At 40.1% G+C, this 258,989-nt stretch overlaps 10 protein-coding genes across 15 annotated transcripts; 5 read left to right on the top strand and 5 right to left on the bottom strand.

Moving 5' to 3' along the window:
- The first annotated feature begins 16,421 nt into the window (after nucleotides 1-16,421).
- On the top strand, nucleotides 16,422-30,047 carry hmgb3a (high mobility group box 3a). The gene is made up of 6 exons (XM_071912555.2): nucleotides 16,422-16,494; nucleotides 19,701-19,749; nucleotides 20,574-20,714; nucleotides 26,211-26,350; nucleotides 27,219-27,393; nucleotides 28,102-30,047. Exons 2-6 carry the CDS (start codon nucleotides 19,741-19,743, stop codon nucleotides 28,240-28,242), a joined length of 606 nt encoding a protein of 201 aa, XP_071768656.1. The 5' UTR covers nucleotides 16,422-16,494; nucleotides 19,701-19,740; the 3' UTR covers nucleotides 28,243-30,047.
- An 8,153-nt stretch (nucleotides 30,048-38,200) lies between these two features.
- arrb2b (arrestin, beta 2b) lies at nucleotides 38,201-80,190 on the top strand. Its single transcript, XM_078291629.1, has 14 exons — nucleotides 38,201-38,332; nucleotides 57,181-57,211; nucleotides 57,956-58,016; nucleotides 60,474-60,518; nucleotides 60,871-61,067; nucleotides 67,362-67,489; nucleotides 67,998-68,133; nucleotides 68,511-68,595; nucleotides 69,510-69,582; nucleotides 73,868-74,005; nucleotides 74,821-74,904; nucleotides 75,873-75,949; nucleotides 76,054-76,108; nucleotides 79,815-80,190. Exons 1-14 carry the CDS (start codon nucleotides 38,310-38,312, stop codon nucleotides 79,906-79,908), a joined length of 1,227 nt encoding a protein of 408 aa, XP_078147755.1. The 5' UTR covers nucleotides 38,201-38,309; the 3' UTR covers nucleotides 79,909-80,190.
- A 5,797-nt stretch (nucleotides 80,191-85,987) lies between these two features.
- Nucleotides 85,988-89,523, bottom strand: med11 (mediator complex subunit 11). Its single transcript, XM_071924104.2, has 3 exons — nucleotides 89,325-89,523; nucleotides 87,958-88,088; nucleotides 85,988-86,131 (listed from the first exon to the last, which is right to left on the bottom strand). Exons 1-3 carry the CDS (start codon nucleotides 89,392-89,394, stop codon nucleotides 85,988-85,990), a joined length of 345 nt encoding a protein of 114 aa, XP_071780205.1. The 5' UTR covers nucleotides 89,395-89,523.
- Nucleotides 89,524-89,627: 104 nt separating this feature from the next.
- Nucleotides 89,628-110,724, top strand: pelp1 (proline, glutamate and leucine rich protein 1). The gene is made up of 19 exons (XM_071924071.2): nucleotides 89,628-89,768; nucleotides 89,947-90,011; nucleotides 90,621-90,726; nucleotides 90,949-91,098; nucleotides 91,708-91,779; nucleotides 93,619-93,678; nucleotides 93,803-93,959; nucleotides 94,473-94,605; nucleotides 95,134-95,221; nucleotides 96,122-96,210; nucleotides 96,872-96,985; nucleotides 97,412-97,562; nucleotides 98,670-98,826; nucleotides 99,260-99,315; nucleotides 101,110-101,243; nucleotides 101,860-101,962; nucleotides 105,965-107,602; nucleotides 108,908-109,225; nucleotides 109,578-110,724. The coding sequence occupies exons 1-19, from the start codon at nucleotides 89,628-89,630 to the stop codon at nucleotides 109,668-109,670; spliced, it is 3,825 nt and encodes a 1,274-aa protein (XP_071780172.1). The 3' UTR covers nucleotides 109,671-110,724.
- Nucleotides 110,725-113,909: 3,185 nt separating this feature from the next.
- On the top strand, nucleotides 113,910-136,139 carry alox12 (arachidonate 12-lipoxygenase). 4 transcript variants are annotated; one of them, XM_071924072.2, is made up of 16 exons: nucleotides 113,910-114,175; nucleotides 117,162-117,220; nucleotides 119,065-119,211; nucleotides 119,476-119,677; nucleotides 121,509-121,590; nucleotides 121,722-121,844; nucleotides 122,819-122,925; nucleotides 123,392-123,564; nucleotides 126,541-126,684; nucleotides 127,144-127,347; nucleotides 128,133-128,219; nucleotides 129,104-129,273; nucleotides 130,018-130,139; nucleotides 130,827-130,927; nucleotides 133,751-133,921; nucleotides 134,686-136,139. In XM_071924072.2, the coding sequence occupies exons 3-16, from the start codon at nucleotides 119,065-119,067 to the stop codon at nucleotides 134,863-134,865; spliced, it is 2,013 nt and encodes a 670-aa protein (XP_071780173.1). In that variant the 5' UTR covers nucleotides 113,910-114,175; nucleotides 117,162-117,220; the 3' UTR covers nucleotides 134,866-136,139. The 4 variants fall into 4 exon arrangements, with proteins under 4 accessions (XP_071780173.1, XP_071780175.1, XP_071780174.1 ...); XM_071924074.2 differs by having other exon boundaries at nucleotides 119,065-119,215; nucleotides 119,480-119,677; XM_071924073.2 differs by lacking the exon at nucleotides 117,162-117,220.
- Nucleotides 136,140-144,310: 8,171 nt separating this feature from the next.
- rnaseka (ribonuclease, RNase K a) lies at nucleotides 144,311-156,346 on the bottom strand. Its single transcript, XM_071924097.2, has 4 exons — nucleotides 156,215-156,346; nucleotides 155,543-155,625; nucleotides 146,244-146,370; nucleotides 144,311-144,892 (listed from the first exon to the last, which is right to left on the bottom strand). Exons 1-4 carry the CDS (start codon nucleotides 156,287-156,289, stop codon nucleotides 144,875-144,877), a joined length of 303 nt encoding a protein of 100 aa, XP_071780198.1. The 5' UTR covers nucleotides 156,290-156,346; the 3' UTR covers nucleotides 144,311-144,874.
- A 953-nt stretch (nucleotides 156,347-157,299) lies between these two features.
- LOC139930809 (BPTF-associated chromatin complex component 1-like) lies at nucleotides 157,300-165,028 on the top strand. The gene is made up of 5 exons (XM_071924098.2): nucleotides 157,300-157,599; nucleotides 158,531-158,625; nucleotides 159,350-159,576; nucleotides 162,019-162,126; nucleotides 163,575-165,028. Exons 1-5 carry the CDS (start codon nucleotides 157,579-157,581, stop codon nucleotides 163,637-163,639), a joined length of 516 nt encoding a protein of 171 aa, XP_071780199.1. The 5' UTR covers nucleotides 157,300-157,578; the 3' UTR covers nucleotides 163,640-165,028.
- Nucleotides 165,029-184,196: 19,168 nt separating this feature from the next.
- Nucleotides 184,197-189,822, bottom strand: LOC139930806 (P2Y purinoceptor 3). Its single transcript, XM_071924094.2, has 2 exons — nucleotides 189,653-189,822; nucleotides 184,197-186,750 (listed from the first exon to the last, which is right to left on the bottom strand). Exon 2 carries the CDS (start codon nucleotides 186,600-186,602, stop codon nucleotides 185,088-185,090), a length of 1,515 nt encoding a protein of 504 aa, XP_071780195.1. The 5' UTR covers nucleotides 186,603-186,750; nucleotides 189,653-189,822; the 3' UTR covers nucleotides 184,197-185,087.
- Nucleotides 189,823-190,949: 1,127 nt separating this feature from the next.
- LOC139930815 (schwannomin-interacting protein 1) lies at nucleotides 190,950-202,835 on the bottom strand. The gene is made up of 7 exons (XM_071924103.2): nucleotides 202,812-202,835; nucleotides 201,996-202,292; nucleotides 201,009-201,133; nucleotides 200,398-200,488; nucleotides 199,533-199,661; nucleotides 196,708-196,825; nucleotides 190,950-193,202 (listed from the first exon to the last, which is right to left on the bottom strand). Exons 2-7 carry the CDS (start codon nucleotides 202,269-202,271, stop codon nucleotides 193,102-193,104), a joined length of 840 nt encoding a protein of 279 aa, XP_071780204.1. The 5' UTR covers nucleotides 202,272-202,292; nucleotides 202,812-202,835; the 3' UTR covers nucleotides 190,950-193,101.
- Nucleotides 202,836-214,864: 12,029 nt separating this feature from the next.
- Nucleotides 214,865-229,738, bottom strand: ache (acetylcholinesterase (Yt blood group)). Of its 3 annotated transcripts, none has more exons than XM_071924089.1 (8): nucleotides 229,306-229,738; nucleotides 226,977-227,200; nucleotides 224,759-225,019; nucleotides 223,684-223,906; nucleotides 222,463-222,708; nucleotides 221,501-221,693; nucleotides 220,675-220,856; nucleotides 214,865-214,986 (listed from the first exon to the last, which is right to left on the bottom strand). In XM_071924089.1, the coding sequence occupies exons 1-8, from the start codon at nucleotides 229,736-229,738 to the stop codon at nucleotides 214,865-214,867; spliced, it is 1,884 nt and encodes a 627-aa protein (XP_071780190.1). The 3 variants fall into 3 exon arrangements, with proteins under 3 accessions (XP_071780190.1, XP_071780191.1, XP_071780192.1); XM_071924090.1 differs by having other exon boundaries at nucleotides 221,501-221,690; nucleotides 222,523-222,708; XM_071924091.1 differs by lacking the exon at nucleotides 222,463-222,708 and having other exon boundaries at nucleotides 223,765-223,906.
- Between the last annotated feature and the right edge of the window lie 29,251 nt (nucleotides 229,739-258,989).

The raw sequence follows: 258,989 nt of genomic DNA, 5'->3' as shown, positions 1-258,989 counted from the left end.
GTTTCCAAGTTGTCAGAAACTGCTCCAAGCCTGTCATATTGGGATGGGATTTTCTAGTCACCAATGGTATCATTACGGACACACGAGCACTGACTCTCACTGTGAATGACCAAACAGTGCCTCTTGTTGGCCTGAATCAGTATGCCCCTAAACTTGTGGATGTTGTAGTGTCTGCCACAGTTACCATTCCTGCTATGTCAGAGGCTGTAATATCTGCTACCCTGGATGCACCATGGAAAGGACTTGTCCCCAATGGCTACATGGGTGTGTTTGAACCACGGTACGCTGATGATTCCCTTGCTGGTTTTGCATGGACTGAGACAAAGGCAGACATAAGTTCCATTTATGTAAAAGTAGTCCGATACAGTCACACTACATAGTGGTACTCAGATTGGCACATTTCACTCCGTCAGACAGTGACAGTGATGAGTAAACACTGATGGACAGTTCTGTATGCAATGTGAATATTCAGATACCTGCAATGCCCGAACTGCCTGTCCTACCTGATCTGTCGACTCCTGACCTCACAAGTGAGCAATAAAAAAAACTGACAGGTACACTTACCTCTTTCTCTGATGTATTCCGTCAGCATCCCCATGACTATGGCAGGACAGACCTACTCACGCACAGAATCAACACAAACTGTGACACTCCCATCTCACAGAGAGCCTATCGCACTTCCCCTGCCATGAAAGCTGAAATCTGTCGGCAAGGGGAGGAACTAAAGGCTCAAGACATCGTGCAATAGTGACAGCACATAGTCTAGCCCTGTTGTCATGGTAAGAAAGAAAGATGGCACGTACAGATTTTGTGTTGATTTTCGAAAACTCAACTCTGTCACTATTACGGATGCTCATCCTCTTCCGAGAGTGGATGACAGTTTGGATGCACTCTCTGGTTCTCAGTTCTTTTCCACTATGGACATGTCCAGCGGTTATTGGCAAGTTGAGTTGAATTCTGCTGACAGAGCCAAGACTGCTTTCACTACAGGTGATGGTCTCTACCAATTCAAAGTGATGGCGATGGGTCTGAAAAATGCCCCACCAACATTTCAGAGACTCATGGACCTTGTACTCAGAGGTCTTCATTGGACACACTGTGTCATTTACTTGGATGACATCATATGCATGGGAAAGGATTTTGATGACCATCTTCAGAACCTCACAGACATCCTCACTCGATTCAGACAAGCTGGCCTGAAACTGAACCCGAAGAAATGTGAGTTCTGTAAGACAGCAGTCAAGTACATGGGACACATTGTATCACGTGATGGTCTTACACCCGACCCAGCTAACAGTCAACGTGTCCGAGACTGGCCTGTCCCCAGATGGATTATGCTCTTATTATAGACATTTTGTACATAAGTATGCATTCATTGCTCATCCTCTGCACAGACTAACACAGAAACATGTTCCTTTTGAATGGACGGATGACTGCTCAGCTGCTTTTCAGGAGTTGAAAGCTGCACTTACCTCCCCTCCAGTGATGGCATTCCCCAACTTCGACCAGCCATTCATTCTGAGCACTGATGCGTCCAACATAGCAGTAGGTGCAGTACTGTTACAGACTCAGAATGGCACAGAACGTGTCATAGCCTATGCTAGTCTTGTGCTCAATCGCATAGAAAAGAACAAAGGACTCTGGGCCATTGTCTGGGCAGTCAGACATTTCCGACACTATTTAAGCTGCAATCCATTCACTATCATCACAGACCACCGCCCACTACTGCCTCTGCGTAAACTGGATGCTGCTCATGAACCCACTGGACGCCGAGCTCGCTGGGCTCTGGAGTTGGACCCCTACCAATGGACAATAGTTCACAAAGATGGAAAGAAGCACACAAATGTGGACGCAATGTCACGTATCCCCCATCCACAGCCTAATGTCAAGGAGGCTCAGCAGGACACCACTCCTGCCTCTCAAGGAGACCCATCACTTGCCAGTGCACATGTAACTCCTACAGTTCCTGAATCCCACAGCAACCTCACACCCACACAGGCTCAGGTGTGCGTGTCTGAAAAGAACACTGACAATCAGACACCATTTCTACAGAACACCTTGTCTACTGATGGACATGACATGCAGGCTCACCAACTCTCTGACCCAATCCTTTCTGACGTGTACACCTGGGTACGTCAGCACAAACGGCCTCATCTCAGGTATGTGAAAAATTCCAAACTGAGGAAACTGTGGTGGCAATTCCCTAGACTTGCACTGTATAATGGCTTACTCTGCCATAAAGCTCACATTGCACCAGGGATACCGGAAGTATATCAAGTACTTATCCCCTCAGGACTTTACATTATCTCCATGGTAACCCCTGCTCAGGTCACTACAGTGCTGACCGCACCTTAAAGAAAGCCTTGACTATGTGCTACTGGTCAACTATGAGAGCTGATATTGGTAAGTTTTGTGACTCATGTTATGCATGTGAAGCTCGCAGGAGACCTGTACCCCGGCGACGAGCACCCCTGCAGTCCATACATGCAACTCGGCCATTCCAGTTTGTGTGCACTGACATCACTGAATTGCCAGTCACCCCATGTGGACACAGGTATGTGCTGGTAGTCCAGGACCACTTTACAAAATATGTCAATGCTTACCCCACGTCAGATCAGAAGGCTAGTACAGTGGCACAGCTGTTATGTGAACAGTACATCCCCACACATGGCGTTCCAGAAGTTCTCGGATCAAGGAAGACAGTATGAATCAGAGATCATACGGACAATATGTCAGCGACTAAATATCAAAAAGAAAAGGACTACGCCATATCACCCCCGTGGAAATGGTATGGTTGAACGATTTAACAGGACGATGAAAGATCAGTTGGCAAAGCTCATTCAGGTTGGTGGTGGACACTGGGATCAGTACCTTCCTGCAGTGGTTCTCTCATTTAACTCCACCCCACATTCCAGCACTGGATACTCACCTTATTTCCTCACTCATGGTAGAGAACCTCGCTTACCAGCTGATATAAATCTCTCCACGCCTAAGGAAGGACAAGAGTCAGACACCGCACAGGGCTACGGCTCTGAGCTTGTGAAAAGGATGGATACTGTGTTTCGAGAAGTCCTCGTCAACCGTGAGGAGCACAGCTTCAGACGTGAGTACTACTTCAACAGGCACACAAAGTTCCAGCCTTATCAGAATGGAGAGTTAGTATGGATGGATGACCCCACCACACAACGGCTAAAACTGGAACCTAACTGGACTGGACCCTACAAGGTTACTTCTTCAGATGATAAAAAACTCACAAAGGTACACTCATGATCATTTTTGTAAGAAATAATAGACTAACAAAATGTTTTTTTCAAAGCGGTTGAGCGGTTTTCATTGTTTATTACCGGAGAGTTTTCCCTACCTCTTTCTGTCTGCAGCTGCCGGCTCTGTGGTGTCTCACGTTTCACTCTTGAAACGGTTAGCCAATCAGAACAGAGGGGTCGTTAATATTAATGAGCCTTAAAGGCACAGCAACAGAAACAGCCTGTTCTTGGCAAGGTTCAGAGAGATGCTGGAAAATGAACGTGTAAAAATGGTGTGAGAGTGTTTTTGGTACATGACACCACACAAACAGCTTTTAATGGACCTCAAGACATACAATAAAATACTGGAAAGTGTAGAATATGGGACCTTTAAGTGCAATAAATAAAAAAGCGATTTTGCCGCTGTCATATATTGATAACGTAATCAACTGGGGACAGGAATAGCAGGAGAGTAGAGTGTGGATACAGGTGTGCAGGAAAGGCGCAGTCAATAAAGATGTGTTGTTGAACTTTCCATCCTGGACTGGTTGATTTAATTTGTATTATCTAATTAATACCCAACAATGGCGACAAGTAAAGTCTCTGGGTAACTCCCTGCCGAAGTTCGATTGCTGCAATGAGCCTGCCATGCTAGTACTACGCTGGACGAAATGAGCTGTTCGCAGATGGAAAAGGCTTGATTCTGTCTGACGATGTGGACGCTTTGGTGAGACAAAGGGACAGACTTTGCTGCTGCACCATGCGGGTGCTGATGTACAGGATATTTGTCCGACTCTGGCTAACACGGAACAACCTATGGATTATGAGGCGGCGTTTGCTCGCCAGGCATTCTACCAGGTCACACAGAAGTACAGAGAAACTGTGCAGCAGTTCATCAGTAGATTACGGCAGGCTACGAGGGACTGTGCTTTCGATGATGACATGGAGAATCAAATATGGGATGCAGTGCTGGGCAGGTGCACATCGGATTATGTCTGGAGAAAGCTGTTGGAGGAACCAAGGCTGACGTTAACGTGCACACTGGAGATAGCGGCACAGTGCGAGAGACTGGAGACGCAGATGGCGGCAATGCAAGTAGGCAACACGTATAACACTGATTCAAAGGGGAGAGAGACAGTAAACCGCATTACTAGGAAGGAAGTAAAATACCAGAGAAAGAATCAAAAATTTTCTGGCGATGGAAAAGAGAAACCTGTAAAAGGGTGCTTCAGGTGTGGACAGGGAGACCACTTTGCCAAAGACAGCCTGTCCAGCAAGAGGAGTATGTAGGTAATGCAACGTAAAAGACCACTTTGCTAAAATGTGCAAGTCAAAAAGGTAATGGAAAACACACAGTGAATTATGTTGAATCAGAGAGTTACATTTAATGTTGGAGGAGTGGATTTACTCATGCTAATTGACTCAGGTGCAAGTAATATAGTGGATGAGGAAATGGAAATGCTAAAAGAAAAAAAGAAAAATAAAGTGTGTCTCCTCCAAGGCAGTTACCAAACCTCTGTATCCTTACTCTTCCAAGGTGTCCCTGCCACTAAAGCGTGTGTTCAAATGCCAAATAGGAATAGGAAAACGTAACACAGAGGCAGTGTTTACAGTCATACATGGACATGGAGAGCCTCTGCTTGGTAGGAAAACCAAACAAATAAGTTTGCACATTGATAAGAGTGTGACACCTATGGCACAGCCCCTGAGATGTGCTGTTTCACATAAGGGAGGCAGTTGAAAAGAAACAAGCACAGATCCACCGCATGTGTGTTGAATTCCACTAGCTGCAGCCACACTGATCTGTCGGAAAATGGACAGAATTATTGACGGATAGATTGATAGATAGATGAGGAAAGCAAGCTCATAACGGACGGATAGCTTTGCTCATAACGGTGCTACTTCACAGAAAAAAGAAGAAACAGGTTATCGGTTAAATTACCTATTCCACTAACGTCAATAACGTCACCTACCGTTAAGTTTTGCAGGGCAGCAGAAGACGTGGATGTCTGTAAATCGGCGGGTAAATCGGCAGAGTGGTGCTCACTGTGTGGAATGGTGGGACCCAATGTGGCATTTATCAGTGTGTGGGACTGAATGTGGCTTTTTGCCCATAGGCGAGAGCCAACTCTTATCAGTCAAAGACGGCCTCTAGAGGCCATCTCACGAAGCGACATCTAACAAAGCGACAGGTATGACTAACTGCCTGACCTGAATTTGGCTCCTGATGCCCTCATCTGCTCCATGGGAAAAGGGTCAGTCGTTAGAATTGGACATCACAGAGAAAGTGGAGGGGCCCACACCCTGGGGGCTGCATGGAACAATTACTATCAGATCTGATTGTGGCCTGCAGTTTGTGTCCGCCCAGTTTCAGACATTCTGCCATGACAATGGAATTCTACATGTGAGAACAACACCAAAGTGGGCGCAAACTAATGGCAAAGTTTCCCTGATGAAGATTCGCATTCAAAAGAGTGATTGTTATCTTATTGTAGATTTTCAGATTGTTTTACTTTGTTCCCTTCCACCTCCTTTCTGCTCTCTTTTAAGTTTTTGAATCACAGCTGTATTCCCTACAAGGGGCTTTTACTTTGCCTGAGTGGAGCAACAATATTAATTCTATTAATATTGTAATTCTATCCACTAGAGCATCACAGGAAGGTATACAGTAGGTGGGAGAGTGGGTATGAGATGCATAAAAGTCTCAACAGACTCTGCATTAAGATTAAAATGACGCTTGCTGATGGTCCTCCTATTGTTCATTTGTTTGATTGCGATCAAGGCCGGCGGTAGCTATGGGCAGGGGTGGGCTCAGCCCACCCGAACGTGCGTCTTGCCCACCCAATCAAAAGTTAAGAAAAACATTTTTTTTGTTCAGCCAATGGAAAAATAGCACAGAAAATACCAGTACCGTTTCTAACTTCTGATTGGGTGGGCAGCCTACAGCCCACCTCCAAAGTCGCCCACTGCCCACCCCCCCTTCTCGTCCTGTTCAGGCACAAACACACAGAGCTCTGAAGCAGACCCGTCCGCTGCACAGAGTGTGGCCGTATTCACACCAAATCAGGCGTTGCGGCACTTCCCGCAGGGTTGTGCGGAGGTGTGCGGGGGTGTGGGTGTGTTTATTTGTGCTTTAGAACGTAACCGCTGTGAACTAACCACCGCTCCCTCTCTTCATTCACTCTCTAGCTTGCTCGACCACCGCTGCTCTCTCTTTTTCTCTCTCTCTCTCTCTCTCTCTCTCTCTCTCTCTCTCTCTCTCTCTCTCTCTCTCTCTCAATTCAATTCAATTCAATTCAATAGGCTTTACTGGCATGACATTTGACATGTGTTGCCAAAGCACAATTACGATTATGAAAGACAATGTTTAAGGAATGAAATTAACAAAAAATAATGTGATTAACAATATTAGTTCATGGAATAAAATAGATAATTAAATAAATAAATGAAATGAAATTATATATATATATACATATGTGTATATATATATATATATATATATATATAAGTAATATAAGTAAGGGATCATGTACAAAAACAGTAATCTCAGAGAGAGGAGATGCTTTGCACCAGATTTAGCTACTAGCGAATTTCCATCAGCAGTCATTTGCATCAACTCAAATTTATTTGATGAAGGGAAATGAAAGAAAGAGGAATTTGGTGATCTTGGCCCATGAGAAATCAATAACAAATACCTTACACATGGATGAATTTGTTAGAATTTTTTGCCAAGGGATAGATGGATGGATGGATAGATAGATAGATAGATAGATAGATAGATAGATAGATAGATAGATAGATAGATAGATAGATAGATAGATAGATAGATAGATAGATAGATAAAAGAAATGGATATATGACTGATATACTGTACATATGGATTTTCAGGTTGCTGTTGGATGTAGGCTACCTAACAAAGTGAAAAAAAAGAGGGAAAAAAAGTTTTATAAAATGTGGTTCTGATTTTGCCCTGTTGGATTATATATATGTGTATATATACATATGTTACATTGAATTTGAGTATAGGCTTGAGTTAGTTGATTTAGTTGTTTTCTTTGTCACTTTTCAGTTTGAGTTTGAATAAGACTACCTTCTAGTTTTGTAAATATTGGCTATGGTGAGAAGTCTCACTTGATTAGGTTTTAATTTAATTTGAGAACTAAGCTCATCCAATGAAAATAACTTGTTATGGAGTTGATTATGTTAAAATATGGATGAAGGTATTTTTTATTTTAGGGTAAGTCAATCTGCTTTCAAAATTGTTTTCTTTGTCACTTTTCAGTTTGAGTTTGAATAAGACTACCTTCTATTTTTGTAAATATTGGCTATGGTGAGAAGTCTCACTGGATTAGGTTTTAATTTTATTTGAGAACTAAGCTCATCCAATGAAAAGAAATGTTATGGAGTTGATTATGTTAAAATCTGGATGAAGGAATTTTTTTATTTTAGGGTAAATCAATCTGCCCTCCACTGACTCAAATCACAGGGTAGCAGCAAACTTAGAAATGCTGCTTCACTACCTCCCAATTTCCCTGCTTCAAATTGTTCTTTATAAATTAGAATAGAATAAAATACTACTTTATTAATACCCATGGGGAAATTAATCTTCTGCATTTAACCCATCCAAACACCCCATACACAAAGACACAGCCATAAGCTGGAGAGGCCTGAGGGCACAATGGCAGGAGCTTGCATCTGATCTTGACTCTGACAACCCTCCGGTTGCCAGCTGTCATTTTGCCAGATTGTTGTGCCCTGGCCAGGGATTCGAACCGGCAACGTTCGGACTACTAGTCTGCTTCTCTAACCTCTGGGCTACCTACCGCCCAAGTTGCCCACCTATTATTTCTACCAGCCCACCCTAATATAGCAGGCTAAAAACCGGCCCTGATTGCGATTGACATTTCAAAGAAAACACAAAAGTGATCGGAGATAGCAACATCTAGAGTTGAAACGTTCGGTTCCGAAAGTGTTTTTGACCAGCCACCAGACTCATAGGGATTTTAACTTTAGCGATAGCTGCCATATTACACAACAGAGAACCCCTTCAGTCTCTGAGATCAGAAAACGATACTAAAGGTTGCTGTAATGATCCTCAGTTATAAATGTTTCAACCTCGTTAGTGTCAAATTAGTGTTTGAAACGGCATCAAACACTACAATATCCGCGATTCTTAGAGGCACTTACTACAGTGGTATATACATTTGGGCAGGAATAGTACACACAGGACTTACAGGGGACAGAAACTTACCGCTACAATAGCCTAGATTACGCAGCGGTAGGCAGTTTTGGATAGCCGTAGCCTCCTCCTGGCTGGTAGCCAGTTGGTAGCGGCAGATAGTCCAGGTAAAGGGCAGTTTATCTTACAGCGATTTAACCTACGAAGGACATTGCTGAATGTCACCTACATTCCATTATTGCTCGACTTTGATTTTGGACACTGACGCTCACAAAAAGTATAAAAACTACAGAGATTTTAGAACACATTGCAGAGGTTCAGTCATCTTTGCTCTCAAGACATGGAGATAGAAAATCAAGAGGTAAATGTACTCTTTTGTGCATGTGTGGGCTTAACAGCAGCCCTTTTGCTAAAAAGAAAGACGCGCAGGTCAAGAATTTATACGAGGGAAGTGAACACCAGAAGAGAAACATTGGGTCAATACCATACCCTTGTTCTACTTTCATACATATTGTAGAATGTCACCTGACACCTATCATCAGCTGCTTTCTCTGGTGGGATCTTGTATTCAGCACAAATCAACACATCGTCTTCCCATTTCACCTGATGAGAGACTGATCCTGACCTTAAGGTGTGTGCAAAAGCTGTTCAAATTCATGTTCATAAGAAATCTGTCTGAAGCACCAAGAGATTGTTATACGACGTTTACCGTTTCTATGTTAAGCTACTAGCCTACTGTGTTGCTGTGTTTTATATGGTCATTTAGCTTAGGCCCTACTGTTGGGTCAGTGTATTTTTTGGTCAGTCTATTTTCTTTTCAGAGACAGAAATTAAAAAAAAAAAATTAAAAATTTTAAACGAATGGTGATTTGATTTTCATTTCAAAATCCCAAAATGAAAAACGGAAATAGAAGGCTCAGGAATAAGAAGGTGAAGTTGTTCCAGACAGGACGATGGATTAGTAAAATGGTCTTTGAACATATTTTCTATCAGAAATAACGTTTACTATTATTATTACTGAATTGAACAGCGCCTCCCTCTTGCTTCCTCTCTGTCTCTCTCTCTCCACTCTCCTGGTGCTGAAAGACCCACAGGAGTGGCTTCTCAGTGCCAAAACCTGCAAAATCTGCTGTTTCTGACCAGTTTTCAGTTTTTCATTTTTGGGATTTTGAAATGAAAATCAAATCACCATTCGTTGTTTTTAATTTCTGTTTCTGAAAAGAAAATAGAATGACCAAAAAATACACGGACCATGTTGTTATGTTACATTGATATGGCCTATGTGAGCAATTCACTAAGGCAAATTGCAATGTTGCAATGTTGGGGGAAGTTACTTTTGAAAGTTTACTTCGTTACTAGCCCTAAATAGCAACTAGTTACTTTACTAAGTTAGTCTTTACTAAAAGTAACTCAGTAGAGTGCTTTCAAGTTACCCACTGAAAAACATGCCTTTAAGTCTTCTTGTGATGTCCTCACTCCTATAGAAATCATCACTAAGTACAGTAGGCCTACTGTTCTCTGCTGTTATCTAAAGAAAACATCAACCTCTTAAAAATAAGGTAGCTTTCATTTACTCGGGGTACCTCTGATAGCCTGTATGGTAAATTAGTAAGATCACAGATATAGCATTGATTGATCATGTCTGGTCTAAAAAATTAACAGTAGATAGTACTCACAGCACATTGGCAAGTGCTTTCAGTTCCCTGATGCATAGCTAACAGTTAACAAAAATGTTCTTACCCTCACCCCTTCAATCAGTTCAAAGTAATGCGAGTATTTCCAAGTTGTGAAGTTTATTATTGTGTCCGGTCTGAAAGCAAGTTGGAGCCTACAAGCCTCTAACCACAGCTACAGCAGTCTGTTTTTAATAACCCCATGTAACAGAATACTTTTTTTAATTTGCACAAGCTAAAAAAGTAACCATTTGAAAGGAAAATAAAAGTAACGAAATGCAAGTTGTGAAAATAACGAATAACTGATTAAATAAACTGAAAAACGAATGCGTTAAAGCTGCAATAAGCAATTTTCCGACCACTAGAGGGTGACAGAAACCGCAACATATTTGTAAATAAAGCACAGCAAAGCTACTGAACTACGGAGGCTCCAAAGGACAAACCTAGTGAAAGACAATATATAAAGGCTAATAGCTAAGCTAAACATACATACGGAGAAATGTTGCCGGTTACCAGTCTCGCTTTGCCAGATTTTCTCCCACTGAAGGTTACATGTCCCACAATGACAAGTGAAGAGGTACATGGCAAGTTTACTAGTTTAACATTTTTACTTGCTTGCTTCATAGGCTCTGCCATTACGATTATTTTTTCAGAAATGAGAGGGGGTGAGTGCCGCTTTTAAACAGCGAGGGAGGTGCCAAGCTACTTTTAAAGGTCCTATATCATGTAAAACAGGATTTCCCTCGCCTCTTTGATTATAAAGGAGTTGGATGTGCTATCTAAACATCATGAAAGTATCAAAACGCACGGTAGCCAACTAAATCCACACAATCCATATTACAAAACCGAACCTCTAAATGAGCCGTTTGGACTTCCATAACTTTGTGGCGTCACAACAAATCTTTCAAAGCAGTTGAGCGGTTGTCATTGTTTATTACCGGAGAGTTTTCCCTGCCTCTCGCTGTCTGTAGCTGCCATGTCTGTGGTGTCTCACGTGTCACTCTTGAAACAGTTAGCCAATCAGAACAGAGGGGTTGTTAATATTAATGAGCCTTAAAGACAGCAACAGAAACATTGGCCTGTTCTTGGTAAGGCTCAGAGAGATGCTGGAAAATGAATGTGTAAAAATGGATTGAGAGTGTTTTTGGTACATGACACCACACAAACGGCTTTTAATGGACCTCAAAACATAAAATAAAACACTGGTAAGTGTAGAATATGGGACTTTTAAAAAAATGAAAAGCTACTGAATAGACCGGGAAGAGCTTCAGTGAAAACAGCAACACAGCTGGCCCGCATGTGTGGATTGGTTTATATCATTATGTCTCAATGAATCTCCACATAGCACACGTTAGATTCAGGATTAGTTATAAGGTCTGATATCGCTTATTGCAGGTTTAAGTTACCACAGAAAAGTGCAAACATACTTGGCCAATAAAACTTATTCTGATTCTGTTAAGTTACATTAAGTTGCAGTAAATTGCATTTACTGCATTTTTTTCTTGTTTTATGTACCACAATAACAAACAAAATTTTATGTTGTATGCTTCTAATAATCACCAACACTATTTATATACTATTCATGAGTATTTAGAAAAGCACTATACAAATAAAATGTATTATTATGTATTATTATTATTATTCAAATCCCAGTTATTCCATTATTTCTCACATATTTGTGAGAAACTTATAATTGAAAATGGTTAAGCAACTCTGTTAGTCTAGTTAAAAAATGAACACTTGGATGTTGTTTAAAATTCAAGAATTGTTTTTTATTTATATAAACTGAATATAAGTTGTATTGCTTGTAGAAAATAAATAACTTTAGTGTTAACATTTTTAATAGGTTATTTAAAAACAATATTTAAGTATTAATACATGCAAACAAGTATTAATAAATACAAACAAGCAAAAATACATGTATTTGTTACATTAATAATCGAAAATACAAAATTTGTTTCTTTTTGATATTAGATAATGTCACTTGTTTCCTGGAGAAAGTTCATTAGGGATCCTTGGGGGTGTTCAGCCTCAAGGAGAATGTTTCCCACCTTACATTGAATCACTGCTCGTTGATAGCTTGAGAGCTTGTCCATCCTCATTGCCACAGATTCGGCCCACAAGTCAGATTCAGTTGTGTTAAATTTTTTTGTTACATTTCTGAGATGGCTGATGTAGTATTCTGGATAGGGTGCATGAGTGCCTCCTCTCCACACTCCTCTCTCCTTCTCCTCTTAGGCTGGGATTCTGAGGTTGAACAGGCATGGCTAGGTGGTTGAGTTGCCTGCTCAACCTCTTCATCACAGCCTTCAGCTGTTGGGGTGGATGGCACTGGTGAGGGCACTGGTGAGGGTATTGGTGAGGGAATCGTATTATAGTTGGACTGCGTCCTGCAAAGCAAGCACATATACATAAAAAGAAAACTTGAAGATTAGATAGGAGGGATGCCAGTCTGGGAGCCAGCATGCCCAGTGGCGTAACCTGGTCAGCACCACGGACAGCAGTCTGAACTACTGAGAGGTCCACTGCACCACCTCTCATACCACAAACAGTAACCTGGTCAGCACCATGGACAGCACTCCTCTAATCTCTCTAGGCCTACATCATATATCAATTCAAATAGTTAAAAGAATAAACCTACATTCCGGTTGATGCATGGCTCACCTACAACTGAGATAAACCACAGAAAACACAGAAGAAAATAACCTCAAACCAAATAAAAGTCTGGCTGTCGCTGCTCTGCTGCATCCATGCTGTAAACGCCTAGTTACATCACTGGGCATACCCAAAGTGCTTTGGACATTGATATATTTGAATAAAAGAAACAATGAAATAAAGGACTTGCCAATATTGGTGGTGATGCTGATCCACTTTTGGGAACAGACACCCAGTATCTTACATCACGCAGACTCTTGAATCGCCTCTGCACTGTTTTTACTTACATTAAACATAGTAATACAGTTTGTAAATATGACGACAGTCTTCAAAATAGCCTACCATAACATGTTATAATGTAACAGCTTTTCCAATTTTCTTTCTTTCTTTTTAAATAAGAAATGTAAATCAAGTAAACCTATTTTCTTCATTCAGGTCTAGATAAATAGTATAGATTAGTCTACTCAGTGTATGTTTTAGTCTATAGGCTAGTCTGTTCTGGGTCTAACTGTCTAATGGGCTTTTACTGAGACAAGAAAGGAACTCGAGTAGCTGTGTGCCCATACAGCCATCTAGTGGCATTTTTCTGCACTTGTCAATATTACATGATTTGGGAAGGGGGTGTGTTCTGATAATTTCTCATGGGTTGGGGAGAGAATCTTATCTTTTATTACTAGCCAGTCAGGGTAATGCTTGATTACAACATTACAAATGAAACTGTTTCAATCTGTCTGCAAACAATGCTAGCTATGATTAGCTAGCTATGATGATCCAGGCTAAATAGCTGTTACATACCATCTTTGTTGAGGTTTTCTGCAACTGCTTTCCAGGAATTTGCCTTTTCAATTCCATTTTTGTAATCTGCCCGCTCTGTAGCGTAAAGGCACGGGAACATTGTGATTGTGCTTATTAAATTTTCGACAAATGTATGGTCTTCTATTGTTGCTGATGATTTAGTTCAGATAATTAATTGCTGTTATATAACATTATATAATGTTGTCATGACAACAGAGTCAGCGATGGTGTCAAAGTTCAATCCAATTTAAGTCTCAGCAATGGGCACAACGACCATCGCAATGATGACCCGTCACGGGGAGTAAACAACATATATGATCATCACCAGTGGCAACGATCATAGATCGCTGTACTATAAACTGCCCTTAATCCGCAATCAGTTACTAAAAGCCAGTAAAACCAATTGGTTAAAACAATAGTCAGCTAAAATAATAAAACGCTAAAACAGTCCAGATGATACTAGCAAACAACAAGGGCTTTATTGCACTTAAATAAGTTGAACAATTGATACAAAGGTACACACATTATGGCGGTTGGTTCCTCAAACTTAAATTTCGCCAAAAGCAATTTCAACTATTTTATCCTACATCTGATGTGCATCTTTATAAATTTTAATTATTTATGCTATGTTTAAGCATTTTTATACAGTAATTTCTTAACCCCATTGGACTAAAAGTGGGCTATATGTAACCAAACCGGGATAAACAGATTCTGTATATCACACAAATAAAGTATTATCTTATACATATGGATTTCTCTTGTGTATATTTTGTGTATTACAGATGTTTATGCATTGTTTAAATATGTAATAATGTATTTACTGCCTGGTCTTATTTGTCTTATTTGAATGGATAGAGCGGTCTTTCCCATTCAAATCAATGTTCCTGGATGGTCAGAGCGGCGGCCATTTTTATGTGTACCGTTGCCAAATCGACTTACGGCAGGTCGCTGAGGCGAGAGGTTTTGCAGCAAGAACCAAAGCAGTGGAAAACTGGCTTTGCAGCTGAATTCAGTTGTCATCAATATTTGCTATGACGTAATTTAAGTCAGAAAAATGCATATCAGACGGTGGAGTAAACTGAGTTTTGGTGGGTTTATCCCCATTTTACATCTTATATTGCTCTATAAAGTGTTTTGTTATAATCCGGTTTTGTTAAAGCACTTTCTAAATAAATTTGATTTGACTCAATGTTTAAAATCTTGCAGACTCGATACAAGGCTTTGGTGATGCTTTAGTCTTCACTTAAATAAAAACGGCCTCTCTCTATTTAACATTGCAGCTGGGTGAAGAGAGAGGGAGAGAGAGTGAAAAGGGAAAGGGAGCTATCTTGAAATCATTTGCATGTGAAATAAATTAGCAGTTAAATCTCTCTCTCTCTCACACACACACACACACACACACACACACACACACACACACACACACACACAGTCCGGTCAGTGTGTGTGGTGACAGCGGCGACCCTGGTTGTCACACATGCCTCCACTAGGTGGTGATCTTTTACAAACTGCTTCTGTATTTTTAAGTAGATCAAACGTTTTGACATTAGCGCAGTTAGTGGAAGTGGTTATAGTTGAGTTAATCTGTTTCAGCTGATGTCCTGTCAATAGCTGTTTGAAGTTAGCCAATGCTAACTTTTCTTCTCCACTAAAGGTTGACTAAGCTATGTTAGTTTATATCATTTAAGGGACTAAAGTTGATGATGCTTACCAGCTAGGTTTGCTAATATGCTGATTTTGACGAGAAGAGCTAGGACTTGCGTTGTCACCATAGCAACCCTTAAACAGTGACTGTTATCCATTCAAATTCTGTGTCTATACATAGCCAAAATGATCCTGGGCTATATGAGAGCTAAAGCATAGATGCAACTTTGAAGTCACGTCTGGTACTCAGTGGGTTTCTATCATGCCAGGTAGTTAATTGATGTTAATTGGATTCACCTTGCATCCCAGGTGTAAAATAGTCCCTGATTAGATGGCTAGAATGAAAACCAGCAGGGCTCTGGGTCCTATCCCAGAAATGTCGTTAATTTCTCATTACATAAACATGAATTATCCATTAAAAATAACATAGCTTTAAAAAAGTAAGGTTAGTATCATGGGTTTTTAAGGGATTCATGGGTTGGTCCGTGGAGACACTATAATTAAGGGCTTTTTTTTTAATGCCTTTTGTGCATGGTTTACAGGGTTATTAATGAGTTATTAATGGAAAATTCCTGTCTCCCTGAATTTTACATTAAATTAGAAAGTATAAGCAGTCAGACATTAAGGGATGTTTAAGGTGATTTTGATGGAGTGTCCTCCATTAATAACTCCCATAACTCATTTTAAGGGTATTTTGCATGAATTAAGGGGTGAATTAATGTACATGTACGGTTATTTTAAGACTACTGGTTCGTAAAGACTGTCACCATGCAAGATTTTGAGGGAAGTTTTCAATAAAGGCTTCAACTGTCCTTGTGCTCCAGTGACTTTTCCTTTGTCCTATTAATCTGACTATGCTCCGTTGCATGTAAACGGGAATATGAACTGGATAGTTCTATAAGCAACCCATGTAAACAGCTCAATCGGAATATTATCTTATTTAGAATAATGCCAATACCCGGATTATTGCTGCCCATGTAGCCTAAACGCAGAAACCAGACTGAACTGCATTGATTCTGTCACATGGCTCAGCAGTCCTAAATAGAGGACCGTTCTGACCAGCCCACGGCTCCACCAATTGCAGGACAGGGACTGAGAGCGTTCAGCGAATCCCCATCCAATGAGCTCCAGTGGAGGTTGTTTTGAACCGCTGAGGCTCTCGGCCAATCAGGCTCTTCTCGTATTGAGCTAGCGCGATGGCTGAGCGTGTTGTGTGTATGTGGTTTCAGATGGTAGGGCTAAGACTGTGTGTGTGTGGTTTCAGAGAGCAGGGAAGACGGACAGAGAGCTGATCAACACAACGCAGGTATGTCAATGGTCCCAGGATGCTCATATACATTAATAATATGACATTAGTACAAACTGAAGTTGAGTGTGTTGTTGGTCTTATTATGGATAGTTATTTTCTAAATTTCCAGGCTATATACAGCGTTTTAGTTGATTTTGGGGCATTTATTTACAGATGTGTGTCATTAAAATTTTGAGATTGTAAAATTGTGTTTGTTAATTAATCTAGTGCGGTTAAATTGGTTGTTCTCGTGTTTTTATAGTCAAAATATTGCAATTTCTTGAGTATTTCTGATAAATCCATAGAAAACTACTTAATCGGCTTAATTTACCTCTCACGGTCGTTTTTCATAAAGGAACGTGTATTAGAATGGTATATGCTCGACTCGGTGATATTTTTCTCAAGTTTGAACTATCAAAAAGTTATTAAAGTGTAATTTCCATCCGTGTGCCGTATGTGTAACACTATGAATATGGCTGGCTGTCCCCTGTCTGAGCCCAACACTCTCCTTCCTATGGAGCACGATTTCGATGACAAATCTGAATTTATCCATGCACGTACCTAACCAATATTCGGTTTCTACCAGGTGCCATTATCTTTATTCGACCATATTAAAACATTGACAAAGTCACGATCGGAAAGCAGTTTTTGACACTTTTCTGTCTCCAGTCAGATGAACGCTCAGCCTGTGCGTTAAAATGGCTGGCTATGTAGACCATTGACAAGAAGCTGCTCCTACACATAGAAGGGACGGGGATTTTCTTGGAGAAAAAACAATTTCTGTAACACCAAAAAATGCAGCTCCTTTTCGTTTCTGCTTCGATTCTTCTATCTCTATCTCCCTGTATTAAATAAATGTCATTTTTGTCTTCCTTTCAATCTTTTGCAACTTCTTGCATTCGCCAGTAAAATGCTGGCAGTAGAAATGGCTGGCGCACTGTCTTTGTTAGAGGGAGCACTGCACCAAGCCTCAGCCGGAGATGCAACTTCAGAAAACTGTCTAATGTCGCCAAATTTGTCGTGACAGCCGTGGAAATTCTGCCCGATTACAAAGAATAGGCTTTATTTTATCTGAGAATGTGTTTTTGTTTTTATTGTACAGTCGTATTTGGTCGTAACAGCCTGGAAAGCAGAGGGGGTGTGCACTGCTTTGTTACTCAGCAGCCCTCGGTAAGCCTTCCCTTCATATCAGAGCGTCATGGTTCCACAGTTAGACACGATCGCACCGGAAATATAACGAGCCTGCCTTCAAAATAAGAGCGATTGAGTCTGAATTTTGTGTGTATATATAATAAGATGAAACTTTGTTTTTTCAGTAGTAAATAGTAGTAGGATATAGCAAAGATAGTGTACAAATAAGATATATGCAAAATATAATAAGCAACAAAGCGGCTCATATAATCACACAACCAACAATATGTGAGAAATGTGTAAATGATGGTATTAAGAATTCTGACTTTAGTATTAAGAGGGTGTGCAAAATAGCAGCAGTGTTAGTAAGTTAACTTACTGAGACAAAAAAAAAAGAATGAAAATATGTACGAGAATAAATCAAGAGGATGAAGCATTATGCAGAGTGACATAAAATATAAAATACCAATATACAGTATACGCAGTGTATAATGAGGAAAAGAGATTATGAATAAAAATAAAATATACACTGAATATATACGCTATATGGCTATGAATATATGACGTGATTAGGATATTTTGGAACAATAGTATTTTCACCACTACTACAGATTCTTCCTGAAACATTTTATAGCTGTGGTAACGCAATGTTCATCATAAAAACTTCAGTAGGTAAGTGTGAAGAAAAACATTAAGATGAATGCTGCTGAGATTCTGACATATCGTCTTACTTGTTTATTTTCACCCAACATGGGGATTACTTTTGCTGAATTCAAACAAAATATCATCTATAAAACTGACCTACTGGGTTTAAGGGTTTTATTTTGAAAGCTGTAACCGGAAGTCTTATTGTTAATTCTGGGTAACTTTACACTAGTCTTTCTCTCTCGTTTCTACAGAAGCCATTTTAGTCAATGGGAGGCTTGGTGAGAGCTGTATATAGACCAGTACTACCAGTACTATGACTATGTTACTGGCTCTCTAACACTATACTGCGCAGCACACGGATTAAAAAAACACACAAAATAATAATATTTATTAAGAAGTAAGATCGAAAAAGGCAAGATGGACAAAATTAAACAGCAGTTTCTCTCACGAGGACACGTTTCTCAAAATGGAAGATGAATAATTGTGGTGGTGACAGAGGCTCCTACTGCCGCTGTATTTTCGTTCAGTCCGACTGGGCTGAAACAGAAGTTTGTAACGGGCTAATGAAATGTAGGCGGTGGCCATGAGAGGAATATGGCGGGGTTGTTTTATTAGCAGGAAGATTTGGTAAGGGTGGAGGCAATTTATCAAAATATTTCAATGCCGGTATTTGATTAACATTTTGCAACAAATAATATGACCGGGCATTTGGAGTTTCTTTTGCTAATGTTTTAAATAATTTATCACAACATTTAAAAAAAAATGTAATTACATTATGTAAAGCTCTGTCACAAAGTGGTACACAAAAGCTATGTCAACATAGCTTTGCACATCAGAGGCCGATAATAGTAATAGAGGCCATTCTATCTTTTTTTTCATAATTCTGTTAATTTAGTGTAGGTTATCCTTTGTTCAATGAAAGCAGGGAACAGAAACATTGATGACAGCAGATTGTAGTTATACAAAAAAAAAATTTGGTTGATTAGGCTACATTTCATTGGTTGACTTAAATTATACTTAAGTTAAGATTTAAGTTATATGCTAGTATGGCTAGTTTGAACTTGGAAGGTCAGCCAGGCTAACTACCTAAGCTAGATAATTTGGTATGCTTAGATACATTTTTTTCAGTTAGTAGCAGAGTGCTGGGCTTCATCATATCAACTACCTCCTCCCTTACCTCTTGCCTTTTTCACTGGGCTTCAGTAGGCTATAGCGTCATGGACAGAAAAACTCTTGTTCTTTGGCTCCGCCCAGTGAAGTGTAGTTCAACCAATGAGATTATTTCTGCCTCACATAAATATTTTCTAGAACTAAAACTCGTGTCTGCCTGACAACATCTCATCACCATACCGACACCCCCCCCCCAACACAACCGCACACATAAACCAGCAGAGGAATTCCAATGAAGTCTAAGGCCTTTCTGTCCTCTTCTTTCTTATCTCCAGGTTTTCTCCAGTCAGTCCTTCCTCTTGACCAACCAACACGATGGCCAAGGTTGGTTATTGCTGCTGTTCTTCTGCTTCTTTCAGATGGGACATTTTGAACACATCACTCTTATTCATTTCCAATGAAGATTCTTTTTTGCTATTATGCCTAATAGACAAGAATGGCGTGACGTTTCAAATGAGCCACACCCACAAAGTGCGGTACAAGTGATATGACGTGCTTCACCTCTATGGGCAAAACCCCCCAAAAATCTGTGCTTGCTTTTGTGTTCTGATCATTTATGTGTGAAATGTATATGGTATAAATAATTTATCGTTACCTTTTCACAGTTATCAAAGACCTGCATTGTCATTAAAATGTTTATTTCTGGAAGTCACAAAATGCTAACAAGCTAGCAAACTTCCATGTACACTTCCGTTCAAGAGACGGTTTGTATTTTGAGACTTCAAGAAAAAATATTTTAATGATCATACTGTTGTTCGACAGCCGTGAAAAGGTAACGTCAAATTACTTACGCCATATACATTTCACATAAATTATTAGAACACAAAAAATGTCGATTTACTGTTTTGCTCATAGAAATTGAATAGGGTTTCGCACTTGTTCCGCACATTGCAGGCGTGGCCTTTTTGTCGTGTCATCACCATTGTTATTTATGCTCATCACAGGAGAGCTGTTCACAAGGGAGCAATTTGAGGGAATGAATGGGGATGACACCCCTGAGTCAGCATTAATTACAATCACCATTCCTAAACCTAAAACCTCCTTCCCCCTGCAACTACTCCCACAGTCTGTTGCTGTCAATAAGGATGTGCTCTTAGTCAATTTGGCTGGTTGAATAATTTTTAAAAATCAATTGTTCACCCATGTAGGGGGACCCCAGGAAGCCCAAGGGCAGGATGTCAGCCTATGCCTTCTTCATCCAGACGTGCCGCGAGGAGCACAACAAGAAGACTCCAGAGATTCCTGTCAACTTTGCCGATTTTTCCAGGAAGTGCTCTGGAAGGTGGAAGGTGAGACTGGCACTGTAAAAAGAGAGAGGGATGGTGAAAGCATTTGGTTGCACACTTATTATTATGAAAACAATGGTAACAAATCTTGTTTAATGTTTTGTTGCTTTCTCAATTACCTCCTGGTTTTCTCCCCATAGTATTTGAATTCTATGGAAGAGGATTAGGGCCACATGCATGGGCGTAGGAAGCAGTTGACCATTGGGGGGGGCAGATTTGACCAAAAAAAAAATGTTTTTAAACAGCTCTGCAATACTCATTTCTAGTAACTTTTAAAAAGGCTATCTGAAAATAAAGAAAGAATGACTCAGGCGCTAAACAAATGACAAATCCGACGTAACGTGTTGGTTACAGCAGGCTTTCAGCCAATCTATCTAGTTTGGCCTGTTTCTCACAGGGTTCGTACAAAGTCTTGAAAGTTTGGAAAATGCTTAATTTTAACCGTTATGTTTTCAAGGTTAGGAATATGCTTGAATTCGAATATACTCCTTGAAAAATGCTTGATTTTCAACATAATCTGGTGTTTCATCTACACAATCACTCATGTAAACCAAAAATCTTTTAATATTTGAAATGAAACGATCCAGTCGTTATATTTGTTTGTTGTCTGCTGGTGTCTCACACAAGACGCGGAGCGGACGGAAACGGACCGGAGCAAGATTTACTGACATAGGCGCCAAAATGAAAAGGGGGCGTTTTTCCGTTCCGCTCCGCGTCATGAGAGCGACTATCTGCTCTCAGAATGCATGTGCGTCCTCTGACCTTTGACGTTGTGCGTGCGTGCACATTGAAGGTAGCTAGCTAACTATTGTACCTGCTCATCAGCTACTAGAGAACAGGTGGATTTTGTCATCGCTTTAGCAACATGCTAGGTCAGTGATCCCCAGTAGGCGGCCCGCGGGCCAGACCTGGCCCGCGGGCCAGGTCTTGGCCAGGCCAAATGTCTGGCCAAATGTCTGGCCAAATGTCTGGCCAAATGTCTGGCACGTAAGTGCCAATGGCCCGCGCCGACCCATTGGCACTTACGTGAACGCACCTGTCATAACATGTTGATTTACTGCTGTTCTATCTGATAAAGCAACAGTTTTATCACAACATACGACTCCATTAGTGTCAGAAAAAGATGTTTTGTTTTGACCCCTGTAATTTTCACCGCCGTACACCGAAACTGGCCCGGTTAGGCGGAGTCAGCACTTGATATAAAAATGGGCTGCGCCGCCAACATCAAGCCCGAACGCCCTGGGGTAAATAACAAGCACATCCATTCAAATTCTCCCGGAAAAACAGAGAACGTAATTGACGTTACTTAGGTCAAATGCACGAGCATGTGCAGAAAGAGGCGAGATAGTCCAACCAAAGAAAGTGATCGGAATGAGTGTTTACATGACGAAATTTTACGTGTGTTAAGTCTCGTGATTGGGTGGGCCTGGGTTCCAAGTGGGTGGGCCCAGGCCCACCTAGGCCCACCCACAGCGCCGCGTATGGTCAACTGTCATCATAACGTTTATTTAGCTTCATATGTTTTTTCCAGATTTAAAGATAAGAGTCATTTCAGGTCATAATTCACACTTTCAGACCCATGTTTGATAGTTTGATTAGATGGCATTTTACCAAACTAATCCCATGTCATAACTCAATCCTAAAACATCATAACTCAAAATATAAGTCTTCATTTTCTTTGTGACCCAATGTACCCAGGCCTAAATTATTACTACCACCACCACCACCACTACTACTACTACTACTATTACTATTACTACTACTACTACTACTACTACTATTACTATTACTACTACTACTACTACTACTACTACTACTATTACTATTACTATTACTACTACTACTACTACTACTACTATTACTATTACTACTACTACTACTACTACTACTACTATTACTATTACTATTACTACTACTACTACTACTACTACTACTACTAATAATAATAATAATGATAATAATGGTAATAGCAGCAACAACAACATCTGCACATAAAACAACTTTTATTGGCGCAATGGAAAAAAAACCCCTGGACGTTTTGGCCCTTGGCTTGGCATGCTTGACATAATTTGGCCCTTGGGGAAAACTAATTGTGGAACCCTGTGCTAGGCTGTCGTTTTAATGACAACTGGCTGGCTTACGAAAAATATAAAAAATGGCTTCGGAGAGGAGCCACAGAAAGGAAGGCGTACTGCACAACCTGCAGAAAGGAGATTGATAAAGGCTTCGAGAGTCTGGAAATTTTTGGTTTAGGTACCTTGAAAGTGCTTGAAAAGTGCTTGAATTTTACTCTTAAAAAGCTGTACAAACCCTGTTCTCATTAATTATAATAATAATACAATAACAATAATAATAATTTCTGGCTTGGAATTACAGTGTTTTATGTAGTTGTATTTTCCTTCCAAACCAGCTGCACTGATATTATCTGGTTTCTAGTCATTTATTTTTTGGGTGCGCTGGTCCTTTTTAAGAGCTAAGTGTGTTTTTTCTCCAAGCCCTGCTATAACACTGACTGGCTTTAGCTTGAACAGATGTTAATTATAAAGTACATACAAAAAGCCAGCACAGTACCTGTTCTATTACAGTAGAATAATGAGCCATGCAAAGAAACGTTTCAGACAAGATCCAAGCCATCCAATATGGTGAAGAATAAAGTTAGCTAACATTACCTCACCCAGTTCAGTAGCCTACAGTAGCCTAACTGTTGGTCTCCAAACACTAGCTTGACTGAGTAGCCTACCAAACATATTCATAGTCATGCTGGTAACTGCCAGCGTAGACAGCTTGTTTTGTAGAGGCAGCAGGAGGACTATCTGCTGCTACTTGTGCTTCCAGGACGGAGTTAGTTTCAAGCCCTACTGAAACTAGCTACCGAACCATGTTAACAAGACTGCAGTCAGTTTGGCTGCAAAACAACTAGGCCTAACTTACCTTGCCATTTTAAAAATCAGCACAGAAAAATATAGTGCTGTGATAATATCAGAGAAAGATTACATACTTACAAGCATACAGAAGACTGAGGCAAATAGACAGAGGCCAATATTGTCTTTACATAACTGACGGGCAGAGCTGTCTGTGCTTTTTGGAGGCAGTGGCAACAAAGCAATATTGACCTTTTGTTGTTGACAGTCATGATATAAGAAACGTAGCATTATGTAACTTGTTACATACATTTATTCCTCCTTGGCACAATAACATACCTTTCATTTGTGCTTGCACATCCTCTATTTTCTTTTCTCTCTCTATTGGCACCTGACCAGTAGTGTTGATTGGACATATTGGCGTTTGATTACCATGAATTTCTTCATGATTGACACTTTAACGGCCCTGTGCTCCACTGACTGCTCTGCTCCATCAGATCAAGTGAAGAGGCAATGGCATCACTCTGCTTACAATATAAATGTATTTATTTTTTCTACACAATATCATTCCATTGTCGTTTTGCCCACAAAGTCCTGCATCAGAATGTAAGCCATTATATTCTTTACAGTCTGCCTTTGCGGGGCAAAACGTCAGTAGAATGGTTTTAATATTGCAGAACACGTAATTACAAGAGGCTATTTAATTTAGGGCCAGAGTGACACCTCTTCACTTGATCTATGCAGCTTTGTTTTTGGCTGCAGTTTGACTCACCAGTGTGTGAGCGGAGCGCTGCCTTCAGCCTGTAGGCTGCTGTCTGCTCCTCACCGATTAAATTAAGCCCTATCAAGTCTTATTTCTTATGGCGCACTTCTTTCATAAGGAGATACTCTCTTCATTCAACTTCATTCCACAATGCACTGCCACAAAGTCAAAGGCTTTTCAAAATAACAGTTCTGCAGTTGATTTTTCAATGCGGAGGCAAATTAACACAATTTTGTGGTTTATTTTTTGAGGGGGACATTTTAAGCATCTTTTAATATTGGAGGGGACATTTCCCCCCTGCCCCCCGTGTTCCTATGCCCATGGCCACATATGAAAAATGTATTTGAGTTCTGAGTTTAAAGTCAGAATTCTGAGAATAAAGTCAGAACTCAGCATTCTGACTTTAAAGTCACAATAGACCTTTTTTACAAACATGGCTGCCGTATTTCCGCAGGGTTTCAACATATGTATGTATAACACAATACAGGTGTTGTCACTGACATACCTTTCTGTTTCTGCGCAACTATAAAGATGCAACTATAAAGGTGCTTAGATCGAGGGTCACAAAACAGTACAAAAATTAGCGTTAGCCTTGGTTAGCGAGTTAGCATTTTGTGACCCTCGATCACAGTTACTTGCGCAGTCGTCTGACAACAGAAACAGAAAGATATGTCAATGACAACACTTATATTGTGTTAGATTATGTTGAAACACAAAATAAGTGATCACAGACAGAATTATGGGTGACAGAAAGTTGGCTTTTTAACATTGCTGGCAATGGTGAGAACTGAGCTTTACCCTGCGGAAGTGCGGCAGCCATGTTTGTGAAAAAGGTCTATTCTGACTTAAATCTCAGAATTCAGACTTTCAATTCAGAATTCAGACTTTCAATTCAGAATTCTGACTTTGATCTCAGAATCTCAGTATTCTGTCTTTAATCTCACAATTCTGACTTTAAACCCAGAATCCTGACTTTAATCTCAGAACTCAAATGAAATTTTCACGTGGCCCTAATCCTCTTCCGTAGAATTCCTATGCTGTCTGTGTGTATGTTTGTGTGGCTTTCCTTAATTCCACAGTCCGTACGTCATCCTTGTGTCACTTGCATTTCCATATGGAGCAGTAGAGGCGAGATGGATAGTTTAAGCTACAATTTGCAACTTTTCTCCTTGAGACAGGAAGTGTATTGTTAGTCCCACCCTCCTCCCTCTCAATTGGTCAAGTTCCAGCCCCAACACTTGTCACTCATCTTGATGAGTTGTCATCTAGCCTAAAGCTGAGGTAACCAGCATCTGTACAATCACCACAGATGTTGAAGAGGCAGAAGGTGAACACAGCCAATCTGAAATTTCAAAAAAGCAACACTGATGTTCGCCACGTTTTTAAATGTTTAGCTTCACTTTGCTTTCTTTTCTTACTGTTTTCCTCCATTGTTGTTGTTGCCATGACTTCCTGCTCTGTGGCCACTAGCCTCACCTTGATGGCCACAACCAGCTGACCGCTGGCCACGCCCATACACACACAGCAAATGGTTCCAAAGCGCCCCAACATCATTGAAAAGCAAATTTCAGGCTAGCAGTGGATTTAGACTTGAACACACAGGGTGACAGACTAATAATGTAGAATATATCTTATTTATTTATTGTTTTTTGAATATAAAAAAGTTGCCGCAGCTTTAAGCATTATAGAGCTCCCTGAGATACTGTAAGCCCAAATATTACCATTGGGTACGTTTGTTTTTCATTTCCCAGACGATGTGTAGTAAGGGTTTAGCTAAATTGCTAATAGAGAGTGTTTGTTATTCACTTCTCAGACAGTGTGAAGTAAGGGTTTAACTGAGTTAGTGATGGAGTGCATTGGTTTTTCACTCCCCAGACGATGACCAGTAAGGAGAAGGGCAAATTTGAGGAGCTGGCTCGGCAGGACAAGATCCGGTTTGACCAGGAGATGCAGCACTACGCACCTGGCAGGAAGAAGGGAAAGAAGAAGGATCCCAACGCACCCAAGAGACCACCGTATGGAAAATGCACATACACACCTCCACTCACAATGGCAGTTCAAAGCCCCTTAAGATGAACTAGTTTTCCACAGGGTTGTCCACCATTGCAGATGTTCAAAAATGTTCTCATTATTGCCAGAGCAATCCACTTGGACTTTTCACACACTGTCAACGGCATCAACTTCTTTCTAGTTGGTTATTGATTACCTAAGCCAAAATTAATGTAATATCTAGATAGCGTAATATCTGAATGAAGGGTAATATCTTATGTGTCTGCATTTCAAACAAGCAGAGTCAAAATAATAGTAGCTAAAACATTTTTTTTTTTTTTTGTGGATTGTTTTTGTTGTTTATATCATGTTTTGGTATTTCTGCTTTTATTTGATAGGCAACTGGAGAGAGATAGGGAAGATTTGTGTGTGTGTGTGTGTGGGGGGGGGGGGGTCATCACCATGCATAATACTGTAATAATAAGCAGCTTTGTCATTGCCTTTTTGCCTTGAGAACAAGGCTTCAACACCCCACAGATATAGTATAGTCATGTTGTGCTATGGGGCAGTACAAACCTTACTTATTAAAAAAAACAAAAAAAAACTGGAAGATTTTGAGTGGAACTTCTATCTGGGTGAAATGACTACCATGCACATTCAGGGCAGGATAAAAGTGATGGAGGAATTATTCTAGTCAGTGGAGCTGGTAATACTAATGGCATCCAGAGGCCTTCATGATTAACCATGCACTTACTTTACTTTTTGCAACCAGTTCAGAGAGGTTACGATATCGCTTAAGATATTTTGGCAATCAAGTCATTTATACTTTGAACTCCTAGAATTCTTTGGAGTCTTATTAAAGCTGTATTTTCCCCTCTTTTCCTTCACTTTTAGTTCTGGGTTCTTTATCTTCTGTTCGGAGCACCGGCCAAAGGTCAAGGCCCAGGATCCCAGTTTGGGTATCGGGGATGTGGCCAAGAAACTAGGAGAGACGTGGAACAACCTGACGGATGCCAGCAAGCAGCCCTACCTGCAGAAGGCCAACAAACTCAAGGACAAGTACCGCAAGGTAAAGTAGCAGAAGGATTCATATTAGTCAGTTAGGTAGTGACACCCCCATCTGGAAAAGGCAAATGCACTCAGTAGAGTTTTAATAAGTAATTGACAGTGCTGCACCTGTCCTTCACTGCCCTTTCACATTTAAAAAATAGAAATTTGAATCAACAGTGGATTAGGTTTTGTCTTATCTACACTCTTAATAAAAAGGGTTTTGTATGCTACCAGAAATGGTTCTTTAGGCTTGTACCACAGCACAACCCTTTATGGTGCTGTAAAGCAGTGATTCTCAACCTTTTTTCATATCAAGGACCCGAATTTAGTCCACATTAGGGCCACAGACCCCATTTGATGAGATTTTGTCTCTCTGACCTAAATGTGAGAATATTCTTATTGTTACCGTAGATATGATTTTGCCCAGAATTCCTTGACTATCTGTATTGTAGGTGGAGAGATTTACAGTGAAGCTATGATCAAAATAGTCATTCTTCTACATTCTCTAACTGCGTTAACTTCTTGTAAATGAAATAATGGTGAAGTTTAACAATTCATCAATTTACTGGGGACCCCCTGGAACCGCCTCAAGGACCCCTGGTGGTCCCCGGACCCCACGTTACAGAAACGTTTTCTCCCACAATGTGTCTGATTTTCGATGTTGACTCATAAATATTGTGCTGAATATAAAGCTGGGTTTACACAGTCGGTTTGTCCTGTGCTGCAGGATGTTGCAGACTACAAGTCAAAGGGCAAGGTGTGCCCAAAACCCACGATGAAGAACAACCATGACGACGATGATGATGACGATGAGGAAGACGACGATGAAGAGGAGGAGGAGGAGGAGGAGGAGGAAGATGATGAATAGAATATGTTCTGTCTTGTTTTGTGTTAATTTATTACAATAGAAAACTATTATTATTATTATTATTATTATTATTGGCAATAATTATTTGTTGATAATATGATGATGATAATGGTTGTTACTATGGTGATAGGGGTTGTTAGTACTGGGATTAGGGAAACACTGGTGACAATTTTTCTTTCTTCTCAGTTTGTAGTTTTTACTTCTTTACTCCTCCCCGCTTATGAAGTGTTGTCTATGTTTAATATCCTGCGTCCATGTGAGTGTTGAAGCTTTTTAAGGAAAATTCCACCCTCTGATACTCTTCTGCTGTTATATATCATAAAATTGTGATGTTCAGTGCATTCAAGGATTTATTTTGTGATTAATTGTTGTAACTGACCTTTCGTATGTACCCGCTTTCCCTCAACCTGCCTCATCTGATTCTACTTAAAGTAGCGATTTCCTACATTTCCCAGAATGCCTTTCGACTGTCCCCAGAAAACGTTTGCGAACTTGTTCTATTCAGCTGTGGGTTTTACATGTAGGTGGAGAGAGTGTTGGTGAAAGCGGAGCATGAGTTTTCCCAGTCGAGAAAAAGTGAGTCGTGCCCCTTACTCAAAGCGCAACATGTCTTTGGCTGCATTGCATTCTGGTCCATTGAGGCTACTGTCGGAGGAGAAATCGGTCTCTCTGCCTCTTCTATGATTTTTGACATCAAAACCTGACATTTACCGATGTTTTAGATCGCTGAAACATTTTCTGGTTTCAAACTCCATTGTAGCTGCTGGAAATATCTCATCATGACGTCACATCATGTTTGGCATTATCCGGGGGAATAAGAAAGATACACCACCAAACAACAAAATTGACCCAGAAAAGCAAGGTACATCACCAATTGCTGTTAACAGTTAAGAGTTTTAGGGTGGATATTTCTTTAATATTGTCCAGCAGTGTGTTTTTATGTGTGTGTGGATGCTCCTCAGCAGTGCTGCCCAGTGTCTTCCCACAGCCTCATTTACTCACTGGACCTTTATGCATTTAAACAAGCTGTAGTATAACCATCCATATAAACGTCATATTGTTTAATGATGAATGTTTAAGGTAGTGTGTGTGTGTTATTGTGTGTGGTAGTCTTAGTCTGTATTTTCCTATGTATACTTTTTAAAGGAAATCCCCTCTGCCGATTATAATTGCACATATCCAGAAGTTATATCTGTGTGTGCGTGCGTGCCTGTGTGTGTGTGTGTGTGTATGTGTTGCTTGGTGTGTTAGTTAATTGGCTGGATATTAGTAGAGTAGTGTTAATCCTAGCCTGGCTATCCAGCCTCATACAACCATAGCTGGTTACAGTCATTGCTAACAAAAGCTCCCAACGCTGTTTTTAAAAGGGGTAGGTCACTCAAAAATCTGACATCTTAAATCTATACGTTCCTTAGTCCTTCCTTTGATGATGCCAAGATGTTTTGTTGTTTAGTGATGTGAGCCTCCTTATTGAAACAACAGAATTATACCATCCTAATGAAGTGTTGAAACAAAAGAACCTTGCATATGACTGAAGATGCCCACAGAATAAAAATAAGACATTTTTGAGTGAAACTCACATTTGAAGGCTGGTCTGTGTCCTGGGGGAAGATGCCAGTGGTACATGAAGGCACTTTTCATTTCCCTTTTCAGTTTGATATTTTTAATATTTTCACTGTAAATTGTCAGTTCTTGCAGTTGAGGTACATACATGGCTTTTGACAGTAAAACTACTTGTATCTAAAATTTTCTTTTTTGTATGTTTAGGAAGCTATGATTGCAATTAAAAATACATTTGTACAACAGCTGTATTTTCCTTTGCCTGAGTTGATTCCCCCTTTTTCTTTGTATATTATGTTAACATCATTTACATTCAGTTAGTTACCCAAAACACAGAGATGATCATATTGGAAGTGCCACTGCTTAACACATCCCACTATCAGTCCACTTCTAATCTGATTTATACACTGACCAGAGTTGGTGAAGCTACTGCAAAAGTGTAGTTTTTCCAAGCTACTAGTTACTTAACATTGGAGGAAGTTGAACTACTCTTGATTCATCATTTTAGAAAAGTTCTACATCTCAAAGATAGAATATTTCAGTGAAAGTCCTACAACTGCAAATGTCAATTTTTCATATTGCCATTTGAAAAATGGCAATGTGAAAAATTGAAAACCAATTTTGGCCTTGGTGGTGTGGTGTGGTGGTTTGATACACTTCTAAGCCCTTCACAAACATTTTTATGAAGTTTGGTTGCTCTATGATACAAAAATTATACAGGCAGTTGAAATATGCTGTGTGTAATATTTGGCGGAGATTGAGGCAACTTTGTTGGATAAGTAAAGGTATTGCAAGGTTGGCTTGATGGTGGAGCTACAGAGCATGGCTAAATGTGGTCTGAGTTCTGGGCTCATCCCAAACATGTAGGTGATTTGGTTTCTCTAGCGTCAAGCATTTAGGAATTATGCCTCACTTCCTCTTTGCCTGTCTTCGCTGTCAAAGTTTGTTTCACAGTCAAATGGTTAGGAGTATCAAAATTCTATGCAATATAATTCTTTATAATAATAATAAAAATGATAATTGTATTTATATAGTACCTTTCTTAAAAAGTGCTTCACAACCAGTAAAAAAACAGACAGATAAAAAATAGAATAGAATAAAAAACAGAATATTAAAAGGTACATAAAACATAAAGTAGAGTAGAAACTGTTACAAAAAAGCTTGCTTATTAAAGTGAGTTTTAAGAAGGGATTTGAAGGATGATACCAAACTTGCTAGCATGATCTCCATGGGCAGGGCGTTCCAAAGTCTGGGGACGTTAAAAATGATCAATAAAATTTTAAAATGTATTCAGAAACTCACAGGCAGCCAATGTAAAGAAGATAAAATAGGGGTAATATGATCATGTCTTTTTGCTCCAGTTAAGAGCCTAGCAGTGAGAATGAGCCAGAGCAACACCATCACCTGAACACAATGAGGATGTCCTCACAGGGGCCATTGTCCCTTAAGAGGCTTGACCCCAACAAAAGAGCAGCTGTGAAGCTAAAAATTAATCTGCTCTTATACAAGGCCGAATTCAGTTGTGAGTTGTTTTTGTTTTTAAACAACTAAGAATTTGCAAAGTTATTATTATTGGACCAAAGGTCTCTATAATCTACCATATATTTGCTCTTTTAAAAGAGCACAAGAGGACAAGGGACAAGAACACACACACACACACACACACCACAGCTTGTTCAGTCTGTTGGCTTCCCCTGCCTTGATGCCGGTAGAACATCTGCAGCAGCCTGTTGCACACGTTGAAGGACCTGAGTCTCCTCAAGAAGTACAGCCTGCTCTGTCCTTTCCTGTAGAGGGCCTCAGTGTTGTTCGACCAGTCCAGTTTGTTGTTGAGCTGCACTCCTAGGAACCGATAGGAGTTCACCATCTCCACCTCTTCCCCCTGGATGGTGACAGGGTTTGGGGTCTTCAGGGACGGAAAGTATTGTTATGGGGAGGTGAAAGTGTGAGCAGTTAAGCTCAGTTAAGTTAATTGTAATGTTCTTTGTATACTTTGTTGCTGTTGAAATGTTGAAATAACACATTGCACTAAGTAAATATAGCAGTGGTGAAGCAGTTCTTTGAACATGCATATGTTGTATATATGTTGTAATGTAGAGATGGGACGATATATCGAAATTCAATATATTGCAATGCAAAAAAGTGCCAATATGTATCGTGGGTCAGAAAAATTTATCGCAATATTAGCTTCATTTTATTCCGCTGCTGTAATCACAAATTATATCATTTACACTTTGTAATGACATTTTAAAATTGTTTATGATTGCTAAAAAGATTTGTGGCTCAGAAATAATCTGCACAGTCAGATGTTTTATTCATTACATCATATTGTGGTTGTATCAAATCATATCATGAGATAAGCATATCGTCCCATCTCTACACTCTTAGAAATAGAAGGGCTAACTAGAACCATATAGGATTCTTTGACTTGTCCTCATAGGAGAACCCTTTTTGGCTCTAGGTGGAACCCTTTTTGAAGGTTAGACTTAGAACCCTCCCAGAGGGATTCATCTAGAACCCTTACTAAATGGTTCTACTTAGAACTCACAATAGGTAATTACATCTGGAACCCTCTAAGAAGGGTTCAGTAAAGAACCCTGAGGTTTTAACAAGAACCATCCCTCAGGGTTCATTACAGAACCCTGAGGTTATACCTAGAACCCTTCCAGGGGGTTCTACCTAAATCATTTTATTTTTTTTACAGGTTCCTCTTTGAATCGTTATATGGGGTTCTATCAAGATTCCTTTCATATTTTATAGTTTTTAAATAATGTACGCAGCAATTACTAATTATACAGTCAAAATCACTTTTATTAAGACATCTGTTTATTATGAACTCTTAGCAATGACAAAGAAGATGGAGAGATTTTCTGAAGAGGAGCCAACTGGATCAGAGTGGCTCTGTAGATCTTTTGGAAACTTCTGTCTCTCCTCATATATAGTGAATAAGCTCAGGAGCAGCTAAAGCAGCAAGATAACTGTCCACACAAGCTCTCCTCATCTGTGGACTTGTCTCCTGCAATGGCAAAACGGGAGAGAAAAAGATGGTTAGTGGCTGCACATTAAAGTCTCCATAGCACACCAATTGAAGTTGTCAACAACAACAAAAGAACACAAGAAGCTGAAAAGAACTGAAGCTAATGATTTGAGTGCGAGTGGTATTTGTGAAGCATTGCTTGAAGGCATCAGCACAAAGTACAGATCCAGAGTGCAAAGTGCTCCTTTGTTCTGTAGAATGTACAGTAGGTCTTGGTCTATACAACCTTCAAAAATTCTTCATTGTGCCTTGAGGACTCAAAATGAAGATCAATTTTTCTTTCCAAGGTCATTTACAAATGGCAACTCCCTAAATCCAAGGCTACAAAATTTCTGAAAATGTATTGAAATGTAATTTAAACATCCAGCAGATGTCACTGTTTCTTTGTGCATGTACAAGTTCAACCCTTGTCACAGCAGAACTTTTTAAACATGTCAAGGGGACCATGAGTGTCTTTTTGCATAATTGAGATGGGACATTATTTATTTATTCATTTTTTATAGTTGTGGCTTCTTTTTTTCAAACCTTTCGGAATTTTTAGACCTTTGTGTTTTTATGTGATGTAGTAGCTTTTAATTTCTAAGTGAATGTGGAAAATAATCCACTTAATTCCTTTTCATACTCTGCTCTCAAGGTACAAGAAAAAAAAAATCCACTGTTCTTACCAAGTATTTACCTTGTCAAAATCTTAATGTTTGATCAGTTGTGGTCAGTCTGAAGCTGAAGTCCATCTACCTCTTCAGGAAATAACCAAGCGTCTTCAATCTGGATCCATTTCTTTGGCAACAAAAACAAACTCACAGGTTTAATATTGTGGGAGATATTTGGTAGGTAAACACAATTAGCCAATTAGACAAGGTACAGGCCAAGAGTGGGTTTTATATTATTTTTGTCCATAGTAAAAAGATAAACATGTTTAAACATGTTTTTTAGGAAAACAATGTGAAAATAAGGGTATTATAAACATTAACCTATCACAAATTAATCAACAAAATCACGTGGAGAAGGAATGACATCATACACATGCCTATATGCTTGTGTGTTAAATATATTTCTTCTAAAGACTACTTCAACTTTGAAAGGCCCACAAATATGCTATTTGCCTGACATTTTTATAATCTAGCATTTGACTTCAAGTTTCAGTTGGCTCTGTCAGTTTGAATTGGAGAATGCTCACTACAAACTGAGAGACACTTTGGCTCTACTTTGGAGTAAAATCAAAATCAATTTGGCATATATGGCAAAAGCTGTGTAAACAAAAAATGATAATGAAATCCCTTGCCAGTAATCAAAAGCCCCTGCTTACCTTCTTGTCTTCTCATGTTGACCACCCACTGCTTCAGTCTTGCTGCATCCTACGCCTAAGGGAAAACTATTCAAGAATACACATTAGTATTTTGCCCATCAGCCTTAACAAGGGGATATTTACCTCACATAATAGTCTATCCTAAACCACTATGGTTTTGACTTAGGGCCCAGTCACATTATCTGTTGCCTCTCATTCACTTCCATTCAAAACTACACAAAGTCATGATATGACGATTCACTCTCCTTTGTGAAGAAATTCTTGCTAACTTTTGGGATACAATTTAAACTAGACGGCACGTCAAAACAAATACTGATCACTAACTGTATATTGTAGCCTTTCTGAATGTAAATGTATCAGAAAAGGGATGCTGTGTGACTAGTGGTGAGGTTACAGACACAGAATGACAGTAAAAACATATGCTGTCCTCAACTACTGACCTTAAAATGATCATGGTAAATGGTGTTTGAAATCTACAATTCTTTTGAGTGGGAAATATCTGTTACAGCATTACATAATAATAATGGTGGAATAGGACAAGGAGGATATTAACAAACGCTACACAAGTATAGTCCGTCTTCTGGGGTCAAATAGTGACAGTGCAGGGCTGTTCACAATCATGTTTTTGACTTTGTCAAAACTCACTTGTGCTGCTGCAGTACAGTTCTTGCGCAGCAGGGCTTTCATGAGCTCCACTAGTGTTGCATAGTTGGGCACAAACTTGCTATATCATGCACTGAGTCTCAGGAAAAAACGCAGGGTAGCAGTATCAGTAGGAGGAGCATTCAGGATTGCGGTGATGTGAGAATCCCAGCGTGACAGGTAGGACCTGCCCACTAGATAATTGACAGGTAGGACCTGCCCACTAGCTAATCACTGTCACCTGCGTGCTAATGAGAGTATAAAGCCGCCTGTTTCTGTCTTGCACTTGGAAGCTGCATTGTTTGGTGAATACTGGTTATATGTGATGCATGTGAAGCAAACAGCTTATTGTCGATTTAACTGGTGGTTGGAGCAGCAACCCACTTTAAGGAGTTGTCATGCACTTGGGTGATCTTAGTATTTTCTATTGTCCTACATCCTTTCTAACGCTGGTTTCAGGCCCATTACCGGAGGGGAATCATTCTCTGCTGGTCCACTGGTGTGAGCAGGAGATAGCATCAGTGTTTAGTTTAATTCACACTTTGGTTCAGGTTTGGTTGTTCACTGTTAAAGTCGAGATGAAACGGCATTTCGAGAGTATCTAACTTCCGTATCGTGACGTATTTCCGAGTGAAACAGGAAAGACAGGCGGGACACAACGTTGGGAGGAATTTGATTTGAACGTTGAAAAGTGGGCGTGTCATAACGCCCGAAGACACACCGAAGTACCATGCTGTTGCTAGCTAGCTAACGCTAATGAATGTTAGCTCTGTGCGCTAAAAGTTGAAGATTGATTGATGGGTGGATGTCATGATATTATTGGTTGAAATTGGTTATGGGCATGCTTACGTAAGCACACGGCATATTTTGTTTTACAGGAAGAAAACATGATTGAATTTTGATATAAGAATACAAAGAAATTGATTTTTTGTATTTTTTTTGGCATATATTGTTAAATAGGTGCACAATATGACCGGGGATGTGATCTAAAAGGGTTAAAAAGGCATTTTTCATTTCATCTCGACTTTAAGTATTAATTATCACATATTGAATCACTATGAATTCACTTTGGCTGATGATCACTAACGCATGTAGATCGTTTTGCAGTGCACTGAGTTCTGTTCACCAGCCACTCCCTTGTACTGGTGGTGCAGAGCCCCTTTACTCCGGTGGGTCTGGGCCTCCTGTCCCTCTCCCCTTAATTTACTTTTAACAAACTATAAGACTTACCTTAATGAAAATAAAGTAACTTATATTTTTTTATACTGAAACGCACATCTCTGTTTGGTTCATTCACTTGAACAACTTGTGTGGGTCTCATTAGTTGATTGTAATGTCAGCTACTATGCAATTCTATGGTTGAGAGAGTACCCATTTGGTCACACCAGGGTCATTGTTTCTCTCAAAATTTATTTCCAAGTAGTTTGAGCTTAAAAATCAACCTACACTTTCTAATGCAGTTCTCAGAATTCAATTTCAAGTCTCTGAGACAGTGGGCGTGGCTACTTGAGGTGTGTTTGTTTACTGGTACTGTTCTCTGCTTTGGTGTACTGTGCTGCAACAGTGGCTAAGTTTATTCACAGTTAGAAATGTGCTGGATTGGACAAACATTGCTGGAATGGTACAATAGGTTGCTGGCGATGTTTTTTTTTAAGACAGTTTTATTACATTTTGTATGTAACTATCTAATTGTATATGACTAATGTATATCTTCTATAGTTTGATTTGCTAATTATTTAGAGATGAGCTAACTAGCTAACGTTGGCTAGCTTGTCATCTTAAAACACTTCTTTAACCTTTGCCTTGTTCTATCACATTTGTGGTTTACTAATAGCTAAATAGTAGTTTGCCACACCCAGCAAACATTTTCAATGTTGGGATGCAGCTGAAAATGCGCTTATGAAAATGTATAACGTGGATGACGTGCGGTAGCATTTTTAGTTATTTCATTGATCCATTTGCCAGTGACGGTGAGGCTATGAACAACTTGGAAAAGCTCTGAAGACTATCGTATCTACACAGTAATAAAGTTGGATGTGTACAGATCAAGTCTGTGGGTCATGACTTTGTTTACTTAAAAGCTGAAGTTGAAGGAAGGTGCCCACTCACAATAAGCAAGGCAGAAACAATTTTCCAGATTTTTGAACGGACCCGTCGTTCTCTGTACAAGCTGTGCGGAGGTGTTAGTTGTAACAAAGGCTGACGTAATGAATTAGACATGTAGGAAATTTTTCTAGCAAGGTTAGCTAACATATGCAGTAATGGTATAACTGTTAATTTACAAGCCACTTATGGTCGCTATTGGTTAGCAGCTAACTAGTCAAGATAGCTGCATCACGGAGGACTGTGAGTGCGAGCCAAGTCTGTTGGGGGGGATGGGCGTCAGGGGCGTGGGAGGATATGTGGTCGAGGGCCTTCAAACAACAACAAAAACACAGCCTCGGCCCTTTCCTGTGTTATTGAATGCAGAAATCTACACAGCGCGTGCGCCGTGAGCCGTTAACTTTGTTTCACTCACTAACATTCAGCAACCCCTGCTGATATGACGTATACACTTCAGGAAAGCAGAAATATTACACATTGACCCTTTAACCAGACAAAATATGGGCCCTTTGGTGTTTCACATATAGCAGCCCAAGACACTTTGGATTAGGGAACTATAAGTGACTTTAAGAGCTGCAATAACAGCTGTACGTTACAGTAACTGATGTACACTTGGTGTGGACAGCTCAGAGCATATGTGCTCTTCTATCCATCATTTTTATCGGGCGAGGTAAGAGGCTGGCCTACAGACTTTCACCTGCACTACTATCATCACATTTGAGGACTCAAACCCATCTAACGAAAACACTAGAACAGAAATACATAAACAAAGCAAACAATAGAAGAAGCCAAATGGGCCATCAGAATACCACTTTCCACAATACTCCAGTACATACCACATAACATGCAACATCTTAACATACAATCACACACCATCTTCCTTCCTCCTTATTTTAATTACTAGTGTCTCCACGAATCAATTCATGAATAAATCCCATAAAAACCCATGATACTAACCTTACTTTTTTTTAAAGCTATGTTATTTTTAATGGATAATTAATGTTTATGCATGTGTATGTACGTTCCTTCCGCAGAGGGCTTTCAGGTGGTTGAGACATTTGTTGCCCTCTGCTTCCCAGCTGATTGCCGCTTTAACAGCCATCTGATGGAATGAACCCCTTCTGGAGCGATGGAGCCACGCCCTCTTCCCTGAAATTAATTTTAATTGGTGTTCCCATGGGCAGGGCGGGTCCCCATTGCTGTCCCTCAAGCGATGAACGTCATTCTCTTGGAGTTTGTTGGTGGCACAGGGTGGCCATCATATCAGGTAGGCGTGGCTATTGTCCTCACGCTGCGGAAACCGACTGATCCAGAAGCAGACACACAAGAGCCAGAGTACCCTGAACTGGACCAGCAGAAGCAGCGAAACCAGGAACACCAGCGCTGACTGGAAACACTGTCCACAGCAGGCCTGAGGAGATGGGGGACAAGGCGGGGACAAGGTAAGATAATCATCATGTTTGCTTGATTTGTTTGTTCTCCAATATCAGAGGATGTATGCAGCAAGATAGTCCCAATACGTTCCGCTCTCTCGTATGGAGACAATGTTACGCCAAACTCCATTACAAAATCAGACAGTTTAATGCTCTCTTGCTTATCGCCAAAAGTACATACCTGGTAGAACATTACATGAGACCTTTTACAAATAAAAAATGGTCTCAAAAGTCTCATTGTAACATCGGCATACATACTGATTAACTAAACAGCATTTTATTTCAATAAAATCTGATCTTTAAGAATTGATTCACACTGCTCGCTGCCGCTCTCCGCGATGTATTTTGGTGGAAGAAGATTGCGGGAGTAACGAGCGAACTAATTCTAAAAGTTGAAATTTTATCGAAATAAGCGCTGCTTTGTGTGTTGGATCTATACCGAATTGAAGAGTGGATCCTAAGGATTCATAAACGTTTAAAATAATGCTATACCATTTTTTTACATTTTCTATCAAGGCAACATTAAGTTACCATATTTTTGAGTCTGGTGTAACTGATACGCCATACGAGAGAACGGAACTTATCGGGGCTAGTAGCAGGAGGGATAAATTAAGGAGAAAGAGGGAGGAGTAGAGTTGACAGAAGATGTAAAGCTAGTGTGGGATTCGTGGAGAGGAAAACAGATTTATATTACAATAGAAAACTTAGTGCTGGTATGTTGTTCCCGTAGCAGCGGTGTTGACAGTTTGTGCGAGCTGTCAGGTTCGCCAGAGGCAGGGCGGGGTTGGCAAATCGAACGAACCTCTCTTTACACATTCCTCGCTCCACAGCCTGGTAAACTTATAAACACGGAAACTGACATAAATATTATCTCTGTTTTGAAAAGGCGCCGAAGTTGACGGAGAATTGTTCTGGCTTGTTCTATAAGCCAAACGAGGCCCAGAACAGTCAGTCAGTAAACATTGGTGAGCTGGTTGGGCTGAGGAGCCACTTCCTCTCTCACTCACGACTATCGACACAGAGAAATGGGACTGTATCAAAAATGTCACTGTGCCTGAATCCTGAAAACTCCAAACAGCTATTTTAAATCTGATGATGAACCCGTTAAGGCCAGACTGCTCTGAGACCTAGAGAGAGCAGCCCGACAGTGAGATGATTTGACGTGGCCTTGGGGTTTCTCTTCTTGCCCTCAGGTGCCGTTATCTCTTGTATGTAGACAACGGTACGCCAAACTTAATTAAAAATGTGACAGTTTAATGTGACTTTGCCTATCAGCAAAGACACATAGGCTACCATATACAGTATGACTGAAGACATTTACTTATTTAGTATCCACCTTTCAATTCGGCTCACATATAATCCACCAATCTAATCCATATATAGTCCATCAATAAAATCTCAATTTTTAATAGGCTGTTGGTTGACTCTCCTCCTAAGAAAATTACAGGCGAACCAATTCTTAAAGTTAAAATTTTTATTGGAATAAGTGCCTCTTGGTGACTGTAGGCCTATGGCTAATTGGAGAAGAGCTCCTTATGATTCACAGTAGATCGATGAATGATTTCTGCAGCCCCATTTGGACCCTGAAATATCAAAATGAGGAATAGTTTCATTTCACTATAATTTGATTCACTAGAAATTATTAGAGAATGTATAATAATGACTATTGTAATCCTAGGTTTCACTCTCACCACTATTATCTCCCCACATAGGCTACAGTTCTACAATTCAATACTAAATCAATAAAATCTTGTCATATGAAAATGTTTAAGAAGTCCTGCTATACAGAGCCATCACTTCATGTGACTACTTATTTGAGCAGATAATAGTAGCCTACCAATGGTATATGTTGTTTCAAAAAGCAGTTACATCAGGCCATTATCACGGAGTTGTTAGTTGTAGTTAATGTGGTAATCCTGTAGTTTCTGTCTTTTCAATCAAACAGTGTGGCCAGTACTGTGACATCTTTTTCCTTGGATTTTCTGTTGATAAAGTTTTAACTTCTGTAGGTGGCACGCTTTTCTTTGTCTGTTCAGCCCAGGTGGCTATTACTGCTCATGCGAACTACCCAGTTTTCTGTTTAATTCAAACAAACCGGAAACATAAAACGCATCAGTTCTTGTGTGCCAGAGGATTTTACCCAGGAAAGACCTACCCAACACTGGGTGTTTTAAAATGGCAAATGTGAAATCTTTCAGGAATTGGCTATAGGTTGACTCACATATCAATTGGCGATAGAGAGTAGTCAAATGGACATTTATTAATCTACTCACCCCCATGCCAGTTGAAACTGCTGAAGTTTGTTAGTCCATATAACACTCCTGGAGTTTCCCAGCACAACTCTCAGCCTTCTCCAAAACAATTGAAGTCTTTGAGGACTGATCTTTAGAGTTCCAAAAATAACAAAAAATAACCATAAAATTACTCCATACAGTTCGTACAGCATAAGCCAAGTCTTCTGACGCCATATGATCACTCTGAGTGGAACAAAACCAAATTGTATCCATTATTTCATGCAAATCGAGTCCTCTCCATTGTATTTTACTTCCGCATTCAACTGGCATGGGGGTGAGTAGCTAGATAATGACTGAATTAAAATTTTTGGTTGAACTATTCCTTTAATGCTGTTTGTTTCCATCTGGTGTTACACCAGATAGAAAAACAAAAATATATGCACCAGAATAAAGCGTTTCTTTTTAGCAAAAGCTAACCTTGCTGGCAAGCTAGCATGCTGATGCCAACTAGCATAGTAATGACATCAAAAGTTCAGTTACAAGGGTATCAAGACTGTACAGTAGCTAGCTCTTCATCACTGGAAAACGCTTTTGAATTTTTAGTGCTCTCCATTCCAAATGCTGAGCCAATATTGATCTGGTACTGGGAATAGTCATGCACAAGTTTCTGGTATAGGGAGTAGGTGACAACAGACATTTGAAAATATATAACATATGACAACACCTGTGGATAATTACTTTAAATGTTTTGCAAGGGAGAAAATGGAATTATAAATGGCTGGAAGATGCCAAACCAAACAAGGATATTTAGGTCAAAACTGTAGAAAAATTAGTGTCACAGATACAGATTTTTTTCTTATCTGACTTATGTCAGCTTGCACGAATTTAAGTACACATTCTATTATTGCATATCAATGCATTGAAAGTACATCATCTTCAACTTAGGCCATGAATTGTATGCAAAAAATGTACTAGTAACTGATGCATTTAGATAAATGTAGTGCAATAAAATGTACTGTGGACTGTGGACACTGTATATTCGGCCCATTCACATCTACAGCGATAACTATAAAGATAACTATAAATTATAACGATACATTGTTGCATAGCTTTATTTCTGCGCCGAATATTCATAGAAAAATGGAGGATGATTACTTTAATGGCTTGCTTTGATTTTACGCTTTCTCTAAAGTAAATAAACAACATAGTTGAAGGATTTGGGTTCATTCTATATGAATGTGGATTAGTGTGGAAAATAAAGCTTTACTAGTCCCTTGTTTTCCCCCAAGTAGCTGTTGGCCTTGCTCAGATAGCAGCCTTGTTAACATACTTCAGGGCGGTTTGTGTGTTTGTGTGTGTGTGTGTGTGTGTGTGTGTGTGTGTGTGTGTGCACATGCATGTGTGCACACTGATGTTGAGTCATAGCATTAAATAATTTAATGCTTTCTTAATTTTTTTTTCCCTCAACAAGGTGAGTGGATAGTCAGTAAGTGCAGCCTCCAGCGTCTTCTAACAATTAATTCAGTTCCATTCAGTGTAAAAGGAATCATTCTTGTTTTGGTGATATATAGTCATGAGAATCTAAACTGCCTAAAAGTATAAGAGTAAACTTTTGATGTCTTGAATCGGATGTTAAATGTGTATGTGGGTAAGTGCTGTGTTGTTTTGGTATAATAGTATTACAATGGATGGATTATGTTATTAGCAGATGTCTACAGCCTAACTATAAGGATAGCAGTGTTGCTAATTCAATTTCAAGGAAAGTAGCTATTAGCTGCTCAAAAAATTACAAGTAGCCAGATGCCATCATAAGCTAATTTGCCTATATATACCCACATTTTTTGTGAGGTCCAAAAATCAAAACCCACCTTAATGGAGGATCTAGGGGATGCCAAAACATTTGTCCATTTACAACCAATTCCTTGTAATTTTACAATCTACATAATTGATGCCCACATAGGGCTAGGCGTATGACGGTATATACCATCAATACCGTCAATACCGTCAGAAATGTGTCAACCGGTAGAGATTTGTTTCTACCATTTCTACCACGGTAGCTGTACTCTTAGTATCTCTGGCTATCAGGGTTTCCGTACAACATTTACCGGAATAGTCTAGAGTAAATTTAATTAGCAATAAAAAATTTAAACCAAATGCAATGATACAATAGATGCATTTTATTAACAGTTGAGCCGAACGGGTCGTTAGACTGTGGAAGAGTCTTGCTGCCTTCAGGTGCTCCTCATAAGCTTGCACTTCCGAGTTTCCCAATCGTAATTACAGCTCATTGTGTATTCAATGAAGTTACTGTCTTTTTGTTATTTCTCACTTAAAAAAGTGAGAAATAACAAAATGACACAAAAGTACCAAACAGAGCTCAGCTACTGTAAATTCTACTTTCCAATTTATATTTACCATTTTATTGGGTCGTTTAAGTGCGACCTGTAATTGCACGATTCCTGACAGCATTTGAAGGCAGCATCGGCTTGCTACAGTTGTGACTGTGTGGCGATGTAGAAGTGGGAAAAATCTAGGAGATAATGAGGTAAATATTGGACTTTTGGACTCACAGTACAATCGCTTCGCTCCATAACACTGGGATTCTGCTGTTTGGAGTAATCTTATGGTCATTTTTTGTCCTTTTTGGAGCCGTCTTTGCACAGAGAATTTAACGACATAAAGCCGACCAAAGTTCTGTGTGCGGTAAAAAAAGAGGTCTAGTTATTTCGGTACTGACCCAACCTCTCCATCTAGTAAAAAAACCAGAGCAGAACTGGGATTTATTCAGTGTAAAGTAGCCTAAAGCTGGGCAAACGCATGTACGCTGACCAGAAACAATAAAAATAAAAATAGTGCAGTTCTAGAAGAAATAGGAATAAAAAATGGGCGTCCTGGTGGGATCAGTGGTCAAAGGAGCATGTCTTTTGCCTTGCCTTGTTCTGTCCCCATTTCGCTTTCTATCTCAGTAATAGTTTAATTTTTATTTTTTTTCACACAAATTTTGTATGACAAAGTATCAAACAGCAGAGGTACCCAATGAGACCAAATCGCATCGCCGGCAGCCACGAAACAGGCTGCAATGTAATCCGACGGGGCAAATCGCACCGTCAATGTACGTCCACTAAAAGTGCTTGTTTTTGCCACAGACAGGCTCAGATTGTTATTATAAGTGTCTGACAACATTATGGAAAGGACCCTACAGAGAAATTAAACGTTTTTCTTTACCTTTCGCTTGATCCGGTCTGTGTGTAACCAAGTCTCGCTCAAGTCTCGCAAGAGTTGAGTTGTTGCAGGAAGTTACACACAACACAGTTACACAAACGTTTTATTTCTCTGTAGGGTCCTTTCCATAATGTTGTCAGACACTTATAATAACAATTTGAGCCTGTCAGTGGCAAAAACAAGCACTTTTAGTGGACGTACATTGACGGTTCACATTTGCCCCGTTGGATTACATTGCAGCTCGTTTCACGGCTGCCAGCTGACGCGATCTTGCTCAATACTGGGCCAATTTCAAAAATTGTTGTCCCCATTAGTTACTTAGACACAAAAAGTTTGGGAAAATAGGGTCCAGGTTGAAAAATACCGAAGTTACCCTTTAAGTCTCTAGTCTCTATTCTGTCTGTTTTTGGGTCCGGTGTATCCCTGCCCCATCCCCCACCCAACCCCCAACACACACACACACACACACACACACACACACACACACACACACACACACACACACACACTCACACACTAATCTGTATAAGTGAACTGCATTGTGGCTGTTGTATGACGGCATTAGTCCTCATACTGATAAATCTGCTCATATAGGAGATGGATGGGATGGCTTTAGCTTTCATCCACTGCTTTATTACTCATGCATGCATGTTTCTCTATGGTCTCTCTCTCTCTCACTCTCTCTCTGGTTTAGAATGTGTATATTAGCATTTGTGGGTGTGTGTTTTCTGTTTAGATAAGCTTTGTGTATATGAAGAGTATTCACATAAGTTGTGTGTTTGCACATGTGATTCTGTGTGTGTGTGTGTGTGTGTGGTGGTGGTGGTGGTAGTAGGGGGTTTGGGGGGTGTAGGTGGAAGTGAGGCTGACCTCTCCCATATCCCCCCTCGCCCAGTGGAACAACTCCTGGAAAATACCACCGTTCTGTTTTTCACACCTCACCTGCTGTGTGTGTGTGTGTGTGCTAACTTTAATATTATGTTTATAACCTCTCCTCTGCAGGCTGGGTGTGTGTGTATGTGTGTACAGCTGATAGTAACTGGTGACATTTTCTCATGCTAATGGCTATGTACTCAGTGTGCTTGTAGATAGAAGCATGCTAGTCTAATTTGCTTGGGAAACAAAGGTTATTCCAGCTAGTGAAATAACTTTGGAATGGCTTGGATGGCTGTAACCCATGACAAGGTTATGCCATCCATAATACATTTGAACTCTATTTTGTAGAATTACTTCAGACACGACTCCGACTCTAGATTAGAGAGTGGCATTGATGCATTGCATAAAAATTGATTGAAGATTGAAGTCTTTATTTTTAGGTCGTGCTTTACTGTGACGTATCTTGATGCGCGGACAAACACAACTCCAGCATCGCATTAGCTGCAGGGCCTTTTGTAATAACATTTTGCTAAATCCGTTGGACCAAATAAAAAGAACTGCAATTTGCAAAGCCTGCAGTATCATAAAGGATGCTAGATCGACGACTTCAAACTTCATCAGACACTCGAGAACACAACCAGAGAGGTCTGTTTCACCACAATACCTGCATTATTGTAGGCAGTGTTTACATGTGTAATTTATAGCTGAAGTCTGTTTTGTTCAGTGAAAGTAGTGGATCACTGTAGTCCAGACCACCTCCAGACTAGGTCCAGTCTAGTTTGACTCAAGTCCAAATGGGGTTGAGACCAAGTCAGGACTGAGACCAGAGCAAATGGAGTCCTATTCAAGACCAACATGAAAATAAATAAATAATACACAGTGTACAGACCTTCCCAAATGTAAAAATAATGCACAAGGAGTTTCAAATGAAGCTTTAATGATCTTAGCTGCAGCAGCAAATAGTAATGGGATACAGTTATATATACAAAACCAACAATTCAACTCTAGAATATATTAAGTAGAGATGTATAGATGAAAGTATGGATTACAGCATTATCAGGATGTGGAAAAAACAGCAGTTCAGTCAGGACAACTCATGTATTGATATTAATAAGTTTATAAATGGTTATGACAGCAATAAGTTTGGTTTTGGCGGAATAGATTTGCTTTTATGGCTCACTGCTGCACCTTAGTCAGCAAGTACATAACCCCCCCATATAGTACATAAAAAGACAAAAAAGAATGTGAAATATGTGCAGAATGATAAATTGATAGGTAGATTAACCTAACCTGTCATACACGTCTAATTTACTTCCATTGTCTCGAACATAATCAATGTTACCAACTGATTTTGACAGGAAAAGAAAATATGTTCAGACCAGAACCCGGGCCAACAGGGGGCCCACAGCTACAGGTTTAACCTTTAATCACTTTAAACACTGTCATTGTCTTTTAGAGCATTTTAGCATGTGATTAATTTACACTGAGCACTTAGAGAGATTAGTATTGGGTTTTTTTTCTGTAGGTTAAGCTGTTAATGCAGAGATGAACACACAACCTCACTCACCACTACTGCTAAACCTGTGTGTGTGTGTGTGTGTGTGTGTGTGTGTGTGTGTGTGCGTGTGTGTGTGTGTGTGTGTGTACGTACGTGTGTGGCTTATTGATGGAGGGATGAAGGACAGAGGGATGATGATGATGAAGAGTGTCCTGTTATCCTGTTATCATGATGGGGCGCTATTCTCTCTCAGGATTTTAGCTATGGCGCTTTCTGTGTGTGTGTGTGTGTGTGTGCGTGTGTGTGCGTGCGTGCATGCATGCGTGTGTGTGTGTGTGTGGTCTTGCTGTCCCTGACAGGAAATGAGCATGCAAAGAGGAAGTGTAAATACCGAATGATTAAGCAACCTTAACACTGTCTTTCTTTCTCTCTCTCTCCCACACACTTTCTCTACATGTCTCTCTCTCTCTCTCTCACTATGTATGTCTGTCTGTCTCATTATTTTTGTATCTTGTTCCCTCTTTATTTAAATAACATTGTTTTTAAAAAGTGCTACAAGACATTACATTAGATAAAAGATAAAAAAAATCAGCAACATAGAATACAACGTAGACACAAGCATCTATGAATTATAGTTATAAATTATAGATTTTAAAATTTCAAATACCTAATTTGATTACATAATATAATTTTAAAAAATAAATGATTTTTGTCAGCATCATCCTTTAGAACAGTTCTTAAACCTTATGTAATGTGCATTTATAATGAATTTTTTGCCTCTGTGATGCCTTGTTTCTATGCTGTCTGCTTGGCTGGTAGGAAAGGCAGTTTCCTTGAGTTATAGTGGGGAGGAAGGATGGAAGGAAGGAGGGGGTAGGATGGAGGGAAGGATGGTCGCAGGGAGGAGGAGGGGAAGGATGGTCAGATATCATGTGATTGTTGTGCAGAAGTAAAGGAAGTGCCTTACTAGAAACCAGAGAGATTTCCCTTGGTCTTTTGCCTGTAAGCAAATGCCTCTGTGTGTGTGTGTGTGTGTGTGTGTGTGTTCTGTATATTTAAAGTGAACCCGAGGTTGTCCAATAACACCCAATTGTCTTACAATCCCCTCATTCAATATTGGAAATGGTTCACACAAATCCACCATTCGCATGCAGATAATGGTTAACCTGTGGGTTTTCAACACCAACATAATAAATGGTCCACACAAAGTGTGATGGATAATGTAGTGAATATGAAAAGCTTAAAAGTCAGTATCTTAGCCAAAATGTTTCATTAGCATTGCCCAAATTCCAGACCTGTTACGCAAAATTGCTTTGCTACCTCAATCAGGCCCCCCAGGAATCCGCAATCACGTTATTGCGGATTTCCTGGGGGATTTTTCGTGGAAAACAACCAATCACTAGGTTCAGGCAGGACACTCATGTTATAAAATAAACCATTTATGTCAACAGCTGGTAATACAGTTAGATTTGGTGAGTGAGTGAGTGTATGGGCTAAATAAAGGGTCAAAAAGATTCTGAGCTTGTAAAAAAGATTCTGAGCTTGTGAAATGATTTTCGCGAATAAATTGAGATTTGCAGTGTAGCCCCGTTGGGACTGGCACTACACTACGTGGGTGCCAGTTCCGAGGTGTTCCGTTAAAAAAACCTGTTTATCGAATCTTTGCGGTACTTTGACTTCATTTAGGCAATGTTTCCACCGAATTCCTGACAAGCTTTCTGGGGTCCTTGAACCCTTTTCTGTTACACGAGTAAATCATACTGTTTGAAAGTATTTGCAATAAAGTATAAAATCTCACCTATGTGTGGCTTGTCCTAGTTGTTTTCATATGGATGTCTTAAAAATGGCTGCCACTCTTCTTCTACGCCTCTTCCCTGTGAGCTGTAAAATGTTAGCCCCGTTGGCGAGAAGAAGAGTTGGCAAAATTCGGTCTGGAAACATTGCCTAAATGAAGTCAAAGTGCCATGATAGATTACCGTTGTGCAATTCAATTGTCAGTTTGGTTATTGTAAAGCATGTTGGGAAAGTATTGCTACCCCTCTGATGAGGGCCATGTATCCAAAAACCTTTGGTGATGGATTAAACTTTAACTTAAACTTTAGCTTTTTTGTCCCCGAGGGGTGATTAGTTTTGCAGCAAGATCATACACATGCAGTAAGACAGTGATTCTCAACCTTTTTCATATCAAGGACCCCTAATTTAGTCCACATTAGGGCCACAGACCCCCATTTGATGAGATTGTTTCTCAGACCCAAATCTGAGAATATTTTTATTGTTAGATATGATTTTGTGCAGAATTCCATGACTATCTGTTGTAGGTAGAGAGATAACAGAGAAACTATGATCAAAATAGTCATTCTTCTACATTCTCTAATTCTGTTAACTTCTTGTAAACAAATTGATGGTGAAGTTTAACAATTCATCAATTTGCTGGGGACCCCCTGGAACCCCCTCAAGGACCCCTGGTGGTCCCCGGACCCCACGTTGAGAAACACTGCAGTAAGACATACAAGATACAAGATACAAGAAGAAAAGGGATAAACTGAATGCAGTGGACTGGAATAATCAGATAAAAGCAGCAACGATATCATCATATCATCACTGATTGCTATAAAAATACAAAATACATACACATACACTCAAACATACACTAGGGTTGTCGCGGTGGGCAGTTGACACATCTCCAGTTAAAAAGTGTTACTGCTAACAAATACCGTTACAAACACATGCAATTTTGGAGTAAATTGTAGAGTTGCACTTTCATTTTCGTGACTCTGACTTTGACAGTGCTTAGACCGCCCTCTAGTGGTGAAAGGAAGTATAAGCAGTGTGACGGGGGTTGAGGAGGGAAGCACCACCGGTGTAAAAATGGCACCACCGTGACAACTCTAACATACACACTCCCACATATACATGCACATCCTGCTGATAAAAGCACAAAGGGAAACCAACGAAGAGTTGTGCAACATCCAGAGATACAACTGACATTCCTGTGATGAGTAGTTTTTGGTTCAGATCTGGATCAGATAGATCACTATGGTAACTGCTATGGTAACAGTTAATGCGCACCTTTACAGACCAGAAGGTGGGACAGTCTTTTATGATGGAGTGATACATCTGCTTAAATATTGATTGTCTTTGACTAAACTACATGTGTTCATAATGGTGGGTGTCAATCTTTACTTTTATATCTGACAGAGCTTTCTTTCTTTTCACTACAGAACATATAAATTAGCATTGTTAGCATTTCATTTGCCAAACCCTGCCCTTCTCCTTTGACCTGCCGCCATATCAATGGCACAGGTGCCTCCGCCGGTCCAAGCATTTATGGTTCTGCATCTGTGATTGTGCAGTACACCACCGAAACACTAGACGGCAGAAGTGTGCTTTCTTAACACGGAAGTAATAACAGAAGAAGTAGTAGTGTTTACATTATCTGAAGCTCGTGTTCTGGGATATTTCACACCATGAATTCAGTGGCATCTGGTAGTCTTTATAATTTGGCGATGGAGTGTCCTACAAATCAATATATTTGCAGCCCTCCTCAGCTCCTCTTCTATCTGCTCCATTGTCTTCACTATCGGCGGACAGCAACCGGATACAGGTAGGAGGAAATACAAAGCGGGACAGTCACCGTTCTCGCGGTCGTGCGTCAGACCTACTCCGTACCCCCGGCGGAGCTCTGGCGTGGTTTGATGTGGAAGTATAATTTCCGCTTTATTGTATGTCGCTCTAGATAAGAGCTTCTGCTAAATGCCAACTTTGTAAATTGTAATTGTAAAAAGATGTTTTCACTGCAAATTTCAGTCATATAGCCCTATACGTGATATACTGTAGTATCAATCGTGTATGAAGTATTGAATTGAATCTTACTGTGAAGAGCCGTTTCTAACACTGGGTTAGATTCTGGTTGCCATGTGCTATTTGGTGTAGAATTTATCGCTAGATCAGACAGCTTGCAGCAGTTTTAGCCTTAGTGGGTTTTGTGAATACAGCTTTTGTGTACTTTAATGTGATTAATAGAGTATAGTGGTGAGAACAGGATATTGTGGGTTAGTTTAGCGGTGAAATATCATGTCCTTATGGCTGATGGGTTCTTATTTAGGAGCTGCTGACCACAGTAGCAACATACCATACTCAGAGTTTATTTAAGTGGTTTTGGCTCAGGGTTTTTATTATGATAAGATGTTCTGCCTTAAAGATAAGGGATTCACATGAAGGATTTGAAGCATACTGTTGACTAAGGAAAGGCCATTTTGGTGATAAAGTGGCAGTGTATTTCATCCTCGCTGTCCTCGCTGTCTTTCCTCAGAATGTGCAAAGCAGCACATTCCTGCACAGTTGCATGCTAAAGGTCCTCAGTTAAAACTACTGCTGTCTGCACATCCTGGACCATGAGGAAAAACAACAGAAGAGATTTGAAAGGTGGACAGTTCTTCTATCACGTGTACTAGTGCCTAGTCACTTGACTACATAGAGCTGTTAATGTGAATTGCATGCTGTATATACTGTATGCTGTAATCTTTCACATAGTGCCTTTTCTCAAATGATCCTATTCCCGTTATTGTTATACATTGCATATATAATGATATTTTGTATTATTATTTTATAATTGTTCACCTTTTTCATAATGCACAAGTCCCACATTGTCTTCCTGTCACATTTTCACGCATTTCTATGCAGCTGATACTTGTTTGTTCAGCTTCTGGTCCGAACAGAAGCGGAACAAAACTGAAAAAACTGTTGCTCCGCTGTTGTTATTGCTGTCTCCACTGACATGTACTGTATAACCCACAGCTGAATGGAATAAGTTCACACCTCTTCTGTGGGGGTTGTCGAAAGGCATTCTGGGAAATGCAGGAAGTTCCGAATAGAAATATGTATTTGTATCCGATTACTATTTTCTGTTGCAATGACCCAATTTCCCTACGTGATCATGAAAGTTTCATCTAATCTAATCTAATGTAACAGACACACGTTCAAAGACAGGCCACACAGACTCCCATATACTGAACTATGTTGTTGATTCTGATCTGTTCTACATATAGAGAGGAAAAGTCAGACAGACTAAATTTGTACATGCATATCTGTATGATATTCCAGTACAAATTTAGCTCTTATTTATTATGTCCTCCCTCTTTTTTTTCCAGTTCATTGTGCTGTCAGCCAGTCAGTCATCACTGCTGCTTTCTCACTGGTCGCTTTTTGTTCAGACCAAACCCACTGGACTAACTCACTGGAACTGGAAGGGAGTCGTGTGTGTGTGTGTATATGTAGGACAGGAAATGTGATGTGATAATACAGTGCCGTTTATGTGTATTGGGCTGTAATCAACCCTCTGATTTTGCCATTTGTCCTCTCTGTCCTCGATGGTCTGGCTCACCACTAGAGTCAGGGTTTTTCCAAATTTAAAAAGGTCTTTGGTGAACCTGTTGTCATGGCCAGATGAGGTCATGTGCTAATTTACATATTTCATGCATCAGGATGTCTGACTCTGCATGAAAAACAACATTTCCAAGACCTGTACAACTGAATTGAAGACTCCGACTGTAGTCAAAGCTGCACTAGGCATCTTGAAAAGTGAAAAGTGTCTCCTAAAAAGCAGCGAGCGAGCGCTCCGTCCAGAGAAAGCAAATCCAGTGATGTCGGCGGTCCAAGGCAATGAAAAAGCGAACAATATCTGCCGCAGTTTGTTTATGGTTGATTGTATATTCAGAAATTAAAATTTGGAGCAACAAGATGTCATCCTGTTCTTCTGCTTCTGCCAATATGATGTCACAGTAGTTTGCTGATGTCAGCTTACAGGATTTCTGAGCAATGAAGTCCTGAGAAATTCACTTTCTTACCTTTTTGGTCAGGATTTCAACATATATGAAGACATAAGTGAAATAATTAAGAAATAAGTAAATCACACACACACACACACACACACACACACACACGCACGCACACATTATAAAACCACACTGTTCTGTGTTTGTGTGTGTGTGGGAGGTAATCTGTGTCAGCATCCCAATCCCCTAATCTACTGACCTGCAGAAACACAACTAGAAAACAAGAGAGGAAGAAGGAAGGAAGCAATGGAGGAAGGCGGAAAGGAGAGGAAATGAGAGAAGAAGCAAGAAATGAAGGTTGGAAGGTAGAAACGATTGAAGGAAGGAGGGAGGAAATGAGGGAAGGAACAAAGGAAGGATGGAGGAAGGAGGGAAGAAAGGGAAGGAAGTAAAGAAGAAATGAAGGAGGGAGTGAGGAAGGAAACGAGGGAAGAAGGAAGGAAATGAAAGATAGATGGAATGAAGGGAACGAGGGAAGGAAGAATGACAAAGGGAGGGAAAGGAGGGAGGGGAGTAAATGAAGGGAACAAGGTAAAAAAAAAAAAAGCAGAAAGGGAAGGAGGGGTGCTAATAGACTGACCAGCTTCTGTAAGTAGTGTACTTGACCTTGTCAAAGCTAACTTTGGCATACACACACTTTGGACCATGAATATTATAACAGTTAATGAAGCTGAAGAAATTTTCCAGTGCTGCTCTGAGATCAATCAACTAAAAATGACTGTAACTATTGATCCAGCAGACCTTGTCTGCCTGCCTGGTAGTGTGTGTGTGGGTGTGTGTGTGTGTGAGTGAGTGAGTGAGTGAGTGAGTGAGAGTGAGATGACTCAGGTCGTTTACATTGACATTTGCGTTTCAAATCTTGGTCTCTGTCTGTCTGTTCAGCTGAAATCAACATTAATCTCAGCCAGTCTGTGATGCTCAGTTTGTTTTACATGATCATTTGATTTACAAAACAGCTACTGTGGGTGTTGGTGGTGGTGGTGGTGGTGGTGGTGGGGTGGGGGTTCAAAACAAAACTGATTCCAGTCCCTGTAACTTTAGCTAAGCATGATGGACTTGTCTGTGCGCTTCTCTGGTGTTCATACCAGTTAAGAACACATGAATATGAGCATCGATCTAGACTTCATTTTGTTATAGGCTTTCCAAGCATGAGGAACTGGTGGCTGTCAGATGTCAATATCCATCTCCTTATTACCATAAACCCTTGAATTTTGGGGTCATTTCCTGGATTATGTTGTCACTCCTAACAACCCGCACCGCAGTTCTCTTGTTAGAGACAATTGCCATTTGTTCAGTGATAATGCACCAATAACAGCAGCATAAAAATTAGATTTTGGCCTAATCATCGTCCATATTTACTGCACCCTAGATCTTTGCTCCATGTGTCATTTTAACCATCAGTATATCATTGCCAAATTAATTGTGCTACCTTGGTATAATTACTGTAATCAAATGAGACCATCAGTACCACATTTCCTATTAACCCCATTGCTTCCTGTTCCCCTCCCCCTCCCTGAAGAGGATAAACATGTTGGAAGTAATATTTCCATCGGCCTTTCACTCCTTCCACCATCTGCCATTGTCAGAAACTCTGAAAGCTTTTAGCTCAGTTTCCTCTGGAAGAACAGCGCCCTCTTGCTGTTTTGTGCCGTACAGCAATCCAGCAGATTTCCTGCCAAATCCGACCTGGTGGCATAACATATAAAATGCACTGTAGCGGCCAGTAGAGGCTGCCAGTCTTCTGTTAACAGTAATTATATTAACATCTCAAAATTGATGTACTAATGATTTATTGATGGTAAAATAATGTACAGAGAACCTTTTAATGCTCCTTATTGTATCAGTATTGGACAGAAATCATGTTGTCCCAAACTTTCATTTGAACTGTGCATATGACAACACACTGTTACATAATGTAGCATTATAGATGGTTTAGTTTGTCTGCACTTACTAACTCATCATGCTCTCTGTATCTCGGTTTCTGTCTCTCTCTGTCTAGTTCTCTCTCTCTCTTTGCCTCTGTCTTTCTCTGCCTTTGTCTCTCTATCTTTCTCTGTCTGTCTGTCTCTCTCTACCAGAAGACATTCCTTTCTACTCTTTTTCCTCCATCCAGAAAACATGTTTGATTTGTGTGTGTGTGTGTGTGTGTGTGTGTGTGTGTGTGTGTTAACCCCAGGTCAGGCCAGAGCATTTCCATATGGATCCATCTGATCCACTGCCAGCACACACTGTGCTGTATTACACACAGCGGCAGATCTGTGTGTGTGTGTGTGTGTGTCTGTAGGGGTGTGAGACTGTGTGGGGGTGATGGGGGACTTGTGTTAGACTGATATCTGTTCTGATATTGGTCTTTTATTGAAAATCTGGTCCAGTCTGATATGATAGATATGATGCAGTTTTATTGCTGACATATTTATTGTAGAATTGATCAGTACTACAGTGGTTGTCTATGGGATTATATATCCTGGGTTTCAATTAGGGTTGGGCGGTAATACGGTAATACGGTATCCCGGGGTATTTGAAAATAGCAACGGTGTCCGTTTCATTACAGTCATAAAAAAATTTCTGGCAGAAGAAGAGGAGAGAGATGCCCAACCTGCACCCCCGAAAAAAAAGATAACTTTGGGCAGTCTCTTGCAAAAAAAAGCTGATGCGGCGGGCGCGGCAGGTCCCGTCGGACTCGGCACCATAGAGGAGCGAGCAGAATCAGAGATGAATGCCTATTGTCGCGAGCCTGTGATTCACGGAGACGAAGATCCCCTTCTCTGGTGGAAGTCAAATGGAGCCAGCCGCTTTCCGCTGATGTCGAGGGTGGCCCGAAAGTACTTGTGCGCGTGTGCCACAAGCTCACCATCAGAGCGGGTGTTCAGCACCGCAGGCAAAGTTGTAAGTCCGTTACGTGCCCTGCTCACGCTGGAAAAAGTAAATATGCTTGTTTTTCTGGCGAAAAACCTAGAATAGGCTTGAAGAATAGCCTAACGTTGCGGTCTGTAGGATACGCTTTTATGCCCATTTTCGTTACTGCCGTTTTTGTTATTTATTGTTATTTTGTTATTATTTGATAAATTATTTGCTATAGGCTTTTAATTTAATTTATTTGTACTGTATTGTAGCCCATAGACAATTTGTTGTTAATTTCATTCCATTTGGTTGACAGACGCCCGAGAATTAATTTCATGTCCTTGCACTATTTTTTATTTACCTTAGGCTACCCGCTGTATTTGCACTCAAGTTTTATATTTGTTGTTAATAGATGACATGTTGTTAATTTTGTACATGTTTTGTTGTTATTGTTTCAATATTCTGTTGTAAATATGCAACGTTTGCTATTCCGTTTCTGATGTTGTTCAGAGAATAAAACTGGAACATGTATCACATTTTTGTCGTGTGAAAATCACAGTTGAAGTGCACTGCAGCCACCTTGTGGCGGGAAACGGTATAGCAGCGACTACATAAATTCATCATTTGGAATTGGCGGCTCCCTCCAAGCCATACAATGTGATTTTTAATCAGATGGTAATACCGTATACCGCGGGAAAATTTGGGGAAGGTTTAACGGTGTCAAAAATTGGATACCGCCCAACCCTAGTTTCAATACATACTCATGGTCAGCATGCTGTTTTAGAGGCTTTTCCACCCTGACAAGCATAAGTCTGGGGGCAACACTGAATATTTATTTATTGATTTATTTTGGCATAAAAATGGACAAATGTATCGATATTTAATATTGGCTACCAACAGCTTCAATGCAAAAATATCTGCATCAATATTGTTTACTGGTTACATCTGTCATGTCCTATTACATGAGCTCATAGTGCTGTTTATATTATTATATTATGGTGCTACTATAATACAGTGGGTTGTATTTTATGGTTTATATGGGTATCTTTTCCTTTTTTTTTTTTGGAAGGGGGGGGGGTTCCTTGTTTTGGTCCTCCACTGCTTTCACACAGATGTTTTGCATGTGCCTTGATCGCTATTCTTTGATTGGCTGTAGTGCTTTTAAGTTGTGACTTGCTCATTGTGGGGCAATTTCTTGCCCTGATGACCTTTATGTTCGAAACGCGTAAATTTCAAGCTTTTAGTCTCTTCCCTCCTTTACTTAAGAGTGGTGCCTGGGGCTTTGTGTATACAGCTCAACAGTTTACTCTTTTTCTCTCGCTGGAGATTTTCAATCTTGGAGCTGATCTTGGAGCTTTTCTTAATCCACATACAGTTTTATTATGTGGTCCTAAAATGTGTAACCCTGTCGTCAGCTTGCATACAATTCACACTACACTTCCGTAAATTGTAGTAAAAACTTTATTTGCATACAAAGTGAGTTTGCCTTGCATTTTACCAGTAAATCATCACCAGATGTTTTGTAGGATGTTCTACAGGAAATACTTCTAGAAGTTTCTGTTCCCACTCTTCAGTAGAACAGTGGCTCGTTGATATGCAATAAAAGCTCAAACAAATGAAAGTGTACAGTTACAGCAATTTAATTGTTATTTCATGTTGTTTTATTAGTTCACCTGTGATTCCTGTGTGGTTTTACAATTCAAACTGGGATATCTGGACTCTCTCTCTCTCTCTCTCTCTCTCTCTCTCTCTCTCTCTCTCTCTCTCTCTCTCTCTCTCTCTCTCTCTCTCTCTCTTCGTTGCCACAGAAATAACAGAAAGCCATATCTGGATGCTGTGGCAACCCAATAGTGTGTGTTTACATGTTGTATGTGTTGGTTATAGAACATGCAGTATTGACGCCTCGCCAGCATGCTCTCATGGTGCCGTATAATGCACTTATGATGCCTTACAGTGCTCTCATGGTGCTTTATGATACACATATGGTGCCTCATGATTCTTTATGATGCATATTCCTTATGGGAACCGCCTTAAGTACAGTGTTCCCATCATCTCTGCTGTGAAATGACAGAGGGAGAGACAAAAAGAGATATAAAGACTGGAAAGAGGATATTTACTCTTTGATGCTGTGTTTGTGTCATATCGGATGTTCTGTAAATATGAACTACTGAGTGGGAAAACCCATTCACATCAACCTCCTAGTGGTCATACGTAATAAGTGGTAATAAGTAGTATGTATGTGAAAGAGCTCAATGTCTATTTACCCCTATTTAACAATAAATGGCATGTACTTTTGTGTGTATTTCCAGCTTCTGAAATGACTCTCTTTTTGCTCTCTCCCTCTCTCCACAGAGTCTTTAAGAAGTCCAGCCCCAACTGCAAGGTAGGCTGTGTGTGTGTGTGTGTGTGTGTGTGTGTGTGTGCGTGTGTGTGTGTGTGTGTGTCAGTGAGGCGGGGTTCTTGTCATCTCCCAATAGATTAATCCCTCCTTCCTCTCTCCATCATCTTTTCATTCTCAGTTTGTTGCCATTGTGGATTATCTTCATCCCTCTTCATTTCTTTCTCTCTTTTTATCTGTCCATACTTTTATCTTCTGTTGTCTTTCTCTACATTGGCTGGTGGTTTGCTGTATATTTATCCCATTTATCTTTTCTTTTTCCTTTCTTTTTTTGCTCTTTAATTTGGATTCTTTTAGCTGAACCCTATCTAATTCTCTCTCTCTCCCTCTGTGCCTCTTTTTTCCTGTTTTTTGGGCCCATAATTTGTTTTTCCTTGATCTCTCTCCCTTTTCCCTCTTCCCTTTCTCTTTCCCATGTATCTCCCCTTTCTTTCTTTCTTTCTTTCTTTCTTTCTTTCTTTCTTCCTTGCTGTCTTCTTTCTTTCTTTCTTTCTTTCTTTCTTTCTTTCTTTCTTTCTTTCTGTATCTCTATGTCTCTCTATCTGGATGGAGGCTGTAGATGTAGATGATGTCTTCTGCAGTTTCCCACCAGCAGGCAGACTGGTCTACAGGAAGGCTGTGGACAGGCTGGGGGTCAGTGTGTGTGTGTGTGTGTGAGTGGTGAGCCTTTATGTGTGTGAGTGGTGAGTGTGTGTGTTAATCTTCATTGTTATGACTGTGTTTCCACAGCTCACAGTTTATTTAGGGAAGCGAGACTTTGTTGACCACCTAGACCATGTCGACCCAGTTGGTAAGTGTATAACACACACACACACACACACACACACACACTTAGATCAGACTTGATCATCATTAATGATAATTAATGGTGAAGAGGTGATCTGTAAAGATGAATAACACACACACACAACACACACACGCACACACACACACCATAGCTGTTGAGCTAACATTGTTGTTTTAAAGTATTGACCCTTGGGAGTTATTCACTCTTGCCATGGTAGCACATCACGTTGGGGAACACTCTGTGTGTGTGTGTGTGTGTGTGTGTGTGTGAGTGGCTGTGTTCCATGATAATTGACCAGGGACCACTGATGGAAAATTTCCAGCTGCTAAATCTATACTCAGTCCGAAAGCTCTTGAAACTGTGACCCACTGTGATTTCCAGTCGGTATTAAAATATGATCTCTATCTAGATATTTCACCTGGATAAGGAAAAACACATGTTAATACAAGGTGTAAATGCACACAGCAGCATTGTGATGGGAATGTGATGGGATCTGCCAGGTGGAAATGTGTGCAGCAGGGGTGAAAACTAACCCACTGCATCATGTTATATTACACTTTTTTGCTACTTATCTATACTTTCTTATGTTCAATGAAAAATTAAGTAGTAAAACAATGGCTTACAAGATTTCTTAAAAACAACATAACAAATTTATTCAATCCTGTTGTTTCCAGATTAACCATACAAGCCTAATGCAGAAGATAGAATATTTATCAATGTGATTGATTGAGTGATTGATTGATTGATTGATTGATTGATTGATTGATTGATTGATTGAATGAATTCATTCAATCTTAAAAACAAGTGCATGAATAGGATTCAGCCAGAAAATAAATTCAAGTTTATTTCCATTGTGGTCCTCAAGAGGGGTGGGGGCTATTAAAAAGTCAGCACAAAGACAGAAAGGCATCCTGTACAATTCGAGGCCTAAGTCTTGTCAATGACAGACTCCATTCTTATATAACATAAATCATAAAATCACAAAATACATAATAAATATAATTTAGTGGAACCAGCCACAAAGACACATATACATCAAAAACACAATGTAAATTACCAAAGCAAAAAAAAAAAAGAATCAGCTACCTCAATCATAGGTTCCATGACTAGGTCATGGGACCATAGGTCACTTGAACCTGCCTCCAGTAGTGATTTCCTTTAAGTTCATTGGTAAATTGTCCCACAGAATAGCAGCAGAATAGAGAAAGGTCTCCTTGCGCGTACAAGACGAAGAGAACAATGTTTGTAGAGCTCCCTCTAGTGTCATAAACTAGCCCCAAAGGGACGCTAGATGGCTATGCCATTACTAGGACGCTAGATGGCTATGCCATTACTAGCGTCCCAAAGAAAAGTATCAAACTCACCATTAACGAGAACTTCATTTAGCGACGCCTTCCAAACGCCTGCTCCTTGGTGGCTCAAACTTACATTGAGTGTCCTTGGGCTTAGTATCATGTACACGCCACCATACAAGTTTCAATAAAGTCTTCCGTTTTCACAAAATGCAGCTTTTTGGAGCTGGGGGCTAAGCTAAAATGCTACCATGTTGATTACGTCGACTGCACGCATAGGTCACGTCAGCGTCATCAATGTGGTAGCATTAGCTTAGCTCACTCAGCACTATTCTCCTCCAAATCCATTTTGTTGTTAGTTGAGCTGTGCTTCCAAACGAAAGCTTGTTGTAGCACTTGCTGCAAGGGCTGCTACAACTAGCTAGCAAGCTAACTCTTAGCTTGTGTTAGCAGTTGGTGTTATAATTGCAGTTATAATTTATTTTGTAATCTGCTTTCGCCACATCCATGCAATACAATGGTACAGAATTGAAGATGAAACTGGGAAATCATTCATTGGACCAACCCAATGTCAATGTTATATTCTGGTTGTTGATTGGTAAGGGAGGACGTCTTCCCTTGAAGCATCACTTTACGTGTTTTGGCCAATAACAGACTAGCAGTAAAAAAATGAAGTACATTAAATTGATATATATATATATATATATATATATATGATATATTTTAAGTTTTGGCTGGTCATACAACCACGACAGAGAGTTGTTACAAACAACACGTATGATATTCTAATGTACCAACTCAAGGTCAACCACAACAGAGATAATACATGTTATACAATGAAACTGAACTAGTTGTACCAAGCCTACATCCATCTCTATTTATTGCATTTCTTTATTGACCAAAAGCTTTTCAGGTTCAAGCGATATAGAGGATTTAGCTTTTTTCAAATTGCCATACTGAGGAAATTTTAGCAAATTTTTCCATTTCCATTCAACTAGATCATACAACTTGTCTAGTCAGTCACACAAGCATACACACACACACACACACACACACACACACACACACACACACACACACACACACACTAGTTCTGGAATTGTTCAAGATCTCTGCTTATGTGGCACATGTGTTCAACTGTGATTTTGTGTGTGTTTGTTCTCTCTAGATGGAGTGCTACTTGTAGACCCAGAGTATCTGAAAGACAGAAAAGGTAAGAAAAGACTTAGAGATAGACAGAAAGTAACTGGCTGACTGGTTTACTGATTGATTGAATAACTGACTATGACTGACTGACTGTATAACTGATTGACTGTACAACTGACTGACAGTATAACTGAGTATAAAACTAATTGACTCTAACTGACTGACTATAGCTGACTGACTGACTGTATAACTGATTAACTTACTGTATAACGGGGTGACTGACTGTATAACTGACTGTATAACTATTTTACTATATAACTGACTGTATAACTGACTGTATACGGATTGCCTGTATAACTGACTGATGTAGTGCATAACTGTATAACTGATCCTGCTCATATCTCTGTCCATGTCATCAGTGTTTGTGACCCTGACCTGTGCGTTTCGTTATGGTCGTGAGGACCTGGATGTCCTGGGTCTTTCCTTCCGGAAGGATCTGTACATCAGCACCTTCCAGGCCTTCCCTCCCCTGCTGGAGGAGAAGAAACCTCTGAGCCGCCTGCAGGAGAGGCTGCTGAAGAAGCTGGGCCAGCATGCCCACCCCTTTAACTTCACCGTAAGACTACCAGAGTACATTAAGTTTCAATGGCTGCTCTGACCATCATCAGCCCAACATGATGATACAGGCAATTAGACTTTTTTAGGTAGACATCAAAATGTACCCATAATGCTGTGCGAGTCTGAGCTTGCACAGATGGTGAAAGCAGTAAGATGTTTCCATGCCACAGTAACCCATTTAATATGGGACAAAGCCAGGCATCTTAACCAGGTTTCTCATAAAACTAAAAGTGAAAGGAATAAGATGTTTCCATACCTGGCTATTGGCCATACTCTGGTTACTCTGAATCCAGTGAGTTTTTAGTAGATTGTCCTGTTGGTCAACTTATCCGTAAAGTGATGTGAACATACACCAAAATCATCCAAATGTCCCCGGTAAAGCATTGGCTTCGGTGGACAGCATATGCTATGTTGAGTGATAGTATGCTCCATGCTAACATTCAAGCATACCCTATATTGAGTAATTGTAGACCACTAGCATTATCTCAAAAGTGAGAAAATGAGAACTTGTAGCAGCTCTAAAGTTAAAATGGTAAGTAATCTTACGTGATATGCGGCTAAGTCTGTCAGTTTTGTGAAGGAGATTGTTAAAATTTATATTAAATATGATATAAAATAACATACTATTTTGAACTAGCATGGACTTCTTTCCCTGTTTCCATAGAAAGTGAAGGTGGTGGGCAATTCACCATATTCACACGGCGGCCATTTTCCGACGTCACGCTCAGGGTGGGAAGCTCAAATGCTGTTTTGATTGATTGATTTTATTTATGGATTAGTAAACAAAAAACAAAACAAAAAAATCCAAAGGATAACATGTTAAAGTGAAAAACACTTATTTCCAACATGGTCCCAAGATGTTAAAAAGACAAAGAAAAACACAAGGAAGCACAAGACATTGAACATAAAAACTAAACAAACACAATCCTGAAAAACCAAAAACACATCACCACCATTACAAGATAAAAAATAACTCCTACATCAGAAAAACAAGGACAGCTAAAGTAACAATGTCATTGCAGATTTCATTATAAATCTGTTACCCTGTTCCATAAAAAAGTCCTAACCTGACTTCTATAAGCCCCTCTCATATTTAAAAACTTGACGTGTAACGGAAGGCTGTTCCACAACATGGCACCAGTATAAAAAAAGGAACTTCTAGCTACATTATTCACTCGAGGCACTTGACATGAACGCACACTGGCCCTGGTATTATAGTTATGCTGAGTATGGACCATTGTTATCTGAGAACACAAGTACTGAGGAGCATACCCATTGATAATATTGTACATATGATGCAGCTTCTGTTGTTCTACTCTGAGCTGTACTGGCAGCAGTCCTACCCTTCTGAATTCATCACTACCAACATGAGTTTGAGGGGATGCATTTAATAAATACCGAATAATATTATTTTGCATCACCTGCAGTTTGTTCCAGAGTTTAGCTGTCAAACCACTGTACCAAGCAGAGCATGCATAATCGAAATGACACTGTATCAATGATGACACGAGAAGTTTCTTAACAGAAAAGTCGAAAAGCCTTGTTCTGCGAAACAGGAACTTGAGTTTGCTGGCACACTTAGATAATATTTTAGCAGCAATATATTCACAGGAGAGTGACTGCTCCAATATTATTCCTAAATATGAGACATTTGTCTGAGATACAATTTCAGCTCCATTACAAAAGACTTTCAACGTATTTGTTCTTGACAGCTTCTTCTTAGTTCCAAACAGGATTGACTTGACAAATGTATTGAGAGCTTGTTATCTATGAGCCACTCTCTTACACTTTCTAATTCATTACTAAGAGTGTTTTCAATCTCACTGACATTATTCCCAGATACCAGTAACGCAGAATCATCAGCATACAGTAAAAGCTTGCATTTCACAGCCGCTGGCATATCATTTATATACATAAGAAATAAAAGAGGCCCTAAAATAGAGCCTTGCGGCACCCCACATGTAATATCCTGAGGTTCTGATATAACCCCTTCAACATCACAGACTTGAGTTCTTCCTGTAAGGTAAGAAGTGAACCATTTTACAGCAGTATGTCTAAAACCCATGCACTGTAGTTTTGATAACAGTATAGTATGATTCACTGTGTCAAAGGCTTTTTGCAAATCAAGCAAGATCATGCCAACATACTTTCCTTCATCAAAGTTTTGTCTAATAAAGTCAAACAGATGAATAAGACAGGTTTCAGTAGAGTATGCTGCTCTAAAACCAGACTGAAGCTCATACAACAACTTTTTTTTGACTAAATATTCCTCAACCTGCTCAAACACAAGACGTTCAAAAACCATAGACATGGATGTTAAAATTGATACTGGCCTATAATTTCCAACATCTGATTTACTATTCTTCTTAAAAAGGGGAACAACCCTTGCCCTTTTCAGTTCACATGGGAATTTACCCTGACTTATAGATAAATTTACTATATGAGTAATCACACTAGAAATTACACTGGCACTATCCCTCAGAAATCTGGCTGGAATAAGATCCAATCCAGTTGCTTTGTTTGTGGGTAATGCGGATAGACACATCCTTACCCTTTCCACTGAAACAGGACTTATCTCAAATACATCAGGAACAACATTTTTATCTTTGTAGAAAGAGTTCGCAAATGATAGGCCATATCTCCCTGAGCCACAAGGTAATTTAGTAACCAAACTAGCAGCAATGGTTGTAAAAAAATTATTAAAATAACTAGCAACCTTCCATTTATCAAAACACATCTTATCCTCAATGACTAGTCCAATATTGCCAGATTTTGTTTTGGACTTTCCTGTGGAGCCCATTTCGTTAAGTACTTTCCATAATTTTTTGGGCTGGTGTGAATTTTCAGCAATAGCATCCTCATAAAATTGGGACTTTGATTTCTCTGTCTTATATCTGGCTTGATTTCTAAAATGAACATATTTATCATAATCAGTAGGCAATTTTGACTTCTTAAACTTTCTAAAATATAAATCTTGTTGTCTAATAAGATCTAAAATATCTGTAGTCATCCAATTTGCACTTCTCTGTTTAATTCTAGTCTCCTTCATTGGAGCAACAGCATCAAGTGCAGCTATAAAATGCTCTTTAAAAAGGGTCCAAGCCTTATCAACATCATTGCTACCCAAAACATCAGCCCAATCCCTCTCAGAAAGCCTATGTTCAAATCCCTCAACTGAGTAATGTTTAGTACATCTGGACCTAATAGAGCGGTGATTTCCAGTATTTATCTGTGATTTAAATATCTTACGAGTGCAAAAAATTACTTTATGATCACTTAAGGCAATATCAAGGACGCCTGATTGGGAGATCTTTTCACACTCTGAGACCAATATCAAGTCCAATATGGACTGGCTATTTACAGACACTCTAGTAGGTTCAGTAATTAGTTGTTGCAAACCAAACACTTTACAGAAGTTTGAAAATGATTTAACTAAACAACTCTTACTAGGAGGCAATAGCAAGTTTGTATTAAAATCACCCAATATAATACATTCCTTCTCCATGCATACATTACTCCTAATACAAGACATCTCTAAAAGTTCATAAAAGTCTGTTTGCTTAGGAGGTCTGTAACAGACACCAATAATAATGGGTTTAGTCTTGAGAAGCAGCAGCTCAATCCATGCCGTTTCCAAGCCCTCCACCTGGAGGTCGGCTCGCGGATTGAATGTTAGATCACTCCTTATAAACAAGCATACCCCACCTCCATTTCTGTTGCGATCACGCCTGTAGACGGAGTAACCGGTGAGCTCAATTTCTGCGTCTTGAATGGAGCTATCAAGCCATGTCTCGGACACTGCGACCACAGCAGCTTTAGAAGTAACTGCAAGGTGCTTGATCTCTTCAAGCTTAGGCAACAAGCTCCTTGCATTTATATGAATAAAGTGAAGTCCTCTCCGATTAAAACATCAGGATCTTTCCACGTATCAAGCGAACCGTCCTCAGAGCAACACGTTATCTCCGGGGTACTATCAAACACATCCGCGGGACACATTTCCTTCAAGCAGCATCCATTGCACACCAGGGGAATGTCAGAGTCACTCCTTACGGCCAGATCATAAGTTTTTGATGTGATATTTCCACATTTTATGTGAACAAATGTATCACAAAAATCACAAGCAACTGCTTTAGCATTAGCTCTCACCACCTTCCCACAGTTAGGGCAGTAACCACCCGGGTTGACATCGATCCTGTGTTTTATCGCCTGTGAGTTGTTTGGACCAGGACACTGGTGAATGTCTCCCGAAAGCAGCAGGCAGATAGACAGTATGATGCCGCCAGCGTCAGCTTGTTGCTTGCCTCTGGCTCTACTTGCCTTGCCAGAGAGGCTGGACTGAAGAAGCCTGGTGATCAAAACTTCATTGCCATATCCAAAATGTTTTCCCTCAGCATTTGCTGAAAAACGACAGTCTTTGTCCAGAAGCTCTTGGACAAAGGCACAATTTCTATGACGATCAAGGCTGTTATAATCGACTCTAAAACCTATGAAGTTTAAAAACAACACGTGAACTAACACTGCTGACAGCCCTCCACAGACACCTGGCGCCATCTTGGCATGAAATCCTTAGCACGATATAGCACATATGGCCAATATTTTGTGCCAGTTTTCAATATTTAAATGTTTCTATTTCCATGCCAAAAATGTATTAAGCATTTCCTCCAGAATTGTATTCTTGTCAGGATGGAAAATCCTCTGAAACAGCATTTAGACCATCATGGGACACTAAAAATCTCCACTGAAATCCATAATAATGAAATTCTTCTAGGGTTAGTAGTTCTTTAAGGCAGTGAGACTCACCCCACCTATTTAATGACGTGGAAAGTTATCAAAAGGATAATGTCATACTGCTGTGTTCCAGGTTGCAAGTTGTATAAACGTAGGGAATCTGACAAATCATTATCATTTCACCGCTTCCCGATTGATCAGAAACTGAAAAGACAATGGATAGTGAAAATCCGGAGGGACATCAGGCCATATTTCAAGGTAAAACGACATATTTGATTAGCTGCCGTTAGACAACAGCTAACGTTAGCATTCAACCACTTCCTAGCTAACATTACCGTTTGATAGTGTTACATGATACGATACAAAAGGCGTAAATTAATTCTGAAATATCAACGCACATCTTGGACACATTCAGAAATATGTGTTCCAGTGAGCATAATGTCACATAACGTTACTGACTTAACCAGAACATTTCTGAGGTCAGAAAAGACAGCAAGGCAGTTAACGTTACATTGCAAGCTTGATTACATCCGGTGCGTTTTACTTCCAGGCTTAAATAAATGTGTCCAAGATGTGCATTGAAAATGGCCGCTGTGTGAATATGGTGAATGGGAGATTGTGTACAGCTAAAAATTGCATTTGGTTTCTCATTAAACCAAAGGTGAACAGTAAGATGTTTCAATGCCACAGTAACACATGTAGTATGGGAGTAAGCCAGGCATCTTAACCAGGTTTATGAGACAAGTCCTTTGCACACCTATTCTTGTCTTTTGCGAATAACTACTTCATATGATACATACTATAAATTTATTGTAGAATTAGATTCCAGTGGTGGCTGCGTAGGATTGTTTCCGACTTGCGTGATCCAAACATTACATTTCCAATAACTCCAGAGCGTTGTAAAGTCCAAAAGTCAAAATTTATTGAAAAAAGATAGATGTAATCACTTCTGAAATTCATAACATGTTTTTACCTAACGAAATATTCTTCTTCAATCCATATTTGTTGGCGTTTAGCCTTTCAAAACAAAAACATTCAAAACATTTTCACTGCAGTCAAAAAACTGTTTGCTCTCCTGCTTGCCACACACAAAGGGAGGCACGCACCTGTATTAAAGGGGCGGTCTAGCAGCCATCAAACAGCACCTATGGCTCTACCCACAGCGCTATGTCATACAACAAAAAATGGAACAAAATAAACGATACTTAAATAATTCGACCCATATAATGTCTGCATGCAAACAATATAACTAGATTAAATTACATTTACATATTTACATAATCACAATAACAAAAAATCTATTTCAGCTCTAACATTTATATTGTGAATATTCTGGTCAGCCTAATAAGATTTCTAAGCTCTACTCTGCAAATAAAAGGTGGCTATAGTGAGTTTACACTACGTCCCTGCTGTCACTCATCCACAAAAGGAATTATTTGGAAAACCCTGCATTACGAACACAGGATAGATGCACAGTGGGCAGACTAGTACAGTGGCTACCACTGTATGGACACACACACAGATACAACTTTGATTTCAGTGTGTGTGTCTGTGTGTATGTCAGATCCCTCAGAACCTGCCTTGCTCAGTCACCCTGCAGCCGGGCCCAGAGGATACTGGGAAGGCCTGTGGCGTTGACTTTGAGGTTCGAGCTTTCTGCGCCAAAACTGTGGAGGAGAAGATCCACAAAAGGTAAACATCTAAGAACACAAAAAACAAACCAAAGATTTCCTTACAGTCTTATCTAGAGATTTATGTTTCTCTATATAGAAAGTAGGGTTTGACCAATGTGGCCTTTTGAAGGCCGATACCAAATACAGTATTTTTGGATGAAAGCTGCTGATATTTTTTATATATTATAATATTTATAATATATGTCAATATTCAATATTTTTAAATTTTACTATTTTCATACCAAAGAATTCCAAGTATTTAGTGTGTCCCCAGAATTGTATTGTGTCAGGTGGAAAAGCCTCTGAAACAACATTTAGACTATTAGATTGTATTCAATGTCTGTGCATACTTGTATATGAGTGTGTATAAATTGTGTATTGGTGTATTGAATATGTGTGTCTGTCATGTGTAATTGTGTATTTTCCTCTGTGTGTTTATATACTGATACACCGCCTAACCCAGTATTCAAGCAAAGTGTGTACGTATGTGTGTGTGTGTGTGTGTGTGTGTGTGTGTGTGTGTGTAGGAACTCAGTGCGTCTGGTGATCCGGAAGGTCCAGTACGCCCCAGAGAAGACAGGCCCCCAGCCCATGGTGGAGACCACCCGCAGCTTCCTGATGTCTGATAGATCTCTACACCTAGAGGCCTCGCTGGATAAGGAGGTACACACACACACACACACACACACACACACACACCACCTGTACACACTTTGATGTGTGCTTGAATACTGGGTTAGGCGGCTTTCACATGGGACATTTGGAATCCATCACATTCATAGACAAGTATGAATTGAAACCACCTAGGTTGTGTTGTTGTTTTTTGAAACAGTACAAATTTCATTGGCTGATGACGTCCGTTAGCGGATGACTTTTTTGACGGACTGGGTTGCGATATTTTCATGCACTGTCAGTCCATGTCTTCCGTCAATTCATAGGTCTCATTGAAATACATGGGATATTGTCCATTCACAAATCACAAATGCTCATGTAAATGGGTCCTTAGACACTACTCATTCTCTCTGTCTCTCTCTCTCTAGCTCTACTACCATGGTGAGCCCATCAGTGTAAATGTCCATGTCACCAACAACTCCACCAAGACTGTCAAGAGGGTGAAGATTTCTGGTAAGCCGCTAGAGACTAGAGGGGACATTACATCATCTAAAAGCCTTTTATAACTTTGGCTGCTGTAAACTGCTTTCTCTCCCTATGCACCACTGAGGAAATTCCCAAAGTTTCAGTGGGAAGTTGCCAAAGTTTCAGGGGGAGATGACTTTGTTTTCCAGATCTTTGATTTGGTCAGAGCTGTGTAACTCCTGCTGAGATTCCCCACTCTGTTTCTTATTTGTCCATTTGTCACTGTGTGTGTCATGCACGCACGCATAAGAATCATTAGCCCATATTCATAAAACTCAGCGGTAACAGCATTCCACAGCACAAAATCTGTGGTGCGGTAATTTGAGGTGATTACCATGGTGTTATTGTCCGTGGTAGCCCAGGTGAAAGTCAGTGAAAATCAATATATAAATGAAGTGTTGCATATTTAACACACTAGATACAGTATGTCAGAAAGGCAAAGAAAGCTGAAGTTCTCGCCAGTAGAACCCATATATTAAGAGAGGCAGTTTTGTCACACAATGCAAAATTCTTTGGAAACCCTGTTTCCAAGGACAGCACAAAAACACATTGGCATAGCTTTTAGCGATAATTTGTTACGTTTTTTTTTTTTTTTTGTACGTAGATAATCATAAGTTGGAACTGTACCACCTTGCCAGAGCAAGTGGTATTTTTTGCGCAGCGCATTGCTTTTATGAATCACTTACGGGACATGCAGATGATCAGAAGCGGGCGGTGCTGCCAAAATGGCGCAAGCAGTAAAACTAAGAGGACCCACATACCTACTACCGTGTTGTTAACCCTGGCGGTGAGTTATATGAATAACCCCCATTGTGTCTTCCTGTTGTGATAACCCAGGCCTCGCCTCTCCTCTCCTCTCCTCTCCTCTCCTCTCCTCTCCTCTCTCCTCCTCCTCTCCTCAGTTCGTCAGTATGCTGATATCTGTCTATTCTCCACTGCTCAGTATAAGTGTCCAGTAGCCCATGTTGAAGCAGAGTAAGTACCTCCCCCTCTCTCCTAACTTTTCTTCTCCTCTCCTCTTTTATTCCGGTCCTCTGTCTATCCTGTCATCCCTCTTTCCATCCTTTTTTTTTTTACCCGTTTGCTTTTTCCTTTCCTCTGCTTAAAGTCACAGTGAAATGAAACAAACTTTTTCATCATCTTGTTAGTTAATAACATATCATAATGTACACCAGACTCATATCATAATGTACACCTACCTATTTAACAATAAATGCCAAAGAATTTACAAAATTTTAATTTGGGGGGATTTTTATATCAAAATCCCATTACTTTTACTTCCTGGAAAACTGTGTATTTTAAGTGGTTACTTGGTATACCAGTAGGTGTACATAAAAATTCCAACTAATAATATTTTCACCTTGAGGCCTTCACCTTGATAGCCACAACCTAGCTCACCACTGGCCATCATGCCCAGATGACACATATATGCCCCAAAACATCCCAACATAATTGAAGAACCAATTTCAGGTAAATGGGGTTGGGGGATTTAGGCATGAACACACAGGGTCACAGACATGTGGTGTTTCTGTTTTGTCCACCCCTTGTATCATCATGGAGCTGGCTTTGGTCTGTGGAATTTGCTGTATTTCAGCTGACAGAGGCACACACACACACACACACACACACACACATACACACACACACACACACTCAACACATACACGTTGCAGCTGACAATTTCTGGTTTCTTAGTGCTGCAGGTGACTGAGGTAGTGCTGTATTCCAGTGACACCTACAGCAAGCCTGTATGTCATGCCTCCTCACGGTGAGTAAACCAATGGGAGACTGTCTGATTAAGGACAGCAACCATTGGCAATCAAGCTGGATCCTGACAACTCTCCTCCAGGCCAATCCTTCATCACCATAATACACAAAGTATCCATTTTTTTTGGTAGACCTCCCCCTTTACGCAAACAGCTGGCTCCTCCAGACAGTCAGGTACAAATAAATCATAATAAAGCATAAGTATAAAGCATGCAGGCATGGTGGAGTGGTTCAGTTACTGACTGATTTAAGACACTTTAAATGTGGTATGAACATTGGTGCCTCCTCGGATTTTAGAGTTTACCTAGAATAATACCATAACCAAAAACCATCCATCAGCCATATTGCCTCATTGATAGAGAAGCCTGAGGAGAATGGCAAGATTGGTTAAATAGCTGATCAGTACAACAGTGATGTGCAGAAGGACATCTCAGGACCACAACTAGTCCAATATTGATGTGGATGGGCTATAGCATTCTGGCTTCCACTCCTGTTAGCTAAGAACAAGAAGATGAAGCTACAGATCACCATAACTGGGCCACTGAAGAATGGAAAAACGTTGCTGCTGGTGATATAAAGGTGTGGGAATGTTTTCTTGGTCACATTAGGCCTCTTAGTACCAATGGAGCATCATCTAGCCTTTGTGAGATGGAAACATTTAGCAGGATAAAGATGGTTCAGGAACATGACAGTGACTTTAATTCAGTCCAGATCTCAACCCAATAGAAACCTTTGGGTAGAGGTAGGATGTTTGCAACATGAATGTCCAACTGACAAATAAGCAGGAACTTCATGGCACTATGGGGTCAGCATGGACCAAGACCCCTGGGGAATGTTTCCAGCACCCTGTTTAATCCAGGCCTTGAAGAATTCAGTCTGTACTGGCAACAAAATGGGAGTTCTACCTGGTTCTAGCTAGGTGCACCTAATAAAGTGGATACTGAGTGTATGTAGTCACACCTTTACAGAGGTGGAAAGAGTACTGAAATAAGTACTTATTATAAGTACTTTGACATCAGTTACATTTTACTCAAGTAGAAATAACATTAGACTTTTAGCACTCAAAAAATGTTATGAGTAGGGGTGTAACAATACGCCAAATCCACGATTCAATATGACTTTCGATTTCAAGGTCAACCCCCCGCCTTCTTGATTTTTAAAGACAAATACATGTTTCTCAAAAAAATAACTTATTTATAAAAGGGTAACCAAGTAAGCATTAGGGGTCTAATTTATAGATAGCAAAGACTAAGCGTCCCTGCCAGGACAAACTTTCGTCCAAGTGACCAAAAGTGGTGAACAGAGCGACCAACCGAACAACCGACAACGCGATCCATAGAGCCCCTGCTGTTGCGTGGCTAAACACATGTGACTATAATTGTCATACTGTATGTCCATTCTGGGCAAAACATACTTTATATTTAAGCATAACCCTAACATTTTCAAAATGAAAAGAAAACTACAGCTGTTTGGGAGCAACTACACATGGCTGAATGGTAGAGTTTGAAAGCAGCTGGAAGCATAGCCTGAGTCCGTTGTGACATTGAGTCTGTTGAGACATAAATGCTAGCTAACAGCTTAGCCGAAGTTTAGCACTGTAATGTTTACATCTGATACACACGCTGACTGGGCTGTGACACACACACACACACACACACGCTGACTAGCTCATCCAATAGAAGAGCTTGAACATTTTTCTGGTCTTCTGTCTTCTAAGATATTCCAAAGAAAGAGAAAAAATTTTGCAGTCTTAACCCCTTGTTGGAGGCACAGCTTTTTGTAGATACAGCTTGTAATTTAGATTCTTGAAATTGAACGCGTAATTTTCAACATAAAATTGAAAATGTGACATGCCTAGTTACTAGTTAGAAATGCTAAAAAAAGTCTTCATTAAATATGGTGACTGGAGTAGTCGTTAAGTTGCTTTCCACCTCTGTATCTATATGAACCACAATTCTCCCCCAGACTCAAAACACACTTACAGGTGAGTTGGTCCTTCAAAGAACAGGTCAGATTTTTAAGAAGCCTACATGAGGTCTCATGAACTAGCAGTCTGTTCAGTCCACTCAAAAGCTCTTGAATCAGTGTTTTAGTCACTGAGATTCATTAAAAGCAGAAAATGTTAGCAGAACTCAGAAAGGCTTTTTAAAAACCTGAACTTTCCCTTTAACTGATGACTAGGGATCAGCTACCTTGCATCCTTTCTTGACATTAAAGGGTCTGTGTAATTTCTGGTCCAGGGGTCCAAGGCCTCTATTGTTCATAGTTGTCATTGCCACAACACTCTGCACCTCCGTAGAGCAAGACCATCATCAGCATGGTGGCGCCGTTTGGGCTGTTTCAGAATCAACAACAATGAACATTCCATTATGTTTTACAGAGTTAGCGCATTTTTTAAATTTGATTTCTGCTTCAGTAAAGCAGAAATATTACACATTTAACCTTTAACTCTTTGTAGAGGGGGATTGCAAAACTGACCCCAGATCAGCATCCTTTCACGACAAATCACCTCTGGTTACCATTTGCCATGAATTTCCCTGCATTGTTCGTAACACTCAGTACTATGTTTGAATGTAAAAATACCAGACTGCCAGTGGTCTCTCTCTGACAATCTCTTTTCTCCCTCAACTTTCTTTTCCTTTCTTTTCATTCCATCACAACTCTCCTCCTCCCTTGTCCTTTCCTCTTATCAGGTGTTCTGTGTTTGCAGTTTTTCACATGGATCTTATTGCTTACTTTAGAGTAATCTAGAATACTAGTATTCTACCACTTTAGGTGTTGTCACTGACAGATCTTTCTGTTTCTGTTGTCAGACGACTGTGCAAATAACTGTGATCGAGGGTCACAAAATGCTAACTGGCTAACCAAGGCTAACGGTAATTTCTGTACTGTTAGAATTGTGACCCTCGATCAAATCACTTTTTTTTATAGTTGTGCAGTCATCTGACAACAGAAACAGAAAGATATGTCAGTGATAACACCTGTATTGTGTTATACATTATGTTGAAACACAAAGTGATCACAGACGGAGACAGACATACAGAGAGTTATGGGCGACAGAAAGTTTGCTTTTTAACATTGCTGGCAATGGTGAGAACCGATCTATACCCTGCAGAAGTACGGCAGCCAGTTTGTGAAAAGGGCTTATTATCTCATTATGTAGCCTTGTTCTAGATAGACCAAACTGTAACTACTACTTCTTGTGCAGTGCACTGTAAGTGAAAGCCGCTAGCGAAGGATGAAGGCAAAACAATGCCAGAGAAAAAATGAGTTTGAGTTTGAGTTCTACAGAGTTAAAATTATTGAAATGACATATTCCAGTATTTAAAACAAAAGTTGCCGTTGATCCACATTAACAAATATTGAATATCAAATTCAGTTTTTATGACCCATCACTAAGGTATAGTACCTGGAGGTCCAGGCTGGACCAGGCATAGAGCAACACAGACAGAACTAATCCATCACTATCTGTCTCCCCCATCTCCTTTTCCAGTGACCAGGTTTCTCCCAGCTCTACCTTCTGTCAAGTCTACACTCTGACTCCCATGCTGACTAACAACAGGGAGAAGAGAGGCCTGGCCCTGGATGGCAAGCTGAAGCATGAAGACACCAACCTGGCCTCCAGCACCATGTACACACACACATATGCACACACCTGCTTTTCACACACAGAAAACTCACATTCACTTTTTTATGTACATTGATACACACAGGTACACACACCTGTGAATATATGTACCGATCGACTATGGCAAGCCGTTGTAACATTTATTAGCCTAACCGGATTCTCATTACAGGTATCTGTAATTCATTAATGACTAGTCAAAATGCTAATTTAAGATATCGTTAATTCCATTTTGATTAGTAAGATTGAAGTTATTTTTGCCATACAGTTGTATGGAATCTCCAATTAAAGATATCTACAATTCAGTTTTGACTATCTGAAATGTGAATTCCAGATATCTCCTGAAATGATGCCTAGTTGTATCTCAAATTCAAGATGTCTTCACTTTAGTTCTAACTAGTCATAATTTCAATTAAAGATATCTTTAATTCCTCATAATTAAAGATATCTATATCGAAAAGATGTGTCATTTTCATGTCAGACAATCCGTATGGCAGAATAAGCGCGCCCCAATATCCATTGCGACGCCTCGCATCAGTCACGTCATGCACAACAGATTTAACTAGTCATAATTCTAAATGAGATATCTGAAAATATCATTTTGACTAGTCAAAGTGTAATTACAGATATCTTTAATTATCATTCTTGCTAATCAGATTGTAATTGCAGATATCTTGAATGACATTTTACTCTTACATAATATTATTCTGACATAATTATGACTAGTCAATTATGACAAGTCTTGCCATAGACCGACATTCAGTGTTCCTCTCATACCTATTTTGTGTGTGTGTATGTGTCTGCCTGTCTGTATGTTACAGAGTGAAAGACGTAACCAATAAGGAGGTGCTGGGGATCCTGGTTTCCTACAGAGTCAAAGTCAAACTGGTGGTGTCTCGTGGAGGGTAATTGATTATACACACGCACACATACATACACTCATATTAAGTGTACAGATACCAGTAAGAGGAATAGTGGCAGTATGGGTTCTTGAGAAAAAGCCTTTAAAACAAGTTTGAGATCGATGAGAGATGCCTGAAGAACATAAAAAGCGGATTGTAATCTAGTCATGGCTAGACTAGATTATTACTTCAAGCAATATTCCACTTAGTTTTAACATGGGGGTTATTCGGCACTTGACCGCCATGAAAACCAGAATATAAACTAATCACCAAGATCGGATGCAGCTGGACGAGTTTGTAGCGTTTGGATTTTTACTTCCCATTCATTTGTATGAGGCCACGAAAATAGCAGGAAAACAGATTTCAAAACAGATTCAACAACAGATCTTGCTACTGTGATTTTCAATTGACTGTGGGTCCAACGTTTTAGAACATAATTTCGCCAAATAGCATTTTTATTGATAGAAGAGAAGATAGCAGAGGGATACCATGTAGGAGAGATAGTTCCTGTTTGGGAGACCGGATCTACTTTTAAATGTGTGTTTTCAGGCTAGTTTTGCGGTCTCATTCAAATGACGTCAAATGATGTAAAAATCCGAACGCTACAAACTCATCCAGCTGCATCTGATCTTTGTAATTAGTTTATATTCTGGTTTTCATGGTGGTCAAGTGCTGAATAACCCCTATGTTAAAACGACGTGGAATATTGCTTTAAAGGCCACAGTGACTGCTTCTTTTAGCGGACAGTGAGGGAGTAGGGGGTGGATTGAGATGGAGCCTTAAACCTTTAAGAGGAGATCACATGACCAACTGTTTGCTGGTAGTGGCAACTGGTCACTATGGAAACATTGTGCGACCCGCTTTTTCAAGTCAGGCAATAAACAAAAAAACGGTGTGTAGACTTTTGACATCCACTGTACATTCATATTTGTTTTGTTTTTGTGTGTGTGTGTGTGTGTGTGTGTGTGTAGGGATGTAGCTGTGGAGCTTCCCTTTGTCCTGATGCATCCCAAACCTACAGACCAGCCCAGCTCCCGACCACAGTCAGGTAGAACACACACACACACACACACACACACACACACACACTCACACACACACATAAAACGTTAAGTAATTAGGTAGTTTACTTTGCTTTTGTTGCTTCCACAGTCGCTCCAGAGACTGATGGTCCCGTGGACACAAACCTCATAGAGTTTGAGACTAAGTAAGTGTGTATGTATGTGTATGTGTGAAGACAGACAGAGATTTCACATTGCCTTAAGTCATATGTTTTGCGCTCTTTGACTCTGGTGCAGTGCATGACCGTGGTTTGAATTACTGTAAACCCCTGGTCATATGCACTGGAATAAAATATCAGCGACTGATTTCCTGAAGTTAAAGGAATAGTTCACCCAAAAATTAACATTCACTCATTATCTACTCACCCCCTTATGAATCGAAACTCTGGTAAAGTTTGTTAGTCCATAAAACAGTCCCGGAGCTTTCCAGCACAACTTGCAGCGTACGTCGTTAAGGACCTATCTCTAGAGTTCCGAAAAGAGCAGAAAATATCCATAAAACTACTCCATATAGCTCTTGCAGCATAATCCAAGTCTCCTGAAGCCAATGATCGTATAGTGAGTGGAAAAGACCGATATTGACGCCATTATTTAGAGCAAATCTTTACAAAAAACGGTCGCGTGTGCGCAGCTGTGAATCTCCTCAGCTTCCTTGTTTACACTTCTAGTCACACAAACTGAAAAACTCTGCTGAAAGTGAGTTATAACGCTATCCGCTTAATTATCGGATGCTCACTCTAACACTATACATGTAAATGATTTCACATACCTCCGTTCTTTGTAGAGACACGGCCGGTGTTCCGTGCAGGACTGTCGCAGGGAGTTAGATTGCAGACTCTCAATCGGGAGACCCGATTCGATTCCCGGCAGGGACGCTTCCACAAAAATGAAGCATTGCGTTAGTTCAGGCAGAACACTAAAGTCATACACGCTATCAGCTGATTGGCTATCAGTTGTCCAATCCAAGCTGACTCATCACCAGTCAACAACATGAGGCGGTCTTTATAATCTGCCAGCTCACACTGCCGTTCATTCATGCCGCTGCTGTTGACCCAAGTCAATGCAATTCCTTCCACCACCCCAACCTCCTCCTGTATTATCTGCTCCCAGGGTGCTTGTGCAAGCTATCTCTATCTTTTATGTTGGTTCATATTATTAAATAATATGTGTACTATGCCTTGGGGGGTTTATTGCGCTCCCCACAGAATCTCTCGCATGCTGCTTGGATTCATTGGGGAGCATCCTCAAGAGCAGAGCCTTTTCCGCCAAATACAGCTGTATAACCATTAGTGCTATAATGGGCCAATCTCCTTTGACGTAAGTGTCTCTGACTGAACTCAATGTTGTGGGGCTGTTAGACTCTTAATGTGCGTTCAGACTACGGGCTACAAAAGCTACAGAACAGTCTGGCGTACCAAGCTACACTGTTGCCAACGGAGCAGAAAAGTGTTGCCCAGGTGGTCGCTGACGGTTCATGTTGTCGTCATGCTGGGTGCACCAACTGATAATGTCAGACTGTCATAGCGTTGCATTTGTCTCGTTTTTATTTTATTTGGCAAATACTCATTCTTCTAATTCATCAAGTAAACAATAATTTCAACTTTCAACTTTATTGTCATGTGTATTAAAATACAATGAAATACTTGTGCTCTGGCTCTCTCTGCCTTAACACAAAGGGCACACCATCACAAAACCAACAAAAAAGAGAAAGACACTACAGACCTACATAGACTATGTACACAATGCACTCGTATGTATACATTATATACACAATATACAGTACATGATAACGTTACATATTATACAACAACAGTGTGCGGTGCATATGAGTGCATATGAGTGCATATGGGTGCGTCAGCGACTGCCTGTGGAAAGAAACTGTTACTGAGACTGGTGGTGTGTGATTTGATGCTCCGGTAATGTTTTTTAGATGGAAGGAGTGAGAACAGAACATGAGCCGGGTGGCTGGTGTCCTTAATGATGTTTTGGGCTTTCCTTTTGCAGCGAGTGGTGTAGATGTTATGAAGTTGTGGTAGTTCTGTGCCAATGATTTTTGCTGCTGTCTTTACAGTCCTTTGTAGCAGTCTGCAGTCCTGAGCAGTCAGGTTGCCAAACCACACTGTGATACAGCCTGTCAGAACACTCTCTATGGTACAGCGATAAAAGTTCACAAGAGCTTTGGTACTCATGCCAAAACTCTTGAGACGCCTCAGAAAGTACAGTCTCTGCTGTGCTTTCTTGAGGATGCAATTGGTGTTAAGAGACCATGTGATGGTGTCTGCGATGTGTATACCAAGAAATCTAAAACTATCAACAATTTCAACAGATGACCCATTGATGGAAATAGGAATGTGATTTTCTCTGATCTTTCTGAAGTCAACAATAATTTATTTTGTCTTATTGACATTTAGAGAGAGGTTGTTATCATGGCACCATATGGTTAGATCTTCCACTTCCCTCCTATAGGCCCTCCCATCACTGTCGCTTATTAGTCCAATCACTGTGGTGTTATCTGCAAATTTTATGATGCTGTTGTTGTCATATTTGGCAACCCAGTCGTGTGTAAACAGACTGTACAATAGGGGACTGAGACAGCAGCCCTGAGGCGCGCCGGTCCTAAGAACTAATGTAAATGAGTGTGTTTTACCTATTCTCACAGTCTGGGGCCTGCCTGTCAGGAAATCAAATAGCCAATTACAGATAGAGTTGCCCAGACCAAGACCTCTGAGTTTCAACACCAGTTTGGATGGTACAATTGTATTAAAAGCAGAGCTATAATCAATAAACAACATTCTGACATAGGTATTTTTCTTTTCAAGGTGTACTAAAGCAGTATGCAGAGCAAGTGAGATAGCGTCATCTACAGATCTATTAGAACAGTAGGCAAACTGTAATGGGTCAAGGGTAGCAGGAATGTTACATTTTATATATGATATGACCAATCTTTCCAGGCACTTCATAATAACAGAGGTCAAAGCAACAGGTCGATAATCATTAAGGCAAGAGACAGGTGTTTTCTTAGGTACAGGCACAATGGTGGTTTCCTTAAAACACAATGGAACCACACACAATGACAGGGACAGGTTAACAATGTCAGTAAAAACCTGAGATAGCTGAGTGTAGCATGTCTTGAGGACACGGGAAGGGATGCCGTCTGGGCCAGCAGCTTTACGAACCTTAACCCTTTTAAAAGTTTTACTCACGTCAGCCTCTGTCACCTGTAGATCCACTACATTGGGTGGGCACTGTGCTGCTAGGCCCAAGTTGTGAGCTTCAAAGCGGGCATAAAAGTTGTTAAGCTCGTCCGGGAGAGAGGCAGAGGTGTTGGTAGCCACACTGGGCTTAGATATAGCCACACTGGGCTTAGATAACGTAAATATAACGACCCTACACTACCTTGATTTGTTCACGCTTCACTGCGTCATCAGAGCGTAGAAAACAGTTGAAGCCAGCTGAACTTCAGTTTGTAGCTGCGCTCGCCCGACGCGCTGCTACATTTTATGCTCTGGCGTTTGTAGCGTTGTGTCGCCGGCTTCCATTGAAAACAAATGACTTCCTGTTGCTTTGTAGGCCGTAGTCTGAATGCACCATTAGTCTTGTTTAGAGTTTTACAGTTGCGGTGGGGTATTCTTCTGTAAAGGCAGTTATCTATGCTTGTCAAACACTATGGGAAAACCTGATAGTCTTGCGCTGGGCTACATTTTAAATTGCCAAATATCAAGGTAATTTAAATTGCCAAATATTGGCAAGGGAATTTCCACGGTGATGGATTTAGTCCAGCGACACATGAAAGGCAATGAAAAACTGAGCTTTCTGACACCACCACCTCTCTCTCTCACTCTCTCTCTGCAGTAACTTCTCTCCGGATGATGACTTTGTGTTTGAAGACTTTGCTCGTTTGCGGCTCAAGGGAATGAAGGATGACGAGGACGACCACTTCTGCTAGCTCCTCCTGCCTGGCTAGCAGGCTTCCTGTCTGGGCCAGAGGTTGTAGGCGAGGCCCTGGTCTCTCCTCCTGCAGGAGGTCTCAACTCAAGGAGATGAAGAGAAGTATGTAGAGGAGGAGGAAGAGGAGTTAGCCAGACCTCTGTAGACACCTCCCTCCCTCCATCCATCCTTCTTCCCTTTCTTCCTACTCTTTCATCTAAAATGACATTCGGTGATTTTCATTTTTGCTCTTTAATTTGGCTGCCATTAATCCTGGGAGGGATGGGTAGAGGGTGGGTAGTCTGGCAAGATAAATCGGGCTCACCCCAAGTAGTTCGAAACATTAGAAACCATATATTGATATATATTGATATATTTTGCTGTTTGGGGCAATTGATAAACGGTCCATCTTGACATGTTCTAGAAGTGTCCACTGTCTGGGTTGAATGTCATGAGGGTGAATATCAAGCCAAAATGAGCTAGAAAGTTGTCGAACTGGGGTCTGTTTTTCAAATTTCATGCGAATTGAGATTATAACTTGAGACATATTTTTCTCACAGATTTACATCCCCTCACATACCTTTACTGTATGGTTTAGCTTACCTGGGCTAGCAGATGTATGTGATTGTACCGCAGTTTGTTTTTAATTGAAATCATTTAAATTCTGGGTTCTTAAACTAAGGGTCAAGACTCAAAATGGGTTTCAAGTCTTTTGTGAAATACATGATAAGATTCATAACATGTTTTAATGAGTCTGGGTCTCAGGGTGAAAAAGGTTCCCTTTAGATGACTGTGAGTTTTCATTCCAACCAAACACTACAGCCGCTCATTTCACGGATTAGTTCCTCCTCTCTGGTTGAAGGTTTGTTAATCAGTGAAATCAGCTGCTGTAGTCATGTTTTGAAATGAAACCCTGCAGACTCCATGAAGCATGGTTGAGAACCATTGGTCTAGTCAGCCATCTAGGTGGAGGGGCTCAAGGTTTCCACCTATGGGGCAGCGCTGTTGATTCCTCTGTCTAGACAGCATGAGTCAAACCCAGAAGGGTCAAACCCAGAGTTCATTACAACCCAACCCAAGTCTGTCTGGGACTGTTGCCACTGTCTGAGAAGGTATTTGACAGGATTTGAAGGATCTTTTTGATTTAGCCCCTGTGATCTGCTAGAAAATTCCCACTGTGTACATCTATCTACCTGAAAGCAAAGCGGACTGCAGGGGCTGAACCTGGTCTGATCTACATATGTATTTGTAATCCAACATTTAAGTCAGTGTACGCTGCACACAGTTACATAGAGGGAACACAATCATATGTTTTATGCAATTACTGTTTGTTATGCTATTGTTATTTACCAGGTTATTATTATTACACTTCTCACACAATATTGTGTGTCATATGTAGAATGAGTACAGACCACCAGAGAATGTGAGGTCCAGATTCATTAAGATTGCGAGGGCAATTTGCACATTTGTTTTATTCACTAAGAAATTTATCTTATATGTGCTACAATCATTTGGGGGACTTGGTGTTGCCAACTGTGAGTGAATTGTGAGCAAACTCGATTTCCATGGCTTCGCCTACAAATAACTTATGTGGCCAAAATAATGAGATTTACATCTAATTTCCATTTGCATGGCCATGATGGGCTTTATTTTTTGATGAGCGCTATTAAGCAGGTTTCCACTCATTGTGCACGGTTAGTGAATAGCATGACATTCTAATTTGGTCATTTTGATGATAGTGCACTCTTCCCTGCACAAACCTTTAGTGAATCTGGGCCTGAGTGTTGTACTCTCAGGAGTGTGTGCAAAGCCTCCACACAAATGGTTAGGGAAGCAGGGGAATGCAGAGAAAATGGTTTAGAGGCAGTTAATCTCCGATGTTGACCCTTAATATTTTGAGTTTTGCCAGATCTATAATTGCCTATTTTCGTAACGTGGTCATATTTTTGGTGTAATGTGGTCCATGATGATTGTCACTGATGCAGAATGAATATAGATTTATACGTTAAAACTTCTTTGTACGCTACTGTAAAAGGGCCAAATAGAGGAGGTCATTGCTTCTAGCAGGAATTGTGTGAATTTAGCAGGACTTTAAGCTATGTGAGGTTACAGCTGCTGTCTGAGTTACTGCAGGTTTTAATGCTGATCCTGAATCAGCATTATATGTGCTACTGGCTCTGATTCAGGATTTATAATTATGGCAGGAGTTTCTTCAAAAACTATAGATATAAAATATAAAAGTGGCATTTTTTTTTATTGGTTACAGGTCAGCTGTTGTCTTCAGGTATCAGTAGGGCAGGTAAGAGCAATGACAGAGGACCTTAAAAAATGTACTGCTTCCTGTCCATCTGTCCTTAACCTCTTGATAATAGTGATTCTCATATTTGGAGCAGAACAAGCTAACAGAGTGAGAGGCAGGGGGGTTAAATGAATAAATAGAAATTATTTTATTTTTGTTGTCATATTCAATAGAAATATACTTAAATGTTGCCATTATATTTTCTATGTAATTTCTTCATCTTGTTTTAATTTGTATGGAATGTGGGACAAGAGGGTGAATTAACAGTGACAAAATTCCCTGCTGTAAATATCCATATGTCTGTATGTCTGTAAAACAGCCAATAGTAGCTTGCATCTGGCTTTGTCCATCCAATGGGAACTCTGTTTTTCCTTGGTGGACCTATACAAAGTGCACTAATTATCCAATCACAGCATTGAATGGTGCAGTATATAGTTATTACTTTTATTCCAGGTCACAATCCAGTCCAATTTTTTAGATAGATTTAAGCAAAATGGATGACATACTTTCCGGCATTGTACTCACCATGCCCATCCTTGTTAGTGTAGATCCACTAGCCATAAGTCTTGCCTAGGGTTTGACCGATACAGGTTTTTGCCAATACCAATATTCCTGGTTTGAAGCTGCCAATAGCTGATATTTTGTGTCAATATTCAGTATCTTCAAATCATTTTCATGCCACAAATTCCCAGTATCCCCCTACACACACACACACACACACACACACACACACACACACACACACACACACACACACATTCAATACTGCCTTTAAACCAAGAATAAATTTACAAAAAACATTATTGAACAATTAAATTAATATATATCGGTCTAAACCTAGTCTAGACAAGTGTTTAGGGAGTAGAAATTAAAGGGCTTGTTCTGGGCAAGCTTGGTTTTATAGCTGCATAAAAATTGCTAGAAGGGAATATTGATCAACAGTTTGACTTGAATATCATTTTAGAGCTCCCAGTGCTTGATCAGTGCAGTAAACCAGACATAGACAGATCTACTGTGTAGCCATTCAGTTTCCATTGAATCTATTCACGTCTTTTGGAAGGAGCTTCCATTCAAACTAGCTAACGGGAGGGTGTTACTAATACTAATCTCTTCTCATAACTTTCGAGAATATTTTGAGATCTTGTGGTTAAATGGTCAGTAAACACACCTTTTATTGCTAGTTTTGTTCGATGATAGGAATGTATTTCTTAGACATGTCACCTGATTGAGTTATGTTGCCTAAAATCCTGACTGTCTTCTGTCTGTAATTATGCTCCTCATGTGAATGGATGCATCGCATGGCAGTCTTACAATGCACTGGCAACAACATGGAGATCATCTTGTGTTTTTTTGTGATAGAACCTTTTAAACCTCAGACGTCTGTATGGACCATGTCAATGTGATTTAGCCTGATTGTGCTTTGTCAACTTGTCTCCCAAAACTACATCTGTGTAGTAGTCTTGCTACAGAACGGAGGAATGGACAGAGACAGTCTAGTGGTTTCACTGATGTCCTGCAGAAACCTTGTGTCTCCGAAAAAATCAATCAGTGATAGTAGGTTCCATGCTAACACTTTAGCATACACTATGTTGAGTGATAATAGGCTAGTAGGCCACTAGCATTATCTCAAAAGTGAGAATATGAGAACTTGTAGCAGTTATAAAGTTAAATCGTATGTATCTTAGATGATATGCGGCTAAGTCTGTGAGTTTTGTGTAGGAGATTGGTAACATTTACATGAAATATGTACTGTTTTGAACTAGCAGGGACTACTTTCCCTGTTTCCACAGGAAGTGAAAGTGATGGGCGATGGAAGAGCATGATGAAAGTGTTAGCATGGAGCCTACTATCACTTAACATTGTGTTTGCTAAAGTGTTAGCATGGAGCACCAGAGCCAACTGGGGACACACTTAACAGATAAGCAGACCAAGGGAACAATCCACCAAAAACTCACTGGATTCCTTTAACAATGTATTTTAATTGGGTTGTCTTGGTCCCAGAGTCACGAGACATGTATACGAGCTCAGCTGCCAGCAGACATGGGTCAAATAATTATTTGAAATACTTTTCAGTTTTTCCTAGTCAACCTTAAGTGCCAGGTGGGTGGAGTTTGCCTTATAGTATAATTCTGTTTTTGATTTGGCAAGTTATCGTTCATAGAACAGTATTTTGTTAACTTTCAGACATTATCTGATTGGATGAATTTGGCCTGGTGCTAAATATCAATACATGTGACAAACTCCATCCATCTGGTCCTTTAAGCGGGGCAAAATGAATGTTGCAAAACAAGAAAAAATATTTGCATCTATTTGACCCAAGTCTGGCTGTTGGTTATGGTTTCAACAGGACACCACGTCTTTCCTGTTACAGCTTCTCTGCCAAACAGACATGTATGGTGTATTTAGTGTGTGTGCTGTCAGGCTGTAGAGTGTAACGCATACACTAGTGCATAGGCACACAGCCTTCTGGCTCAATGCTTTTAGATTCTTTATATTATGGGTTTTTTTTTTTTGTTTTGTAAATCAAAACTGGTGGTTCTCCCATCTATCTGTCCAATGAAAAAAAAAGAATCAGAAAAACAATTTGTTCCCTTTGTTTTTGTATCCATGAAGACGCACGCAATCATGTCAGTTTGTAGATTATGTATCAGGTCAGATTTTTTTTAATCCAAGGACAATTTTAAGATACTACAGCTATTATCATCAAAATTGAGATTGATAGGATACTTAAAATACTACCTGGTTTATTAAATAATTCACAATTACAGTAAGATAAAGTATATTATTATTAAGAAAACCAAGATACTGTTAAGCAATATGTTATTTTAGTCAATAAAATGGAATAAAAATGACAAGATAAAAAGTGTAAAAATGATTAAAATGTGAAAAACATTCGAGAAAATGTTGCTTCTTTATTTTGTACTGCATTTTAGAAATTATAAAAAATAAGAAAAACAGTTAACCTACATAGTTGTCAAATGTCTCCTTCTTTGTCTGTCTGAGAATACTAATACACAGCTTTACTAGTACACACCTGCCAAATGAAAAACGACATGACATCATGAAGTGATGCAAAAATGACAAATGCATTTTACAATGTTACGAAAAGCTCTTGTCCAAAGATGCGTGCATGTGTGTTAACTTCTAGTGCTCGACAGAACAATATCACCAAGAATCTGATATACGTATATCATCAATCTGTAATGTTCAGTACAATCCAGGAGTTATTTTGCGATGAAGTGTTATAATTTACTGTTTTGGTGTACCCACTTTCCATCAACCTGCCTCGTCTACTTCTGCTTCAGTTAGTGATTTCCTACATTTCCCAGAATCACCTTCCTTGTGCCTTTCAATCAAAGATGGGCATATTTGCATATAAATACAGCTAGTCTGTGAACACTGGGGCGTGTAGGGGCGTCCTGGTGACTCAGTCATCTAAGGCGCATACCATGTAAACACAATGTCCTTGGTTCAAATCCAGCCCTGGACCTTTGTTGCATGTCCTCCCCCTCTCTGTCTCCCAGTCTTTCCTGTCTCCCTTTACTGTGATCTGCCTAATAAAGACAAAAAGGCAAAAAAACAAAACAAAACATTGTCTATGATCACAGCCACACCCCTTACTCAAAATGCAGCAAATCTTGTGGCTGCATTGCATTCTCTGCCTCTTCTATGATGGATTGCAGGTAGAGTCACACCAGGTAGACGTATTGACAAATGAAAATATGTCAAAATGAAATGTCGCATTAACCCCATCACCACTATCCCAGCTAGCCCCCCCCCCCTCCCCCCCCCCCCCCTCTTATGTCTGTTGGTCCAGCATGATTTCACAGGTCCGTCCCAGTTCTCCCAGTTTGACCTTGGCATACTCGGCTCTGTTCAGTGCCATCTGACAGTCCTTCCTGGCTGAGTATGTGGAGCCTTCATGAGGCTGACCAGTAGCTACCTGCGGAGAAGACAAGAAAGTTACCAGTCTATTCTAATCGTCACTAGCTTTGGTTTTCATCCAATTATGTGAAATACAATACATCAAATGAGGAAAATCTGAATGGAAACAGAAAAAAATCAATAAGATTTTGTTCAATATTACAAACAAAATATTTTTTTTGTTGATAAAGGGATGCGTTACATAAGAGATGGAAACACATTTGTTGAATAAATAAAGATGTAGGTTTGGTACAACTGGTTCAGTTTCATTGGACAACAGTTGAAAAGTGGCTTTGGACTTTCTGAAATCTCTGTAAATGTCCAGCACAACCATCATTCACATTGTTTCTAACAAGTCTCCATTGTGGTCGTATGACCATTAGTTGGTACATTAGAATATCATACGTGTTGTTTCTAACATGGACAGTGATTGTGATGATATGAACAGTGATTCTCAACGTGGGGTCTGGGGACCACCAGGGGTCCTTGAGGGGGTTAACACATTAGAGAATGTAGAAGAATGACTATTTTGATAATAGTTTGACTGTTCTATCATATCTCTAGCTACTTCATATCTCTAGCTACGATACAGATAGAAGTAGAATTCTGGACAAAATCATATCTAACAATACAAATATTCTCAGATTTGGGTCTTAAAGACAAAATCTCATCAAATGGGGGTCCATGACTCTAATGTGGGCTAAATTAGGGGTCCTTGATATGAAAAAGGTTGAGAATCACTGTATTAGAATATCACCATGGCTATTTCTTTATTTTGTCTTCAGATGAAAACATAAAATATGACTAATATTAGTAGACACTAAAGAACAGTAACAACTTGTCTGATACTAATCAATACTAATCAGTTCTTGGAAAAACTCTTTTCATTTTTCTCCTGTATGTGTTGTTGTGACATTCAGGCATTCTATTCTCTTCAACCTAACTGATGGATACATACCTAATTTGCATTTTATTTTTGCAACAGATGAAACAGTTTTTTGCAACATTTTTAACAGTTGGATGGAAACATAGCAGTGGTTCATACTTTCAACACAGCTGCTGTCAGGGATAGGGAGTAGTAAAGGAGACAATTTCAATGTTGATAGAAACAACAATATTAAGATTATTGTTGTTGTTCCTATATACTGTTATTCTCTTTATCTCAACATGTTGGCTTGGTATCATTTACTTTATAGAGGTTTTGTTGACATATTTATTAGGGTTTGATCGATATGGGTTTTTGAGGGCGGGTACCAATATTTGTGGATTAAAGCTGTTGATAGCCAATATTTTGTGCAAATATTCAGTATTTTTAAATTTGACCATTTTCATTCCCAAAAATTCCAAGTATTCAATGTTTCTCCAGAATTTTATTCTAGCCTCTATAACAGCATTTAGACCATCATGGGACACTGAAACTCTCCATTGATACTCAGGAGAATACTTGTACTGATCAATTCTACAGTAAATATGTAATCAATCAGACTGCATCATATTCATGTCACACTGGACCAGATATCATTTTATGTCAAACCCATATATCAGTCTAACCCGAATATTAACTATCATAAATGAGGTTAAATGTGAAATAAAGCGAGGACAAAATATCAGGACTGCTTGCACTTTGTATGTTCAGGTGAAAGCCATAATCCCGTACAGATCTGTCCTATTAAATCGACTTTGTTCATAGACGAGATATAGCTGAAGGTTAGAGAATGATTTTTAAGCTTTGAGACTTAGACTCAGACATGGATTGTGCAAGACAGGAACGTTGTTCTTAGATTTTCACTCACATGATGTGTGTGTTTACTATGTAGGATGTGTGTGTATGTTATTGTCTTTGACCTGTGTGAGGTAGCGGATCTGGCCGCTCAGCTCGTTCTCCACTCTGTTGACGGAGCTCTGGAACTGGACCAGTTGTCTGTCCAGGAAGCTGGCGTTGTGCTTGTCTTTGGAAAGCTCCAGAACAATATTACCTGGAGGATAGGGATGGGACAGTATGTCAAAATTCAATATTTTGCAATACAAAAAGGTGACAATAGGTATCATGGGGCAGAAAAATGAATCGTGATATCAGCTCAATTTTATTCTGCTGTAGTAATCACAATGAGACGACTTGCCCATCGCAATTTCACAGGCTCTCCATCCAAATGATATTATTTGCACTTTGTAATGACATTTTTAAATTGCTCTTTATATTCTAGCAAGACAACGCCATTTTTCGAAAGATATGTGACTCAAAATGAAACATAATTCTGCAGTCATACTTTATTGTTGCTGAACTTTTTACTACATCGTGGTTGTATCGAATCGTGAGACCCGTATCGCGTATCTATCGTGAGATAAGTATATCAGCAACATACCACCAGTATGACAATGTGACAGTGCTACTAACATCATTTAAAATTCAGAATCAATCACCGACTGGACACTTCTATAGCAATACTTCAGAATAATTTTTAGTCAAGGATACATGAAAACAATAATAAAACAAAATCTAAATGCTTTTACCCACTTATACATTTTGAGTAACTTACAGCCTCCATGTGTGCCGTTTTCTGTTAAAATATCTAGCAATGTCAAGCAAAGGGACTGCCGATGAAAACTAACCTTTTGGCTAACTCGAGTACATCTACATTTGTTTGAATGTTGATTAATGTACATTGTCCCTTTTCAAATAAAAAAAAAAAAAAAAAATTGAAATTGAAAATGTAATGTGACCTTATTCATCGACAAGTACATACTTCATAAAATGTGACTCAGTAATTTTTCTGAATCTTTGAATACATGTAACCTACCAAGCAGCACTTTCTATCAATAAAATGTAACCTCTCACAATTAGTGCACACACTGCTCGCTACCGCCCACAACGGTGTATTTAGTTGGAGAAGACTAAAAGTTGACATTGTGTATTGAGTGCAGTCTATACCGAATGGAAGAGTGGATCCTAACGATTCAGAAAAGATACTAAGTCATGTTCTACCAGGTTTGTATGTTTGCCTATAAGCAAGGCAGCTTTAAATTGTTTTTTTTTTTTTTAATGCCGTGAATTTCTCCCCAGACAAGAGAGAACGGCGTGAAACTACAGCCATGCGCAACTGCACATAATATCAAGTACAACTACAGCAAGTAATAAAGAGATAGCTATCAAAACAGGTCTTACTGACGCATTCGATATGTTCAAGTGGTCGCACTGTCTGTTAAAACCTCACCGGCACACTGGAGGGTCGTCGCTATCTCCTTCTCCACCTCCTCCAGAGCTCGCAGTCGCTCGTTAGCCATCAGTAGTCAGATAACAGCTCTATCAGCTTTACCGTTAGTAGCTGCTACACACACTTTCCTGCTTTACAATGCTATTCATTAACACAGAGTAAAGTCTAGGTGACTCAGGTCGGTCGAGACATGGATAAATGCTTGCTCCACAACAGCAGGAAACTGGAACAACAATAAAGAGCTCACAAATACACCGTCATCCCGTCGTGCAGTGATGACGTATGGCGTGGCGGACAGGCAAGATGGCTACATCGGCTTGGTTGCATGGCCCCTCCAACATGCGACTAACAGAGGGTTTGGTGTCCGTTCTGAAAGAGCAACGTCCAGAGTATTTACCTGCTCTGTTGGCTAACTACAGAGAACATGGCGTGTTCCCGACACAGGTAGAGCCGGGCATGAAGGAGTTGGTTAACTGCGGAGCTACCTGTTAGCTTACGGTCGCTGGGTGGCTTTGTTGTTCTCTATGCTGACATGTGGAGATACAGCAGGATGTCTGTGACAGAAGCTGAGATGTTGCTGCAGTACCGCTATTTATTACCGTCTTTCTTTATCAATCTGCAGGGTGCGAGTGCCGTCGGAGGTCTCGTGGGTTTCAGCAATGCCAAATTGGGCTCGAGCAAGACAAAGTGAGAAAATTCACGTTTAATATTTTATTATCTTCATATTATTAACTATAATTCTTTTACTCTTAACATTATGTACTATGTGTTAATAATGTTTAACATGATGTATTTTATGTTATTCATATTATCCTCACTGTCATTGACCTTTCCTTATGAGAACAGGTAATGTTGGCGTTTTATAGCCATATGGATGGCTATCACGCCAAATTCTATTCAAAACTAAGGCCATTTAATGTGGCCTTGCTTATCAGCTAATGTACATGCCTCATAAAATATGGACCGTTTCTTCAATTGGGCATACAACCAATGGATACACCAAGGAACACTTATTTCAAGTTGAAATTTTATTGAAATTGGATTATACTATACTTATACTAAGTCATAAGTCATGTTTTGCCAAATATGTGCCATTGCTGATAAGCAAAGCCAAATTTCTGACAGTTCATGTCAGACATTTGAATGGAGTTTGGTGTGACATTCTCTTCGTACTAGAGAGAGTGGAACATACTGGAGCCAGGTGTTATGCAGAGAGAAGTGTGTATCCATATTTCTCTCCCTCCCTGTGTGTGTGTGTGTGTGTGTGTGTGTGTGTGTGTGTGTGTGTGTGTGTAGGTTCGAAGGTCTCTGCCTGCTCTCCATGCTTGTTAAGGACAGTTCCAGTGATCTGTTCCAACAACACTGCCTCTCCTGGCTGCGCTCACTGCAGCAGGTCATACAGGTAAGAAGCACAGAAACACACACTCTTGTTTGTGATGTGCCTCTTTCCTTTTTTCCCTCCCATCTCCTTTCTAAACCCCACCTCTTGTCTCATCCTCTGTCTGCCCTGGACGCTCTTCATTATTATTATTTTCCGATTGCTCCTCCCAATCCCTCTGCTCTCCTCTCCTCTTTCTATCTCTCCTCTCTTCTCTTCTCTGTCCATCTCAATCCTATCCTCCAGTCCCAGGCTCCAGTTCAGACCATCCAGCTAGCGGTGAGCGTTCTGCAGGACTTGCTGCAGTACTCAGCCCAGCTAGCGGAGCTGGCCAGGGATGTCGGCCTCAACTCCATCCTGGGCATCCTCACCTCTCTGCTGGGCCTCAAGACCGAGGTGAGGGACTAACCATGGACATGGCAAGGTGGAGGGTTCATAATTAAGGCTGTCATAAGGTGCTTGCAGATGGAGTAGCAGATATTGGAAGATAGCTCTTCACATGGTTGGTAGGCAGGCCATATTCACAGGGAAAGGAACTTGCCATGGCAACGTAACAAACAAACATACAAATATACATGCTGGAAAACACAAAAGCATGCATGTCCCACAAAAAATGTGCTGGACAGAAATAAAAACTGAAATGAAAATTAGTCTGCACACTTTGTACTGCTCATTGGTGTTATTTTATTACCAAGACATGTTCATTTCAGACTCCAGCTTTTCATTAGAACATTTATGAAGATCAGGGATCATCTGGTGTTTGAAGAGCAGGAAATATACCAACATGTTATATTATATAATATAAACACCATTAGAGTGAATGAAATATTATGCATATTGTACTTGTAGGCCATCCTGCCTGGAGGAGCTCCTACATCACCTTAAACCATGGTTTCATTGAAAGCATTTGTATTGGATTCAATGGAGGGTTTTTGTGTCATATGATCCCCCCCGTAGTAACCCCGACACTGCTATTTTCTTCTTGTTTTCTGCCTGTGATCTCAGTGTGAGCTGGCAGCCATGGAGGGGATGACTGCCTGTATGACCTACTACCCCAGAGCTTGTGGATCCCTCAAGGTAAGACAGACAGACAGAGAGACAGACAAAGATATATATTTAGAGAGAGAGAGAGAGGCATAAAGAGAGATGACTATATTTTGAGAGAGAGAGAGAAAGACAGAGAGAGATGGCTTTGTTTCAAGAGGGAGAGAGAGAGAGAGATGCCTTCGATTTGAGAGAGAACTCTTTCAATGCTATGCTAAAATGCATGCAGTCATGGTATTGTAAAGTACTTTGGTTAAAAACGTCCATCAAACAGCTTGGCATGTTATGTTTTTGTTATTTTTGAGATGAACTTTTGGTCACAAATTGAAAGATAAAATAAGAAGGCCATACATATGTACAGAAAGTGTAAGGTACCCTATGTTCAAACACATTGCTGTACTACAGTCCATTTGCTGATTTGAGCAAATTTGTTGCATTGTGGAAACATGGCATGCCATTTCGTGAACGTCATTATCCAAAGTATATAGTAACATGAATGTGTAGATTTTTAACAGGGGTGGTCCTAGTGGGATTTGGACCCTTACAGCAGGGGTAGGCAACCATGTGACATGGAGGGCCAATAGTCTGCAGTTGTTCATTCAAACCAATAACTACACCAGGTTAGTTCCTCCTCTCTGGTCGAAGGTGTGTTAATCACTGAAATCAGCTGTTGTAGTGATTAGTTGGATTGAAAACCTGCAGACTCTTGGTCCTCCATGAACCATGGCCGCCCTTCCCTGCCTTGTATGATATCCACGGGTCCTTAAAAACTCTGGCAAAGTCTTAAATTATCTAACTTAATGGCCTTAAAAAGTATTAAAATGTCTTAAATACAGTAATCAGCAATGTTACATTATTTCATTTTTTATGCAGGTTTATTTGTTTAGAACTAGAAATGGTTAAATCTTCGGAAGAAAATTTGTGTGCTTGCTTCAGTTTGAAAAGGTAGACAGTTGAAGTCATTTGAACGAGTTTAAATGTCTTTAAAATTTGAATATGTGGATCTTGCCATATGTCCTGTAGTTATCAATACATGGAAGGATAATGTTGTAAAATGTATTAGTAGTATGAGTTGTAGTTGTAATATTAGTAGTAGAAATAATAGAATTAGCAGTAGTAGTAGTAGTAGTATTTGGACTATCAGTATTACAAAACAGTAGTAGCAGTAGTAGTATTTGGACTATCAGTATTAGAAACAGTAGTAGTAGTAGTAGCAGCAGTAGCAGTAGTACTACTGTAATAATAGTTTCAGTGTTTGAAGTAGTTCAAATTGTTGTACTAGTGTTTGTGTGTTTGTGTTTAGTAGCAGTATTACAAGTAGTTGTAGCAGTAATACTAACAGTTGTAGTAGTAATAACAGTTGTAAAGCAGCTGAAAGTTGAGAGTTTAAGTAGTAGTAGTAGTAGTAGTAGTAGTAGTAGTAGTAGTAAAATAGTAGTTGAGATGTTTGAAGTAGTAGCTGAAGTAATAGTTGTAATAGTAGCAGTAGAAAGAGTAAAAGAGTGAAAGCCAGTGCAAGTCTATCACACAGCTAGTGTGGACTAGAGAGACTGCTGACACTGTAGTAGCACTAGTAGTAACAGTAGTAGTAGTGCTACAGTAATACTAGTTTCAGTGTAGTAGTTGAAACAGTAGCTTAAAATAGTAGCAGTTGTACTAGTGCATGTGTCTCTGTGTGTGTGTGTGTGTGTGTGTGTGGTGTACGTCTCTATACATGTGTGTGAACGTGTGTGTGTTGAGTAGCAGTATTACCAGTAATTGTAGCAGTAATACGAACAGTATGCAGACCATGCCTCAATACAAGGCTTAATTATTATTTAGGAAAGAAGCCACTAAGTGATAATGTAAGGAATGCGCTGTCTTCCCTTACAGGACAAACTGGGAGCCTATTTCCTCTCCAAAATGGACAGTTCCAACAAGAAAACACAAGAGGTTTGTGATTATCAGTGTTTAGATACAATTCTTGAGGCTTGTTTTATTATATTTTCCTGATAAACATATCTTTCTTTCTTTCTTTCTTTCTCTCTTTCTTTCTCTCTTTCTTTCATTCACACAGATGGCCTGTCAGTGTTATGGTCGCCTGCCCTGTCTTGGCGGAGTGTTGGAGAGAGGGGTGGGTGCCGGCAGAGCAGAGGGCTGGGCCAATCAGATTCACTGCTTGCTGGCCTCAGCCAATGGCTTGCTGGCTCAGATGTACCAGGGTTCAGAATCAGGTACACTTTGGTATCAGTGAGGGTTTTAATTTTCTTTACACCTAGGGTTACACTGATATCTGGTTTGATATTGTCCTTTTACTAAAGATAGGACCTGGTCCAGTTGGATATTATGCAATTTTTACTGTAATGTTTTGTCTGTCTGTCTTATCAAAGTGTGCTCTGACGCTTACGGCTATATATTCCTAGTTTTTGCCAATTGCGTTGAAAATGTCATCACTTACTTCACTGTAGAGTTTTACATCCATCGTCATGGCAATAAAACCAACCATGCACATTTACACACCATGCATATATATCATAAATTAAACTCCCAATATCTGCTAACCTTTAATTTGTTCAGCCAACAGGAGTTACCTTTTAGCTTCACAAAGACGCTCCATCTTCATTTTTTCGTGCGGTGCCAACTTCAACAAGTTGTTTTTGTTGCAATTGTTTTACACTCTGTTTTGTTGCTTGCTGCTGTGATGACCCAGTTTGAGTTGAAATGTTAATTAAAGTTTGCTGTGATAGATGGAACGGTGCAGTATGAAGGTCCAGGGGTGGAGCTGCCCTTCCCTCCTCTCGACCAATCGGATCCTCTCCTGCTGCTGCAGCTCCAGCACAGATATAGCGCTGTCTGCCTGGCACTCAAACACACACTCAGGTAGAACACACACATTTAGATTTACAATGAAGATCCAGGAGCTACACACGTGTATTGTAGATGTAAGCCCCATTTTGTGCTATGGGGCAGTAACAATTTAGCTTATTACACCTTTAAGTAGTCTTGAATAAATATATTTACGACATTATTTATTTTGAAATGATGGAACATGTTCCATGGCATTTAATGTCATCACCTGCTTTGAACATTCCACCATTAGTGAGTATTGTAAAATAATTTGACATAAAAGAATATAAAACGGTATCAACACCAAAAATACAAGCATACATATGCATAACTAGCTGAACATTTGAAAAGTTGAACAATGTTGATGGCTTAAACGGTACGAAAGCAGTGCACTGAAGTTAGAAGTATGTAAGAGTGCACAAGACTGTTCCTGCTAAAGCAAGCACACTAATATAAAATATGTAAGACTGTATAACTGTTGTCATTAGAAACAGATCCCAATCATAGACAATCACTTATTTATGCTTGTTTGTCTTTGTTGGTCTTGATCCTGTCCATCAGAGTGGATCCAGCCTCAGCTGTCCGTTTGCCAGTCAGACCAGTACTCAACCTCGTGTGTCGAGCCCTCGCCGTCAGCTCCAGGAGCATAGTGAGCACACACGCACACACACGCACTAATAAATATATAAGAAATTGAGTGCTTTAAGGGCATACTGAGCAGGATTTTCCCTCTTGAAATAGCATAAACTCATCCAAAAATGATCCTACTCAATCATTACTTAGAGTATAGCCCATTGGTAGTCTGTGACAGCGTCTGTGTCTGCAGAGACCTTCTGCTTGGATTTTCTTATTTCTGAATGTTCGTGATGTTTCTGGGCGTCAGTGTTTTGGTAGTGTGTATTGTAAAGCGCCATATTGGTAGGAAATGCATGTGACATTATGGGAATACTATGAATACTGGGCTGTCTTTTTCTTTGGATTTTCTTTTGATGAAGTTTGAGTTTCTGTAGGTGGCGCTCTCTTCCTTGTCTGTTCAGCCACGGTGGCTATCGCTGCTCATGCTAACTACCAAGTTCTTCGATTTATTGCAAACAAACTGGAAATGTGAAACGCATCACTTCCTGTGTACCAGAGGATTTTTCCCGGGAAAGAGCTACCTGACACCAGGTGTTCAGAACAGCAAATGTAAAAGCTTTCTTAGCCTTCATGCAATAGGTTAAATCACTATTGTGTTGTATCAGTCACTAATGGAGAGCAAAACAGGCATTTATTTATATGAAAATGTCAAGGATTATTACTTTAATTTATTTGCACAGTGATAAAACAGACTACAAAAAATACAATGATAAAAACACAGTGAGAAGAGATTCAAATTGCTTATTTGTACAGGTTAGATTAAAAAAAAAACCCAAGGGGCTTTGAAACATTTAACAAGGAGGTACATGTAGATACGTTCACACAAACACACACGGACACACACACACACACATACTATGCAGAATAATTTATACTGTGTGTCCTTCTTTCTGCGTGTGTGTGTGTGTGTCAGAATGTAACAGGAGACGGAAGTTTGAGGCTGCTGGTGCTGCCCTCCATACACACCAACACACTGGAGGTTCTGTCAGCTCTCATCACAGCGTGAGTACTGAGACACACACACACATTTTCTGAGATAATGAAAGCGATGCCAAAACATTATGTTTTAACTGCACATTACATTTACAATGACGAGAAATGATTTTTCTCTTCCTATACTGCACATATTTCATATCCTGAAACGTATCCAAAAAAGTAACATGTTTGTTTTCTTGATATTCACATACTCTTTCTCATTTGTTATATATTGCATATATCCTGATATTGGTATAATGTTTTTATGTATTTCATACTGCATATATTTCTTTTTTGGTACAGTATATTTTCATATCACACATACTTTCATCATTTTTTTTTTCATTCCTTGTCATTGCAGCAGCAAATGTAATAGGATTCAGCAGGGGAAAAGACAAATGGAAGACAATAGAAACACACATAGAAAATATAAGGAAAATAGAATAGAAAATAAAATAAATAAATAACCAATAAAAACAATACGGCAGTAAAATAGAATGTAAAAAGTTGTGGGATTATATAAATGTATGCTGGTGAACACATGTTCAGCAGACTATGGGTGGGAAGTTTGGACAGTTATTTACAGTTATATACAGATGTTGCTAGCAGAAGCAGACATAAGTGCTTATTCAAATATTCATTCAAATGCAGAATATAACAATGTTAATGTTATGTGTGTGTGTTGCAGTGTGCGTAGTGGTATGGTTCAGTACTCCACTGTACTACAGAGGCTGTTGTCCCAAACCCTCTCTGCCTGGACGCCTCTAGCTGAAGCCACCCTGGGACAGCAGAGAGCCTTCAGGTACATCAGGGTTAACCCGGCTGGTTAACCTTGATTTATTCACCAGACAATTTTCACCGACAAAGGAATAGTTAACCCAAAAATGTGTTTTTTTTATTACCTACTCACCCTCATGTCAGTTGAAACACTGGTGAAGTTCATATGTCAATATAACACACAGCGGGTTTGCTAGCGCTGATCTGTAGCAGCCTTCTGCAAAACAACTGGAGTGAATGGAGATCGTTTCTTTAGAGCTCCAAAAGTGTTCAAACGGCATAATCCAAGTGTTTGGAAGCCAGATGATTTTACTGTGGGTCCAAAAGTCCAATAAACACCTAATTACTTCCTAGGGTGAGTAGATAATGACCAAATGTTCATTTTTGGGTGAGCTATTGAGAGGCAGTTGAACCTTTTGTTTCTAATGTAACTCTTCCCTTCATCCCACAGCTCAGTGCGGGTATCGGTCTACAGAACCTTAGAGCTCTGGGTCCAGGTGGGTGGAGCCTCTACCAACATCCTTCAAGGAAGCCATACCCACTCAGAACTCCTGTTTGGCCACCTCCTGGGTGACATCACGCCAGGGGCAGAGTCTGTCAAGGTGAGCTCACCTGTAGTTTGTCCGTGCAAGGACGAAGTCTCTGAAGATATACGTGTGTCGAAACATTAGCCCTTGCATCGAATACATTTCAATTCAATATTCAAGTGCAATATTCAAGTGCAGTCATACATATCACAAATTGTCCCAGTGGTCAGTACCCTGCCCTCTCAGCCAGAAGGTTGCGGGTTTGATTCCCTGTCCTTTCTGTGTGGAGTTTACATGTTCTCCCTGTGTTCTCCTGGGTATCGTGAGAAGAGAAATAAATGGGTAGAGAAAATGAATGAATTCTTGAGGTCACTTTCGTGCAATCAAGTGAAATGTAGGTCTCATGCCAAAAAAAGAAAAAAAAACTGCCCACTCATGGTTTGCATCAGTTAACTACAGATGAAGTCACACAAAGAATACCATTTTTTTTTCAGGAGAATACCGTTGTCATTTAGAAATACAGCCCATTTACTTCTGTGTCCATCTAGTTGAAATTTCCCCCATCATTTTGCAATGCATGCCGTATGTAATTGGATTTTTTATCATTTACTCTTTTTCATCATATGATTTACTTAAAATGCAAACTTTACGATGTCAAACCTCACTTGAAATTAACTGCTGTCCCAGCTAACAAATACCAAGACATGGATGTGACAATAAAGCTTGTAAGGTAACATGTTTTTGAGGTATTATTTCATTTGAGTTCATGTTTTACAGCAAACCAGACACTGTAATGACAAACCAAAAATCCAGCAAGTAGTTGTGTCCTGCCATGCCATTTTAAGAGTTGTGATTACAAAATGACTTATGTGATGAAGATCATTCATTTTGTTCATTTTATTTGTTTTACTTGGCTACAAGTTCTATCAGGGTCCATCACCAAACCCTGAGATCCCAAGTAGAATTTACCATCTGAAAGCTGAAGTGAACTGTATTTTCTGTAGTATTTACCATCTGAAAGCTGAGGTAAACTGTACTTTCTAGTAGGATTTCCCAGCTGAAAGCTCAGGTAAACTGTATTTTCTAGTATCCACCGTCTTTCCCACATGATGTAAATGCAGCAGCATGTAAACTATGTCTCCATCTGGATCTTTCGTCCTTTGTGTTTGGCTGTTCCTCCAGCTCCGGGCCGGCCCATCAGCTGATTTGCTGGTTTCTGGAGGGAAGCCCGGCCCTCGTCGGACAAAGCCATTGGCTGCAGTGGATGGAGGAGGGCCTTCACTCCAGAGGAAAGGAGATCTTTTGGCCAATCAGGACACTTGCTTGTCAGCCCTCAGAGGTGAGATGTTGCTTTCATTATTTTTGTTGTTTTACAGACATGCAGACCTATAGTTTGCAACACTGCTTTTTCACTTAATATTTATTTTGTTGTAAAGCTGGTCTCAAATGTAATTCTATGTGGCATTAAAATGTCTTTTAAGTCATGAATGTACCTTTGGTAAACCTACTGGCAAAATAAAACAACCACTTTATTGATGAGACAAAGAGGTTTTCCAATTACCTGCTCTGAAAACCTACACGGACTGTTAAATCCAAGCTGGCTTTAGAAAGGTTTCCTCATCATCCAGGGAAATTATGATGTTACATATAACTGGCACGGAGGAAGCCTTAACATATGTATTTATTTCAATCTAATTAATGTTGTATTGAGTGTTGAAGAATTCAATTTGAGCTTGTCTTCTGTAAATCTTCACATCTTTTTATCTTTACAGCATTGAGACAGATCATATTGACCAGTGGTACACTGCTGAAGGATGACATACACAAGGTACTTTGAGTGTGTGTGTGTGTGTGTGTGTGTGTGTGTCGGTCTATCTGTCTGCGTGTGTGCATGCATTAATTATTTGATCTGTTATAGGCTTATATAATTACGTGATCTGTTTTTTCATGCTGTATCTCCCATCATCGTCCTCTGTCCCTCAAGTGTGTGCTCAATGTTACAGGCGGTTGTAACACTTGACATCAGTACAAGGGTTGAACAAAAAATATTATTGCACTTCCCTATTTAACATGAAAACATTCAATTCAAACTCTATGGTCCCATAAGCGAAATTTGAGTTGCATGCGGTGTACACATTAGAAACGCACAGACTACTACAACATATACCAGACATATACCAGAACATCTGTCAATAAGACCATACAGGGAGTAAATACCAGTGCAATAAAAAGTCTCATCAGTATCCCATGTTTGATCTCATGCATCAGAAGTTATAATTTGTCCAAATATCAACATCTGTAACTCGAAAAGTAAATCTAAATGGTGAACATACTGTATTTCTACAAGTTAAAGTATGCTCATGAATGGAGGCTTACTGGTCCTTGTTGTGTTTATTTAAATACATCACAAACCAACCATGTTCCGACTGGTCTATACAACTTTGGCAAAACGACAAACAAATCATTTTTCACCTTTTTATTGTGAACTTTATCCATTTCTAACAATATATCTTCTTTAATACTGCTTAACTATTAAAACTGAACAGTCTGACCTCGGGTGCGCACTGAATAACCAGATTGGGACCATCTGAAAAAGCAGGTCTCGCTTCTCTACCAAGCGGATTGTGGTGCGGTTTGTTACAAGTGAGAAGATAATTGTACCAACTACAGGAAACAACCCCAAAACATATGGTTTTATGGGTGTGTTGTTCATTGTTCAACCGTTGTGTCACACAGTTTTAATGATATAAGGAGATGGATGTTGACATCAGATAGGCAGCCGGTGCTCATGCTTGGGAAGCCTAGCCTAACAAAATGAACCAAGGGAAAACCGCAGCCTGGACTGCTGCTCATATTCAGCTTTTTCTTCATGTGTTCTTACCTGGTATGAAGACCAGAAAAGGTAAATTATGGCAAAGAGCACAGAAGTCCATAGTTAAAATGGTTTGGACCAAAGAAAACAAACAGTAGGTGTGATTGCACCCTTAGTTGGAGCTTGGTGGCAGGTGTGTGAGGTTGTGGAAAGTGGTTTGGCCAGGTTTTGAAGACGAAGGTGTTGGCTCCAAGTCTGACTGACCGCAGCACGGCTGGACGGCTGCCAGCGGTGACCATGCAAATCTCAGCTCTTGACCAATGTTCCCTCTAAGCCAGTGGTGTCCAGTCCTGTGCCATGGAAGAGTCTGCAGGTTTTCATTCCAAACCAGCTCATTTCATTGATTAACCAGAGAGGAGGAACTTTGGTTTGGCTTTGTTTGGTTGGAATGAAAACCTGCACCCTTCCTGCACCCTTCCATGGCACAGGACTGGACACCACCTTACTTTGGCCATAATCACATAGGATGCTTTTTTGAATGGACCTGTGCCTTTTTTCAGTTATTTTCACTGGTTTGGTCGCAGCAGGCACCTGGCATTTTGGACGCAGTGTGTTTTGGACGCCGGCCCTGGGCTCCAAGTTTAACATGTCTCAACTTAAGCTGCATCACACATTGCATCAGTGTGAAAATAGCCCTAACAGGATGTCATGTACCCACATCCTCTGTTTCAGAATGGATTCCTCAACGTGTCCATCAAGAGTAAGCCATCAATCAGTGTTTTCTGAGCTCTTTTCTCCGTTTCCCCACAGCGTCTCCATGACGTGGTCCTGCCGCTGTGTGTTCGTCTGCAGCAGCAGCAGTCCAGCAGCAGCGCTGCGTGGGACTCTGCAGGCGGGGTCAGTGGTCAGTACAGCAGCGCCCCCGCTCGACGAGGACTGTACAGGTATTACCTTTTTCAATTTAGGCTGTCATTAATTTCTGCTGTAATTATATTTTCCTGATTTTTCCTCCCTATTTTCCTCCGTACCAATCACACCCCTGAACTCAGATTCTTGGCTCCTTCAGATTAGATGAAACATTATAGATTGCTATGAGGAAATTAGGTAATTGCAACAGTAATAGGATAAAGCAAAGAAAAATAGAATCTAAATAAGAATAGAGCAGGAGAGGGTCATATAAACATACGGAACCAACATACGACAATTCCAACACTAGAACATGTTAAGTTTGATGGTGTTACATGAATCCGTTTGAAAGTTACATGCCTTTTTTGTGAGAACCCACATCCACTGCCATGACCCCTTTGGCCAATCAGTATGAAAAGTTAACAAAGTTTTGTGCAAATCCATTCTTAACTTTTTGAGATGTCCTGGTAACAGACAGACAGAATGGGGCGAAAACATTACCCTGTCCAACTCCATTGGCGGAGGTAAAAATGATCAGACAAATAAGAGTAAAAATGAGCACATGGAAAAAAACTCAGTATGTGAATCGGCACATATGAACACATTTTCTGCAGGTTGGTGTTGTAGTTGGTTTTTTTCTGTGTGGATCTGCAGACTGCTGCTAGCTCTGGTCCTGGTACCTTCACCCCGGTGGCCCCCACCACTGACCTGTGCTGTGTCCATCCTCAGCCACGGACGCACCGACCGAAGCCTCAAGGTGACTGAGAGAGAGAGAGAAAGTGTGTGTGTGTGTGTGTGTGTGTGGGACAGGGCTGAGGGGTGGAAGTGTGTTGGCTCAGGCCCATCCTCAGCCATACCTGTGGTAGTGTTGTGAACCATATCTGATATAACCAGATATTGAGGCTAGATTGAGTTGAACTTGCGCTACCATGTGATGTACCAGATGCATTGTCACTCAACGGAGTGCCACCTCATGTGCAAGAATAAGGGCTGAAGCTGAGCATGCTGCAGTAATGGCACATTCTGCTGCACTGTATCAAAAGCATGCATTAGAGACCAGAAGCAGAGCTGGAATCTCACGTGGAAAGATTGGCTCTTGAAACAGAAATCACAGCTGCAAATGCAAAGATAAAAGCTATACAGTCTGTTGAATCCCTTCTGAAACAGCAGTGTTTTCCATACATTTGTTTATTTGTGGCGCACCGCCACAATATCGGTACATGCTGCCACAAAATCAAAAGTTGGTCAGTATATAGAGTTGATCTAAAGCAGTGATTCTCAACCTTTTTCATATCAAGGACCCATAATTTAGCCCACATTAGGGCCACGGACCCCCATTTGGTGAGATTTTGTCTCTCAAACCCAAATCTAAGAATGTCTTTATTGTTAGCTATATATGATTTTGTCCAGAATCCCATGACTGTATTGTAGGTAGAGAGATAACAGTGAAACTATGATCAAAAGTCATTCTTCTACATTCTCTAATGGTGTCAACTTCTTGTAAATGAAATAATAGTGAAGTTTAACAATTCATCACTTTGCTGGGGACCCCCTGTAACTCCCTCAAGGACCCCTGGTGGTCCCCGGACCCCACGTTGAGAACCACTGATCTAAAGCGATCTCTAATGCTGCACATCACGTTATGTTTTCTGTCACACCAGAGACTAATCTCGCTAATCTTGTTTGTAAACTCACCGCACACACATGCCTTTCTTCCCCATCCGCTTGTGTGAGAAAGACCAGTAAACCTGTAGCTTTGCACTCAATCTGACAGAGCCTCCCGTTGTGAAAAGGAAAGTGTAACTTAAAATTGTACAATTTGCTCCAAACTTTTATGTGTTATTAATGGCATTTGACACTTTTTAATCGGAGATGTGTAAAACTGCACTAACACTCAGAAAGTAAACATGAGTGCAGTGCAAAGACTGGCATATTCCCCCTGGTCCGTGATGTATTGAAAATAAGATGGGACATATTATAAGTCCGTACATATAACTTTTTGATATATTGAAAAGGAGTCGTCTCAATTCTCTCTTATGAATAAAATGTAGAATGTTGATATGTACAAAAAATTGGTATTATCAAACGTGTGTATGTACACCTGTAAGTAATCTGCCTTGATAAATACCACACTTTCTAAACCACCATCATGCTCGTGCACAGCCACTCATTAATGTGAATGCGCGCCCCCAATTGACCATATATGGTAACAACCTTCCTGTTTAAATTCTGCTGGAATTGTAATGTATGTAGGAATGTATCCCCTATGCTGAACATAACTCAGACAAAGAAAGCAGGAGGAAGAATTTTTATGATGCAGAATTTTTCGTAACTGAGGTTGTGGCACACTAAAAAGTACTTTCTGGAACCCCCAGTGGTGAATTAATGAAGTGAGCTGTGGTGTGAGCTGCATTAAACTCTGTTGTATCAACAGTGGCAGAAATAAAAACAAAAAATTTAGACCTGAATACATTTGCCAAAAAAACTATTATAGTCAACAAGAGGGACATTGCTGCAACAAGCAGAGGACAGACTGTGACCAGCCTGTCTGATGTGGAACAGCCACTTTGGGCCAACTACTTACCTCCTGTAGTGTTAAATAATTATAATTTGAATACATATCTCTAAGCCTAGCACATCAAAATATTACAAACGCTGCACTAATCAACAAGCCATGCCTCCGCAGCGCCTCCCTTAAGGAGAAGTTGTGCAGTGGTCCAATAAAATAGGCCTTGGAAAACAAAATTACTGAGTTGCTCGCAGTTAAAAAGTTGGTGCGCTGTCTGAAAATGCGCTTCATGCACAATGCATAATGCTCGAAATCCTCCATCAAAGCAAAGGGCTATAGGGAAGCAAAAAGGTTATTGAATGAAAACTATGGAAATTACTTATTGGTTGCATCTGGAAAACGCCCTTAACTGGAAACCCATTAAGGCAGAAGATAGAAAGGCAACACCAAGCAAAACATTAATTGCATGGGAGAAATTAACAGTTCCAACGTCCCAACATGAAAACTGTAATCTCTAAGCTACCGTTCAAACTTGGGGAAAGGTGGAGGTCAGTTGCTTATGACCAGGCCACACGAGAGACCACAGTTATTGGTTGTTTTTTGGTGGTATGTAAACCTGATATGTTTGTGAAGAGATGTCACTTATTGAGTGTCATCATTATGTCCCTTCCTTAAGTATCATTTAGAGTTCAGCAGAAGTTAATTGATATTGTCTCAGCAGAAGTATGACTGCATTAGCTTTGGATATAGAAAGATATGCAAAGCAGATGATTTGATATTGCCAGCCCAAAGCCTAGGCTCATCCACGGAGCAATGCAGATTTCAATTCAGAAGCTGCATTTGACTGTCAGCTCTATATCGGCAACAGGAAAAGGTTCAAAAAGATTTTGACTATATGTCGGTCTGGTAGCCCATACTGTGCCTATGATGGGAACACCCTGGATATGCAGTCTTTCAGTATTTTGTTCAAATCTTTCCCAAATGGAAAACCCTATAAACCCATTCTGCAAGTAACGGCTTGGTGTAGTGAGGGTATGTCCACAATGACAAACAACACTATGAACAACTTTATTTATATGGCACTTTACAAAACAGAAGTCACAAAATGCTTCACAAACAGGCAGTACAACGAAACAAATACAAGCCTACCATTAAAGTTTGTAGGGCAGCAGAAGACGTGTTACAGTGTACAATCCCGTTACTAACACAGGCGAGTTTGGAGAAAATTGTGGAATGTTAAGTTTCACTTTTGTTTTCAAACTGGAGACTCTGTTGTATTGAGTTCAGTGCTGCTGGTCCGCTGTCTGTGCTTCTCCACATGACAGACATGATGTGATGTGCACATCAGGCGCATTAGAGATCGATTTAGATCCATTTCTATACAGACTATTCAGACTTTGTGCCTCTGTATGGGAAACACTGCATCTCGCAGTCAAAGACGCCCTCTAGAGGCCATCTGACGAAGCGCATCATCTCACAAAGCGACAGATGTCTGACTGCCTGACCTGAATTTGGCTCCTGATGCCCTTGGCTGCGTTGCGGGAAAAACAATAATGGAAAAGAATAACCAGTTCAACAGTTTTGGAAAGAAATTACACATTCCAAATCTTCATTCCTAGACAGTAGCATTCCACCATCCCCCAGACTGTGCTTATTCAGAGATACTGTCCTCCATACTCATTACCCCAAACCATACCAATACAATCATCTTAATTGCCTTAACTATTGCCAAGAAAACAATACCCTTGAATTGGAAAACCAGACATTGCTCAATGGACAAACCTATTAATGGACCAAATTTCACTGGAAAAACTGGCAGCCTCTCTTAAAAACCAAATGCATAGCTTCAATAGAATATGGGTCCCTGTCTTTAACCACCTCAGTTTGCTGTTGAATTAATGCCTCATGCACACACACATACAGCCACATACGTGCACATGCACACACTGATCTTGAACCTACAATAGTTGTACATTAATTATTACTAATAATTTCTTACTAACTTATTACTGCTTTCTACTTTAACTCTTAATTTCAAATTTTATTGCCAGAGCTAAATATACATTGTATTCTTGTTTCTCTGATTCTATATGTCTATCTGTATGTTTGTTAATGTGTAAGAGAAGCAAGATAAAGCTCTCAGTGGTTCTGTAAATCGTGTTTGTAAAAATTTGAACAGCTAGTTAACTGTCAGTCAGACCACAACTGCATGATACTGATTCAATATTTCTGTGCCTCCCCCCCTCCCAGGTCTCTTCATTCTGTACTGAGGCTTTGACTGTCTGCAACTCCCTCCTCCATCCTCGTACCCCCTCCATCTCCCTGCCCTTACCACCTCTCACCCTCAAACCCACCCCTACTGCCCCAGTCCTCCCCCCCTCCCAGGGCCCCTCCTCTGGACTCACTCTGCCCACCCTCCTGGGGGGCCCCTCCCCCGGCCCCCCCTTTCCCACTCGGCACTCCCTCAGCCTGGGACCCGCCGCCCTGCTCAGCTCCCTGGAGAACCACCTCTCCCTGGTTCCTGCAGGGCTGCCCGGCCAGGCCCCCACCCCAGGAGAGATGCTCCTGTCCCCCCACGCCCACCACCAGCCGGACCTAGCCGGGCTCGGCCCTCCGGAGGGGCAGAGACCTGTGTTTGTCCGCTATGACAAGGAAGAAACGGAGGATGTGGAGATCTCACTGGCTAGTGATTCAGACGACAGCGTGGTCATCGTTCCTCCAGGGATGCTGAGCATGGAGAACCAGCAGGATGAAGCGGCAGTAACGGCAAACTCCGCAACACAGAACCTGGCCTCCATTACACCAGGTGGCGCTAGCGTTCCATTACCGGGAGTGGAATCTGGGGTCACCGGGGTTTCCACCACAACGGCTACAACAACAATCGATGGGGTCTCGCTCCCCAACGATCTCCCCTCCTCCTCCTCCCTCCTTACCACGTCCACTACAACCCCCATCAACTCCTTCCCTCCTTCCAGCGCCTCTCTGGTCTCCCTTGTTCCACCTCTGAACTCCACCACTCTCACAGCTACACCTAGTGGTTTGGGGGAGTCATTGCCAGGCGGACCCCAACTCCAGCAGATGCTGATGCAGCCTTCCACACCGGGCCAGCCCAGTCCCATGGGTCTACCACTACAGATGCACCAGCTGCAGAACCAGTTGAACCAGCAGGGAAGACATCTCCACCAGCACCAGCCACAGCCCGCCAGCAATGAAGACTCAGCTGTCATCAATATCAACAGCTCAGATGACGAAGAGGAGGAGGAGGACATGGAGGATGATGATGAGCTGGGTGAGGAGGAGGAAGAGGAGGAGGGGATGGAGGAGGAGGAAGAGGAGGAGGAAGGGAGCGATTTTCCTGAAGAAGAGTTTTATGATGAGTATGAGGATTATGACGAGGAAGAGGGGGAAGAGCTGGAGGAGGAGGAGGAGGAGGATGGGGATATTCCTCCACTAGAGGGAGCGGAGGAAAGGAGGGGAGGGGTGGGGATAGAGGAGGGGAAGGTGCTCCGAGGAACGGTGGATGAAGGAGGGATGGGTGGATTCAGTGTGGAGGGAGACGCAGAAGGAGGGATAGAGGAGATCCAAGCAAATAGATCACTGTTCGTAGAAGAAAGGATGAAAGTGCAGGAGGTGGAGAGCATTGGAGTCCTGGAGGAGGCAAGGGAAGGAGAGGAGGACGAGAGCGAAAGGATGGACGACCCCACTATGCCTCAGATCCTGTGTGTCACCGGAGGAGCGTTGGAGGAGAGGGAGGAGATGGAGGAGGAGGGAGGAGGAGGAAGAGGAGAAGGAGCACCGCAGGAGGAGGGGAGGCCATGGGAGCAGGAAGCCAATGAGGCTGAGCTGACTGCCTCCTCAGCGGAACATCCAGCCAATCAGAATCAACAGGTAGGTCAAAATATAGTCACCTTAAGCCCTATTCTGACGGGAATAGTTTTACAGGCAGGAGGTGGTTAAGATGTTAAATTAAGATGGAGAAGCAGGCAGAGAAACGTTACATAAACCATATTTGGAAAACAGCAATGAGCAAAGTGGGGAAAAAATGATCAGCTTGACGTGACAGAGGAAAATCCTGAAAACATTCTTTTAGTTCCTAAAAGTGGATCATCTGTCACTTGCTTTTCATTTGCTGTCACTTTAGTTTTAAACCAGGGGCCCCCGAGTCAGACAACGAGAATAAAGAATTTGTCTATGCGTTTTTATTCAAATCACCTTAATGAACCTTAAGTGCCTTAAGGTTGTAACTGCACCCCAAAGTGATAAAGTTGTAATTATTTATTATTGGAATTTTGTAAATAAGAACTACAATTAGAGTAAGACAATAAGACTGAAAACAAGACTTTTTAGCTGCTGCTACATTGACATATACTGCACTGAAAAACTGAAATTATATATTGAGGGTTATAAAATAGTTTTGTCCCAGTTCATACCTGGTTGCTGCAGAGTTTGAGAAGCTGCTTTGGCCCGTCTTGCCACTTTGTCCTGGCAATGTGCTAACTGACTACCGTAAATCCTCTAATATTGGCCCGGGCCTTTATTTACTTCAACTGCAGAGGGTACCAGGCCTTTATTGGAAGCAGGCTTATATTAGAGACAGGCCTTTATTTCTAATTCCCTCTGTTTGATAAGTATATTTGCTCATATTTTAGTACAAAGCCTCCTTGTTTTCTGATCTGCTTCTGTTGGGGTACGTTAGGTAGCCATTTTGTTTGTTTGCAATGCATTACCGATAATTACGGCAATCGACGACGGCATGCTCCAGAGACTTCCGCCGGCCGAGCCATCTTGTGGCACTTGTACGTTACTACAAACTACAGTTACAAACAGGCACCAGGAGTTTACCGGTATCCACCGTTGTTTGCATGTAAGCTGAAGCTAACTGAAGCTAAGAATAGAATCTATACAGTTATATCATATCGCCGTTGGAGGTTTCGGCGCGCCGAGGGCTAGTCTTGTTTCCTTTGTTTTTTTCCCCGGCCTGTATTTGAGGCCGGCCTTTATTTGTTCGTGTCGACCACGCCCCCGGCCATTATCGGAGACCCGGCTTTTAATTGACTACAGGCCACTATTAAAGGATTTACGGTATTTAGGATTGTTTTAACTTTGTTCCACTGAGCGTTCATGAATGAAGATGGTATTGTTACAAGGTTATTTAAGTGAAATTGGGCTCTTAAAGTTGTCACACCTCAACAGGAGCAGGTGACTGAACCTGCACAGGAAGCCAGTGTGAGTGACAGCCAGCCGTCCAATCAGCAAGAGGAACAACTGGTGGCCAAGCGAGACAGCGACTCACCACACACAGATCCAGAAACCTCAACAGCCCTCAGTGAAAAAGAGGGAGAGGGAGAGGAGACAGATGGAGAGAAAAGGGAAGGAGAAGAAAGAGAAGCAGAACAGCCGGAGGCAGAAGGAGAAGGAGAGGGGGATGGAGAAGATGGAAAAGGAGTGAAGAGGAAGAGAGAGGAGGAGCAGAAGGAGGAAGAGGTGGGGCAAGGCACCGAAAAGAAAAAGGTAAGTGTATGTGTCCATTTTCCTTCAGAATCAGCCATGAACAAATAAAACTTGCTAGACTTGCTCATCGAAGTCAAGGCCAAAGACATAAACACACTGGTTTTCCTACATCATATACAATATGTCCTTTTCCCATAGATAATACAAGCCATGATTGTTAATATATGTGGGTGTGTGTCAAAATTCAAATGTTTCTAGATATGTAAACAAGGCTGGAGAGTTTATCACCCAGGTCTCTGAAGAGATTTTCGCTTCATCAGCTCCTCAGGCATCTCTTCTCTTACATCATAGAACGTGTTTTTTGTTTGTGTTTTTTACCATGTTCTCTATGTCTCTGTCTCTCTTGACTCAGCTGGATGATGAAGCAATGGCCTCAATGTTAGCTGATTTTATTGCCTGTCCACCTGATGATGAAGATGGTGCCTCTGGATCCAACCGCTCATAAACAAAGCCAACCCAAACTGGACTGATCTGGTCTAGACTGGACTGTGAACAGCAGTTCTAGACTTGTCTAATCTGGATGTTACTGGTTCAGTCTGGTCTGGTCAGGTTGAGTTTTGAACTCAACCTAGATGAACTCTGTTTTAGGTCGGTTTTATTTTAGGTGGGCTCAGCATCTCAGTTTGTTGCATCTACATCCATCCATCCAGACTATCAATCAGACCTTGTCTCAGGTGATGCCTTCATTTGCATCCAGGCTGTCAGGTATTGCAGTGGAAATTTGCATTCATAGAGCTTCATAAATATAGCCCAGCTCCCAGAAGCCATTCTCGGAATTAATACTAATTTTGTTCTGCTCTGCTCTTTGAACAGCAAACTATTTTCTTTGATACTCAACCTCATTATCGCCACTGTCTAAATGAAAGAAAGAAAACTGGTCAAAGTAGGAACAAATATTTCATGTTCATTGTTCAAATAAAAATCTGCCTTTAGTGGTTCGAGAAACATAAGTGAGTTAGTGTATATCTTTACATTTGCACACCAACATTCTAAAACTCTATCTTGTATCTCCCTGTTCATTCTTTGCATCTTACAGTGAGTCTTTGATCACAATGTTGATATTATACTTGTAAAAACGTGGCCTCCAATTTCATTACTATCAACATTTTTGCCAACTTCCATCTACACTTTTTGGGGCGTTGTGATATTTGGGGAAATATTTGGAGTCATTGGTTTGAATGCGTCTCATCACTCAGCCTGCTTTAGAAAATGTTTGTAACTAGCAAGAACTAGCTTAAAAAACTGGTTAACCCAGAGCAATACATTTTATAATGCCAATTAACCACCTCCACAGGAAAGTGAAGCTATATAAAATGTGTTACACTGGGAGGCTTTTTTTTCTTTATCACTAGCCCTTGTTCTTTGTATACAGTACATACTATCTTACAGTTGGTGTGTGAAGTGGATTTATTTTTGTTGATACTGTTTGGTCTCTTCTTATACATCTTTTATGCCATTTGTTTTTGTCATTGTGTCATATCCTTTGTTACAAAAGAAATAAACATCAAAGAGATAAGAGTGATGTACACCAAACTGTTAAGTTGTTTCTTCACACATCTGCAGAGTCACATCTGCTACTTTCAAATTGGTTTCCTGTGGTCTTAATGCACATTATTGCACCACATTCTGGCTTTTCTTTTTGTTAGATGTAATTTATCTATCTAGTTTTACCTTCACTTCATCAGAGTATCAGAGTATGAATTTATTTTCAGAGTTTTTCAATTCAATATTAGCTCATTAAGCCCTTGGGAAAGAAATTCATACATGGGCATCAACTTCACTATTTATATTTGTCTAAGAAACAGATTTCAAACATTTAAGCATAAACCTTTAGATCAAAATGGCTTTAAGATAATGAAAAACAGTATATTCAATCAGGTGTCCCCAAACTTTTGACGGGCAATGTAGGTGGTGCATTGTCGCGGTTGTGCCGAATGTGCATGAAGGTCAATTAGGCTGTGATCACATAGGACCCTTTTTTGAATGCACCTGTGCCTTTTTTTTTCCTTATTTTCTTTTTGACCACTGCAACTCTCTTCCTGTCTCAAAAGTGTAATCCTTGCTTCCTTACACTAACTGTCACTTTACTGATCATTTTTGAAGCACATCAAGGTCTGGCCTTTGGTCAGACCGTTTAACCCCATATGAACAAGAACCCAGCCCAAGATCCTCGGGAAGAGCTCTTCTGGCTATTCCTCAGTGTTCCTCAGTCTAGACTGAAAAGAAAAGTTGATTGGGATTTTGATTAGAACCCCTACACAGTGTAGACTTGCTTTTAAGTAAGTGTTTCTCTTGTTTTTAATCTTGTTTTGTTGCCCTTTTTTTCACTATTACTGTTTGTGTATTGTGCCTTGTTTCTCTCATTCTCAGTCTCTCTCATGGGTGGGTGACAATTTATATTTTCTCTGAAACTAACAACTGGATCCAAATTTCATCAATAAAAGATCCATAAATCCCATACCAAAATAATTTAAATAACTTACTAGCGCAACAAAATGTGCAAAAAGTCAAGGGGGTGAATACTTTTTATATCCAGTGTATATCACACCATTTCAGTGACTGCACAGACTATTCAAGTCCATTTGAGCAAGTGCCCTAGACTCGTTGTACACTGATGGTACACTTTAATAAAATACATAAGGCAAGGATCCATAAGGACAGCTGAAATTGGGATAAATGGCTGTATCCTCTTGTTTGCAGTGCGGGAAGTAGCCCAGGCCTCCACAGGATTTCCCCCTTTAAACTGCTAAAAACCAAGGCAGGGGACGGTCCAACCACCAGTGAGAATGAAATTCAACACATCCTAGACCTGCGAGCAAAACTTCACTCACAGGATCAGATAGCAGAGGGGATTTTGCTCCAGGCGGAGGAATGTCAGCACTATAGCAGAAGAATTTCTCACTGGGAGATAACGTGCTTGCAATTTCTCCCCACTTCTACTCCAAATGACTTGGGGTATTTGGAAAGCAATCATATTCACTCTTAACAACCCTTTTGCTCCCAATATTATTTTCCACTGTTGCTTCATTGATGGCATCTTTATGATCTTTAAAGGTGTGATTTGACTTCATTCCATGGTTATATAAATTCTCTTTGTTGTACCATCAAGTTCAACATGGAGCACCAGTACTGTCCATTTCCTGGACACTCAAGTCGTGTGAAGGAATAAAGCCTCGTACAACACTCTTTGTAAAGCCCACTGATAAAAACAGCTTTCTGCGCGCTAACATTTTTCTACACAATGGCGTTAAAACAGAGTTTGCCATATAGCCAATTTTTAAGCATTAGAAGAATCTGTACAAAAGTCAGTCAGTCAGGGACACTTAATGAGATGATGCGTTTCGTCAGATGGCCTCTAGAGGGCGTCTTTGACTGTGAGATGCAATGTCGCCCATACAGAGGCACAAAATCAAGTTGGTCAGTGTATAGAAATTGATCGAAATAGATCTCTGATGCGTGCATCACATCATGTTTGTCTTTTGGAGATGCGCAGACCAGCAGCATTGTACTCAATCTCAGAGTCTGCCGGTGTGAAAACAAAAGTGAAACTTAACAATTCACAATTTGTGGATGCCTACATTACTGCCTCCCTGTGGTTGGTTGAGTTAACCTGTAAGGTGGTCATTTGAATAAAGCACTTGAATGGAATAAGAAGCCCTCAGACCGCTCGTCATTCTAACTTAACCTCCATCTGCTTACGGCGCAGGTAAAAAAAAATCGCAGTCACGATTGCTGAGTCAGCAATCACACCTATGTTTTTTTTTTTACACTTATGCAAAAGGTACTGAGAATACTTTTAATGATACTAGAAGTACACTTAAACTAAAAAGTGGGCCAATTTAGTCCCAACAAGTAGCCCAACAAAATAGTACACTCAAAAGTAAAATATTACTTTGTTAGTATACTTATACTTAAATAAACTTAAGTAAAACTACACTTCAACTTACTTCTTTTTTGTGTTAGCATGGAACCTCAAACCTAGTGTATGCTAAAATGTTAGCGTGAGACTTAGGATACTATGACTCAACATAGTGTGTGCTAAAGTGTTAGCATGAAGCCTACTATCGCTCAACGTAGTGTATGCTAAAGTGTTAGCATGCTGCCAATCATTCAACATAATGTATGCTAAGGTGTTAGCATGGAACCTACTATCTGTCAACAAAGTGAATGCTAAAGTGTTAGTATGGAGTGCTGAACCAACGATCTACCGGGGACACATGGATAATTTTGGTGTCTATGTTTTCATCACTTAATGTCTATGCTGACCAACAGGACCGCCTACCAAAAACTTGGTGTATAAGTATTTATCTAGTTCTTTGAATTTAGTTTTCTTATATTAAGTTCAAGTGAAGTTTCTGTTTGCATATCTGTCTACAAGTGTTTTGCAGCTGTTGTCACTGACATGCCAGAGATAAAGCTCCATAATGTGGGTCTTATCTGACAGTGTGAGCCCCATATATTAGCCCAACTTCCCTTTTGCATTTCTCTGTGTGTGTGTGTGTGTGTGTGTGTGTGTGCGTGTGTCTGCCTGTATAAGGGCGAGGTGAGAGTGCGGACATAAACAAATGACTGTGCTGTGAGAGAGTGAGAAAGAGAGAGAAGTCAGTTGAGTTACTAAGTAAGAGAGTCAGTGTGGAGAGAGACCTAAACAGGATTTGAGGGCAGTTGCTCCAACAGAGGATATTTTGCAAGCATTTTGAAATGCCAAAAACAACCGTGTGATGACAGGGCAATGGTTGAGTGTACAGTAGAGACCTGCAGTGACTTTTAACAGAGGGGAAACAGAGAGGAATAAAGAGTGGGTGTGGAGAGGAAGAGGGAAGGGAAGGTGTCAGAATACAAACAGTGTGAAAAGAAAGAAAAATACTTTTGACCCAGAAACTGAGGAGAGAAGAGGAGAAACCAGCAGAGGAAACAGATACTCTGTACTGGACATTACTCTGGACCAAGGTGAGCTTTTTCTTTTACTTTTTGGTTTCTGATTTATATACACACTCATATGAATGAATACTATCTTGCAAGTCTGGTTATGTAATTATTTACATAAGTGCTGCTGCTCTTGTGCTATTCAAATGCAGAGTGGAGGAAATGCTAACCATAACTGTTTTGAGCTGAGTTTTACAGTAGGTTCATTGTCTCTGTGTTGCATCAGTATGGATTAATTGTGTATAAATTTGTAATGTAAAGTGGGAAAAGTAGGGTTCAACTGATATGGAGTTTTGAATTGATTCCAAGTATTCAGTGTTTCCCCCAGAATTGTATACTTATCAGAGTGGAAAAAGCCTCTGAAACAGCATTTAGACCATGAGACACTAAAACTCCATTGAAACCCAGGGTTATAATTATAATATATTTGCACATACTGTGTGGAATCTTAAAATCTCAAATCTCAAAATGTGTCAGAGTCAGTTCAGGTTAAAGGCTTCCCACAGACAACCAGTGTAGTATTGATCAATTCTATGACTGCATCATATCCATCATATCAGACTGGACCAGATCCCATTTTAATAAAACAACAATGGCAACATATATTTGCATTCATTTGCATCTGTGTGGTAAAGCTCCCACAACTGGCAAAACAAGTTTGGTTCTATAAAACAATAGTCAGCTTATTACCAGGATGAAATAACCACATCAGGAGTTCAATATACAGTATATAACAGTATCCATACATATACTTGCATCAGTAGGGAGTTACAGTACTGAACATGTGACAGATATAATGTGTATTTATGGCATTATGAGTAGTTTCTACTGCACATTCCTGAAAATTGCTCATTTTATTTTAAGATTAGATTACATTTTTAACGATAAATGTAGCAACTGATAATGTAGTAACTTCTGGATGATGTAATAATTTGTCAAAATGTAATAAATGTGCCTCTAAATGGGTGGAAAATCTAATAAAATCTGTTAATTTAATAAATAACATCACATTATTACATTAAGCGGTGATTATTACTTCATAAGAGGTGTAACACATTTTTGACTTACAACTTATGATGTAAGAATATTAGGCTATTGACTAATAACTTGTTACATTGTTAATCAATATTATTACATTATCAGTTAAAAGTAGTCAGGTATTTATATCTTTATTCATTTAGTCACTCTTCTTCTTAGTCATCATAGCCTCTTATGTTCTTATCTGTTTTAATGTATCTTGGCTGCTATGACAATTCAATTTCCCTCCTGGGATCAATAAAGTTATCTATCTATCTATCTATCTACCTAAATGCTATACCCCTTATGACATAATAATCGGCAGTTAATAATTAATAATGATAATAATAATAAGTTATGTTTTTTGTTAAATTAACATATTTATTAGATTTTCCACCCATTTAGAATTGTATCACATTTTGTCAACTTATTACATTATCAGCTGCTACAATGCCTGTGGGGAAATCACTCACTCACTCGCTCATTCACGCTGACTTGCTGACTGACTGAATTACTCACTCAACAGTTCGCAAGTCGAGAGAAAGAGCCTGTTTGCCTCTGATCCTTGCCTAGCCCCCTGCCTATTTGTGGCGCATGTGCGACTCGCAGCTCGATTTCCTGAACACACTCACAGCTCATCTCGTTCGTGAACGAGACTCAATTCTTGAATTCTTGCATGTTGCGCTGGGGAGCCGTGAATAAACAACTTGTTTGGCAGAATGAGTCCTGACTCCCATTTCCTTATGAAGAGTCGTTCACCACGAACAAATCTTTCACATATCTTCCAACCATGAGATCCTTCTGTCTAAGTTGTCTAAATTTATTTTCTCCAAGCAAGCTTCTAGTTAGTTGGCTATATCTACAATCGAGAGAGCAATGTGTGAAGATTGACCTAAAAAAGTCTGCCCTCCGACAAAACAAAATGGGCATTCCTCAAGGCTCAATCCTGGGCCCGCTGATCTTCAGCCTTTATATTAATGACCTGCCTAAAGGTGTCCAGGGGCTGGTTGTCAGCTCTATGCAGACGACACAGTCATATATGCATCTGCTAAGACGTCAAGTCAAGTGAGGCAGCTGGGATATTATCATCACATATGAACGGAATATGTCAGTGGCTTCACCAGAATAAGCTCACTTTGTCTCCATTTGCTTTTCCATCAAAAAACACTACAATCAGAAAAACTCAGAGTAACAATACAAGGAGAAGAAATTGAGATGGTTAATGAATTGAAATTTTCCAACAGGAGTTGGAAAGCAATAGCTATAATCTCTGTATGCAGAACATCAGTTGCATCAGCTTGTTTGTAACCAGATGGAGTGGCACTATGATAATTTGCATTGTCCTATCAAATAAACTATATAAAAAATAAAAAGATAAAAACTAATCAGTAGTCTTATATCTGCAGTATGTTGACAAACAATATATATTTTTTAGAATAGTTGCACTGTGTTATAAGTTATTTCAGAATGAAGGAGTTGGTAGTTTTTGTGTCATTTCCTGTAGTGTTTGCAAATCTGATTTAGACAAAAGATAAAACTGTAGTATGTGTGATGATGATGAAATATGAGACCATACAGTTTATCATACTGACTGAAGGATGTGGCTGATACAGGGCCTCCATAGACATGGAGATAGGGACATAGAGTTAGACTAAATCCTGGTCCTATTTAGAAGACAGATCAGATATTTGATTTGATTTTGATATTTGCCTGGGAAGAGGATTAGGTGAAAAATGACGTGAAAAATGTATTTGAGTTGCGTCAGAATTCTGAGAAAAAAGTCAGAACTCTGTCTTCTGTCTCTGAATTCTGACATTAAACTCAGAATTCTGACTTTATTCTCAGAATTCTGACTATATTTTCAGATTCTTTCCTGAGCATATGCTAACACATTAGCATACAGTATGTTAAGTGCCTGTAAGGAAATAGCATTGTCTAATGTAAGAAGATAGACCTTTTACTAATCCAGAGTTTGTGTTGTTTTTTCTGCTAGGATCTGCCAATCCTCTCGCACACACACTAGAAGGATACAGGATACATCCAAGTGACAAAGTAATATATGTCTTTTTACTGTACATTAACTATATTCATAATTTCAATGGTCATTTTCATCATTGTTGTGCAACATTCAAATGCATACACTCCATTTTGCCACACACACACATCCACATCCTCTCACTTCCACGCACAAAATCCCAAGTAGACATACTGTATAAGCTAACCATCTACACTTAAAGGTATAAATAATCAACTATGACAACAGAGTAGGTAAAGACATCATTATTTATCACACTCACACACACATAGGCTATTCACACATATTCACAAACACACACACACACACACACACACATTCTCAAACCTATACACTCAGAGAATACACACTCATAGTCATGATGTGATTTGTTTAAACACAGTAGTACTGTTGTTGCTTTCCAAAATTTAGAAATTACTACACCCATAATCCACCAAAACAATTATCTTTTTTCTTCAGACATGATCTCTTGAAAAATACCATATTTACATGACTTTTCAGTGAATTTCCTCCTCATTGAACCCTTCACACTGAGCTAACATGCGCTCTTCAGGTGTTGTTTAATCCTCTGGATGATACATTTGTTTTGCTACTCTCTTATCACTGATTGCTATACAACAACCAATAGCCAGTTCATGAATCACTTAGCATTTGCTGTTGTAAACACCTATATGCGGGGGTCCCTCTTTCCCGGGAAAAATCCACTGCTTCCCAGGAAGTGATGCGTTTTAGACATACGGAAGCAACAACAGCAGTTAGTTTGGAATAGATATAAGAAGGTAGAAGAAATATAAGAAGGTGCAGTCTACTGAGTGTCTCTATTACAGTATGTTAGGCCACAAAACATCAAAGCGATGATCGCATATACCCAAAGGTGTTGGCAAGGTAAAGAAACTCTTGCATATTATCACTTTAAACGGCTCTTTATCCCTTCTTACACTAAACACCCAGTGTGATAACTACTTACACCCTTAACGTTAGATAATGTGATAGACTTTACAGCCTGTTTCTCCACTTCTACTCACATTGTGCACTGTGTGTGTGTGTGTGTGTGTTATTCTTGTCCACACTTGTCTTGGGACTCGTTATCTCATCTGGTTCACCTGAGGCAGGTCCTAACTTCACAGGGCACACACACATACACACACACACACACACACACACACACACATAGCCTGATATGTATTCTCCAGGAAGAGAACACGTTTTAGGTCAACCCAACATATATTTACATTTGTGTATCATCATCCTTGAGTCAGTTTTGTACTACATATTTGAATGCTGATGTAGACAGGTTTCAAGCCCATACTATATCTGGTGTTGTTTCACAAGTAGATCATGTGATGGCCAAACAAGCTAGAGTAAGGGATTACTCCTCCATCATATGATATGATGGAGGTTCCGCCCTGGCCACAGCTAGTACATATGATTATTACGTGATTATTATTTTTATATCAGAGGATTTTACTCAACAGTCTGTAAAACCTGCAATGAAACCTGCCTCACCCTGCTGCTAACACACCTAAAAAAATGTCATTAGTCTGGCTTTCAATGGAGAGTGTTAGTGTCCCATGATGGTCTAACTGCTGTGTCAGAGGCTTCTCCACCCTGACACCCTGAATGAAATTCTTAAAGGAAACACTGAATACTTGGAATTATTTGGCATGAAAATGGTCAATTGACTGGAAATTGAATATTAGTATAAAATATCAGCTATCTGCAGCTTCAAGCCAGGAATATCGGTTTCGCTCTTCCAAAACCCATAGGCATCAGTTGAACCCTACAGTGCTTTGTATACATGCTGTGTGTGTGTGTGTGTGTGTGTGTGTGTGTGTGTGTGTGCGTGTGTCTGTGTGTATAGATGGAAGTCTACACTGTAACAGTGGCAACTGGTACATCAGAGTATTCAGGGACCAACAACTACATCTATGTGACCCTGGTGGGGGAGAGAGGGGAGAGTGAGCGCACCCTGCTGGACAACCCTGGACTGGACTTCTGTAGAGGAGCAGTAAGTGTGTGTGTGACAGCAGTGTGTGGTGTGGAGGGACTCAACTCACCTCCAACCTTTTCATTTCACATTCTGTTTCTCAATGCTTCTGCATCTTGTCCACACTTGTCTTGGGAATCTTTATCTGGTTCACGTCCTGACTTCACAGAGCTTACACACACACACACACACACACACACACACATATTCTGCCACGTACACACTCATTGCCGTATATTTCTTTCTCTTCTCCCTCTCCATCCCCCATCCCTCCATCTCTGTCAGGTAGATGATTACAAGGTGTCCAGCCCTTCCCCTCTGGGCTCTCTGCTACTGGTCAGACTGGAGAAACAGAGGTACTGGGTGGAAGATAACTGGTTCTGTCGCTATGTCACTGTGGAGACTCCAGAGAGAGACCAAGTGCTGACCTTCCCATGTTACCGCTGGCTCGTAGGAGACATCAAGGTGGAGCTGAGAGAGGGAACAGGTAAGGCTGATTTCCCTATAGGTAGTCCATAGGTTAGGGGAGCGGACAGCTGCCAGTTTGAATCCCCTGACCAACTGGAAAAAACACTCTCCCCTCACTCAACAACTACTGTCAAGGTGCCCTTGAGCAAAGCACTGAGCCCCCAACTGCTCTAGTGGAGCTGCTCAGTGGAACAGTAGAAGACTGCGGTTGTACTGGGCAGCTCCCAGTGGTCAACAGTATAGAAGACTGTGGTTATCTCCCAGTGTGAATATGTAAAACTGTATTAATGTGAAGCAGGGTGTTGCTGGAAAGCTGCATGGTGCTTAGTTAAATTTCACTGGATAACCGACTAGGTCTAATTCTTATTATGTGTCAGCAGCCTTTATCTTTTGTATTAGTAGGCTAATATGATAGCATTAGGTCATGAGATTGGAGGCTTTTTTCTCCTGCTCGAACATAAAGCTCAGCTGTGAGTCAAAGGATGCAAGGAGCGTTACATCATCCTTGTAGCTATGCAACTAAATATTTAGCATTAACTAGCTACCCTGAAGTAAAAAAAAGGGGATAATGTTAAAAATAGAAGTGGACAAGAGAGAGTTTGTGATAGCTCTGCTTGCACTTGAAGAAGAGGATGGAGGAGCCCATTCTGAAGCGGCTGTAGTTAAAGTTAACGTTACCCGTGAAACACATATGTCACTCCAGGTGCTGCTATGTTTTTTCTGTGTCAGAGAGAGTCAGAGACACATGCCTGCTGCAACCACACCATTGAATATGACACATCCTATGTGATCATGACCTTATGCTTCACATCCTTATTTAGAAAAACCATGGCGGTTGCCGCACACTCCTGTCACCACAATCATTAGGTGGGAACTCAGTCTTAATGCAGTCTTTTTCTCATCTTGACAATTACAACAAAATGCGGATGATATGTTGGCTAATTTGACGGTGATATAAATCCTTTAAGCAGAACAAAATAAGATACATTTTTCAATCATATGCACGTGGCAGTGGTTGAAATATTGTCATCCAACATAGAACTGTCAGTATGTGCCATGATGGGGATTGAAGAGGCGGCTGCATTCTCTATAGATACAGGGACTGGCTGGTGGATGCTCCCCCCTCCCGTAGCCAAACTGCCCCTGTGGTTCACCTCGGACCAGAGCAACACGGTAATCAAATGTAGTAGCTAATTTAATTTAAAGAGTAACTGAACCCCAAACCCAAATCTGTGGTGAAGCCTGACACCTAATGGTGAAAAGTAGGGTACTGAACTGGCCTTCTCCTATTGGCTGGTCTTTGTGCCAGGTGATGTCACCACCTGTTGTACTCTATAGAGGGTGACATCACAGGGCACAGAGACCAGCCAATAGCAGATGACCAGTGCAGTACCCTACTTTTCACCATTGGGTGTCAGGCTTCACCACAGATTTAGGTGGGGTTTAGTTACTGTATAAAGCAATATTCCACTTAGTTTTAACATGGGGGTTATTTGGCACATGACCACCATGAAAACCAGAATATAAACTAATCACCAAGATCGGATGCAACTGGGACGAGTTTGTAGCGTTTGTTGTGTTTGAATGAGACCACGAAAAACTTACATTTAACAAGTTTGTGAACAGAGTCAACAACAGAACCTGCTACTGTGATTTCCAATGGACTTGGTCCAACACTTTAGAACATAATTTCGCCAAATATCATTTTTATTGGTGCATTGACTGCACTCCCTGAGGCAGTGGCAGGCTGATACTTCTCTTCATCCTCACCCTGGACTAGTGCTAGATTTTGTTTGTGTTGGGTGCTAAAGGTACTCTTCCTGTCTCGCTCACTTCCTGTCTCTCTCCAGCGAAGAGATGGAGGGATGACTCCTTACCTCAGCTGCTGGCACACAGAAAAGCAGAACTACAGGAGAGACAGAAGACATACAGGTCCAAAACACACACACACACACACACACAATGACAGCTCTCTTCACTTTTTGTATGGATGTGTGTCATGTATTTGTGCGTATCAATATTTTGTTTATCATATTGTGTGTGTGTGTGTGTGTGTGTGTCAGATGGCTTGCGTGGGCTCCAGGTATTCCTAAATGCATCCATGCTAAAACAGAAGCAGATTTACCCCCAGATGTTCGCTTTGACAACGAGAAGAGGAGTGACTTTGAGAGATCCTTACACTATGCGTAGGTGATGCGGAAAAAACACACACTTACACACACTTCAATTCAATTCAATTCAGTTCAGTTCAGTTCAATTCAATTCAGTTGATTCAATTTGATTCAATTCAGTTCAATTCAAAGCAAATATGAAAAAAATCTGTCTATATAAAGACAACACATAGATAACAAAACATTATAGGCAAAAGGTTAATAAGTCATGAATTATTAATATCAAGATAAGAACGGGGTGCAACATTTCATGAACATTTAGTGATTGCTAAACATGCTTCCTCCCATTATCTCTCTATCTCTCTCTCTCTCTCTGTCAGAGTCCCTTGTAGCAACTGATAATGTAATAATTGGTCAAAATGTAATACAATATTACTGTAAATGGTTGGACAATGTAAAATGTTATAAAACCTGTTAATGTAATAGATGTTTAGTGTTTGATGTTATAATTATACATAAATGTTAGACTCATTAAAATGTAATAATTTCTGGTTAATAGTAAGGTATTACATTATCAATAAAAATATTAATTTTATACTTTTGTTGATAATCAGTCTGAGGATGCTACTGCATTATCCATTATTTAGAGGGACATGTTATGACATTTTGACAAGTTATTACAGTATCTGCCAGTTATTACTTTATCAGGGAAAGTTATTACAACATCCATTTTTATTAAATTCTTGACTTTTTGACATACATTTTTTAGACATTACACATTTTGACAGGTTATCATATTATTTGGCAGTTATTAAATTCAGTGAATTATTGTCATGCTCCATCTGTCATTTTTTTTTTTTGCATTTTGACTCATTTAGCGGGACAGGTTATTAGTTTACATTTTGAAAATTGATTCCATTATCTGACAGCTATTACAATACCAGTTGCTACATACCGCTACGACTCCATATCTCGCTGTTTTTTCTTTTCATTTCTAAAAACTGTGAATGCTGTAGGCTATAAACTAACCCCCCACCCCCACCTCCCAGCTTGCTGGAGTTGTCTCTGAAGAAGCTGGCCATCAAATTTGGGAAGTCCTGGGATGATCTGGAGGATTTCAAACGGATCTTCTGGAAGCTGCGAAGCCCCATAGCTGGTGGGTATGCATACTGTAGACTCTACAACAAGCTTGATGGGGAAAATGGCTCTGGAAAAATAAAAGGCCTGTTACTCAATATACTGTCTAAAAAATGAGAAATGCCATGTGAATCATTTTTAATATTATATAATCCATGCATAACTTATTTATCCTCTTATTTCTTATTTCTGTAACTATGTAGGCAGACCTGTTAATATTAATACCTGCACATTTTTGCTGCTTTGCTGTAAACTATTACTATTTGCTGATGCAGCGACCCCACAGGCATCAATAAAGTTTAATCTGATTTTATCTAATCTAAAATGTATTCTCTTTATCTGTAACAGTTGTTTCCTGCATGGTTCATCTATAGCAGACCTTGTGCTATTCTGTCTGTTTTTATGTGAAACATTTTGTAAACTAGGTTTCAATGAAGTTTATTATGATTATGATTACTGATCCAGTATGTGTCAATTTAACCCAGAGTACTGTATGGAACACTGGAAGGAGGACTGGTTCTTTGGCTACCAGTGTCTGAATGGCTCCAATCCCAGGATGATCCAGAGGTGCAGGGAGCTGCCAGGGAACTTCCCCATCACAGCAGATATGGTGCAGGGCTCCCTGGATCCTAGGACCAGCCTGGACAAGGAACTCAAGGTGGAGCTAAATGAAACAATGGCTTATATCTGTGTAGAGGTCTGTATGTATACAGGCATCACAAATTTATCAGAGGTCCAGGATCGGCTCTGCACAAATAATGTCTAAATATAGCCTCCACAGGCTGTAAAAAGATTGTTGTGGTGTGGTTGTACATCCATTCAATAACATTATAAGTAAAAGTGAATAGTCTGATAAGGTAGATTTGCTTCTTGTCTTTAGCCCTAGTCTCTACTCCAAAACACTCTGAGATGTAGCTTGAGAATAGTCAGCTCAGTTAACCTGAACAAACAGTTGGTTTTTGGCTTTGTTAGCTAGCTAACTAGCCAACAGGCTAATTTAGCAGAGCAACTAATATTTGCATACAACTACAAGGCACTACTAACACTAGCTACTAGCCATGTAACATTAACAGATGTGTTGACAAGACAGTAAACACATCTGCCGATCAGACGCATCAGATCCAAGTCAAAATGCAGTCTGCAAAAGTTGTTAGTTTGGAAACACAACCAGTTGTTCACTGCCACTGTTAGCATACTAGCCTACCAAAAGTGTTTACATTGAAAATCATTTTTGGCCAACCTGACTGATATGTTAGCAGCGCACACTGTAGGTGTAGGCTGTTGTCACTGTCAAGTCACAAAATTTACACCATCATAAGCGTTGTTATTGCCTAATTTCATGACAAAAGTTATAATCACTGACAGTCAAATTACCTTGTCTGGGAATGCTATTTTTACAAGGGTGGATACTGTTAACTGGTGAGCTGATGGCAATAACACTAGCTGCTACACCTTCTTTGATAGTTTAACACTTCTGTGGTTGTTTGGCTGTAGTCTGAACATAATTTCAAATACTTTTCATAGCCTACATAGGGACATAGTGTTAAGTGTAAACCAAAGAATTTGAATGGATAGAACGGCCTTTCCACTGTTTTCTACGGTATTTTGGCTAGTACACGAAAAATGGCGTCTATGGTTAGTTTCTATGGTGACAGTGGAAGTTTGGCCATTAAGGCCATAAAGTGTGTCACACCGGCTGCCACACAGCGTGAGTGGGTTAGCTTTGTAATGTTACAAAACTAAGGTTAAATTAATAAAATGTGACGACTGATAATGTAGCACCATTAAACCCAGTCGGTCCAAAAATCCTTGAGTAGCTCCCTGCTGACAGCAAAGCCACGGAGATAGCGCAACGCCAGTTTCCACTGCTTGGTCCTTGCTGCGACTTGCTGTAAGTTGGTTTATACGGAAGCTAGGCCAGGAGGTTTTATATTATGGAACGGTACACATAAAAATGGCCGCCGCTCCGACCATGAGCCAGCCACCAGGAGCAGCGTGTACATGATGAAGTCATCACTAAAGATTTTCCATTTTCCTGAAAGTAAAAGAAGTGAGATTTTGATATATAAATACAAACATTTTTGCCATAAATTGTCAAATTGGTGTATGTATGGTATGATAGTTAGAATGAGCTAATCAGGCGACAAAAGTCAGCTTTCATATCAGTGTGACTTTAAACAGGGCCGGCTCTAAACTGCTGGAGGCCCTAGGCAAAATCTTCTGTGGAGTAAAAAATTTGTGTTTAAAGCACTGTATTTTTGTTACCTATTATAAGATAGAGCACATGAATATCAAAATAAAATGTAATAAGTACAAAGGTGAATGTGGCTCTCTCCTCTTGTGTAGACATGAGCTTAAAATGAGGACTTTCAAGACAGCAGTGGCTTTAGAACTGTTAACAAAAGAATGGTGACTTCATTTATCTTGACCAATACTGGCACTTTTTTGCCCAGCTCACTATTGCTGTCTACAGTAGTTCCTCTGCCCTTGTGGCTTGTGGTTCTGTTGCCTCAGTTCTGCCTATTAAGAATTTCAACATTGTTCCTATGAAATGTAGCATATGTGTCAACATTAAAATATCAGAAAATAACAGACTGGAGAGCAAAAAGTGAAATTCCACTGACACTGTACATAATACTACTCTAAATTGGAAATCATTACATACCTTCTGTACAACTAGCCTAAATGAACTTGACAATCTAGAATCCAGTAAAATATTAACAGAAAACAAATCATTAAACTTTAAACTGCCAAGAACCATCTCAAATTCGCATCTATTTTCGTTACTATCTCATAAAAGACTTCCAGCCCAACTTTCCTGGACTAAATTTAGTGATTGATTGAATATTTTGCGGTCTAGCTAAACAAAGCTCCTGTTATTAGCCTACACTGAATACCAAGGGAACTAATGTCAGCTACTTACCTAGTAGTGTTAACTGCAGTTGCTACCACTTATCTGCAGATGAAGCAACTAACACCCAAGCTTTGTTCAGACCCACAGAACTTTCTTTTAAATTCTACTCAAGATCCCATGGTTTGGAAAGATAGCAAATATGTCATGCTTAATTACAGGGAAACATGTATAAAATTATACAAAAAACAATTTTTCATTTCCATTTGATGTAATGGCGCAGCCATAAAAACATGGCATCTTGTAATTGAATATTCACTTAATATAAGCTTCAAGAAAGTGTTGGAACGAGCAGATACAGAATATGGATGTGGCTTGCCATACAGTAAGGAAAAAAAGTTTTTTCTAACTTTGAAGCTAAGGGGAAATTTAAGGGGAAAGTCGGGGTGCAAGTGGTTTTAACCACACATACCTGACTCGCGCTGTGGTTTCTTGGCGTATCTATATAAAAAAAAAAAAAGGATGTGTGAGGCCCTAGGCATTTGTGAGGCCCTAGGAATTTGCCTATTCATCGGGAGTGCCAGCCCTGACTTTAAATGACCCCTTGCTTTGTTCTTTCCATCAGTTTTTTTCATCTGTTCTGTCCTCTCCTCTTTACTCAGGCAGGTACATTTTCTGTGACTGCCCATGACATTTCAGATGACACTGTTTCCCATTACATTTCTATTTCCTTCTACCTCTCTCCTTCACCTCCTAATTTTCTATTCCTCCTCTCTTGTCCAGGCAGGTAATATCTACCTGGTAGACTACGCCATCATGGATGGGATTCCCACCAATGTGATCAGGGGTGAACCTCAGTACATCGCTGCTCCCCTCTGCCTTCTGTACCAACACCCAGACCAAGGACTCATACCTATCGCTATACAGGTAGGTTACATCCACTCCGGTCATAGACCTGTGCCAATACAGGAATACTTGTACTTAAATGTGTCACTGATACACATACGCATAAACACACACAGACACACACATGCACAGATAAGATTACATAAAACTTTATTGATCCCTAGGGAAACTGCACTGTTGCAGCAGCAGATTCAGTAACGAAAAATAGACACCTCCTGGCACACAATGAAATCACCATAAAAGATTTTCCATTTTCCAAGAAGTAAAAGTGACATTGATATTGATATAAAAATACAAGAAAATTACAAGAAAATACAACAAAAAATACAAGAAACTTTTTTTTTATTTTCATTTTTTTTAAATATTTTTTCAAATAGGTATGGTATTGGTATAGGTATATACAGATCGAATGAGCTTAACAGGCAAAAAAAAAAAATGTCATTGTGACTTGTAAACAGATGGTCTCCTCATCCTCCCCAGTTAGGGCAGACTCCTGGCCTGGATACACCCATCTTCCTGCCCAGAGACCCACCCCTGGCCTGGCTGTTGGCTAAGACCTGGGTCCGTCATTCTGAGTTCCAGATCTTCCAGGTGCTGTCTCACCTGCTCAGGACTCACCTGGTGGTGGAGGTCTTCTGTATGGCTACGCTAAGACAGCTACCTGCTGTACACCCTGTATATAAGGTACAAACATACACACATGCAAAAAATATAATATCCATTAACATGTCACCCTTGACTGATCTGAACCTGAAAAGCTTCTGTCCAAACCAAAATGAAGCCCATTTAGCTTTTTGTGAGCCCAAACCTGACTAAAGCCTGATATATATTTAATATATAATTTGCTGATGATAAATTGCTATATAACTGTATTTTTCAGTTAGAATTCAGTTAGTTCGTTAAACCCTAGGCCATGGCAAAGCCCCTGCATTTACTAAAAAATCGCCACCACAACTTTCAAACATGCTTATATTGTCTAAATGTCTGGGGACAAAATTGAGCAATGTCTGATAACTGACAAGATATTATTTGGTCAATGTGGTAAATTGTTACACATAGGGATTGACAAGATATTATTCGGTCAATGTGATAAATTATTAGTCTTTGGTCACCAAACTATCAGCTTAGGGGGAACATTTGTCCTGGATGCTCTCTGATTATTTATTTAGATTTGGCTTCCAATTAGATTTCTGGTGATTTTTGCTTGATCTTTGCTCTCCATTATAATGATAAAAATTGTAATACCACAATTGGACTCACTATGGCCGATGCCACATGTTGTTATACTCAACTGACTCCCATGGACCCAAACTCAAGCAATTAAGTGAGAAATTAATAAGCGCAGTGCAATTCAGGTCCTGTCGGGTTTGGGCATGATAGTTAAGCTGTAGTTTGCTTTGGCTGTAGGCTGTGAAGGAGTGCACAGACATGTTGTAGCCTGAATAGTTTTCTCTGTCTTCCTTCTGTAGATCCTGGCCCCTCATCTGCGCTACACTTTGGAGATCAACTGTAGGGGGCGCACTCAGCTCATCTCCGCTGATGGCATCTTTAAACGGGTCTGTCAGTCTGGAAAAATACATTTGATTACGATTTTAAAATGTTTGAACCTATTTGACATGGGCTTGATTTGCCTTGCCAGACACAAGATGTTTGGAATACCCTTGGATTTTCATAAAAAGCCCAAGCACTAGTCTCAGTCTTCATGGGGAGATACTGTAGAATCCGTGCTTAAACTTCATCTGGGCACGTTGCTCTTAGTGAGCCCGAAGAGTCTTAGCTACTTCCTGTATCCTAAAGTTGGGGGGGAGGTTCTATTAAAAAATAAAAGTCTCTGGTTTGACGTAGCTTCAGTTAGCCGGGAACGCTGCTGTCCAACACACACCCACGGGACAATCACACTCTCCAGCAGTTGAATCCAAAAAGTGATTATAAGACTGCTACATTCAGGTCATATCGGAGGAAGGAACAGGCTTCAGTTGCTTGAGCTCAGAGGTGTTCTTGGCATGTTTTACTCATTGGAACGTCCACATGCAAAATCATCACAACCAATTGTCATGGTGGCAAAAACTAGGAAAAAGGCCCAGGTTGAAAATAACCAGAATTCCATTATTCAATGTCTTGACTTGAGTTGGTGTTCTGCTGAATTGTGCCTTTTACTGAGGGGAATCTAAATATCTTCCAAACATCACTTGGAGAAGCAGTTAGGAGGAGTAGCAATCCGCCTCCTCATCAGGAGCATTTTTGTTGCTTTCAACATGCAGGTTGGAGTTTAGAATTCATTTACATTCGACCTGAAATTCGTATATTGAACTTCACCCAGAACTTGGTCCAGTATAATCTTAATGACAATGATGATGATGATGATGATAATGATGTTTTTGGATTCATGCATGCCCCTATTCCTGTGTGTGTGTGTGTGTGTGTGTGTGTGTGTGTGTAGGTGGTATCTACAGGAGGTGATGGTCTGATGATGCTGGCCCAGAGGGAGTACAAGGTGCTGACCTACCGCTCCCTCCAGCCCCGCCATGACTTCCCTGAGAGAGGAGCCTCCCAACTCCGAGACTATTTCTACAGGGAACACAGTCTGATGCTCTGGGAGGCCATACACAGGTAGACTACACACACATCCTCACGCAGGGTACAGATACCTGGCTAACACTGTTTTCTTTATTCCTGTTAACACTAGAAAGGCCAGTGGATATTGAGGGTCTAAGAGAAGGCCAATAAGCCGTCAATTTAAGGGGGTAAATATAAGTATACACGCCAATTCATTCATTCACACTGATTTGTACAGAAAGTGGGTCAAAAGCCATGGAGGGACACTTGCAAAGCTCGGATATTTCATTGCTAAAATTCAAAACATAATTGACGCTGGACTGGCCGTTCTAGTGTTAATAATATAAGGTTATCAAGTCTTTTAGTTTGTTCCATGGGTGTCAATTGGGTCCTTCACCTTTGGTCCAACGCTATTTCCCTGGAATGAATCTGAATATATTACTGAGTTGGAGTAATCTAATGGATTACTGTTCATTACAGTTTACAGTTCTAAATGGTGAATCAGTAATCTGTAATAGATTATGTCTTGAAAGTCTGTCTATGGCATTGTTCATGATGGATGTATTTCTTGCCTCTCCGTCCATGGCCGTCAGTTGGGTATGTCAAGGTGTGGTACTCTCCGTAGCTTAGCCTAAGTGTGTCCAAATTTGATCTTGTAGTTTTTTAACAGTATCTTGTCAGTCCCTACAACTAATAGTTGATCACACGGACTAAATATAACAAGTTAAAAGTTGACAGAGCTATGTGCAATAACTCTGAACATCTCTGTCTCTGTTCCCCACTCCATCTCTCCATCAGTTTTGTCTCAGGTATAATCAGGTTGTTCTACCAGTCAGACTGTGAGGTGCTGGAGGACCTGGAGCTTCAGGCCTGGATCAGAGATATAACAGAGGAAGGCTTCACAGAGCTCCCCAACTTTGGTCAGTGATCACTAAACTGAAGTGAGGCTGTACAACCACCTGGCCAAATTCATGATTACTTGAAGAATACAGAATTCCTGCAGGATATTTATGCAGCTAGGTATCTGCTGTCTTGGGCTGTGCTCTCCAATTCATGTAGTAGTGAGCTAGCTAAATCTGCAATTCAGCTGCTAACTATTTCTTATTTCTTATTTTCTTGACTTACACCTACCTTTCTTAACTTTAGCTTGTAGTTTTCAATAGGGTGTGTTACCACGTGACATGTCCATAGGAAGAGTCAAAACAGGGCTGCATCTCAAAATGTATGGAAATCAAAATATTGGAAGTCGCCATTTGATTTAGTCTTACATATTCTAAAAAACGGAATTGAAGTATTTTAAATACAAAAATACTACACCCAAAAATGTCTTGATACAAATTACATTCTGTTCTTTTTCACTCAGGTCAAATACAAATTACAAAAAAAAATACTCAAAAGTCATAAAAAAAAAGTGTTTCAAATAATTAATAAAAATAATTTTATAATAATTTAAATACTGCCCATCTCTAAAAGAATGTGTCGTGTTGTAAAGGACACGGCTATCTACTTCTATCTTTATATTAAGTGTAAATGCTGAATCAGTGATAGACTGATGGGGACATGTTGAAAGTCTGTGTATGGTATACTACATGGTGGATATATTTCAGGTCTGTCCAGTGAGCTCAGAACCAGAGAGGAACTCTCCACCCTGCTGGCAGTCACCATCTTCACCAGCACAGCCCAGCATGCTGCTACTAACAATGGACAGGTGGTTAACACACACACACACACACACACACGCACACACACACACCATATACACCAGCTTCCAGAGTCCATATTATAGCCTTCATATGACATCCCCTACCAACACACACACACACACACACACACACACACACACACACACATGTTTTACTATACATGTGAGGACTTTCATTGAATACATTCATTCCCTAACCACTAATTATTACCTTAAAGGTTAAATGTGTAATATTTCTGCTTTACTGAAGCATAATATGACTAGAAAATATCAGCAGACGTTCCTGAATGGTAGTGAGTTCAAAAATTACAATTACAATTACAATTTCCCATTTGGCAGATGCTTTTATCCAAAGTGACGTACATATGAGATTTTAATACAACACAAGTAAGGATCTAGTCAGGACAGAACAACGAGAGTAAGTGCCATAAAGCTAAGTTCTGGTCCAACAGGACATAGGTGCTACGAGGCAGTGCTACGAGGTAATGCATAGAGTGCATAGAGGCAGATAAAGATTTTTTTTTTTTTTTTTGGATTACGCAGTCCATCAGGTGAGAAGGTGTTCACTAAAGAGCTGGGTCTTTAGCCTTTTCTTAAAGATTGAGAGGGACTCTGCGGATTGAATGGAGTTTGGTAACTCGTTCCACCACCGAGGAACCACAGAAGAAGAGTCTGGCTAGAGACTTAGGGCCTTGTGGTGGCAGCACCAGGCGCCGTTCCTTGGCAGAGTGTAGTGGGCGGGAGGGAGCGTAGACCTGGGGAGTAGAATGGGGAGTTCAGGTAGGTCGGAGCCGTTTTGGTTGCTGCTTTGTAGGCGAGCATCAAGGACTTCAAGGGCAGCAACCGGGAGCCAGTGGAGGGATATGAACAGCAGAGTGACATGTGCTCTTTTGGGCTGGTTGAAGACCAGACGCGCTGCTGCGTACTGGATCATCTGCAGAGGTTTCAGCGTACATGCCGGGAGCCCTGCCAGTAAGGAGTTGCAGTAGTCAAGGCGTGATATTACAAGAGCCTGTACTAGGAGATGTTCAGACAGGTAGGGTCTGATCTTCCTGATGTTGTACAGGGCAAATCGGCATGACCGAGCAACAGAAGCCACATGCTCCTTAAAGGTTAGTTGGTCATCAAGTCATGACACCCAAGTTTCTGGCAGACTTTGTGGGAGTGAGCTGAGCTGATTTGAGCTGGATACTGATCTGTTGTTGTACAGAGGGATGGGCTGGGGTGACAAGGAGCTCAGTCTTTGATAGGTTAAGCTGAAGGTGGCGTTCCTTCATCCACGCTGATATCGGCGAGGCATGCCGATATCCGCGCCGAGACTGTGGGGTCGTTTGGCGGGAACGATAGGAAGAGCTGGGTGTCGTCCGCATATGAATGGTATGAGAAGCCATGTGAGCGGATGACTGCACCAAGTGAGGTGGTGTATATTGAAAAGAGAAGGGGTCCAAACACTGACCCTTGAGGTTCCCCTGTGGACAAGCAGTGTGATTTAAACACTTCCCCTCTCCAAGACACTCTAAAGGATCTCCCTGAGAGGTAGGACTCAAACCAGCGCAGAGCAGATCCTGAGAAGCCAAGCTCAGCGAGTGTGGAGAGGATGATTTGGTGGTTAACCGTGTCAAAGGCAGCCGATAGGTCAAGCAACATTAGAACAGAGGACTGACCGGCAGCTCTAGCTGATCGCAGAGTTTCCACTACAGACAAGAGCGCAGTCTCGGTAGAGTGTCCGCGTTTGAAGCCAGACTGGTTAGGATCATACAGGTTGTTCTCAGAAAGGAATTCAGAGACTTGATTAAAGACTGTGCGCTCAAGTGTCTTGGAAAGGAAGGTGAGGAGTGAAACCGGCCTGTAATTTTCAACCTGAGATGGGTTGAGTGTAGGTTTCATTCAAACCACATTCAAAAACACGAGCAGGCCGAGGCTGTGTTTTTGTTGTTGTTTGAAGGCCCTCCTACCACACCAAGGTCTGTTAAAAAATCTGGCAATTTGTTGTTCTTAATTATTGGCAAAAATATAATCCTCCAAACAGCTCGAAGGTTACCCTCACCTAAGACAAATTCTAATTCTATTCTTAAAGGCAGTCTATGTGAGATTTTCACTTTAAAGGAACAGTTCATCCAAAAATGACAATTCTGTCATTATTCACTCACCCTCATGCCAGTTGAAACACAGGTTTCTTTGTTCATGTAACACACAGGGAGGTTGTATGACGTATCCCTATGAGTAGCAGTGTAAACATGGGAAATGTGGAAGATTAACGTGAAGGCGCGAGGTCTGGGTGTGCACAAGCGTGGACGTTTTTGAAAACAACGGCTGTGAAGATTTGCGCTAAAATATAGGTGTAAATATAGGTCTTTTCCACTCACAGTGCAATTTTTTAGCTTCAGAAGACTTGGATTATGCTTGGATTATGCCCAAGTTTTATAGTCGTTTTTTGCTATTTCTGGAACTCTGAAGAACTGGTCCCCAGTGACTTCAGTTGTTTCGGCGAAGGCTGCAACAGAGTTGTGCTGGCAACCTCCCTGTATGTTATGTGGACAAAGAAACTTCACCTGTGTTTCAACTGGCATGAGGGTGAGTAGATAATGGTAGAATTTTCATTTTTGGGTGAACTATTCCTTTAATCGAGCCTACAATTTTGTCAGTAAGGTCAAAAGATATGGTGGAGGGATGAATTTGTAATTCATTCATTCCCCATTTGGTTTGTTTGTTGTTGCCCCCTGTATTCAGCTCAATGTATTTTTATGGGTTATAAAAAAGCTCCTCCCCTAAAGTTGAAGCCCTCCAACCCCCTGTTTTTGTATGTATGTATTTTGTTGTTTTTGTTAGTTTGACTGGTGTGCCTGGGTACCCAATACCCCCTGCACAATGAGACAACCCCCACCCACAGATAAGGATGCTGTTACCATGGAGATGATCATGGCCACCCTTCCTGATGTTAGCCAATCCTGTGTGGAGATGGCCATCACATGGCATCTGGGGCGACCACAGCCAGATGCAGTAAGTCCAGCTTTGTCTGGTTTGTTATTACGCATCAAAATGACTTGGACAAGGTTGGACTCGTACTACTAATTGGTACTTCTTAAACATTTTAATGAGCTTACACCCATGATGATCAGTTTACAGGAAACTTTTATTTTTTTATTGATCCCTGTGGGGAAATTGGGTCATTGCAGCAGCAAGTAACAGGATACAGCAAATATAAATTGAATATAAACAGAAAAATAAAATATAAACAATAATAATAAAATGGGGTTATATATACATATGCAAGCAACAACTTGTAGCAAGCAACACATGTTAAGTAGAAAGTATGAATGAGAAGTATGGGGAAAAGTATGGTTTACAGCATTATTAGGGTGTGTAAATTAATGCATTTACAATATGAAAATATACAAAAATATTAAATATATGTATATATAAATATACTGTATGTAACTAATATTATGATATAAAAATATCAATATGTATACAGTATGAAATAGGTGGAACCATTTTAAAAATATCAGTACATATGCAGTGTAACAATGAGAGGAATATGGGAATCTGAATAAAATGAGATTAGATTAAATTTTATTGATCCCTGTGGGAAAATTGGGTCATTGCAGCAGCAAATAATAATAGGACACAGCATGGAAAAGGACAAATAGAATAATATAGCTGCAAACGGCGTACTTTGAAAAGACAGACAGACAGTTCCTTGTCTTTTTCAACATGTCTCCAACCTCTTTGTGTTTTTCCCTTCCTGATTTTCTCCTGCCTAGGTTCCTTTGGGCCAATACACAGAGCAGTACTTTACAGAAGGGCGGGCCCAGGAACTGATTGACAGATTCAGAATCGAGCTGAAGGAGATCGAGGAGCACATCCTAAGTCAGAATGAAGGAGTCAAGCTTCCGTACCTTTTCCTCCTGCCCAGCCGCGTAGAAAACAGCATCACCATATAGTCAGAGGAATGCTAATCTGAGACCAGTTTACCACCAAGACATAGAGAAATGTATATGGTGGTGACCTGAGAAATCATCCTGATCAGTTCTTTATAACATCAATTCAAGCTGCTGACTGGGTAAAACCATTGACATAGGATATCAAGTAGGATATGTAGAAAAATTTTGTAGGCTCCAATATGCCAATGGGATTTTCTTTGCACAACCTAAAATATTGTTCCCTATGCAACAGCTGATATGTCAATCATTATTTAGCAACGTTAGCTAGCTAGTTAGCGTAGAACATTAGCCACTGTAAATTCAACTTTACATTTCCAATTTAAATATTTAACCATTTGCCACACAGGTGTTTTGATGGATCTGAGGTCGTGTGATGCTGAAAATCAAACTGAAGTGTATTTTGAGGATTATTAACATGTTAAAAGTAATACAGATTTTGGTCAATGGAACTTGAATTTGATCTGGCGTCTCTTCTTCTGGGTCTACCCTGTAAACATATTACTGATGTACACAAGAAAAAACTTTGTTTTAACATTCTGTGCAAGGAAAAACATATTCTTTCAGCGGATCTCAGACAAGACCCCCTCAATCTCTAGTTGGCATAAAATATTAATGGAACATATTCTGATTTCTTGACGTGCCTTTTGCACTCAAAAACTAATGTTTTTAATAATACATGGAACATTTCTGCAATATTATCAAGAGCAGAGGATAAGTTGATAAGATGATGATGTATTCATTTTCCATATGTGACTCCTACAATTATAGATTTGGTAGCTGTACCTGTAACAAAGTGGTATCATAAATATTTACGAGCTGAGATTTGTTATGTTTTGGTTTTCATGTCATTTAATTTTGTTTCATTCTTATTTTATTTTTTTATCCTATTTGTTTATATACATTTTTGCTTGTAACATGCACTTGTGTGTTGGGTAAAGTGTAAAGCTTAAAGTCAATAAACATATCTATATATGTAAAAAAAAAAAAAGTAATGTATAGAGTATATTCCACCATATTGACGTTATGTCAGATAACTATCTCAGAAACCCTGAGTTTGAGAAATCTTGACTGAGTTTTGGACTTGGAATTCCAACTCGAAGGATCATGCCATCGAATCTTTCCTAGTAAGAGCTGGAATGTCTGACTTTCCAACACCTGCAGCATTAGAACCCACCCATATAGAAAACAGCATTATAGATAAAATCAGATCGATAGATTGACCAGATAGATTGTAGTTGGATTTGATTGAACACCAGGATAGTGCAGTTAATATTCTAGGTTTTCAGTTTGGAACAAGGAGGAGAAATTAAAGAGTTCATTAAAACATACAGCATCATTTATTTTTCAATTTATTGGATTGTCATTTTGTCACTCTCAAATTGGTTGACAAAGCAACTAATATAAGGAGTTAAATTTGACTTTTATGTGTATTTCCAAACTGTAAAATGTTCATGTTTGTAGTTTTGGCAAAGACTGCAACAAAATAGACCTGTTTTTCCCACGGCATAGCCGAGGGCATCAGGAGCCAAATTCAGGGCAGGCAGTCAGTCATACATCTGTCCAACCTGATCTCACAGAAAAACGTGAAATGAACACGACTTGTTAACAGCAAACGTGTTGGTGGAACGTAAAGTGTTAAATTTACGTTTTCCCAGCACAAAACAGTTACATGAAGGAAACACGACTATAAATAGGAAGTTTGTGACATTGAAGTAGCATGGTGGGCAGTAAGGGTGTGGTGGATGCATTTGCCTTTGATGCCGGTGACCAGGGTTCAATTCCCAGTGTTTACAAAGGACATTCACATTTTTATTTTTAAGGAACGCTTTTCTTATTTAAAGGACCTATATGTAGCAATGACACCCAGCGTTTAAAATGGGTACTGCAGTCCAAATTCAAAATATTGGAGAGAGTTGTCTCCCCCCGCCCCCTCCTCCCCAGACTCGAAGCTCACGCGGGTTGCCAGGTGAAAACAGAAAGAAAACAGACGCAGTTTCCATTTTCATAGATTGAAGAGCGTGAAGCTAATCAGTATGGTAGATAGTGGTAACATGGAAGACAGGACTCTGACTGCTGGAACTTCTGCACCAAAACAAAACAAGAAGCCTATAACAGACGAGGCTAAAAGAGAGGGAGAGAGAGGGGAGCGCGACACCCGGAGCCCCGCGGATTGTTCGGCTTGAAGTTCCCGTTCCCCAGCCCCCTGCAACACAGCAGACTGGAGACTCCGGTCAGGCTCCTGTACAGCTACTAAGCTACGGTATGTAACCTAGCCTAGCAAATTAGCTTCACTTTGTTGGTACATAGCCAGCTGCTGACAGAGAGTGGGGGTACAGAAGGGAATGAAACTATCATAGTGACTTATGCCGCTTTTCCACCGCATAGTACCGGCTCAACTCGACTCGACTCTACTCGCCTTTTTTGGTTTTCCATTGGGCAAGTACCAGGTACCAGGTACCATATTACCTGGTACCTGGTACTTTTTTTGGTAGCACCTCCGTCGAGGTTCCAAGCGAGCTGAGGCGATACCAAAAGGTGACGTGAAAACACTGCAGACTACTGATTGGTCAGAGAGAATCGTCATCATTGCCGGCAGTGATAGCGGGGATGTTAAAGCAGGCTAAAAGCTGTTGTAATTTTGGCTCTACGACTGTTATTATGTAACTTTATTAAGTTTTAATATTTTTTCAAGTGAGAAAGTAACCATGTAGATTCCCAATATGTGGTCAGTTTATCCAAATAATGCTTGTTTGTAAATCTGCTGCAACGTTTTCGGAGATTTGGGACCAGGACCGTCTGCCTCGCAGTCCACCATTCCACAGTCTGAAGAGACGCAATGCATTTTGGGGCGGTTGAGTTTCATGCGGTGTCGCGGCGTCACTATGATGACCAGTTTTGGGGGGTGGGGCATCGAGGGGGTACTATCTGCAGTGGAAAACCAAGTGGTACTGCCAAAAGCGAGTTGAGTCGAGTCAAGGCGAGTTGAGCCGGTACCATGCGGTGGAAAAGCGGCTTTACATTTGTCAGCAGACCATGGTGTTCCTCATATCCAGTGTGTGTGCAGGTTGTAATCACGTCGTTTAGTCCGCATTTGGCGTCTGGTTCTGACGTCCTGTGTCCGGTTCACGTGTCCTGCCTTCTGCCAGCTTGATCGGCCGTAATCGCCACATTTAATACAACTCCATACTCCGATTATGTTACTTGATTTGTGTTTAGTCAAGTTTGTTAGCGGTAGCATTTTCCATTAGCTGCAGCTCGTAGCATTAGAATAGTAAATGTTGGATAAGATATGTTCACAGTCTCCATCTTTCAAATGCATCTCCAATATTTACCCGTATTTTACCATGGCTCTGGTCATGGAGCTTTTTCGAAAGAGGACGAGGCTTTTTAGGTCGGGTAGAATCCATCTCACTTGATCCAGTTCGTTTGCTTGCTTCCATGGCTGCAGTACGCTGTGTTTGCGTGCCAATTTGTTTCATATCTGGCAACCCGGGGTGTCGAAATGGGCAGTGGGTGGGATCACACAGGCCAAAACACAAACAGACGTTCCGCTCCGGAACGGAGATTTCAAAGGATGAAAAATACTGGCTGTAGCATTGTTGTCGGAGAAGCCAGTATTTCAATTTAGCATGTTTCCTTAATCTCTGATGACATATCATGGTCATTTTATGATTTAGTACAGTAAATATATTACATATTGGTCCTTTAACCATGACCAAACCACTTCTCTAACCTTAACCAAGTTGTTTTAGTTGCCTAACCATAAGATAAGATAAGATAAGATAGCACTTTATTAATCCCCTTGGGGAAATTCAGGTGCCACAGCAGCAACTGGCAGAACAGTACCAGGGAAAAATAAGTACAGAAGATAATTAAGAGAAAAGGTAATAAGATAAAAAAATAAAGGTAATGTACATAATATAAAACTATAGAGACAGTGCAACAATGCAAATAAATGCAAACAATAATAATAATAATAATAATGATAAAAAAGGTGTATGTATATATATATATATATATATGTATATATATATATATATATATATATATATATATATATATATATACAGTACTGTGCAAAAGTTTTAGGTACTTGTGAAAAAATGCTGTAAAGTGAGGATGCTTTCAAAAATAATGCCATGAATAGTTTTAATTTATCAATCAACAACATACAAAGTGCATAAACAGAAAAAAAAACAACTAAATCCAATCAATAGTTGGTGTGACCACCCTTTGCCTTTAAAACAGCATCAATTCTCCTAGGTACACTTGCGCACAGTCAAGGATTTTGTAGGCATATAGTCCAGTGCATGATTAAACAATTATACCAAACAGGTGCTAATGATCAACAATATAATATATAGTTTGAAACACAATCATTAACTGAAACAGAAACAGCAGTGTAGGAGGAATAAAACTGGGTGAGAACCAGCCATGCTCTACTAACAAGGTGAGGTTGCTAAAGACAGTTTAATGTAAAAAATCTTACACTATGGCAAGACTGAGCACAGCAACAAGACACAAGGTGGTCTTACTGCATCAGCAAGGTCTCTCACAGGCAGCAATTTCAAGGCAGACAGGTGTTTCCAGATGTGCTGTCCAAGCTCTTCTGCAGAAGCACAAAGAAACAGGCAACGTTGAGGACCGTAGACGCAGTGGTCGGCCAAGGAAACTTAGTGCAGCAGATGAAAGACACTACATGCTGCCTTCCCTTCGCAACCGGAAGATGTCCAGCGGAACCCTGGTACACCCATCTACAGTCCGGAGAAGTCTGGTCAGAAGTGGTCTTCATGGAAGAGTTGCGGCCAAAATGCCATACCTCCGACGTGGAAACAAGGCCAAGCGACTCACCTATGCACGAAAACACAAGAAGTGGGGTGCAGAAAAATGGCAGCAGGTGCTCTGGACTGATGAGTCAAAATTTGAAATATTTGGCTGTGACAGAAGGCAGTTTGTTCGCCGAAGGGCTGGAGAGCGGTACAAGGATGAGTGTCTGCAGGCAACAGCAAAGCATGGTGGAGGTTCCTTGCAGGTTTGGGGCTGCATTTCTGCAAATGGAGTTGGGGATTTGGTCAGAATTAATGATCTCCTCAATGCTGAGAAGTACAGGCAGATACTTGTCCATCATGCAATACCATCAGGGAGGCGTCTGATCGGTCGCAAATTCATTCTGCAGCCTGACAACGACCCCAAACATACAGCCAAAGTCATAAATACAAAACAATCTCTCATGGACGGCTCATATTACAGATCTTTCTAAAAGAGTGATGAAAATGGCAGGAATGGTTGGACGAATTGCAAAGTTTTTATCTAAAGACATTCTAAAGGTAATATCTCATAGTCTAATCTATAGTCACATTAATTATTGCTGTGCAGTGTGGGGCAATGCAGCTCAGAGAGATATGAGGAGACTGCAGATCACACTTAACAAGGCAGCAAGAATGGTCTTAAGGTGTGGGTTTGAAAAAGGAGTGAGTGAACTACATATTACAATGGGATGGCCCACAGTAGTAGAGCATGTGAGACAACATTCTATAGTACTAATTTCAAAAATTCAAAAGTTTAAAAAGCCAGTTAGTATTAAGGACAAACTGCTATTAGTACGTGATAAACATCAAGTTAACATAAGAATAAGAGATAAAAATCATTATGTCCTACCAAAAATAAAAACTGAAATGGGAAGACGGACTTTTATTTTCAGAACTGTTAAATTATGGAATTCATTACAATAACTCACTCAAGAACAGTACGGCGGTTGGATTGTTGATTGCAAGATTTCAAGATTTAAATGTAGTTATCATCACACTATTGTATTGCACTGTCAGTAGGTTTGTAGAGTGAACACATGTAGATTAATATGTGTATATATGTAGGTCCATACGGGATAAGTGTCAATGTATGTAGGTTATATGTGTCATGCATGTATGTATATGATATATGTGTGTCAATAATTATGTGTTGTATAATATGAATTATTGTATGCTTAAATGTTTTTAATGTGGACTCTTGGAAGATTAGCCAATGGGCTAAAAGAGATCCAAATAAAATCAAAATCAAATAAAGAACTATATTCAGTGAAAAGAAGAACAAGGATTCCTGGAAGAGATGGTATAGCTCCCACAGAGCCCTGATCTCAACATCATTGAGTCAGTCTGGGATTACATGAAGAGACAGAAGCAACTGAGACAGCCTAAATCCACAGATGAACTGTGGTTAGTTCTCTTAGATGTTTGGAACAACCTACCAAGTTCCTTAAAAAACTGTGCGCAAGTGTACCTAGGAGAATTGATGCTGTTTTAAAGGCAAAGGGTGGTCACACCAAATATTGATTGGATTTAGTTTTTTTTTTCTGTTTATGCACTTTGTATGTTGTTAATTGATAAATTAAAACTATTCATGGCATTATTTTTGAAAGCATCCTCACTTTACAGCATTTTTTCACAAGTGCCTAAAACTTTTGCACAGTACTATGTATATGTGTATACATGTGTGCACGGTGGCGCAGTGGTAGCACTGTCGCTGTTGGCACTGGGGGTATGTTCTCCCCATGCCTTCGGTGCCTAGTGCCCAGGTGGGCTATCTCGTAAAAAGGGGCCTTTCTGTGTGGAGTTTGCATGTTCTCCCCGTGTTCACATGGGGTTTCCTCCATATAACATCGGTAAGGACCCTCACTAAAAACATGCAGAAGATCGTCGCCTGACCAGCGACGACGACTGAAGTTGGTCCCCGGGCGCTGTACTGTAAAGCTGCCCCCCGGAGGAAGGACAAGCCTTGGATGGGTTAAAAGCAGAGACTAAATTTCACCGACCACCTGTCAGTGTGTGTGTGTGCTGCATGCAAGTGTTGTGGTGTGTTGTGTGATTACAATAAAGACAAGCTTGCTTGTCCCGTTTCGTTTCGTTTTTATATATATATGTATATACATATATATATGTGTCAGATGGCCTCTAGAGGGCGTCTTTGCCTGCGAGATGCAGTGTTTCCCATACAGAGGCACAAAACACAGAATGGATAGAACGGTCTTTCCACTGTTTTCTATGGTATTTTGGCTGGTACACCAAAAAATGGCATCTATGGTTGGTTTCTATGGTGACAATGGAAGTTTGGCCAATAAGGCCGTAAAGTGTGCTGCCACACAGCGTGAGTGGGTTAGCTTTGTAATGTTACAAGACGAACGTTAAATGAATAAAATGTGATGACTTACCAACAGTAATATAGCGTGATTAAACCCAATCTGTCCAAAAATCCTTGAGTAGGTCCTCGCTGACAGCAAAGCCACGGAGATAGCGCAACGCCAGTTTTCCACTGCTTGGTCCTCGCTGCGACTTGCTGTAAATCGGTTTATACGGAAGCTAGGCCAAGGAGGTTTTATGTAGGAACGGTACACATAAAAATGGCTGCCACTCCGACCATCCAGGAGCGTTGATTAGAATGGGAAAGACCGTTCTATCCATTCAAATTCTGTGGCAAAAAGTCAGAAATTGAGCAGTGTATAGAAATGGATCTAAGTAGATCTCTGATGCGCCTGATGTGCACAACACGTCATGTCTGTCATGTGGAGAAGCACAGACAGCGGACCAGCAGCACTGAACTCAATCCAACAGAGTCTCCGGTTTGAAAACAAAAGTGAAACTTAACATTCCACAATCTGCTCCAAACACGCCTGGGATTTGTAGACTGCAACATGCCTTCTGCTGCCTGTACAGGATCTGTGCTTGTTTGACTTATGCTAACAAAGTTTCAGTCAAAGTTTCAGAGGTTAATATCCATTAGAAATCTCTGTATACCAAAATCCAGAAGGCCAACATTGGTAACGGCAATATGTTACACGTCCTCCCTTATCAAAATCACGTGAAAAAGCACATGTGAATTCACAGCACGTGCATTTTGGACACATGTTGGTTTTCATACAGTATGGTAACATGAAATTTCTCGTTTCCCATGTGAAAATGTAATTTTCCCCTGTGAACTGTCTGCATGGGAAATTCAGTTTTTACATGTGAAATATTGTCACATGTAATAACAATAATAAATTAAAGCTGCAAGCAGCCTGGAAAGGTATTCACAGCGTGCGACCACCCAGTACAGCGACCGCCTAGTACAGCAACCGCCTCTGAAAATCACTCAGGACCGGTGTGAGAAGTGTCCACAAGCGATCAGGAGTGAATGCGAGTCACCATTTATGAGTAGATGCTGTTAATGTGTGATTTCGAGCGGTAGCGGTTAGCTTAGCACAAATTGAAATCGGTACCGTGTTGTCGTTCTTTGGGCTATCAACACCAAACTTGGTACAGTCCCTAAGGGTGCAGTCACCAATGTGCCATGCATACCAAATTTGGTGTCATTTGGACTTACGGTTCAGGAGGAGAAGATTGTCAAAGGTTTTTCAAAATTTCCAAGATGCCGGAAAATCTACCCAGACGGACCTTATGGGTCCCAATTGCAAATTTGTTCAGCATGCCAAATTACAGCTACATACCAAGTTTCAAGTGTCTAGGTCAAACGGGGCGGCCGGGAGGACCGTTTCGATGCATGTTATAGCGCCCCCTGTGGCCGAAATGCAACAAAACCGCTTGGAGACCTGCTTACCGGGAATTGCGATGTGTGCGCCAAATTTGAAAACTTTTGACCAATCAGACGCTGAGCTAGAGCCATTTACAATAGGGCAATAATAACAATAAGAAGAATCAGACCAAAAACAATAGGAATCAGACCAAAAATAATTGGTTTAGGTATTCCCAGCTACGCTGAGAATCAGCTACGCTGAGAATACCTAAAATTTTCATGTGGAAAAAACACTTTTAGCCTATGAATTTAAATTTTCACATCAGAAGTAAGACCTGTCATATGGGATGTCAGAATACAACATGAGAAAAATTGTTCACATGTGAAAACCAACATGTGTCCAAAAACCACGTGCTTTGAATTCACATGTGGGTTTCCACATGACTGGGGCTGTAAAAAATATGTTTTTTTTTAAATATTTTTTTAGACAACTTCAAAGTAATGCTTAACCATGGACAATGAATAACTGTCAAATTCGTTTTTTTCACTTCACATTTTCGAGGTAAAAAAACAACTACCTGGAAGTAATCAGATTATGCTACTGATCTTCAGTAAATCAGAAGGTTATATTACTTGCATTACCATTTTAAGTGGGTAATGAGTAATCTGAATTACATTTTGAAATTGCCCCACCAACTGTGGTTATTGGTTGATCTGTTGAAATATCAATATGCATACAATACAATAATACAATATGCATATGTAGAAATCCATACAGGATTTTTGTAAATACAGAACATAAATACAGTATATTTAGTGAGAGAAATTGTTCACAGTATTGCAATTTCTATCACAGGTTGCACAGGCCGCATTTGTAGTTTTTGAGCACAGGAATATGTGTAATTGTGCCATCTATATTGCACAGAGCTGATATATGGAAAGTCATATAGATTGTGCCATTTATCATTTGTATAACATTTTTTATTGACTAAAAAGACACAGGATTCATTGAGGCACTGTACAGACAAACAGAAGAATATATAGAAAGAACTGAACAACTTGATCTGATGACAGACAGAATGTAAACAGGCACTGCTGGATATTAACAGTAATTAGGAATACAGTTCTCTTATTCTACATTAGGCAGTCCATTGGAGGTCTAAGAGAAAGAACAAGTATCCACCAATTTTACATTAAGAAGAATAGAAATGTTTTGACAAGAAAAACATTTTTTTTTTTAAATCAGGTATGGCATTTGTGATCAAGAGGTAGAATTAATTTAATCTTAAATATATTAACATACAGGACCAATCATATACTCTCAGGCTGCATCCAGATAAATCTTGACCATCCCCCTCCCTGAAGCTTCTGCTTAAAAATTTAAAAACCAAAGACAAAAATCAATGAGCATCGAAAAGGAGATGACCAGGTTGGATTTTCTAGACCATCCAAATGCAGCCTCCCTCGTTGCTGTGAGGCATTGCTGGGAGCTCCTCAGGAGTCACTAATGCACCAGGTACTCCTATGGAAATAGGCCGACAACATGCATATGGATATAAAATTAGTTACATCAAAACTCTAGCAATATTTGTTTTAATTCATTCTTTCTCAGGTTGATAAAATAGATTATTGATAATCTGAGAAAAATAGGACTGTACCCCAATTACGCTACGTCTGAACCGCAGGCCCTCATAGTCAATTCGGAATTGCTGCTCATATCTGAAAAAGTCCCATATTCTACACTTTCCAGTGTTTTATTTTATGTCCTGAGGTCTGTTTATGTGGTGTCATGTACCAAAAACACTCTCAATCCATTTTTACACATTAATTTTCCAGCATCTCTCTGAGCCTTACCAAGAACAGGCTGTTTCTGTCGCTGTGTCTTTAAGGCTCATTAATATTAACAACCCTCTGTTCTGATTGGCTAACCGTTTCAAGAGTGAAAGAGTGAGACACCACAGACACGGCAGCTACAGGTAGGGAAAACTCTCCGGTAATAAACAATGACAACCGCTTAACCGCTTTGAAAAAAACACTTTGTTAGCCTATTATTTCTTACAAAAATGATAATGAGCGAACCTTTGTGACGCCACAAAGTCACAGAAGTCCAAACGGCTCGTTTAGAGGCTCGCTTTTCTAATATGGATTGTGTGGATTTAGTTGGCGACTGTGCGTTTTGATACTTTCACAATTTTTAGATAGCACATCCAACTCCTTTTTAATCAAAGAGGCAAGGGAAATCCTGCTATCCACAATACGGGACCTTTAAGTAAGCCACTTACAGTGGTGTGCATCTATGTGTTGGGTTTGGTGTAGGTCATCTTTTTTGAGGTTGTCCAGTATTGTGACGGAAAAGAGTCATCTTTCCATTTAGAGTGGCAGAAAACCCAAAACAGAGCAATGCCTGAGCCTACTTTCAAGACGTCCCCGGTCTTCAGCGGTTCCAGTTTGAACACAGTTTATTTTCTTGTCTTAATGTCCATCCAGTTAATTTAACTTTAGCCAAGGACTGGGCCAAAAGCGACTCCCCGCGGTAGGTCTGGCTACTTGGCTAGTATCGACCGTATTGACCGGGGCTTTTTCGACTACAAGTGAGCGGCTGTTTTCAGCTGTTGCTGAAAAGTGCTTCAGGCGTGCTGCGGCGAGAATCGATAGTTAATGGTCTTGCTCAAATTTGCTATCTATAAATTAAGGCGGAATCAGCACAATGTCACTCTAGAATCTTGCTCCCACAACTAACTACAAATCAGTGAAATCAGCTGGTGTAATATTTGGTTGGAGTGAAAACCTGCACACTCTTGGGTCAAAATGGCACATGGGTGAATAACACCGCTAAAACAGCAATGACACTCAATTCAAATGAATGTAATCACCTTCCGCTTGTTGAGTTTGACTTGGCAGAAGGAGAAGGCTCCCACCAAAACGTAGATACCAGCTGCTATGAAACAGTTGTAGCCGACCTTGTTGTAGAGGTTGTAGATGCTCTGGGGAGGGTTCTTACTGTAGGGGAGAAAGGTCAGAGATGTTACCAGATCATTTACTGAACAAGGACATTACAGTTTGCAAAGACAAAAAGGTTCGCATCATATACGACACTGAGCAACATATAAAACAAGTTAACAATATTCAGCAATCAGACTGTTCTCGCTATTAAAGGTGCCATGTGTAGCATTTTACTATCAAATTATTAGCACATTCATTCTGAGACATTTGCATAATTACTGTAAACAAATGAGACCATTACAGAGAGATTGGCAGCCTCTGCCGACATCTACACTGCATTTTACATTGTGTACCACCAGTGTAGGTTCAAAAATCTGAAAGAGGGCACTGGGAAATGTGGGCTTAATCTGGAGAAACACTAGAACTAAAAACAACTTTGTGTGAGATTGAGGCTACCAATCGTCTCGACTATGGTTTCATTTGTTTACAGTAATTATACCCAGGTGTCACAATTAATCTGACAGTGATATATTGATGGTTAAAATGATACACATAGCACCTTTAAATATATGGTGTGTGTGTGGGAGAGGGAGATAGAGGATTGGAGAGAGACAGAGGGAGAGAGACGGTCAGATGAGGATGAGGAAGAAAAAAATGAAAAATGTTAGCAATAGAGGAATGAGACGAGGTGAATGTTCACAGTGAGTGGCAGTGATGAAGGACTGAGGATGGGCACATTAATAGGGGAACATAAGTAATGATAAGAAAAACTTCACGAAACTGCATAAAGAACCGAATAGGCCCTTTTCACGTCGTCATGGTAACAGCTTCCATGCTGAGAAAGCGGTGCATTACAACTTCCTGTGGCAAGTTTCTTTGTGCGACTTATTGACAAACCAATCCAACAAAAACAACAAAATTGTAATGTTACTAGCACTAAATACATAATGTAACAAATTAAACATTTTGGACAGGTTATGAAGTGATTTAGTGAAGGCTATAGCTGGCAACAGGAAGTTGTAATGCACCGGTTTCTCAATGCAGAAGCATTGAGAAACAGAATGTGAAAAGGGCCTATATGCAACATTTTGAAAAAAAACTTCCCTACTGATATCTGCCATTTAAAGTCATTTCCAGAGAAAATGAGACTAGAGGATGTTAACTGATACTTGCATGATGCATATTCTGAATGTTTCTTCCCCTGCTATTTCAACACATTTTAATCATCCAAGCATTTCATTAGTTTGAACAACGACGACACGTCTGGAATACTAAGGTCACACTGGGCTGGGAGAAAGCAGTCAGGATTCAACAGGGATGTCCTATTTCCATCTACCCATCCCCCATGTTGTACTCCCCTCTGTGTGTGTGTGTCATGTGAGGCTGACATGTCTGAAGCTACTGTTCCACTGTGAGTCAGGCGCACCGTGACAGTCAAACAATTGTGTGTCTTTCTGCAGAACGACAGAAAACAGATATCGGTCAGTAGGATGCTCATGAACATCAACACGCTTCGACACGTGAAACATCTACTGCACACTGCGTTGTCTTTTAACTCCTGTTTCCCAAAATAGTCCAACCCTGAGGGAGAGGCCATGGCTGAGGCTGCATTGCCTTCACTGGCAGAATACGGGGTCTCAACGCAGACCTTTTCAAGACCTTCATTCCTGGATTTAAAGATTTTTGGTTGCTGTTCAAGATCATGTTTGGTGATAGTTGCTGGGCAATAAGACTGTAAACTAGGCCATATCATTCATTTTCCTTCACAACAAATATATGTATTTATTCAGTATTTTATTTAACAGGGACAATGGGCAATTACATCTGCTCATCTTTTTCCCTGGACAGGTGAAGGAAATGCAACCAAAGTTCATGTTCAAAATAAAGCCCCAGCTGGAGGGCTCAGGCCCAAACTGACAAAATTTGTCAAATGTTGAAAGATTATTACGATTACGATTTTTCCATAGTATCACTTATATGCATCCATCTTTGTGATAACATTAAAGTGAATGGTAAATAATAACACAGAATATAATGGTGCCAGTCACAGCACTGAGCCATCGCTAATCTGATCCAGAGGTTGCTCATCACACTCAGAGCAACCTCTGGATCACAAGTCACAATCAAGCCAAACTACATGTCTCAATCACTGATGTGATTGGTTAATATAGGCTATTACCAAATTTTAACATTGACCCAAATCAGTGCAAGTAGTACCATGGCAGGAAATTTGATGGTATCATTGTAACTATGTGTTTTTGCTTGTCCTCATACTGTTGTTAAGATGGATGTCTAAATGATTCATATCCTATCTCGAGGGAAACTTGCATTTCAAATGTCAACCCTTCACTCAATGAGGCAGCTTCACTAAAAAATTAAGGCATCCAGTTTCATTTTAATAGGCCTACTACAAGTAAGCCTAATCAAAATAAATCTAGATAAAAATAAGCATTTTGTGACCAAAGAGGCGTGTGGGTTGTCACCAGACAGAGGTTAAAATATATTAGGTGGAGATATATGCAAATACATTCTTTTAGTTTATCCTCTGTCGCCAAAATGAATGATAGAACGCAAGCATGCTACACAACTATCAGAATAAAGTTCTTTGAGAATATGGCATCTTTCATCACACTCAGAAACGATACACTTTGAGATACCATAAATTCCCTCAAAGTTGTTAAGATTCTTCAGTCAAAAATGCCATATCAATCAAATTTTGAACTTTCTATATCTGGCTTCATTCTATTGAAAATTCTAGTGTCCAAAACCATTCAAAATGATTTGATATCAGCAATCGTGTCGACAATTACAAGTGCCCAGGCCATTTTTGAGTTACTGCAGTCAGAGATGTCTGGTTTCAACTTTGTGGAGAAGATGGCGCTGCTGTTATGGCATCAGATCTTAATGGTGCGATCAGTTGTTGGGTTGAACACAGTCTTCTAGAGCTGGCCTGATTTTTGTTACGTCTCACACCCTTGATAAATATTCTATCTTCTGCATTAGGCCTGTATGGTTAATCTGGAAACAACAACAGGATTGAATACATTTATGTTGTTTTTAAGAAATCTTGTAAGCCATCGTTTTACTGCTCAATTTTTTGTTGAACATAAGAAAGTAGAGATAAGCCACCAACTACTGTAAAATAACATGGGTTGGTTTTCCTCTTGTCCTCTCCAATTTTTTGAGTCACCCGCCGACACTGGTCTAGTATATATAGTAGGGGTGTAACGGTACACGTAATCGACCGTTTTGGTCGCCAAATCGTACCGGACCGTTTCGGTACAGGACTTTCGGTACGGTGCAGATGTGTACCGAATGCAATCTTAGTAGGCTTGTTTTGCGTGCGGAACATACTTCAAATCAGAGTTCCCACACGAACATATTAAGTGGCGGACCGGAAGTTTGTTTAGTCTCCGCCTCGCACTTTGAGCGCACTACACAGACAGCACGCTTAGCTTAGCCTAGCCTAGCCTAGCCTCTGGCTAGCGAACGTCATGGCCAATGCAAACGATAAGCCAGAGCTTGAAAACCCTCCCTTACCGTTAAGGTCTCCTTTGTTCAGTAGTGATCGGGTATGTTTCTGGCAACACGTCAAAACTTGATAACTCATTTGAAACGGCACCACGCGAATGTGAATATCACTGCTGCAAGGAAAAAAACGAGCGTAGTGCAAGCGCTGCTCCCTTCGTCATTTAAACAGCCTTTCGCTGGTAATAGAGAGCCTAAGTCCCTCCCCTTCCGGTGGACCACCATGGGACCTTATTTCGGAAAAAATATGTACGGTAGTCAACGGCGAGAGACAAATAATTGTTTGATCCCGTTTGAATTGTGCCATGAATTACACATATGATGTTTTGTCAATTTAAATGATAATTTTGCAAGTCAAGAAAGTCGCAGTTTGTGGTAAAACTGTTGAACTATAAGACTGTAAAAATACGTAATTAGAAAGACTACACACCCAAAAGTCGCGCAAGTGACGTAACTTCCTCTCTCCACAAGCTACCCAGAGCCGCTGAAGCTAAGTCCCTCTCAGATAGCAGGAGTATTATACACAACCTGGAAGGTAGACAGTAAGAATGGATTTAAACTGGTTTAGGATAGTTTTAGTACAGTGGGGGCTAACGTTAACGCGATGCCTGTGTGTTTCCTATGTTTCGTTCCATGTTGGTGTTGGTGACGTATATTGTGCGAGACGAGAGATGTAGTTCACTGAGCGGTTTCACACAAAACTAAACGTTACTGTACTGTTTTACAACAAACTGCGACTTTCTTGACTTGCAAAATTATCTTTTAAATTGACAAAACATCATATGTGTAAGTCATGGCACAATTCAAACGGGATCAAACAATTATTTGTCTCTCGCCGTTGACTACCGTACATATTTTTTCCGAAATAAGGTCCCATGGGGGACAGCGGAAGGGGAGGGACTTAGGCTCTCTATTCAGATCGGGCCAAAGCAATAACAAATGCTGCACTTTAGTCAATGTGGAAAAGTTCATTTCCTAAAAAAAGAAAAGATTATTATAGTTATTTATATTTTTTATTATATTTTATATATTTCTTATTATATTTTATATTTTGTTTAATTTATTTGAGAATATTTTATTTATTGGAGAACTTATTAGTAGTAGTTTGCAGCAGTATTCTATTTTTTATTCTATTTTATTTTTATATATTTTATTTTTTATTATGTTTCATTTAAAATTTTATTTAAAAAAATTATAAACTGTTGATGTTTACAAAAGTTCATAATAAACGACAAGCAATTTTATGTTTTGCATTTTTTCCCCTTACTGTACCGAAAATGAACCGAACCGTGACTTCAAAACCGAGGTACGTACCGAACCGTGATTTTTGTGTACCGTTACACCCCTAATATATAGCGATCAGACTGGAGGCCCAACAAATTGTGTCTGATCCAACACACCCACTCTCTCAAGAATTTGCCCTCTGGGAGGCGCTATGAAGTTGTAAGAACAACCAGGAATGCATACAAAAGGTCCTTCATTGCAAAGGCAATCACCTGAATTCCTAACATTGCTCACATGTTTTGATATTGTTGGCTATGTCTATGTTTTCTTATGTGTTGTATTGTATTGTAATTTATTTATTGTATTGTGTCACATTTTAACCAACCTGTGAAGCCAATAATGTTCCATTCTATTCTATTCTAACTTTGCACTGAAAAAGCCAGCAGGTCCGTACTGTGTGTTGTGGTGATGTAAGTAGTGCGATACCTTTCACGGACTGCAGAAGTTCCTTCTTATATCACTGCTGTTTAAACAACTTTACAAAGCAATTTTACATTTTGGACAATAATCTTTCTGTCCATCCACCTGTCCATCTACTCATAGAGCAAGCAACTGTAGGCCTATTAAATCTCATGACAACTTTCATACTTTTTAATTTATTAAATATTTTTACATTGATATTATTTACTTCCATTGTACCTTGGGGTGCTCCAGTGACAAATAGTTGGAGAGCGAATGAGTTCTACTTCATTGTAGTGCTCATGAGCGTGAAAAGGTGCTTATATTCTCATAAAATGAGAGTGCCCGAGTGACATGAGTGTCCAAGGCAGTCTTATTGCCAAGGATAGAGACACTTGGTCACATGAGAGCACTATTCTCTGCAAGCTTATAATAATAGCATTAATAGTATGGGCAATTAATCATAATGTCTTAGGTTTCTCATCTTTGGACAAATTAGCACATTGTGCTTGGACCCCATCAATTGGCGTTTGCAGCTATATTGAACCTTATTTTTGTATGGAAATTGGGCATGTGCACGCTTCATACCAACATGGACTATTATTTGGATTGTAAACTACAAGAGCATTGCATCAGAACTGGATTTTGAAATGCGCAAGTCTGCGTAACGGCACAGTGTTCACGGCAGGACTCGAAATAGAAGGCAGGTGTCAGATTGTAAAAAACTATCTAGAGTCAACAGGGTTACTTGGCTATCGATGGAGTAGCTTGACTACAGACCTGAATATGTGCTGTTAGCTCTGGCTGGTCATGGTTAGTTAACTACTAACCTGAGAGGCTAACAATAACTGACAGCTCTCATCTCCACACAAAAGTATTCATAAAACTTAGCCATATATCCATAATCTGTGATTTTGTTTGCCATTAAATGAACAGCTATGTGAAAACTATGTGAGTATTTTGTTGGGATGCACCAATATGAAAATTGTTGGCCCATACAGATTACCAACACAATTTCCATTACACAGCTACCAAGTGATGTCGTGGAGTCTAGTATTTATTTTCAACAACATTGATCCACATACAGTAAATGCCTAACCTTTTATGGTTGTAAAACTTGCCTATGAAAGCTTGCTCGCGTTGAGATACACATTTTTTCTCTCAGAACGACTTGAGAGATTGGATTGAGATTGGATTTGTATAATAAAATAAACCACTTGATAATAAGAAGTGAGAGAGATCTGGCACGATTCATTCATACTCTATAATGGGGAACTGCATAGGCCCTGTGATCTCTGGTGGCCTGCAGAATTACTGTGCCATGTTATCTATTTTGGCATAATGGTAGTTATTAAAAAAATATAAAACAGATCAATCATCTTGCTTTTGTCTTATTTTCTGAAAGCTTTAAATTTTGGGCAGCTATGCCCACTGCTGTTAAACAAAATAAAAAATAATTGCTCATGGCAAACCTAGCGATTAGCCTACATGCATCATCTTAAGTTTTTTTTTTTACATCTGCAAGCAGCCAAACTCCCCTGTCATACTATATTGTGTGCATGAAATAATAAGTCAAACAAATGTTTTCATAAGTCAAGTTTTGCCTAAGATGTGCCAACAGCTGTGCCAGTTGTTGACCAGTGTGATAGACTAGCAGAGGTAAACTGTGTTTCTTGTGACATCTATTGGCAGTAAAACAGAACTGCAGCTTACATATAGTCCAATGCAGATCTAATGGCCTGCCAGCGTATCATTGGCAAGATCAGTAGCCGGCTACGGCAAGGATAAGAGAGGAACCCTCACCAATTGAAAAATATCTCATAGACATTCAAAATGCCCTGATCAGTATAAAGTATCAATCCATTTCCTTAATGTCACAGAATAATAGGCTACATATTATGTAAAAAGGAAAATGGGAAATAGAAATTGACATCTAGGAGTAAATCTGTAAAAATGTTCATCGTATTACTCAAATATATGGAAAGAATATCAGTGGAAGGTTATTCATAGATTGTTTTTAACCCCTGACAAAATAGTGATGATAAAGCCAGAAACAAGCTACTGCTGGAGAAGATGTAGAAAACCATATTGTCCGGTCCTGCCATAAATTAACAATTTTTGAAATGATGTATTCTTATAAATAATGTATTAAATATCTCTTTAAAAAAAAAAACAAAGGTTCCAATACTAGGGTGATTTCTGGGGAGTCTGAGTATTCAGATCATATCTTCATATTTCATATCTTTTGACTATACTGCTGACCACTGCAAAGAAATGCATCATGGCCCGCTGGCCTGATGTTCACACTCCAACTATGGAAGAGTGGATGGGCAGACTCAAAGAAGTGTACCTAATAGAGAAATTGACATACAAAAAATATTTGAATAAATGTGGGAACCTCTCATAAAGCCTTTGAAATAAAGGAAGAACAGCGACAATATGTATGTACAGTAAGCATATTAGTGTGTCTGTATGTATGTTTATGGGTATATGATACAATTGCTGTTGTTTGTGTTTGTGGCCATGGTTTAGAGCAAGTAAGTACTGGAAGGCTGTATGTTGTAGGTTGTATGAAAATGTGGCACATTTGAGTTTAGAGTTTAAGGCACTTTCTTTGCCAAATATACAGTATAGAAAGAATTAACAAGTGTGATGAGATGTACCATGGGATGGTACATGATAATGGATAAAGCAGTGAGATGGTTTCGACAAATATGAAACTAATGAGCCAAATTATAGCACTGTGGTGCTATAATTAATCTCAAAACCAAACATTTTGAAAAGCCATATCTCCTCCATTATAGTTCAAATACCACATTACTTTGTGTGCATGTGCAGCTACTGTACTGTACTGACACTGTATCTATATCTTCTAGTTTTCCAGACTTTTTGTGCAATTCCCAAACTTTCCAACACCTTGAACTTTTTGAATTGATTTTCCAGATCTTTCCAGATTTTCCAGGCCTGAGTAGGAACCCTGAAAATATAGCAGCATAGTGGCCTAGTAGTTCAAGTCCAGGTCAAATGTAAATGAATGGTTCAGATTTACAGATAAGCACCAGAATTAGTCTACATATACAGTTCAATAGCCTGAACATTTTCAGAATTTGAGACATAATGATGATCTGAACAGTTTATGTTTTCATCAGCACTATTTCTTGTGCCTTCCCTTCCATTCCTTGGCTATCCAAACATAGCTGTGGACATATTTTGGCACGAACAATTTTAGAGCATTTATGCAAATGCAGATTATCTAAAGTAAAATCAATATCCTAGAGTGACTCCGAAGACAACAGAACTAGGATGTTAATCTGTGATGCGATGTGACTATTTATGTAGTGGATCCACTGAGACGAGTTGGAAATTTAGTGTCCATTATAAATGTTATTTGGTTTAAGGTTTTACACCAAAACAAGCTTCGGTTCATAGTTGTGATAACTGTTCTGAAGCAGAAAGTACACACAACCCAAGAACTCCTGTCCAGTCTCATTATCAGTCCAACAGTATCTCCAGACATCACAGGTCAGAGACTCTCACTTCCTGTTTGTTTATGCGAAACATTTCCCCCATATTATGATGATGATTATTATGATTTTGGCTTTACAAGGCCTTGGGAAAACCCACATCATGCCTGTGTGGGTACAACATAACATTAAAGGGCCTGAGCAATCCATTTTCCTCTAGTCTCGCTTTAGCTCTGGAGCAGTAGTGGCAGTTTAGGAAGTAGATAACTCATTTTTAAACTGTTCCATTTTTTTTTTGGCCATTTTAATTTTCACATTTATTTTCATGTGGATGGGGAAGTGACTGAGTAACACAACCCCTCCCTCAACAGCTACTGTCCAGACACTAGGACTACAACTATAAACACATTACCACCATACTGCAGTGTTTGAAGGCTCCATAAACCTGCATATACCCCCAACTACACACCACATATTATGTTTTGAATGTCTTAAGTCTTATCGGGACTGTAGAGGAAGAAAGCTAGAGTCAAGTCATTAAGTAGAGGACTTACTCTCCATGGATGTCTCCTTCACTCAGAGGCACATCTTCAATCAGCACCGCTGAATGCGTTTGGAAGAATATCCCCAGCATTGCCTGAGAATACACATGTATTGATCAAAATAGGCTATACGTATAGTTGCCTGTGGAGTGCCAAGCCCCGATATCTGGCGTTCACTCATATTGAGAGAACGTCACTCCATTCAAAATACTGTCAATTTAAAGTTGTCTTGCTCATCGGCATGGGTATACACCTCGAACAACATCAGTTAAACCCTTTAAGACATAGTTACTGTCTTCTGTTGAATTCGGCATATTGACAATCCACCACGCAGCACTTTATTTCAATACAATTTCAATTTTTAGAATTGGTTCACACTGCTCGCTACCGCCCTCCACGGTGTATTTCGGGGAAGGGAGATTATGGGAACAACAGCCGTAGTTCTAAAAGTTGCAATTTCGTTTAAGTAAGCGTTGATTGGTGGAATATATGTTTGCCGAATCCTTACTCGATCCTATTGATTCAGGAAAGGTAGTAAGCTTGTGTGTATCGTTTACCGAAAAGCAAGGCAGCACTAAATTGCCAGGTTTTTGAATGGGGTTTGGTGTGACGTTCTCTCTACACACAAGAGAATGGGATGTAACGGGGATCAAAAGGTTGCGAAGTTTATAAAGTCAAGCTTACCAACATGATGACTCCCCATATGCTGATGACAATCCCACAAGTGGCAAGTTTGGGACCGCAAATCAAAAACGCCATTTAAACACTTGGTTAAAGGCTTTTAAAGGAGTTTAAAAAAAAACAGCTTCAGTCGAAGTACTGCTGGAGTTGGCCTGAGTTGGTTTGGTCAAATTGCTGTCACCAGTTCAGTCAGGTGACTTCGAGTGCACACCGGAAGTATAGTTTAGGGGTATGTTCAAGAGGCCAAAGAATAACTTGGTTTAGAAACAATTGTTCCTCGTGTTTTGGTTATTGACTTCATTGTTTACAGTTTGATATGCAATATAAATTAAACCGGAATAATGTAGTTTACCATTGAGGATACTTATTTCTACTTGTGTGATTACAATTGTGATTACTTGTATTTTATCCTGTATTTTTCTCATTAAGAGTAGAAGTGTAACTGCTACAATTAATACAATGATAAAGTAACAATGTGTCCTCTTTCAAACGTTGTAGCAACAGATAAAACCCAAGAAACTAAAACTGTTACAATCCGATACAATGTAACGTGGAATTGGGACCAATCGACGTGCAGGGGGCATCGGCGGCGCGTGGTGACGTCCGCTTACGCTGCCTTCAGGTGCTGTTGGAAATATTCCAATCAAATTCAGCGCACATGAACAACCTAACGAAGTGGCAAATACGAGTTGGAAACATTATGATGGTATGATGATATAACATCGGGAAAGTCTGGGTTGCCGAGATGTGACGTTAAGGGGACAGAGAGCATGAAAGTTATGGTGTTTTGTTAAATAAATTATTGTCATCAAAATATCCAACAACTTTACACACTTCCCCACATGAATAACTTTTGGCGAACAAAACAAATTATAACATCAGTTACACGCCAGATGCGTATCTTCTCTTCAGTCTGCTGCAGCACAAAATATTTCTGTGCTGCTTGATTTCTATAATAAAACGACAGACACAAAAATACATTTCACTTCCCATTTTGTTATTGTTGCCAGTCAAAAGCACTTGAGTGCACGGCAAGTCGTAGTAATGTACTTGGAAATGGGAATTTACGAGGAGACAGAGAAGGCAGCATCAGCCAGTCCGTTGTATTTTGTGTCTGAACCTGGAGGGAAGCTGCAGCTGTAATGTAATTAAACGAAAAGCCAGGACAGGTTGTAGCCATGCACCGGACTGCTGAAATGTTGGATTTTTCCAGGCATCAGCACTGATAGTGGAGGAACAGCAGAACATTTAGCTGCTACCTGCTGCATCAGGAGGAACGGCGCATGCTAAGCTAGCTAGCTAGTTAGCGCCTTAGCTGTGGTTCAGTCCTGTTCGAGGCATCATTCAGTTCTATCGAGTTCAGCAGAATGACCTCAGCCTCCACTAAAGTAAGTCATTTTAGGACATGAATCACTGGGATGTTGGTTGTCACTGTAGAGTTTCTATAATCCAGTTTGAATAGCACATTATCCCTTCTACACAATTGCATTAGGCACCAAAATAAAAGCCCCTCCAAAACGGTTCCCACTGCTGGTCTCTGAAAGCCTGGAATATTTTGTTATATATAAATAAAGTTTTTAGAGGTGTATTCGGGAAAGTCAGGGAATTTGTTGGATTTTCTGGAGAAGTCAGCTAATGCCAGGGAATTTTCAAATGGGTCAGTTTACAGGAAGCAGCAGCACGCATTTTCCCCAATTTGTGTCACATATTCATTGCATTCGAGAAATGTTTTCAGTCCAACTGGAGTGGAAACCAGACTGAAAAACAACATTAACAAACCAGGAAGGAAGAATAGTTTTAGGTCATGGAAGCGCTCTGACTTAGTTATGATAAGTTGTGGAAAAGTCATGGACTTTTGCATCATTATAGTAGATGATGAATAGATTGACTGTTTGAAAGGCAGTAACCTGTATAATGGCATCAACCTACATCTCAAGGAATTAAACCACTTAAATTTTTGCCTTAGTATCTCACACATTTTCTCTTCTATCTCATCTCTTTTGTTTCTTTTAACACACACACACACACACACACACACACACAGGCCCTCCCACTCAACTACTAACACTCTCACTTCCCCTATAACTTAATTTTCCCCATGAGTGCTATTTCAGTTTCAAGTGTTATTTTCATCTCATTTACATTTTCTCTCTTGTTTTCTATTCCTGTATTTTATCACTTCATTCCTATGTTTTATCACTGTACCAATAAATAATGGCAGTCTCAATATATATTGCCACACCAGATGGGACCAGTGAAGCCCGGGGTGCCTATAGTAAATTAGTTGATTTAATATAGTTGTCTGTGTTTATTCTTCAGGTTGGGGAGATCTTCTCTGCAGCAGGAGCAGCCTTCACCAAACTAGGAGAGCTCACCATGCAGCTCCACCCTGTCGCTGACTCCAGTCCTGCAGGGTAACACACACACATACAAACTAATGGTGGTGATGCTCAGTATTCATTTGAATGAGAGCAGGCGTAGACATTTTTTTGGAGGATTAGGGGAAAGTGACCTCCAAAATCCAAGTGTAGATAGTTAGAATTGGTTTAAACTGCTTGCTACTGCCCACCATGGTGTATTTTGGTGGAAGAAGATTGTGGGAATAACAGGCCAACCTCCACTAAAATTGAAATTGTATTGATAAAAGTGCTGCTCAGAAAAGGTCTCGAGTCATTTTAGGAGGTATATACCTTTGTCGATAACCAATACCACATTAAATTGCCACATGTTTTAATGGAGTTTGGCCTGAGTTCTCTCTATACAAGAGAGAATGGTTAGCTTTTTTCCTGCTTCTCTCCTAGGTGGTGAGGTGGATCAGAGCCTAGTTATTTTAACCTTTGACATTTTCTCCAGTTTGACATCTCTACATGGAAACTTATCCCATGTCACCTCCACTATCACTTTGTCTACAACTGATAACATTGTAAGGCTGATTATGTCAACAACTATTATCAACATTATTTTTTCATGATGCGTTTGGCCCTTACTCTGTTATCCACATTGATTTTGCCAATGTTGTCCATCACTGTCGCACCCGTAATTGCTCATCTTCATTGCCTCATAACGTGTCACCTCCTATTAACCAGGTGTAAATGCTTTGAAAAGTCAGTTTAGATCTCATCTCTGTCTTTCCTCCAGTGGTCAGATAAAGAGCACAGTGAAGAGGAAGTTGTATGAGGACAGTGGTCTGCCCATCTCCTCTGACGGGCCCAAGAAGGTCGTCAAGAAGGCCACCGCTGCCATTGCCATGGCAACCCAGGGCACCCCAACCATCATCTCCGTGCCAACAGCTCAGGTTGTCGTGGCAACGGGGCTCCAGGGCCCCCCGTCTGGTCAGCCCCCCATGAAGAAACAGAAGACTGCAGGTGAGTCACACAAACTGAAGGGATCCAGCATGCACTTCCCAGTGCATCATGGTCATCTCTTGAGTACAACATAAAACATACATGAACATTGTTTCATGCATGGACATTGCATGAGACTAAAAGTTGTTATGTACTGCCAGCTGCCCAGAATGTACTGTCAAATGATGCCTTTGTATGGTGCACCACCAAGCAAAACATCCTATGGCAGCCATCTTAAAGGGAAAATCCACCCTAAAACACTGTAACTGAGCTATTGGCAATGTACCTTGCATTTCTGGGTCCATTTTGTTGTTTGGTGGTGTATTTTTCCTATTTGTGTGGATAATTGGCCAAACGTAGATGACATCAGCACAGCTACAATGGGGTTGGATAGCAGAAAATGATTCAGCGAACGGTAAACATCAGGTTTTGGTGTCAGTCCCTCAGAATCAAAGAGCAAGGGCTTCTTTCTAGAGCCACTGTTGTTTTACTGTTCAACAATTCAACAATACGGGAATAAGTTCATCATAGAAGAGGAAGACATACCAATTTCTCCACCAACAGTAGCCTCAATAGACTAGAATGCAAAGCAGCCACAAAATATTTTGCGCTTAAGGGGCATGACTCTCATTTTTCCCAACTGGAAAAACTTGCTCTGTTCTTACTATCACTATCGCTACTGCTCTCACCACCTACACCAACAGCTGGATGCAGTAAGTTCAGGGATGTTCTCTAGGGATTGTTGAAAAGCATTTGGGGAAATGTAGGAAATAATTCCTGGACTGAATTGAACATCACAAACTAATGATATATGACAGTGTAAGAAGATCAGAGGGTGGAATAAGTCATGGATAGGCAACCATGGTCCATGAAGGGCCAAGAGTCTGCAGATTTTCATGCGAACCAAACACTACACCAGCTGATTTTACCGATTAGCACAATTTCAACCAGAGAGAGGGGAACTAATCAGTGAAATCAGCTGGTGTAGTGATTGAGTGGAATGAAAACTCCCATCAACGATAGCTGGAAGTCCATTGAAGAATTAGCACTACGTAATGTCTAAATATAATACAACCAGGCTAGAAAAAGAGAGATGCCTGAAAAAGATTGTTGTGCTGTGGCTGTAGATCCATTCAGTAACTTATAAGTAAAAGAGAATATTCTGATAAGGTGGATGTGTTAGATCCGTTTATAGGATTTCTAGGCCGAGTGAAATCTTCGTCACACAATGGGGATGTGGTTTCAGCTGAACTGGGTTGGGAATCGTATACATGCAGCTACTACTAAAGGGTAATTTATGCTGCTATGCTAAGCGGTACTTAGATGCAGAAGCAAAAATTACCTTTAACCCTAGCTTCTACTAGATACGTTGGCTAGTGTGCAAATCAGATGTGTTAACAAGACAGTGATGGTTAGCTGACCAGATACTATGGTTAGCTAGCTAACAAGCTGGCATTATCTAAACACAAAATCAGTTGGATATATCAGTGATGAAATGATAAGTTCCCAGTCAAAAACAGCACAGAAATTAACTTGTTTAGACAACTAAATTGCGCATTTAGGAACTCAATTAGAAACAGAAATTAGCCTGCTGGCTAGTTAGCTAGCTAACAGGTTGTTCAGGTTAACTGAGCTGACTCTTCTCAAGCTACAACTCTGTTTTAGAATAGAGACTAGCGCTAAATACAGGACAGCTTACTGTGTCACAGTGACATCAGTTTGGAAACAAATCTACATACAGAATATTCACTTTTACTTATGACATCACTGAATCATCATTATCTCTATTTTTCTAGCCTGGTATATTTGGACATTATTAAACCTGACCTGCAATAAGCGATTTCAGACCCTATAACCAATCCTGAAATTAACATGTGCTATGTGGAGATTTCCTTGACACAATGATATAAATCAAATCCACACACGCGGGGCCAGCTGTGCTGCTGTTTTCACCTCTTTTCTAAAGCTTGTTGTCAAAATCCAGACCTTCTCGAATCTCCTCCTGACCCATTCAGTAGCTTTTCATTTTTTAAAAACTAGCTTTGCTCCTCCCTCGCTGTTTAAAAGCGGCACTCCCATTCCTGAAAAAAATTCTCGTAATGGCGGAATCAATGAAGTGAGCGAGTAAACTTGTTACCTACCTCTTGTGGGACATGTAACCTTCAGCGGGAAAAAATCTGGCTAAGCGAGACTGGTAACTGGCGACACTTCTCCGTAGGTATAGTTAGCTTAGCTATTAGCCTTTATGCATGGTTTGTCCTTGGGGTTCTCTGTAGTCCAGTAGTTCTGCTGTGCTTTATTTACAAATGTGTTGTGGTTTCTGTCACCCTCTAGTGGTCGGAAAATCGCTTATTGCAGCTTTAAAGCTGATGCTTATTAATGTACTTTTTTCACATTGTCCACTAATGCTACAACTAATTTTGCTCTTCTTTTGTGTGTGTGTGTGTGTGTGTGTGTGTGTAGATGTGACACTCAGTGCTCTGAATGACTCGGATGTCAACAGTGATCTGGTGGACATTGAGGGACTCGGTGAGGGTTCCAACTCCAAAAAACTCAACAACTTTGATCAAGGTGAAGCTTTAATTCATGAACACATACAGAATAACTGAAATAGACAATATGTGAAAGAAAAGTGACTTTTTGGCATACACGTTGATCAACTTACTGTCGTGCAACAGGAAGATTGGTAACGCTTTTACCTTGGGGTGCTGATGTTGAGTTGAAGGTTACGAAGACTGAAATCCAAGCACAGTATTTTACTTTGTTGTAACTTAAGCCCATGTGTTTTCTAAAAATAAAATAAAAAGGATGAGCAAAAATTTTACGGCAAAAAACACTGCAATTTGCTTTGCAGTTTTTGAGAAAACCCACTGCAAAATCAAGTATTTTTGTTTGCAATATTCGCTGACTGTAGGGAACTGAGACAATTCCTCACAAAAAATCCTTACATTTTGTCTCTACAAGTGTTAAACTGGGTTGAAATCTGCTGACACAAATTAGGCCTCATTCACAAAACCTTAAATTATTCTTACTTTTATTCTTGAGAAAAGTTTTAACGTAAAAACAATGTAGGATTCATGACGTGCAAGGACTTAATTTTGTTCACAATTAACATATTGATGTACAATCTATTATTGCTTATATGTTAACATTCATAACATATATGACATAAATCATGTATCATACATTGATCAATGATGACGCCTACAAAGAATACATCCATTGAGTGAGTTTGACCATAAGAATGTTTCAAATCACCCCTGACTGTTCTTTATACCAAAGGAAAAAATCAAAGTGATAAAAAATTATGAATGCTGAATGTAAGCACAATTTAAAATGAAATCTCCTTACAGGTGCAATGGCCACTCGCATTAGGATCAACACTATCCTCAAAATACACTTGGCACTAATTACCCAAACAAAATGTTGTTAGTGCTCATTGTGAAAACACTGGCGATATACATAGAAAATTCACTTGTGACTTGGCCTAGATTAAAATAAATATATAAATATATGTATTTAAGATGAGCAATTTGATTGGTCAATAACTGTTTTCTACCAGTATTTAAAGCTGCTCTGCCTGGTTTTAAGAAGGAAGTGGTCACCCCCGAAAAAGATAATGATGAAATTGATGTAAATCAAAAGGTTTATGATATAGTTTAAAGGAAAAGTTCACCCCAAAATGCAAATTCAGCCATTATCTACTCACCCCCATGTCAATGGAAAGTCTATTGACGTTTGCAGGAAAACCAAACACAGAATGTTAGCCGTGTTCCATCTCAGTCTTTTAACAAACTATTGAAGTTAACAGGGAAATCTTTTTACAGCTCCAAAAAAAGCAGAAAATGTCAATCAAATTTCTCCCAACTGCTGCAGCATAATTCAAATGTTAGGTAGCCAAACTAGTTCAGCTTGAAGTATTTGCAAATGATTACTAGTGATAGATGAGTGTGAAGATTCTTCTCACCAGAACTCTATAGTCACAGCTTTAAAGATGTTTTTTTTTTCTGTCTCCACAGATAACCTGAACCTAGATTCCAGTCTCATCATGAATCCCAGTGACCTTCCTCTCCTCTCCCGTTGACCTTTCACCTCCTCTGGCTCTTTGTTCTCGGGGGCGTCCTGCGCCGCTGCTGTTGTGTCGGGTCTACCTGGGTTTCATTCGGATCATCAAAAAATTTAGACTTTTTTCAACTTTATTCTTTCTTTCTTCTTTATTTCCCTTTACTTGAATGTCTGCCTCGTTGACTTTTGCTTTCTGAAAAATCCAGGAAATCTTAGAGGACTGATTTTAGTCAGCCATGAAGCTGCTCTAAGATTCGTTCTTCCTGTGTATTTAAAGAAAAGCCAGAAAGCAAACACAATGAAGAAGAGAAACGTCTGGAGGTCTTACGTCTGCATCTAGAAGATAAAACACTCCTGTTCTGCCTTCCTGCTTCCTCATCCAGACGCATTTATGTTGCATAGAGAAAGCTCTTTAATATGAGAAAGCAGATGTTTGTCTTCATTATGTAAATAGTACTATTTAATAGTATTTTTTTGTTTTGTTTAATTCAACCCCTTGCCACATTTTGCAAATTCATTGTACTGTCAGATGTTAACATGAGTCTCAGTGTAGCCCAACATAACACGAGAGCAGGACAATTACAATTTAGCATACGCATTGCAGAGAGAGTATGAGTGATGATTTATGTTTTGTAAGTGAATTGTCTAAATTCCTTCCTTCCTCTGATCTTGCCAGCAAAAGTCTATTGGAGGTTACAAGAAAGGAAAAAGGTCATTTTAAAAAAAAAATTGTCATACAGTTTTGAAGAGTTGTAATAATCTGTGTTTGAGAGCCACAGTTGACTCTTACCCATCACAGTGGTATGGTGCAACCAAATAACCATCTAATAAGGATATATCATGCAAGTATGTTGTTCAAGTCACAAGCCTTTGTACATTTAGGGTTAACCATGAAAATAATAATGGTTATTAAGGACACTTCACATGAAGTCAAATAATGTTCATAAATAGCATTTGAAAATGTTAACTTTGGTACTTGGCTACCTGTATATCATGCCATGAATTCATGTGTGTGAAACAGGAGTCAAATTTAAGATGGTAGATGTTTCTCCTGCCAAAATGTCTCTCTTTATCTCTTTTGGTTCTTATCTTACATTTCCATCCATCTGATGGCCTCCTGAACAGTTTTTTTTTTCTACAACAGTTTCAAGAGATCTTAAAGTAATAACCCATATTCACACCGGACTTACCAGTGCATTATATAATTATGAGGCCAGTCAAGTAATTTGTTCCTTCTCTCTTTATAAGATTAAAAATACTGTTTGCTCTGGTTCCTTTAAAGGTGTACAACTCCATGATAAACCAGACCATTGTAGTTTAGTAGAGACCTTGCTCTTTAAGGGGGAGTGACTGTGGAATTGTTGTTAATATGCTGAATGCTGTTTAATAAAGTGGACTTTTAGATTTTACTAAACATTTAGTCTTTTTCGTGTGGTCCAGTACTCTTTAAACTTTGTTCTGCTGCTGAAGACTGTCCAAAACAACCACTACTTTTCATTCCGCTGCTATCTTAAAATATGAATAGCAACACATAAAAGGCTAGTGATGAATGTGTGCAGATTATTTTCAGCATATGATCATTAGGCTATAAAAACATAACATGGTGCATTTACATTTACAAACATTTAATAATATTAAAGTGAATGAGTATTGTTTACTTAGATATAGGGATGTTATGGATAATGGTGGAGAACAGAATTAATGGTTAAAAAATAATTACCCAATTATATCAACACATATTATAACAGTACAAAAACCCCATATTTTCAATATATTACATGATTGTTGAGAACAAAGTACACCTGATTCTTATTCCCTTCTTTATCTTACATTTTTATAGGCTTTAGTATGATCATGTCTGGAATGTGTAAAAGGGCTAGATTGATGTATTTGTTTGCCAATATTGGGCTTTAATTAAGAATCAGATATTAGCCAGGCAGTGTCGTCCACCTCTGATATGATGGAGGTTCCTCCCTGATCACAGCTACAGAAAAACAGTCTTGAAACCTTGACATGACAGTTGATTTACTTTGCACATTTTATTTATTCATTTAATTGCTCAATAATATACAGTATTTGTACATTTATTCTTGATTAAAAGGCAGTAATGCATCCCAGCGTTTCCCTGCCATTGAATAGGTCTTGGTGGGTCACCCTGCCTTAAAGAGCTGCCAACTGTAAAATAATTTCATTAGTCTGGGTTTCAAAGGACAGTTTTAGTGTCCATGATGGTCTAAATGCTGTTTCAGAGGCTTTTCTACCCTGACAAGAATACAATTCTGGGGAAACACTGAATACTTGGAATTATTTGCCATGAAAATGGAAAAATTTAAAGATATTTTATTGGCACAAAATACCGTCTAGCGGCAGCTTGAATGCAAAAATATTATCGGTCTTCAAAAACCCATACTGATTGAACCCTAATAGGTAATATTCAACGAATTTAAGTGTACAAATACATACAAGATTTTCTTGGTCACAAATAATTGAGAAGGAACAAATATCTTTTCTTGTGCATAGGAGGAGGATGATGAGGAGGAGTGTGTGTGTCTGACTGGAGCAGCACAAACCATACTGGCAGCCCAGAGAGGATAAATACCAGTAATGATGTGCTGCTACTGCTTGGCACACTGACTGGTAGCGTCACCACACACACACACACACTGAAGAATGGAAGCAGAGGGTCCAGAGACAAAGATGGAGGGCATGTAGCTAGCACTTGAACCGCTACAGCTAAAAACCTCATACACTGGCTGGAGAAACAGCAGGACAGAAAAACACTTGCTATGGAGACACTAGGTTTCCATCCCTGCAGCTTTTGCTAATAATTCTGTTTTGAATTAGAAAAGCTAAATGACTCCGTTCAAATTCTTTTGTCAAAGAAACGATGTGATAAATAGAGATGGGCACACATTTGTTTAATAAATAATGATGTAGGCCTGGTGCAACTGGTTCAGTTTCATTGTACAACAAAAGTTGTAGTGGCTTTGGGCTTTCTGAAATGTCTGTAAAATATTTGTCTAGCACAACCTGTAGAAATGTCAATATGCGTGAATGGTCGTATGACCAGGACTTGGTGCATTAGAATATCAAATGTATTGTTTCTAACATGTATAAGTCTCCACTGTGGTTGTATGACCAGTTGTTTGTACATTAGAATATTGCAAAGGTCATGCGTTTGTTGTTGTCTTCAGATGAAAGCAGGAAATATGAGCAACATTAGTTGACATCTTGCCCAATACTAATCAGTTCTTGAAAGACTTTTATTCATGAGTGTTTTCTGACATTGCTACCTTCAGGAAGCCAATTTATTCGCACCAACCTAACCAATATTGAAAGACTCTTTCCATTTTTCTGCTTGATGTGTTTTCTGATTTTTAGGAAGCTGATTTATTCACTTCAACCCAGCTGATGGAATCATACCTATATTCACAATTTGTTTTTTGTGACATTTAAAAAATGTGCATAAAATTGAATAGATTGGACAGTTGAATGGAAATATATCTTATGATTGACTAAAGGAGAGGCAGCTATCCTGTAGGACAACAGATTTCAGCATAGTGTCACCCCAGCTAGGCTCACTGTTAATCGGCATGCAATCGACTGGAAATATACACTATTGGCTGTACTAATAGCAGGCTAAAATCATATTTTCATCAGAAATATGAACTAGATGAATCAGTAGCAAAAAAGTAATCATTTAAGTCCCCATATTCATTTTTCAGGATTTTCCTTTCAAATATACTCTATTTCAGGTTAAGAATAATGTTCTTGCTGGTGTTTTGCAAATAAATGTAGTTCAGTTAAAACGGTATTGATTGAATGAATTTAAAGACAAAGTCCTCACAACACTGGACCCTGATTGGCCGACAACACCAGCTCCCTCAATTCGAATGAGGTAAACCTGCTGAGTGGAGACTTTGCAGTTCAAATGCTGCAAACTGGCCTAATTGGAAGGATTTCAGTAATTCTTTAGTGAGGGAGCCAATCAGGACCATGTCCAGTAGTGATGCATTTACTAGAGTTACTATGAAAAAAACAAAAGACAATAACTTTAAATTCAACCACTCAAGCAAACTCAAATGTTTTCATTAAACATATTTTGATCATGATTTAAATTGATATAAATAGAAGAAAAAATTAATGTCTGTATCAGCCCCTTTAACTCACTGTCCCAGTCCTATTATTGCTGTAGACTGATTATTTCATTAAAAATCAATCAATCAGTGTTCACTGTTGTTTCACTCTGGTCTCTAAAATATTTAGTAATCAACAGCAATGTGATATTTCAAGTTTTTGGACTTGTAGCTCCCATTTATTTCTAACGGAGGTTCCCGTTTTTTGGTCCATGCAGATTTTTTTTTTAGTTATCCTCTCCGTTGCATCACGCCCTACACGAGGACAATACAACAGTTAGAAGACTAACTGGAGTTGGGAGTCGGCCGATCAGGAGGATGCTCCAGTCACTATTGGCACTGCTGTTCAAAACCTCGTCACTGACATTTTAGTGATTCTCTTGGTTTTACAATGAACAGGTTATTGGTTGAACAAGTTTCATGACCCTAGAGCCAAAAACCTGTTGGCTATTTTTTTTTTTTTTTTTTTAAATGAACCTCAATCTGGAAATTAAGGGTTCTTTTCCCCCTTAAATCCTATAAATTATATTTTTTGGAAATACAGTTTCATCTGATGGCAGGGATACTGTACTGGTAGATGAGACATTTACAGGTTGACCAGTTTGTGTCCACAGATTGCACACACTCATTTACTGGTGTAGGCTGGTTTGAACAGGACTGACGATGAACCGTAACAGTAAAACACTGAAACTGAACTGATGAACCAGAACACACAGACAGATACATGTGATGCTGCAAAATCTGACTGGACACTGACTGGAATGGACAGACAACTAACACAGAGACAGGCAGTTGCAGAGGACACGTATGAGCTCTGACCTTTGAAAAACAAATAAACAAAAAAAAAAGCAATGACAGTTATTACAGATACAACTACACATGATTTGAACTAGTTATCCTCTGGTTATCTGTGGTCCGTGAATGTGACTGGTTGCCAGTCGGGAATCCCATGGCTCACGGTGGCAGCACATAATGATTTGGAGTGATGCATCAGTTATCTGCAAAACATGATGTGCTGCTAGAGCGAACCCTGGACACACTGACCACATGGGATTAACATGGGACAAACTGGTGGCGATTCTCCATCATGTATACTGATGTATACTGGTGTACAACTGGAGAGATAAAGTGGAAAAACACATTAGTTCAACATCCAAAGAGATCACATGTAAATGAAGGTACATTGGTATTCTTTCATCAATTTTTCCCAGTGTTATATTTAGTTGTATAATATGTTTTTTTGATGATTAATACTTTGGCTGATTTACATAAAACCTGTCTTAATGTAGACCTTTACTTAAACATAAATTGTGAGATACAAAGTAACTGAGAGAAAAAACTTTCTGAGAGGAATCTGAGTTTTAGCAGCTAACCAAAAAATACATAATTTAATTAAAGTGTACATGAACTAATTGTCTAACAAGTTGTTAAATAGTAGCGGCATTATAAAAAAAAAGTAAGGTAATTCAATAATGACCTGCACAGTAAATTTAAAATGTTCAACATTATGTCACATGAAAATCCACCAAAGCACTTTTGTAAAGTAAAGTAAATCTCATCCAAACAAAATGGATGAAGGGTGAGAGGACAAAATGGAGGAAGAGGAAGAAAAAGGAGGGAAGAGCAGTAGTGAAGAATACACTAGAGCTACTGCTTATCTGCTTTAAGGATTACTTTAGAAAAATGTACAAAATACTGTCTGCAAAAATATCCAGAACTGGTTTTATGAAAATTGTTTGATTTTGTTATATAATATTTTCTGATGTGGCAGCTCATTTTCCTCACCTTTTTGCCTTTTTTAGATAGGAGGAAATCTATTTTTCCTCAATATGCATAAATGTTTACTGAGCAAAATAACTACTGCTAATTTTATTTGTTGTAAATTAAATTAGTATTTTTCATTTCATCATAAGGCCAATTTCACATGCTTATGCAAAATTGCTGTTGCATCATTTCTCCTATTTACACTCTAATATATTATGGGGAACAAAATAACTAAAGCAATCCAGACCCAGGAAATTATGCATAATTAAATTCAATAATTACAAAAATGAAATATCAATATATTTTGCCTGTGATAAAACAGTGTGCCAACTGCTAAGAACATACTAGTGGGGATTACAGTTTAAAACAACATTCTGACCACAACTCAAAAGCCAGAGAAACAAATGGCAGAAACAATAAAGAAACAACTATATGGCAGGAAATACGGTTCCTACTCAGTTTCAAGTACAAAACTCTACACTTTATCCAGACCTTAATTCCTTGATTTGATTTGAAGATTCTGGTTGGTGTTCAGTATGATGATGGTCGTTTTGCCCCTACTAGCCTAACTATGCTATATCACTCTATAGGTGAAGATTATTCTTCATTAACAACAAATATCAGAATATGTGAGATGGCGGGAGTCTAAAACCACAGAAAATGTCTAGTTGCATGCATATCAGGAATGTACAGTAATATTTTTACATACTTTTCCAAACTTTTATGTGCAATTTCCAAACTTTTCAAGACCTGGAAATGACCAAATTCTTTTTTACAAACATTTCCAGACTTTCTAGGCCTGTGTAAAAACCCCAGAAAGAGGAGTATTTGAATTTCTGCTATTGATGGAAAGAGGGAAATGGTTGGGAAAAGCCCGGGGTGATGCATATCTAAATATGTCACTATTTAAATAATACATTTTTAAAAATTTACCAAGAGAAACAGTGACAATAGTGCTAAAATGAAGAGTGAGGCCAGAAGAAGAGATAGAAAATATATAAGAGAAAAGGAAAGAGAGAGAGGGAGAAGGCGTCATCAGCTGCAATGACCTTGACAGTGACATTGATACTGAAACACCTGAACAGCATCCTGACCTTAACGGGGGTGGGGGAGTTTACAGACTTAGGAAATAGTAAGATCAATGAGAGAGAGAGAGAACAGTTGAAGGTGGGGGATGGGGGTCCTTGGCAGTTCATCTATTGCTGATGTGGCCCTTAGGAAATAATCCAGACACACACTACCCAGTATTAGATATTACTGTTTCTCTGGTTTGGTTCAGTGGCTCTCCATCTCTACAGAAAAACTTATTTCAGTCAACTATATTCTAAAATTGAATCATTTTACTGCTGGGTAAAGTTAGATGGAGCTTAGTCTATCATGTGCAAGAGCAGAGAGTATACGAAAATATTAACTGGTGCTGGAGAAGGAACAAACTATATTTATATAGAAGTCGGGATGGAGGAATTATCATACTAGCCTGGTTTTGTTCTATTTTAATCAAGATTATGTAAAAATGAATATGACAACTGACATTTTTTCTTTAGCAAACTGAAGACACACCGAGTGTTACCAGAGCTGTTGAACACACTTCCAATCACTGAAAACAGAAGAAAAAGAGGAAGTGCTTAATTTATCTGAAGTTGATGCTGCCATTTTTGAAGCTGGTCGAGATTAAATGACGGTCACCTTGAGTAGCTGAAATATTAAATCCACAAAACTAAAGAAAATCATCCAAAGCAACTACAGTCTGTGCCTTGCTGTAGCAGCATAAAGTAGTTCTACTGTGATTATAACCAAGGAACATTAAAAAAAGGCCCTAATAGGTACCAATTTCAGTGGATACTGTAAATAACTACATTCAGTCTCTATACTATTTAGGTCTGTAGTAGCATAACGTGTTTTTAGTTTCATCAACATGTGGAATGTGTTCAGATCTGTTAAACAGGTGTGTGTGTTTGAACAAGCTGAATAAAATAGTGTTGCTTTGAATACAAGAATACATTACTCTAGTCCACAGCAAATCTAGCAAACTGCAAAGCGATAACTATATTTAGGGTGAAATTGCAAAACTGCAGAATAATTGTACTGACACTTTCTGTTTGATGAGTTCAAAAAAAGTTTCCAGGGAAGAGGAGAAGAGGGGAAAATGGCCTCTAAGCACCACACCCGCCCTGGTGTACTTAAACTTTTCACATTCAGAAAAGTTGGATTTAAGAGGCAAAAATGCTCAGATACATCAAATGTTTTGCCACAAATAAAATATTAGGAAATCAAATTTGTCTATTTTACGATGTATTCTCTCACTTTTCAAAAACAACTTAAAAGCCAGGTTGAGAATGAGAAAAGCAAGGCCAAGGTCAAAAAGAAAGCATTTGAACTGGACTAACTGGAGAAAAGCAGAGTTCATATCCCAACTCCCTGAATACTCACATTTGGCCCTATAGAGCCATATGACCACACTGAATCATAAATACATTAAATTAAAGGGGCTTTGGTGATGGAAGATGATTGGATTTGAAACAGCTCATGTCAGTAGTAAGAGCAGCGACAGGCATTAGATTCAGACCCAAACTGCCAGCCTCATTCAAAAAAACAGGGAAAGAGAAAGGGAGAGAGAGGTAGAAAGAGAGAGAGGGGTGGGGGGGTGGGGGGGGCAAGAGAGAGAAGGAAAAAGAGCGCGACAGAAATTGTGGTGGAGGGAAAGGAAGAAAGAGAGAGAGAGAGGGAAGAAAAGCAGAGCTGAGAAAAGCTCTTTTCCTCTCTGTGGCCTGATGGTTTCTCCATTCAAAGCAACAGAGGCCATTTTAAAAGCTTTCAAACAGAGGAAAAAAAAATTCACTTACCGTCTGCTGCTGGGTAATGATATTATAAACCAAATGAAGGAGCCAGTTACTAACTAGCCCTAACTACTAACTACCACTCCAAAGAGAACACTGTTAGTTATCTAAGCAGAACTGCCCCCTCACTTCACCCTCACCTTCTCTCCCCTCATGTTGTGTGGATGCTGTTACCAAAAGGCCAATATATTCTGTCACTAACTGAAACTAGAAATAAACTAGTCCACAATCTGAAATTGCAACAGCTGAAAAAACACAGAACATTTAGACTACAGCATGACACAAAGATATTCAAATGACAAAAAAAAAGAAAAAAAAAAAGACGTCACTAAAACACACACTCTCACTCTCTCACACACACATACACAAACACACACACACACTCACACACACGTGCCCAATACAAACACATATCAATGGGAATATACCCAGTCTACTATGATGAGAGGGAGAGAGGAGAAAAAAGGCCTGTGAGGGGTTTCTGGTTGCTCCTGCTTCTTTTCCTAGTTGGGGGGAGCTCTGGTCCCAAAAATTGGCCCCCAAAAACTGAATGTCCCCCCTCACCCTTCCTTCCTAGCCCTTCACTTCTTTACCCCATAGCTATCTGAGTGTGTCTCCCAGTCTGTGTTGACTTCAGTCCTCCTCAGTGCTGCTGCCTCGCTGGAGCTCCAGCTACACAGACTGAGACACTGAGGAGGCTCAGTAGGCATAAAAACCTACAGGGCTGCAGCCTTTTTCCCCGGCCATCACTTTCTACAATACAAATCAACATTTTTGGAGGCGCCGAAAAATCTGAAAAAAAATCAGGGCATCCCCGCAGGCGTGTGCGAGACGTGTGTGAAATTAGGGGTCTGCCGGTGCTACCGTTTGTGGGCAAAAAATTAATTTGTGGAAGGCGAGGGGGCTGCTGCGCTGTGCTGAGCGCTGTGCTGTAACCTTGCCAAGCTGCTCAGCCGTCAGACTGAAAGAAAGACTGAGGAGAGAGGGAGGGAGGAAGAGGAGAGGGAGGGAAATAAAATGGAGAAAGTGTGGCTGCGAGAGTAAGTTCTCTATGCTTTCAAACACAGTGGTATCGACGGGATTTCAGAGCTCTGCTTTCCAGGATCAACTTGCATAACGCACACCATAAAACACAGCAAAGAAATGAAAGAGAGCGAGCATAACAGGCCGACTTTTACATACTGAGACAGAGAGGGAAAGGGATGAATGATGCCGGTCGAGAAAAAAGTGGAGGGGAATTAATGGAGAAATATGTTGTAAATTGCACTGAGGGCTTTGTGCAATGTGTGGTTGACTTGCCAGTAATGTAATTTGGTCATGAGATGGGAGCCGGCAGGAGGGAGGCCGGCCCTCATACTGCTGAAAGTGCTGCTCTCAAACTACACTGCTTTACCAAGAGGACATGGAGGCTTTTCCCACCCCCTTTCTGTTACGCGCACACACACACACACACACACACACACACACACACACACACACACACACACACAGTCCACACAATATCAGAATAAAGACCAAGGCTCTGCTTTCAGAGTGTTTAGGTCCTGTCTTGAACCGGCTCATGCAGACAGACTGAATTTCGACCAAGAGCAAATCCTCACCAAACCAACTCCAACCGGACAGCATCACTTCACTACCTCCTGCCCCTTTACAATACTAGTTACTAAACTGGGGTCCAGGGACACCCAGGGGTCTTGAGGGGGTTCCAGAGGGTCCCCAGCAAAATGAGGGATAGTTTAATTTGTATATCATATTAATTCACCAGAAATCGTCTCAATTAGAGAATGTATAGGGATGACTTCTGTAATCCTAAGATTTCACTCTCACCACTGTTATCTCGCCAAGCACAGTGTAGACAGTTGTACAATTCAATGCTAAATCAACACCTAAAATCTTCCCATAAGGGACTAAATATGATCAAATGGTCTGTGTGGTCTAACATGACTCTATTTGACATGAAACCACCGGAGAAGTGCTGCTTTACAGTGTGAACACTGGGACACAGAAAATGTTGTAGCATCACACCCTAGAAAGCAGTATGTATGCTGACATATTAGTTACAATGAACGGAGTCTTTTTGAAACACCTCGGTAAATATAGTTCATACACTTAGACATCATAGTTGTGTATGTGACTGCTGTAACACTGTTAGAATAGTGCTGAATAGTCACTGCAGAATACACATAGTGAGCTTTCTTTTTTTTATTTTATTTTATTTTATTTTATAGCTCACTAGAACATCACAATCCTTTTGTTGTTATTTAATTTTATAGCCTAGTCCTTATCAGCCCTTTGGCATATGATGTAATGTATGAAATGAGAATAGAATTCAATAAAATAGAACAAAATCATGAGTGTACTTGTTTTGCTAAATTTCACTTTGTGTAAGCACCTATTTTTAGCTATATTCAATTGTATTTAACTCAAAATAACATCTATATGAGAGGTTATCCTCAGAAATATCTTATACGACAACACAATCAATGTTCAGTTGACTAGTTGAGTTACACCTTAACTATAACTATACACCTCACTAGAGAATTCAAATCAGGGTTAAATCAACAAGCCCAGGCACTACAACTCACAATTCCAATAATTTTTGAAAGTAGACAGGGAACATTATATGTTTAACTGGACTTGTTGCTTAATTCCCTGAGTTATCTGAAGTGTAGGGTTAGGTTGCCGGTAGTGCAGCAGATTATCTATTACTGAGGATATTTGATGTTAGAAATAAGAGTCTTAAATGGATGCTGAGGAGTGGGAAGGATACCATAGAGAAATACATGCACAGCACCATACAGTACCAAGTACATGGTAAACTATCACTTAGATCAGGGTTTCTCAATACATTCTCATATCACAGAACTCCAGATAGACCAACATTAGGTCACAGAGACCCATTTGACAGATTTAATCCCATATGGGAAGATTTTAGTTGTTTTTTAAGTACTAAAATGTAGAATTGTCTGCACTGTATGTGGAGAGATAAAAGAGTGAAACCTAGGATTACAATAGTCATTTTTATACATTCTAATAGGTTAAATTTGTAGTGAATTAAGCTGTAGTAAAATTAAACTATTCCTCATTTTGCCAGGGACCCTTGGAACCCCCTGATGGACCCCTGAATGTCCCCAGTCCACACTTTGAGAACCACTGACCTAGATAAAAACCACTCCAGCTCTTACAGATGGCATTATATTTTCTATTCTATTTTCATGACCACGAATCTCTCTGCTTTTTAAAAGTCATTTATTAATTGGCCTGTCTTATGAATTTATTACAACTATTTCAAATTAACGGAAAGGCAACTCTAACCCTGTGCGTAGAATGTAGTGGTGATTAAAATGTAATATTGATAAAGATTTTAACTGGCTGTATTTAGCGATGTTAAAAGTTTTCTCAAATTATCTGGGTCGAAAGTAATAGGGTAGACATAAACGGTGAATTTCGTAAGGTTTAGATTAGTTCACTCATAATACTGCGTCTGTACGAATTGTGGAAATATTTCTCTAAACTCTAAACAGTCTGCTAATGTGATGGCAAGATGGCAGGGGCTGGCTTCAGGGAAACTGCTGACTCAGAGGGTTTTTGCAGTAGCCTAACAGACGGTAACTAACTTCGTCGAACCTCTTTTTTTTAATGAATTGTCTAAACTATGCTTAATAATTTTTCTTCGATTTTTAGTCTATAACTTAGTCGTTTATCGTTCGTTTTAATACGGTTAAAGTCAAATTATGAAGTGTATTTAGTGGGACTAGACGGGGTGGGCTGGGGTCTTTGGGGAGGGGGCTGGTACTACTGGGGGAGTGTCCGCTTACTTAGTTATCTCCTAAAGCTCTTTTGTAGAGAAATATAAAACAATTCCTCCAATGTTATATAGAGAAATAGGCTACAACTTATTCAACCGACCCGACTGAACCTGACAAAGGAAAAACTAGCAGCTGGCCGACAGAAAAGCCTTGTTGTTAAAGCAAAACCAGCCTTTGTTTCAAACAGTAGTAACTACAGCCAAGCAGGAGGTTAGACTGGTTACTATGTAGCCTAACACACAAAATGTAGGCTGAAGCAGCTAATACACTCTCGCCCGAGACAGCGTTCTAAGAACAAACCACTTCACTATTTTCAAATCCCTTAACTATATCTGTGTAGAAAAACAACTAAAATAAACCTACAATAGCTTAACTAAAAAAAATGTTTAATGATCGAAATGCTTACCTTTGAGGGAAAAATGTCCAAAAGAAAAAAGCGTGTCAAAATATTCCTCCTCTATATGTTATTAAGAAAAAGTGAAATAAAGTGGTGTGTAAAATGTATTTGAAGCCGGGCTCTCGTTCTGTCAGTGGAGGGTTTGAAAGTGGCGCCAACTGCTCTGCTCAGCGGCTCTCCACACAGCCGTCACAGACACAAAAAATAAATAGAAATTCAAACACGCACACAACATTATTTCACCTATTGCAAAATGTGCCTGTCGGTCAGCCGAATCGATATTGGTGGTTGGTTTCGTATAATATCGCTTCTGTGATTTTTATTTATTTTTTATGTTTAATTAAAATAACCGTCAGAGGCTGTTCCAGGCGTGGTGCAGGACGGGAGATTAGACAGGCGGTTGTGTTTTGAATTTCCAACAACCGGGAAGTCAGCAGAGAGAGGAGGGCAGTGTCTCCCCCTGCAGACGCTGTGTGTGTGTGTGTGTGTGTGTGTGTGTGTGTGTGTGTGTGTGTGTGTGTGTGTGTGTGTGTGTGTGTGTGTGTTAGGATTACTACCACTATTACTATTATTACTATTATTGCAACACTAGTAATCCTGCTATACAATTAGTTACTACTAGCTAATTCTATGTCTACAACTACTTATTATTTCTATTACTATTACATACTTCTAGTACTACTGCTATTGCTGCTGCTTCTGTTACTACTACTATTATTACTACTGCAACTATTACTTACTATTACTAGTAGGCCTACTGCTACTACCACTACTGTTACTACTACTACTGCTGCTATTGCTACTATTACTAGCATGACTATTCATACAACTACTAGTTACTATTGCTACTAGTACTACCAATGCTTCTGCTACTGCTACTACTACTTACTACTGCTACTACCACTACTACTAATACTAATAGGAGGGCTACTACTACTACTACTACTACTACTATTACTCATAATTATAATAATAATGATAATTAGTAAATATGTCATCATCCACCAATGATGCAGAGCAATCACGGCAATCTGTAACAATTGTCACCTTGTTTTGACCTGTAATTGTAGCTGTACTTGTAATTGTATCTGTAATAAATAAACACATACAAATGACTCTGTATGTCAGCATAGGCTTCAAACACTTCCTGAACATCTATATTTTTATGATGTTTACTAATCACTTCCTGAAAAGCTATATATTAATCAGACAGAATGTGTATGGCCTACTAGAGTTTCCACCAATGCAGCAGGTCACATTATTGCACAACTGTATCTTAACTTAATCATTCACAACCAAAAGATCAAAAGCTAAAAGCAAAGCAGCAACATTTTTGAGGTGGAAGTCTTCATGGTTCATTGGCCACCTGCTCATCAGAGTTAACAGAAGGACAAAGTAGAGGCCTTGGAGTCTTCTCCCTCTGTTATTTTCTCACCACAAGCACTTCTTTATTAAGACAATAATACATGTTCTTTTTTATTGAGACAATAAGAATTGAGAGTTCACTGAAACAGTTGAATTTAGGGGAACACATGGGGAGACAAAGGAGAGAGTTTGAAGCCAGTACAGTAAGGTCAAATGTGGCTCTATAGCACTTTTAAATGTTATTCTTTGGCTGTAGGACCTTGTTCCTCAAATTATGGGTCAGGGCCCAAAATCAGTGGTGGCCGAGTTCTGGTGTGTATGACAACAGTAGCAGCATGTTCAATTAGCCTGGGTCCAAGCTATCTACCCCAGCCTACCCCAGCTTTAACTACACAGTGTGCCGCAGCAATAACGACTGATATAGCATACTCAGTGGTGGAGTGGGATGAAAAAAAAATGTCCTGGAAATTTGACCCAAACTGGCCACCACAACTCACTCACAGATACTTCTCACAATATGGACACATGTAGAACAAAGTATTATTAGAGATATAGGCCTATAGCCTATTTTTTCATTTTTTTCATTTTTTTTCAGAATCTTTAAAATGAAGTTGGGATTTTATATATGGGGTGATATATTTTAATTCAAAATAGAATAAAAAAAAGCATTTTACCATCAGTTGTTGAAAAGATTTCATGCTCTCTGCCCGTAAACATCACATCTCAGCATCATGGGGGCCAGATTTTCCCTGTCATATTTACCCCTTGTTTATATCGTTCATACACACTTAACTTGTAATTCTGATATTTCCAACAGCACCTTGAAGGCAGCATAATGTTAATTTGTTTGTAGGTTGACAAAATCAGTCATTGTCAGCTCAGCGTGTGGTGTAGAATATACCAAGTCCAGTTTACAAAGTAAAGTTTAGTTAACAAAACTTTTAGTTAACAAAACCTTTGTTTTCTTGAGGAAAGCTTTGTTGTAGTTCAATTTCTTCCAATGTGAACTAACTAATAGCTTGGAAAACTACATGTTCACAGTAGCTTCTCCATACCTGATCAGATGTAATTAAAGCTGCACTAGGCAATATTTGACTGTAAAATTCCACCTGTTTTATCAGCTTAAATCACAAAGTGGGGCTGCAACAAAGACGAGCATCTTATCTTCCTAACTGAGACACTGTACCTTCACCCCATTTGCCCAAATTAAATTCTGGTGTCGGTATGGTCACTGGTAGGAAATCTTAAAGAATTTTTGACTATTTTTGTTGAATGCTATAGTACAGCATGAGATGGCGTTATCATGTAGACCTATTTGTTGGGTTCCCATGAGCACGTCTTGCTCTCTGAGGAAGTCCCAGCGTTGCCAACGGCATTTGCACAACTTGTTGACAACAGCTGGGAAAAAATGTCCCTTAATTCAGATTACTGTTGAGTCTGCTTGTGCATTTAATTTGTGCAGCATGACACCACGAAAAGTGGTCAAAACAAACGTTGAGTCCATTGTTTGCTCTTCCCATTCATTTTCTATGATGTGTCTCCATACTTTTTCATCAGTTGGTCCAGGCTGTTGCATCAGTTTTTCTTGATACTCAGAGAGTTCTTGGGATTAACAAATATTCATTGGACTATTTGAATTCTTAATTTTGGTAGTATTTCCTTTTTATTTAGGAAAAGTTTCTTGCTTGTAATATGCTTGGAGGCAACATACAGTAAATACCATTTTCAAACATATCTCAAAATTTGATATCTTATTCAACTAAAACACTTGATGATATGACAAATATCAAAAACTTTGGTTTGTGACACTATAACACTGCCTAATGTCAACTGTCAAATGTGACATAAACAAGGTAGGCCTACTATCATTTCATTCATGCTCACGATAGCAAAACTCCAACGTACACTGGGTCCCGAATGGAAAAAATTTAGTTTTGCATGTGGGGAGGCACCAGGAACAAGGCTACAATCCTCTTCACAGTTTAAGAAGAAATCCTGATCAAACAAATACATTTGTTTGCCTGCAAAGTGTTTTTGACCTCATGACCTCTGCAGTGTACACACAACTCTTCCAGAGAAATGAAGGAGGGACTGTGATTGATGGGTGGGTGGGAGGTTTTCATTTTCCCGGACTTGAGGATGTGCTTCTTTCTTTTTTCTACCATGTGTGTGTGTATATGTGTGTACATGTGCACAGCAGGACTTGTAATTCTGTGTCACTAAAAAGTACTTAAAGCTGTTGACCTTTAGATTGTGTTCAAATGAATCACACACGCACGCACGCAAACGCGATTGCACACACACACACACACTCCTTCACTCAAGAAGTCTATGCTTACAATAAACATGTTTAATCCTGTCATATTTCTACGTGGCCCAAACGGCAGCAGGCAGTAGATAAACAGGAAATATTACACACATGATGATGAAGGGCATATCAGGCCTACCAGACCTGGGTCAGATTATTATTCACAGAATTTGTGCTGAACTTGAGCTGAACCTGTCAAGAACAACCACTTTGTTCTTGTGTGCTGGTCCCATCTCAATCCACTGAGTTGGACTCAATTTTTTAAGTGTAAGGACCCTAGTCTTGTAAACCAGACTACCTTGCAAACTGTGATTACCTTGGAACAAAGCCTGGTTTACGTGGACCCAAAACAATCATGATAACTCCAAGCAGACTAAAGCATACATTCAAAGTAATCAAAAATATTTCAATTGAAATTGACACAATCCTGGAATGTGTGTGACAACTACTGTAGATTACACAAATAAAATAATGTAAAATGTGAATTTATATCAGTCTATCATGCAAATACCACCATCATGATACTCATTAGATTTGCCTGAGGTATTCTTGGTATTCTTATTAGCCTGCATTGCAATAATTTTCTATAAATATAATCCACTGCAACAAATACTAACATACTATATAAACTGTACATGTCATATGATTACAGTCATCTATTCTTTGCCCTCCCAGTTAGCCAACTGGTGATGTGATGGAATAAGTCCTCATGGTGGTGTATTCAGAGCCATTAAAGGTCCCACATTGTACACTTTCCAGTGTTTTGTTTTATGTCTTGAAGTCCATTCAAAGCTGTTTGTGTGATGTCATGTACCAAAAACACTCTCAATCCATTGTTACATGTTCATTTTCCAGCATCTCTCTGAGCCTTGCCAAGAACAGGCTGTTTCTGTTGCTGTGCCTTTAAGGCTCATTAATATTAACGACCCCTCTGGTCTGATTGGCTAACTGTTTCAAGAGCAAGAGGCAGGGAAAACTCTGCGGTAATAAACAATGACAACCGCTCAACCGCTTTGAAAAAAACACTTTGTTAGTCTATTATTTCTTACAAAAATGATCATGAGTGAACCTTTGTGACGCCACAAAGTTACGGAAGTCCAAACGGCTCGTTTAGAGGCTCGCTTTTCTAATATGGATTGTGTGGATTTAGTTGGCTACCATGCGTTTTGATACTTTCACAATCTTTAGATAGCACATCCAACTGCTTTATAATCAAAGAGGCAAGGGAAATACAGTTTTACACAATATGGGACTTTCAATTGAAATCAGCTTCAGTGGCATTGACCTTTCAAAACAGCGTTGTTCAGTTTGGCCATACTATGGGTGCCATGTTTCTGCCCCTTCTCTAGGCCTAAGAATTGTTGGCTGTAAACATGTGTAAACATGTAACAATTCGCTTTACTCACCTGGCTGCCATTTCTGATTTATGTCATACTTAGGGTGGGAAACCCTACCATGAAAACCGTGAGCAGATGGAAACAGAGGGAAACTCAACTGGTCTTTGGACAGAAAATTTAAATATACACCAAAATTATCCTTGAATATTGTGGAGAGATAAACAGAGCTGGAGAAGGTCCAATTCAAAGACCACAGCAGCTGGACTGATGTTAATCCATATTTGTTAGCTAATGTTAGCATTCAGCTAAGTTAGATTTATCTCCAAATCAAATAACTTTATTATGTAAGTTATAGCTGAAAACAAGTTCAGTTCAGTTTTTACCAGTTAAAGCCAGCTAATTCTAGCATTAGCTAGCAGACACAGCTAACATACACAATCCGCCAGTAAGGATATGAAGCATAATGTTAGCATTTAGTAGTAAATAATAATAATTAATATGATAAACTTTATTTATATAGCACTTATCTAAAAGCAGTTTACAAATTGCTTTACATAAAAACAGAAGCAATAGAAAAAAAGGAATAGAATAAATAACACAAGCATCCAAAAGAATTAACAGATAAAAAAAAAGAATATAAATGAAAAGACACAAAGTATAAAAAGAATAAAAGACAAATTAAAATTAAACATTGTCATGATGAAGTAAAGATAAAGGCTGCATGCTGACAATTAATCAGTATTAGATGTAGTTGGTGTAGTTGGAGATAAATGTAACGTTACCAACAAGTAACTGACTGCTAACACTAGCTAATGTTACGGATCAATCCAGTTGCTCTGGTTTGCCTCTGTTTTGTCCTTCCTCCTGCTTTGCTGTCTTCTTGGTAGGATTCCCCCTATGTCATAATAGGCCCTGTAACAACGCATTATGTAATAACACCGCATTATGTAATAACTCGACAAAATGTAATAAATTTTCACTTCATTTTGTAATAATCTGCCGCATTTTGTAATACACAGCCTGAACGCAATATGTAATAAATTTCCCCGCATTTTGTAATAAATTATTACATATTGCAACCCACTCCCACTTGACCTGAGAGGCCTGGCAGGAGTGTACTCCTTAAACATGTCTGTAATGTATTTGGTCCCACTCCATGTATTGATTTATAAACAAGCAGCATTGCCTTATATTCAATTCTGTGGCTGACAGGAAGCCAGTGTAGTGACTTAAGAATCGGAGTGATGTGGTCTGACCTTTTGGTCCCTGTAAGAACACAGCTGTAGTAGCTGCATTTTGAATAAGCTGAAGCTTTTTGATGGTCTTTTTGGGGAGCTCTGTCAAAAGACCATTGCAGTAGTCTGCAAGAAATAAAAGCGTGAATGAGTTTTTCCAGGTTGGCTTTTGACATGAAGTCCCTGAGTTTGGCTGTATTTGTAAGATGATAAAAAGCTGATCTTGTTACTGCTTTTATGTGGCTATTTAGACTAAGATCAGAGTCAACTATAACGCCGGTCTAATTTAATATTTGGGATGTTTAATTTAGCTTAATTGTTAAAAATATAACGTGTACAGATGAAAACATCCATTTTGGTTGGTTATTACATAATGCACTGTATTATTACATTTTCATCATAAAAAAAGTGCAACTCCCGCATTTTGCAATATGTAATAAATTTCCCCGGATTTTGTAATAAATTATTACATATTGCGGTGGTTATTGCGTTCAAGCTGTGTATTACAAAATGCGGGTGTTATTACATAATGAAGTGAAAATTGATTACATTTTGTCGTGTTATTACATAATGCGTTGTTACAGGCCCTTTTCACAAACATGGCTGCCGTACTTCCACAGGGTAAAGCTCAGTTCTCACCATTGCCAGCAATGTTAAAAAGCCAACTTTCTGTCGCCCATAACTCTGTCTGTGATCACTTATTTTGTGTTTCAACATAGTGTAGACGACTGCGCAACTATAAAATAAGTGATTTGATCGAGGGTCACAAAATGCTAACAGTACAGAAATTAGCGTTAGCCTTGGTTAGCAGTGGACTAGAGCACTTGGTGGGCAGTGGTGGCCTAAAGGTTAGAGAAGCGAGCTTGTGACCGGAAGATCGTCGGTTCAATCCCCCGGACCGGCAGGATGAATCTGGGTGGGGAAAGTGAAAAGCAGCGCTTGCCCTTCCCTCATTACCACCACTGAGGTGCCCTTGAGCAAGGCCCTTAACCCCAACTGCTCCAGTGGAGCTGCTCAGTGGCCAGCAGATCAGACTGTGGTTGTACTGATCAGCTTCCAGGTGTGAATGTGTGTGAATGTGATCAGGGCGTTCCTGAAAAAGAGAGCATTGCTCTCAGTGAAACTCCCCTGAAAAAATAAAGGTGAAAAAAAAAAAAAAAAAAATACCCTGCGGAGGTACGGCAGCCATGTTTGTGACCTATGAGCCATGAAGCAAAAAAGTGTCGCTAACATGGCTGCCACTGACACAGATTAATTCTACTCTTCTAACGCTAGCACTACAGTCGTGGGGACCCACAAAAATTTCCTCTTGATCCATTTTGGGTGCTGAACCATTGTTTAAGACACACTGTTAAATTTAATTAGAATGTATATTTTTTTCCTCAACATTGTAGGATACAACCACATTTTTGCAGAACAAAGAACAAGAATTCCAGATTCAAATTCATGAGAAACATTCCTTTCTAATATTTCATTTTACACAAGGCAGTTCATATTTTCAGTTCCTAGTAGCAATCACTCTTGAACTCAATCAATCAGTTTGAGGCCTTCATCTTGCTTTCGTCACTATTCTCCATCAGTAGGCTAATTGTAAACTTGGGGGCAGGGAGATGGCTTGGCATTGAAAAATCTGTGATTTATATAATGTAAAAAACAATACAAATGTAATGTAATTTTCAGAATTTTCATAAAATTATATAATCAATCAAATAGACTAAAAAGAACAAATTAAAATGATCATTTGGTGTTCACCATTCTTGTTGGGAGGTTGTTAGTAGGCATTCCTTTGGTTTTACCAGTTAATTTTTTTTTTCTGTCTTGGAGCAGGCATGCTGATGTACTGTAGAGCCTTTCGTTTTGCTTATCAGATCACATGAAACTAAAGGGAAGCTGATCTTGGTTAAGCACTTATACTCTGCGACACTTGATAAATATAGACCCAACAAGACACTAACAGATTTCCGCCATGATGAGGTATTGCATGTGCATCTATGCTGCATTCATCCACTTCCCAGATAACATTTCAAAGTAAAGACAATTCACAATTCAGTCATTATTCCATCCACTCAGCGGCACTGCTGGAACTGGGCACATAAAATTTGAAATAAAAGGCCTATTACGAGGCTTTTTGCTTGGGTCCTCTTGAATCATTACTTTTGCTACATTCTGTCATATGGTTAACCACTTTTTTGTTTTTCATTAAAAAACACTACAGTGTACCTGAATTCATTCATTCATTCATTCATTCATTCATTCATTCATTCATCATGAAAACAAACTCATTCCACCGTATATCTGACTTTTGGCAGTCCTCTGTGTATGTACACTGGAGTGTTTTTCATGTCTTTATTCTCCTTATCGTCAATCCCTTCTTCTATCCCTCCCTCCTCCACATCCCCTGCTTTTCCCATCATCCTCAGCGGCCATAGCAGCCCACCATGTTGTTGACCGTTGTTGTTTGCTGCCTGGCAACAGTGAGCTCCGGCCTTCTCTTTAGTCAGGAAGTAAAGGAGAGCATTGAGCCATGCATTGAATGAGGCCAAGGGCCTAGTGATCTTATAGCACATGGAGACCATGGTCATAGTGTGACAGGGGACTCCCTTAGTCACTTTGAGGATGAGGAAGATGGTTCTGGTAACGTGGAAGGGGAAGAAGCAGAGAGCAAAGAGGAGGGTGATGGTGATGATGGTCTTGATGGATTTACGTCGGCGATGGGCGTACGGGGAGTGGGCACCGAGGAAAACTGAAAGCCCTGCATCTCTTCCCAGTACCCCTTCTAGTCTATTGCTTCCTCTTCTTCCTCTTCTTCCTCTTCCTCCAACTATCCCAGCTCTACTGCCTCTCCCTCCAACCCCTCCTTCTCCTTCTCCTTCTCCTCCTCCACTCCCCACTCCCTCATTTTCTCCCTCTCTCTGACCCCTGTGGGACAGCGGCTGGGAATGCAGTGTCCTAAATATGGTCAGAACGACATGGGAGTAACACCAAGCAATTATGGAAAATGGCACAAAAAAGCCCAACAAGTGGAGTATGATTCCATAGGGCACATAGTCAGAAAACTCCTTATCTATGGCATCATCCCAACAGTTCTGGTACTCCTCAACCATCCCTCCCCAGTTACCATTGCTACCATTGCCATTGATTGATGATAGCTCGAGGTTCAGTCCATCAACACCGCTGGTATCGCCACTGGCCCCTGCCAGTCGAGTCACATGGCCGGTCTGGGCAAACCGGAAGATAGGGCAGGTCAAAGCGAACACCACACCCCAAACTAGGACACAAGTCCACTTCACTGCCCTCTTGGTCTCCATTGTGATGGTCTTCATCGGGTGGCAGATACCCAGATACCTATGGACAGAGATGCAGGTGAGGAAGAAGATGGAGCAGTACAGGTTAAAGTAGAAGAGAAAACGGACCAGCCGGCACATGAAGTCCCCGAAGACCCAGCGGTCACGCATGATGTAACTAGCGACAAGAAAAGGCAGCGACAGGCCATACATGAAGTCTGTGGAGGCCAGGTTGACCATGTAGATCAGCGAGGCATTCCATCGCTTGGTCCGTCGAAAGGAACGGTAGAGGACAACAGAGTTGAGGGAGATGCTGAACATGAATGTGAATGAATAACAGATGGGGAGGAAGATGTACTTGTAGGACTCATCTATGCTGCAGGAGGGGGGTGGAGGGATGGAGGGATGAGAGGAAGAGGAGGAATTGAGGAGAGCATGGAGTATGGTAACGTTGATGTTGGGAGGAGCTCCACCTCTGGGGGCCATGGTGAGGGATTCGGTGGTTTTCATGGTCGTGGATTTGGGATTCCTTCACTGGTGTAGAGTGACTTCTTCTCTTTCATCCTCACACTCTTTGTGATCTATAACTTTGCTTTTGTTTGATATTGGATCCTCTGTGGTAGATTTTAGATGGTCAGATCCATCAGTGGGTTTTCACCTAGAGAAAGAGAGAGATTAGTCATCCATCCACAATCATTCACAAGTTCAGTAGATCTCATCAAATTTATTATCTCAGCTTCATATACTGTATGTCTTGTAAAATCCTCCTGGAAGAAGTTCTATTCTTTTAAATTTTCTTTCCTTGGTTCATAGAGAGCAGAAGGAATGGAAAGAATTATGGCTAGCCGAGTTTATCATTCATCTCCCTTCCCACCTCCCCAATTTCTCTCCTTTTTGGCCGTTGACTGGCCCCTTGCACAACTTCCTCGGGGTTGTTTGCCCTCCCGTTGTACGTTGCTGATTCCCAGTGGTTGTTTGCCTTCCTGTGTACAAGTGTATGCTGCTGAATCAGTCTCTTCTCACCCCATTAACTCAGCAATAAGTAACCACACTTCCCCTAGATCTCTCCATGCATCCCTCTGTACATCGCTCTATCTCTCGGTCAATGCCTCCCCTCACTTGTCACATCGTCACCCTACCTACCGCATACAATCTCAGCACTGACCTTCTTAACTCCTTTTCACCGTCCTTTCACACATGACATTCTTTGCTCCTTTTTGCTCCATTGCCTTTTAGCATTCCAAGCCTTATTGCAGCCAATAACCTAATTTCAGTGGTAAATTGCGATTGAAAAGTTGTATGAACTGTAGGATTTGATTATCTTATATTGACTGAATGAGAAGAAGCATTACTAGCCTATGATGGTTTTTGCATGCAATTTTTCCATCTCGTTCATTATGCATGTATGTGATATTTTTGGCACATTTTTATATTGCGCATATTCTGCGTTCATTCTTTCTCTACTGCGGTCATATGCACACTCTTAATGCTGCAATCCATACTTTTCATTCATACATTTCTACTTAACATTTTCTAGTGTTGAAATCATTGGTTGTGTATATTTCTATACCCCTCATTTGTTCTATTCTTATTTATATTCTATTTTTTGTTGTTGTGTCCTCTTACTATTTTCTGCTGCAATGATCCAATTTCCACACAGGGATCAATAAAGTTTAATCTAATCTAATCTTATGTCAGCTATACGGGAACTACAGCAAATATCCAATCAAAGTCAATCTTTTTCAACTAAACACCATTCATTTAGGCAATGCTTTACCTCTTGGTCGAATGCTTTGCTGTCACCTGTCCCCTCCATATTAGGATCATCGACAGGTGCAATTGAGTGTGTGTGTGTGTGTGTGTGTGTGTGTGTGTGTGTATGTGTTCAGTGAGCAATCAGCAGGGTTGCCATCACTTCACACCTACAGAGTTAAAGTAAATATGGGTCATGTGTGAACCAACAACATGACGTATAAAGACTGTCATTAAAGGGACAATACAACTAATTACATCAGACACCAGACATGGGCTATGTCACACAATCTAAGAATTCTATTCTTACAGACTGGGACAATCTGATCAATATTTGTAAAGTTTAACAATTCTCCCCCAAAGCTAGAAACAAGAAGAAAGCTAAAACCATGGTGTGTGATGTCATCAAGCAGCACCTGTGATAGTGAATATGAGACTGACATTGTATTTTCATGTATTAGTTCTATTTAGCAAACTGCATTAATGTAGTAAACCATCCATATGATAATAATTTGCAGCAATTGGTGTAATAATCCCTTTAACGTAATATGTTTTATACGTTACCTAACATTAATGTAATAACTTTTTCCAGTAATTGTAATAATTATTACATTGTTGGGCTTAATTTCACACCCAAAGGCTGAAACAATAAATAAAAAAATATATAAAAATATATATAATATATAAAAATAAAGATGAGCTTTTAATGGAGAGTGTGGCGCTTCATCTTCCATGGACTACAAAGAAGGCTGAAATTTTCAGTTTTCAAAAATGTAATAACTGAACTGATAATCTATTATTAGTCAAATTTCAGTACAGAACAATCACCTATTTGGTGCTACATCTGAAAATCTGAAATTTCAACCTTCCTGTTAATGTAACAAAACACAGTAATGCAATAATTATATTAAAAGGAAAAAGTTATTATATTAATGGTAGGTAACCTATTACATTGCAGGCACATTTATTACATTAACAGGATTATTACACTACTTGCTGCAAATTGTTAATGGTTTAATACATAAATGGGAAGCTATTACATTAACAGTTAAGAGTTGTAACAAGCACTATTATGAAATAAAGCACATACAAGCAAATATGGTGTGTGTGCCCAGAGTCAGCCTACATGGTTAATGCAACTCCAGAATGAGTCTTTTAATGAAACCACAGAGTACAGGCTGGGTTCACTGGATCCTAGCTTGGGGAGAGGATTGATAAGAACACTTGTTAATTTTTAAATGGAGTGCTGCGCTCACCAGATTCAGTGAGCATCCTATCATGAAAAGAAAGGAAACAACAGGATAGGCTTCTGTTCATGTGTGAATAAAGCTCTTCTCTGGATGAAGGACGCATGGAAGATCACAAGAGGTTTTGCTTTCCAGCACCAGCTAACAGCTTCTGAGAAATAAGCCCAGCACAGAACATACATACTCCAGCCTCATGTATTATCTGCTGTGAGCTGTCACTGTATTCATATTCAATCTAAATAAAAAATGTTTAAGGATAATTTTTCCTTTTGAAGTATTAGGTTTTCAATTTAATTTCTAAACATGATAACCAGTTATTTACTTTCCAAATTCTTGACCACATATGTTGAAAAAGCATGCTGACTAATTATCTATTGTCTAACAAACTAAATGTACTTGTCATTTTTTATTACTTTTGCAAAGGCTTTGGACCAAAATAGCAACTGGGAAGCCGTCAGAGATGCATTAGGAGTTTAGTGTGGGTGTAAAAGGGACTGCATCTATAAATAAAACTCATAAATACCTGCATCACTGCAATCTGGTGTTGGTGAAAGGGCTTACCTGTGCAAGCAATGAGTTTTGCTCCATATGGCTCCTGCTCTATCTGTTCCCCATCAGAAGAATCGGCACAAAATACTTTAAAAAGTCAAATACGTGGAGTTCAGTATAACTGTATGTCAGGAGCTCCAAAAGGTGGATGAAAAATAAAGCTTTTCCAGATCAAGTCATATTGAAAAAACAAATATCAGATGTAATCAGTGATGATCCTGTCCTTGGAAAATCTGCCTGATCAGTGACCTTGACAGTTTGACCACTTCAGCTTTCACCTTTCTTTGGTGCTTCTCTGAACCGTCCAACCAAGGCCTGTAGTTTCTATGGTAATTCAGTCCCTCCCTCTGTCCCTCAGTGTGTCATCCAATTCTTCCTCTGGCTTCGCCTTTGTGTGCGTGTCTGTGTGTGTGTGTGTGTGTGTGTGTGTGTGTGTGTGTGTGTGTGATCCAGAGTCCCTCCCTCCTCACCTCTTAAGATGAGCTGAATGTTTTGTGATGGAGACTGATCGCCCTGAGAAGTCACACACAGCTATAGAAGAATGGATTCCATACAAAGAACACACTGTTTGTATTACTATACTTGTGAGGACCTTCATTGACTACATTCTAGACTTGGGCCAATATGCGATATGATTGAATATTGCGATATTTTGTGAATATCATGATATTTACTAGTGGTAGGGAAGTGATTTTTTTTTTTCCACAATCAGCCTGTTTTTCTGGAAATAGCAAGAATGAGCAAATTACACCAAATGGCTGTTGTTTCCTCCAATGCTTGAATAGTAAGATCAAATTTCTAGGCTGTTAATAATAATAATTATTATAGCCTATAAATTTGATGTAATTTGGAAGAAATAAAATACCCTCCACCCAAAAAAAACCTGGGAAAAAAGGATAATACAATCATATCGCGATATTTTGGCGGGACAGCATCATGATATTACATTTTGGATATCGCCTACAACATTCATTCCCTAACAACTCACCCTGACCTTAATCCTACCCTAACCTAAACCTACTTCTAATTTTAACCCTGAACCCAAATCCTAAACTAACTTTGACCTTAATCCTTACTTTAACCTAAAGCTTATCCTAAACTAGTCCCTTTAAAGAAGTGAGGAGCAGAAAATTTCCCCACTTTTTCCTCATCTTTCTATCTTGAGGACATTTGGTTCTCATAAATATAGAAATACAAGAACACACACAAACACACACACACACAAAGGCCATGAGCATATTCACCAGTAAACAGGAATCCATACACCATCAAACAGTGCCTAAATGCTACATGCATACATATAACGTGATTGAGACACAGATTGATGAGTTTATTTATTCATTGATCGGTTCCGAACATGACATAAAACTGGTCAGCATGATATGGTGATAAACACACATTTTCTCTTCTGAAACTGACATTTATGATTGGATTAGGTTGGTTTCTTTAAACTGTCTACTGGGATACAAACTGGGTGACAGCTTTCTTACTGTTTGGTTCCCACATGATAACAGTTCCAATGTGTTTTCATGAGCCTCCTAAAACCACAGACTGCATTTTGTGTTAAGGTCTTTCTTGTTACAGACCCTCAAATTAGACCACAAACCACTATTACTAATCAGATTTAATCTCATATGGGAAGTCGATTTAGTATTGAATTGTAGAACTGTCTACACTGTATGTGGGGAGATAATACTAGTGAGAGTGAAACCTATGACTACAATAGTCATTCTTATACATTCTCTAATTGGGATAAATTCTAGTGCATCAAATTAAAGTGAAATTAAACTATTCCTCATTTTGCTGGGGACCCCAGCCCATTTAAAGACCCCTGAGTGTCCCTGGACCTCACTTTGAGAACGACTGGACTATTGGAAATCCTGGAAAGGGGGAACAATATTTCTTGCAGCAGTGCTTCATGCAGTTTGTTGTTTTTGGGTGCTCAATGAAAATGGACAGAACCAGAAGCACGTACCACTCTCATAAAACCATTGGTAATTAAGACAGCAAAGGCAACTGGGGCCTAAATCAGGGCCTTGTTTCAGTTTAGTAACACTTCTTTATAATATATTGTACTATATGGTTTGATCTTTTCCCACCTTCGGCGTTAAGAGTTTATGCTTCCTGCCGGTGAGCTGCAAATGGATCTGCTGATATGATCAAGCTAATTCAAAATACACTCTTGAATTATGACTTCTGCTGTCTCCATGAGTCAAGCCTGTGTCCAGAGACGGTTGAGTGATTAAGTCCCCCAACACTGGAAACACTCAAATACTAAAGGTGAGTGGACTGTCCTCTTTCCTTTTGTTCCCTTTCTCTCCTTAGGGAAAGTTAGAGAAAACTCACTCAAGTTTAAATACGTTTAATACACCTTTTATGTGGCTAAAGGGATGAAGATGTGCTCAGGTCCACAGGTTTAGGGGTTTATCAGTTGTTTCTTTATGGGGCATAGGTATGTGGTGAATGAAAAATATCCCAAACCTTGTGCCAGTGTGACACAAGACAAGATGATTAAATCAACAAATATAAAAAAAACAAAAATCATCCCTTATATTTAAAAAGCACTTTGGTGAAGAATCAGCTCCATTTTGCCTAGATAGTTCAGTTCTTTTCAAACGTCACCAAAAAAGCCAAGACAAGATCAGAGATCATCATTAAACTTGAAACAAAGTAGATAACAACGAACAGAGATTGTTCAATTGGCAATTAGCAGCGTGTTAATAGGAATCCCTTTTCATATGCCAGTTTTAACCCTCAAGAAAAGATGCTAATCACTACAACATGTATTAGTAAGACACAGACAATTTCCCTCATAAAAACACAAAATAAGATTAAAAATATTGAAACAAAATACTGTGCAATTGGATGTACAAAAGTCTTTTCAGGGAGTGATAGTCTCTTCACAGTGATTTGTTGGTCAAACCAGCAGCATCTGGCTTCCCATCAGAGTGATTGATTGTGATGTCACTGTAATCCACTGTGACATCATTTGTGATTGTGACTTCACTGGGGTTTGTCTGTTGATTGTGACATCTAGGGCTGCAACTACTGATTATTTTCATTTAGAATAATCTATCAAATCTTGCATTGGATATTCTAATAATCTATGACAAAGAACACTTTTTTCCAACATTTCAGTGTAATAAAATAAAATTAAAAAATGTCAATGACACAGGTTCACTGTGCTGTGCAGTCTTGGCTACCATTCTTACAAATGATTTCATAATACATACATGGAGGCCATCCTTTTTCTTATCCTCTAAATTAATGGCGGATCACCTATGGAGGCAATCAGTGGCAAATCACAATATAAAGATGATTCGAAAACAGAAATTATTTTTCAATAAAAAAACATCTTCAGATTTTTACAATTTATCAAATATTCGTTGCAACCCTAGTGACATAACCAATCACAACGCTGCGTGGAACAGGTGAGCTTTGGTTGGGAGGGATCACTGGAGTCAGAGTGATGTCAGGTCCTGGACCTCCAGCAACATGGCGTCCTGCTCTGTCCTCAGCTGGTCCCGAACCTGGAGGCGACCCACCAGTTCTGAACTCAGGTCTGGGGAGGACAGATGCAAAAACGTTAGAACAGTCAGGGCTTTGAGGTGATGTAATGTGTCCTCCGGCAGCAACAACGGCTGAGAACAGCTCACTCCATTTCTAAACTTAAGACTTGGGCGTTTCAACACGTTAAATTCAGCAGGTTTTAATAGACCTGGTTAATTTCTGTGCTGTTTTTGACTGGAAACTGATCATTTCATCACTTTTATATCTGATCCATTTTGTGTTTAATGTCAGCTTGTTAGCTAGCTAGCCATAGTATCTGGACAGCTAACCATCACTGTCCCGTTGTTAACACATCTGATCAGCACACTAGCTAACGTTACGTGACTAGTAGCTCAGACTGTGTAGTATTAGAGGCTAGAAATAAAGGAGCTAGGGCTAAAGGGACTAGCGCTAAAGGAGCTACGACTACAGGAGCTAGGGCTAAAGGAGCTAGGGCTAAAGGGACTAGGGCTAAAGCAGCTAGGGCTAAAGGGACCAGGGCTAAAGGAGACCTAGAAGACTAAAGACAAGACCGTGTCATAGTAACCTAAATTTGGAAAAAATCTACCTAATCAGAGTATTCGTACTTATACAGGGCTGTACGTTAACTTTTTTTGCACATAGCACTGGTGCTACAGAGGTTGATAGTTTTGTAGCACAGGCCACAAAATTGTAGCACGCGTATAAAACGTCTGTTACCATCTCTAAAAACAACCACAAGTAGTGCAGTTCATCACTTAAACAGGTATGTGACTGACAAAGGACATTAATGTTGCATACAGGGCACACAAAATCCAAACCTTAACAAGAAATGTTTTCAGACAAACATTTTCTTTATTTGCCCATAATGGTAAATTGCAGGGACATAACAACTGTATACAAAACATCTATATATTACGCTTCAAATTAGGGGTGTGAATCTTTGGGAATCTTACGATTCGATTTGATTCCGATTCTTGGGTGTCCGAATCGATTCAGAATCGATTCAAAACGATTCTCGATTGAATGAATAGAAAAGGGGGCACTATTTTCAGTCTCTTGCTCCAGTATACTGTGTGCCAAACCATTCACTGGTGTCCTTAGTCCACTGAAATACAATATGAAACATAACTGGCAATTAAGATAAATGGTCCGCAGCCTTTTTATTTTAAAAAGTTAACTGCATTAATTAATGAATAAATTAATTTGAAAGCATCTTACAGTCTCCTGCCTGTATGAGAATAACAAAATGAGGGGGAGGCGGAGTGCTCCGCTGTGTTGTTATTAACGTTATGTCTCCAGCAGCGGAGAGCAGCCTCTCTGCTGCACCGTTAGCTCCGGGGAAAGCCATCGCTGTCCAAGACGCTGAGCGGGTGCAGGGTTTTTGAGGTGAAACAGACTGAGCACCGAGTTATTTTCTTCACCTCAGAGTTGGTTTAAGTTGTTTAACGCTGCAGTGTGTGTTGGTCAGCCGGTCTCGTTTGTTACTGCTGATCGCTGTTCCACTCTGCTAACGTTAGTTTCTGAGTGACGGCGTAGAAAGTTCACAATATACTTCACGTTCGTCTCACAAAGGTAATTATTTAGTCATTAAATCGAAACATGTTTGCATCCGCTTGCCTTTTTTGAAGATGAACTACAATATAGCTCTAGCGTGTGCGCGCTGTAGACTGTCCAGGTGCTGCACTGCCCTCGGAGGAAACGGCGTAGAGGCAACCGCATAGGAATTATGGGATTGTTCCCTAGGAATTGTAGGAATTGGTGTTGGATGTATGGACTCTACGCAGCCGGGGCACGATAGACTACAACTACCAAGTAGAATAGCGATGCGCCATCGATTCACCTCACACACAAACAAGCACACAAACCCTCACTTCACACAAACAAGCGGCTCCACACACACGCAAAACTGTATCGCACGGGTGCTACTGCGGTAAATTCATTTATCGCACAGACCGATTTTTTCGTAGCACGTGCGACATATATATCGCACTGTACAGCCCTGTTATAACATTCCTGAATGGATCTACAGCTACACCACAACAATCTTTTTCAGGTGTCTCTCTTTTTCTAGCCTGGTTGTTTATTTCTTGCTGTTATGGTTGGTGGGATTTGTGACACTACTGTAAAGCCTCTATAAGATTTAATTGAGTTCAATAGGTCAACTGTGATATCCAACCAGGAAATTCCAGTTTGTGGGCCCTATTTTTGTGAATCATTATGCAAATGTAGGTGGTAGTGCAAGTTGATGGTGCTGACTCACTTGGGCGTTACCAACATATTTTTGGCAATTTGGTAACCAGAGGTTATTATTCACACAATAACCACATGTGCAGTTACAACAAAATTTGTGGTACAATAAAATGTGTTTCCATTGTTGGTTGCTTGTAGTTCGTTTTACTTAAGTGATTAAAAAGGTTGCATTCAATTAGTTATATTTGACTTTGTTTACATGTGCACAATAATGCCACTACTGCCAAGACAATAGTCTGTTTAAACCATTTACATGATTGCATAAACTGACAACTCCCCATAGTAATCCCGTTTACATAACTGAGGTACTTATTTCAGTAATCCAGAGAGAATTGTGGAAGTTCTTTAAAAAAAAAAAAAAAAAGACTAGTTTCCTGTCCCGCCACTATCAAATTTACCCGAAACTTACAGCCATGATTCTGCTCTACCACGTCATGTTATTTGTCGCAACCATAGGCCTTTGTCTATTGCAATTAAAAAAAAGCCATGCTTCAGGCGCTACCGCTGGAAAGAAGACGATGCATGCAGTTGTTGCACCCACGACAACCTGGTGTTTTTGGGGACTGGTGGGAACTGGTGGTCCTGGGGGAGTTTAGTGATGCCGTGTAAACAAAACTTTAGAACGTCCTGAAGATCTTTCAAGGAGCTGTGTGAACTACTGTGTCCAATGCGTCCCCGGGATGTCACTGTCTGTGCTCCTGTACTCCTGATGATTTGCACTGTATAAAATTGGAATGACCTAGAGTTGTAGACAAACAGCTTGGTGAGCACACAAGCACAGAAGTTTGTATACCTATTTGTAAGAGCCTGGCGCCGGTTGTGATTTAACCAAGGTGCCCGCATTTTGATGAGGCATGTGTAATTTTGCAGCGCTTTGAAAATGCGCAGCACATACCCATCCTGCTGCCTTCGGATGGCTATAGGAATTTAATCAACTGAAAAGGAAAGCCCTTGTACATCCTACAAACAGTTGTGAATGACAAGTAAGGTAAGAATCAGCTCTTAATCTGGGAGAGGCGTGTTTGAATTACTTTTTGAGTTCGACTGTTGGCCCTGTTGGATTGTATTGGAGATCAGCGCTCCTTGCAAACTGAGCGGTACATAGCTCAACAGTGAAGTAATTAGCAAAATTTTGATTAGATCGGCATGATGGCAAAAACTAGGAAAATACTGGAATTATACTTTTAGGTTTGGGTTAGTGGTTAGGATTAGGTTAAGGTTTGGGTTAGATTTTAAAATGTAGTGATTAGATGCAGCACAATTATTGTGTGTGTGTGTGTGTGTACCTTGTATGGCTTGGCTGAGGGAGGTACATAGAGCATTTAGCTCCTTGATACTGAAGGTTTGTAAGTCACTGAGCTCCAAACGCCTCCTCTTCACTAGAGGATCACCACAGGCTGGAACCTGGGAGAGGAGAGGAGAGGAGAGGATGCTATGTTAAACTACAGTTGCCAACCAATCTGTCACATTTTTTGTACATATATATACTGTATATATACACATATACAGAGAGAGAGACGGAGAGAGAGAGAGAAAGAGAGAGAGAGAGAGATGGGTGGGGCTATCAATCTAGTATGGTATTTCGGCTGAACAATGATGTGCTGACACTTGACAGTAAAGACAGTGAAAACAGATATCAGATGGCATAACCTATCTTTTTCATTTCAAGGCCCACCAATCAAATCCACATCAAACTACGGATCCCATTTGATAAGATTTGTCCCACATACCCTGTTTATAAGATTTTTGTTGTTGGAGCTGGAAAAGAATTAAATGATTGTTATATTACATATACATATATTATAGCTGGATAGATAACAGTAAAGTGAGTGAAACCTATTCAGATCAATGTAGCCATTCTTCTACCTTCAATCTACTAACTTTTAGTAGATGAAGTAACAGTAATAATGAAATTAAACTTTAATTTTGCTGAGGACCCACCAGGACCCTTTCAAGGACCCCCAGACCCCACTTTGGGAACTACTGGCATAACTCATTATGAAAACAAATAATATTTTTTAGAGAACAATTTTCTTAGAGAGTGGTTTCTTAGAGAACATTTGAATCTGCAAAGTAAACATAAAATCAGTTATAATCTATTTTCTACTTTACTGAAATTACTGGTATAAAAATCTACTTCTACAAAATAAAAAATAGCTCATTTAAAATGTACTCAAAAGTAGTTAAAATGAAAGTTACTCAGATGCTTCAAAAGAAAGCACAGTAGTTTACAATCGATCCGTTTCTGATGCATCGCTTATGGAGAGAAACATTACAAAAAAGTGTACGTAAAACACTTTGGTCAAAATGTACTTAAGTAAAATTACTGACTTAAAAACACATAAAAAAACGACTGCAATTACAGTAACAAGAGTAGATGTAATTGTTACTTCCACTGTTGTAGTGCAGTATGATGAGACTGAGGCAGAAGGTAAGATGAGGCTAGCACAGCACTATAAAGGACAGATAGAACACACTGAGCAGCATGTGACCAAGCTGGAAGGAACCATAACTTTCATCCCCAAAGTGGATTATAAACCAGCACCTGCCTGCATATCCCAGTAAAATCAAATTGAATTATTCTTCAGCACGAGTGTTTGTATGTTAAATTGAATCAAGTCAAATCAAAACAAATTTGGTGTCTGTGTGTAACCCCAGGGATGCACCAATATCACTTTTTCACTGCTGATATTCCAAATCAGGGACAGGCAACCCTCCATCCATGGATGTCCAAGAGTCTACAGGTTTTCATTCAAAACAAACACTACAGCAGCCGATTTCACCGATTAACACAGCTTCAGCCAGAAAGGAGGAACTCACCAGTGAAATGAGCTGCTGAAATCTTTCATTTCATTATGTGTCCATTTTTTTTCACATTTACAAATGATAATGTTTACATTTGTTGTTTAATGTTGAAGTGGCAAGGTAAATTTACAAGCCGAGGCTTTATTTTCCGGGTCCACAATTTCCTAATAATTTCCTAGAAAGGAATTTTTAATTTCTTAGGACATTTCCTGGAAAGAACCATGAAATTGTGTAGTAGTTCTACAGAAAATGGAAGCAGTCTGGTGGAGTCGATACGATACTGTACATTTCTAAAAGAATTTCCTGGAAAGAACTGCAAAACTATAAACTATTTATTGGAAAAATAATAGGCAGAGGTCAATTATCAGAAGTCATTATTCATATGGTTATATAATATAGTTATTTGTTGAATTCTTAATTAAACTACACAATTTCTTGGTTCTGTCTTGGGAACAACAGAAGAAATTGGAGGAACTTACCAACTACCAACTAGCATTGAACTCTTTACTAGAACATAATTTCATGGTTCTTTCCAGGAAACTTCCTAAGAAATTCCTAGTTCAATTCGAGGAAATGGCAGACCCGGAAAATAAAGCATTACCCAAACGGAAAACAAATATTTACACACACCATTCTGAATGTCATTCACACTGTATATCTGCAAATTTTTGTATCGTCATTACATCCTGCTGGTGCATTTCAAGGTGAGGTTGTAACAAGTTTGATTGGTTTGTTGTTGTTCTGAATAGCATAGTGTTCCATAGACTATTTTATTTAGAAACCTGTCCTGGTTTCTTAATGTTTTGTAATGTTTTAGTTGTATTCCGTTCTTTGCATTTCAGCAGCCTTGAGGAGAGAGTGCGTCTTTAGGGACTGCGCATATATCAGAGCGCTGAATGGCTCGTGATGCACTTCAGACAATTCTCCTGGATCTCTGCAACACCCTGGAGCCACCACTAAATATAAATGCCCTAGCCTGTCTCTCCACATGTTGCTCATGTTTAATACTGTATATTGTGAAAATATACAACAAAGTTAATATTATGTTATTTTTCCCCCAACCAAACAGCCACTCCCAGGCTCCTTAGCTCTCCTATAAAGGTTACTAACACAGCCATTTCAGACACGGCAGCTTAACAAGGACCTAATGAAAATACTACAGTCGTTTGAGTTTTTTCTTCAGTCTCATCAGCACATGGAGATGATGGACCCCCTGGCAGCTTATCAAGGTGACACATTGACTGCATCATTTCTAGAGGAAGACATATCTACTGTTTGCCTTGTTTCTTCTTTCCCTGTCTCTTACCTGCGGCTTGTGGTCAGTTCTCAGTTTGTCTCGTAGGTTCCTCAGAGCATTCCTGAAGCCTCTGGACGCTTTCATTTTCTCCGGCTTGGCAGGAGCCTGAGGATGCTTGGGAACCTGAACCATCCCTCTCTTCACCACCAGGGATGGACAGAACATTGCCGCAAACGTTATGATAAAATAGAGACAAAAGATAAGATTATTATTACTATTAAGACTAGTTACACTGATTGGCGGCATATCGGGCGTAGTGGCCCAGTTCCATTTTGTTTTAATGCTCAACTGCAGTAGAAACGGTATTGCCAAATCTCTACCAGTACACAAATTTCTACATATACTGCCCACCACTAGTGCATAACTAAGTATAATTTCTTAAAATGCATATCTACCCTCCTATACAATTTCTGTACATGGCCCGCTGTAGACCTGCTAATGTGAATACGACGCACATTTTTGCACATCCTGTACATCTACTGTAATTTTTAATATATTGTTTTTCTTCATATTCTCATATTCCTTTCATTTCTTATATATTGCACATATGGATATATTTTTACAATACTAATTCCACACTGCACATATTTTCATATTCTTTTTGTCTGAGTTTTATTGCTGTTATTTAGCATTTTTTTGTTAACATGTTCTAGTGTTGAAACTGTCAGTTGTGTAATGTTTATATAACCCCCATTTGCTCTATTCTTATTTACGTTCTATTTTTCTTTGCTGTATTATATTACTATTTGCTGCTGCAACAACCCAATTTCCCCACTGGGATCATTTAAGTTTCAACTCATCTAATCTTATGCATTCTATTTTACTATTTTAAGTGGCTGGGTGAGAGGGGAATTACCCATGTGTTAGCACTTACCTTCTTGCTGTTTTCTTCCTCCTTCTCCTCCTCTTCCTCACTTTCACTGTTGTTGATGAAGCAAAGCTGAAGATTCATCTGTGTCTGAAGGCTTAAGGCAGAGACTCAGTCTTAGTCTGGATTTACACAGAGCCTCAGGGGTGAATTCACAAATAATGAATAGGGAATGAATAATCTCATCAAGAAAATCTATAATTGTATGACGTCGCAACCTATAATGGTGAATCATTTCAGTGTTGGTTAACTGAAATAATATTTTTCAAAATGTCCTCTCTCTAGCATGCCATAGTGATTGGAAAGTGTGTGCATCATATCCATTTTAAACTTCACTTTTAAAATTTTTAAACCCCCCCCCCAGCGAAGGCATGCTTCCTTTGGAATCAATGAAAGCTGCTTCACTGTCCACGTACACACCCGCTAGCAACCTGTTAGAAACTCAATATTATTTTTCATGATCTTTGCTCTCCATTATAATGATAAAAACTATAAGATCACATTTGGACTCACTTAGGCTTAGGTAGCGAGCGCAACACACCTTGCCAAACCCCACTGACGCCCATGACCTCTGTAATAACAGTCTTATAGGTAAGAGTCAAGCGGTGGTGTTTTACCGGGAGGTGAGCGCCATCACATGGCTGTTGCAGTCGTCATCTCCGTCCCCCCAGCTCTCTCCTCTCCTCCCTCGTTCTTCTCTCCAGCTGACCGGAGCTCTGCCTCGCTCCAGAGAAACACCACTCTGACAGAAAACCATACAAACCATATATTAAAAGGGGCAATAAGCTAGTTAGGATTTAGGATGCCCAATAAAGCCATGTCTCAGTAGCCATAGAACTCCATTGTATTAAAAAAACTATTAAAAACACGTCAGAGAGCCATGCCGTTGCTCTGGGCAGCATATTTCATCATTGCGATGCACCGGGCCAGCCAACTTTTTCCTCAAACAACTTAATAAGCCGACCGTAAACACATTTTCTATCTCAGGAAAGTAGTTCCGTAGTACTGAAAATAGTCCCTGGCATAATGAAGAATTTGTTCCCATTTGAATTTGATTTGGTAATAACTACAACAGCCTGACTTTTCGTGGTAACAGTTAGCGATTTTTAAATTGAAACTATGTCTTTGTGAGCTGTATTTCAAGGTTTTTAGCTTACAATTGGAGCCAATAACTTCCGGTTTGAAGGCTAAAAAGGGAACGTGGGAAGTCAGAAAGAAACGGGAGTAGAGCAAACGCATTGTTGATTTTGTTATTTTCATAGGATTTGTTGACGGTAAGAAATGCATTAAAAAACACCAGCGTTATCCTTTAAGTTTAGTTTCACCACTTACTGTGTGGAGAAGATTTACTGTGTTATTTACAACTGTGTTGCAGTTTCTGGAAAACTCCACTCCTGAATGATTTCCTTAGTTGCACCTCTAATATTGTTCTAAAAGCTGTCTTACGTATGAATTAAATGTTAGTGGATCTGCTTCCTTGCCAGCTTTCCTAACCTTTACCTTTAGTGAGGAGACGGTAAAACTGACCCCAGATTAGAGTCCAGGACCAACTTCACCATACCCCCATCTCTGTTGACCCCTATGGACAGACCATGACCCCTAACCTTTGCCTTCTTCTCCCTCCTCTCCTCTTCCTGCTTCTCCAGCTCAGCGATGCGCAGGCTCAGCGCCTCCCAGTGCATGATGGGAAGGCCCAGGTCATCCTCGCCGTAGCCTTCTTGCCACACCAGCGCCGCACCCTCTGAGTCTTCCTCTTCCTCCTTCTCCTCCTCTTCATCCTCAGCATCATCATCATCATCGTCGCTCCTCCTCTCCTCCTCAGCCTCGTTGCTCTCCTTTTCCTCCCCCTGCTGTCTCTCTCTCTCCTTCTCTCCCTCCATCTCTAGTAGTTGTCGCTCGTCCTGGACGGGTGGAAGCAACAGAGCACAGGTTTCTGTGTGCATCATTGCAAAACTATGATAAATAACAAGAAAAACGATGAATTTATGAACGCAAGATGTGAAGTGTCAGTTACTCTTAGTTACTGGGGGCAGCACTAAGAGTTTACTACAATATAGGGTGATAATATGCAACTGAAGGCAGGAACAGACAAGTTTCTATTTGAAATTACCACATTATATTTTTAGATTTATATTATTTCCTACAAGTTTATAGGACAGAGAGGCCTAACACATTGTCCAATTCAAGAATGGCTCAAGACTGCAAAATACTGTACTGAATGGAAGTATTACAGCAGAAATTAAGTTAAAATAATCCACTATACATACCCAAGGCTATATAAAACAATAGGAAGGAAAAGAAAACCAACCCACGTTGTGGCTTTGAATGTTTCAAACCTGGGCCCCACGGAAATATCTAAGCATATAAAATGCATCATGCCCAACTCTGATTGGTTGTGAAAGTTACAATAAGTAACTTACCAGTTTCTCCAAAATATAAACACTCGAAATCTGTCGGTCGCGTTGTCAAAGATGCAGAGGACAGATTTGCCACATAGCTTTCCCTGTTTTCGTCCTTAACTCCTCCTAGTCGCTTTCCTTGTTTCCTTCCTTTCCATCAGAAGTTTCAATCCCTCTTCCTTTATCCAGACTTTAAGATATATCCAGAAGGGCCGTTCAGTTGAAATTCTCATTCGTTTCAGTCTGTAAACTTGCTTAAAAAGTGTTTTGCCGGCTTATTATGACGCAGTAAATCCACTCGTTCTTGGTCCAAATAGTCGAACAAAAGCCTCAAACTTCAGGAATTTCACGGCGGAGAGAAACGAGTTGTAAAAGTTGTAAAAAATCGTAAGGCTTCCGGTCGCAGCTTTCAAAATAAAAGCCTTGTTGACAAACGATTCGCAAAGTTTGATTATTAATGGTCAGAATGGGCACCAACTGTTACCTTGTGAATTTCGTGCATGAAATTGATTTTGTGGCACGAAATGCATTTTCATCCACGAAATCCAAAAACGCCTCGTTTGACTTCCACAAAATCCAAAATTCCACAAAATGCAGAAACAACAATTCATTTCGTGCAAAAAATTTAGTTTGTGGCTTTTGATTTCGTGGACAAAAATGAAAACACTGGCACTGCATCAAGAAAATTTGGCACATTAGAGTGAAGCAGTGAGCGATGGTTAAACAAGCGTAGAGGGAAAATCTGCAAACAAATCTGTAAATGTAGGCCTGCGTTGTTTTCACATGAACCGGGGCATGTGCAGATAAACTGGGATATGTGGGAATTTTTGGTGAGCTATATGTAAATTTATCACATCGTAAATGTACAAACTGACCGGTCATATATGTACCACACTGTTGGTAAATGTACAAATTGACCGGTACATGTGTACACTGACTAGTACAGTTTGTACAGTTTTTCCACATATACCATAACATATAGGCGACTAAGGATACTTAAACTTGAACTCGAAGACAAGGTTTAGAACCATGGAGCGAGGCAAACGTTCTCTTGCATGCATCAGAATCAACAGTGCTCTCACATAGAGCTGCATAGCATTATCATTCATAAAAGTGATTATTTCTTTTACTTAGGGAATTGCTATTTCAGTGATTTTTTATCGCTCTGTATAGTGAGATTGCAAAAGCTACCACAGGAATGTAATTAAAAGTTAGTCCATAACTAACTATCGGTATCCACTGCAATTTACTGTATAGTCTAATGCAGTGGTTCTCAACGTGGAGTCCGGGGACCACCAGGGGTCCTTGAGGGAGTTACAGGGGGTCCCCAGCAAAGTGATGAATTGTTAAACTTCACTATTATTTCATTTACAAGAAGTTAACACCATTAGAGAATGTAGAAGAATGACTGTTTTGATCATAGTTTCACTGTTATCTCTCTACCTACAATACAGTCATGGGATTCTGGACAAAATCATATATAGCTAACAATAAAGACATTCTTAGATTTGGGTTCGAGAGACAAAATCTCACCAAATGGGGGTCCGTGGCCCTAATGTGGGCTAAATTATGGGTCCTTGATATGAAAAAGGTTGAGAATCACTGGTCTAATGTATAAAAGAAAAAAAACGTCTTGCTATAAAACTTTAACTATGGCATAGAAACAGCAGAACCAAATCTGTACATCTATTTCTGAAATCTAACAATATATTAAGGGGGAAAATGGAGACATTGTCATTAAATATAAAATGTGAAATTAGAAACAGCAACTGACAGATTTCTTAAATCATCATGAATTTAGGGTACTGCATGGAATTCTTGAAATGCGCTTTTACGCGACATTTTATTTGGAGCCTTAATCTTTTCAGCACACCATAGGTCACCATAAGCTAGGTCTCCACAGAGTTTCATATAACATTTGATGTGTTAACATCCTTTACTAAAAGCATGATTTTTATTCTAGCGTGAGTATGGGTTTCAGATTGGAATAAGAATAACATACATCCAATCAGAAATCAAACTTACTCATGATTGTGATTTTCTGGCCCATGATGATGATGGCGTTTATGTCCAAACCAGGTTAAACAGGGATGTGTTGACATCCATTTACAGCTAATTGTGGAAGTGGCATCAGTTTGTATGTTTCCAATTTTGTGCATACACAGATCTTTAGTCTCGAATCTACAGAGAGTTTAATACATCTGTGCCCATTTCTATAGGCACGTGCATAAAAGCACATTCCAAGAAGGATTAAATGGGCTGAGCTCATTGAATATATGTATACATATTTGAAATTTAACAAATTTCATCCTTAGTGGTTATTTCTTATGATTTTATACAAGATAATACTGCAAATGTAAGAAGAAATGTGAGATGAGTATATGCCTAAAAGCGCATTCCAAGAATTCCATGCATCTGTGATGTTTTTAAATACCTTATACTTTATTGCTGTTTATCATTTAACTGCTTTGTTCCGTTTTGCTTACTCAAGTGCTTGTCCATGTTATAGCCTATAACCAAGCAACGGCAAGGCCTCCATTTACCCCCATATTGTTCAATTTCAGAAATAAATCAGACACTCATTTGGTTATGTTCTTTCTGTTTCAAAGACAGTTTTACAGCATGACGTTTTATTCCATTTGTACATTAGGTTATAGATTGCTATGGATGCGGACATCAGCTGTATCATCTGTTGGTGTCTTCACTTGGCTGAAAGGGATTCAAAAGTTCTTAGCTGAAAATGGGCTGACAGTAACTGACAGGGATCCCATCTCTCCATGGTCACCTTCTGAAAAATGGATTATTTTCCCTGTTCCTTTTGGTTTCAGTTACACATATTCATCATGCAGCTCTTATGTGAGAGCACTGTTGATTTTGATGCATGCTAGAGAAAGTTAGAGAAAGTCTTCAAGTTGAATTAAGTATTAAATGACTACAGTGTTGATAACATATATTGCCTACCACTTAAGCTATAGTAAATCTAGCATGCAACACAAACATGTGACTGCTCTACGCAGCACCAATGCGCCATCTACTGGTTGAAATATGGCCAGTGTAAACGTGGCACCTTGATACGCAGAGTGTTATTATTTCGTCCAGGTAATGCATTTTCTATGGAAGCCCTTTTCTGCCACCTGTTAAAAAAAAATCCGGCACATCATCAAGTGAGATTTTTTTCTCAATAGTATGACGTAGTATCTCATAATTAGGACTTAGTATCTCATAATTACGATAGTAGCCTAAGTCATAATTATGAGATGCATTTTGTGCCACAAAATCAATTTCATGCACAAATTTCACAAAGTAACAACTATAGTGGCACACCAGTGGCTGAGAAGTGTGAACAGCTAATTGCATTTAGCCTTAACTTGGCTGTCTCAAAGAATTCTGTTCTGTTTTTGACTAGGAGCTGATCATTCCATCACTCATAGGCTACATCTGATCCATTTTGTGTTAAATGTCAGCTTATTAGCATCTGGTCAGTGCCTTGTTGTTAAGAAATTAGCACACTAGGTAACATAGTAGATGCTGGCGTTAATAGTGACTACTTGCATTAATAAAGGTTCATTTGCTAAATTAGCCTGCCAGTTAGCTAGCTAACAAAGTCAACATCCAGCTGTTTGTTCAAGTTAACTGCTGCTGACTCTTCTCAAGCTAACTCAGAGTGTTTTGAAGCAGAGACTAGGGCTAAAGACTCCATGGAGGAGACCCCATCAAAACCACTTTTAACAACTTGCTTACTTTCTAATTTAATGCAAAATTCAGGGAGACAGGAACTTTCCATTAATAACTCATTAATAACCCTCTAAACTATGCACAAAAGGCTTAAAGAAATCCCTCAATTTCTAGTGTCTCCACAAACCAACCCATGAACAAATCCCTTAAAAACCCATGATACTAACCTTCATTTTTTTTTAAAAAACTGTTTTATTTTTAATGGATAATTAATGTTTATGTAATGGAGAAATTAAGGACATTTCAGGGATAAAATGAAGGGGTTTGGTTCTGCAAAGCCACAAAGTAAATGAAAATATAGATTTGGCACTTTTATTTTGAAGTTGAAATCGCTTACTTTCCGGTATTATTGGGCCTAGCTGTGGCAGCTTGACATAACCAGGAGAGGCAGTGGAGAAAAGTAGGAAAACCTCCAGTGTCTTATTTCACTGGTTCTTACTGGTCTGTACAAATTCATATGGCTGGGAGGAATAGTTGATTGGATAAAGTTTACTCTGGCCATTAGGGAAATTATTACACAAGTAGGCCTACAGTTCAGGCAATGATGCTTTCCAAATTGTACATTCTCTCTGGAGTTTCTTTTCCTCAAGTATTTAGAGAAGTGACATGGCAACAAGTTCTTACAGGCAGGAGATATATGCCCCCCTCGCACACACACTAAAATAGGCCTCCTGTGTTTACTTGGGTTGGCTACAGTGGGCTGCAGAGATTTTATGTCAGTATGTCAGTACGTGTCTAAAATGTGTATAAACTCATTATTGACCGCTAATATTGACTGTCATAAGAAAAGTTATGGGTGTACACACAAACACACACACACGCACACGCGCACACACACACACACACACACACACACACACACACGTGGCCTTCAGCTGAATGGACCACTGAAATAGAGCCACAACTTAAAGTAAAGTCAACTATTAGTCAACTAAAAACACTACACCAACACAATACAGACAAAAAGCAGTGATATCTGCATTAAGAAGTGACAGTAGGTTAGGCAATAGTCCCTGATATATCCTATATTATTGCACATAGCCCCTATTATTGCACATAAACCCAGTTCTGTCAATAACTCTTTTTCTGTGTACCAAGGAGATGTTGAAATTGCTCAGTTTTGTAACAGATGTAAAACGTTTACACTCTGGCATGAGTTCTCCTCTATGAACCAGTAATCCCTTAAAATAACCTTACATTTTCATTCATTTACATTAATGCACCCCTTAATTCATGCAAAATCCCCTTAAAATTAATTAAGGGAGTTATTAATGGATGATATCCCATCAAAACCTCCTTAAACACCCCCTTAACCTTGACTCTTTACTTTCTAATTTAATGTAAAATTCAGGGAGACAGGAACTTTTCCATTAATTTCCACTTAATTTTGGAAAAGAGATGAATATATATATGTATAGATATATAATTTAGCAGAACAATATTTAGCCCCCAACATCAAATATCTAATTTTGATGATCATATTAAACTTTATTGATCTCTAATCTACGGAAAAGTATAGATTACTGCATTATAATGATGTGTAAAATAACAGCAGTAGAACAAAGAAGGAATGAGTGCAGAATATGTATGATATGAAATATATACCAAAAAATGAAATGTATGCAGTATGAAATACGTGGAACAAAAATAGAACAGAATAAAATAGAATAAAGAATTATGCTTTGCTTTCCCATGGTGTTTGGCCTTTAATTTAAAGCTCAACTGTTGTCTTTTCTGTGTGCTTGTTGCGCCATTCTGTGGCTGAAATAAGACACTGCAGTCTTAAAACACAAGTCCCTACACACACACACACACACACACACACACACACACACACACGCACACACACACACACACACGTCTCATTAGAATCAGAATCAATTCAGGTCAAGGGCTTTATATTAAACAGCATCATATCCATCATATCAGATGTATCAGATACCAGATCCCATGTTAATAAAAGGAGAATATCAGTACCATATATTGGTGTAGTTAACTTTTTGTTTTTATGTTGTATTGTATGGGGGGGTTAATGTGAATATGATGCACAGTTTGCTCATCATGTACAGTATATTTGCTGTAAATTCATGTATCTGTATTTCCATATCAGTTTTATAGTTATATATTGCATGTACAGGTACATTGTGAGTTTCATACTGTTTCCACCTATTTAACACTGCATTTTCATATTTCATTTTTTAACAAATGTTGTACACCCAGAAAAAAAGAAGGTTCTTTGGTTAGGTTAGTAGTTCTACGTGGCACTATAATGACTTACAGTAAAGAACCCTCTGATTTGTTAAAAACCTAATAAATCAGAATGAAGAACCCAATGTGATTTGGAACATTTCATATGTTCTAAATTGGTTTTCCTAACAGCACCATTCTCTGTATAGAAGTGTTTGTGCATGGTGCTAATAGAGAACCTTTCTAAAATGGTTCTTTATACCACCATGAACGGTTCTGCTATGGTACAAGAGATTTGCTATGTATTTCTGGTACTATATATATAACTAAACCAAATCGCTAATATAAATATATAACATCCAGGCTAGAAAAAGAGAGATACCTGAAAAAGCTAAGGCTAATGTTATAAGTAAATTGAATGATAAAGCAGATTTGTTAGGTTAGTTAGGTTACTGTGCAGGCTAAACATGCAACTACTACGTTACCTAGTGTGCTAATCAGATGTATTAATGAGTCATATCTGACCAGATACTAAACCAAACCCCTTAATTTTATCCCTGAAATGTCCTTAATTTCTCCATTACATAAACATTAATTATCCATTAAAAATAACTTTAAAAAAGTACGGTTAGTATCATGGGTTTATAAGGGATTTATTCATGGGTTGATTCACAGAGACACTAGTAATTAAGGGATTTTTCATGTCTTTTGAGCATGGTTCACAGGGTTGTTAAGTGGAAATGAATGGAAAAGTTCCTGTCTGAATTTTTCATTAAATTAGAAAGTAAGGAGTCAAGATTAACAGGATGTTTAAGGAGGTTTTGATGGGATTAATACATTTTAAGGGGATTTTGCATGAATTAAGGGGTGAATTCATGTAAAGGACATCCAATATGGTTGCCAGAGGGTGTGTTACATTGCCTGAAAGCCCTCTGTATCAAGAGTGTATGTGTGCCTGATGTCCTGGCTTGTCTCTCTTTGCACACTGAGACAGATTCTTATCAACCCTGATTCATGTGGTAGTAAAGTATTGGATCCTGAATCCTAAACCTCTGATTCTGTGGAATCTGAAGGGATCTAATAGGTGATGGTGTGTTTGCAGATAGACTCAGTGAAGGCTCCAGGTTGACAGAAGCAGCAGGGTGTCTTTATTTCTGTTGCTATAGCTTGACCAAGCCGGCATTCATGATACATAGAGACATACTGGGATGCTATAGAAGCCTTCAACACTTAAAGTACTAGCGACTGGAACAGACAACAATGAGGCAGAGGACTGAAAACAAACCAACAAAAACAAGAGAAAAGAAAAAAACTTGAATAAAATCATATATGGCACTCATTTTTAGTTTATATATTGCTTTTAAACGACAACCTCTATCCATCATCATCATCGCTTTATCACTACATTATATTTTCACTGCATTTAAATATCAAATATATTCTGTCACCGATGTATTTACGTTATTGCTAACATTAAATGTACCTAACATCAGAGATTAATAATTACTGTGATAATAGGCATTATGTTCAAAAGTACACTGATTTATTTTACAGAAAATAACAGTCCAAGTAGGAGGAGTACAGCGGGGATGGGGACGGAGTCAGGACATGCACATAGGGATTTGATTGGAGGGAAAGGGAGAGATTTGGGGGGTTTAAGTGGGGCTTCTCATTGGACGAGAGGTGCTGGAGGAGCTGTCACTCACACAGCCAGTCACACATGCATCCTTCACTGATTTTTTTTTTTTTAGTAATTTCAACATTATTTAATCCTTTATTCATATTTATTACTTATTTTTAAAGCTAGACTACGCTACTCCAGTCCATAAATAGGAGCTTTGCATGCCTGGTAAAGTTGACCAATAGAAACACTTCGCTGGACGACCCCGTCAGCCAATCGGGAGGCTGATCCAGTTCCTTTCCAGCGTTAAAATATGACAAACAAGTAGACAGACAGGTACAGTAAATACGTTAGGCACACAGAGATAGAATGGGTGTAAAGGGAAGAAGACACAAACAGATAACAGACATACTACACACACACACACACACACACACGCACAGACAGGTGAACTGACATGACAGCCAAACTCATAAGTCCCTTGTAGCAACTGATAATGCAATAAATTGTCCCTCAATAAGTAAGAAATGTATTGGACCTAGGCTTGGGCCGATATTCAATATTATTGAATATTGCAATATTTTGTGAATATTGCGATATTTCCCGCGATATCAAATATCTTTAAGTGAAAAATGTGTCTTTTTAATTCAAGTGGGTTCCCTAGAAATTTTATGTAATTTGGAAGAAATAAAACAAAATAAAATAGCTGAAATTATTATAATTCATTATTACATAAACTTGCAATGATTACATTATAAGGGGTGTAATTTAAGTATTTATAATATCGGGTTTATTAAATTTTTGACTCATTTTGAGGGACATTTTCAGTTGCTACATCCCTTATATGTGTAAGCTGCAGTTCATTTGATCATGAGACACGATACATCGACAAAAACATCCAACACACACACATAGACATGAGAGGGTTACATAACAGTGTATTTCTGTGACTCTGTCCTTTCATCTTTCCCTCAGATCTCCACCTCTCCTTCTGCCTCCTCCATCTCTCCACACCCCCTAACCTCCTTTTTCCATCCATCCATCCTGTCATCCTGCATGCTGGCAGGCCAGAGGCTGAGCCAGCGCTCTGTCACATTACGTTGCTGCTGCTGAGTGAATTACTCTGCCTCCATTAGACTAACGAGAAACCGGGAGGAAGGAGAGAGATGGGGGGGGGGGGGGGGTAAGGAGGGATGGAGAGAAAGGGGGAGGAAGAGTGATGCAGTTGTTGAGAGATGGGGAGGAAGAGGATGGACGGAGTGGAGAGAAAGATGGAAGAAAAGGAGGAAGACAGAGAAGAGAGGACAGGAGGATGTGGAGGAGGAGGGAGGGATGCAGTTGAAAAGAGATGGAGAGGGAGGAGAGAAAGATGGAGGGAGTGGGGAGAAAGAGGGAGGAGGAAAAGGAGGGAGGGTGAGGGCAAGGAGGATAAGGGGAGGAGGAGGAAGGGAGGAAGAAGATGGAGAGGAGAAACAGAGGATGGAAGGATGGCGGAGGAGGGTTAAGGGAAAGACGGGCCACTGGGGAAGGAATGGAACTAGGGAGAGGATGGAGAGAGGGAGGACGGAGCGGGGATGAAAAATGAACAGAGGGAGGAGTAGAAGAGAGAACAGAAAAACAGCAACAGGACAGAGTGATAAAGCAACAATGGCTGGAATGAATGGGAAGGGAGGGGTCACACACACACACACACATGCACGCACACACACACACTCACTAAATCCAACACACACACCGAAAAATGGTAATGAAATACATTGCACTTGCACATGAAAGAAGGTGGAGATCACACACCTCTAGCTAGCTACAATACACACACACACACGCACACACACCCATACACACAAGCAAACGTAGCTTGTTTGTGTGTTTTTCAGTGCAGTTATACAGTATATTAATGGCTCGCAATTCCTACATCTGACCAATGGGTTGGGACTGAAAGACACACACACACACACACACACACACACACACACACACACACGTAAAAGGACACATTAATAAGTTGAATTTTAGTTGGGTCCTTCTTTTACCAGACACAGTTGTGAGAAACAGTTTCCTGACAGTAAGCCTGATTGAAACCAATGGATACTGCATGCTAAAATTCCCTGACTTCCCCTGTCTGGAATACCTCTCTCAGTGCTGCCATGGTATTCCAGAGATTCCATGACCAGTGGGAAGTCTGAATTAGGGAAACTGAAGGACAAATGACATCAGTGTCTGGTGATGGAAAATGACTAAAATTCAAGGTATCGCCAGTCAGTTGTTTGGATTCAAAGACGCACAGACAGACAAAATGGGCAGACCGTCTATCAGTTAGCAGTTGCTACCCTCCTTGTAGCAAATAATAATGTAATAGCTGTCAAAATGTAATAACAGGTTATTTTTTTAATAATTTGCTTCTTATAAGGGGTGTAACTCTGTTTAATTATGACACTGCTAGTTTGACTTCCACACTCTTCCTGACTTAATTTCACTTTATATGAGATTTAATTGAAAAATGTGTACATTTTTAAATTTAAAAATGTAACATTTTTAATTTATATGAGACAAATAGACTTTTTTCCCCCATCCTCCCATAGAAAAAGCTCGCCCTCATTGCACACTTCTTTCAGGTACAGTTGCTTCCTTTACCACCTATTTCTTTTATATTTTTTTACTCATTTAGAGAGACATTTTATTACATTTTGACAAGCTCTTAGAACATCTCCATCCCTCTCTGTGGTCCGACCCCCCCGCCCTATTCTGTCTATCTTTGCTGATATGGAAATGAGAGAACGACAGACATGGAACAAGTTCACTAACATAGGCAAAGCTCAAGACCATCAACGTTACATTAACCATTTCCATCCAACCGTCAAGCCACTTTTATGTGAATTTTTGAAATGTCGCAAAAAAATAAAATATGAATTAAGTGCGTTTCCATCAGCTGGGTTGAACGTTGAAAAACATCCACCAGATAAATGGACGGAGTCTTTCTTGAATTGATTAATACTGATTACAACTAATTAATCTTAACATTTCTGGAGGTCATGGTGGACAAAAAGAGACTTTAACTGCAATGAAACTAAACCATTGCCAAGCCTACATCATTATTTATTTGATTAATGTGTTTCCATTGTTATTTATTACATTTCTTTAGCAACAATAACTTCGACCTAGCATAAAAGCTCCCCCCCCCCCTAATACTGAGGAAATTTTATTGAATTTTGGAAATTCGACACGTCATATTTCACATAAAACATGGATGGAAACCCGGCTTGTGGCTTCACCAAATGAGACAGACATACAACAGAGTGAACCGGAATACAGCAGATGATTGGTATAGTGGTCTTCAAAAAGGTCAAAGATGCGCAGATTTGAGTACAGGGATTAGGTTTGGGCCGATATTCGATATTATCGAATGTTGCCATATTTTTTGAATATCGCAATATTTCCCGCGATATCGAATAGTGGTAGGATAGTAATAAAACAAAAATAATCAAACTTGAAGTGAAAAATGTAGCTCTTTAATTCAAGTGATAATATTGTGTATCGCGATATTTTGTTGTGATATTAAAGAGTAACTAAATCCCAAACCCAAATCTGTGGTGAAGCCTGACACCTAATGGTGAAAAGTTGGGCACTGCACTGCTCATCTGCTATTGGCTGGTCTTTGTGCCAGGTGATGTCACCACCTGTTGTACTCTATAGAGGGGGACATCACCTGGCACAAAGACCAGCCAATAGCAGATGGCCAGTTCAGTACCCTACTTTTCACCTGCCTGACACGGCTTCACCACAGATTAGGGTTTGGGGTTTAGTTACTCTTTAAATTTCGGATATTGCCCAAGCCTAACAGGGATGTAACCGGGACTAAAAGGCTCGGGAACAGTGAGAACCACAGGAAATGAACGACAGAACTGAACGGCAGCGTTGAGTCCGATAAACAAAACCCTGACATCTTGAAAAGAGGGGGAAGCCCTCGGAAAACATAACAAGCGTCCCTGTTGAGTTTATGAGATTGACAGAAAGACAAGTGAGGCAACAGTAAACATGAAGAGTGGTGTGATGTGGACTTGTCAGGATCTGAGTGACCGAGGGTTTCCTGGCCTCACACACACACGCGCACACACACACACAGACACTTCAGAGGTAAAGACACACCTTTGACCTATTATTTCTAATATTCCTCCATGTTGATGACCAGTTCCCTCCATACCCCTGAACTACCACAGAGACTACAGCAGCATAAAGTATGTGTGGAACACCTTATGGTCAAAGTCATTGAAAAAAACAAAAAGCACACACAAATTCACAAAAAAACACACACACACACACACACATAAATAAATAAATAGTATAAATAATATAAATAAGTAACAACAGTGCCTGTGTTTGTGTGTGTAGTGAAACAGAATACTTAAAAAATCATTTTAAAGAAGTTGGACTTCACTGAGGGACTATGGAGGAAAATGGTCATAGCTTCTTTTCTCTGCCCTCTCTCTCTCTCTCTCTCACTCTCTCCGTTGTGTCTCTATGTTTCTCGCTCTCAGAGGTCGGTGCAGCGCTCCTGCTTGCTGTAGTGGTCGAACTGGCTCTTCCAGTGCATCATGTAGGAAGACCAGCGGTGAAACTCTACCTTCCACTGGCGCTCTGCCTCGTCTATGTTGTCTAGGGAGGGAGGGAGAGGGAGAGGGGGAGGGAGGGAGAGGGAGAGGGGGAGGGAGAGAGGGAGAGAGAGAGAGGGAGAGAGAGAGAGAAAGAGAGAGAAGAGCAGTTAGCAGTTATGCATTAAACGTAGACTGTGACAGAGACGATAATGTGAAACCCCATTCATTTTCCCTACAGAAAAAAATCGCTATGGAACCGTGAGCCATATTTGGGCAAGGCTGACGTCAATCGACTTACGAGGTCTATTCGCCTCCTGGCCTGCCCAGTTGGCTAATTCTGCCCTCTAGTCGCTATTCAGAAAAATGTCTCCCTCCACCACTGCCTGTCGGCGCAGAAGACATGATTAGACGCGCAAAATATAAAGAGTGGCTGGTAAGAGCACGGTTTTACCAGAGATGGCTAACTTGACTGCAGTCCCTAAACCATGCATTAGGTGGAGTGCTAACTATATGAGCCAATTAACTACCTACCAAAACAGAGACAAAGCTTTCTGTTGGCAGTAGGTCTCAGGGCACGTTTATTTTGCCTTTGCAATATTCTCTTTATTCATTTTGTTTATTCAAACATTTCATTAAAAAGGGATTTACTCTAGTAATAGTGTTCTTGTTTATTTTTTGCATAGTAATTGTCAAAGTTAAAGACAGTGAATATCGGCACAAAATGTCGGCTATCTGCAGCTTCAGTTAAATAATATCGGAATCGGTATCGGCCTTAAAAAGCCCTTATCGGTCTAACCCTAATTGACAGGGTATCTACAGGTTTCAGAAAGCCAAATTGAAGACTTGTAAGGACATTTTAAGCTGGAATTGAATTCAGGACCAATTTAAAAGCCAAAATAAAGAAACAAAGCTGGCAAAACCAGCCTATCCGATTGAACTAGCTGAAATAGCTAATGAAAGGTGTTACATTATAAATGGGCAGAATAAGAAAAATGACAAGAGGAAATTAACAGTAAAGGGACATTAAGTCCAACTGTGTTTAGTAAAGCAGATAGGATGCAGACTGTACTACTAACCCTGAGTGGACATGAACCACAAAGAAATTTGTCATTACATGGTGAAAAAATAACACCTGGTACACCTCTAATAACTTATTAATGACATTTTAATACTCTTTTAGGGCCTTAAATTTAGATAATTCATTTCAAAACTCAAGACTTTTCAAGGACCCATGGTTACCCTGATAAAGCTACAACGAGAACTGAACCCCTAACCCTGGCTTTGCAAGTGCCTTGCTCTACTTATTGAGCTACAGAGGGAATAGAACCCTTAATCCTGGGCTAAACTTTTAGTAGGCCCCGTACCCGACCTGAATTTGTACTAGAAAAACAATTAGATGCATGTCTACTGCCACATTCACCACTAGTGGCTTAAAACACATCCTGTCTTACACATCACATGCTGTTTTCACTACAGGTGAAAAAATCTGAGCAAATCTTAAAAGATCAGAGAAATAATGAATTACATCTCAACAGGAGTGACTGGAATAACTGATTGCCATCATCTTTCAACTCAAGCAATCACAGAACATCCACTACATACATACGCTGCCTAATGAGCCTACATAACCCTGGACGATCTGGACAAAAATATCAGCCAATAACAATAATTATCACAATATATATTAAATCATTATTTCTGTTATTTAAAGGCTACTTTTTACTCCTGAGTGAAAGCTGCAGAAACCAGAGGTTTGATTGTAATTTAAAGTCAAAACCTGGTCTTCTTTCCAAACCATGCTTCATTTTCCACTGTATCTTTACAATGCAATCTGCTATGGCATTTGTGATGGCTTGTGGCTGTTTGTTTTTTTGTCCCCCAAAATGAAATTAGAGGGAGTACTATGGATTAGCCTCCATCCGTTTTATTGATTTGTGGTATCTCAGACACCGCTGATCAGATTTGAATGAACCTTGGAGGGATCATGCGTCTCACCACTGTGTTCCGGCATTTTCAACATTACACTGATTGGCCAAAGGGGGGCGTAACAATTACAGGTCAAAATAAAATTAAAATAAATAAATAAATAAAATAACCAGTCACATCGACACATGAAATTCATGCCATATTTGATTTTATACCATTTTTAACTCCCTAATTAATCTTTACATAAAAATCCTAGTGCAGCTTTAACTAGCCAAAATATTTCCACACCGCCAAAGTTGCTTAGCATAGTCTTACCCTTTAATCGCTCAGCTCTACATACGCTTATAGCACACAGACAACAAACATCTGTCTGTGTGCTACATATCTAAGAGGTCAAAGGTCACAGCGCTAGCACAGATAATTCACACAGCCCCCAGTTGGATTAAGACCAATGTTTGGCTCTACTGTACACAAACACCAGACAGGACCAGGCATTTCCTTCACACAGTCCAGTGGCTTTGCTGTTCACACCAGTTCTCACAAACCATCAGGGACTAACAGGCAAACCAGGCAAGATGATGAAAAACTGATGATGGCATGAAAACAAACGTTTGCTGTCTTATGTTTTTTTTTTACCATAACACCATAGTCAAGAGCTAAGGTCAGGCCAGTCAGAAAGAGTGCGACACTTCACTCCATAGCTGTACACTATCAAACTACATCACAGGGCAGGAGCCATAACACATTAAAGTACAATAAAAAGCACAATAAATACAATAATACAAAGCACAATAAGTTAATACACTATACAATAAATTCTAATATACTATTTAACCAGTAAAGTGCAGAAGTCATCCATATAAATACACTACAACACACAAAAAAAACCCCCAAAACAATCAATGCAGTAGAAAATAAAATCTCCCTACGGAATGTTCCGATCCAGTTTTTTGTCTCCGATACCGATCCGATTAAATTTTGAGTATCTGCCGATACCAAGTACTGATCCGATATATTTAGCATTAATTGAAGTGTCTATTTTTCAACACCGCACTTTGTAAAGTATGCGCTCAAACGCAGTTCAGTCAGAGACGCTTACGTCAAAGGAGTTTAGACCATTTATCGCAAACGGTTATACAGTTGTATTTGGCGGAAAGGCTCTGCTCTTGAGGATGCTCCCCAATGAATCCAAGCAGCGTGCATGAGATTCAGCGGGGAGCACAATTAACCCCGAAGGCATAGTAGATATACATCATTCAATATATGAAAACCTTAACATACAGACATAATTCAGAGATAGGTTACACAACATCCTATGAGCAGACAATAGCAGGAGGAGGATGGGGAGGTGGAGGGACTTTGCAGTAAACGGTAACCGTTTACAGACGTCTTCTGCTGCCCTTCAAACATTAACGGTAGGTAGCCCACCTTATGGTATTTAACTAGCATTAGTGGAATTATTTAACCGATAACTGTGTCGCGGTGCTTCAGTGCATTGTATTGAATTGAATTGAATTGAACTAAACTGAACATACACGCTGTGGGTCTGTACAGGATCTGTGCTTGTTTAACCTGTGTTCCAGGCTTGTTTTAAACTGTGGAAAAGTGCTACTCACACTGGTTGGTAGGGTGTTCCATAAGGGTGATGTGTTCATAGAGAAGGCTGTCTGTAGAAATTTGGTAAACTACATCATTAAATTAAACTTAGCAGTTCTACAATCTGTCTGTTTTTTATTGAGCAGTATCTAATAAACTAGAAAAGGTACATTTTCGGAAGAAAATTTGTGTGCTTGCTTCAGTTTCAAATTTAGAAAGAATTCATCAGAAATGAGAAAAAAGCTATTAGAAAAAGTTTAAATATATTTAGAGTTTGTTTACTAAAGCAATTAATTTCTTAGCCAGAAGTCGTTTAGTTATAAATACATTGAAGAATACGTAATAATGAGTATAGGTAATAATATTTTCAAAGTAGTTGTAGTAGTAATAATTTCAGTAGTAGTAGTAGTAGTAGTAGTATTAGCAGTCATATTGTTAGTAACAATAGTAGTATTTGGACTAGCAGTAGCAGTAAGGGTAGTAGTAGTAGCAGTGGTAGTAGGTGTAATAGCATCTTTGCTGTGATTTTTCACGAAACTCCCATAATCCTCTTTTTGTATGCAAATGAGTTTTGATGACGTCACATGGAAAGAGAACATATTCTGGGTTCTTCATCTAGTTTACATGGACTGCTGCCATACAGTGATCTATGGAGATATATACTGTATAGCCATTTCTTCATGATAAGGCAACAAATATTTATTTTTTTTTCCAAATCACATTGTTGTATCAGCAGTGCTTCTATGTATGTATGTAATATGCTATAAGTTATGTTTGCTAACATTACTGTATTTTCCATTGAAGTGGATTTTCACATCACTTGCCCAGATTTCCAGTCCAGGGATTTAAAAGGAGATCTTACAATCACAAGTTCACCTCTCTAAGCATTTGGCTACAACTGCCCTCTTAAAAAAGAAAAGAGGGCCATCGAAGAGTAGAGTTGTTGCGATGAAGCAAAAGAAAAGGTGGAAGGTGGGAGGGTGAGTGAGATGTGGAGATTTGGAGATATCCTGGAAGTCACGACAAAGGGACTGTGTGGAGTAAGGAGTAAAATTGAATATGACATATTGCCAGGCACACTACGGAGATATGATAATCATAACAGATCAGAGAGAGAGAGAGAGAGAGAGAGAGGGAGAGAGAGAGAGAGAGAGAGAGAGAGAGAGAGAGAAAGAGAGAGAGAGAGATTAATGACAAAATTTGGATGTCGGAATCGAAAATAGACCAAAAAAGTCTAAAGTGAAGTGAAGCCAAGGCCGGAGGGAGAAGTGGGGAAAAGTGAAATAAGGACGACTTGACTAGAAACAACTAATCTGTCTGAACTCAGGAAAAAGGTAGCTTGGCGCATGTTCTGAGCTGCTGGACACTGTGTTTGTGTGAGTGTGTGTGATTGCATGACTGCCCATGCTCAACTTTCCACTGCAAACCAAACAGTGCTCCATCTCTCCCTGCCTTCCCCCTCTCAGCCTCTCCAGTCTTTTTATAGTTCACTGCTCTGAACCACTTTCCTCTCTCTGAGACATTAAGCTGTGGCTGCTTTCCTCACATTTTTCTCTCCCTCTGATAATCCATCTGAATGCAGCAAAACATTAAATATGTGGTAAAAAGGGATCCGTTATTCAATACAATAACCTTATTTGGTTACATGTAAGGTGCAGGGAACAGTTTTTGTTACTGTATTAAAACTGAGTAAAAGCTCATGCTATGAGGCTCTTGGACCAATATTTTTTATGACTTCATTGATTTTGGACCTATATATAATTTGTCTCTTATACACCTGCGACACTTGGACATACAGATAATATTGGCACCGGATCTGTGCCTTCCATCTGAGTGATTAATCCGTTTCTTTTTCTGCATTTTCTGTTGATGCAGTTTGAGTTTCTGTAGGTGGCGCTCTTTTCTTTGTCTGTTCAGCAATAGTGGCTATCACTGCTCATGCTAACTACAGTTCTGCTTCTTCATGTAGTACCAGCACAGTGCTATCTTTTGCCGACAAATTGATTAGTGGCTAATTCTCAAAAAACAATCGTTTGTTGTAGCCCTAGATAAAATCATGGAACTTCAATCTGTATCAAAGGATTGCTTCCACTTGCACCATTCTGTTCGTGCACTTTAATTTAACGGTATGTTTAACAGGAAGGAAAATGGCCAATGCAGAATGGCGTCAAGATGGAGGTGAGGCATTGTATTGAGTGGAAGCAGTGGATAGTGTTGCTGTGTTTACCTGTTATGTTGAGGAGGCGTGGCAGGAAGCGGTTCCAGAAAGCACACAGCTGGTTCCTCAGGCCCTTGTGGATCTTCAGTGGTTCGGTGTTCAGTCCAACGTGTTTCTGCTCGCTGACGGTGAACAGAGGCCAGCGCTTCCTGCTGCTGTCCACCAAGCCGTCATGGTTCACATTGGGGTTTCTGGGGGGGGGGGGGGGGGAGAGGAGATGAGGAGGGTTAGGAAAGGGAGAAGGAAGAGGGACAGGGAAAGATATTGCAAACAAGAATAGATTAGATGAGATTAAACTTTCCCGTTGGGATGTCTTTTTTTTTCTCTTCAGTTTTTATTTCCCAGGTTTTTTCTCCCCCAGCGATATTGGTGATATCGAATATCGGCCCAAGCCTAACTTACAATTCGTTTTCTTTGGTCAGAACCATTGTGGAGAAGTTTCTTTGTTGCATTTTTGTATTTGCTTCATTTACGTCCACACTGCCCAATTCCAAGCAACCCAGGGCTTGTAAACAAAAGTCACATGGACTCACAAGTAGCTCATTTATTGGACAGTTTTGGTAACCTGTCATCCTGGCAGGTTAGAGATTTTGGCAGCCAGGGGGAGTCAAAACATATCTGATCCCAGTCCAGGTAAATTTAGCTAAACAGAAGAAATAGCTGAACTCCAGAGTTCAAATAAACCTCTCCAAACATTCTTAGAGTGAAATCACCCTCAGTCTATATGTTGTCAGTTGTTTTTAGTCATAAGTTTTCTGTCAGTTGTTTTTAGTAATTTCTTTCCCATTTCCCATATGATGTCTTTTCTTTTTCTAGAACCCCCCACCCTCCTCACCCAGTTCGGGCAAAGTTGGCCCAATATTTCATCATGCGTCGGCTGAGTTTCTCCTCATCAGCAGTGTAGTTGAGTCTCTTCTCCAGCGGCAGGCCGAAGACGAACTCGATCTCGTAGCCGTGGATTACGCCCATCCACTCCGGCCAGGCCAGGTTGGACGCCCGGTGGTCAAACAGGTAGAGGTAGACCCCGCCTTGAGGGGGAGGAGTAGGAGAAGTAGGAGCAGGAGGAGAGAAGGAGAGCTTATTTTTTTGTCTGCAGTCAGGTTCTGAAATTACCACCCTCCAACCAGATGGTGGGAAAATTTGTCTTTGGTGGATAAATCTGAAATAAACCTTTCCAGACATTAATGGCATATTTTGGCTGGTAAATTCTTTGGTTTACCAGTACTACACCTTTTTTTGGCCAGTGTAACAATATTCTTTGGTCTTGTTTGCCTTTGCAAGACATCACTGTTCTATCCAGTGACAGTGGCATCTCTTCAAATGACTTTGTATTTCTGTTATTCTGGAGCTTTTTGTTTGTTCATTTTTTTTTTCCGGGTTTATTTCTTCCAAATTACATCAAATTTCTAGGCTATAATAATAATACTTATTATTATTATTAACAGCCTAGAAATTTGATCTTACTATTCAAGCACTGGAGGAAACAATGGCCATTTGGTATAATTTGCTCATTCCTGCTGTTTCCAGAAGAACGGGCTGATTGTGGAAAAGGGAACCCAAATTTTTCACTTCAAGTATGATTATTTTTGTTTTTTTACTGTCCTACTACTAGTAGATTATAGGTTTATAAGTTTAAAAGCTTGTACAATTGTGATCTAAGCAACACATGATGCCATGGCCGGGAGGGGTGGGGGTGCGATATTCGATATCGCGATATTTATGAAATATTGTGATATTCAATAATATTGACTATCGGCCCAAGCATAACTTAAACATATACATCCACACACACCCTACCTTGTGAGTTTCCTCCACTGTTCATCACCCCAGAGCCAGCTCCTCCCATGTTGGCCCTGAGGGCGTTGTACTGGGCGTAGGAGCGAGCAAAGTGGGCCAGTGGGCAGATGACGTTGTGGTCGCCCACGATGTCGTCCAGGCCGTCGCGGTTCTTGACCCCGTTGTTCTCGTCCATCCAGTCGGTGTACTGCAGCACCACTGCCTCCAGGCCGATGTCGTTGGCATGGGGGACGCTTAGCTTCACGCCTGGAAGGGAGTTTACAACACACTTCCTCACCACTGGTAATATACACAAATTGGAGAGAAGTTTTCAGAAAATCAAAATATCCAAATATGCACTATGCGATCACGGGGATGAATGACTTTTGTAATGTGACTTAACATTTTTCACAAATATTGATACATCATTCAAATAATTTCAACAGAGTGAATTATACACTATAGAGCTCCAATGGCTGAGTAAAAGCTATGGCGTAAACCAGCCAGACTATACATTTCTGTATTACAGTAAGAAACTCATTTTGTCCCAAACTCTCAAAACTGACGGTTCCAAACACTGAGGGGTGCAGAGTAGAAGAAGCACCAGGTGTCAAACCTAACACAGAGCACACAATAGGATTACTTTGTCCATTGACAACAGTGGAAAAAACTAATTACATTTACTCTTGTTATTGTGACTTTTGAACATTTTTTGTCGTCAGAATTTAATATATTTTGACTCAAGTATTACACTTTACTACATTTTAAACTGCATCCATTACAGATTACAAATTAGAATAGCATTAGAAACTGGCCAGTTGTAAACAGGCCAACTGTGGAGCCATAAGAAGATAGCAGAGAAGATGCACTTTAAGGTTGAGGTTGTAACTGAAGGAATCTAGTTCAAACTCTGTCCTCTTGTCCTGTTTGCAAAGATCATACGTAACAATGGTCTATTGTATTTTAAGTAACGAGTAAAGAAACTTTTAGAAACTAGTAAAGTAGTAAAGTAACTACCAAAGTAGTAGTGGTAACTAGTAAATTAGTAAAGTAGTAAACTTATGAAGTAAATTAACTTGAGCTAATCTACTCTTTTTACTTTTACTCAAGTAGATCTTTACACCAGCAATTCTACTTCTACCTAAGTAAAATTTCAGCAAAGTAACAGGACTTATATTGAATAGGTATTTGGGTACCATGGTTCCAGCCCTGTGCATTGGTTTGAGCTGAGTGGCCCTTTACCTTCCAGGAAGTCCTCTCTGGAGATGAGGCTCTCGTTGTCCTTGCTGAAGCCTGGTGATCCATACAGCAGGAAATAGGAGCCCTCATCCTGGTTCACCCCCAGGAGGATCTGGGTGTCCTTAAAGTTGCCTGAGTTCAGCATGGCCTCGGGGGTGTCGGGCAGAACCACCCCATCCACAACAGGAACAAATGAGAAACGGAAGAGGGCCGACCACGGCAGGACCTGCTCAGAAGACGACGACAAGCCAGAAATTTACGATTGAGGTTATCGGAGTTATTGTGCAATGACATTTGTCAGATAACGTATCAAAGTCACATGAATGAAAACGACAAATCAAACGTGAATCTAACACTGAATCCACATGAATTTACTGCAATGAATCAGAATTTTGAAAACAACACGATCAACAAGTCACCAGAAGTCCATCCATTTCCTATAGAGCTGAAAGTATAGCCATTTGAACTCCTGCTATGTTGTGATAACAACGAAGACTCTAATACCCACAATGCTTTGCAGGGCAATCAGGGAACTCACATTTTTTTATCATGCTGTGGTAACCCTTTCATTGCAGCTATATATTTATTGAGATGTTTCTGTATATTTTTGATTAATATTACCTAATTAGTGCTTGCTAGCGTAGCTATGTTAGCTCATTGAAACGATGTAATGTTATGAAATGCAAAGCAGCGAAAATACATGATTTCATGCATTAATTTATTGCCCACTTATTCCTATGTTCAAAAATCTGTTGCTGCACGAGACCACTAAGTAGATGCAATCGGAGCCTCTCGTAGAGCGACCCATCAACCAAGTTGCTCGTGTACAACCAGTAAGTGCCATAACACTGTTGCTTTGCAATGTACATAATAGTGACATCTGCAGGGATTTGAATACGTAAAAAATGCAAAAACTTTGAGTATGGATTCTATAATGGGGCATAGTTTAGGTAAAATACAGCCAGAGCTAATTTTTTGCAAAACTGACCAACTGCATTTGCATTTGAAATTGGCTGTGCATCATGGCCTAAAAGAGGATGACTTGACTTGCATTGACCGACTCCTGATTCTGCATTACCTGCCACTCCTGGTCAATGAGATCCTGTGGAGATTTACCACGAAGACAATCCACCAGCTCTGTGTCGTTACCCCCGTTGCAGCCCACCAGCTTGCCTAGCAGGGTGGCTCGTCTGCGGGCCTCGGCAGGGCTGACGGAGGCCCAGGGGCAGTTGGGGACCCCACTCTGGAGGATGGCCCTGGTGAAGGTAGGTCGGCTGTCTGGGGACAAGAGGTGGAACCCTACTGAAGCACCACCAGCACTCTCACCAAAGATAGTCACCTGTTTTATGGGTAAAGACAAATGGAAGATCTTGTCACCAATTGATACAACACAACAGCGATTCAACCTATACCCAGTTCATGAAAGCTTTTACATTTGCTGTTCTAAATGGCTTGTGTCGGGTAGGTCTTCCCTGGCAGGGGAACACAGGGAGTGTTTTACGTTTCCTGCAGCAGCAACAGCAGATTGTTTGGAATAAATAGAAGAACTGGGTATTTAGCATGAGCAGTAATAGCCACCATGGCTGAACAGGCAAAGAACAGAGCAGAAAATTTGCTGACTTGCAACACAAAACGCTACAGAGTAAATTTCATACTTCATCAACAGAAGATCCAAGGAAAAAGACATCACAGTACTGGCCATGCTGTTTGAATGACAAGTGATGTCTGTGAAGTACAGTGCAAAAAACACAACAGCAATGAATGCAGATCAAGGATGTGTATGTTGAATTAAACCAGGATTGGTTGAGACACCTTGAGCTGCTGAAGTTGACACAGGAGGAACATTCTCTGTCGGGTCTAGTTGATTAGATTGGAGATTGGAGATGTTGCAGATGCTGGTTCCCTGTAATTTGAATGATGGACCAGTGCAAGTCAAACCTCATCTCTGGACTCGTCGTTATTTCTGATTTGGCGATAAGGTGGTGTCAGCTGCAAACTTGCCCAAAGGCAGTTTTCGTGACCAAGAGGTGACTGGAGGTTCAGTCATTGGTGTACAGGACATAGATGAGAGGAGAGATCCTAACGGTGAGGAGACCATCCTCATATACTGTAGCCTGCCTGTCCAAAAGTCCATCTTTTATTGAGAGATGGAGGGACCACACTGAGCTGGGCTAGCTTGCCTTGTAAAAGCTCTGGGGTGACTGTGCTGAATACTGAGCAGAAATCCATGATCAGGATCCTAGAATAAAAGCCAAAGTCATCTAGGTGTTCCAGGACTTAGTGGAGGCCCATGCTGACTACATCATCAGCAGAACAGTTCGCCCTGTAATGTCTTTGTACTATATGTTCATGTAAACAGATACAATTTCACCCTTGCTCTTACCTCACAGTGCTGAATCTTGATCTGCCCAAATCAGTTTGTGGCTGGGAATTTCCACTTATGCAGCTGAGTTGTGCCTTGAAAAAGCAGTGTGGGCCAAGCAGACCACAATTATGTCTGCCTCTTCTTTCTTATTAATTCTTATTAATTCTTATTAATGATAATAACTGACAATAATTCAGGGATAATTTGGGAACTCCTGTCATACAATGAATGTGTTACAAGCCCAACAACCAACCAATCTTTTTTCTGATGAAGCCTACTCACTTCCAACTCTCTCTGAGAAGTGTAAAGCCCATATTGATCAGGTCTCTCCAGCCACAGCTTTACCCAAAGTCTGTTTTTGTGTTTCTTTGGGGTTTTTTTGCAGTGCATTTTAAAGCACATCACATTAATGTGCATAATACATATGATTCATGTCGGATCGTGCAAGTTCCAATGGGATTACACAGCCTGACGTCACTGACGTTTCAGGAGTTAGCAGGATAATCTCAGTTATATTTTGGGGACAGAGCTTTCAGTGTGGCAGCCCCCACCCTCTGGAACTCTCTCCCGGCAGAGATCCGCAACGCCCCATCTTTGGACACTTTGGACTTTTTGGACTGTTAACCAAGGCCTATGGCCTCTAGTTAACTCTCTCATCCCCAGCAATTATTGCTATTATTATTTTCTGTTCTTGTTTTATTTGTTTTGTCTGCCTCACTGTGTAAAGCGTCCTTGGGTCTCTTGAAAGGCGCTATATAAATCTAAGTTATTATTATTATTATATTGTTAGGATAAATAAATATGCTCTAGTGTGAGCATATTTATGATTGAGACAAAACAATCTGTGAAATCCATCATTATGTGTGTGATACAATGTGTTTTCCAAATCGGTTAGGATTTTTTAAGTTGTCTAGTGTGTTCCCAGCCTTACCTGTTTGGGGTTTCCGCCAAAGAAATGGATGTTGTCCTGGACCCACTGCAGTGCCATCCGCTGGTCCAGCAGACCCACGTTACCGGGAGCCTCAGAGGAGCCGTGCAGAGCCAGGAAGCCGAAGGCACCGATCCGGTAGTTCATAGAAACCACAATGACCGTCTCACTGTGGGCCAGGTAGCGGCCATCATACACATCCAGTGAAGAGGAACCACTGTAGAAACCTGTAAATGTTAAGTATAGTACTTATTAACTATATTAATATTATACTATTGTAATAGAAGCATTGTTTGTCTCAAGCCATAGTCGAGGGAAATAAATGCACTTGAGACACTGTGAAGGAGAGAATGGAGGGATAAAAAGAGGAGGGAGGTCCTGGAGTGAAAGTGGAATGAAAAGCAGTAGGGGGAAAGGGGCAATAGGTGGAAGAAAAAAAACACTAATGTAAAAGGTGAGGTACGTTTTTTTATACCAAACAGTACAATGCGAGCTGTTATTAAAACACATAGTGGACTTTATCTCCCATAACTGATACAAACTTAGCTAAAAAGGGACCATCCCCAAATCCTTGGGCTGATGATGATCCATCTAATTATGTGCAAGGACAAAAACAAGTATTCACTCAATTTTGCATCATGCACAAAATCCTGATGATTCTTCCTTTTCAGTAATTTACTTGACAAGTACTTACTTCAACTTTAGCCGAACAATTATTAATTGTGAATATAAAACATTTCAAAACTGTTTTCCATTTTGGCCAAAATCATGTAGTGTAGACACATCTAGTGAAGAATCACTGTTGTAGAAATAAAGGCAGACTCTGGCAGAGCCTCCGCTGTAAAACTAGTGTGCTGTTTCCTTTGCTGACTCAGGGGCCATGTTTCTTGTTAGCCAATCTTGTTCATTTACATTAGACCGCCAATAAATCTGCTGCTGTAAATCCTGCCACTGGCACTTTCTTGCTTTGCGCAAATGGGTGAGAAGGAACTGAGCCAAATGATGTCTCTAATTGAAGGTTTTTATGAAAGCTATAACAATCACTAGGTTTCCATGCCTGATTATCCGGGCTATTGGTCATACTCTGGTTAAGGTTTTGCTCAGGTTAATCTGTTTACACATACCTTTGATACACTGTGACTGAGTCTCCCTGTTGCCATGAATAAACCAGTTAATAGAATATTCTCCTCCCTCTTTAACTGAACAATAGTAGCTTACTTCTAATACAGGGGGAAGAAATCTATTGATCCCAGTAGTACCCAATAGTAACCCCACTTACACTGGCTCCCAGTCCAATATCGCATACAGTACAAGATTCTCCTCTGGTCTGGCTCCCTGTCTCAGCAACCTCCTTCATCCCTACTAGGGCCCGACTGATATGAGATTTCATCCAATATTGATGAAAACATAGCAGTGTTTCCTCTGTAATTTTATGCAGGTGTGGTGCTTGGGGGGGATAATTCGTTTTGTCCGATATCTGTCGCTGTTTGCATCTAAGTTATGTTTCAAGTTGAGGTTGCAATGCTAAAAATGTTTTTTAACAATAATAAAATCATTACTTCAAATTCTTCATTACTTCATTTGGACTACACTTATTTTAGTTTTACATGATAAAATAAATTACATTTTTATTTTACATTTTCTTTAGCAGCGGTGGTAATTTCCTTTCTGTTTCTCGATACAGTTGAAGATTTAAAAAACTTTTTTTTTTTTCATGTATGACCATGATCCACACGGTCAGGACACTCTCATTGAGGCAATGCTCTTAGCCTGTGATGACATCACTACTGAGGCAGCCATGGTTGGATACACCACACAAAGCTAGGGAGAATATAAGGTGTGACATTGATAAGAATGTTGTTGAATAAAAATACAGAATCTATGGACACTGCAGCCTTAAACATTTAGTTAATTTTATGTTCAGTTACTTTAATTGTGATGATGTGGTTGTAACTATAAACTTTAAATTTGACATATTTTGAAAAAAGATGGCCGTTTTTCATTTTGTTGATATTAGTGAAGATTTCCTGTTATTGTATTTGATTTTTAGACATCAGTATGTGATTTTGTTGATGGTATGTCATGTTTCAAAAGCGGTATTACATTTTGAACATGTATTTATTGTTTTGCAAACGAAAACACAGTTTTGTTGGTTGTGTCAGTTTGTAAAATCTGCACTGTTGTTTCTAGAAATGCATCTGAACAATTGAGAAAAACTGCATTATTATTACTGCAATGACAATTTCCACTGGGACCATTAAAATTGAATCTAATCTAATCAAATGTGATTTAATCTAATCTAGAGACATTTTTAAAGGTCCTGACCACGTACCTCCACCGTAGATCCACACCATGACAGTGAGGTTGTGTGGTCTGGGTGAAGAGGGCACCCAGACGTTGAGGTACAGGCAGTCCTCGCTCATCTCCCTGTTGGGGTTCCACATCTCGCTGCCCTGGAAGCCGGGGAACGACGTGTCCACGTACTGGTAGCAGGCGTTTGGGTAGGCGTTGGCCTCGTACACCCCCGTCCACATGCGCTTGGGCTCGGCGCGACGGAAACGCCGCTTCCCCACCGGTGGCTCTGCAAACGGGATGCCCAGGAAGGCGGTGACGTAGCTCCGGTCCGGCACCGGCAGGCGGATACCGCGGACTCGACCGGTGCGGGTCTGAACGGTGAGATCGCCATCGCTCTGGGAGGAGCAGGGGGGGAAGAGGAGGAGGGAGAGGAGCAGGACAGGGAGGAGGAGGAAGGTGGAGGTCTGCATGATGGAAGCAAGGACGGCCTGTCCGGTTGGTATTGTAGTTGTGATGCCCTGTCCGATCAGGGAAGGCAGGGTCTGCTCTGTTTCACCTCAGATCTACAGAGAGAGAGAGAGAGAGAGAGAGAGAGAGAGAGAGAGAGAGAGAGAGAGAGAGAGAGAGAGAGAGAGAGAGAGAGAGAGAGAGATGTGATTAGGGGGAGGGAGAGTGATGGATAACAGATTGAAAGAGGGAGGGATAAATCAGACGAGAAACAGGGACGGTAGGAGAGAGGAGGGATAAAAATAAGCTTAGTCGTATACAGGATGTCTGCGAATGTCATCAAAGTAAATCTAAAGCAATGTTCAGACAGGCGGCACAAATCCCATGTTTTCGCATAGCCGAGTCAGACGTTTTTTCTAAATCTGAACAGCCAAAAACTACATGGAATACGATCTTTTGCACGTACCATTAAGGCTAAGTCCTAATCACCTGTCTCTCTCTACTGTGACTATCTAAAAAAGCAGAAAGGCAAAAAATAAAATATAAAAATCAGATTATGCAACGGCCATACTTCCAGAAAATGTGTCCTTAGTGTGTTGTTACTATGACAACCAATGTCATGATGCCAGCACTATACTGTCTGAACCATAGACTGTAAAAAAAAGATGGGCGTAGTGAGTGTGACGTCACCCATAGGCTTCTGAAGGGCCGTTTTGAAGCCTGGAGATTGGGTTTACTGTCACCGCCATGCTGACATTTTTTGGAGCCAAAGCCGCAGCATCACCTACTATTGGCCCATAATCAGCGACTTGTCAATCACTAGCAAAACAACCCTGTTTTATATCCATTATATCCTGTTAATGACACAATTATTTTGAAAATCGCCATAAGGACACACATTAGAATAAGTGAAAGTAGCTACTGAGACCATAACCTCTTGTCGAAAAATGTAGTGTATTTTTAGCGAGAAGTTGGGTTGTGTGGTCCCACTTCCTTATTGGCTTAAAAATTCACCTGTGGTTTTGGCCGCTTGGTCTGAACGCACAAATCTGATCTGGTTTCTTGTAAATTACAACGTGGATAGTCAGTCACAGATCAGATTTGCCTGCTGTGGGAATATAGCAAAAGACTCAAGGCCTTTTTAATGACAGGTATGATGAAGTACAAATTTTACCACTGAAATGAACACAAAAATGAAAAACATCTGTTGTCCTATCAGAGTCTGGGTCTGCATGACTGGGCTGATTTCTCTCTAGAAAAACAGCTCTACATTTCTCAGACCTCTAAACCCCACCCCAGGATTAGAACCCAGGACCCCCTGCATGAAAGTCTGCTGCCCTACCAAGTGCGGTTGGGACTGACACGTTGATCGAACCAGTGACTTACAGATGTGGTCCTGTCACAGTATTTGTATTTTTAAAACCTCTAAAATGGAATTGAATTTCGGTAAGAAAATTGAAGACATTTTTAGGCTTTTTTTCTGGAACTGGTACAGGCAGAAAAGTCAACAGTATAATGAGAAGAGAAGGGTAGGCGGGTTGTGGCGTCCCAGAGAGTAACTATTTAATATTTAAAAGAACAATAAGACAACAGCAGGCTGACAGAGTCCTTGTCCTTGACTAGAAGAGAGCAGAGAATGTCACTGATGGATGAAAACAAACACACGTACACACACACACACACACTGCATTCACTATTACATGTACTACAGACCAACCACAGATAGAGTATAATCATGAATGCGCACATTCACTATTACTGGGTATGATACTCACATACACACCCCCACACATGCAAACATACAAACAATGACACATCATATATGCAGTATATGCTTCTCATTTTTTTGTCTCAGTTGTTAAATATTGCACATACTGTAAATAAGAATAGAGCAAAATGAAGGTATAAACATACGCAACTGACAATTACAACACTCGAACATATTAAGTAGAAATGTAGGAATGAAATGTCATTAGTCTGGGTTTCAATGCAATGGAGAGTTTTAGTGTCCCATGATGGTCTAAAGCCATGTGACGAGAAAATAATTCTGGGGAAACACTGAATACTTGGAATTTCATTCAATATCATTCATAGATATTGAATATCAGCACTAAATATTGGCTTTCAGCAGCTTCAATAGTGTTGGCATTAAAAAGCCCTCGAATTCTAATGCACTCTATAGGCTGACTGAGTATTCTTGCTTTCAAACTAAGCAAGAGAGCATGACCACACACACACACACACACACACACACACACACACACACACACACACACACACACACGCGCACACACACACACACACACACACACAGAGCAGAGGTGATATTTGAATAAATCCATCAGCAGGATCATGTTTGCTGTGGCTTGACAGTAATTTTAACATTGGCGGACAGTTGTTTAGAGAAGAGGATATGAAGAAGTGGCCAGACCTGAATTTTCACATGAGCATTTTTGTCTCTGTGTATCTCAGCAGAGAGGATGGGAAAGAAAATCAATCACACCAGTCCTCCTGTTCCTTTTATTCAAATGAGCATGTTAGGCTCTGCATTCAAGTGGATCAAAAAACATCACCCCCCTTGAACCAATCGCACCCTGTTTGTTTGTGTGTGTGTGTGTGTGTGTGTGTGTGTGTGTGGGACAGAGAGGTGACATCTCCAAAATAGATTCTATGTACAACCAAGAGAGAGGGTGTTCAGAAATAGTATCCACACACACACACACACACACAGCTGCCCCCTATCCCTTACAGTGCCTCCCAAGCTAATCCTGCTGCTATGACAACCATACATCGCAAAATATAAACAGCAGCCTCTAACCTGACAGGTGCGTTTAATACCCAGAGGGGCAGCTGGAAAAGTGCTGTTGTGTATTTGTTAGGAACTATAAAATGAGCTGCTCCGGTGTATTTGTGTGAGTTTATAGCAGCAGGGTGGTGTGTAGTGAATAAGTTCAACCTCCATCCTGCTGAAGTGTCCTTGAGGGAAACACTGAATCCCTTCTAGCTTCCACATCCCTTCCAGCGGTGCCACTCGGTAGCTGAACACTATGATTATTATTTATTACACAGCTTTAGCTGTTGAATACTCAATTCTGATTGGCCAATGAACACATTCTGAGGTCTTTTATTTCCATACCATGCATACCATGTACCATGAAGCTTGTGAATTGGAATAAAATAATTTTAAACCAATATTTAAATGATTAATATGTTTGGTAAATAGCCGTGTAATGAGCAGGATAATGTACAATGAACCTCTGCTTCATGTCAAGGTCTTAATTCACCCTGTTGCAATAAAATATCTCTTACTTATTCTTCACTGTATGCATGTCTGTATATAAAATAAGATTAGACTAAAGGGGAATTAAGTAATGTATGACCTTTATTGGCCTCTACCAGTAGTAGAAATTGCAACATCGACTTGCCTCACCCCTCCTGTCCCCTTGACCTAGGGTGGCATGTAATAGACAACAAAGTCACACCTTCACAATGTAGACAAGTGAGCTAGAGAGATTACAGCAGAGATCCAGAAATGTCTAATGAAGAGGTGATATGTCACCATGCAAAATACTGTAATAATAACTACTGTAAAAATAGCTTTGTCATACGCTTTTCTGGCTCGAGAACAAGGCATTTAAACCTTCACATGTCATAATTCTGGCATAATTATCTCATAATTCTGAGAAAAGATGTCAATATTCTGAGAAAAGATGTCATAACTCTGGCATAATTATCTCATAATTCTGAGAAAAGATCTCATAATTCTGAGATAATGATCTTGATAAACCCAGGCGAGATGATGTTTGCCATGTCTTTTTTTTCCCCAGGTGAATGCAATACGCTTCCGTACCATCCTCCATGGAGCCATTGAAAATGCCAGTAGGCGCGGAGGGGGGGACGGGGGAGGGGGCAATGGGACTGTCTTGAAATTGCAATGGGTGGGGACTTTTTGTTCCAAAACAGAGCACGGGCTAGAAAGTGAGTTTTGAAGGCCAGAAATCACACATTATGGTAATTTTGTGATATGGGACAGTAAAAAAGCCTACTTACTGCACCATAAAGCTTTAATAATCGTTGTAGGGAAATTGGGTCATCGGAGCAGCAAACAGTGATAGGATACAGCAAAGAGAAATAGAGTATACTTTATACAGCCTTCACAAATGTGTCAAATGAAACTCAAGTTCAACACAGATAAACTAAATTTAGACAACAGTAGGCTGAACAAATCTTTCACACAATTTAAGCTTAACAGTATGGGTAATGTCACATGGCGGCTCAAACAAGCGTGTGTGTCTGTGTCTATGTGTTTTTGTGCAGCCAGCAGCATTCTGATTGTGTATGCACTAACTAATGCTGTCAGATGAGTTGAGACCAGAAAAGCAAGGGAGGAGACACTGACCTAATATACTGTAAAAGAGAAGAGAGAAGGGGAGGAGGAGGGGGGTGGGAATGGAGGAAGGAAAGAAGGAGGGACGGATTCGGGGGGGGGGTGGGGGGGGGGGGGGGGGGGGGGTGGCTATGCATCTCAATTAAGTTATTAATACCAGTAAAGACAGCTGCATGGCGGGAACAAGGGGGAGAAGGAGGTGATAGTGAAGGAGGGAGGGGAGAAAGGACAGTAGAGGGAGGGAGGGGATTAGAATGCGGGAAAGGGAGTGGAGAGGGAGGGAAGGAGGTGGTGACGGGGAGTTGAGGGGTTGTGGGAGTGGGGAGTGGGTCTGCATTACACGGGCTAGTCCACATCAAACATGTTTGGAGCCGTTTATTCAAGCTCTTGAGCATTTCCTCCTATAGTTTGGTTAGTTTGGCCAGGTGAGAACAACACCTTAGGTTCATTAGGAGTGAGGCCGCAATCCAAAGCAACTACAGGAAACCCCAAAACACAAGGGTTTATGGGTATAAGGAGACGGATGTTGACATCTGATCAGACAAGTCCATCATACTTAGCTAAAGTTACAGGGAGTGGAATCAGATTTGTTTTGAACCCCCCCACCCCCTATAGTTTATGGGATTTGATGTTTAATTTTCTGATGTTTGACGAATTATTTTATTTGAAGTAACATTTGTCTAATGGGATTTTAATCTAGAGGTAATGCATCAAAATGCTCTTCTACTAAAGTGCTACCAAAAATGACATTCAAGTGCACTGAGATAGCTCTATATAAAACACTGTCTCCAATGTGCACCTTCATTTACAGGCCAAGGATTCAGCCCAGCACCAGAATAACTTGTTTAGGAGGCAACCTGACAAATGAGAATAGACAGAGGAGGGAAAGAGGAATAGATAGAATAAATAGAGTGAGACATAGAGAGAGAGAGAGAGAGAGAGAGAGAGAGAGAGAGAGAGAGAGAGAGAGAGAGAGAGTAGTAGTAGTATGGTAGGATAGGAAAGAAGAGGGGAGGGCAGGGGGAGACACTGTGTGTGGGTGTGTGGGTGTGTGTGAGGGGGTGGGGAGGAGACTGTGTCGCTTCTCAAATTAGAATGAGGAATCTGTCTATGAAGTTCACAGGAGGATTGGTTTCACTCAGGGCGCACCACATCATGTGTCTCTCAGGATAAAACACAGAAAAGTAAAGATCACTGTATCCAAGACTCAGTCTGGAAAAAGTATCTCACTACATTTTGGTGCCATGGTTCGGAATCCTCATGTCCAGCTCCTCTTCCTAATGCACCACCTGACTACCTGCTGATCAGAATACTGAATTGTTAGACCAAGTGTTAGACCAATATAAGGATTTGCCAAACAAGGCTTTGCGGGAAGATGAAAAAAGATTGTTGTGCCGAGGCTGTTGATCCATTCAGTGAAGTTATAAGTGAAAGTGAATAATCTAATAAGGTACTGTGACACATACTGTCTGCTTAACGGTGTTTTCAGTGAAGACACAAGTAGTCGGAACAGACACCTACCACTTTGTTTATACACTGTTTGGTTACATGACTTGAAAGGCCTATTTATCGGGCCAATTAATTGAAAATCAGATATCAGCCATTCAGTGTCGTCCACCTCTGATATGATGGAGGTTCAAAAACTTGCAATATTTTATTTTGTTTGCGCATTTTGCGTACAGCTGTGTTGCGCTCTCTCTCTCATACTGTACTGCTGTAGCTTGTTTGTAGCTTTGCTGTCAACTCTGTATTACAATTATGCAATCTTTCTCTGTCTCTCTCCATCCTCAGCTCTTGCTCAACCTTACAGTGAACTCTTGCTTGGGTTGCTACGGTAACCGGGGCCACACGGCCCACTGCATCTTCCCTGACCATCATCAACATCATCCACTCTCCCTGATCATAATCATCATCCGTAGATCTACTGCCTACCCCCAGCTTTCTCTCGCTCTCACCTTTGATTCTCCCTCTACCTACTATAACAGCATTTTCAACTTTACACTGAATGACCTGAGGAGGGCGATACGATTACAGGTCAAAACAAAGACATATTTGTTTTTTTGCTTTTTCTTTATAACATATATTTCATTTCATAGTTCATTTTTCACTGTATTATTCACATTGTACATTGTTCCTTTTTCTTTATTTGACCTCCCTTCCCACCCCATTCCCTAGCTCCAGCCCAGTCTTCCAATCCCATTCCCTCCCTCCACCCCCGCCCCACCCAAAAAAAAAAAAAAAATAATAAAAATACACAGCCTTTATATTTACGTACACCTTCTCTCATCTTTAGTATACAGTATACACCCGTACACATATACCTACATACATACATATAGGCTATACCCATGCATATTAACATATACATATGCACATAGTTATGCGATTATGCTCATAGTCGGAGTAAGCATAATCGTGGTAAGGTATGTGGAGTACTACGATCTTAATCACATTAATAGGATATGTATACACCATAGTCACATTTCTTGAACTATAACCAAATTGCGCATGTGTCCAGCTCACCATGTGAAAGTAACAGGTACTTGTAGTTTGTACTGGGCTAGATTAGGGGGTTATTCTTACCAATATCTGTCATCCACAAACGCTTGTAGGATCAGGGCTGTACAGTGCGATATATATGTCGCATGTGCTACGAAAAAATCGGTCTGTGCGATAAATGAATTTACCGCAGTAGCACCCGTGCGATACAGTTTTGCGTGTTTGTGTGAAGTGAGGGTTTGTGTGCTTGTTTGTGTGTGAGGTGAATCGATGGCGCATCGCTATTCTACTTGGTAGTTGTAGTCTATCGTGCCCCGGCTGCGTAGAGTCCATACATCCAACACCAATTCCTACAATTCCTAGGGAACAATCCCATAATTCCTATGCGGTTGCCTCTACGCCGTTTCCTCCGAGGGCAGTGCAGCACCTGGACAGTCTACAGCGCGCACACGCTAGAGCTATATTGTAGTTCATCTTCAAAAAAGGCAAGCGGATGCAAACATGTTTCGATTTAATGACTAAATAATTACCTTTGTGAGACGAACGTGAAGTATATTGTGAACTTTCTACGCCGTCACTCAGAAACTAACGTTAGCAGAGTGGAACAGCGATCAGCAGTAACAAACGAGACCGGCTGACCAACACACACTGCAGCGTTAAACAACTTAAACCAACTCTGAGGTGAAGAAAATAACTCGGTGCTCAGTCTGTTTCACCTCAAAAACCCTGCACCCGCTCAGCGTCTTGGACAGCGATGGCTTTCCCCGGAGCTAACGGTGCAGCAGAGAGGCTGCTCTCCGCTGCTGGAGACATAACGTTAATAACAACACAGCGGAGCACTCCGCCTCCCCCTCATTTTGTTATTCTCATACAGGCAGGAGACTGTAAGATGCTTTCAAATTAATTTATTCATTAATTAATGCAGTTAACTTTTTAAAATAAAAAGGCTGCGGACCATTTATCTTAATTGCCAGTTATGTTTCATATTGTATTTCAGTGGACTAAGGACACCAGTGAATGGTTTGGCACACAGTATACTGGAGCAAGAGACTGAAAATAGTGCCCCCTTTTCTATTCATTCAATCGAGAATCGTTTTGAATCGATTCTGAATCGATTCGGACACCCAAGAATCGGAATCAAATCGAATCGTAAGATTCCCAAAGATTCACACCCCTAATTTGAAGCGTAATATATAGATGTTTTGTATACAGTTGTTATGTCCCTGCAATTTACCATTATGGGCAAATAAAGAAAATGTTTGTCTGAAAACATTTCTTGTTAAGGTTTGGATTTTGTGTGCCCTGTATGCAACATTAATGTCCTTTGTCAGTCACATACCTGTTTAAGTGATGAACTGCACTACTTGTGGTTGTTTTTAGAGATGGTAACAGACGTTTTATACGCGTGCTACAATTTTGTGGCCTGTGCTACAAAACTATCAACCTCTGTAGCACCAGTGCTATGTGCAAAAAAAGTTAACGTACAGCCCTGAGGATATATTTTGGTTAATGAAATCGCTATATCCATCCAAAGGCGGCTTGACAGTTATGTGCGTTCCATCTGCAGCCTCTAATTTGAACGATGTGGTGAGCATTTTCAAAGTGATGTGCAATAATTACGCACCTCAACCAATATGGGTACCTTGATTAAATATTGCACAACCAGCATCAGGCTCTTGCCAAATAGGTACACAAACTTCTATGTTTTTGTGCACACCAAGCTGGTAGGCTATTCCGCACAGCTTCCAAGTTTCTACAGTGCAAATCATCAGGAATACACAGTGTTTCCCCTAGAATTTTTTTCAGGCCTGGTGGTACGCACTGAAAAAACCCTAAACAGACGAGGCGCACGGGATGGCATATTGGCATGGTCGGCTTCGGTCAGATGGCGCAGCAGGCGGTCTGCAATTTATATTTGCGTTCAAATTTTTGTTCGCTTGGTATATTCAAGACTTAAAACAAAGTGATCACAAGGAGAGGATGACTTAATAAGCTGCATTTATTGCATAAAAATAAGCTGTGTAACCTATGACCTTTGCAAAACATTAGCATTATGACCTTTGCAAACATTAACATTATGTCTTCCATCTTCTTAATTTCTCCCTTTCTTCACAAACTCCCTCATATCAAAGCTGTCACGTTTATTTGTTTGTTTTCTCAGCAAGAGTCGTGACTTGTGATCAGGCAATAATTAGGAAAGCCTAGGGGACCTAGATCTCTCTCTCTCTCTCTCCCTCTCTCTCTCTAAATAATGACATAGGCCTAAATAAATTAAATAAACAAACCTAAACATGTATCCTTGTTTACTTTTGTGGTAATTCAATAACAGACGCAATTTTCAAAAGGCAAGTGATAATTCAAAACCAGAGAGACCATCATCCTACAATGTGTTGCATTTAAAACTGCATTAGTACAGATGGATTCATCAACAACAACAACAACAACAGTGAAGACCCTGGTAAGTTGATCATTTAATATATTTGTGCTTCTGTTGTGATATAATGGAGATATGACCATCTATGGTGTTTTCCTGTGAAATGTGCACCGCGGCACGTGGAGAAAATAGACCAGACACCGAAACTGGCGCTCCAGATCACGAGCCGGCCGAGGAGCTCCCCGCCGCGCCGCGGCCGGTCTGAACGGTCAAATCGGTTAACATCGGCACTGAAAGGAAACTGGCTGCGCTTTGCGGCGCTTCCGCATGCGGTCTGAACCCGGCGTTTAGGACACGGTGCGATAGCAGTGGCACTCGCATCGCGTCAAGAGTTTCCCAGGCAACGACACAGAGTAGGGCTGCACGATATATCGTTTCAGCATCGTCATCGCGATGTGCGCATGCGCAATAGTCACATCACAGGATGTGCAATGTCAAGTAAGGCAAATTAACTCAAACACGTCATGCTACAACTTTTTTGCTGCTGGATACAAAAGGAAAACTCACACGGTTCTCATTTTCCATGACTAACCTACAAGAGAAGTCTGTCTGATATAACATAATTTACTCCGATTTAAGGGTTTGTTATAAGAGTAGCGTATGTTACCTTTCCAGCTTTCGCGGCTCCGAACCGTAGTTGGGAAGCCTCTGGTGTTGTGCTAGCCTACTTTAGCTTAGCCTGGCTCGTAGCTGGTAATAAGCTTTTTCTGTCCAGACCAACTCTGCAGTGGAGAACTGGCACTTTATTTCGGTACAGCAGCGAACGTAATGCACGGCCTCTCGGTGACGTTCTAAGCTCTTTTCCCGCTAACTATGGTAACTTTACTCACTTAGCATCCTGCAACTCACTCTGGCTGTGGCTAAAGCTAAAAACACACTCACTTCCTACTACGTCACCCGTGCAGGTTACCCACAAGGCCACCTTCTTAAAGGGGCAAGGCTTGAAAGAGCTATTCAAGTCATTTGGTGAAAATTCCTGTATTTTTTCATATCGCAATATATATTGCAGAAAAAAAAAATATTGCAATGTCAGTTTTTTCCAATATCGTGCAGCCCTAACACAGAGGTTGACTCATGTTTCGGAACAGCGCCGCACAGAGGCTCCCAAACGCAAATGATTATTGATTTCCGAATGAATGGATATTTGGCGTTATTTTTGGCATTAAAATAAAAAATTTTTTTGGCCTGGCGGGGGATCTCGTTGGCCTGGCGGCCCGCCAGGCCTGTACATTTATAGGGGAAACACTGATACAGGAGACGGACAGTAACATCCTGGAGACGCGCTGGACATAGCGGTTCACAGCTCCATCCAAACACACCACAACAACTGCATGCGTCGTCTCCTTACTTCCAACAGGTTTCCCAACAGTAGAGCCTGAAGCATGCCATTTTGTAATTGTAATAGAGACAGGCATATGGCTGTGACGAACAACATGATGTGGTAGAGCAGAATTATGGCTGTGGTTTTGGTTAAATTTGATTGATTTGTGGCAGCCCACCACAATGTCGCCGACCACAAGTAGACCAACGTCAATCTACAGCAGATCCAGTTACTTATTAGATTGTTTTTCCTGTCCTTCCTTCAAAATTCCACAATTTGCTCCAAACTCGCCTGAGTTAGTAACAGTGTTTGTAAACGGTAACTTGATAACACGTCTTTTGCCACCCTACAAACTTTAACAGTAGGTATTTAAGTAACGTTAGTGGAATTTAACCGATAACCGTGTTGCAAAGCTTCAATGCCTTGAACTGAATTGAACTGAATTGAACACGTGCCGTGGACCTGTACAGGATCTGTGCTTGTTTTTTAACAGACAAAAGCTCTTAAATCAACCTGCTTGATGAATCCAACACTGAACATAAAAACACTTATAACACTTATAAAATGTATTTAGAACACAACCTTTGAACAACTGTTTTCCCGTGTGTGTCTGCTGTTCTCCGTTATGTCTCTCATTGGATTCGTTTTCCTTTCTGCCGGTTTCTGCGGTTGGTTTGACGCAACGGATATCCCTAATGAACATGCGGCAGAATCGTCATTTAGGATTGAGGTTGCATAGAGGTGTGAATCGAGATCGCGATTTTAATCGTGCCGTCGTTCTAGTACACAACACGGATGTAGGTGTCAGATGTGAAACCTTTTACTGCTCCATGATAGCAAGTGCTTACTGCACATAGTCGTTAGAGAGGAATTGTTTGGAAATCTCAAATTTTCTCCTCTTTTCAGCTGTTGGAGGAACATGACTTCTGTCTCGCAATAAGCCTCTTCAGTTCTATGTTACAGTTAGAGTTGGAATAGCCGGCAGTATAGTGGCTGTAATAGTAACGCAGGGCCAAAGATAGCTACCAATCTGTGCCGTTCCTGTTTTGGTACCTTAGTGCAATAAAAAAACATTAATAATATTCTGCCTTTACAGGGGGTCAACGTTAGCTTTGCTGTGAAGATCAAAGAAAGAAAAGGCTTGTCCACACACGATAGCATGCAAGCTTACTTAAAATTGCACAATTGGTGCTGGTCAGAACACTCTGGGAATAAAACATGGGAGTTTGCATTATATCATGTGTGGACAAACCTTTTCTTTTCTTCGACAGAATTTTTTCTGAGCAGCACTGATTGATGAAAACTTCAAATGTGAATCCACAAATTATTCCAATAATATGTTAAGATCAGCCATAATGGCTATTGTATGAGTGACACTATAATTCTACTTTGCTGGAATGTCAACCACTTTTGCTTGACAGACGTTTGGTCAGGTTTGGTGTCTTTTATGCAATCCAAAATAGGAGTGTTGATCAAGGACAACTCCTTTCCTTTCAGATTATAGTGAATCTGATGGTCAGGTAGAGCTGATCAGTAGGGGTGTCACGATTCTCCAAATCCACGATTCAATTTGACTTTCGATTTTAAGGTCACGATTCGATTTGATTTTCGATTTAAACATTTTTTTTTTTCAGCACTGACAGCTATGCCATTGTTAGACTATCGAGTCTTGATTTGTAAAGATCAACAGATCATTGGTTTTATGCCCTGACAACTGTCATTTACATTTTCAAATTCTTCTTTAAAAAGATGGTATCAAGTGTGATATAACTGCCATTTTTTTTTTTTGGAATGTACCACACTAAGGCCATATGGTCAAATTTTTTCAAAGTTTTTCCATTTAAAAAAACACAACTTTCCCTTTAATTTGGTACCAAATACATGGCAAGGCAATTCAGGGCGTCTCCTTACTGAAGTGTCATTCACAGTATGACAACAAAACAGATCCTTCCTATCTTGGCTAACGATAAGCTTTCAAAATACATACAAAACCTCCAGCGCTTCAGCCCACACAGTAATAAGATCAGACAATAATAGTCGCCAAACAAATATGGAAAAAGTCGCCAAACTTATATGGATAAAAGCCGCTGCAACCCGGCCAGTCCTCCTACCGACTCTTCGGTGCACTGCCTCCCGGAAAACAGCATCCGTCTCCGGCGGTGAGAGCCAGGTAGGTCCCGCTGTTTAGTGAAGGTGATCTTGTGTCTTGTTTTATCGAGTAAGAACAAGCGATTTCGATCAAAAGACTTCACCTCACAATGTCTTCTTAACTTTCCACTACATACGGCGGGTCAGGTTCTGTCTCACAGCACAATCTGACAGCTTCCAGAAGGTTTTAAAAGCGTGACGCTAAGCCGGCGAAGCCATTTTTAGATCTAACGTTACCGGTGGAGGACAAGTAAACCCGGGGAAAATCAAACGTCTCAGTGTCACCAGATATACAGTATTTTCCGGTTCCGGTTCATCGATGACAACTTGAAGTATATATAAAACAAAGCTGATAACTTGATTTTCAGTTTTTGGTACATTTTAAACAATTTTAAAATGATGGGCGCTCTTGGGCGCTATAGTGAAATATAGAACGGGCGCTCTCTAGCAGCTACGCTGTGTCATCATTGAAATGTTGTTGTTTTTTTTTCTTCAGACGCGTGCAAGTAGGCAGGGGTAGAGAGAAAAAAAATACTGGGAGAATCGCGAACCTGCTTGTGATTTTGAAGGTCGAAATCAAACGCTCATTTCGATCGATTTTCGATTTAGAATCGAAATCGTGACACCCCTACTGATCAGTGACTATGAGAGACTTGATAAATAATAATTCTAGACAAATGTTGGTAGGGGTCAGATGTTAAAGGGGCATTAAGTAATCTATTACCTTTATTGACCTCTATCAGTGACAAGAAATGACAACAACATTGGTAGAACTTCACTCCTCCTACACAGGTCTCTGGTACTGGTGGGCTAGGACAAGAGGTTATCAAGTTTTATTGTAATAATGTCCCCCCTGATGAAGTCCCTGCAATCTGCATCTGTCAATCGTTTCTGATTTTCTAATCAGTATCATCTTTTACATCCCTTAAAATACATTTCAACAGACAGGTTTTTATAAATAATATGTTTTAACCCATTCTATTCTCACTGTATTTGTCTGTATCATTCCTCTGTACCCCTGTTTGGAACTAATGTCTGACATTTTTACAGTTGATCTCATTGAGTTTATTTTCTCATTCATTCATTCATTCATTCAAGTACTTTGTCACACTGTTTTGTAGCAGCAGTGTAGCAAGCATCCAAAAACTGGGGTTTTCTTGGCAACTTGGGGTGTACACAAGGTTGGCTGACTATGCAGTGCGTGGTATAAACAAACATTTGAATAAGCGACGCGTGACAAAATTTACAGCAGCTAAAGCAGATTATACACAAAAGGAACCTAAACTAGCTACATTTAAAAATGCAACAAAGTCAACTGTTCCACTAGAAAATCAACTGTAGGTGTGATTGGACCGTAAAGCTTAGTTTATACCCTGTTCTGAGAGGGTTTCAGAAGTGTTCTGAATGTCACCGGGGCTTCTGTTCTGTATCTGGCGATGCAGTTCGAAAATGTGACTCTCCGAAACAGAAACGTCCGAACATGGTGCTCACCTCTGCAGCGATTGGCCAGATTTAATGAGGTATGAAGGCGGCTGAGAATGGGAGGGAGCCGCAAATTTCTTCCTGTACCTTCTCCTCAGAACAACTTCTGGCAAGCCACTGTGTAGACCGCAGAGTTTTACATATGGATTTATAATATGTCATCACTTATTTTCAATACATCATGGCACAGGGGAAATATGCCAGTATTTGCATTCCACTTAATTAATGTTCTGTCTGAGTGTTGGGCAGTTTCACACATCTCCGATTAAACGCATCAAGTTGCTTTACACACACTGTTACAAACATAAACACATGCCAGTTTGGAGCCAATTGTAGAATTTTAAGTTCACTTTTGTTTACGAAATCAAAGATGGCGGTGCGCTACGCTAGAAATACTGTATATGTAAAGGCATTTTTAAAAATGGATTTTTTTCAACAATGGCTTACTTTTACAATGTTGTTTTTATTGTGGTGCATCTTAACAATTAACAAAGCTCTATGCAGGTGTCTATTTCGTTGTTTCATCTCCACGTTAATGTCCAAATTACAAAAGATCCCTGCGAACGCAATTTGCAATATTCAGTTTATGACCCATCCATCTCTACTGGCAACATCTGATATAAGCTTTTGGCCAATGAAGCTGGAAATAACATTGCATTGAGGTAACAGACTAATGGAAAAATTACAGTAGTGTTCATTTTCTCGGAATGCCTGGGGCTTTCTCAAGCATCCCAGACCACATTTAGAGAATCAACGGGCCAGGCAGTTGGAGGGGGGTGGGCTGTCCTGATTTGGATCTTAACTAGGGTATTACAGGATCAGGATTGGTTGCTATGTGTAACGCAGGCTAACACACACACACACACACACACACACACACACACACACACACACAGTCAGTGCTGCTGAAGGGTCTCAGCTCTCTGACAGCTTGACTGGCAGCATGGGAATCACTGGAATTTTCCGTTTCGTGGTTCGGCCATCTAATGTTTCACACAACGCCACAATTACAGGACATAAACATACACACTCACACACACACCAACAACAACAACAACATGCTCTGTTAGGACTGCTACAAAGGCACACTAAGCCAACCCTGCTCTACACAACACCAAGAGGTTTTAGGGAGGTATTGACATTGGCTGACTCCAGTCATTACTGGTCATGAATAGAATAGGGTAGACTAGAATAGACTAGACTGTAACAGAATAAAACCAAACAGGCAAGAGGAGAGGGGGCTATAAACAACGCTCAGAACCAGGGTCTGAAATTGCCAAGCACCAAGCACCAAATGTTGATAACATTTGTCTTTGGTGGATAGGCCAAATCAATAAAGAGCACGCCACACTGGCCGGTAACTTTTGGGGACGATAACATTTGAGTGCTTTGGTTATACCTACTCTTTGGTTGTTCTCAAACTTTGTCCCAGCTGGCCACCGTAGACTCTCTCTGACTGTGAACCAATCGAATCAAATTGCTCTCTTGTCACTCTTGTCAGAAGTACAGTCAATATCTTCAGTCGGTCAAACTAATCATTGCTAATTAATGAATTGCTTCTTGGTTTCCTAAAAGCAGAAAGATGACTAAAATCATCTTTGCACATTGGACAACTTAGAAAATACAAATATGACAAATATGGAATAGATTGATAGATAGATTCTGAGTAATGTATCAGGGAGGCTAATACTGACTACTGATACGATCCATTACTCTTACTAAACAATACATACCTAGACCATCAGTTTGGGGTCACTGGTTAAAGTTAATTATATATATTATTTTTACACAATTAGAGAATTAACATCTGTCTATATGTGAAAGAGGCAGCATATCAAGTTGCTTTGATTTCCTGAATTATACAAATCATTTAAAAAAAAATGTTATAAACAAACATTGCTGCTGTCTAAAGTAAGATGACATTTTATTTTGCTGTGGCTGGCTGGATTTTCCTTGCCCACCGTCATGCTTGACATTCCCGTTTTATGGTTGTCATACATGTAGACTGCTTCACATTCGTAACATGACAGCATAGCTGCCATCGTCTTCAACCACTTCACATAATTTCTCCAATATTCTGCTTTTCTTTCATTCCTATCATATCTAACATAATGGTACCTATGACTATTATTTGATTTCATTTTTTTCCCCTCAACCCTAACCCACAGGACCTGTGGGTCATGAGTCAACCTGCATCACTATTGCACCCAGTAGCGGCCTTAGCTATGTTTCACCCGTTTCAACTGAAACGGGCCCCGCACTCCCAAAGGGCCCCCGACTGACATGTAAGCATTGAATAATTCACCCACTTTTTTTAGTATATATATATATATATATATATATATATATATTGTGGCGAGCTGTGGTTACTTCAATCAAAGATAACGCACCGGACACCGTTTCAAAGCTAACAGCCAGCTTTAATTGCAGAACCGGTTAGCAGTTCAATATTCACAGCAAAACGGTAGACAGGTCATTTCTTTCACTACGACCATTACTAACGGTGTCAACTAATACGAACTAGTAAATTCTCAAACTAAAGCAAATACACATAATTAAAAGAATCTCTATAAGCAATTATTTAGGGTTAAATAATCCTACCAGTGCATGAATAACAAGCTCTCCAGGCCTGACGTGAGCTGTCCACGGTGCTGAAAGAGCACGAAGCGCAATTCATTGTAAACAACCAGTAGTTTCAGACACTTTTCATTCCCAAGCAAAATATGGCATTGCTTTTGTTGTTAATTTAATTTGAGGGAATTGTTTAAGCTGTTTTTATGTCAGCTGATACATAACACATAGGCCTAGCGCTATTCAACGCAGACTAGTAGTTGCCGAGAAGGGCGAGGCTTCTCCTCATTCCAAAGCAAAAATGTTATTGTTTCAGTTTTAAATTGTTTGGTTTGTAATTGTTTGTTTGAATTGTTTGGATTATTTCTATGTTGAGCTGTCCATGATGCTGAAAGTGCACATAATGCATTTAAGTTGAAGTCCGCAGTGATGTAAATAGGTTTTCAATGTAGTGGGTCCCGGGGAAATTGAGTGGGTCCCCAATAAAATTTGTGTTTTTTGACAAATTGTAGTGTTAAACTTGTGTTTGATGTTATATGGTTATATTCATGTATGTTGACTTAATTTTACCTACTCCTACTTATATATTTGGTTGCAATGTTACACAGCTCTGGTTACACATTTCTTTATTCTAGTATATCTTTAATTGTACGTAAATTTTTTGTTTTTATTTCACACTTGCTTTGGCAATGTAAACGTATGTTTCCCATGCCAATAAAGCCCCTTTGAATTGAATTGAGAGAGTGAGAGAGAGAGAGAGAGAGAGAGAGAGAGACGCAGGGGGGCTGTGTGTGCCCAGCAGCCTGTGTGACACAGGGCGTCAGGAGAAAGCGAGGAGCATAAAACATTGTACTTTTTTCCACGCATGAAAAAAAAACAACCAAGCCCGACCCGACCCGACCCCGACATACAGTTGTAACAGTCGCAAATATGCCTACTATGCTTTTGGAACATTGTTTGGTTGCAGTAAAAGATTAAGTCACTGGGTGGCGCTTTTTTACTGAGACTGAGTTACAGCAACAGGTTGAGTAGGCTACTAACAATACTACCCAATACTGACGTCGTCTCGCTCTGTCATGCTATCCAGGAGTAACGTTAGCCTACTTCCCTAAAGCTAACAAGCACAAAGCTAATGTAAGCTAAGACATGACCAAGCGCGTTACAGTCTCGGGTCCCGTCGGGTTCGGGTCGCAGACCTCTAATGTGTAGTAAATGAAACAACTACTTAGTGAAATCAAAGTCCTATGTTGCAAACAGAATGGGCATTTTTATCTTGTGGCCATTCACAATGATATGAATCGATTTGACGCACAGACATGTTAATCATGGCTTTTTTTCCCCGAATAATAACGAGCAACTTCGGGTAGAAGAAATATCTGTTTCCATCGCATTAGCCTATCTGTGCTTTCCCGAATAACGTATTCCGATTCGGGTACATCCCCACCTGCAATAGTTTGTTGGCCAGCAATATGTTCGATCTTTTTCTTTGGTGGCATTTTAAAACGTTTTCCTTTCACTCATTGAGACTGAACAAAACGGGAGATATGCGCGAGATATATGCGCAGACGGTGAGAAAATCGTGGCCGGTGGATTTTTTTTCTTTCAACACAGCGCGTCCCCTGGACGGTAAAGCATCATCGGGTCATCATCGACATGAGTGAATACAGCATCCACGTGAGTTTATTTACCAATTACCAAGTTTGTAGCCTTGCTGAAATGAAATCTGTGCGGCGAAAGTAGCATTGGATGCAGGCCCAGCAAGGGCATTAAGTCTCTCCCGCGATGATTGAGACCATTTTCTAGGAAAAAATAGGGTGCGTCCCCTGGAAGCGTCGATAGTGAGTTTACTGCGTCCTTTCGGATTTTAATGCGTCAGAGACGCAGGACGCGCACCTATTTACATCACTGGTCCGAAAATATACCATTATTGATGCAAACCAACTTGAATCCTCGCTTTTTTTTCTCTTTTTTTTTTTCCCCCTGCACATTAGCTCTTGAAACGGGCCCCCAGATGCTTAAGGCCGCCTCTGATTGCACCTTGCCCTTGTATAGTAGTATTATTGTATTGGGGAAATTATAAGATACTGCTACCACATTTTAGCCTGGTATCAGCCACATGCCCAGTACCAATATTAGCCTTAACCATAACATTAAATTCAATTACAGGCTTTGTCCCTTATACTGAAATGGCATGCAAAAATCAGCTTTTTTTTTAAGATTATAAAAAACCTGTAGTATTGATTACAATTTGGCAGTCATTCCACAGGGAATACAGGAAAGGAATCTGCACTGCCAGCTGCCAAATGTGCATTTAGTATTACGACTTATAGAAGCAATCAATTTAGGCTACAGTGAACTGCAGCAGCAGGGAGGGAGGAGAGGAGGAGAGGTGCATGAGGTAAACATCACTTCATTTTAATCAAACGCCTTTACATGCACGCGCGCACACACACACACACACACACACACACACACACACACACTCAACTTAAAACATTTCAAGGAACAGTTTTCTTAGGCCTGTCCGTCTATGGGCCTCAGGCAGCCAACATAAATGCAGCATCTTTGAAAGCGTTGGCTGTTATGCAACACAGGAGACCAAGGCAGTGATCTGATCTGCCACCATACAGAGAGATGTTTTAATGCCAGAGAGATTCTTATTAAATAGAATACCTAACTCAAGAAGACACAGGTTCTACAATGAGAAAATATAATACTGCTACAAACCATCTGTTACTGGGCATACATGCAAATGCATGTATGAAATGAAATATCATTGCAAATTATCAAAGTATAACATTGCTAATATGATATTGTATATGCACATATGATGCAATTCTGGATATAGACAGATAATTTGTGTAAAATGTTGGGCAAGTACTATTAAATAAAGACAAGCAGAACCACCTACTGAGGAATAAATAATATGGATAGCAATGCAATAGAAAGCCCTCTTGTCATAATTTGCAATAATTTGCATTCGCATGCAAGATAGGTGCTTTCTGTGCTCTGTGAATTAAAACCAATGTGCACCAAGCATTGTGTGTGTGTGTGTGTGTGTGTGTGTGTGTGTGTGTACGCGCGCGCGTGCGTGTAGGAAAGAAGACACTAACAACACACAGCAGCCACATGCGTCTCGCCATGAAGGCGCGTCACATACAGCAGTTTCCCCGGACTGTCTCCTTCAGCTTCAACACACCGCCTGACATTCTGCAAATCCACGCTGCGTTAAATCTCCAGTGTACAATTTCAATAGAATGAGCGAGTCTTAAAAGACCGTCTTTACACAGAGCATTTGCAATAAACATATGATGTAAATATGCCAAGCCAGATAAATTGGGGGTTAAATTAATCAGTCTAGTCTCTAGTATGGGGGAAATGTCACGCCAATTCATTAAAGAATCTGACAATTTAATGCTGCCGTGCTTATCGGTAAAGGTACACACCTCATAAAATAATCAGTAGGATCCACCCTTCAATTCGGTATATATATATAATCAACCAAGCAGCATGTATATCAATGAAATTTCAACTTTTAGAAGAGGTTCGCCTGTTATTCCCACAATCTGGTGGGCGGCAGCGAGCAGTGTGAATCAATTCTAAAAGTTGAGATTTAATTGAAACAAATGCTCTTTGACGGATTTCATATATGCCGAAATGACACGTTGCTCCTAACGATGCAGAGAGGATATTGAGTCATATTTTATGAGGTATGTTCCTTTGCTGAGAAGCAAGGCCAGGTTAAATTGACAGATATTTGAATTGAGTTTAGCTGTACTCTCCATATAGGAGAGAACAGCACGTATCAGGTCTCGAGGAAAGCCCAACCTAATCGGCGTTTCTGTTTCTGTGCAAAGTAAAGCCACAGAAATGCCTGGTAACCATGGTGACCATCTGGTTTAACCTCGTTTTAACGATAGCACAACAATCATCCACGACATAAACAATATTGTTGCACGAGATACACGGATTCCCGCGGTTTCCCCTCTGCAGTGTAAAAATGATCACACCGGGAAATAACGTTCGCGGATAAAGAACGCGTGTGGAAATTCAGCTTGGTTCGTTTTATTCTGGCTCTACAAATGCATTGTATTAAAGCCGGGCGGAGGGTTTGCCGAGTTAGTGTTTATAGAAGGGTCGACACGGTGTCCGACCACCAGACCAGTGTTTCTATCTTACCTGGCTGCTCCTGAAGACCAACCCCAAGCTGACGACTCGCTGGCGCCTTCCCTCCTCTTCTCCCTCTGCTTGGACAAAAACAAACCGACACCCGACTGAGGTGAGTGGACGAAGGATTTTTCCCCCCGACGGAGATGTGATACAGTCTCCAGTCGGCTGTCAAAAACGAAACGTTGATAATGCCTCGTCCCGGTTGCGGAGCGGAGACGGAACGGTCTTACGTCCGTACTGTAGCGCTGTGACGGTAGGGGGAGACTGCTGCTAATAAACACTCCTCATGAACACAGTACAGACCGTCCTATCGCGAGAACAAGCCCCCACCACCTCTGTTTCTCTTGTCAAACAACCGCAAACAACACATGGCAGTTTGGTGATCTAGCCTACGTCTGACAATAATCACACTGACCAAATAAAAATATCTTGTAGCCTACCGAAAAATGTAGTGCATATAAATGGGTTTGTAAGTTTCGGTGGCAAATGATATTAGATGGAGGGACTTTGACATAGCTTAGGGTTTAGTGAATTGATGTCCCTGCAGGGCATGAGTGTCAAGGGTTGCATTGGTAGGCTATGTTTTTTCAGGGGGCTGTTCCTAAATAAGAATGGCTGCCCTCCTCCTCCTCTCCCTCTCTCTCTCTCTCTCTCTCTCTCTCTCTCTCTCTCTCTCTCTCTCTCTCTCTCTCTCTCTCTCTCTTTCTCACTCATACACACAGAGTCACACACCTCCCCCCAGTGTGTGAAGGCCATGGTCCCTGCCTTCTCCAGGCTGTAAAGGGACAACTGTTGGCTTTTATTGTCCCTGGAGACAACAACTGGTCTGCAATCGATCCCACACTGCCAGTGGCAAGACTTAAGATGGACGTCATGCTCAAAAGCCACAGAATATAATGGGAGGGCTGGCTGAGTGTGTGTGTGTGTGTGTGCGTGTGTGTGTGTGTGTGTGTGTGTGTGTGTGTGTGTGTGTGTGTGTGTGTGTGTGTGTGCTTGTGTGTGCGAGTGTATATTATGTTGAGACACAAAATATCCCAAAATGTCTTCAAGTACTATCTTTACCTTAGTATCTATCATTACCTATCTTGTTACCTTGAGATAACAAATGAATTGTTTTGCCGAGATTACAACTTGCTGCCCATTGCTAGTACCTTTATGACAGACAAGCCTAGTAAGCCTGATAGTGTATCCAAAGTGTAGACAGACCAAAGTGGAATTAACAATGTCAGAAGGAGAGATCACGATTGATCAGCGCATCAGATTTTACTTTCGTCAAGATATCACATAGGTAGAAATGCTAATCTTCTCAATTCATCTGTAATTCTATCCTGCAGCATGGATAAAGTGAGAGAATAGCTGACTTCAGAGCTGTAATTACAGCCTGTCACCACTCTGTGTTTATGACTGCAACCCCAGGGGACCAATCAGCGCCAGCATCTTCAGAGATTCAGAGATTAAAGCAAAGAGGGAGTCAGGACATATTACCATGGCAACCAGCGGTGAGGTGTGGTCAGTTTTGTAGTCATTTTGTGCTTTGGCATTATTGTTTCTGATTAACAGTCATGACAAAGTTATTGACTATGACTGTCTGTCCTGTAAATCTCCCCACCCGACCTTTCTTCCATGAGACAAATTAACTCTAACATTGTTAAAGGTTAGTCTGATCAAACCTACCTCTAGTGTGTGTGTGTGTGTATGGTTGATAACTGCTGAGTAGATTGGGTGGTCGATGGGGAGAGGAGAGGAGAGGAGAGGAGGAGCTGCAGTAGAGGTGTATTTGCTAATCAAGTAGAGTGCCTTGAGTCTGACCTGTCCAACCTCTCTCCTCTCCTCAGGGTACATTAAAACACTCACACACTAAACCACATAGTTATGCTGTTATGCCGTCATAAAAACAACCTGATCAACCATGAAGATGGTCCCATAATCATCTACCTCTCTCTTTCTCTCTCTGCTTTGCCCTGGAACAGATGACGTCATCAGATGTGGACAGTCAATAATGCCAGCAGCTGATTGATGACATCAGTGGATGACTGATCTTCCATAAATTCATTGCTTCAATAACAAGTCTCTCCCTCTCTGTCTCTCTCGTTATCTGTTGGGATTGGAATCCCTTGATTCTCTTACTTGGGGAATGCACATCTCTGATAGGGAAATAATTAGGTCAGTGTATAAGGAAATGCGTTCCATCTTTTTGTTTGCAGTGTGGAGACATTCGTGTCTTTGTTGCCATGAATTTTTATGGCAACCTTTTTCAATTCCCAAGTCATGGTCTCTGATTTGGTGCTTTGTTAAGTGTTTTTTTTTTTAAGTATTTTACTGAGACAAGCTATTCTGCGGGGGTATACTTCCTCTCTCTTTCTACTATATCTGCTATGTTTTTCAAGCTATCTACCTCTCTGTCTTTCTTGCTCTATCTCTTTCTACAACCCCACACCCCCTTCTCCCTAGTCAGAAAATTAAATGCTTCCTATTTTGCTGAAATCATATAAACGTAGTGAACTGTAATTCAGTGATTAAAGTGGCATTCCAGTTGGCAGAGTCGATCAGATAAACTGGCATTCTTTCAGTTTCATGAGTTATTTCCCTTGCTGAGCTGTTCAATCCAAGCCTTATCCATTACTCTTCAAATTAATGGAAAAGCAGGAAATTAGTAATCCAATTCAGCAAGGGATCTCATTTATTATTCATGACTCATTATACTATTATTTGAGGATTTCTTCATTAATTTCTAATTTTATATATTATGTATGTATTTTACTGTTGTTGTTGTTGTTGTTGTTGTCATTGCTGTTTTGTCTGTACTGTTTTACTTTACATTCCAGTCCCAGTTTTTACATGCTTACCCCACTGTAGTTGCACTGATGCTCCACACCCTTGGAGGAGCTGTTTGGAAAATCCTGAAACTGTCTTGTTAACACATCTGATTTACACTCTAGCTAAACTCTAGCTATTTAATAGAGGCTAGTGATAGTAGTGGCTACTAGTTGCATGTTAACATTAACATCAGTTGCTTTGCTAAATTAGCCTGCTGGCTAGTTACCTAGCTACTAATTGAGTGGACTCCTCTCAAGTTACAACTCAGTGTTTTGGACTAGAGACAAGGGCAAAACATGCCATCAGCCCCGTTTCTCCAGCATTTTCCACCGTGCAGGAAAATAACGGTCACAGATTTGCTTCCAGTTAATTTTAAACAAAAAAAAACTGAACTAAAACTAAAAACCCTAAAATGTTGACAATGTCTCACCAGCTGTCTTCTCTTCAAATGATTCCGCCATCTGTCCTAGCATCTGTCACATCACTGGGCATTGAGGACGTGCACAAACAGCACTCCCAAAGACAGCAGGATACGCGTGACAGCCATCTTGCAAATGCGTACGCATAATTTAAGTAAACTATGTTTCTGCCCTAATGCTGCCCGAACTGGAGACAGCTCCCAAGCAGGAGCATTAAGTGGTTGAAGAGGGCGCAGGCAAGTCATCCCTTTAATAAAATGTGACATCAGGGGATGTTTACCCAGTGAGTTCTCAGCCTCATGAAAGGCTGCAATTGCCGCAGCAAAATCACTAATGTGTTGGCTGCCTTCCCCTGGTCAGTCCCTGAAGAAAGTTGAGGACCAGTGCCAATGGTCAAGGAAATGGCGCTACCTGTTTCCATCTGAGAGCACAGAAATTGTCTATTGGCCACACCCACAGCCTGAGGGCTGCTGGATTGGGATGCCAAATCTGGCCCTCTACTTGTGACAGGAGGTCTGGCCTTGGCCATGGGTGCCCCACACCAGACGTAGATGCTGGTGGGTGGGTAAGTGAGTGAGTGAGGTCCATGAACTGCTTCGCATCTAAAAACACTACATTGAGTTGACAAATGCTTGAGCATGTTTGTAGTTGTGCCACCGTTACTTGACATTGTTTTTTGGCAAGTGTTACATTTTACCATATTGTCGCTGATTGTAGTTCTTTGATAACGTACGTACAAAATTCATAAATTAGTTAAAAATAGCACAAAGAATTTGGAAGGCACCATCCCTTCAAGGATGGCGGTGACAAGCCACCGTACTAACAATACCTCTTGTCACCACCGTCCTTTCAAGGATGGTGGTGACAAGAGGTATTGTTAGTATGGTGGCTTATCGAAAATTGTTTAAATATAACCAAATAAGTTGCAGTTACTCCAGCCCTTAGGGCATCTGAGAGTAACGTCTGCTGCTGTCTATGACCAGTAGTATTTGTTTTTACCGTCAAGTGTGCCTGGCCCCCAAAAAAGACACACACGTGTGTGAAAATGACACCCTTCTTCATGCTGAATGGAATGGAGTACAATGGAATACAACTTGTGCTACTTTTCAACAAAAGCACAACAAGGACAACATGCTATGCAAGTAATTAGATCTATGAAGGTACCCTTGCAAATAGGGCCACAAGAGAGTGTAAAATAGAAAACCATTGCAATCCTCTGGGGCAAAAATTGCACCTGTACCAACCGGTGTTGGATTACAAGCAAATGGTTTTACCAAACACAACACAATTGTCATACCTGACAATTGTGATACCGCCGAGAAAGGCAAAGAGGATGGGGCAGACATGATGACCTACCTATATAGGGAAGTCTCCACCTTCAATTCTGATATGAAGGCCGATTGAAGGTTTACGTGATTGCATTCAGATCTAACGAGCAGATTGTCAATAGGATAACTTCCAACAGGATTGCATTTTCAATTGCATTTTCAGTCGCATGTAAACATAGTTGATGACAGGGATATGGGAATCTGCAGGAGGTTTCTCATCTGTATGAGTTATTGGCCATAATTAGGCCTTTATAGTTTTGGCAATGACATCCATTTGCAGAACGACCACCATGTGCAATAATCATTAGTCCCCCAGTAAGCAGGTGGCAGTCATGTACCAAGTAGGCTAATACTGGTTCGACAATGGTTGTTGAAGAACAAGATGGAGGCCTCGCAGTCAGAAATTAGATCACTCTGATCACCAGCTATAAACATGTAAACAGCTGATCACATGCTGTCTCATGCATGTAAACAGTTGGCAAACGATGACTTTTTGGTTTAGACAGATAGATTAGACAGATTTCAAGCCTGCAAGTAAACATAGTCATTGTTATAACTGCGTATAAACTGAGCGTTTAGGACTATTGTCTCAGCCAGAAGGTTGCAGATTCAATTCCTGGTCCATTCTGTGTGGAGTTTACATATTCTCCCAGTGTTCTCCAGGGTTTCCTCTCACAGTCAGCTGAATTGGAGACTCTAAATTGTCCATTCCACTCAGTGCATGCTGGGATAGGATCTAGCCCCACACAATCCACCCTGAAAAGGAGTAACATGAGAGAAAATGAATTAATAAATGATAATGTTATATTTGCATATACTGCATATTTCTATCTACAACATATATTTCTATATATATACATATATTTTGGTATATTTTTATATGAAATATTCTGCACTCATTTCTTCTTTGCCTCAATAAATTCTACTGCTGCTATTTTGCACATTGTCTTATTGCTGCAATTCATACTTTTTCCCATGCTTCTCAGATTAAGTTTTGTGTTATCTAATATTATGTAGAGTTGATGATGATTATGATGATGATGATGATGATGATGGTGAGTTGTGTGTGTGTTTGTGGTGAGCTGAATGCTAAATTGTGTTTGACTTGATGTCAAAATGTCCTTCAGCCTCATTTCACTGGATAGAGAAAAGCACTACAGGGGAAAGAGAGAGAGACGTTGGGGATGTGAATACACACACACACACACACACACACACACACACACGTATTTGTAGCCCCTCCCTCCTCCCGTCTAAATAATCTCATTCTGTTCTCTTACTCTCCTCCTTTTTCCCATCCCTCTTTCTCCCTCCATTACAGTGTCTGTCTCAGCATAATGGAGAATGGCTCTGAGTGAATTAAGGAGGATTAATTGTAGATAGGCAGCAGTGGTTGTATATTACATAATCAATATGAACCGCCTTAAAAACACAGACAGTGCTCACAGTCATCCATACTGCTGCACAGAATCATTCATCCATTTGTTAAACAGTCTATCCATACATTTATCTATCTGACTAGAGCGCATCTATCGGTATACATTTATACAATTCCCACATTTATACAACTGAACCTCTAACTCTGGCAGAGTTAGTCCCTTGCTCTACCCATTCAACTATAAGACAAGCTTGGAACCATGTGATCACAAGAAAGGTCAATTTAACCTTATAAACGATGAGTGATAGGTGAACAGCCTCTGTTCTCAAAGCTGACCACACACACTAATGGAACAGAGAAACAGCTTTCTCAGAGTAAAAAAGAAGAGTAGAAGACTGTGGTTGTAGTGGGCAGTCCCAGTGGCCACCAGTGGTAGTCAAACCTAGTCTAGTCATATATAGCCCTTTATCACAAGCATGTCTCAAAGGGCTTAACGTACCATCATATAGACATCACTATATACCATACTACATCATATACATACTACACACAAACACACTCACACCTATGGGCAATTTAGAGTCTTCAATTCACCTGAGCTGCATGTCTTTGGACTGTGGGAGGAAACCGGAGCACCGGGAGGAAACCCACACAAACTCCAGGGGAGAGATTCAAACCCATGACCTTGCTTTGAGGCAACAATGCTAACCACTGAGCCACCATGCTACCCTGAAGATTTGGTTGTACTGGGCAGCTCCCAGTGGCTGACAGTAGAAGACTGTGGTCGTACTGGGCAGCTCCCAGTTGCCGACCATAGAAGACTGTGGTTATAGTCGTCAGCTCCCAATAGTATAAGACTGTGGTTGTACTGGGCAGCTCCTACAGGCCAACAGTAAAAGACTGGTTTAAAAAAATGGGTGTGATTCACATCATTCATATTTTCATATCTTTGAAATGATGACTAGGAGCTGCCCAGATCCTCTCTCTGACAACAGAGAGAGAGGATCTGGGCAGCTCCCCGTGTGAATGTGTGGACATTTGCCAGGCCTTTCTCCTGCTGAAGTTTATGTGTCCCACAATGACATGTGAAGAGATAGGTAGCAAGTTTACTAGTTCACTATATTTACTCGCTTACTTCAACGATTCCGCCATTATGAGAAACTTTTCAGGAATGGGAGGGGGTGAGGGCCGCTTTTAAACTGTGAGGGAGGTGCAAAGCTAGTTTAAAAAAAATGGTAAGCTACTGACCCGGGAGGAGCTAGAATTTGACAACAAGCATTAGAAAAGAGGTGGAAACAGCCACACAGCTGGCCCACATGTGTGGATATTGGTTTATATCATTATGTCTCAATGAAATCTCCACATAGCACCAGTGTTGGGGGTAACGCGTTATGTAATCAGATTACTTTTTTGTGGTAACGAGTAACTTAACAGTTTTTCAATTTATGTAATCACTTATTAGTTACTCTCTCAAAGTTACATTTATTTGTCTTTCAAATGGTTAAATGTTTAGTTAGTGCAAATAAAAAAAAAATGAAGGTATTACGCTACATGATGTTAGTAAAAGCAGACTGTGCAGCAGGCTGGCGGTGCGGTGGAGGCTTGTAATTACGACTCGCTTTCAGAATGAACACAATAATAAACTGCAGAACTTGGAAATATTCACATTACTTTGAACTTATCGAAGAGAAGGGTAGGAACATTATTAACTGTAAGTTCAGCTTTCACTGTCAGACCTAAGATTTGACTTGAAAGCGCTTGTGAGCGCAGTCTGCCGTTTATTTTGAGACCAGAATGGATCACTTAAAGTCCCACTGAAACGGAAGTTAGAGCGTCTTTAGCTTCTGTACTGTGATGTATTTCCCAGTGAAACGGAATATTTGAGCGGTGTACAGTTACAAGAGGGATTTAAATCAAATCCTTTGCATTTGATTGGACCGCTAAACAGTGGGCGGGGCTTAGAGTTTAGCGCGATACGGAGCTACAGAGAGAAACAGAGCTACAGAGGACTGTTGGCTCCATACACACCTCCCTCACCTGTTGTTAGATCAGGAGGAGGACACGGTAGAGATGAATGAATTAGACCTCAGCGACATTGTTTTGGAAATGAAAACAAAGTTTTTGCCCACTGATATCCAAACACACATCTCTTCCTATCTCTCTCCATATTGCTCTGTCAGCTACTACGACCCAGAAACGGTGAAGTGCGGTTTTATATGACCGGTGTGGCTAGCTAGAGGTTGAAGAATGATTGATGGGTGTGTAGCCCCAGGGCAATTTAATCTGCCCCTAAATATCATTATCACTAGTTTGTTTTGCT

This window comes from Centroberyx gerrardi, chromosome 23 (genome assembly GCF_048128805.1).
Source record: "Centroberyx gerrardi isolate f3 chromosome 23, fCenGer3.hap1.cur.20231027, whole genome shotgun sequence".
NCBI classification, from domain to species: Eukaryota; Metazoa; Chordata; class Actinopteri; order Beryciformes; family Berycidae; genus Centroberyx; species Centroberyx gerrardi.
This window is presented reverse-complemented; position numbering and strand designations above follow the sequence as displayed.

What these genes read in the sequence shown, in the direction of transcription:
- hmgb3a (XM_071912555.2), top strand. An exon ending in AGTGCTCTGGAAGGTGGAAG is followed by an intron (nt 20,715 to 26,210) that starts GTGAGACTGGCA and finishes TTCACTCCCCAG; the next exon opens with ACGATGACCAGTAAGGAGAA. An exon ending in TCAAGGACAAGTACCGCAAG is followed by an intron (nt 27,394 to 28,101) that starts GTAAAGTAGCAG and finishes CCTGTGCTGCAG; the next exon opens with GATGTTGCAGACTACAAGTC.
- arrb2b (XM_078291629.1), top strand. Translation starts at nt 38,310, where the DNA reads ATGGGGGACAAGGCGGGGACAAG. An exon ending in AGTCCAGCCCCAACTGCAAG is followed by an intron (nt 57,212 to 57,955) that starts GTAGGCTGTGTG and finishes GTGTTTCCACAG; the next exon opens with CTCACAGTTTATTTAGGGAA. An exon ending in AGGCCTCGCTGGATAAGGAG is followed by an intron (nt 68,134 to 68,510) that starts GTACACACACAC and finishes CTCTCTCTCTAG; the next exon opens with CTCTACTACCATGGTGAGCC.
- med11 (XM_071924104.2), bottom strand. Translation starts at nt 89,394, where the DNA reads ATGGCTAACGAGCGACTGCGAGCTCTGGAGGAGGTGGAGAAGGAGATA. An exon ending in GACGACCCTCCAGTGTGCCG is followed by an intron (nt 88,089 to 89,324) that starts GTGAGGTTTTAA and finishes CCTATCCTCCAG; the next exon opens with GTAATATTGTTCTGGAGCTT. An exon ending in AGATCCGCTACCTCACACAG is followed by an intron (nt 86,132 to 87,957) that starts GTCAAAGACAAT and finishes TCTTCTCCGCAG; the next exon opens with GTAGCTACTGGTCAGCCTCA.
- pelp1 (XM_071924071.2), top strand. Translation starts at nt 89,628, where the DNA reads ATGGCTACATCGGCTTGGTTGCATGGCCCCTCCAACATGCGACTAACA. An exon ending in TTGGGCTCGAGCAAGACAAA is followed by an intron (nt 90,012 to 90,620) that starts GTGAGAAAATTC and finishes GTGTGTGTGTAG; the next exon opens with GTTCGAAGGTCTCTGCCTGC. An exon ending in CTGTCAGCTCTCATCACAGC is followed by an intron (nt 96,211 to 96,871) that starts GTGAGTACTGAG and finishes TGTGTGTTGCAG; the next exon opens with TGTGCGTAGTGGTATGGTTC.
- alox12 (XM_071924073.2), top strand. Translation starts at nt 119,065, where the DNA reads ATGGAAGTCTACACTGTAACAGTGGCAACTGGTACATCAGAGTATTCA. An exon ending in TGGACTTCTGTAGAGGAGCA is followed by an intron (nt 119,212 to 119,475) that starts GTAAGTGTGTGT and finishes CATCTCTGTCAG; the next exon opens with GTAGATGATTACAAGGTGTC. An exon ending in CACAGAGCTCCCCAACTTTG is followed by an intron (nt 130,140 to 130,826) that starts GTCAGTGATCAC and finishes GATATATTTCAG; the next exon opens with GTCTGTCCAGTGAGCTCAGA.
- rnaseka (XM_071924097.2), bottom strand. Translation starts at nt 156,289, where the DNA reads ATGGCGTTTTTGATTTGCGGTCCCAAACTTGCCACTTGTGGGATTGTC. An exon ending in TATGGGGAGTCATCATGTTG is followed by an intron (nt 155,626 to 156,214) that starts GTAAGCTTGACT and finishes GTGTATTCTCAG; the next exon opens with GCAATGCTGGGGATATTCTT. An exon ending in GAAGGAGACATCCATGGAGA is followed by an intron (nt 146,371 to 155,542) that starts GTAAGTCCTCTA and finishes TCTCCCCTACAG; the next exon opens with TAAGAACCCTCCCCAGAGCA.
- LOC139930809 (XM_071924098.2), top strand. Translation starts at nt 157,579, where the DNA reads ATGACCTCAGCCTCCACTAAA. An exon ending in GCTGACTCCAGTCCTGCAGG is followed by an intron (nt 158,626 to 159,349) that starts GTAACACACACA and finishes TCTTTCCTCCAG; the next exon opens with TGGTCAGATAAAGAGCACAG. An exon ending in GAAGAAACAGAAGACTGCAG is followed by an intron (nt 159,577 to 162,018) that starts GTGAGTCACACA and finishes GTGTGTGTGTAG; the next exon opens with ATGTGACACTCAGTGCTCTG.
- LOC139930806 (XM_071924094.2), bottom strand. Translation starts at nt 186,602, where the DNA reads ATGAAAACCACCGAATCCCTCACCATGGCCCCCAGAGGTGGAGCTCCT.
- LOC139930815 (XM_071924103.2), bottom strand. Translation starts at nt 202,271, where the DNA reads ATGGAGGGAGAGAAGGAGAGAGAGAGACAGCAGGGGGAGGAAAAGGAG. An exon ending in GAACTGACCACAAGCCGCAG is followed by an intron (nt 196,826 to 199,532) that starts GTAAGAGACAGG and finishes CTCCTCTCCCAG; the next exon opens with GTTCCAGCCTGTGGTGATCC. An exon ending in CCTCAGCCAAGCCATACAAG is followed by an intron (nt 193,203 to 196,707) that starts GTACACACACAC and finishes TGTCCTCCCCAG; the next exon opens with ACCTGAGTTCAGAACTGGTG.
- ache (XM_071924089.1), bottom strand. Translation starts at nt 229,738, where the DNA reads ATGCAGACCTCCACCTTCCTCCTCCTCCCTGTCCTGCTCCTCTCCCTC. An exon ending in TTGGCGGAAACCCCAAACAG is followed by an intron (nt 225,020 to 226,976) that starts GTAAGGCTGGGA and finishes CCCATAAAACAG; the next exon opens with GTGACTATCTTTGGTGAGAG. An exon ending in CAGTGGAGGAAACTCACAAG is followed by an intron (nt 221,694 to 222,462) that starts GTAGGGTGTGTG and finishes CTCCCCCTCAAG; the next exon opens with GCGGGGTCTACCTCTACCTG.